We start from the raw sequence: 211,020 nt of genomic DNA, 5'->3' as shown, positions 1-211,020 counted from the left end.
TGAAAGTTAGGAAATTTCAGAAGAAAATAATATCATAATTTGCTTCAAAAAATATATTTAAATATCATAAACACAATCCGATTTGATTTAAAGGACATATTATTCTGGCACTATCTTTCTTATGATTACCAATAGCTGTGCTATAGATGCGTTATGTGATGAATATTAAAAGATTAAGGAGTTCAAACATAATCTAGATACGTAGATATTGCATATTCTACAATTTGAACATGCCTCGTACCTACTCTTGAACATAACGAACACAACGACAACGGTTTTCAAAGACAACGGTACACCGTCAATATTATAAATAAGAAGAGTATGCTTGAAAATTAAAATTTCATGTGTTTAAAAAGCCAATAAGGATAACAATAATATCAAACATTAAGCGAAAATTTTTTATTTAATAAATAATTTAATTCAATCAACATCGTTCGTTTTCATTAATTATTTTTATAAATTTCGTACCATACCTTAATTTTTGTGGATCTTTCTATTCAACCTGTTCGATTTACAATCCAGAGTCTACATTTTATTAATATAGTGTACAGCGTTCCCACTTGGATACAATTGTATCCATTTGGATACATTTTTGCTTTAAAATTTAGCTTGGATACAAAGATACTCAAATCTGCTAAAATGTCGAAATTGGCTACATTTTAAAATTTTGCTGAAATATGGATACATTTCTCTCTCTAACACTAAATAAATGTTAGAAAACTTGTAAAGTGCTGTAACTTTTAAGTGCATTATCTTCCAAAAAATGTTATTTGCTGACTAAATTAAATTTGCCCGTTTTCGTGCTGAATCGTTTTTACCGCATAGTTCAACAGCTACAGAACATATATTTTCTGACCTAAAATTTTAAAATGTAATAGAAATTGCATGTGATTTCTAAAAGAATTTACTTTAAATAACGAAACTCACATTGTTGAATAAAGCAAATTAATATTATTTATGAGTTTATTGGTATAAAATAAGACGATTTAGTATAATAATTCTACTTTAGGAGGCTGGATACATTTTGGATACATTTTTTTCTTGAAATTGGATACATTTTGTTTTTATTGAGTGGGAACACTGATAGTGTAGCAAAGTACATGATTTATCGAAGACACAAACACTTTTTGTTTTTTCCAATTAACTGGTTTACGATTTTATATTTGGGTTTTGCGGCATCTATTGGTTGAAAATTTCAACCACTTATGAAATAATTTAACGAAAATAAAAATAAACTATTCACAATAATTTCTTATTTCTGAGCACGTATTTTACATTTTCAAATTTTTTCGTTTAAAAAAATATTTCTCTTAATAATTTATCAAAAATTCTTACAGAACTCATAAACTGCGAAATTTTATATGATACTAGTAAATTAAAAAAACTAAATTAATAATAATAATTAAATTTTAACAATTTTCACAAAGTAAACAAGAGGAAACTATAATATAGCCAAGGAGATTAGCAAACTCCCATATTTTCGATAAACTTAAAAAAAATGGTATAATAATAAATATGAGCATAAAACTACTACGATTATACTACCGGGCAAAAATTAAGATTAACTTTCTTTTATATAAAAAAGGCTTTTTATAAAAATTTAGAAAAATCGCATTATCATAATTTTACATAGAAGCTAAGGAGCAATTTCTCATAGTTTGTTCACATCGCATATTTAAAATATAAAGAATTTATACAACTATTATCATAAAAGTAGTTTTAATACCAAAGATAGTAAAATAAAGTTTTTATAACCTAGAAATTGGCATCGTTTATTTTTTATTCCGTTTTCTTCCATGGTTTTCATGTTGCTGTACTCCTTTCTTTTGAACTAAATGTCTTTGGTATTTTGTTAAAAATCCTTCTTGTATCTAAATATTTTTTATATTAAATGTATACTGCGTATAATGCAATATGTTTTGATATTAGATATTTCTAAGTTATTGGAAATGGAGAGCAATCACATAACAGTATATAGAGGATCATTGCATGATAATCACAATTAAAAGTTTTCGTTACATAAAAAACTTCTGAAGTAAAATGTAAGGTCATGTGTGTAAATTACTTTACTTAAGCGGCTATTTTGTGGTGATGTCGGTACAGCAGTGGTGTCTGTATAGCAATGAATTTATTACGTGACAATTAACGATAAAACAACAAATTTTGATGATCTATATAAATACTGTACACCTTCGGTTTGAAAATATAAATTTTATTTTTATATGTATACAAAATATTAAAATCTAAATTTCTGAAATATTAAAACTGCTAATATATATTTAAGATACTATTCGTATTTCCAGGCATATAAAAAATAATAAATGCGTTGAAAGTTCTCAAATTTCGAAATTTTAAATTATACAATATTGCATACATTTCGGCGACAATGCAACGAAGCACGAAAATTTTGTAAATACGGAAATTGTATACAGTAATGAACCATTGCTAAATATTTTCAATAACAAAAGAACACATTTTGTGCAATTTGTGGATGTTTGTTGGTTTGTATTTATAGTAAAGGAAAGTTGTCTATACAATTTGTATGTTTCAAATATTATTTTCGAAATTTGCAAGGCTAAAAATTTATTAATTCTACAATATGGTAGCAATACTCAATTTACTCTTTATACGCAACTTAGATATTGAATGCGAAGGTATTTCTTCCAACATGCTCGGAAAAGTTCACCGCAGAGTTGTTGAGGATGGATAGAAACCGGATTCGTGCTATTGCGAATGTCATAACCGGACATAGCCCAGTGAAGTATCACCTGCATAGGTTAGGAATTGGGCTCCTCCCTGTACATATTTTGTGAGGACGGTGACGAAATCGCTGCCCACATCCTTTTGCGACTGCCCGGTACTGACCACATAATTACTTTGGACAGGATCTCCAGCGACGCTCTTCGGGAGCTGCTGCCCAATTCCTTTCGGGATATAATCAATTTGATACTGGGAACAGGAATATCATATAGGTGGGAACACAGGGAGGCTATAATAAGTTGCGAATGGTTGCGGTGGCCCAGGGAGTCCTCCTACAAAACTCGATTCCCTTAAAAATCTACAAATATACAATCTAAGTTAGATATTAATAGGACAGTATTATACGATATACTAATTAAAATCTAATAATATTTTCAATTTTTGTTTTTCAATTTTATTGCTTTAACTTGTATAATAGTAAACTTCACGCTACTGTTATTTACATGGTAGAAAACTCCTTGCTTATAATATTATACAAAATCTGTTTAAAGCAAAAAAAATCATAACGTAAATAAAATAGAATGCAAACATGAAAACCATAACAGCCAATATCACATTTAATACAGTACTACAACACTTTATTATGATGATAGTAACATCATGTCGGTAATATTAATATAGCAGTTATTATAATTATTAAAAAGTTGTATACATTATAAAATGTTTATATGTAAATAAATTTCGTTAAAACCTCATTTCTACTCTATATGGTATGCACATGACATCTTAACATTATTATGTTTATACTCTTGTTAATAATATATTTAACATAAAAAAAAATAACAGAAAAGAAGCGAAAAATATTTTAAGTAAAAATTTTATGTCCTTTTCATGTTTTAATATCATATTCCTCAAAGGATATAACAAAAAATATATTTTTAGGCTGAATTAAGCTTTATAAGGATTTTGTTGTAAAGATTATACCAGTTCAGAGTTTTATGTACTTAGAGCTTTAATGAAAAGAAATTTTTCTTTTCATTATTTTAATAATATAGAATAAAATTTCTTTTATATATTTTTACGGGCATAATGTATACACTTACGGGCATATTTAAAAATATCAAAGTATTGTACTTATAAAAAAACACAGCCGTCACAAAATTTGAAATTGGATACTCGTAACATGAAATGCTTGCTTTCATTACAACTTTTCAAATTAAAAAGTAGTTACTTCACAATGGATAGTGTCTACCAAAATAGAGTTTGAAAGGCAAGGCGATCATAAAAGAATTCACATTTAATATAAATACAAGACAAGTTTCGGAAAAACATTGACCAAATAGTTATTTGAATTTGAGAAAAACTCCACAGGTTTTTTGAAAAAACCTGAAATAATTAGAGCTTTCATACAAAAAAACTTACATGAAATCTCAACGGATGGGATTGGGGACTCTTTTTAAGATGACGTGAATATATACCATATCCTGATTATGTTCTCTCTTCTTGTACTAATGTCTACAGTTTAGGTTAATGTCTGCATAACCTGTATAAATTGTAGCTACCTGTATAATATTCTTAAGTGAATATTCAGCAATAATTAACACGAAAATGTCTATGTTTACATAAATACAAATGTAATAATGTATATTAATCTGAATAACATTTATGTACGCCAACACACACACACATTAAAGTATTAATATAAAATTTAAATAATCTGAAAAATTTAACAATCTACCATTCTACGGATATTTTTATTATTTTTATTAACAGTTCTGTTTTGGTATGTTGAGGCAGAATTATTATTCTAACGAAAAGTTTTAAAACATACAAAAAGAAAAATATACTCGTAATAAAATAAAAATTTTATTTTTTTTTTCTCGAGGACAAGAATACGACAGAATCGACAATTTTCACTTTCGCCTTAATATAAATGACGTGGGAAATTAAAAGATTTTAAATGTCCTTCAGTTTTATTATTATACTTTGAAAATAATTTTTTTACGCCGTATACCTTACCTACCTACCTACCTAATTCCTTACCACTCTTACCAATTTTGTTGTATGAGAATTTAAAAATTGTATGGAAATGGTTTTGTTGTTGTTTTAATTTCGAGTAGAACCGCGTTCTTTTTATATAAATATAATGAAGTGTTATTTTTCTTCTTGTTTTGCTTTTGTTTTTGATTTTTATAAACAAAAATTTTTTTACTTGCGTTCCGGAAATTAATTGAAATATGAAAGATATTAAAATCAATTTGGAAATCTGCGATAATAACGCTTTAAATTTTCTTTAGAAAAACTGAACATTAAAAATAACGCCAAGATTTATTTTCGCTTGCAGATTTTTTTTGTTTTTCTTTTTTTTTTAATTACTTTTCTTAAATAAAATGTTTTTATGTTTTTGGTATCAAAAAAGGAAATTGAAAATTTTAAGCTTCTCGATTTTAGTTTTTTAATAAATTGAAAATTTAATAAATAGCTAGTGCTTTAAAGACTTAAGTACTTTCGAAAAATATGGAATGAGAAATAAACTAAAAGAAATTTAATTTAGTTTATTTTTAAAAAAAAATTTAATCCTTTTGGTATTATAAGGGTTATTGCTCGGAAATTTTTTAAATACTTATTACTATTTTCTATATACGATGAAATTTTATATAAAATTAAATATGAGACCAATGAGACTACAATATTATTTACGAATTTAGGTACACCTACAATATTGTAAAAGAGAAATTTACGAAATTTAAGATTTTTTGAAAATTTTAAAAATTATAAGTAATAGCAAGTATTTTAAATGATTTTTGTGAATATTAATACAAAGAACTTGAATATGCCGTATTCAAGATTTAATTATGAAAAATTTTGAAGGACAAATGTTTTGAAGTCATAGAGTTGATTTGAAAATCGATTTCCAATTTTATAGAATTCGGGTTTTTAACTCGGATTTCACATGCCTACAAATTTTGTACTTCATCATTCCAAATTGCAATGCTAATTATGAACTTAATTATGCATTGTAAATGGTAAGGGAATTTGTTGAAATCCAATAAGATATCATCGATTGAGGTCTGAAATGCACCAAAAGTTCTCAGTTGTCTAAATGGAAGAATTTTACAATAAACTTAAATAGTAAATTCTATAATTCTATGCACTTGTAATAATTCCTTATTTATTAAGCTATAAATTATAAATACTTCCGAAGCAATAAGAAATAAAACTATGGCCAATTTCAGATTTCTGACAACAATGCTGCATTTTATTTTAACTAAGCTTTAGTACTATTAAAAAAACCCTGTCAAGCAGTTACTTCAATATGAATTCTTGTGAATTTGTTGTATTGGGGTGATTTAGCATGATCGCATAATTCAGTGATCAAATCATTCCATTTTTATTTAGATTAAACTTATTAAGTATGTAGTACGAATACAAATAATAATTAATCTTACCATGTCTACTCTTTAATTTTTTTCTTATGAGAAAAAAAATTAATCGCAAATAATTATTTTTTTTTCTTTTTTCTTAAATCTTATAAACATTTATCATTCTAATATTTTTTGAATAATTTCGTTGTTTTTAGAAAAACAATAAAAAATATATTTTTTTCCCATTTGTATTATTCTTGTGTTTTTTACTGCAAATACGAAACTTACTTCAAAACTGGTATTTCTCACTTATGATTTTTTTTTTGTTAAACAACATTATTTGCTTAATTATTAAACAAGTGCATTGCGTAATTTTCCCGATTAGTTAATGATATGACTGTAATTATTGTCACATACATAGGTGCAGGTTAGACCATTTTGCTTTTCAGCCTCATACATAATTTGATAATTAATTATTGAGCTAGAACTCATGCTAGTAAGGGTCGCAGTCAATATCGTTAAAAAACACAGAAAATAAAGAACCCAAAAATTAACATATTTGGTTACATTAAAATATTTGGTTTTTGTAGCGAAAAGATGACTCCAAACATAAGTTTACTTTGTGACTTCATATTTATGTTTGCATTCACTTAAATTTTTTGTCCTTTGCGCAATAAGACAAAGAAAAACAGTGTTTTAAAGGAATAGCCATAAATTTATAAAAAAAAAGGAATTTTATAAAATTTAAATTTCTTTTATAACAAATTCTTAAAAAAATCATTTTTGGTAATTAAAACAATTATGTTGTCCATGCCGTGAGAGATAAGTACACAGCATGTTTTACATGCACAGCATTAATGCTAAGAAAAAAATATTTAATTAATAAATCGATAAATGATACCTTTATTAATATATTAACTTTTCGGAAAAGACCCGTTATTTCACAATAAATATATAAAAAAACTGTTATATCCCTTGAACTACGTTATATGAAAGATAACTAACTTGTCCAATTTTTAATTTAAAATTCAAACGGACTTGATAACTTCAATGGTTTAAGAAATATAAAATTTTAAGAGCCTGATCGTGTATTTCGCTATTTTACTCGCCAATTAAGAAGAATATGAGCAACTATCATAATATATTTGTATAATGTAATTTTCAAAATTTAATTACTTTATTTTAGAATGTGCCGGTTCATCCCATAATTTGAGAAGAAATGTAAAAATCTAGTTAAAAAATTAATAATCTTATTGGAAAATGAAATATCCATTAGAAAAACCGATAATTCTGATTTGAAAGTGAATAAAATGTAAAATAAATAGGCAAGATACATGATTAGGCTGTAAGTATTTTCTAAATTTTGTATTTTTGAAGGTCCTAGTCGTCTTTAAAGGGTATTTTTACCAAAAGTCACAAAATAAAATGAATACTTGTTTCATTATACGCTTTGATGAAACCCTTATAGCGCAAAAGAACTTTATTTACTAAAAAGGATTACTATTGCATAAAAATTCAACAAATTCTCCTCCAAATTCTACAGAAAACCAATGAACTGTCCCTACTTGAATCTTAAATTTTTTAATAGTAAATTATATGGTAAATAATAAATATTGCGCTATAAACAAAATTACACCATTAACAAAAAAAAAAATTATTTATTTTTTTTATTTATTTACAAAACAAAATAAAAAAAAAAGGTATAAAAAATTCAAAGTATGACACAATCAAAAGTATTGTAAAAAATATTCAAGCTCAACTTCTCTTTATTTATTTAAACTTCTTGAAAGTTGTGATCTACCTTCTGGATCATATTTTTTCAATATCTGTTTAAACTCATTTGGTTTTTGTGCTTTTAAATGTGATATGACTTTATCGGAATTGCTACGCTGAGTTTGTGTACATTTTGAACAATCAGTTGCTAAAGCATCTGGTAAAAGTTCTGTAATAATTAAAACAAAATTAAATTAAACCATAAAAATTTTTAACAAAAAAAAAAATTATGTGCAAAATACTTTTCAATTCTCTTCCTTCAGCTGTACATGGACCCTTTTCCAAAATGCATTTGATATAATTATTTAAAATTCTTTGATTACTTAAAATTGCATCAACATCAACTGTATCAAATCGATTTGTGTATGTTTGTGCAGCAATAACTCCGGCAAAACATAAAATGACAGCAATAAACAATGAAAATTTCATTTTGTTTGTGATTTCTGTTTAAAAATAAAAAAATAAAAAATATATTAATTTTTTTTTCCATATTAAACAACAAAGTCAAATAAAATGTTATCAAAAATTAAGTAACATGCATTTTAAAATTCTATCAAAGCTGTCATCCCCCCTAAAATTAGCATTAAGTTGGGTTATAATTGCACATTGTGCCATACTTATTCCAAGTTCTAATTATAGAAAATTTTGCATTACTCTGGGCTGGGAATTGTTTCCCGCTTGTTTTGCATAGGTGTTATACATATATGTGAAAAGAACAATAGTTTGCTCGATTTTTAGATTTAATCATTTTCATCAAATACAAGCTCGGTATAAAATTACAGAAAATGACAATTAATTCTGAAATAACAACTGCACTTGTTATATTTAATAATTTAATTTTTATTTTCACATAGTTTCGATATAGTAGATTCTTGCTGCAATCATTGAAAATTAAGTCATGTCCGTGGCAATTTATAAACTCATGTCACCTTAAATTTATATATTATGTAAGTATACATACATTTTTGTTTCTACCGTAATGCATACTAATTAAAACATTTAATAAGTTCTGATAAGTCATACACATAATATGCATATTCCCCAGTAACAAAAACCATCTCTTCTATATTATAAGCCCAAAAAATATCCGGGTAAAAAAATTAAGTTTTCACTCCAGAAGTTCTTGAAAATTTCAAAATTATTTTGAAAAAACATATGTATACGTCATATATAGAATTATTTGGATCCGCATACTGTTCTATGCATAATAATTATCTTATTGCTATTTGATCTGTATTCTAATAATATGTTTGTCAATATTTGTTTGTCATTTTAATTTCTTAAATTATGAAAGATGTTGACCTTAATATTAAATTTTAATTTTCAAAGTTATACAAAAAATTTAACATAATTTCAATGTAATTCTATAAATATTTAATGACAAAAAACAAATATTTCATTTTTATTCAACAATATAGCAACAGATTAAGCAATATCCATAAATTAACCACATAAATTCAAAAATTATCCACAAATATTCAATAATGACCTATACAGGATATCTGAATTTTAACAGATATAAAATAAAAACTTGTACTTTATAAAAAAAATTTCAATATTATAAAATTTTACTCTATGTATAGTAAACCATTAATTACGTAACATTCTTCAGGTAAGTACCTACAGGTTTTCTTTAATAAATTTTATAAAATTTTATAAAATATAAGAAATCTTTTATACAATGTACAATTAAATTACATTGCATAATTTATAAAATACTTAAGTAAAAATATATATGAGAAATTTCTGGCTAAACAACTGATATTAAAAAAATTACGAAACACGGTGGTTGTACTTCACAATTTTAAGGTTCATAACACTTAAGTAACATAATTTTATGTTAACATTCTGTTATTGTGAAAGAAAAGAACAAAACAAACATCCCAGATTGGGAAGAATAACGACACAACCCAAAAATTTAACTTCGACTTCCGGAATTTGAAGTATTTATAACCGAATGTAAATTACTATCGAAGGTTAAAAATGTTTATATGGAACTATTCTACGAGTATATGAATAAATTGTTATAGAAAAGTTTTACACATTAAAGCATAATAGTAATAAAATCAAGTTTGCGGTTCTGCATTTTGACTTATGTCATTGTTCTCGATAATTAAATTTCTTAATCTATGTATGTTTACATCAATTTAACCTTAGAATTTGTTTAGGTATAACAAACTATATTACTCGTTCGACCTTTCTCAAAAATATGATGCAGAACGGTTAACTTTATATAACAACAACTACATATTACATCATAATATTCTAGCTTTTATACCAAAAAATTCCGAAATAAGAAAATGAAAATTAGCTAACTTAACCAATTTTTTTTTCTGCATAACTGTGTGTACTGGAATATCATGGAAATTGCAGAAACTGCATACATTATACTTCTTAATATGCAGATATTCGAATAAAAGTACCTAGTCAAATGAATTTGCATATCATAAATGGATTAATAAATTTATTATACCCTTCCAAAAATATTCGGACAAGAAGTTAAATATTCCAGAAAACAAAATAAAAAAAAATTATTAGATACTTTTTCTCCTTTTAATTTTGCTTTTTTTTTTTTTTTTTTGAAATCAAGTCACGATGAATTGGCGCAAATTGTAATTTTAGTAACAGTTATTGAATAATAATTATTTTTATACCATAAATAATTTATTTATGTCTGCATGTATGTATGTTTGCATGTATCAAGCAGTAAATATGAATTATTACCAAATAAATATTTTCACATTAACACATACTTTTTTTTTCCGTACTTCTTGGAGATTTTAAAATTAAATTACATCAATGCGTATATGTACGCGTTATAAACATGAAGCCGAATTAAATTGAAAATCGAGTAAAAATTGCTTTATTAAGTAATAAAATTGTAAATATGAAGTAAGCGTTGTGCACGCGGTATGAAATTGAATCTCTTTACATTTTAATATCGTCAGTAATAATTTTTTTTTTTCAAATTTTTTAGTAGATTTTTAAAAAATTCAAACTAGCAAATTTCACTCAATTCTAATTAAATTTAAATTTTGAACTTTTAAAATTTAATACATAATTAAGAAGCCGGTAACTATTTAAACTCATATGTACTTCAATATTTTATAACCGCAAATCTTTAATACTATTGTTAAAAAAATTCCAGTTTTCTGGAAATTCAATACAAAAAATGTAAAATTCCATAAATAATTGCCACATAATTTTGAAATTTCCCTAAATTCTTCGAATTTTAACAACCTATTTTTTAGTTTTAGCTATTATTTTAAATGGACGAGTCTACAGACAGCAAAATATCAAAATGCCAGGTTTTTCTTATAACAATCAAGAACATTCGATCGATTTTATTCTCTTTTACACAGTAAAATCAATTAGCACATTAAAATTTTTTCAAATTAAAATGAGAAAATTTCCCAAATTTTATTATTAAAATATTATTCATTTTATGATAAGCTAAAAATTTTTAATTATTATAGTAAATAAAAGAATTTTTTCACATTTAATTTATTAAATCACTTAATTATTTTTTAATAAAATTATTAACAGCACTATTACGATATACCAATTAGGTGTAGGTAATAATATATCAAAAGAAATCACCTTTTTTTTAACACTCAGTAAATATAAAATTTAAAAATATTTATTTTTTTCCAATTAAAATAAATGTGAACCAAAAACCAACCGAAGACAACTGAAATTGACGATGTTTTTCAATTGAGGTTTACCAATATACTCAGCTGTATTTAAATCACGTAAAAAGTTTTATTTTGTAATATTATGTCTGTTATAATGTTGGTCCTATGCTATAATATGTAAAAAAAAAAAACTGGCAAATTTTTACACCTCTCTCTCTCTGTATACATATATATGAATGTGTATATAACTATTACCATCTATTAATTTGTAATAATGTAGTGTAGCGTAACGAGAAGGAGGCATAGTGTAAATAATGCTAATGAGTATATATATTTGTAAACGTATATAATAACGTATAGTACCTATATATAATGTATCATAAAAGAATGTAAAGTGAAAAAAAATTTCGTTCCACCATCTCATAAGTTAAAAGTTTTTTTTTTTAATTTTAAATATTTTGAGTAAATTTTCAATTTTTAATTTTCAAATTTTAAAATTGTACAATGAATAATTCACGCTCACTTATGTTTTAATTTTTTACATCTATCGGGTACTCCATTTCATTTATAACCTATAAATTGAAATTCTGAAGATTTTAGTGAAAGGACTACTTTCCCGGAACAAAATTTTTACGTATTCTCTTGAAGTCTAGAAAATTTCGTGAAAACATAGTCACATCTGCTTCAACACAGTTATTGTGTTATCGTAAAAAAATATGAGCAACTGATACGTTGTCAAATTGATTATTAAAACTAATTGTTATCTCAAATTGTTTTTTTTTATGTGATCTTTCTTTTACACGGCGAATTGTTTCAGTACCAAGTTTCAACTGTCGCAAAATGCCAGTATTCAGTCCAATATTTTTACAACATTATAGGCTTTATAAAATCTCTGTGAAAACAAGAATGTAACATAATAATAATAGTCAACTAATTTTATATTCATGTATAAGGGACTTCTGAATACTATTATTAACATTGAAATTTCTCCTACAATTATGCAAAATTATTTGCTAATAAGAAGATTATTTCAATAGGATGTTGGTTTGTTTAATTAGACTCAAAGCTGTGTATAAGTATATATATATATGTAGACACCTTGCAAAGTTTATTAAAGTTGTTCCATTCACTAATAAGGTACACTGTTTTCGAATGTAATAATAATTTTGCATAACCCAATGAACGTTAATTAAATTTCATATTACGTACATATATTACATGTTTTTTGCGGAGATTAAGAGCATTTTTGTTTTTCCTGAAAAACTACCTCCCACCAAAATATTTTTTTTATTCACTCATTTTGACATCTTCGTTGTTATCTTATTTTCCTTCTGGGTATAAAAAAAAAAATACAATTTGCAAAAAAGTTGATTTCTATTTTCTCGCTCTAAGTTCTTTTGATTTGATTTCGTCTCTAACAAAATGTTGCATTGCAACACCAAAAATGTACATTAATGAACTTTATATAATATATAAATGAATGACGTATATGTGTGTATATATGACCATTATGTATCTACGTTTCTATGTACTTATTGTGATTTCAGCGGTGATGATAGTTATGACGATTTCACGTTTTTTTTTGTTTCTCTTTGCGGCGACAATATTTATTCAGTGTTCATTGTTGTGTACTTAAGAGTATTAATTGAATTTACCTGTGTAGCTAGAAATCAGGTTTACTTTATAATTGAATATGGTGGAAAAAAAAAGAAAAGCGAAAATTAAAATTTTTATTAGTGAGGGATTTAGTGATTCATTAAAATCGTATTATTGCTCTTCTATATTTTGTTTTTTTCCAATTTAAATTTCAATTCAATAAAGTTTATTTTTAACTATATATGAATCGTACTGGAATTTAAATTTTGTTTTTAATTATCCGAGGGCAATATTATTTTACAAAAATATCACTAATTACTAATTAAAAATAAAAAAAAAAATTTTAATATCCCCATAGGTACATATAAGGTATTAATGTTAATGCACTTAACATTTTAATTATGATTATAAAAAAATATAAAAAAATTGTGAATATTTCTGGTTGCAATTATAAATTTCTGGATTTTGTTTCTTTATCGACACAAAAGACAAAAATTAATAATATTTTTGTTTTGTATTTTAAAATTTCCAATGTATTGAAACATCTAGTCTTATTTACGTAAAGCGGTCAATTCTAGTTTTTATTTTATTTTTCATTAAATAGATGTGGTAATCAATGGTGTTTTTAAAATCGAGTTCAATGGGTAAAAAAGTTGATTTTAAAGAAAAAATTGTTATGCACATAGTATACATATGTATGTATAGATAGTATATAGAAATTTATTAACATTTAATACGTATAGAAAATTGTACAAAATTTTGTGTAATATTGCAAAGCATACCATATACCAATAACATAAAAATCATTTAACTTAAAATGAATTCTTACTTTTAAATAAAAATAAGTTAAATTGATTAGAAAGAATTGTCGAATTGAATAAAATTTTTTAAATTGTGTAATAAGAATTAGCAATTTAAAATATTTAAGCATTTATGGTATGGAAAAATTATTTTAGAAAATTAAAGGTTTTGTAATATTACTTGTAATGAGCTATTGACTTGGATAATCTAATGAAAGTATATAATTATAATGAGTTTAGTATTTTGGCATTATTTGGCCGCGGTATTATTTTTGAACAGAAAAATATGAATATGCATTTTTCGCATATTTTTATATCAAACTATGAAAGATAGAGAAAATCTTATATGAGTTACTTTTAATTTTCATTGCGGCGCATCGAAAAAACACAAAAAAAAAAAAAGAAAAAATAATAACACAAATTTTCGAGAAATTTCGAGTTTTTAAAAAAAAAAAACTTTAAAAAAAAATATTGATAAAGCGATAAGCTCTTATTTATATATGTAGGAAAAATCTGATATCTCTATTTTCCACAGGCTGTAGATCGAAAACAAGTACATCTGCATTCATCCCTTCCCCCGCCGAGGCAACTTTTAGCTGAAAATTTATCAAAGAATCATCCCTGAAATTATTTGCCAGCTTATGCAAAACACTAACAAGCAAAATACCGCTAAACTAATGAGCTCATTCAACTGATTCCAATCAATTAATGCTTTTTTTATAGCACTATAACTTCTGAATGACTATAGCCGTGGTAGTGCCTTATGCTATATGAAGTGAATTTAAAAATAGTAAAACTCTAACAATACCTATACATTATTTTTTAATTTCTAATACATAACTTAAGATTTTTCAATTACTATTATGCTAAAAACGAATAAGTTTCTTATATTATATTGTGTACACTTAACTTACGTTTAATAATAGATTTAAAATTTCATTAAGTTTTCTTGCATCTGCAAAAAATCCTTCTTCATTCATTATTGATGTTCCTGATATGCCAAAGCTTATACTATACTTTATTAATTTTATAAAAGATTATAATTCGAGATGTAAGGGATTTGTAAATGAATTATCACTGTAGAAATTAATTATCAAAAAATAAAACATCTGGTATTAATCGATTGGAAATATTTTTTATAAAGCTCAAGTTAATTCACATTATGTGACACACTTCTCATACCGAGCAATTTCTAAAAAAGTTAAGGCTAATATTAATTATTACATATAACATGCCATAATATGAGTGTATTATTATTTTAACACAAAATTCATAACATGAAGCTACAAAAAATGAATTGTGCTAGACAATTTCAGAATTGAATGTACCAACTTAAATAATTTAACAGTATTGAGTCAATATATTTATATTGATTATTATGGATTAAAAGTCTCTTGAACTTCCTAATCTACCGAGTTAAGCGAAAAATTTTTGGAATAAGTTAAATTCTAAACAAAAATTGCATCACACTTTAATGTTCGTATTTCATGTTAAAGAGAGGAGGAGTTAAAGAGTTAAGTCATTTCATAAGTCCATTTAAACAATAAAATTAACATTTTTATCTTGAATTTCGATTAATAATACGTGAAATAATTCGTGGAAGAAAGTAAAAGTCAATTAGCTTAAAATATTTTTTTTTTCTATTTTATCTTTTTAAGCATAATAAAAACCAAATTATACGCATAAAATCATTAATTTTCTTTTTATTAACATTGTATAGAATTTTTATACCATTAACATCGGAAATTTACTATACTACTATTTGTACAACATTGATACGCACAAACACACATATTGCATAAGAAGCAATTTAAAAACTAAATCAACCGTTCTGTTAAGAAAATTTTTTATGTAACAAAATTAAAATCCCATTAAAGACCCTTATTTGTTTTATTACTTATAAACTGATTTTAATTACGCAAAAAAAAAGAGAAAGAAAAAAAAATCGAAGAAATTCGATCAAGCATGGTAATTAAGGAAATTGAAGTGTGCGCTCCTATATATTAACTTTATTTTGGAATTAAATTGTATAATGTTATTTCCGGTTGAATAGTTAACAATTATTTAATTTCCAGTCCTAAAACATGTATATAAAAATTTCTTGTTAAATGAAAAATTTTGTTATAAGCTTTTTCAGATTGTGTGAGTCTTATTGCACTACTATTCCATTTCTAATATTTTGAGCAAAATAATATTACTCACAATCTCCATTGATCTCTTATTACTCGATTTTATTCGAGGTAATAATAAAAATTACAGTGATTTTTAAATGTGTCGTATTACGTACATATAAAAAAATATTTTTTTGGCTCTCCCATCTCCGCGGAATTAATATGATTACTAAGCTTTGAAGAAAAAATCATTTCCGTGCAACATTATTGCTATCCTATAGTTGGAATCAACAATTTTTTGCTTTTATATTTCATTAAGTCAAATATAACATTTCATATGTAATGGATCACTTTTAAAGAATTTTGGACTTTTATATATAAAAACGTGTTTGAAGGAAGATAGTATTCATTAATTCCTACTCGTAGTAATGTTAGGTGAAAAAAGAGAATTTTTAGAGAACTTTAGGTTAGATATTCAATATTCAAAATACCCTCATCCATCAAAAAGGATGAAAGCATTTAAAATCTTACTTGTGTCCCATTCATTCAATGGTATTCCAAGTTTTTATCATCATTCCTTTATCTTCTTTTTTTATTTTTTTTTGAGATTTCTTCATTTGGTTTTCTTTATTTGAAATTTCCATTAGAATTTTGGATTTGTTTTTTTTTTAAAAAACTTAAACGAAACCTTTTGGTTTTGATTTTTTTGTTTTCGTAAAATTTTTTGAAAAGATGCTTTAGAATTTGATTTAATTTTTAGAAAATTTTTAAGAATTTTGAAAAGCTTGAAGTACTTACTCTCTGAGAAGATAATTTTAAAATTGAGTTGAAAATGAATTGAAAAATAAAGGTATTTTAAAAAATCTGATGTGATCAGCACATAACCGACCGCATTGTGTATTGTCTAGTTAAATAAAAGTGTTACAAAATATTATAAAAATGTCTGTTAAATACTTCTTTCCAATTTTTAGGACATTAGAAAGCTTATAGTTAACATACCTAGAAAAATGTAAATTTGGCTCTTAGTAGAGTTTCACTTTGTGCTACCCGACTAACTAAACAACTAGAATTCAAATACACTAGAACAGAACCGTAACAACTAGAACTGAAATATCAAATTTCAAGAAATTCCATCAATTCGTTCCGTAGATATGGTGAAAAATGTAAAAGCGGCCCCCAGATCAGTTTTCGAGCCCTGATCTTTCCAAAAAATTTACATGCTCATTACTTTAATATGAGGAATTCATATATTAAATTTCAATGAAATCGGTTGATTATTTCTCTTTATATACACAAAAATGTATTTTTGGCCCGTAGTAAACGTCTAGTTGCCGATGCCTGATTTCTTCCAAAACATAGGAATTTTCGCGGACGGTCGAGCTGAGCTTATATATAAAATTTCAAGTAAATCGGTTGAATATGTTCTTCAAAATGTTCAAAAACGTAAAACAGGCCCGCTAAAAAGTGCAGTTCCCGAGGCCTGATATATATCAAAAGTTGATCAATCCGTGCCATGGTGGAAATAAACTTACATATAAAATTTCATCAAAATCGGTTCAGCCGAACTTGAGATACACGCGTGCACACACAGACCGACAGACCGACAAGTTGCTAAAAATAGTTTATTTACACTTCCCTACTATGGAGAAGTACGTTCCCACCGAAAACTCGATATGCAAAATTTGTTGCCATCACATAACCTACCACAATACGGTCGGTAAAAAACAAAACTTTCCAATAAAAAATAAGTGAATGCAATGAGTAATTTGAATAGAAAAAATTGCGAATTTCGTTAAGGAATACTAGTGCAAATTAGTTCCTAATTTATGTTAGATTTTTATAGTACACAAGTCATTCCTTTTCAAACAATTTTTTAATACTGAAAAACTTTGCTTTAACAGTGAAACACCGAATAGAAACTAATATCGTATGTTACAATAAAAATGTTTTTCATAATATTCTCCAAAAATTTGAGAAACATCAAAATATAAAATAAAAGAATAATATTTCCTTGATATACTGTGTCAACATTGAGTGAGTATTTTAAAAATTAATCCACCATAATTCTTAAAGAAATATGTAGACATTGTTAAGAAAGTGGTTTCGGATGAACGAAGCTTTAATTAAAAAATATTATTATTATTTCCATAAATCTTTTTATTCAATTTTTCCAATTAAATTCAATCTTGTTGCTCTGACAAGTCATTTTGAGTTTGCAAATATTTAAAATGCATCCTCTGTTGCAGATTTTATTACTTTCCATAAACAACAAATTTCATTCAAAATGTAACACTCGCTTCTTTCCTCAATTGTTGTAACTTTTGTTTTTACTAATGAATACTCAAAATCATTCCATCAAAAAAACAAATCCTCAAATATTAATGTACAATGTAAAAACAGGGTTTCAAGTATCTAAATGCCCTGCTACATTTAACATTATGTGTAAATTGTATTATTTTGTATAACACTGAATATTGCACCGATCCATTAAATTTTGGAAATATAAGAGAAACTCGGTTAATAATTTTATCATTTTTGTATAATAGAAAAGAGACACGGTAGTTGTACACATTTTTGAATCATTGGAAAAATCATTCATATACAATTTAAAGCTGACCTAACAGGATTACCAATTGTGGTCAAATTAGAGAAAGCTATAAAATTAAAAAATTAACGTTTTTTAAAAATGAAAAATTAAAATTTAAAATTTTTTTTAATTTTACAGTTATGTATGTGCTGTTCAAATCCACATTGCCAAAAGTAAAAAAAACAACAGTTGAGATTGATTTCAAGTCCTGTAATTCCGATTGATTTCGGAAGCGGTTGAGCTGCGAAAATTGTCTCCAAACAAAAGTGTTATCTACACATGAAGTAGCTTTTCTGCTTCATCGTATTCTTCATAAGATATTACTTACACTAATGGTACGTAGCAATGCCTTAGATACGAGGGACCCTGTATTTAGTTTGATCCTTAAATTCTTCGACAAAAATGTTTCATTGGCAAAATTTAAGGAATTCCAATGAATTTTTAAATTAAAAATTTTTTGTTCCTTCTTTTGATATTTCAATTTTTCTCCTAAAAGAAAATAAACAAAATTCAATTTGACTTTTTATTGAATTTTTCTTTTGATTTCTTGACGTCAAATATTTGTCTAAAAATACTGATTTTAATTGATTTTAAAATTTAATACTCTAGAGATTAAAATTCATTTTCATTATATTGTTTCCGTTTCATTAACAGAGCAATTAATTAAACTTCAATATCAAAATTTTGAACAATGTTATAAACATTATAATTTAACGAAATTTCAAAAAAATAAAAGAAATTTCTTAGAAGAGGAAGAAGCAGCGTTTGTTATTTACAAGGACAAAAATTATTAAGGTATTTGTATAAAATTCAAGTATATATATATTTGCTTATTTTCAGTTATTATTTTCTGAATCAAACTTGTAAGCTAATTGGCTTCGAAAATGAGACCGATTATAGTTGTTTTAATTAATAACCATAAAGTAAAATAGCAAATTAAAGTTTCTTTTCCAGTAGCCGTATTTTCACATAAATGTTGAAGTTTGCATTTTGAAAATTGATTCCTCCTTAAAGAGTTCAGCTTGTGTGCTACAGCTTGTATGAATCCAATTTGTTTTTATAAAATTTGTATTAAGAAACTTTTATATTTTCTACAGTTTTCGTTGTAATTTAATAGATTTTTTTGGGTATATGCTTTATCCAAAGTTAATTAAAAACTTGTTCATTTGATCCTTTATTACTTTTATTGCTTTAATCGTAAATGACAAAAAAACAAAATTTTTATATATAACTATTGTTAATCCTTATTACTTACTAAAGAATCTATTTTTGATTCGTTCGATCTTAAATAAAACACATTTTGCTTGGGTATTACAAGAACTTGGCAATTTTTAGTTTAAGTTCGTAATCGTAACGTAATATAAAAAAAATTTATATTATTTCCACCTTGTCGAAATTCAATTTTTAATATTATTATTTACCATTAATCATAACTACTATACTATAATTGCAAAAATTACAACAATATTAACATAAAAATCTATAAGCTCTATAATTGAGTTTCGAAGAAGTTGCAGGTCTTTTCGCTAAAAATTGAACACAATGCTTTCTTATATGAGTACCTCGATCATTTTCTACTTCAAGTGTATAAACTCCAATATCTTGTTCAGTTGGGTGATTAACTACTAAAATATATCTGCCATGAGCCTCTTCAATAAAACTATATTCTGGCATCCAATCATGGATTTGCATATCTTCTTTATACCATGTTATTCTAGGCCTAGGAATTCCTTTCACTTTGCATTCGATCATTAATTTATCATCAATGAAATGGAAGTAATCTAAAAATATGAAAATGTATATTACTTGTACATACAATTATTTTTAAATTTATTTATTCAAGTAAACTTTTACCATTTATCGATTCGATGTAAGCAGGACAAGGTTCATCTTGATAACCACCCATTTCGGCAACATTAACGTATGAAACACATTCAACTGTTTTATATTCATTAAAAATTTTTAATGTATAATCAGCTGTATCTTTCGGTCGCGAATCTAAAATTTCTAAAGTTAATACATTTTCATCTTCAATGAAATGTACACGATCACTAGGACTAATAACAATATCATCTTTTAACCATTTGTATGATAAATTTGGTCCATATGTTACACAAGATATTTGAATTTTATCTGTTTCAGTTACACAAAGATCTTTTAATTTAATTATAAAAGCTGGATGGTGAGGTTTATCTCGCTTTATGGAATTAAAAACACGTATTTGATCTGAAAAAGTTTTACCGTATTTATGAGACATTTTTTCGTAATATGATTCTGATTGTTTCGGAGGAAATGCTGGTGAAGGTGAACGTCTCGGTGGTGTTGGAGTATGTAATTTTTCAAAAGATAACTCTTTATCAGATAAAGAATTTTTTCTAATGTCGTTTACAAGATTCGTTTCATTCTCTTCTATTTCAGCTTTAATGCTTAAGTCTTCTTCAATAACGCTAGATAGATCACTTTTTTCACTTTGTTCTTCTTCTGACCTGTTTAAAATTTCTGTATTTTCAGATAATTTATCAGTTTCTTTTTCATCACTGTCTATACTGGAATCAGTGTTAGATACTATTGAAGCAGTACTTCCTGTACTACTTTTTACCTTTTTACTTCGACTTCTGATAGATCCTGTGTCACTTTCGTTGAGACTAGTTATTGATTTCTTTTTCTTCTTTGTCTTAGACAACGAATCTTTTTCATTTGTTGAATTGATCATATTTTCCACTTTCGGTTTTTCGTTTTCAATCTCTTGCTTTACTTTTTTGATTGGCGGTTTAATTTCCGATTGTGCAGCTTTTTTCTCAAAAATTTTTTTATTAATTTTAGAACCACCGCCCATTTCTAGTTGAAGGGTTAATTTCGGTGGAGTAATTGGTGGCGACGGACTTAGATCGTCATCACTATCGCTTCCAGTTTTCTTTTTCTTTTCAGTTTTTTTCTTCGATTTTGTAGTTTTTGCTTTAGAAGTTCCATCAGAGTCAACTACTTTCTCAACAAATCCTGATTCTTCATCTCCATCTGCAACCTGTGATTTCTTAGAACGTTTCGATTTTTTCTTTTCTTTTGTTTTAGTTTCCTGTTCAACTACAGCTAACTTTTCTGTTTCATCATATTCTTCGATTAAATAAACTACTTCGACATTTGATATATCCATAACAGAAGCCCTATCTATTACTGCTGCATCAGATACCAAATATCTCGTGGGTTCGTAACTTGAATCATCAGTAATATCCATTACAGATGCTCTATCTATAACCATCTTATGAGCGATTAATTGATCTCTTATATCTTTTCCAAGTTCGAACGGAGTTTTTTCTTTATTTTTTCGATCTATAAAGGGCGTTATGCTACGCCATTGTTTTGGATTACTTGGATCACTGCTATGTCTACTTAAATACAAGGAGAAAGGTGTTAAACTTCGTCCACCTCTTGTCGGCGTCATACTTGTTGAATCTCGATTTTTAGTCTTGTGGAGAGGAGTTAAAGATTTTTTAAATTGCTTAACACTTTTCAAAATTTTAACAGTTTCTAGAGATGTTTGCAATAATTTTTCCGTAGTCTTAAGAGAAGAGTTTTCAATATCAGCAGTACCCATTATTTTAAATTATTTTTTTTAAATTTTCGAAAAATGTTTAACTCGTTTCGATTGTTTAATTAATACTAAATATTCTGCTTAAAATATTGAACATTTTGTTAAATAAAATTTATTGTCAATCAATTGGTACAGTCACTATTTCAAAAAAACATATTTTAGTCATTTACTATTTTCGGATTTAAAGAATATTACGTAGCACAGCAAAGATAATTCTTTTTACAGTAGTAAATCCTTTCAATTTGTTTTAGCAGTAGTGCAAGAGAATGGTGCTTTTGTTGGCACTAAATTCGAATTTGATCAATTGCTATCAAATTATCAAAATTTTGTGATATTCTACTGAACAAATACTCATGTGTTTTAGTTTTTAAAAAGAAGTATTGAACTTCCGAAATTCCCATTTAATTGTTAATACTTAAATCAGTGGAATTCTCTTAGCCTACAGTCTTATCGATAATGTAAAAAATCAGAAAAACAAAGTGCATTATTTGCACCACTTTATTCAAATTTTGTTTTTATTTTTTTATTTTCAAGTTCAATAAACAAAATAAAGTCAAATTTCTCTTTTACTTTGAAAAAATAAGAAAAAAATATTTAAAATTAGAAAGTGATTTAAACTAAAGGATGCATCATTTTATTTTAAGATGTACAAAATCATCAATATTAATTCGAAATAGAAATACAAAATTTATTAAAGGTTAGAAAGATCGTACTGAATTGGCAATATTACAATTTAATTTACACCTGAAGCGGTACATTTTCAATGTCAGAATACCAATCGAATGAGTGTCGTCAGTTCCGACATTTTACTGTGAAAACATTATCGTTTGATGTTTTTTTTTTCGTTTGGTTCACAGCCTTTTAGCGTAAACAGTATTCAAATCGTTTTACTTTCATTTTAGTAGTAGTGAGAAATATGAACTTCTTAAATAAAAGAAATTTTGTCCTCACAAGCTTACAAATGCGAAGAGAAGTTAAAAAGAAGAGTAATGAAGAAAATAAGAATTACTTATTTTCAGAAGGAAGGGGCTTTGTCTTTTAAATATTGAGAATAAACGTTTTAAACTGTAAGAAATTTTCGTTTACTAAATTTTAATATCTGCATTTTAAATATTAGTAGGTTACAAGAGTTTATGCTTCTATCAAGTATTAGTTTTTACTTTATAACTGAAAATACCATAACTTTTTGAAAATGCATCGATAGACCTTTAAATTTCCGCAATTTTAAATATTCCTATAAAGGGTGGGGTGTAAGGGTATTTGTAAATGTTAGAGAGTTGTCTTTCTCGCTTTCATTTTTAACAAGAACAATTACATACCTGTAATTTTGGTTGACAAGGATAACTAGAGGCAAAGAGAGCCCCATCATGTATGCTTTTATTTCTATTGTCAGAAAATATTTGTACATTTTCATTTTGCTTCAAATGTTATTTGGAATGTATTAATATAATTTATATTATTAGTACATACTTGTAAATAAAAGTTAACATTGCAACAGATTGAATATGCACTCGGTTGAATTCAAGACCAGCGTTTTATAGTATATTCTACTATGTATATAGTATAGAATAAAAAGTAGCATATTTCAAATTCATTTTCCTAAGGGTTTTTAGAGAATGCAGCCGCATGTTTTTACTTAGCAGCATTATTTACTCAATTCTTTGAAATTGTACAACATGAATTAGTAAGTCAATACTTGTATACCAATTTAATAAAATCATACTTAAGAACATACACAAATAAATTCCGTTCAGAAATTCTTTAATTCCTTAAATTCAATAAATTTTCTAAGTTGGCTTTCTTAAACGTATATATGTATGTATGAAAGATCTGATTGATTAACTTTTAAAATAGACACGTTTACAATTCATTAAACAACAAATTCATTGTATTTTACATTCTTGTATTTTAGCGAATTTTATTTCTGCACTTAAAACAAATTTCCCAAATCTATTTAACAATTTCCAATTTCCGGAAAATGAAAAAAACAATAGATCAAAAATACCTAAGATATACGTAAAAAGAGAAAGAACATTACACCATTGATAAAATTAAAAGTAGTTGGTTTTTTTTACTATTGTGGTTGTAGAATTGCGTTTTCAGTTTTTCAACATTTCAGGGGAAATTTTCTTTTAACAATTGTAGTATTTACACATATTACATATGAGCATATTTAATTAAGAAACAATTTTCTAAAACATTAATCTCACAATGTCGATGTATGCATATTTTATTTACAAGTAAATTGGCTATTGAACATTGATTTATTTAAATTTAACGATGCTAATTATAAAACATTTTATTAAAAATAATACAAATTCATTGTCACACACTCAAGAATTCCGTTGGCAATTTCAAGTGCAATGTAAATGTTATTTTATCAGTTCAGTCTATTGTTGAACGTCTTATCGATAAGACGTTTGAAAATTACGGCTAAAGTTAAAATTTTAAAGAAAATCATAGTTTTTGAATAAATAGATATTTTCAAAATGGCAGTAATTGATACAGAAAATGCAGCAGAAGGTCAAATACCAACTGAAAAAGATGCTTCCAGTGGTAACCTTAAAGTTCCGAAACCCAAAAAGAAAAAGAGCAAATCTCCGGGTAAACAGGAAAGAGGAAGCGAGGAACCTGCTGCTGAAAACAGAGCTGGTAGTATGACTCCGGCACCGAGAAGTAGTCGCAGTAAAACACCGTTATCTAATTATTTCCAAAGACGTAGCGAGGATCCCTCTGCCCCATTCAAAATTCGCAGTATAACACCTTTTATAAATAGACAATCAAAAGAAAAAACTCCTTTTGAACTTGGAAAAGATATTCGGGATCAATTAATTGCTCATAAAATGGTATTTGATAGAGCTTCGTATATGGATATTAGTGATGACGCTAATTACGAACCAGCTCGATATATAACTTCAGATGTCGCGGTAGTAGATCGTGCTTCTGTTATGGATATATCAAACGTTGAAGTTGTATATATGATAGAAGAATATGATGACGTAGATTACGATGCGCAGGCACAAACTGATGGGCTTGATGAAACTAAAAAGAAAAAAGCAAAAAAATCTTCTCGGAAAAGTAAATCTGTTTCGATTGCTCCATCGGAAAAAGAAGGAACAGAAGGAAGTCCAAGTGCGAGTGTCGAAAGAGAATCACCAAAACCGAAAACAAAAACTATTAAAAAAAAGGTTGCCAAAAAAGGAAAGGACGATGATGAAGAAGAAGAAAGATCACCATCACCAGTGCAATTGCCGAAATTAAAATTAGAACTTGGCGGTGGACCAAAAGTGAATAAAAAATTATTTGAACAAAAACCTGCACCACCAACGACTGGACCAGAAGCCAAACCACCACCGAAGAGAGCAAAACCATCGGTAGTTCAAATGGAAGGGCAACAGAAAAAAGGTAAAGAAGAAGCAGAAAAGAAAGACCAGGAATCAGAATCACGCGATGGATCAGAAATAAAATCAGATCGTGAATTGAGCGTAAATCCAGAGGATGAAGATTATCTAGAAGATGAAGAAAAAGAAGCAACACCAGAACCTGAACCAGAACCAACAGAAGAAGAATTAGCAGCAAGAGAAGCTGCCCGTTTGGAAATGGAACGACTGGAGGAAGAAAAGCGAGAATGGGAACGTAAAGAAAGGGCGAGAATAAAAATATTACGTGACCAGATGGCTGAAATTGAAAAATGGAATCGCATTCGCGAGGAAGAAGGTGTTACATTCATGAATCGTATTAAAAGGTTTATTGCACAAAAACGAAATGACCCGACAAATCCATGTTTTGTAAATCACTTACCAAATGCAACTGTTATGGAAGGTAAAAATGTTAGAATTTCATGTTCAGTCAATGGAACTGATTTAGAGATAAAATGGTATAAAAATGGTAGAGAAATTCATCCAGACGACAAATATATAATGTCCGTAAATTTGTACGACATATTATCCCTTGAAATTTTAAATTGTTTAAAGGTCGATTCAGGCGAATATACATGTATGATATTTAACGGAAATAAAAGAGCTTCATCAACCTGTTTTGTAGGGGTATATGATGTTTCAAGTTGGAAGGATGAACCATGTCCACCTAATATTGATGCAGTCGAAGGTAATTATGCATTTTATAATTTCATTAAGGTATAACTTTAGGAAATCAATTACCAATTTGCAGATAGTTATCATTGTGTTAACGATGAACTTACAATTGAATGTCGCGTCCATGGTACTCCGAGACCAGTTGTAACATTTTACAGAGATGATGTTGAGCTTAAAACGAATCAAATTTATACTGTAGCTGAGAAATCCCATGGTGTCCATGCCTTAATGATTAAAAGTCCAACACCACGTGATACTGGTATTTACGTAATCAAAGCTACTAACACAAGAGGAGAACATATACGAAAACATATTGTAGAATTTCTTATTAGTACAGAAAAAGTTGTTTATTAAATAATTCTAATTTCTCTTATTATTGTTGGGAAGTGATAATATTCAAAAATTTGGGAAATAAATATAATGTAAGTTTTATAAAAAACAGAATTTTTTTTTTATTTTTTGTTCTTTTCTTCAATGTTGTAATTAAAGATTGATTGCCAAACATTTTGTTTTTTATGAGCTCAAGAGATTATTTTTTCTTTGCCAATTGTTTTTAGAGTGGTACAAATTTTTTAGGATATTTTTAGATTAATTTTATTCGATAAAATATTGAGAAAAAAATTTGTATGTAGTGGTAGCTATGCAACTGAGATTATTTAATTTTTTTACTTTTTATTAGTTGATTATTAAAATTAACAAATTTCCGAAGCTAGGTACCTATATAAAAAGTTTAAAATGTTAGAAAAATAAAAAAGAATATGAAAATACACATCATAAAAGGCTTGTTAGAAATTCAAAGAACTATAACTTTTATCCTTATCATAGGGATCTAGTGATAATAGTTCTGTGCACTTAATAACTTATGGTAAAAACTAGGCTATTAAGGTGTAAAAGAAATTTATAATATTCTTAAGATGCAGTTATATTATTGGTATATAAGAACTGAAACGATATTTATTGCGATAACGCTTTTAGAATTTTAAATACTCATAAATCATTAAAAAAATGTTCATAGAAATTAATCGATTTGATTATCAAATAGAGAAGAGAAAAATAATTCAAGTCTCGTACAATTAAATTCAAATAAAAAGAATCTCGAAAAGTATCAAAGTCAAGGCGATAAAAATTAATCAATCACAAAAAAAAAACAGGTGGGGAATAAAAATCAATGTGTACAAAGTACATAATTAGCGAAACTAAATTTAAAATTTGGAGTTGATCCAAAAAAAGAATAACAAATTTATTTGAATGGGAATCGGCGCCATACATCAGATGCTAAACTACCGTCGAATAGAACAAAAGCACATTATTAATTGAAATGACTACGCCAGTTGTATCAGATATCGATAGTAACGATCCGTCTGTTGACTTAAAATTGAATGATGACGAGGAAATTATTTTAAATATATTGGACGAGCCACATATTAAAGTAGAAGAAGCCGAAGAAATTCTTGAAAAACATGAAGAACTTGAAGAATATGAAGAAGAAAATATAATATCTAAAGTAGTATCGGAATATACTGAGGAAGAATTAGCTGAAATGGAAGCTGAACGACTTCAAGAGGAAGAGTTTGAACGAGAAAGGCTAGAAGCTGAACAGAAACAAATGGAAATGCTTAATATGTTACGTGAAAAATTAGCTGAACTTGCAAAATGGAATAGAATTCGAGAAGAAGAAGGAAGTACGTTTATGAATCGTATAAAAAGATTTCTTGCTCAAAATCGAGATGATCCATCAAATTTATGTTTTGTTAATCATTTACCAAATACAACTGTTATGGAGGGTAAAAATGTTAGAATCTCATGTTCAGTCAATGGAACTGATCTAGAAGTTAAATGGTTCAAAGATGGAAAAGAAATTCACAGCAACGATAGATATATTATGTCTATAAACTTATACGATATTTTGTCATTAGAAATTATTAATTGCTTTACGGAAGATTCTGGCGAATATACTTGTGTGATTACAAATGGTGAGAAACAAGCTTCTTCTAGTTGTTTTATTAGCGTCTGTGATATGACAAGTTTTAAGGCGGAACCTCGATCTCCCACCATAGAATATATAAAAGGTAAATTAGATTTTTTAAAGAAAAAAATTTTTTTCCTGTTTTTATTCAACACACTCTTTTAAATTGTAGATAGATATCATTGTATGAATGATGAACTAGAAATAGAATGTCGAGTAATTGGAACACCTAGACCAATTGTTACATGGTTTAGAAATAACTATCAATTAAAAACTGATCCATTTTATACTATAACTGAAAAATCTCATGGTATTCACACCTTATTGATAAAAAATCCAATTTGTCGTCCCAAGGGATTTTATACAATAAAAGCTAAAAATTCAATAGGAGAAGATGTACAAAAACATGTAGCAGAATTTTTTGTCGGTGGAAAAAAAGTCGTATTTTAATAGAATTATTATTTAATTGGAATAATTGCAATAAATGTTAAGATTCTAATGTCAGTGGTTTTATTGTTGCAAACAAATAAGGCAATTTCGACTATTATTATTAATTGCCATTTTTTTTTATTATAAACTTAAATGTTAATGTTTCTGAAAAATTTCTATAAAAATTTTAATATAATATCATTTAAATGACATTTTAATATATTTCAAAAAATAATAAAATATTATTAGATTTAGAGGTTAATGTGCACATTAACTATTTTAATTTTCTGAATATTTGATTCAGTTATTCCGATATAAAATCGCAATAGAAAAGAATATATATGTATATTATAAAAAAATCATAAGTTTTGTTAAAATATGCAATTTTTGGGTTTTAGATTTTGCAAATACATTTTTTCAATTACTTTTCGCACAAATTTAACTTACATTTCGTGAAGATAACAATTTTCCTGTAGTTGTTGTTAGTTCCCTATGAGGGATAATTGCTTCTTAAATCTTCCAAAATTTATTTTACGCACATATTTTTATTTATTTTCATATTACATGAAAATGACTGCATTTTTTCACATACTTCCGAATTTCTATTCTTATACATACATATGTACTCGTATATGTTGACCGGAAATATACTTGAAGACATTGTATAATCAAACGCACTATATTACTTTTTTTTTAAGTTTTCAATAGACTGTCTTTAACATTAATGTTGCCAATTATAATTTCCGATAAATGAATTGTTTATTTTTGTTTCCGTATCCTTGAAAGAAAAATGCTTTTCTTGAGAGACACATACTTATATTTGCATTTAGTTTACAATTTACTATTTGGAGTATTTTTAATGCCGCCAATACTTCACACGCGTTTGTATATATAGTTTAATATTTTAACAACTGCAATATACTTATGGTAAGTAAATTAATATAAATTTTTCAATATAAATATTTATAGACATTTAGCTGTTAATAAAGCCATTACAAAAATTTTGGGTATACTACACTTCGGCATTTGATTAAAAATAAATTTTTAGCACAAATTCACCAAACAGAACCAAATGTCACTTATTAATTATTTATTTAATAAAATCACAAAATAATTTAAATAATATTTTAATATAAAAATTTTATTCTGATAAGATTATTGTTGTCACGTTTTTATAAAGTTATTACTTTCATTGCTTACGCTAATTTAATAAATTTCAAAGAAATTTTACTAAAATTTTAAGTACACATAATAAATTTAAAAAAAAAATCCCACTCTACATGTTTTTCTTTTTTCATTTTTTTTCATCACAAAATCTCATTTGATTTTTAAAGTCAATTCAATTACCCATAAAAATTCAATTTACGTATTAAAATAATTGACACCGTGTAAATAATTTTTGGCACTCTTAAACATTTTTCTCCCCTCTATCATTTTCTAAAATGATTGCAATAAGTAAATAAGAAAACGCAAAGAAGCAAAAACCAAAACAAAACAAAAATATGTTAAAAAGAAAAAAAAGAGGAAAATGAGAGATAATAACAAAGTTTACGAGAAAATATAAGGAAAAAGAGAAAAAAGTTTCCCAAAACAACAACAAAAATTCTAAACACCTAATTTTATGAAAATTTCATTGTGCGAAAATTGATTTTTGCCATGAAAGAAAACATTTTATTACTTTTATTACTTAGTTTGTTATACCGTAAGTGGTTTGAAGGTATATTTTAATGTGATTTACGTGTAAAATTTGCATTAATCTTAATACTTTGGTATACAATAAATAAAAAATAATTTTGTTTTTCTAATTTTCCAAGAAAATTTATCCTAGTTTAATAAAATTTTTCTTATATTACTAAATTTAACCATTATAAAGACATTTAATATTTGCGGCGTGTTTTTAAAATTAAAATAAAATCATTTATTTTAGATTAATGTTGAAATTTTTGTAAATTAATAGCTATTTTTATTGAAAAATTATAAAAAATAGTTACAAAAAATTTCATTACTTTGATGCCTACAATAATTGAATTACATAATTTAATTTTAGAATATTTTCATGATCTTATATTTGATTTCAATGTGGGAAAATAGATTTTCAGATATTTTCTAGATATTCAGAAGTAATTTTTTATAATTTCAAATTTTTCGAGCGTAGAAATTAAAAAAGCAAGAGTGGTGGTACAAATACTGCTTCCTTCAAAATTAATTGTCCATTACAATGAAAATTGAAAAATTGAAAATCGATATGGAGTCGATCGATTACAGGCGATTACAACGCTGTTTGTCTTTATTCAACCAGTTTTTGACAAGTCACATCATATTTTTTGAACTTGTGTCATATCCAGCATTTCCATATTGCCCGATCTGTCTGACCTTTCACATTTTTTAAAAGTCTTGTCAGATGATCAGATTTCTTACCCAAATGCCAGATTTTTTAAACTTTACCAGTTTATCAGATTATTCGAAATCAATATGCGAAATTTTTCAGATTTCCTATGAGATCAATATGGTAATGCCGGACATATCATTAATTTATTATAAGGTTGCACTTACTTTTTAATTTTTTTTGTCAATAATTCAAAAGACTTTTCTAAACAATTTTTTAAAATATAATAACACAAAAATAAAAATAAAACTCTTGTGCATATATCAAGAGCATTAAAAAATTCTTCAAAAAGCTGAATGTGGCCCGCAAGATCCAATTTTGTCACTCCCTACAACAAATTATCACAAGAATTATTTAGATTTTAATACAGTCACTATATTTGAATTTTTTTTAATAATTATAATGGCACTACATCAAAACATTAAATTTAATTTTGAAAATAAAAATGTTTAAGAAAAGATTTTATATTATTACCCCATTATAAATAAAATAGATATTTTTTATAAAAATATTTGACATCTAAACTTTAGTTTTTAAAGTTATGCCAAAACAAAACAATTTCGGCATTCTAGATTTTTATTTTTATTTATTTTACGTGTCGATTTAAAAATTTTATCCTAATATATTGAAATATTGGAAGATATTTATGTTATTTTATATATGTAGGTTTAACACCATCTGACGACTTAATACGAAAATTTTGATAGTTGCTTATTATGCCCTATGATATATATATAGATATATATGGCATTAGTTGCTTATTTTCATAGCTTCTCAAATGATTTATTAATAGCTACTTCAAAATTTTTATTGATTTTTCTATATCAACATATCTCTATGTATACATACATATATATTATAAAAACATATTTTAAACAAATAAATTAATATATGATTATAAATTTAAATTTAAGTAATTTCCAATAAAAAAAAAAATGAATTCATTTTATATTGTTATACATTAAAGAAGATATTATCATAACTGAATTTAGTGTGAACACTTAGTGTTTTGAATTACAAGATAAAAAAAAAATTCTCACAAATTACGTAAAGTATTTATTTTTTTTCAAGTTTTAAATTGTGAGCTTTATTTTGCCTTATAAGTGAACATTTTATTTTTTAATGTTTGTACACTTATTACGTTCATATGGCAGAGCTCAATACTGGATTCGATCCAGATGTTCAACTAATTATAGTAAAATAGTATAACCACTATATAGTGCAAAATTATATACACTGGCTATTTCAATTATTGAGAAAGAAAACAATCACTAAATGTTTTTCTAACCTTTAAATTTTCTTACTTTTCTTTAAAGATTTAACAAAAAACCTTAATAAGTCCTTTGTAGGGAACTTTATTTATATGAAACAGAAAAAAAATTAATATTAAATTAAAACCTTATCAACTTTTTTATTTTACAGAAACATTCTCATATTGTATAAATGTTTCCAACTTTTTTTTTTAACCTTATTTTTCAGGGAATTTAGGGAAAACAGAAATTTTTAAATTTGTTTCCGAAAACAATTTACACCAATTTCTTCCGTTGGAAATTTCCTTTTGGGTGTAAACTTTTACTTGTTGGTATTGGTTCTGTAATATTTTGCACTTTGAACTCGCAAAGTAAATAATGAATTTTTTTTCTTAATTTTTCTTATTTTATTTTAATGACACCTATACGTATAGGTAACTTTTTACAATAATATTACTGACATTAATATAGAAAAAACTTTTCAGAATTAAAAACCTCGTCTGCTTGCGTTTATACCGAAATACCGAACATTTTCTTACATAATTCCAAATGGTGTAATTGAAGTAAACGACGAAAACTTTTAATTAAAAAAATGTTAAACTTTCTTTTGCACAATAAACTTTCTCGTTTTCTTCGCCTTTACAAGATTCTTCTAAACATTCTATATGCGTTTGTATTCATTATGCAAGTATTTCACATGTATTAGAAAAATTTTTCTCAAGCTCGCATATTTACATACATAAGATTATTATGTATAAAAGTGTGTATAGAGGTGCATAAAATTATATACGTTTATGTTTCTGACATAAAAATCACATGGTTGTAATCAAAAAAGAAAAGGTTTTGAGTTCTCCATTTAGTTTTATATTTAAAGATGGGAGTTTGGTCAAAGAAAATATTTTTATACAAAACTTACATTTCATATAAGTTTTTATTTTTTTCCTTCTTATTCTTTTGGGGTTTCTACCATAGGAATTCGTAGAGAACTTGCAGAAAATAATTTTATAAATTTTTAAGAGTACACAAAAAATACTTTTTAATAAAAGAATATTGAAAATTTTTAACACCCATTTTTTACTGATTACAGCTGAAGGTAATTTTAAGCTTGTAAATTGTCGGTTCATAATACGTAGCATTTATATGTGAATTTTGATTACAGTTAAAATATAATAAACAATAAATGGGTCCTTTACGTACATCAATTCACAAATTTGAAAGGGAAATTCACTGGAAAGTCTCTTTGTAACACACGAAAGCGCTATGTCTTCCACAAAAAATAAGATGAATGGTGCATAATTGAAACATGAATTACAATATGTGAGCACCTATAAAAGGTTAAACTTAATAATTTTAAATAATTTCTATTGATAATGAGGTTGAAGTTTTCAATTTTTTGCAATTTACCCAATTTTTCAGTTTTGACATGTATGTTTTTCATTTTCAAAAATTCAATCCAACACGTCTTCGAAATTTCGCCAAAAGTGATGAACATTCATTTCTATAACTACAATTTTGAATGCCTTTGCATATATTGATGAGACAAAACTTAGCTTACACATTACCTTTTAAGATTCTCTTAACCGAAACAGATAAGCTGTAATGTTTATTTTCTCGTTCCTTTTGCGATACTCTATGAGCAATGTACAAACACATTCTTCTAAGTAAATAAAATTAAAAGTACACATGTTTTATTTGAAATATGTATATTAATTTGTTTGAAAGTGTGAATAAACAAGTTCAACATGTTTAAACAAAATTAATAAAATTTGAATTTTATTTTATAATCACAAATTTTCTCCGATATTATTTTTCTAAGATCGTAGTCACTCATATAACTACCGACTATCACCAATTTTTTCAAGTGAGTAATTTTTGAGTAGTAAAAATTCAAGCTCATTTTATCCATTCCATGTTATAGTAAAATTAAGTCTTAATCTTAATGTAATCGACAATTATTATTGTTGTTCAACCATCTTTTCGGAAATATCTGTTCAAGTCAATCATCTCAAGAAAAAAAAAGGAAAAGAAAACACAAAATAAATTGAATGAGTTTTCTTTTCGATTGTATTATGAAAATCCGATTATAATAAATTATTCCTTGAAAATAAAAATTTACTCCCAATTTATCCCATAATATTCAATTAATTATGCGTTCTTCCTAAATAATATCCAATTCTATTTTATTTAACTTTATTTTCTTCAAGCTAAATAATATTTTTTTCACTTTATTTTGTGGTTTTCCATAATTTTTATTGATTCTGTTTTGTAAATTAAGAGCATCTTCGGCACAATGCTTTTTTTCATACACATAATACAAGAGACTGTAATACACACACTATATGCTTTTATTTTCATTAGAATTTCTCTTCATTATCTTCCAACTTAAAATAATCAATTACGTATGCCATAATATCTCAATTACTTTAAAGATAAGGTCTTTATTTTTGCAGTTACTCGTAACAGAAGAAATAGAAGAAGTCCGAAACAAAATTATAAAAATTTCCCGATCTTTAGTTATTGAAATATCATGCAATTATAGAAAGGTGTAAGTAATTCGAAGAAAATTGAAAATAAGAAAACTATTTTCGAGCAAGTTATTTCAACGAAATTTATTTACTCATTAATCTACATTATTTGAGTAATGGGAAATTATTTTATTACAAAACCTACATACCCTTTGAGTTTTCATCATATTGAAATTAATATTTTAGGAGTTCCAGATGAGATAAAACAAAATACTAAAATAAGAAAATATAAAGTCTCTGGTTGGTTGTCTTGATACATTGAAATTATAATTACTTTTAGAAACCTTTATTTTGAAATCTAAAAATACTAAAATCAGTTGTATTTTCATACATGTATACTGTCGGGAGAATACTAAACAATATTCCGAGAAATATAATTTTCGAAAAGGATACATGTACTATTAGATAACCAATTCTTTTATCATAAAGGAATAAGTAAAATTTTGTTCATCTCATACCACAATTTTTTAAAAGTTTTATGTAATAATATATTGTTATATATGTATATATATATAATATATATATATATATAAATATACAAAAATATTCTCTTTAATGTGCTACAGATATTTATTTCGGAACCCTTATATAATTCACAGTATCTAAATTGTTTTTTTATTAATACATAATAATTGTATATTTGTTATGATTATATAATATAGACTTGGTTTACGCACATTTAAACACACAAATTTATAGTATGATATTGTATATGTAAGCTTTTATTTAGTAAAACAAGGACTAAAGTTTTAATACAAAAAATTCGAATATAGTATATTAAATGGATATTTTTCGAAATACATATTACATGTGTATATATTGATTTAAGAATACGCTCGTATTTTACAGAGTTTGCCATGATCAGAAGCACCTTTATGAATAACTATTTAGTTCTTTGTTTTGAATTTAAAATTCAAAGGAATGAACGGAGGAAGTGCGCTTACAATACGGTATTGAATTGAGCAGCATTTCACATTGACATCTAAATAAGAAAGTTGGGTCAAACTAATGGTGTGTAATGCAGCACTTTTATCTTCAACAAACAAAAACAATCTATGTACCACATTATTAAAATTATGTAGTTTTATTCACATACGAAATTATTTCAAAGATTGCATACATTTAGGGTGAGACAAAAAAAAAATTGAAAGAGGCGTAAACATAAAGCTCGAATTTAAGATTCAGTTAAAAAAAATAATTGTATTTTTTGATGGCATGGTATTTTCAGTTAGCTTTTCTCATCTATAGAAATTTAGAAGAGCTTGCAGTGCCAAAAATTCAAATTTTGCAAATCTCGAAAGACGATAACTTAAGATAGGGATTGGTAAAACTTTTCTTTTACGGAAATGAGTTTTTAGTAAAGATTTATATACATCTGAAATTTTAGAAATTTTATTCAAGGGTGTAGATTGTAGAAGCCTTGTAAACTTGTACACGGACGGACAGAGTGAAACTGATAAGCTATTCTTTTTTTTTCAAAAAATTTTTGGAAAAGTGCTATAAAAACAGTTGCTCTCTAATACATCAGTTAGTGTGAATTCAAAAAACTATCTTACACAAAATTCTTAACACTTTTGCTTAAACATTTTTTTCCAAAGAACCATAAAATATTGTAAAGTAGTGGGCATAATTACGGAAAACTCTGTAAACAAGTATATATATTTATACTTGTATATAAATGTGTAAATAAATATTGTACAAAATAAGACCCTAATTGTGACCTATCAGTTGTAAAAGGATTTTTCATTATAAACAAAAAAAAATTCTTGTCACAATTATTGGGAAAAACTTTTCAAAGTTTACCTTCCCATTGTGATGTTTTACAATTTTTTTTTTGTCTTGATACAATCGGAAATACAAAAATATTTATTAATTTTATTGTTCCAATATCTTGTTTATTTGTCTGGTCCTTTCTATATTTATTATGTCTTACTAATGTTTATTTAATTCATAAGCTACCAACTAAAATATGAACAGTTTTTTTAAAGCAGTTTGAGGAACTTGTTTCTGAATGAAAAGAAATTTTCATTAATTCATCAATTTTTATTTATTTTTATTTTTCAATAGAATATTTTTCTTTATTTATACTTATCGTGATTTAAATTTAGAACAGTAAAAAAATTTTCTTTTGCAAATATCCAATTTTTGAATGATTTCAACTGAAACTTCTCTCTTTCATATTCTACCCACCTACAATCTTGATTTATTCTAAGAAAAAAATATGCTTCTTTGTAAACCATTGAGTACGTGCGAACTTGATCGATTTTTTTTAGCTCTCAAGGATTTTGCCCTTTTCTTTCTTTTCCAAAGAATAAAAAAATTAAACTTTTTCCACCCAATTTTTTTTTTTTAAAATTTTACATTTATTTATGTACAAATTCCAAATTTATTTGGTCATAAAACAAATATCAGATTCTGACCATTTTTTGTTCTTTATTTCTTGGGTACCATTTTCATATATTTCTTTTTTTTTTTTAAATATTATCCGCTTAACACAATTCACACAGGAATTGAATTCGATATGAAAATTTACGAAAATACAAGCAATTTTTTTTGGAAATATTTTAAATTTAGTTTTACGCTTAACAAATTTGTGCACATAGAAGAATAAGAGTGTAACTTCTGTGTTGCTTTAAAAACGCAGTGTATTTTAATTTCTTTGTATATACATTTTTATGTACTTATAAAACGGAAGAACTCTACACACTAGATTCCTCTTTGCTATTTCAAAACTAATTCTCAAAAGAGTGAAATTAATTCTCAAAAAAGATTCTTTTTTAAATGAATTACTAGGGCACGGTTTGTTTTTACTCAAAAATAAAACTTTTATTAAAATTTATGCTTTCATAGAGAAAGTTTCTATGTATTTTAAATAACGATAACAACGTGCAGTACTAGAAATCTTCTTGTTAAATTTTCCTTTATAAATGCATTCTTTGAAAAATTATTTTTTATACAATTGTATGATGTGCAATTTTTTTTGTGTTATTGTTGGCAATTGAATTCAATTTCTAGTTTTTACAAAGTTTTAGCATAGTATTATTAAATTCTTCCCTGTTCTTCTTTAGGTGTATATATATGAATGATTATTGTATTAAAAAAAACTGTAAAGTACAATGTAACAATCTTTAAATAAATTTTTTACAAATTCAGATTTTAAAATAGCAGCCAAATCAAATTAAATCAAAGAAAAATCAAAATTTAAAATTAAAGTAAGAAGATTTAATATAAAAATTTTTTGATCTTACATTTTCAAATTCAACACTTTAAATTTTTAAGCAATCTTCAAATCGAAACAAATAATATTACAAACATATAAATTCTTTCCTCTATTTTGAAAAACAAATTACTATTTTTTCACATCCTTTCATTTTCCCCAAAATAGAAATTTGAATGCATGCATATTCTTATGTAATACAGTAACCCCTTCTATAACGTAAACTCTTAACACATAATTTCGATATAAATATGTATGTGTATGCATGTTTTACTTCATCCGCTTATTTTTATTTAATGTAATTTTGTAAAACTAAAGCTGTCGTACGCTTAACGTAAAAATTCTAACATAAAGTGAAATTTACTTTTACTATTTTTAAGAAAAGTGATATAAAACTGTATGTAACCGTATATTTCGTTGATCGGCAATAACACTGAATTTTTTTTAACATTTTTTCACGATTTTTTGATTAAATTCAACTTTTTGCAATTTATAAGACTATATAATTTGCAATAAACGGACTACATACTCATTCCGTATTTAAAGTATAAAATGTACAAAATATATTCATAAAATCTTTTAACCCGCTATAATCAATTTGCTTTTACAGCGATATAGATACAAATAGTAAATTATAGTTTAGGGAAACATCAAGCATTATGATTTTTGGAACCTTCTATATAATGTAATTTCACTTAAAGCAAAACCTTTTCAGTCTGTAAAATTACGTTGCAGGAGGGATTGCTGTACTACATTATGTAAGTATTTAAGTATATATTGAATCGAATATATTTTATGTATGATTATCACGGATATAGTAATAATAACTACATAACTACTATCAAGCGAACAAAAGAGCAGAGAAAAAAAAAACAAGAATTGTTTTTCAAATTTGAATATAGAATACATTAGTGAAACAAGGAAAAAAAAAAACAACCAAAACAAAAGGATCAGAAATGATTTTTCAAAATCCTTTTTCTTGTTTTCATTTTCCATCTCTATTCCAGATCCATAATTTTTAATTTAGGCAACATAAAAAACATTGTATATGTAATAAAATATTTTTGAATGAGATTTTTATTTGACTGATATTGGAGCCCATCAGCATTATTGAAATACCTAAAGGCATTATCTTTATTATTATTATTTGAAATTATCATATAATATAGAAATCAATACATACATATATAGGCGTATATAGGTTAAGTATAGAAGAAGAATTTTGTTGTGTTATTTGCAAAGCCTTTTATTACAATTTATACAATTCCCACACTTAAGATATTGCTTTTCATACAATAATAAAATAATACATATAGATGTTAAGATTTGTATTTGTTTTTTTTTTGTGAAACTTCCTATATATATACTTAAATGTATATAGTAATTATTTAAATTGAACTTTTTACCTTATACGCATTTTGCATATACAAATAAATTTTCATACAAAATACTCTTGGAATATTTGAAAAATTTTTGAGTAAAACTATTTTTCACATTAATGAGATTCTTTTTTTTTTATTTTTTGGGTTTATATGTATATTTTGAATGTTTTGCGTATTATGTTGGTATGTATGAGATCTTATTACTTTTAATATTATGATCAATGAAAAAAACCATGCAGAATAAAGCAACAGGAATACAATTACCAAAGAAAAATTGAGTTATCACTGTAAACCAAAGAGTAGTGATAATATTAAATGAAATCGGAGAGTAATTTTAATAAAAAAATTTCATATTTAAAAATAATTCCAGTCATACAATATATTATAAAATCTATCGAATTAACTACTAATATAAAGCTTTATAGTTATTATGCTCGCAACACAATATAATATAAACGCAGTACTCTATTCTGTGTATAATTTGGGATTTCCTATCCACAGAGTAGTTCAAATTTAGCGGATTCACAAAAGGAACTTGTGTAATATATTTGATTGAGGATCTAGCTTCAGCACATTGCTTAGAGAGAATCTTGAAATTTTTAAAAATTTTATACAGTTAACTCTATTTTCTTATCCTTTTAAAGTAAATGAATGTATGAATTGCAATTAAATTACGACATTGAATTCTCTATGCGCCGCATCAAAAAATATCGATCTGTTGTAACAATAAATTAGTTTGTATATTAATAAATGTTACAGTCCCAAAAATACAATTGAATAACCGGCAAGCAACAAAACTAACTATTGAAGAAATCCTTTTTTTAGATATTATAAGAAGATCTTCAAAAAAGCAATACAATTTATAATTTAGGAAAATCATACTGCTAGAATGATTTATGTAAATACTTATTATGTGAACCAATTATGTATTATGTTTTTCGTAATACTAAACGATAATTTCTTTCAGTTTATTTGAACTATATTAACTCTCAAAACATTTGAACTCCAACAAAAGAACAAACCTAAAGTCAATGGCTAACGACTGTATATAATATTTAATAACAATTTTTTTCACGAAAAAGACCTTCAATCTCATTCGTAAAATAAAATTTACTCTGATTAAAATTTATGTTGAACGATATCAATGATACCTTTAAAATTTCCTATACTAAATTAAAAGAATAAAAACGATTATTATTTTTTAAAAGTATACATGTGTGCGGTATCATAACATTAAGATATTGTTTATATTATATGATGAAAGAAAAGTCCTTGAGGTAATAAAAGAATCCATTCAATATTATATAAAAATTTGTTTTTGCAAAAAATGTTTATAGCAAAATAAAATAATGATAGGAAGAACCCAATGGGAAAGAATAAATTTTTATGAATGAATAAGAGAGATTCTTAAAATGTTTGTATATATGAAGAGAATAAAGAGAAAATGAGATGTTGTTCTCAACCAAAACTGTAAGGAATTTTGTTTTTCCTTTATTTAAAATTTTCTTTTATTATTTCGGATAAATTTGTCCCTTTTTTAAAAGGAGAAAGAACTAAAAAAAAAAAAAAAATTTTCAAACATTTTTTGGATTCTTTTCAACAAAATATTTTTTTTCTTGTTTTTGTTGTGAGAGAAAATAAAAAATTTTCCTGGAAAAAAAATTTTTGTTTTTTAAGGTGTCATAACAAACATATGTACGTGTTATGTACAAAAAAATATGTTATTAAATATAATGAAAATTTAAGATTTAAATAATGATATAAGATTTGTGTAGACCGAGAATAATATTAGAAAATATGTAGAAAAAAAACTTGTTTGTAGTCTCAAGTTATTGGATGTGATAAGAAAAGGTAATTGAATAACGTGTTTTATGTAAAACAACAATATTAATCCCAAAGTAAGCAAAATATAAAATAGGAAGGCATGTTATTTTGAAGTATATCCGGGGATTTGATGACTCAACCCAAGACAAAACTATCGGATTGATAAAAATGTTATTCATTCCTATAATATCTCCTTTAAATTTTTAAAGTTTAAAGCATTTCATTGAGTTTAAAAATGAATTTACGAAGTCAATTCCAACTTCGTGTGTTTTACTTCTGAAGTTATAAGCAAAATTTAGTTTAAGACATAATCAGTTTGAAGTCTTATAGAAGAATTACAAAAATAGAAAAACTTCAGCTGTTACTTTTTGTTCTATACTGCATTATAGAATGGATATTCTATAACCTAGCTCTGGGAGTACTATCATATTTTGGACTTTCTATGCATATATACCTCATTCTTACATACACAACATATGTTTTCTATTCTCTACGTATATAAAACACTTATTCACATGTTAAAATACAAATCGATCCAACCTTAATGAAATTTCATGACATATTTCTTATTATGGAAAAATTGACAATTTATTCGAATGATTCAAATATTGTACAGCATTTATAATATTAGGCGTTCGTCTTAAGAAATACTGAGAAGATACTGAAGTAGGCAAAGTCTATCCTAAGAGCAATATTTAGTAAATCATGCTAATATTTGTGCTAATTTTACCATAATGTTATTATAATATGACTGATGTTCCATGTCATTAATTTGCTTAAATTTAAAACAACATGATCAAACATAATTCGATTTTCCAAGTTATGATTGAAAAAGAAAATTCATTATGCCATACAAAATACGCTAAGTCTAGCATTAAAGAATTTTGAGAAATTTTAAAAAAATTTCAAAAGCAATACAACGCATTATGGTTAAATTGAAATTGTGTAGTAATTTTAAGTTTATTGTCCCCAACAGATTTTACCACAATCCACATTTGTTATGAAAATAAATAATAATTTTAAAATAAATTTACACTAAATAGCTATTTCGTTTTTAGCACTTTTCCAAAAAATTTTTTGAAAAAAGTGCTTATTAGTTTCACTCTGTCCGTCCGTCCGTCCGTCCGTCCGTCCGTCTGTCCGTGTGTCTGTTTACAAAACTTCTACATTTTTAAAGATAGAAAGCTGAAATTTAATACGTACATAGATCTTTACTAGAAACTTATTTTCGTAGAACAAAATTTTTACCTATCTCCCCCCCTCTAGAAGTTATACCCCCCCAAAACCCTAAAAATGGCCTTTTTTAAATATTTGTTGCAATGAAACCATAAGCATTTTTGAAATTTTGCAAACGCAGAAAGGCAGTGGCTTGCTTCCCCTTGCGCGGTATACTATAGTTCAACTTAAGAAAAACAAAATGGCCGTTCAAATTTACCGTTATTTAAAGTCCTTTTTTTCCAAATTTTTGATGTCGTTTTTCTTCTAGACCCCAGACTGTAGAAGCTTGAAATTTTAGGAGCTTTTAGATATTAACAAATTGTTCATTTTGTTAGAAGAAAATTTTTTTCCATCTCCACCCCCTCTCAAGTTATCACCTCTTGAAATTCGTAAAATTTGAATTTTTGACACCTTATATTTCCGAAACCGCAAGCTTTTCCAAATTTTTATGAACGCAAAAAGCTAACGGTAAATTCCATGAAATTAAAAAATATAATTATTTTTCTTAACTCACACAATTAACCCTTAAAATCGAGCATTATGTTAACCCCTTTTTATATTAATTTTTGCGTTATTTCAAAGACTGCATATATGCGTCATCCTAAATATATGCAATCCTAGAAATAGTTTTGTATATGAATGAAAATAATTTTAATAGTGTGATAGGTATACATAGACTGTATTTAAAAGCAGAATTTGCACTTGTTGAAGGGAAAAGTGCTACAATACAAACCATTGGTTTGACCCAACTTTATTTTTTACCGTATTGAAAAAATATAAAGAAATTATTTTCATCCCGAAATTTGACGTGCGCTAGCGGTCTCATTTTCATTTTTCATCATATTTGCCACAATAACGAAAAAAAAGATTTGCTTCAAAATTTTTATATCAACTTATTTTGTTTTGTTGAGAACGTACAACTACTTTTGTTTAGGGAATTATGTCCAGGAGGCTGGGTCCTTTTACGAAACGAAATTTTCATTTACGACGCTATCAAAAGTAAGAATTCACAAGTTTTCTTGAATTATTATGAACTAGATTCGTTCTATTACGCACAAATTGCTTCTGTTTATATTACAATGCCTGCATCTCTTTTAAAGTGTTACACAAATTGCGTATTAAAAATATTGTATTTAAAATTAATGCACAAGTAGAACAGAAATATTTATTGAAAAAAACTTCCAAAAATATAGAAAAGAAATGTTTAACAAAATAAATATATGTTTGTATGTATTTGTCATAATATTTATTTATACCTACATTGTGTAGGTTCAAAGTCTATATTTAAATATTATGTACAAACTTCATTTTGCATAATAATTTTTAAATATTTTTTTTTTTTTGCAAATTCAACAATTTTATATTTATTTTGTTCATAATATTTCCAAAAGTTTTCGTATGTTTATCAAAAATTTTGTAAAAGAGAAACAAAAACAAGGAAAACTTTTAGCTTTTGAAATTTTATATATGTATTTAAAATTTCATTTAACATAAAGCATACGATTAGAGTTACCAATACAATAGAATTCACAAAGAGTAGCATTCCGTCCGTTCAACAGTAGTATTACACTTATTTCATATACAAACTTATTTTAGAGCGAGAAAAAGTAATCGAATTCGATTATTACGGAAATTTTTCTTTTAATTTTCCTTCTCATTCTGAGAGTAGACAATTATTGTAACAAATTGTAAGAACATTCTGGCACATCAATGAGAGTCATTTAAATTGAAATTGTTTAGATTGTAAAAATAAATTCTTATGCGTTAATTTAGCTTCTGCATGAAACTTGAATTCCCGTAATTTGGTAAATGGTATCCCAATATTTATCTGTTTCTTCCAAAATATTCTAAAATAAATTTCGAGCTATATGAGTTCATTTAGCAAAAACTGTTCAGGTCTTTGCTAACAACGTCGTTATCAAAAAAAGAGCTAACATGCTCTCTACATCAACGTATTTACCACGACTTAAGAATTTATTAAGTTAATTTTGCATCCTTTTTCAAATCTTTTTGCGAAACGTAGAAGCATGAATAATTTTTTTACCACATCAAAGTATGAGTTTTGCATATTTTTCTTACTTGTTTATTTAAATACAAATATTTTCCATACATAAACATAACATATACTTACTCCTGTTTGTAAATAAATAAAAGTAATTTAAAATGCTTTGTCATATAAAATACTTCCGAAGAACAGAAGCTGAAATTAAGGAGTTTCCAAAGAACAAAGGCTCAACAGAAAATAAACATAAACGTTGTTAATATACATAAACGTATGTGCATAAATCGTAACAGTTTTAATATTATGTTAATATATTATAATGTAAGTGGTAAAAATATAAATCCACACAGTACCAAATATTGGCAGTATAATGTATTTTGAAGAATACAAAAAAAAATACAGGGAACAAGTAAGAATAAAACTAAATGAAAGTAAATCTGTACATGTAAATTACACAAACAAAAGTTTAATAAAACCATCCGAAATTAAATTTAAATTGTGCTACAGCATCAATCCAAAACACATATAGAAAAACCTAAGTATGATTTTGGAAGTCTAGCTTAGATGTAAAGAATATGTCAAGAAAAAAAGAACAGAATTAGAAAACAAATATAGAGAAAAAGTATTTGCTCGCAGTTCTTCATTGGCATCAAAAAGATGTTGGTATACAACCAAATAATAAAATGGAAGTATTGTTTATAACTATGAAATTGTGCCAAGTAAATGACAAAGTCTTTCGGAATATGGTGAATGTAGCCTGATATGTGCGTAATAGAGACATTCATAGCGATTTGGGTGTCACTCAAATAAGTGAAAAGAAGAAACTGTGCCAAATGAAACATAGGGTGCGTTTGGAGTAGCATGAAAATATAGAAATAGGCCTCTTGACTTAACTTGATAGGGGAGTTGGTTAGGACAGATAAACTGAAGTGAACAAAACCTCTCACCTAAAATGCTGAATCCATGTGCGCTTTAATTTTCTTCAAAGTATCCCACTATTGATAGGTTTGAAGACATTTTGGGTCGGATCTTTGTCTTTTAATGATTTTTAACACCCATAACTTCAATCGTTTTCCTCCATAGCGAATTTAGCTTTAATAATCGCGAATGCTACCCATGTTATAGTTAGATATTACAATTTTATAACAACCTAAGGAACTTGGAAATAACTGCCTTGCGACATAAAACTTCTTTATTCTTAAGCACATCAAAACAGCCATTATAATTTAATATGGAAAACTCTGTAACTAATAACGGTTTTAAGTTTATGTTATTTGTTTCATTAACATAAATATCCATATACTTTAGGAATTTTCCTAAACATTCACATACACAATAAATAATATTTCGAAAAATAATAAAATAAAGAAAGGATCTAAAAAACAAATGAAAATAAATAAACAGTTAAATAATAATAGAGTATTGTGCAAATGTCGCGCCTCATAATAAATTATTTCCTATATTATTAGGTTTCATTTTAATGCAAATTTTGATACATTATAATTTTATTGGTATATAAGATAACAAACACTTGTACCAATGTAAATTTACCCAACAAAATAAGGATGAAGGTACGTGTGTATGTATATGATAGCGGTTATTCCTAGAATGTTTTAGTGCGAACACTGTTTTTACCAAAAGTAATTATTGTTCTTTCTAATTCAAAACGTTTTTATTAACGGAAGCTATTGGAATACAATTACACAAGTACTCTTTCCCTTATAAAGCCCTTAATTAAATAATTTTTTTAAAAATAATCAATTTATTTATATTTAAATTTGGAAAACTTATAGTTTCGTACAAAATTTATATCCTTGCTTTGAGCAAATGAAAAAGGAATCAAAAGTTTTATCTTTATAATATTATAATAGAAATTTTTGGGGGTGTTTCTTAGAATTACCCACAATATTTTGTATGTAAACATGTTGTATGTTATTATACTTGTAAGTAATAAAATGAGATTTCTAAAAACCTCATATCCTTAGAGGTTGTTATTGAATTTATTTTTGTTTATATAGCACATACTCGTATGTTATTATTGTATACTAATACTAACATGGGTATTGAAAATTCAGGATGGCAGCTCTCAATAAGAATTTTTTTTCTTATATACTTATGCATAAGAGAAAAAAAATTAAACATATATTTTTTGTTTCATCTCTACATCAAAGAATTGGAAAAACAATAAATTTTTTAATAAATATATAAAAATTGTTTGGAAGGGTATAGTATAGCACAACCTTACTGTTTTATAATACTGAAATATTTTAAAACTTATTTTGAACATAAAATTTATTTATTGTCAGGGCAACAGAATATATGATTATTGGATCTTTATAAACATGATTGATTGGTTAGTCGGTCAATGTGCGTTCAACGGAAGGTCGCCAATCGGTAGCTCTGACTTTTACTGAATATAATATTTTAATAATCATAGAAATACTTTTTGATTATACAAATTTATGATTGTTTGTAATTAAAATCTGTTCTCCGTCTCAGAGAAGATGTAAGTATCTACTTCGAAATAAAAAGTACTATAGTTATATAACATACTTATGTAATTCAAGTGTTATTAAGTCTATTAACACATCCCTTCGTTCAATAAATTTAAAATTTTAAAAATTTAACTGTAATAAATAAATTTCATATACCGAAAAAATTTCTCCTTACTCTTATTTTTAGAAGCAATTATTTGTATAGAATCCGAAATTTCTAGCAAGTTATACACTCTGAATATTTATTCTAATTTCAAAGGTAAAGTTTTAATGAATCATTCTAAAACAAAAGAAATGTCGATGCTAAAACTTCATTATAAAACTCGAAAAATAAAATCAAATAATTAAAATAGAAAAAATAATACCCAGAAAAATTTAAAAACTTTATTCTTTCTAAATTAATTTCTAAAACCTTACAAAAGGTCAATTTAAACCCTCTATACCAAAATGTTGATCTACATGTTATAGTTTATAAGTACATATAGTATTAAAGTACAAATTATGTATGTATGTATGTATTTGTAACTAATGCACTTAAAAATAAAATTAAGTATTCTTAAAAAAATTTCTAACAAATAATGTAAAATTATTTTTTTTAAATTATTTCTAAAACCTACCCTTACTTCAAGAACATAGAAAATAATTTTTCAAGAAAATATTCAAGATTTTCGTATAATAGTTTATTTATCGTTAAAATTTAATTTTTATAAAATGCTCACACTTTAAAAAGCAGATAAAAATTAATAATCATAAATTTAGCAAATTTGTACTGATTTCTATCAAGCATTTGCTCTTGAATTCAACAAAATATGAAGGCTTCATTTATAATGTAATGTTCTGTTAAAAATGGTTTTTATGGGGAAGTAAAGTAATCGAAAAAATTAAGGCTCGTTATTTCTCGATTGAAACATTAAGCTATATTATTTTATTAAATCTTTCACTTAATTTTACAGTTATTTTATATGTATTATTTTATTTGTATGTATTATTTTACAGAATATGTATGACCGTCTCCTCGCCGTCCCGGACGAACCTACACAAAAAGCAGTCTGATTTACCCAGTTTGTGTAGGTAATATTTCACCACACAATGACCAGTGAACGGCCAGTAATTACACGAACCCGATTTCGATCCATCCCAAACAACTCTGAGAGGAACTTCGTTGAGCAAAATGGAAAGGACAGTTTCGCATGATGGAATCCCTCTGTACCTCTACAGTAAAAATTTGATGCCTGCTAAAACAGAGCACCAAGTCTGTCCTTAATTTGACCTATTTACATACACCTATACTAAGTATTTGTTTGCACGTATATCCTTAAGTGTATGTATTTATGTATGTGCCTCCATTTATTGTATTTAATTCTTTTTGCATTAATTTTTGTAAATCAACTTAAATATATAAAACTTTAATATATTCCTTGCTATAAATACGTAATTTTAAAAACGTGTTACTTTAGGGAGTAATTTAAGGTTTACAAAATTAGTCAAATGAACTAGTTGTTTAAGTATAAATAAAGTTTAAAATTATCGTAAATTCTTTATAATTAATTTTAACTACATATAATTTTAATTCAAAGTTAATTTTTTTTATTTGTGTGTGTGTGTATATATGTGTGTGTCTCAGCTAACAACAAGTTCATCAATCATTGAATATTATCTAATATTATTCTTTATTATAGAAAAAATGTTCTACACTACATTATCATCATATTTTTCACATTGTTATACTTACATATAAAGTCTATGAATATAGTAAATGAATACACAAACATATGCACATCTTTATAATATGTATATGTTTATGTAGTATTTCATAAAATTTAGTTAATTTCAGTCAGAGCTCAAATTTTAAATGAGGATAATAAAAAATTGATTAGGGTTGTGTTTGAAAACTTTTTCCTTCTCATTGAACTGTTTTTTCTCTTTAGCATATTTTACAAAAAAAAAAAATTGAAAAATTTTAATATTACTCTCACACTGTCTTTCTGTTCGTCTAATACGTTCACAACAGCAGAGATAGAAAACATGCATTTTGTGTGACATATACTCGTAGATTGCAATTAATTAGGTGCATAAATATAAAAGAAATTTAAATTTAAAATTCCTCAAAGGTGTAGTCATGAGCAGCTTTTGATAATGTTCGGCACATTATTATTTCTTTAATTTTAACGTCGTTGTGGAAAAATATTTTAAATACTTGTGATTTTTATAATGAATGCGTGTTTTTTTTTTGGATGAATATAACACTTTAGACTATCTCATAATGGTTAGAAGCAATTTTAAATGGAACGCATTATAAAACATTATTTGGAATTGCTATTATGTGGAAGTGTAAGCGAACATATAAATTTTAGCATTGCAATTGACATTTTTTTTCTATATAAAAATAGAAAGTCATCTACCAAAATATATGAGTGCGATACTACATATATGTATGTATGCTTTTCTTAGTTAAAACCTGCGGTCTTACAAAAATGCTTCAGCTGGTGTGGTTGAAATTGCTCTACATCTGGAGTGTTATTCGCTAGAATTGTGCATTTTATACCCTAAAATTGAAAGCTATAAGAATAAATATATAAATATTTTATTTTTTTAAGAACACAATTTTTCTTTACATTTTAATCTTCTTGAAAAATCGTCCGTTCGTTCCATCTTTCTAAAAAATGATTAAAATATCAATGTTTTCGTAATTATTAAAAATTTTAAATTTTTTTTTGAAATTCTTTTTATAATGTTCCCTTAATATGGATCTGAAATAATTTCTGATATGAAAATAGTAATTTGTAGAGAATAAGTCCAAATGTTAACTTAAGAATTTTAAAGAGAAATGCGCTTAATTAAAAACCCGTGATTTCATCGACTATAATAATTTTTATAGTTCTTCTTCCTTTTGAATATTTAAATTATTTGGTAGTTCAACATTCTAAAATTTCCTTACTTGTGATAGAAATTGAATAAACACAAGATAATGGAAAATAAAAAATTGAACTATACATACATACTTATATGTATTTACATATTCATATGTATTTTCTTTATATTTATTATCATTTATGGGATCATGTACAAAACATTTTTCATAAAATAATTTATATTCATAACAATAGAGTCTACTCTAGGAAATTTAAAATCTAATAATAATTTTTTTTTAAATATTATATGTAATTGATAGCCTTGCTATAAAATAATTGCTTGAAAATTTGTATGCTTAAGGATATTGTTAGAATACTAAAGTAAATAGAAACAGCGTCCAAAATTTTAATAATAAATTGGTTAACCACATTTTCATTAGAATTTTGAATTTCTTGATATAAAGCATACATGTAATCGTGCTTAACAAGATATTCTACATTTCTTTTATGACTATTTACTTATAAGTTATTAAGTAAAATAACTTATTAAGTAAGATATATTTACTTAATAAGTTATTTTACTTAACGATAACCTAGATATTTTCTATATTTCAAAACAATATTTGGAAAAATTCATCTTAAATGCGAAATGCTCGCATATAGGATCTGTGCATATGATTTATCTTCAGAAATGAAACAAATTACAAAAATTAATCGTTTTTGTTTAATATGTGAAACGCAAGTTAACAGCATATTAACCGTGAAATATTAACACCTTTTAAAGTAATATTTAATAATAAGAGAAATAACACTGCTCAAAAGGCACGTTTTCCATTATCACGTTTCTATAAAAATTTTTATTATATGAGGAAAATTTAAGGAATTTCATATATCTATTCCAAAAATTAACATTATTTTCCAATTATTTTCAAATCAAGTATGAAATGGAGATGTTTTAGTTTTCGCTTTCATGACTGCTGGGAAAATATTTAACACTTAAATAGATCTATATATTTTCAAATCATGTTTAATAATAATTAATATTAATCTTGCTTCTAGAATTTAAAAAAATTTAAACAGGATCAGTCTTATACAAAACGCCGTGAATAAAATGAAACTACACATTTTTATTTCTAATACTTGTGTTTGTTGCAAGTGTCGAAACAAATTTTGTATACCTATTCCTAAATTCCAATCAAAATTCATGTTATTTTCCTATATACGAATGGCATGGTGTGTAGTGACTATGTATTAGGAAATGAACCATTTTTTTTTCGGATTTTTTTTTTTTTATAAAAAAACATTTCAGTACCGATACTGATGATTAAAAGGATGAGAGTTCATTGGGAAAAAAATGTTGTTTTGCATTAATATTTTGTACAAAGCATGCACGTATATAAAGAGTTCATTATGTATATAGAGAAAGTGGAAGTGTTAAAGCTAAAATAATCTATCATCTTGTAATCTAATATTCTCCATGTTTTATGCATCTAACTTAAATTTTAACTAGGTTTTTATAAATATGTATTTAAGAGTGTGTTTGTAATTTATTCCAAAAGTTTTTTTATGTGAAAAACGAATACGTAATATGAAATTTTGTATCTAGAATAGCTTTAAATATTTTTTAAAATTTAAATACGATATAAAGGATAAATTCAAAAAAGAAGGGAAAAAATATGTGTTAAATGAAAATTTTAAAGTTAAAGTTATTCAAAAGTTTTTATATTCGCCTCGGATTTGTCATATAGTTTGTACTTTGATTTTATTAAATACACAGTAAAAATTTAATCAGAAAGTTTTTCAATTGATTTATTTATTAAATGTATTTCATGCAGTAGATACCACAGAGACCCAACTTGAGTGTATTGTCGGACAAACGTTTGCCACGGTTAATGAAATAAAAATTGTCATTAAGTAAGTGCAATATTTTATTATCAATTATTTCAATGTACAGTACGTAAGTAAATGTGTTGCAAATTTTCTCTTTTGAAATTTTCTCAAATCGTTTCTCTTTGGAAAAGGATTAAAAAAAAACGCAATTACAGCCATCTAATGTGAAAGATTCACAATATTCTTTCAACGTTAAAATTTAATTGTTCTTTAATTCTCTTTATTCATAAAGAAAATTAAAAGCCTTTTTACCTTTGAAGAAAATCTAAAAAACCTTTGAATTTGATTTCTCCCTATAAGAGCTTTAATTCCATATTTGTTTGTATAAAGGAATTTTTTTCCCTTTCAAGTGTCTATTTTTTCAAAATTCTTATACATTTATTCCACTATATATACACAAACCCTTAAAAAGAAATCTTAGAATTTCCAAAAACTCTTTGAAAGTGAAATTAAACTGACTTTTTTTACCTGATGTACAGATTGTTCAATATGTAGGCACGTACGAAATATATAATATCGTATACAGAAATAAACTTACGTTATACATAACTTTTTAAGCCATAATAATAATCTAAATCCTACGAAAATAGTTTCATAATGAGATTTAAAAATTAATGCCATGAAAATAATAGACCAACATTTAAAGATGTAAGATTTTTTTTTGTGATCGTATATATATATATATATAGATATATATATATATATATATATATATATATATATATATATATCTATATGTATATGTAATTTAATAAGGTTTATTTTCATGTCAAAGTATACTTTTATACATAATTACGTATGTATACCAAAATTTGTAAACAGTATAAAAACGAAACTTTTAAACGAGCGCCTGTACAATAAGGGAGATGATGCGATGGCATCAAATTTCACATATAGAGCTTTTGGCGGAAATGTATTTCTCTATTCTGGAGAAAGTATAAGTAAACTATTTTTAGAGAGATCTTTGTTGGCCGGTACTATCTGTGTGTCAGTTTATTTGTCTTTCAGTCTATATCTAGACTGCAGATCAGTGTCTCAAGTACGGTTGAAACGATGCGTTATGATAAAATTTTGGAATATGTCAGGCTTCGGAAACTAAGCTTTTTTACCAGTCGATTTTATATTTTTAATTATTTTTAAGAAGATACTCACCCGATTAACTTGAAATTTTATTTCTAAGCTTTGCTTGGCTGTAAAAGAAACCGAATAATTTTTAGAAGAAATCAGGAGTCAGCAACTGGACTTTTACCACAGGGTAAATTTACATTTTTGCTCATATAAGCTTAATTCCTTGAAATTTAATATTTGTATTCAGTATGTTAAAGCAACAAAACATATGCATTTGTTTGAAAGTTTCAGGTCTCAGGAACTGAATTTTCACCGGGGGACCGATTTTACAATTTTTATCATATGCAAGGAAATAATTGACGGAATTTTTTGAAATCTATTATTGGGTTTTGTGTGGTACTAGAGCTAACTGACGAACTTATCAAGGAATTCAGATGACTATATAAACTAAAAGTTTACTAGTGTCATTAAAATTTAGATCATATGAAAATTTTAAAAGATTATGAAAACGCCTTTTTGCTAAACTAGACAATACACCGGTATTGCGATGGGTTATGTGCTGATCATATCAAATTCTTTTTGCATAGCATTAATGAAAATTCGGTTTGCCATATAATTTTTTGTCTTAAAAATTTTATAATATTTATATACATACATATAAACATAATGTCTTTATATATTGTACATCTCAAGGGAATTTGGTAATTAAAGCATAATCCTTTTTAATTTATAGTTAAAACATGACATTGAACTTTAAATTTCGAATTCAAAGTTATTTATATAAATTTTTTTTTTAATAATACATTGTTGTATTAGGTTGGGTATTACATTTGTCACAGGAATAAATTTAAAACAAAAATTTAGATAAAAAAACTTAATTTCTGAGATAATTTGAGGGAAAGGAATGTAAATGACATTCCTTGATTACCTCAACCAACTTTCAAACGATAAAATTTAATTGGAATTCTAACTGCTATATTCTATACCATTCTATACCAAAAAAAGAGAACTAATTTTGGTTTTTTTTATTCCTATTTAAATAAATATTATAATTTTTTAGTATTTAAGTTTTGAAAATGTTCTAACACGAGATGTTTTCTGGTATCAATAATTTAACTTCTACTTTTTGAAAAGGAACTATTTTCGACTAAATACAGCTTAAATTTTAATGTTAAGTAAACCACTTTAAAACGCTGAGCACTTCTAAACAGTTTGCTTAAAATTCGAAAATTGTGCTAATATAAAGACCCTTCATCATCCTACTTAAGTGCATTCTACAATCCAATCATATTGCTTAAAGAAATTTTGAAATTAAATTAGAAAATTCTCTAACTGAAGCATTTAAAAAATGCACTCTAATGTTTGACTAAAATTTTGCATTAAATACAATATATACAGTGCAAACATAGCATCGTCATTATCTTGGAAATAATTTCTATGCGAAACAATTTTGTTATTAACTTATTCACATTGACTTTATTTTTCAAAAAAAATCTCACAAAAAAGATCGTCTAATAGAGTTAGAATAGTTCCAGAACTGAAAAAGAATATTCGAAACCAGATTGCTGCAATCCATGCAATAATGTATGAGGCAGTGCTTTATCCTATGGATTTTCGTACAACAATTTTGTAGACGTGGTCGTGGTCGACATTTAAATGAAATATTTTTAACATATAATTGAAAATATACCATATATTTTTAATAACAATATTGAAAAATTAAAAAATCTAAATTCTTGCTTTTGTAATATAAAGAGCATCTAGATGCGACTTTTCAAAAATGCACACTATATGTGAGACACACTATATTCTTTTTTGCAAAATTATAAATTTATTATCTTTTAAACAACACAATACGAAACTTCGATCTGAACATACTATATATTACTATTATTAAAAATGCACTGTTCTAGCCCAAGTTCAAATTGATTATAGCTCCACACATACTAATACCAAGATTGATTTCATAAAATGAGTGTCTTCAACACCTTGCTCGTTTTGCCCAGATATTTATCAAGATAAAACCTTAAATGTCAAAATTAATTATTTTTTTTAAATAAATATTTACACACAAACATATACAAACGTAATATGTATACCTAAAGTACAGAATTGGTTTTTCTATTTTCAAGAAAAATAAAAACTAAAACAAAAATAAATTTTTTTCGTCCTTGTTTTATGACAATACTATTTTTTTTTTCATATTTTTCTTTCGTACTTTTTAACATCTGCTCCCGTTCTCATTATTATTATTGTTTGTAAATTATTATTATTATTATTCTTAAACGAAAATAACAAAAGAAAAAAGTAAAAAAAAATCACACTCCGAAGTAATTTGAAAGAGAAAATCACAAATAAATTGTGGTCTCGTCCATTCAAGTTTATCATAATAAAAACTGAGGGCTATCCCAAAATAGCAACACATAATACATAACCATTTAAATAGACCTACCTGCATACCATGAATAAAATACAAAATATTTATATTTAGATTCAAAACAAATATTTTGTACGCCATAAGATTTTTGGTAGAACCAAAAAAAAAGAATAATAATAACTCTATTCAATTTTTATTATCAAAATTTACTTTTATGTTTTTCTTTAACCTCAAACATAATTTTTTATTATTTTAGTATGAGAATAAGAATATTAATATTTAAGTTTTTGCACAATAAATAAATAAGTATGTATGTATACATATATGAATATTTTGTTCTACTTATTGATCCATAACATTTTCATTCATCAGTTACGAAGTAAACACAATAAGTTATATTTATTTTTTATTTATTTTACCAGATTAACTAAAGAAAATAAACAATAATTCCTTCATATTCGAAAATATAAGAGATAGTCCAAAACGACAAGTCAATTATATTTTTAATTGCTTGTAGCTGCGACGGCATCTTTATTGTTGTAATACCGCATTTAAACCAAATTCAGCTCAGATATAAATTGCAGAATTCAGCTTAAACAAAGATTTCTAAGCCGTGATACAACAACGTGCGCAGCTCCTTAAATTCGAAAAATTAAATAGGTTTCAAATATAAAATTAAATAACCACTTAAGTAGACCTAGATTGAATATTATAGTAATGAAATATATTAAATTATTAATTTATTGCTAAGTGCGTTAGAAAATGATGCTATGTGCAAAGTAGTACATTTTCGGGAATGAATCGTAAAGAGGAACATTCAGAACGCAACGTAATTGGCTGTATAAATGTTGTCGGCAAAATTTTTTACGAAATAATTAGTGCTCATGTAAGATTTAGGAAGAGTAATAATGCCAAACTTTTACTGATGCAGGTTTTATGTTACATCATTTTTTATTTTTATTATTTTTTAGACTTTATGCTTTATTATTTTTTATGCTTTACACCTTTTAATGCGTACTACTCTAAAGAGAATAATTCATAAAACTGAATTTAATTGAAATGATAATCTTGTTATTTTATTTTTCAAAATAATTTTTAAAGTTGGTCTTTGGTGGGTGTTATTTGATTTTTTAATTAAAATAAATTTTTAAATTAAACAATCTTTCCCTACACAAGAAATTTTTCAAAATGATTTTGGCACTTAAATTTAAACACTTACCAAAAATATTAAATTTATTTTGTTAACCATTTTGTTTATAATTTAAGACTTGCTAGATATTACGTTTTAATATTTTTTCTCATAAAATTTTTAATGTATCTTCATTTCTTTTGATCTTTTTCCTATAAAACTTTTAATTAAATTTTCAAAAAAAAAAAATTGAAATACTTACAAGTAAAGTAAATTTTTTATGAATGTTTTTAATACGTCATGTTCATTGAACAATCTAATTTAAAATTACCCAAAAAACAAACTTCTCTGCATTTTGAAAAATTCTAACAATATTATTCGCTTTTCTTCCTTATTCTCAAAATATTCTATTGTACAGTAAGTATTTTCATAGAAATCAATTAGCCGAAAGTTATGCAAAAAATTAAATATTTCAAATAATGAGGCACAAACAGCTTAATTTCTTAATAACTTTATTAATTTATTATTATTGGTAAAATGTAATAGGATTTGAAATTTATATTAAAAATTATTAAAATTATATTATTGATAATTATTTTTTTATATATTAAGAATAAAATTATAAATTAAGAAACTATAAATAGCTAGGTATAATAAGAAAATACAAAGAAATTTTGTTAAAATTTCTACATTTTACATTTTATTCCAAGAATTATTTAAACATTTATTTTTGTAAATAGATCACAATTTTGAACATTATATACTTAGATTTTGTTTTTGTATTTATTTTAACTTATTTTTTTTGGTTTTGTTGTTGATTATATGCTAATATTTTCTATTCATATAATTATATTAATTTTTTCAACATCGTGTTTAAGAGTACGAGTATGAATTTAAATTAAAATTTTGAAATATTTAAGGGAATGGTATGTAATACATATTGTTTGTGTGATCAACTTAATTTTTGAACCTTTCTAAAATTCGATGGTCAAATTATTATGATATGTACCTATAATTTGAATTTAGAAAAATACTTTAATAAAGTTAAAAATACCAATAATTTTATATTTTGAATATTTAAATTTCAAAACTTCATACAATTATAATAAAAATTCAAATAAAAGTTATAGAGCTTGTTTATACACACAACATTGTTAAATTTGAGTTTTGCTCATTTTGAAATCTTTACTGATTGTTAATTTATTAAAAGAATGTTAACGCATAAGCAATATTTTGACTTCCATAATTGAATTTGATCTCATTAACTTCCAAATTTAAAATTTAATATATTATCGTAAAAGATAAGGATTAATTTAATTCATAATGAATATTATTGAATTGCACTCAATTCTAAATCAATCAATAATAAGTTAGTATCCAAATTAAATAAAATTTTTTTAGATTTTACCTTATCCTTTTAATTAATCAATTTGATTTTTGCTATTTGGGTGAAATTTAAAAAAAAAGTACAATATACAAAATTCAATTCTATATTGAATTCATTTATGCATTGGGATTTTATTAGTAACATTTAATATGTATATAATGTATAGAAATGTATACAATAAGTATATATGTATAAAACATTCATACATTTTATAATAAAATTCAATGAAAGTAAATATTTTATTATTAGATTTACTGAAATTGTGTAAATACTAATATACGATATAGAATATAAGTTTGAATAAATAAATTATGTGAAATATATTGTACAAATTGTATGAGTATGTCTGTAAGTATTTGTAATATAATATGTACAACACTTTGATTTTCTATATTATATACATTATCGTATTATATGAGACCATGTATGACCATTTTATCGATAATAGTTTCTTTACATAAGCATATATTTTTTTTTGATTTTATAAGACCAATCAACCAAAGACCTTTTATTTGTTTATGAAGTTTATTTGGTATTATGTATATACATATGTATATATTTTTTAGAAATATCGAATTATCAATAATAATTATAGGAAAATTCAAAAAAGAAAATCAAAATTTTCATGAATATTTTTTTATTTTTTTTTTTATATTTTTATATTTAGTTTTAAATTTTTGATATTTTTCTTGTAGTTTTAAAAATTATTAGTTTAAATGAACTTTTATATGCTCATATAAATAGAATTAAATTAGTATTTTGTGAATGTGAATTCATATTTAATAATCTCTATGATAAAGACGAGATGAAATACGAGTATCTGATAAGCACGAGAAGAAATACGAGAAACAATGGCTTTAATATTTCCCATAATATCGGGTTTAATTTCAAATGCACATAACTCAATTTGAACGAACATAATAAGAAATATAAAAAATTTTATTTTTTTCTTTTATTCCATTAAAATATAAGACAACGCAGGGATTTCCCATCCATCTCCAATAATAGGTTGTTAAAACTCAATTTGCGATAGCATTTATAGAATTGATTACCTATATAAGAAAATGTTGTGATACTAGAACATGTACGGATAGTATGGTTATTAAGTTTGGTAATCGAATTACGGGAAATAAAGGGCACTTCAGATTACGGTAGGCTCGTCATCTATTTTAGACTCGTCACTTATCTAGTAAACTCAGTGACGTAAGAACATGGTTCATAGTTATCTACAATATCATGCAACAACCCTATGCTTCTACCAAAAGCGAAATAGGATAAAAAAAATTTCAATTCAACTACGAAACATCTTCTAGAAAATGGGTTCAATAATAATGTTCGGTTCAATAAATCTAATTGAACCACATATTTTCCATAAGATCTCGCAAGAAGAAAATGTACTTCGTTTCAAAAAACCTCCCATGAATTCATATTCACTTAACCGATTATTTTTAATATTCTGTTATAAATATTTAAAATAATTAATTTTAAAATTTTATATAAATTATAATTTATAATGAATTTTTGATTTGATATGATTAGTGTTTGTTCTTTTTTTTTTGCATTAATTTTATATTATTGTTTTTCTTTCTTCTTCACTTAAAATCTAAAGTAAAAATATTTTTATTTTAAAATTTTAAAATTTAATTTATATTATTGTTATATATGCATGCATTTTAGTAAATATATATATGTATAATATTATATATGTATTTAAACCATGTTATCATGTTAATTAATAAGTACATGTATACGAGTGTAATTCTTGTTTGATATGATGTTAGAATGACAATTCAATTTGCAAATTTTATCCGATTTTCCCTCTTTATATATATACATACATATTATATAAAATGAAAAGAAACTAATAAATTATTATATTAGTTCTCATTAATATTATACATGTACATTTTTATATATTTATGAGTATATGATTTTTGCATAACATTATTTGGTACTTAAATTAATATTTTATTATTCTTTTCTCTTTTGTATTATTTAGACACCACGATATTTTCGAATTAACATCGCCCATACATCTGGATAACGTGTTTGTAGGAAATTTGTTAATTTTTGCGCATTCTGAGCTTGTTGTGGTGAACAGTTTCGGCAATTACGTAATATTACTTCAGGCAATGCAGCTGCAAAAAAAAAAATTAATTTGTTTTGTTATCGTAAGAATTTTATGCTTTGTATAAATATAATTAAATGTATTAAAATTCAAATTATTCGTATAAATATATAAATATTCGTATAATGAAGTGGTTGAGTTTGATAAGGTATAACAGATACAATCAAAATAGCAAAAAAACACTTGTTCAATAACAATTTTAATTAATTGTAATTAAGATTATTTTAAAAATGCTTTACACTCAGATATTATGGAATAGGAGTGGCCAAGCTCCATAATAATTCGAGCTATTTTCAAAATTTTGAAATCTTCAAGAGCCGCAGCTAAAACTGTATTAGAAAGTTAACTCGTCCAAAATTCCAGATTATAAATTATACCCGTAGCATGAATGATACAAATTGTCTTATTCGAATCTCAATATCAACCTACTGATTGGAATTGAAGTTTATAAATTCAACCGTGGTACCCATACGAGTTAAAGATTTTGAAAGCTTTGTGATACTTCGACGCTACCTCACGAACAGACGAACAGACATCAAAATCAAAAACATGTATACTTACATATCTATTCCTTAAACTTTTATTTCTTATCGTTAGAAACGGTATGGCAATTTCATCTTTTAAAAAATAATTTTTGCAAAGAATTTCCACTAACTAACAGAAAATTTTGAGAATTTAATCTTTATCTAATTACTTTAACATGCAAAGCAGAAGGTGACATAAAAAACTATATAGTATTTACAAGAAGATGTTAAATATCAGTAATACTTAAGATATTCTTATTAAATTGTATCACTTTCCAAGTGTTCTTATCAACTTAAGCATAAGTGCACATAATACGATTTAGTAAAACTATATTTAATAACTCGAATGTTGAAAACAAATTTTGTAGTGCTAAATTAATTTTTATTAAATTTTTTATATCAAAGGCGTTTGTCTTATTCAAGTCTTTTACTCCTAAAATTTTGAACTACAATTTAAGGGAATAGAATTTTTCAGAATTAAAAATGAAATATTAAAAGGAGTGTAGGCTATTAATTAAATGAGAACACTTTCATCCTCATCCAACCAACCATATATTTCTATGACATAATTCTTCAAATATATATAGATACATATATATAGATATAGAATTCTATGGCATATTTTAGTATTGAATTTTTACAAATGAAAATTAATTAAATAAATTCTTGAGAAAAATGTTTAATAATTAATAAACTCTTTGTAGTATGAAAATAAGAAGAGAATTTTCAATTAAATCAACTTTGATATCTGAACAATAAATTTAATATTGTGTATTTGCATCACAATAATTATGTTTTCGCCTCTCTTATATTTTAAATAAAACAATATTTTGTAATTTCAAAAATTAATTGAATTTTGTGAAAAAAATTTATATAAAACTCAATTTTTCATCCTACTACAAAATATAATATTATTCTCATTTCAAAAAATTTTTTCTGTAGGGGCGAAAAAATCATTCAGTCGGGTTTCGAATAAGGTTATTTTAAAGGGCACCATCAATTAAATAAATATTCAGAAACACAATATTTTATTGAAATTCAATAAATTTATGAAATTCTTAGTTCGCTTTTATAGATACCTACAAATGATAAACCTACATGTCCTCAAATATTAACCTTTTAAATCTTTTATTTTAATTAAAAATATTAAAATTTTTTATTTTTTTCTTAAAGACTAAATCATATATATAAAAAAAATATTTGATGTGACCAACACGTAACCGACCGCATTGTTAAAATATTGTATAAGATTATAAAAATTCAAATTCAAAAGGCCCAACTTGAGATACTGATTTGCACAAACTGACACAAACAGACAGAAAGGCAGACAAATAGATAAAAAAACAAACACAGATCTCTTTAAAAAGTTTATCTACGTTTCCCTAGCATAGAAAAACACATTTCCGCTGAAAATTCGACATGTGAAATTTGATGCCATCACACAACGGTTCTTATTGTATGCAATGCCGTCGGTAATACTGATTCTCAGCTTCGGATAAAAGTATTTTGGTATTTTCTGTTTTTAAAACAATGAAATTCTTATTTAAAGATCTAACGCAATAAATAAGAGATTGAATTGACCTTAAAATGTATCACCGATTTTTGATTTTCCAAAATTTCTTATTTTTAATTCGCAATTCCGAACAGAATTTTGGATGCCCGTAAGACCTCATTACGTCTTTGGGAGTTTTCCCAAATATTCGATAATCCGCATGCCCCCCTGTTAATTAACATTTATACCACGCATGCAGTCTCAAAGTTTGTGTAAAATATTATGAATTCAACTTCGGGATGTGCACCATCCAGGAAACATTAGTCAAAAATTCGGGCTCAAATCAAGACTTAAATAAAATGAAATCGCTTTAAATTACTCCACACAAAATTCGTTGATAATTTATATTTACTGGAATTGTTTCCAAAAATTCAAAGTTCCAAATTTTCTTGGACCTGTGTAGACCAGCCCCAGATTTTAAGTCAAGCTAAAATAAAACTTGAATATTTTCTCTTCAATTGTAACACAGATTATACAACGCATTTAACAAAATAATATGAATTTGAATATGAACACAACAGCATCAACGTTAAATAAAAATGAAAACAAAAACCTTCTCGGATTAAATATTCTAAATGGGCATATCTAAATTTGTATTAACCAAAATATTCTTAATAAACAAATTAAAAATTTATTTGGATTCTTAGAAAATTTTAAAATCTAACCACAGTCATTTTCATTGAAATATGCTAAACATTCCATAGAGAGAGTGGGAGAAGGAAAACAGGAAAAGCAAAACAGCAAATTAAAAAATCTTTTAATTTACTCCGAAAATCTATTTTTCATTCATTTCCCTTAGGGTTTTCTAATTAAACAAAAAAAGAAATTTTTCCTTGCGACATATACTAGATTCCCATAACAAACGACCATAATTTCTTTTTTCCTCTTATTGTTTTGTTTAAAGGAAATTTAATCCTCATAATTTTTCAATTTTTCGGGTATTATTATTAATTATTTTTTTTTTTTTGATGATATGCTCCACCAATTATTCTTGGTAACTTTTTGTGGGGAAGAAAACAAAACGAAATAAGAAAAACAAAATGGTTTTGTATTTGTTTTTCTTTGCGCTTTAAATCTTTATTTAAAAATCACTCTAATGAGTCCTTAAAATTAATTAAAAACGATAATCATTTTTGTTTTCTCTTTAAATAAAATAAATATTAAAAATGGTGATTATAATTATTTAAAATGAAGCTTTATGCTTTAAAAATAAGTTGCGATAAAAAAATGAAACGAAAAATAGATTAACAATGCAAGAAGAATAAGAAAAATGAAAATTTTATAAGATTTTATACGCGAAAACAACTTGTGTGTTACTTAAAAAGTAATTAAGGCAAAAATTTTATTTGTTCATAAAGAAATTTTTATATTACTTGAAATATGAAGATGAATTCTCTTAAAAATTCAAGAATTTTGGAAATTTTAACAAAAGAAAATTTTATTTTTGAAATTTTAGACTTTAAACAAAATTTAAACAAAATTAAGAGTTCTGCAAACTTTTTTAATATTAATTTCAAAAACATTTTATTATTAACCTGTAACTTTTGTCCTTCAATTATCATTTTAATCTCAAGTATATTTCTCTTTCCTCCAGCTACTTCACTCTATATTTAAGAACAAACACAGGACCTATAGCATAACTTTAACTATATTTAATAATTACATTTTTTTTAATATAATATAAAAATACTTTAAAGCATTTCAAACAAAAATTTTTTATTTAAACTGAAAAAATAATAATACGAAAATAGAAAATAGATAACAATAATAATAAAAGTCCTTTCAAAAAAAGTTTTCTCTATTTTCAAAAATATCCTTTTATCTCATTTAAAATTTTTGTTAATGAGAATCTTTCAAAAGGTTTTTCAATTACACTTTATTATTAAGATTATATACAAATTTTATATTTTTAATTTTAATATAATTTTCAGATAGAAATCTAAAAATTATCCTATAATATTTTCATGTTAATTTTATTCTAGGAGTTATATAAATGAATTTAATTATGTATGTATTCTGTTACATAAAAAATTAAAATAGAGCAAATTCTCCCGGGTCATTACGAAATGTTATCCAAAGTGGCTAATCTTTAAATTATTTTTGAAGTGAATTCTTATTAAATTTATAATTATTTCTTTACTTGCATAATGATTTACTAATAAATATAATTTGTGTATAGTAGCAATTGATTCTATATTTTTATTTAATGAAACACTATCTTACAAAAACACAGGAGAGACATCTGAAGAATTGAATACGAGTATTCTTGAAAGTAGAAGCCTTTAAACTTAAAAAAATTTAGTGAAAAAAGTATTTTATGAGTATAACTTTTTTTAAATATTTATTATGCGCTTGGAAACTATTTACGAATTTAAACGAAAATTTTGAAACTATTTAAATTCGTGAAAATGCAACTTTTTGACAAGTCAAGAAAAAAATATTTCCAAATATTGTAAACAGAAGAAGATGAAAAATTATTTTTTTCTATAATAAAAAACTATAAGGAAACTATAATAGAACAACAAATTGTTAAAATGAACTCTAAATATTAACTACTGTCCCACATCAATTTTTCATTATAATTATAAATAAACGTACGTGACTCTGTCTTTAATAATAAAAAAAATTCTTGATAACCCAAATGGAAATTAGAAAAAGTTCTTACAATTTGTATAATGGCTATGAGTCAAGCAATTTGTTGCAAACAGCAGCTCCTCTAATTTTAAAATTTGTTTGAAACGCTAAGGTTATAAATAACGTTTCACTCGCACTACTAGCTTATTGTGAGTTAATAAAAAATTCAAAATTTAATAATGTTGCATTTATTTTACATTCCCATATGTGCCGGGAAAATTCTGTTTTCTGAAGTAAAATATAAAACTTTTATATTTACAACAAATACGAATAATATGAACTGTAATCAACGAAATTAATTTAGTTAAAATGAATTTTTGTTCAATATTCCTTGATTAAATTCTTTTTTCTTTGTCTTTTTTTTTTATTAATTAAACTTCATAATGAAGGGACTACCATTACTACTAATAACAGACTGTAAAAGGTCAAAAAAGATAATGAAATTTTAGTTTGATTATTAGTTAGGCACGTATTTATTTTATTTTGTTTTTTATAGTTTTTTGTAGAAGGGTATATACAATTGAGGTAAAATTTTATGAGACAATTTATATTTTTTAATTTTGACATTATATTTGCAGATATTTGAAAATACCAATATTTTTTTACATACAAACAGGCAAGAGTGTATTATGTAATTTTCCTTATTACATTTGATTTCTTATGTTTTTCAAATTAGCAATAATTACTATATTGTGTGAGTAACAGCTAAGGCCTACTAAATTTCTTATTAAAAACAATTTTTCTTTTTAAGTTTTTAAATATCAAACAGTGCACTCATTCATATTTGTGAGCAACAAAAATTGTCTCAAATTATATATACGAAAGAATATGTTCAATTATATTATTGTTCGATTCGATATGGTAATGCTAACCATAAAGATTATTGATATTTAATCCCAAACAATAGAAACAGTCAACCAAATAAGTTTATATAAATAATTACTAAATTATTTACGTGCTCATATATTTACAATATGACCCTAATTATATTTTTCATGATAAGAATTAAAGACCATCAAGCACGAAGACTGGGAAACATCATATCTGTAGATACTAACATATAATTTTTAGTATACTTACATAATTCTTTAACTATATAAATAATTTATTACCATATAGGTAAGATTTCAATATTCTCATCACATGAATGAAAGTTAGAGAAACATATTAAACTTATATTACGTCCTCATTATTTTGCGCTAGGAATGCTATAGTTTTAAATAAATTGTGTTTTATGTATATCTATATGAGGTTTCTTGTCATGTTTTATACGATAAACGAAAATATTTTCTTCCACATTTATATTATTCATAAATTTTAATGGAAAAAGATTGGAAAAAGTACTTATACTTTTTCCAATAAATTTACAAGTTTGGGCCACTGTAAATGGTTTTTGTATCTAAAAGGCTACGTTAATAATTAATAAGTTTCCACCGAAACAAAAATTTTACTGAAAATTTTAAAATTTTAATTTGTTAAAATTTGAAACCCTAAATTTAAAAAATTAGCAAAAATTGGATCTGACCAATGGCACAATGGTTATTTCACGGGTTCTCTAACCGAAGTGACTCAAGTTCAAACCCTGACAAGGTTACTATAACAATTATATGCAATACAATATTATAGAGCTTAATAAACAGTACTATAAAATAAATTGTTAAAATAAAAGCAACTACATATTTATCCATATTATTCGATATTGCATACCAAAAACAATACACAATATTTAATATGAAGAAAAAATTACAGCAGATAGGCAGACAGGAATTGTGGAACTGAAGCTTAGCTCTAAATAATTAAGTTGAAGGTCCTAATCCTCTCTTCTATTGGTACAAAGAACAAAACCAATGGAAGATCTAATAATTTTATATTTTCAAATCTATCAATATACCAGAAATGCCAAAATTCTTAGCATAGATACTCTCAATATTACAATTTTGTTTTAATTTTCAGTCTATAGCTATTCCATATATGCTCGTAAATGCCATATAACATATCAACCTATTTTTATAGGAACACATTTTAAAAACTTTGTTCTCGTACCGTAATGGTAAGAAACACATTGTTCCCAAAAATACCAAAAAAAATGTGTCACTTCACTAAAACTTTTCAACTAAACCTATTCAAGGTATTCAATTTAAGTAAAATTTTACAAAAAAACAAGAAACTTTTACTTGGAAAAGAAAACTAAATTATTTTATTATCTAAAATAAAAAAAATTTTTCTTTAAAAAGTGTAAAAAATAGTCATAATTTTGTTCTGAATAACTTTTCCTAATGGAAATGTTGAAATGCTGTTACAAAAGGATGACGATTGAATTTGGGAGCGAAATCTACTGAATGGAAAAGGAATTCGAAAAGAAAGAAAATTTAAAAAATTTAAATGGAAAAAATGCTCACTGTTCGTATTTTTGTTATATGCACTTATAAAATTTAAAATTCAAAAAAAAAAGAAAAGTAAACAAAAACGCAGTATCCTTTCTGAACAATTTTTATTTATACCGACCGCATTGCATGCAAATAAGGAAGGTTATGTGATGGCACTAAAATTTCGGACGTCGCGTTTTTAGTTTGAACGCACTTCCATAGTTGGGAAAGGTAAATAAATTAGTTTTAGAGAGTTGTCTGACTGCCGGTTTGTTTGTCCGTCTATCGGTCTGTGTATTCATGCATTTATCTCAAGTTCGGCTGAGCCGATTTATATGAAATTTTGTATTTGAGTTTATTTTGGCTATGTTACGGATTGATAAATTTTTTGGATATGTCAAGCCTACGAAACTGGATATTTTTATGAGCCGATTTTACATTTTTCGGCATATAAAAAAAAATAATCCAATTTGGGGTGTTAAAATAGTGAATTTATGAACTTCTTGAAATGTCAGGGTTCAGTACCGAATTAGGGACCAACTTTACATTTTTTTACCATATTTACGGAACTAATTAATGAAATTTCCTGAAATGCAATATTGGAGTTTTAATTGTTACAAAAACTAAACTGGCGAAATTATCAGAAAAAACGGCGCAAACCGAAACATTACTAACAGTACAAAATTTACATTTTTCTAGGAATGCTAACTGAAGCCTTAATAGTATCTTTAAAATTGGAAAGAAGTGTTTAAAATGCATTTTCATAATCTTAGACTACATACATGGCATTCGGTTATGTGCTGACCACATCAGATATTTTTTTTTTTTGTTCATACTTCGAAACTTTTAGATTCAACAGAGATATTATTTCAAAATATAAACAAAATGTATATTAAAACAACTGAAAGAAAGATTTATATCATCACCACCACTTCACAACGCAACCCCTCCACTTCTCTTTTACAATATAAATTATATAAATATTTTGAACTTTTTTTGAATTCAGTGTAGTATAAAAATGTTGAGTTTGAAAAAGAAAAACAGAACTGAAATAAAATTAAATAAAAATTTTAAATGAATTCGACATTAATTTACAGACAACAAATTTTAATCAAAAACAGTTAAAATATGATAAAAATTCAATATAAACTTTATGTACAAAAATATATGAGTTTTAAAATGAATGTGTAATGAATTTATGCAGATATGTATGTACCTTCGTATATATCAAATAGTATAAGTATATACAAAAATATTAAAAACATCTTTTATAAGTAAACTACGAAAAAAGAATAACTGGCAGCTTTTGAAACAGTAAAATTTCCATTTTATATTTAAAAGGATAGATAAATTTAACAATTTTTCAGAATGTCATAAGAACATATAGGATATAAACAATTTCCCTTTTAAATTCAGCTATAATTTTTATATAGACCGTGTGCGTTACATTTTTTACAGCAAAATATCGGTTTATTATAGCGGTTATTTGTTAGCATTGAAGAACTCTTTGAAATATTAAACTAACCTTAAAATTAATTCAAATGCCCTACTTATCAAACAATTAAGTTTTCACACAATTTTAATGAGTGAAATTCACGTATTATCCCATAAAACTGACAGTACAGACTCCATCATTTTTGAAAATTACTAAAAAGGCGCCATTATACTCCCACAACTCCCACAACTCCCACAACTGAAATGAATTTATGTCTTTTAATCAAAAACAAATTATAAATTTTCACTCACTTCAATCAGATCCAGAACTACAAGAGTTGCAGAATTAATCGTTTGAATGACATTCATGCCTCACAAAAATTGCAAAGAATTACCTTCCTTCGGTAACGTAAATTAAATTATGCGGAGTAGAGTAAATAATTCCCAAAATTACCTTACACCAATATAGAGTTAAAAGTTTTTTTTTAATTACTTTTTCATTAATTACACAGAATTTAAAATTGCATATTGTTTAATTTATAGATATCTATCGACAAGAGTCATTTTATATCCTTTATTTTCACAACATGAATATTAAATATGAAAGGAAATCGAAAAGGATAGTCTGCGATTTCCTTGGAAAAAATGAATAATTTCACTTAAGTTTGTGTGAAAATTATTACTTGTGTATTTTAAATGATTATCTTTGTTCTTAATTTAGATATCAAGCTTAAGGCGATTCGACAATTATAATAAATAAAATTTTAAAAATATAGTAGTGCCTGTAGCACTGTCGTGTAAAATATTGTTGTTAAGTATATTTCACATACATGAATTGCAATAACATGAAGAATGTTTAATGTATATTAGAAACAGATCTTGGTTCTACGTTTTAGTTAAGCGTTTTTTAATTAAATTTATGTACTCAATCCATTTCTCATTCTAGTAGTCAATTAAAAGCAATCAAAAACGAAACAGTACAGTTTTGTTTACTCTTGTTATGCAACTCATTCCTCCCTTATAAATTTTCATTTGAATTAAAGAGTTTCTACTCTTTCAAAGATATCTTAAGCATATTATTAAGTTTTAGATATTTGAAGAAAGTTATTCCCTAATTTAAAGGATAAAATCTTGTTAAGTATATAATAATTATGATCATATATACATAGTACATATATACAATTAAGTAAAACAAGTTGCATGTTCACTGAAAATCAACATTAACAGTCATAATACAAAAACAAATTTTCCTGCTATACAATGAAAAATATTCTCGTCATACCATCAGCGAATAAAGTTCTTCTAAAGATTTAAATGCGCTTTTCTTTAAGTAAAATCAAATATTAATATAAAAGAAAAATTCTTGTTAATTTATGAAAGAAACTGTCAATTTGTAAAATTATACTTCCGTAGAGTATTCTGCAAGGATGTCATGTTCAGTTGGAAAAAAAATTTTAATCTTCACATTCATTTTTTATATAAAAAAAAGAAATTATATTTTAATTATGTTCTCTTCATTCTTTTATACAACAAAAGTTTTCTTTTCAGTTTCTTTTATATTTTCATCAATTGTATTTTTTTTTTATGTTTCGAAACATAATTATTACGCAAATGTGTGAAAAGAACATTGAAAATAATTTTTTTTAAATATGATTTCAATTGAATTCGGATGGTTTGTGGGGCAGGCGTATTTCCCTTAAATAAGCGAAAGTACATTTTAAATAAATTAGGGTCAAACCAATGCTTTAAAATGTTTCACTTTCCCTTTCGACAAGTGGAAAACAAATAAATTGATAAACGAATATATTTAAAAAATCGCATACTTTTAGGATAAGCAATGCATTAAGTTTTTAAAATAAATGAAAAAGAGATTGAAGGAGGCGTTAACGTAATGCTCGAATTTAAGGGTTAATAGCGTCAGTTAAGAAAAACAGTTATACATTTTAGTGTCATAATATTTACCGTTAGGTTTCTCTATTTATCGAAATTTGCAAAAGCTTACAGTTTCAGAAATATAAAGTGCCAAAAATTCGAATTTTACAAATTTTCAAAGGTGATAACCTGAGAGGGGGTGGAGGTAAAAAAAAATTTTCTTTTAACGAAGTAAACTGTTAATTAGTGTCTAAAAGCTACTAAAATTTCAGACTCCTACATCAAATTCGAAAAAAAAAACGGATTTTAGATAACTGTAAATTTTAATTGCCATTTTGTGTCCTTAAAGCTCAGGTTTAGTATGCCGCGGTAGAAGAAGCAAGCCACTAATTTTCGGCTTTTGCAAAATTTGAAAAATGCTGATGATTTCACCGCAGTAAATAGTTAAACACTGGCATTTTTAGTTTTCTAGGGATGTATAACTTTTAGACAGGAGGAGATAGCTAAATATTTTCTTCCACAAAAATAAAATTCTAGTAAAGATCTATGTAAGTACGAAATTTCAGCTTTTTATTTTCAAGAATGAAGAAGTTTTTTTAACATGTCCACGGACGGACAGACGGACGAACGTACGAATAGACAAAGTGAAACTTATAAACACTTTTTTTAAAATATTTTTGGAAAAGTGCTTTAAACGACTTTCTGTTAAAATTATTCTCATAGAAATACCAAAATTTTACATTTTCATTGCATACTTCCCGGATGAGGACAAAAATTAAAAAAGTATTAATAAATTCCTAAATAATTATGAAAATTTTGGGAAGATAAATAGTTATGCTTTTAATTCGAAGTTATTTACTCGAAGTATTCTAATTTTAGAGAAATTTCCAACAATTCGCTCTTAATCTGCGATATGAAGTAGACAACTTACTGCCTAGAAGACAAATAATGTTAAAATAAGTTAAGAAATTATTTTCGATTACTTTCGATAACCATTTATGTAAATAAATTCGTCTATACTATACTATACGGAATTGGCATAATACAAGTTGCATATTAGAGCAAGACGACATATAGAACAACGTAAAATAAATTAAATATCGGGGAGGCTGCAAAAAATAAGGAAGGCTTGGGGAGTAAATAGCCTATTCTTAGAAAGTTTCTTATTTGTCTAGTTCCACTGAATCTAGGATTACATTGATTACGTTGGATTGATTAATTTCTGCTCACATCTGGTTATAATTTCTATAAATTAAATTGAAAATATAAAATTAGTAATTAATAATGAACTTAGAGCTACGATGAAATTAGCAATACTTCTTAATATTTCACATAATTTGATAATTCAAATTTTATACAAATATTACTAGACTCTGTTTACTCACCTATAAATGACAAAAATTATTACAACTTAGATCAGCAAAAACAGCTTCCCTACGCTTTCTTAAATTACCCAGAAGATTTTGAAATTAACTATTATTTAAACTGAAACACAATGTAATGTAAAGAAAAACACTGCAAATGACATTAATTTGTTGTAAAGGAGAAATGTAAATTTTGTTTTTAGTTAATAATCAGCTTTTCCAATACGAAAAGCTTATCAATAATACTTAGTACTTATTTATCGTACTTATCACAATTCTTTTTAAAACATTCTTACAATGTTGTATAATTTCTACACTGAGGAAAAATGTTTATTTTTCTTCAGTAAAGAAATTTTATTTAACAGAGTTATGGTAGAGGTTAGCAATCTTTTTTTTCCATTAAATTATAAAAAATTTTACTTGTTCGAATTTTTAAGAAAACTTTAATTATATAAGCTTTAAAATTATTTCAAAAATGGAAGGGAAAGCACTAGAAATTCACTAATTGAAAAAAATAGTAAAAAGATTAATAAATCATTTAGCTGTCTACTTGAATCGCAGAGAATTCAAGCTAATGCGTCAAATGTAATTTTATCAAAAAGCATAACAGACTTAAAAACCTCATATAAGCCAAGAAGTACATTTAAGAAGTTTTTTTTATAGATTAAGGATAAATCTTCAGGGATCAAACCTTCTTTTAGAATTTATAATTTATTGTAAAATCAACATATACGTACATACATATGTTTCGAGTCCAAACACATCCTTATAATATTCTTTTTCAATTTCACACTAGAATTCCTTTCATGCAATATGACAATTGTAAAATTTTGTAAAATTCCTTTGTATTAGAAACCATTTCTTTCTTCTTTCTGTTGCTATTTACTTTTTGTGTTGTGACTGACAATCGTCTGTCCAAAAGAATATCTTATCCTGTCATTTACAATTTACAGATATTATCCATTTATATAATTTTTTCTTTTTATATTCTTTTAATTTGTTTTGGTTTTTTGTTCGATTTTATCATTTGTTTTACTCTCTGATCAGTCATAGTCTGTATAGAAATCTGGGTGTTGTTAAAATTTTCATTGCAAAAGAATTTTTTATTATTTTTTTTTTCTTTAAATTTATTTTTCTCTTTTTCAAATTTTCTTTTCATTTTCAAAAGTTAATTTGAACTTTTTACGCTTCACTTGAATTGAATAAAAATAAACAGCCAACTTGATGTTATTTTTATGTAAAAGCCGAAGTATATAAAAAATATTGAAATTTTTTTTAGTTTTAAAAATTCTATGTATATTAATAGTAAAATTATGCAATGAAGTAGCTTGGAAAAGTATGCATTCTTGATTCCTTAACAATTTGTACTATGAAAAGTTGAATGTTTTAGCATAGCAAATACACAAAATAAAAAACTATAATGCCACAGTATGTTGTAATATTTTTTTTTATTCTCTAATGAATATGACAAATTGATGAAGATAAATTACATAATACTGCAATGAATATTTTTAAAACTATTCAAATCATTGGATTTAAAAAAATTTATTGTCAATTCATTCAATATTTTAATAATAGAGAACGAATTGCAAAAAACAAAATTGAAATGATTTATGTACTCCTTATGAAATCAAAATGGAAAAAAAATTAATGCTCAATAAAGGATCTTTATAAGGGATAATTATGGCAAAAAAACTGAAAAGTGCTTGAAATTTTCAATCTATGCGTTCATCCGTAAGTCTATCTGAAAGTTAAAATTTTTTTAGGCGAATGAATCCAAAATATGCTTTGTATCATCAAACTCTCAAACTGATATTTTCTGAAAGCTTATGTTGTTGCAATCATTTGCTTTTTTTCAATATTCCTTCTAATTTAAAATATTTCCAAGAACCAATACTTCCAGTTAATCATTAAAATAAACCGTTCCCTTGAGCAGATTTTATCTTTAAAATTTTTGCTATAATTTTCTTCTGAGTTGTAAATTGTACAAATTTGAATTTTCAAGAACATTTTATTTAAGTAGAATACGAATTTTTCATACGTTTTCCTCCTTTCAAGCAATAATCTCTAATATTAATGAAATTTCATTATTTCGATGCATTAATATATACATATATGTATTTCTTCAAAGCTATGTCTACATTTACTGAACTGTTATGAAAATAGAAGACAAACTATAATCATCTTCTCAGTTAATAGAAAATATACAATAAAATCTCGAAATGCTAAAATATGGCTATTTTAGCATTTCGAGATTTATTCGAGATTCTAAACAAACAATTATTTTACTAAAATTTTAGAAAAATCGGCATAAAACTTCATCAGTAAGCAGTAGTAAATCATACAGCAGTAAAATATTATACCCTAGAGTTAAATAGAACAACTTACTGCAGCATTAATTTAAAAAAAAATTTAAATCATAATCCCAAAATACTCTAAAATACTTAAAAGTTATTAAGACAATAATCACAGAATGCACGTCATATTAATTGAAAAGCACGAAATGTTCACATAATATCTAAAATTTTCCCTTATGTTATACAATATGAAAAAATTTAAATGAAAAAATTGAAGTGTAAAAAGTATTTTTGACCTAAAAGCTTACTGAGTGTAAATTTATAATGGTAAATACAGAAGGTTAATATAAAAAAAAAAATTCTTAATAAAAAAAACTCATATGGAATGCTTACATTTATGTCACAAAATAATACAAAATAAATTTATTTAACTTAAATTCATATAGGACCCAGAATATTCTTAATGTTACTAAAAATTCAAGTACAATATTAATACAACTACAACAAGATTTTAAAATTTTGATAACGCGCATAATACGAATTTCATTTGACGCAGAACTAGAATTAGAAAATTTTTATTTTCAGTATTGAATATCAACAAGTCACAAGTTCATTTCCGCCTCAGTTTTCATATATGTATGTCAATCGAGAAATATTTTGATCTAGAAATGTTTCAAAAGCAAATTTAATATTTTAATCACAATTATAGAAAATAATTTTCACTATTATAGTTTTTAAATCCCTTTTCATGCTGTTTTCGTTCCATTCTCCCAGTTATTTTATTAAAATTGAGCTTTAATTCTATCGTATTTTTTTGAACTGTAATATTCTTAATTAACTTGAATTCTTCAATATTCATTTTTACAAATGTTACTGTACGACATACATAGATGTTCCTATATATGTACATTTATCCTATAACTTCTTTATAAATTGTTGAAGTATCAACTTATTCTTAATATTATGTAAAAAAAAAAATTCAAAAAGCTAGACATAAAAAGCAAACTACTTGTACGCTTTATTTGAAATTGACTTTTAAAACTTATTGACGAGGATTTTTTTGTTAAATTACTTCATACGTATTTCATAAAATTTTCCTTTCATACATTTTAAATAAAAATTTTTTTTAAAATTTAAGTAGCCTAATAAAATTTATAGACAACATTAAAATAATGTCCGTACTTTCAAATTCTAAAGTATTATAAAAATATTTTTGAAATTTAAATTATGAGGAAGAACAGCAATAAATAGCCAAAATTGTGCATGATTATTTAAGTTTGTTATAACATTCTACGAAGCTCAAAATCTATTAAAAGAAGCTCAAAAAGTAATCTAAAACTTCAACTTACCAAAAAATGTCACATATAAGAAATGAAAGCAAGAAAAATGTAATTTTATTTTTAGATTTACATTAACGAACTGGGAACACAGTTAACACAGCTAAGGAAAACCAGTTAAACTATTAGAATTTATCAGATCAATAAATTTTGAAGAATATCTAAAAAGAAAAAGGCATATCCATATTATATATTTAAGAAAGCCTGGCACACATCTTTATATTTAGACCAATTAATATTAATCGGAAAGTAGAAGACAAATATTTGCAATATCAGAAATGAATGGTTTGTAAAGCAACACATTTTCTCTTAAAAAGTGAAATAGAAAATATCACTTTTTATTCGAACAATTATGCTCTGAATGTTTAATTATATAAAATATTATTTTATTGCATACTTATAGAGGAACAATAGAAATTAATAGATGAAATAATTGGAAAACATAGAAAAATAAGGTCTTTTATCTCTAATATCTACTTAATGCGTATAAAATTCTAAATAAACAGAGAAACGCATGGAAAAATATATGAGCAGGATGAATTTAATTAGAGCATATTTTCCTCAACATTTTTTTTAGAAAATTTAGTATACTACATTTTGCTAAACCATGGTATAACGTTGATGAATTAAGTGAACATTAAATTCTTAAAATAGAAAAATTGTCTTATAGTTGGTACACGTCTTAATAAAATTGCATTTAAACATTCTTACAAGAAAAAATTCAATATGTAAATTAGACAATATAAGGTCTTTACAAGGATTTCTTCACGTTTCGTAGCATATTTACTAAGTGTAATGAAAACGTTTTGAATATTAAATAAGTAAACAAAAATTTTCTTTTTAGTTTGTAATAGACAGTCCTTTGTATAATAATAAAGTAAATATTTGATGGTATAACAGAAATGTATTTGAGAAAAAAAAATCTTCCAAAATTGTTCACTTTAAAAGAAAAACTTAAAAAAATCCTTAAGCATACACCCAGGCACAGTCGTTCCAAAATAATCAAATTCTTTTTTTTTTTTAAATCACATTCATTTATTGGATAGCCAAACATTTTCTTCAGCTGACATAAATACATATTTTTAATATATTTATTTATTTAAGTGAAAAATTGTGAATAAATCTTCCAATGGATTGCATCATCATAAAAATGTATTTGAAAGATTGTTTTACATTCATTGAGCAGTTCAGCAAATTCTGTTTCTATTAAAATTTGTTTATTTATAAATTCCGAATACATTGAGCACTATTTATTATTTATACTGGAAAATAAAGTAACTTACACATTTCTAAAATACTTCAGAATTTGAATTGTATAAAAAGAGTTCAGCATATTCTTATTTTAAGTTCTTTTTTAACCCGTATGCAAAATTATCACTTTCAAATAATTAAATTTTTTGTTAGAACAATTTTCTGATGAAGATTGTGCTTTGAAAAATTAATTTCACCTTTTTAATAATTAACTGAAGAAGTATTTCGTAAATTGAATGAAAATATAAAGTTCACAATAACTAAAATATAGTTTAAATATTTTTACAAATTTGTTATGAAATTTTGGTTGGAATTCAGTAAAATTACCTAAATCCATTCGAATTAACTAACACACCAATTAAATTCAAAAACTTTTATAACTATTTTCACGGTTTTTCCATATTTAATTTATTGGAATTCTCGAACGCTCTTTAATTCAGTGAAATTTCGAAAAATTCAAATGTTGTTTAAAATAAAATTAAACTTTTACGTAAAAGAAACTATGTAATCGCATGTAATCCCATCGATTTTATAATTATTAATTTCTTACATAATTTTAAAACCAAATCACAGAAATCAATAGGAACAATTTACAAAAATTAACATTAATTTTAAATTTAATTTGAACAATATCTATACTAAGCCAATAAACAAACATTATAGCTATAAAAATCAAGAAGAATATCATTATTTTATCGCTAATACTCACTAATTCCAACAATACGTTGAAAGTATTCTCATGGGTATTTCAAGAAGAGAATCTCCATAGCTTATAAAAGTAATTCATTCTAAGTAAAATTTAAAAACCTCTAATTGCATATCATATATTTATTCTAAAAAAAAATACCATAAAATACTCACAAAATTTATAAATTTTAAATATTTTACCCAAAATACAATGTGCGCCCTTAAAACAAAAATTTCTCACAGTAGCAAGAGAAAAACAAAACAAAAAAAAACAAGACTTAAGTAAACCAAAACAGCATACCCAGACAATATTGGTAATTTTTATCCTCTTTCTTTCCTTTACACCAAAGTCGGTTTCATTCTCATAGATTTGTTTTGTGTACTTGATTCATGGTGAGAATTTGTAAATTTTAACATCCTTTTTACAATATCCTTTTAGCAACAAAAAAAAAAATACAAACCGCCGGAAAGTAAAAGTATTTAGTTATACTTTTTAATATTTTTATAGTAACTTTGCGGTTTCTACCACAAAAAAAAAATGTTATATTTTTATAACTTATTGCTTCTGCTTTGAATTCTCACCATCTACATAACAAAATCTATTTTTAATGGAATGTTTTGACTCTCCTCTCCTGCAACTCTCGTGAGAGGGCGAAAAGGACGCATTTTCAGGGAGAGTTTTTGTTTTTTACTTTTATTGAATATTTAAAAAAAAACACCTAAAATGATAACAAAAATTTTTGACGTAATTAATAAGAAAAACAGAAACTAAAAAAAAAAAAATTATGGCGAGAAATGGAAAGAAAAAAAAAAGAGTACCTACATAGGAGTAGGAGTGCTAGGGTGATAAAACCAGAATGTGAAATAAAATTGAAGATAATATCTTTGGGTCATTACACGGGCAATAAAAATTACCACCAGCATAGAGTCTTTTGAAATTTCAAATTTCTTGGTTTTTTTTTTTATCATTTTCGCTTCTGTTCATTTGAAAATTATACAAAAGAAGTTTCTATAACTAAATGATCTTATTTTTTATTAAATGGATTACAACAAGTATAGCGCTGTAAAAACAAAACAGACTATCTTAAAAAATGGATGTTCTGAGATTTTTGAAATGAGAGCATCAATTTTATAAAATGCATTGAGACATTGCAGTTGTATGTAATTGTAACGTATAAGTTTCAACACTTTGAGACTTTTAAATTTCTTGCTTTTACTATTTAAATAAATATGATCTTTGCGTGCATTACGGTTTCGAGATTTACATTCTTAATTAAATTAATATTAAAATTGAATTGGTCCTTAATGAACATAAGATAAAAAACAAAATAGAAGTTGGCCCTAGGACATGAGAAATAAAAAATTGGAATTGAGTACTGTTAGAAAATTTTTGAATGAAACAAGCCCTGTAAAATTTTTGAACGAGACAAACTCCGTGAAAAATTGTTTAAACTCTTAATACCAATTTATACAATTTGAAAACCGTTCTTTTTGTAGATATTCAGTTTCACTTTTCTTGCCACAAAAAACAAGCATAGAAACTGTTATAAAAGTAATAAAAATATTTAAAATTATATTAAAAGAATATTAGATTTTCCCAATTGCTTTTTATATGATAATCAACGATAATTATTACTAAAATTCAATTCAAGTATATTTCGTATCTTTCTTTTTCATGAATTCAACGCGATTAAAGCGGACTGAGTTATTGTTTGTTGCCTAATATTATTCAGAAAGAAAATATAACTGTTCTTTGCAATCTTAATTTCCGACGGTACTATACAAACTTGATACATAATTTTCTAGATATGCTAAATTCCTTGGTTTTTTGTTTAACTTGGGATTAATTGATTTAACAACACAATATATATTTATAAGAATAATTATTACTAAGAATGAAAGAAAGATAAATTTTTTACATAGAATTCGTTTTAATCATCACGGTACTCAAAATTTTCGAGAGTGTAGAAATAAATACTATAAATATGGAAATAGAATTAACGAATGCAGTCAGAAATTCTATCTAAGATACTGGTAAGCAACATTAAAAATCCGTTATACTTGTCTGAGACACTATGGCTATTATTTGACATTCACAATATGCCTTATGTAAGCGCAAAATTCAGATTAACATTGTGGTTAACAATGCGAAGGAATAAATTTATTGATCAGCTCCCGATTTCAACTACTTTTTGGGTAATAAAATATATTCATTTAAGAGTTAGATTTTATTGAAAAGAATTAGTTTAATTAAATTTGAGCAAAACAGTTAAATTATATTTCCAAAATTATCCTTTTCTTCATAGAATTTTATAATCCAAAATCATTATTGTCCTTTTTGCTTAATTTACAGAATAAAAAAATATCTAAATACTTTTTTTCTCCTACATGACAATTTAAAATTATTCATTTTAAAAAAAAAATGGCTAATAGCTTTCAATCTTTCCTAGTTGGGATTATTTTTCTCGTGTTTACATCAAAATTTGAGCTAAAAGAATAATAGTAATTAGGGTATTAGATTTTAAAGCATTCGATATTGTTTTATTGTGAGGGAAAATTTTACTTGTAAATAATGCAATAAATTTTGCGAAAAAAAGCCTATAGATAATATTTAAGCTCCTTGATGAAACTTAAGAATAAATAGTATATCATTAAAACAATTTACATAATATTGCAATCTGCAATAATTAATAATGTAAATTGCACACACTACGGCGGCATTGTTAGTTTCCTAGTTTTTCCAAAGAATTATCCATCCATTTCTTTAATTCAAAAAATTTGTTGTTTTGATTTAGAAATTTTAATTTATAAATAAAATTTATGGTTTTGCTGCTGTATTGAATTGTTAAAATAAGGAAAAAATTTAATTGTTGCATGAATAAATTCTTAGCAGTCCTAAAATAAACGATATTTGCAAAAAAATTTTTTAAAATATTATTAAAGGAGATTACTTTTATCAATAGATGATGATCTTCATGTTTTCTTTGTATAAATTAATTTCTTTCCAAAAAATTTAATTATTTCTCCGTTTAAATGATGAAAAATAGTTCTTCTTCTTAGATTCTTGTAATTTCTTAATTTTTAAATTACATATGTAACGTATGAAGAAATTTTTCAGCCTCTGCATACTGCCACTGCTTATTTTTGTTTGAATATACTTTTCTCTTGGCGTCTTTTATTTTTGCTTAAAAAATTTTCAGTTTCCATTCGTATTATTCTTTAGTAATTTTTAAAATTGGAAGCTTCAATTTTCTGTTGTATTGAAAATTTTTCAATTCTGAATTTTACAAATTTTCTAAACAAAAATGATTTATAATTTTTTTGTTGAACATTAAAAAAAAAATTTCAAAGTCAAAATTTTTTAATCACATAGCATTTTGAAATATTTTTTGGAGCTAAAATTGTATAAATACGAGTTGAAAATTTAATTTTTCTCATTCTGAGGAGGATTATAGAAGGGTAAATGCGCAAAATTTTTTATCGTTTTATTTTTTCAAATAATTTATTAAATTGTTTTAATTTATACATTAAAAATATTTTAAAATGCATGTGTTTAATAATTTTATAAAAAATATTGAATTATTGAATGCATGCATTTGAAAATTGAAATTAAAAAAAAAATAGTTAAATTTGCATTTTGCAAAGTTAACAATTTCTTAAAATTAGAAGTAAGCAATTGTTTTTCTTATAATTTCCAACTAGAATCGTTGCAAATTGTAAGAAAAACAGTTAATTTTCGTGTTATATTGAAATAAATTAAAATTTCAATATAAAATGAAAAAATAGGAAAATAAAAATTATCTATTGAAATTAAAATTTTGTAAAAAATTAAATGACAAAATTTTAATTTTGACTTGAAATTTTTATTTTTTAAAAGCATACTATGTATTCACATACACAATATGTATACATATGTACGTACATATTTAATTATAGAATATGTACATATGTATATATGTGTACAATAAGAAAATTATTTCCCATATTATATTGAGAAAATTCAATAATTTTTTCAATATAATTTGGAATAAAAAGAAAATAAAAAATTTTAAAGTTTAAATCCTTATTTTTTTTTAAATATTGTTACACATAAATTATTTTTTTTTAAAGTTTCAACATGAATCCACATTCTATCATTTCATTTCTATCCCCGTTCGCAATCATTTTATTAACATTTTGCGGTGGGATCTTTCTTTTCAAATGCGTTCACCGATGCTTATCCTTAATAGGAAGAAGGTACAACAGTACTGAACGAAATCGCGAAAGGGAAGAGGGAACTAGAAGATGTTCAAACTTAACTTTTAACACCGAAAAGGTCGCAGACTTTATTATAGATATACCGTCGGATGATGAGGGTAGTGAGGATAGTTCAAACTGTGTAAGGGTGTCGATTATAGAAAGTTATAGCGTCGAGAGCTTAAGAGCAAGTGATACAGCCGAAGAAGAGGGTCGCAAGGAAAATTTCACGAGGGATGTTTTGAGAGCGCTGAACTTACACTCGTCTTCTAATAGCGTCGAGAGCTTAAGAGGGATAGGGACAGCTTCAGTCGAAGACGCTGGTCACATGGAAGTTTTGAAGGCACTAACCTTACCTTCAAGCAGCATCGAGGGTTCAACTGAATGTGAGACAGCCTCGATAGAAGGCGAGGATCACATGGGAAATTTCACGAGGGATGTTTTAAAGGCACTGAACTTACAGTTGCTTTCAAGTAGTGTCAAGAGCTTAAAAGTGGATGAAACTGTTTTGGTCAAAGTGGAGGATCACGTTCGGGTTGCTGATAGTAAAACGGAATCAGTTAGCGTGGATATAAGCAGCTTTTCTGAACAACTTGAAAGTTGTCTCTTTAAACAGATCCGTTCTGTTAGCCATTGCAGTTTCTTTTCCGAAAAGAAACGATGTTGGAGCTTCAACAGCTTACCGGATCTCTCGTCAATGGCAAACAATTCAGATGTGACGGAAAGCTGTTCTTCAGTAAGTGAAGATAGCGCAATAACTTCTGACCAAGTAACTTACGTGGACGTTTACAACGCGCTCATCACTTTGGACGACCTAAAGCCGAAACGACTATCCTTTGCCATACCACCATTCGAAATGACGATTTAATAAGCTTCCTTTTTTAATATTGCTTAGTTTTGTTTTTGCTTTTTTTAATAAAAAAAAAAAGATAAAAAAAAAATTATTTGATTGCTTTTTTTGTGTGCTTATTTTATCTTTTTGCCAGAAAAAAGTGGTAATAATAATAATAATAAATTGTTAATTATAAACAAACCACACGATCAGGTTGGGAGGGGTGGTAGGCCGGTACTTATAATTATTACTATTATTATTACTCTTAAAAAAACTTAAAAAAAATATTTGCTAGCTTTTTTTGCTAAAACAAAAAATTGTTGTAATAATAATAGTAATAAATTGTAAATTATAGACTCCCCACGTGCGGGTTAGGAGGGGTGGTAGGCCGGGACTTATTATTATTACTATTATTATTACTTTAAAAAAAATTAAAAAAAAAATATTTGCTTGCTTTTTTTGCTAAAACAAAAACTAATTGTAATAATAATAGTAATAAATTGTAAATTATAGACTCCCCACGTGCGGGTTGGGAGGGGTGGTAGGCCGGGACTTATTATTATTACTATTATTATTAGTTTAAAAAAAATGAAAAAAAAAAATATTTGCTTGCTTTTTTTGCTAAAACAAAAACTAATTGTAATAATAATAGTAATAAATTGTAAACTATAGACTCCCCACGTGCGGGTTGGGAGGGGTGGTAGGCCGGGACTTATTATTATTACTATTATTATTACTTTAAAAAAAATTAAAAAAAAAATATTTGCTTGCTTTTTTTGCTAAAACAAAAAATAGTTGTAATAATAATAGTAATAAATTGTAAATTATAGACTCCCCACGTGCGGGTTGGGAGGGGTGGTAGGCCGGGACTTATTATTATTACTATTATTATTACTTTAAAAAAAATTAAAAAAAAATATTTGCTTGCTTTTTTTGCTAAAACAAAAACTAATTGTAATAATAATAGTAATAAATTGTAAATTATAGACTCCCCACGTGCGGGTTGGGAGGGGTGGTAGGCCGGGACTTATTATTATTACTATTATTATTACTTTAAAAAAAATTAAAAAAAAAATATTTGCTTGCTTTTTTTGCTAAAACAAAAAATAGTTGTAATAATAATAGTAATAAATTGTAAATTATAGACTCCCCAAGTGCGGGTTGGGAGGGGTGGTAGGCCGGGATTTATTATTATTACTATTATTATTACTTTAAAAAAAATTAAAAAAAAAATATTTGCTTGCTTTTTTTGCCAAAACAAAAAATAGTTGTAATAATAATAGTAATAAATTGTAAATTATAGACTCCCCACGTGCGGGTTGGGAGGGGTGGTAGGCCGGGACTTATTATTATTACTATTATTATTACTTTAAAAAAAATTAAAAAAAAAATATTTGCTTGCTTTTTTTGCTAAAACAAAAAATAGTTATAATAATAATAGTAATAAATTGTAAATTATAGACTCCCCACGTGCGGGTTGGGAGGGGTGGTAGGCCGGGACTTATTATTATTACTATTATTATTACTTTAAAAAAAATTAAAAAAAAAATATTTGCTTGCTTTTTTTGCTAAAACAAAAACTAATTGTAATAATAATAGTAATAAATTGTAAATTATAGACTCCCCACGTGCGGGTTGGGAGGGGTGGTAGGCCGGGACTTATTATTATTACTATTATTATTACTTTAAAAAAAATTAAAAAAAAAATATTTGCTTGCTTTTTTTGCTAAAACAAAAAATAGTTGTAATAATAATAGTAATAAATTGTAAATTATAGACTCCCCACGTGCGGGTTGGGAGGGGTGGTAGGCCGGGACTTATTATTATTACTATTATTATTACTTTAAAAAAAATTAAAAAAAAAATATTTGCTTGCTTTTTTTGCCAAAACAAAAAATAGTTGTAATAATAATAGTAATAAATTGTAAATTATAGACTCCCCACGTGCGGGTTGGGAGGGGTGGTAGGCCGGGACTTATTATTATTACTATTATTATTACTTTAAAAAAAATTAAAAAAAAAAATATTTGCTTGCTTTTTTTGCTAAAACAAAAACTAATTGTAATAATAATAGTAATAAATTGTAAATTATAGACTCCCCACGTGCGGGTTGGGAGGGGTAGTAGGCCGGGACTTATTATTATTACTATTATTATTACTTTAAAAAAAATTAAAAAAAAAATATTTGCTTGCTTTTTTTGCTAAAACAAAAAGTAGTTGTAATAATAATAGTAATAAATTGTAAATTATAGACTCCCCACGTGCGGGTTGGGAGGGGTGGTAGGCCGGGACTTATTATTATTACTATTATTATTACTTTAAAAAAAATTAAAAAAAAAATATTTGCTTGCTTTTTTTGCCAAAACAAAAAATAGTTGTAATAATAATAGTAATAAATTGTAAATTATAGACTCCCCACGTGCGGGTTGGGAGGGGTGGTAGGCCGGGACTTATTATTATTACTATTATTATTAGTTTAAAAAAAATTAAAAAAAAAATATTTGCTTGCTTTTTTTGCTAAAACAAAAACTAATTGTAATAATAATAGTAATAAATTGTAAATTGTAGACTGTATACTTTTATTTTGAATAAAGGGGAACAGAAAAAAACGTTTGAAACCCAAAAAGAAGTTTAAATTTTACGAAGAAAAAATAAGAGCAGGCATAGTTTCCAAGTAATTTCTTAATATTGAAAAGCGTATCATTGTACTTGAATATTGCAAAACGAAATTCTTCAATATTTAGTAAGAATTAACATTTATTTAAGAATTACAATAGTTCGCCTTATAAATTGTATGCTTGTAAATTTTTAAAATGAAATCACTTCAATTCATGAACTTCGGTTTTGGAATTTAGAAAGTAGAATATGATAAAAAAATCGATTTTGACTTAATTTTTAACTCTTCCTCAGTTCCTTTAACTTAAACCGAATTTTCACAAAACTCATAGCTTTTCTTTGTCTTTGAACAGTTCTTTGTTCGAAAACCAGTTTGGTAGATTTGATTATAAACAAATGTTATTGATCTTTATGGTTGTCATATTACATTTTTTTGATACACTTTATCTCTTTCTGCTTCCATTTACCTTAAATATTTGAACTTTTATTAGTTAATAAAACATTAATTTACTTAATTAATTTTTAGATATTCCTACATTAAAGTGAATTTTATATTTCTTTGTGTTGATATTATATCTACAGCATACACTACCAGTTTTCCTAACGAACTTCTTAATTTCTACATATAGTACGATGTTTTCCTAACGAAAACATCGACTCGAAGTTAACCGTAGGTTCTTTATAATTTTAAAATAGAATTATTTCAGAATTTAGAATTTTTTTTATTTTACTATTTTACTTTGGGGATAAACAAAGGTCTTGACCTTAGAGATTTCTTCTCTATTTTTTTTTACTATATCGCATTGGGTACAGTATTAAATCCCATCTGTTCAACTTATTTTTTAAATTGTTTTTTAGTTACAAATTTTCAAAAAGTTTTTGTTGTCTTGTTTTCGTTTACCCGTAGTACTGAACTGAAATGAATACAATTTCCAAGTATTTTCTTATAATGTACTATTCTTGGGTCAAAACCACAAATTTCAAAGAAAACTTAAAAAAATTCCTACATGTTTATAAAAATATTTTTAAATACTTCTATACTTTAATTCTTATTAAAGAAATTCTTATATACTTAGGCGTACATCCATATATACACACAAATACACGATACGATAATATTTAAATGTTTGTACGATATTGTATACATATCGCAAACTAAGGAAGTACACATATGTATCCATAAATATAGCCAAATTTTTAACACAGAAATATTAAAAAAATTGTAGTTAGAAAAAAATTGAGAAGTAATCTTTTGGGATATAGTCTTTGAAAGCAAGCAGTCGTAAGCAAATCCAAAGTTTAATATTTTTAGTTTAAGAAATTTTGTTTTTAAATTTAAAACTTTGAACTTAAATAAAATATACAAATGTATGTATATATACTCGTATATGTTAGAATTGGCTGTATGGAAATTTAAAACATTATCAAAATGATATTTAATTTTAATTTCAGTCGCAATTATGATTTGGTCTATCTGAAAAAAAGTAATTCCACAAAACACATTAATTCAAAAAACCATTATCAGCTATGATATTACGCCACTTCCAGTTTTCAAATTGCCGATGCATTGAAAAGAATCCCTAAGTCAACACTTTTTATTGGAAGTACCACAGAGATTATACTTCAATAATTTGATAAACCATTGATTATTAATAACTATAGCAATTTGCAAGATTTTAAAATCCTTGAAATTAACGCAAGTGCTTTTGTATTTCATTACATAATCATGCTTAATCAACGAACATTAAAAAACATCCTGTTGAAGAGTATTATTCAAGCATCAATAGACCAGCATCATTAGACAAAAATATAAACTTTGACGCCTAAATAATATTATTTTTACATCGTTATTTTGCCATTATCAGTACTACAATAATTTTTATGTAATTAGAAATCGATAATTTTTTTGATGAATTTTTATTATTAATATTAATTCCTTTGAATATTTTATTATCCTTTTACATCTCGTTGCCAGATTAAAATTGAAAAGAAAAATTTTTGAAAAAAAACAAAATCAAATAATTTTTATTTATAATCTTTATATCTTAAATTTTCAACGCTTTATCTATATTGTATTATTTACAATTACAATATTCTTTACAATTGAAAGTTTTAATAGACCACCACCATCAACTTTCGATAAACGTTAACAATATAAATTTTGTAAAATTTTATAAATGTCATCCTCCAATTACGGGAAAATCATTAAGTCACTGATAAATTTATTATCCTTTAAGCAATAATTTTTCCTAAACTCATCAATCAATGTAATTGAAAGACAGAAAAATAAAAGAAATAAAAACAAAAATTTATAGTTAAACATGTCAATCGTAAGTTATCGCTACAAAAATATCGTATCTATTTCATTAAAAAATAAGTGAAAATTTAGTATTAAATAATGAGAACATTAATTATGTTTTATTCTAAAGAAATTTTGACGTATGAAATAATAATAATTAAGTTGGATCAAATCAGTGGTTTGTAAACTAACACTTTTCTCTTGCACAAGCGAAAATACTGTTTAAAAACAATCTACATTCATATCTACTGCTATTAAACTGTTTCCATTAAAATGTCAAAAAATTGCATACATTTAGGACACGCAAAAAAAATTTAAAAAAATGTTAACGTTATATCCGAATTTAACTTATTGTTATAACCGTTAGCTCATTGCTTTTATAGAAAATTTTAAAAGCTTGCAATTTATGAATTTTCAGTGATGATGTCTGAGAACAGGGTAGTGTGGTGGAAAAAAATTGTCTTCTAGAGAAATAAAGAATTTATAAGTACATAAAAATCTACTAAGATTTCACACTTCTACAACTTACTGTCTGGAAGAAGAACCACATCTTATGCACAAAATAAACATTTAAAACGGGCTTGAATAATAATTGTTATAGTTTCAACGGTCTTTTTGTGATTGTAATGTTTGACTTTTACTGTGTAATGTTAAAAGAAGCCACATAGTAGTAACTTTTACGTTTTTACAGAACTAAAAAAACTTTGGGGTTGCGATACCATAGATAGACAAAATATGGCAATCGGCGAATTTACAGAGTAGAACCAATAAACTCCTTTTTCGATTTCGTTTTTTGGAAAATTATTCATAATCACGTGATAATAAAGAGGGTTGTCTTATCAGAACATTAAATTTACTGTTACTGAAAAATTCATACATTAAAATGGAAAAACAATATAAGAAGATAATGACAAAAAGTATTTCAAAAAAAATATAAAAAAAAACATGAAAGAAGATTTCCAAAGAATAAAAAATTAAAAGCGGATTGGTTGATAAAGAACAGAAAAATCAATAAAGAAATTTACAAAAAAAAAATTCTGAAGAATGGGAAATGATTTCCCATTTTTTTTATCTTTTTGTTCTGTTTTGTTTTTTTTTTTTTTGCTCTGTAATATTGTAAGGCGCTTAGCATGAATAAAGTAGCAAATAATATTTTATTAAATCAATAAAACCGACTATTCTAATAATAATTATGAATAGATTAAATTTTAATGACATTTACAAAGAAAAAATAATAAAATTTATTTCGGGTCTATTTTAAAATTAATAGGGTAGTAACAGCAGTTGAAGCACAAACTATTCTATAAATAATTTATTCTATATTGATTTCAAATATATAAGAAAATTGAAAAAAAAAATTTGAAAGAAGCAAGTTTCCTTAAAATTATGTAAGTAATTTTGTAGTATTTTAAAATTTCAACAAGCAAATTAAAGAATTCCCGGTTAATTGAATAAATTTTATTTAATTGTGATTGTGTATTACTACTTATTTTGATGGAAAAATATATTATGCCTTCAGATTTTTTGAATGAGTATAGCCTTATACATTCAGTATTGCTCATTAGGTTATTGTATGGTTATACAGAAGAGTTGAATTGCCGATTACTCAATAAAAACCTCAAATCAATTTGAAAACTAAACATTTTACCCCCTTAAATATTATATTCCTTATATTTTGGCATTGTTACCTTACTCTCATGTAAAAATAATCTGCACAGAAAATAATTCGGATTAATTGAATTTTATAATAGTTTTTCATGAAAAAATACAGCTTTTCTTTTGAATGAAAATTAAATTAAGTTACTAACTTACTGAAATTTTAATATGTTAGTAAACGAAAATCGGTACAAAGAAAATAAAAAATTTACAATATACTTAAACTTTACAGAGAAAAAAATAATAATTGGAAAAAAGTTTTCTTTTTTATATAAACGTACAGTAGTACCTGTGTACCAAGAATTTAACAGTGCTAGAAAATTCATTTTTGTGAAAAAGAATTATAAAACTTTTCCACTTTATACCATAGAATAGTTGAAAATAGGATTAAAGTCTTAAACGAAAAGGAGCACCTGAAATTTTTTCTCTTTACATTTTTAATTTATTTTTATAAAAGAAAAACACCTTCTTCCTTCTTTACAATATCTTAAAAAAAAAAAAAACAAAAAAAATTCCCTTGAAAATATGCACCTTTTCCAATTCATAAAATTTTAATCCTTTTTAAGATAAAAGACATGATTTTCGAAAACGAACAACATTTTAAAACTTTTATACCAAAAAGTGAAAACCTATTTTGTATAACAGATATTACAAGACACTTGAAGAAATACAAAAATGAAAAGAATAAGAGGTTGCCAGAACATGCGTCACTTGCAGGTTTTCAAATAAATTTCATCATGTCTACCTAATAAATGTACTTGCGTCAACTTTAACTAAGATATAAAAGTATTTACAAAGATAAATATAAGACATATTTTGGTATATGCAAGTATACTTATAACCTAAATATTTACAAACTTTTAAAATATTAAATTGAAATTCCTTTCTAAATCTAACCATTTAACAAATACATACGTTCATAAATTTTTCATAGTACAAACATACTTACATATTAAATTTGTCTGGGTCAAAGTTCAATGAATATTAAATGTTGCATAGCATCTTTAAAGAGTATTTGTTAATTTTAATCACCTTAATTAAGAACGTCTATGTTATAGGTATATTTTACTAGATATGTTTTATAAACTAAACTTTAAAAGTTGAGAAATTTATCACAACCGAGTAAATCAATCACAATAAATGGGAAATCATAATATAAATCATGATAAAATAAAAAAGGCTTGGAAAATTAATGAAAATGTTCTCCATTTATAGAAAATCATTGTTATGTCCAGTGTATTATGTTTAAGGAATCATTCATTATTTGTTATTCATTAAGTACGGTCGTGATTTATGATTTACGGTAAAAGTTAAGAAAGTGATATTATTTTTTGCAATTATAAAACATTGCAAAATACAAAAATTAAAAAATTTTTTTTTTTTTTTTTTTTTTTGTTCTTTTCACCATTACATGAACATTAAAATCAAATCTCAATTAAAATAAGAAAACAAAAAATAAATTTATTAACATTTCTTTACAACTAAAAGGCTATGGCTGAGTGCCATAAGTGTCGTATAAAAATAAGAGGTGAAACGGGCATAAGATGCTCAGGTGTGTGCGGTAAAATTTACCACTGTGTTCCTAAATGTTCGGGTCTTGATCAGACAGCGAGTAACATATTAGACACAAACAAAAACATTAAATTTTTATGTGATGAGTGTATTCTTTACATTCAAAATGTGGATATGGTTATTCAAAATATTGATTACTCGGTGAAAAAAAATAATGACTATTTAATGGAATATAAAAATGAATTTGAAAACGCGTTGAAAAAAAATGAATTAGAAATTAAAGACCTTTTACAGGCAATTGAAAATAGATATTATGAAAGGTTAGAAAGCATTAAATATGCTCAGCAAATAGAGTTTGAGAAGGTAACGAAAATAACAGAATTGTTAAAAACCGACAGTGAAAAATTAAATACTGTTATGAATAAAACTTTAGTTAAAAGTGATGAGCTGTGCAAAAAAATTCAGACCTTCAATGAAAGTGAAAATAAAAAAAATATAGGTCATTCATTTTCTGATATTGTGAAACAAACTGCAAGCGTTTGCAAAAACATACCAGAAATGAATAAAAAAATACCGCTGGTCATTAAACCTGTTGCTAAACAAAATTGTAACAGTACGCGTGTCGATTTGAATAAAAAAGTTGATGCAAAAAATTTTAAAATTAGCAATATTGAAAATAGAAAAAACGGAGTAATTGTAATTGAAACCGAAAATAGTGAAGAAAGAAACAAAATTAAAAGTGCTATTGAAAAGAATTTGGAAAAGAAATATGAAGTGAAAATTCCTAGTGAACTTAAACCCAGAATCGAGGTTGTCCATATAAGCTCAAGTTATACGGAAACAGAATTGCTTAACAAACTGAAGGGACAAAATCAACACCTAGAATCAAGCGAAATGAAAGTGATTAAAATATATAAGGTAAATAATCATAAGGAGGAAAAATATAATGCGGTAATTGAAATTGACAAGGACGCATTTCCAAAAGTTATAGCTCGTGAAAAAGTTTCAATTGGCTGGGAACGTTGCAAGGTATTCGATGCGGTAAGGGTGCTTAGATGCTTTAAATGCAAAGGTTTCAACCATAAGTCGAGCGAGTGTAAAAACGAAGAAAAGTGCGCTAATTGTCTCCAAAAACACAAAACCAGCGAGTGTAATAAAAAAGATAAAATAACGAAATGTATAAATTGCGTCATTGCTAATGAAAAATTATCACTTAATCTTGATGAATGCCATGACACGTTTAGTAAACAATGTCCAGTTTATATAAACAAATTAAATTCTATGAAGAAACGAATTGGTTACTAGCAATTACAGCTTAGCGATAGTGACTCAAACTCTAACGATGTGCCTAAAAAACAAACAGTTACTACTAATAACGAATCTTTATTCAATATTCAAGGTCAATCTGATGTTGTAGAAATGCCAACAATAAATATTTCTTGTAACGCACCAACTACAAAGGAACAAAAAACCAATGGGATTACAGTACAATTAAAGAACAGTAATAAACTAGAAACACCTGATTCTAAAATCAAAAAAGCTCTAACTAAACTCAATGATAAAAGCTTCAACAAATATTTTTCTAAATTATTCAAAACATCAAAATCGTCAATTTCAGAAAATATCGTTACCAATTGCGTTGAAACGAGGCCAAATGGCAATAATAGTAATAGTATAGAAGATAATAAAGATAATAGTAATGTTATTGTTAATATTAAGTCTAATAGTAATAAAAACAGCAATAGTAAAAATAATAATAACAATAAGAACATTAAATCCAATAATAATATAAGCAATAATAGCAACAAAAACGTTTGCACTTACTCAAATTGGGTTAAAGGTGAAACATTAAACCCACAATTACTGAAAGTCGAAATAAATAAGGTAAATCCAGATGGTAACAGTAACAAAGCAGCTAATTCCTTCATTGATCCAATGTCTCCGCCAATTGTAAAACTTACAAAGAAAGCAATCGAAAGTGAGGACAGTGTATATGTTCTATCTCGATTTAGGGACCACAGAATATACAGCAATGTAAGAATTTTCCTTGCATACTTTTATGATCAAGATGATGTCTGCTATGAGGGGATGACGCAAACTAGTATGAAGGTACTTATTGATCAGGAAGGTTTACCCACCGATCATCAAGAGTTGCGCAAAATATACTTCAAATACCATGAAAATATTGGTGTCTCCCACGATAAAGTTGAAAAAGACTTAAAAATTTATAGACGTCAAATTGACAACAAATACAGGGAGTACCTCCAAAAAATGAGAGTGAATTGGCAAAATTATATGTTAAGTATACCTTAATGATGGTAAGAAACAACATTATAATGAATATAGGTAACGTAGATTTTGACATTAATATTGATCCTATTTTTAAAAATTGCGATATTTTTTTTGAATTTGCTTGTACTAATAACTCATTATTTTTAGTTCATCAAAATATAAGAAGTCTAAGGAAGAACTTTGATTCGTTTGTGGTACATTTGGAAGCTTTTAAAAATTTTCCAGATTTTATTTTTGTTTCAGAAATTTGGATTTTCAATAATGAAATAAATAGTTACAATATTCCCAACTATAAATTTTATGCTAACACTAATGAATCTTATTCTGCTGGCGGTGTTGGAGTATTTGTAAAGAACAATTATGCTTGTAATGTATCTCATTGTAATTTAACTTCTGCTGATGTAATCAAAATTAGTTGTTCTATTAATGGTGAGTCTTTCTCTTTTGTCTGTATATACAGACTACATAATTTTTCTGTAAGTTTGTTTATAAATGAAATTTCTAATTTTCTGAGTAGTATTAGTACAAAAAATTTAATTGTTTTAGGTGACATAAATTTAGACATTTTGTATGATAGTGAGGTTATTGATTCTTACCTTTCAGTAATAGCTGCAAATGGTTTGGTTTCTATTATTAATGAACCAACTAGACCGATTTCAGAGACTTGTTTAGATCATATTTTTGTTCGCTTGAACAAGACTGCTATTGAAAATTGTGAAAAGGGTGTTTTTGATTTTGACATCACAGACCATTGCATGACTGGTTTGCTTATCAAAAACTCTAAGGAAGTAATAGATAGTTCCAAAGATGAAGCTCTATTTACAAACGTTATAGATTACAGTAGTCTTAATAATTTACTAAGGTTCGAGTTTTGGGATGATGTGTATAATGTTGAAAATATTTCAGATGCGTATGATAACTTTATTTCAAAATTGAAAAGTTATATTGAGTTGTTTACTTCTACAATTAGAGTTAGGAAAAATAAAAAATTAAAACCTTGGATGAATGAAGGCCTTTTACGTAAAATTAGATTGAAAAATAAATTAAGGATGAAATTATACAGACATAGGAATAATACTCGTTTGAAAATTCGATATAATAAGTTATCAAAATCAGTGAAGCATGAAACTGATAGATGCCGTAATAGTTTTTATCATTCTGAATTTGTTAAATGTAAAGGTGACTTAAGGGAAGAATGGCGTTTAGTTAATGATCTGGTGAATGGAACACGAGGTAAGAGTGCGACCATACATTTGAAGCAAAATGGCCAAATTATCTCAGATGAAACCACAGTTGCTTGTGAATTTAACAATCACTTCTCATCTATTGCGGCCGATTTGGCTTCTGGTCTTGGTAATAGTAATGTCAGCTGTGTTGATGAAATTAATATAAGGAATAGTTTCTTTTTTGATAGCATCACTGTGAATGAAGTTTTTGATATTATCAAATCACTGGATAACTCATACTCTGCTGGTATTGATGGTATTTCTAATAAAATATTCAAGCACATTGCTTTAAATGTTGTTGATGTTTTAACTTATATTTTTAACACTAGTGTTTTGTCAGGTGTTTTCCCTTGTCAGTTAAAGTGTGCAGTTATAGTACCGCTTTTTAAAAAGGGTGATCATACTGATACTAACAATTATAGGCCGATTTCATTGCTGTCCACCATTTCAAAAATTTTTGAAAAGGCTATTAAGCGAAGGGTCTTAAATTATTTGAACAAGTTAAATATTTTTAGTGATAAACAATTCGGCTTCAGAAATGGTATCTCAACCGAAGATGCACTTCTACAATTTTGCTCGAACATTAACAAAGGTTTAGATAATAAAAAAACATTGTGCCGGTAACTTCGTTGATGTTACTAAAGCTTTTGATATGGTTGATCATTCTATTCTTTTACAAAAAATGTTTGCCTTGGGTTTTCGTGGTTTCATCTTTGATTGGTTCACATCATATTTAAGTGACAGAACACAATGCGTTAGAATTGAAAATTGCTACAGTGACTATAAAAATATTAGTTTGGGTGTACCTCAAGGTTCAGTTCTGGGCCCGGTCCTGTTCTTAATTTATATAAATTCACTTTTCAAACAGGAATTTCGAGGTAATTTAACAGCCTTTGCTGATGACGTTGCTGTGTCTTATTGCTGTGATAGTCCTCTCAACTTAGCTGGTGATATTAATAATGATTTACACGTTTTTCGTAACTGGTTTACTAAGCATAAATTAATCGTAAGTGATAAGACTAAACTAATGTTTTTTAACCTCACTCAGCAGGACAATCCTGATGTAGATTTTGTTTTTCATGATTCTAATTGTAAGCGTTTTGTTGGGAATAGGGAGCTTAATATGAATTCAGGTGATATTTTCTTTTGCAGTCCTGGGTGTTTTTTTATTGAAAAAGTTGAAAATTTCAGGTATCTTGGTGTTATTATCGATAGAAAGTTTAATTGGTCGCAACATACTTCTAAGCTGAAATCATACTTCCGCTGTACATCAAGACATTTCTATCAACTGAAAAAGTTATGTTCAGTAGACGTGCTTAAAATGTTTTATTACGGTGTTTTTCATTCTAAGTTGCAGTACGGCATGAGTTGCTGGGGGGGCGCCTATAAAAATAAAATTAACCCTCTTTTAATATTGCAAAAATCTGTCATCAGAAATATATGCGGCATGAATAGATATTCTCATAGCATCGAACTGTTTAGATCTTTAAAAATTCTTCCGGTTAGACAGCTATATTATTACAAAGTATTGAAGATTTTTTTTACGAGAGGTGGCTATCTTAATAGTAGGATTTCTAATGCCTATGACTTGCGTTCTAATCAAAGGTTCTTTGCAATTACTCCAGCATTTCGAACTACAAACTATCGGAATTTTTATGATATTGTGTCTTCTCGTTTATTCAATATGTTACCTGAATCAATACGTTTGCTTAGGCGTAAGGAAATTTTCCTAGCTAAAGTAAAATATTGGCTTCTAAACTTTGACCACAGCGAAATTGAGAGTTTGTTATTAACTTTAGCATAATCATATATTATTCATATATTATACTTTTGTTCAGTTTCCATTATTTCTTGGTTTTTTTTTAAACATATATGGCATTAAACACTGGTTCCATGAACTATTTAATGCTTTTTCTTATTCTTCTAGTTAGTATGTATATTTTTACAATTAAATCAAAAATTGCTTTTTTTTTCATATATAAGATTTTGTAAGAATTTGAATTTAAAAATTTGTATGTATATTATTAATCAAAATTTATATGCTTGTAATTTAGTTTTGTATTTAGTTTTAAGATGATAATTTGTATTACTATTGTAACTAGAATGAATAAAGTTTATTTACTTACTTACTTACTTACTTAAAGTTATATAACCCCCAGCGTTAACAAATTTTTTAGAGCTCAACTTTTAAAATAAAGCTTTATATACGTTGGAACAAAATTTTCGAAGTTAGAACAATGGAGATATTAAAAATTTTACACGAATAATGTGTTCATTAGTTTTAAATTGCACATTTATCTCGAACATTTGTTTATTAAACCCCTTAAGAATATATAGAAAACTGATATTTTATACATAAAATGCTGACAAATCAATTTCTTTAGAAGAAAATCTCTTCGTATCTTTCTAAAAGCATTTGTTCCTAAAAGTCGTAAAAGCGTCATGACTTTAATTTACTTTTGCAATTACAGTACAATTTAGTGCATAGAACTCTCAAACAAACTATGTAAACGTAGTCAAAAATAGCGACCATAATTTCTTCTTAAGTAAAATAACATAAGCAAATATTACAATTGCAAAATGATCGTCGAAATTAATTATTGTTATTAATTGTTATATATAATTAATTTTGTTAGATGAGAAATTTCATTTACTTCGCCATACTCACCACTTTTTTATCATCTCTGAAAATTAACAAAGTTTCAATTTTTGGGATCTCATTCCTTATTTCAATTTTTAAATTTATTCAAAACTATAATGTTTAACCACACTATTTAGTCAATTTGTTACGCTTCATCTTCCATTTCCACCCGAAAAGTATGCAATTATTAAAAGACATATTAATAAGAACAATCTACGTATACATAATGTGTTTTCGGTTGAAAGTGTGCTAGTTTACAAACCATTGGCTCGATCTAAATTCATTAATTATTTCTTTATTTAATTTTATACATCAAAAAATTTCTATCTGAATTCTCCTAAAAATTTTTCTTCCCTACTTTCAGAAAATATAAATATGTGCATATGGTGGAAATTAAAGTTATTTTATAAGTTGTAACCTACTACTATTTTAAGGTGGCAAAATGGAAAAATTTAATTAACACAATTAATTTATTTTGATATTAGGATGAAGAAAAATATCTTACCAAAGTTATTTTATTACTTATCTATTAATTTATAACTGTTTATAGAGTTATAATTCTCAAAAGTGTTCCAAAATTTTCCAAATAGTCCCAAATGTATATATTTATAATGTTAAAGTGGCATAAAAAAGAACTAAAAATTTCTTAAAAATTTATTTTCCCAACTTCTAATAAAAATTAAAAAATAAAAATCTATTTTCAGAAAAATCATATTTTTAAATAGCACTTTCCAAAAAAATTTTGAAAAGTGCTTATTAATTTCAGTCTATCTGTCTGTCCGTCTGGCTGTTTACAAAACATGTGTCTGTTTACAAAACTTCTACACCCTTGAAGATAGAGAGCTGAAATATGTACATAGATGTTTACATGGAACTTATTTCCGTAGATCATTTTTATCTATCTAGCCCCCTCTAAAAGTTATAACCCCTCAAAGTTCTAAAAATTACATTTTTTCACTATTTATTGAAGTGAAACCACAAAAATTTTCTCAATTTCACAATTCTGCAAACGCAAAAAAGTGGTGATAAGCTTTCTCTAATTTTTACTATCTGTAAAAATTTTCCAAATTTTTGATACGCCTTTTCTTCTAAACGATTTGCTGTAGGAGTCTGAAATTTTAACAACCTTTACATACTTTTAGTCCATTTTGTTGCAAAAAAATTTTTCTCTACCATGCTCCCCTCTCAAATTATCGCCTCACGAAATTTGTAAAATTTGAATTTTCGGAAACTTATATTTCGGAAACCACAAGCTTTTGCAAATTTTTATAAATGCAGAAAGTTAACAGTAAATACCATATTATTAAAAAAAGTAATTATTTCTCATAACTAACGCAATTAACTATTGAATTCGATCATTATGTTAATGCTTCTTTCAATTTTTATTTTTTTTTTTGCTTATCCTGAATGTAGGCAATATTTTTGTACGTGGTAAGGTTGTACATAGTATCATTGAAACTAATTTAACAACACCGTAGTTGTCATATTTAAAATTGAGCAAGACTGCTTTTAGAAGCTGTATTTTAACTTGTTGAAGAGAAAAGCTGTTTAACTTGTTGAAGGGAGAAGTGATTCTTTGCAATCCATTGGTTTGAAATAACTTTGTTTTATAAATATGTTTAAATTCGCAATATTAGAAATCATAAAACTAAATTAAATCCTTGGAAAATTTTTATACAACCAACTATAAAAAATCAATAAATTTTAATTAAATTAAAAACAATTTTCAAATTGAATTTCGTTTAAGTTTATTTTTAGCGAAAAAGGAACATAACGAAAATTTTAAATTGTTTTTTTTTTTCATATCCGTACGAACAAATATTCAAGGAGTATTATAAATTAACTGCCCCATTTGTAACGCTAAGAAATAGACGTCGGAGATATAGTTACAAGCATAATTAGATTTTGGGGTCGAACTATGAGGCTATTTAATCATACGTCCCAAAGTAAATCAAATCAGTGACTCAAGTAGCTGCCAAAGTTATGAACATTGTGTCATTCAAGTATGATAGATCATATTTCGAGAAATTTAAAGTTAACATTATTAAAAATTTGCATAAATAAAGGGTTGTGGTTATATAAATTCTTTAAATAGGTGCTAAATATAATTTATTCATACCTCAAAAATCATAAAGCGTGCAATATTTCAAAATTGCAAAAACGATTCCTGTAATAGGGCTACTATATACTAAATAACTTTGATTATAGTTGAAAATTATTTTTTATTGACCTAACAAAATTAAAATGTGTACGTAAATCAATAGAATCTTTTTTTGTCATCAGCTGTTATTTTATTTTTAAAAAACATTCGTATGGATATCACAAAGCTGACATGGTCAACTTTATTTTTTTCTTTTTTTTTATTATTTTTTTATATTGAAAAATGTAAAAACACGCAATAATTGGGTGCTAAATTTTTATTTTATAATAATACATAGGTTGGTCTTTATATACAGGGTGATTCGGAAATGTATACAACAACATATACCATTAGTTAGAGGATCGAAAATGGGTAAAATTTTGTTTTGCAGACTATGTGAGTTCCAGGAATTTTAACGAATTTTCACGAAACTTTTACTTGTCCAAGTTTTTTGAACTATAACTTCTGTTGTGGAAAAGATGGGAATTTTAAACAAACAATTTCTGAAAGGCATGATAAAGGGCTTAAAATAAATATGCTGATTGATTCTGTATTTTATTTGCTTTCGGAATACCAAGCATTCGAACTTTAGGGAAAATTAAATTTTTTAATTGTTGTATTTTTTCAGTTTTTCCTAACCAGATAATTCGTAAGAAATTTTTTGAAACCTTGATTTTGTTTTTTAGTATTTTTCCCTATTTTTCAGTATTTTTGATTTTTATTAATTTCAAGCGCTGTAATTATCAACTATCATTAATTTTTGATGACAACAGTTACTCGAAAAAATAGTTGACATTTTGAAGAGCCGTTATTTTGATAAAAAATCAGAATTTTAATGTTTTTATTGAAATGAAACAAGTGATAATAAAATTGAAACGAAATTTTACACAAACTTTTAATTTGAAAAACAAAAATTGAAATTAAAAAATTTTAAATTTTTGAAAATAATTTTTGTATTACGAAAAACAAAAAAAATCTAGTAATCAAAAAATTTTTTTGAAACTTTTCTTGGTAAAGAAAATTGATAGGTTTTTAATTTTTGCCAATTTTTATAAGAAATGGTACCTATATGGTTTAAAATTTTTAAATGCATTTTTCTCACACTGGGTGCAATTTAAAAATTTGAAAAAATAATTTTCGAAATCTGGAGACCATTTGGCATCTGAATTTATTAAAATTAACCAGTTGAAGGCAATTTTTAAAGTAATGCCATATAAATTTTGACATTTATTCTAATAGAAAAAAATTCTTTTTCAATAAAAAATTTAATTTTTTTGCACAAAATGGAGTTTGTAAATGATATGGTATTAAAATTATGAAATTAATAAATAAAAAATAAATAATTTAATGGAATTAATAAATTTTAAACATATTTCTAGAAAAATAAAAATTGGTGCACGGTTGATGACTTACAAAGCTGTATCAATGAGAGTCCCCTTATGCTACTGTCCAGGCTATTAATTTTTGCAATTGTAAGAGAAACTCGGTTGTTAAGTTTAACATTTGCATAACAGAACAGAGATACCATTTTGAACGGTTGTTGTACATTTTTCTAACTAATTGAAGAAAAAATGTTGGTATGAAATGAGATTTTCAGTACCATCTTTTTCTCAACAACTTCTAAACCAGAACAGGTAGCGTGATAACTCATACACCAAATTGAAGCTCAGTTATCAATTATTGGAGAAAATTTCAATGTTATGTCACCTAGAAAAAATTAACGTTTTAAATTAAAAGAAAAGTTAAAATATCAAATTTTCTCAACTTTAAAGTCATGTGATTCCGAAATTTGAAAAGATTATAACTAATGTAGATATTCATAAGAAAGCCCTTACTTGGAGGTAAGATATCCAAATCATATTTCTTAATGTGTCTATCATCCACAGTCGTGGAGTTATACTTAAAATTTCAAAAAATAAAAAAATTAGTCAAAATTGACTTTAAGCCCCTGTAAATACGAAATTATGTGCCGCTATAACTTCGACCTATACAGTGACATATAGCAGTGGCCTTTGTTACGAGACATCCTGTATAATAATATAGTTTTGTATTTTTAGAAAAATCAATTTATTTAAAAAATTATGGTAAAATCATAATGCAAATTATTATTGATATTATTTTATAAAATTTTTAAATATTGTTATTATTAAATTTTCAAATATTAATTATTGCCAAATAAAATAATTTTATATATAAGATATAATATGTATTTATGAAAACGTAAGAGCTTATGTTATTCTAGTGGAATTAAAATAATATATGAATAATTTCTTAAACATATTTGAAATTTACGATTAAGTCACTTAAAATTTTAGGAAGAGCCATGTTCTCGTTCATTTTATATTTCCTCACTATATTGTGGACCATTAAATTTATTCTTTTCTTTTAATATTCTCATATGTCTGTTAAATCTTAAATACTTGTTGCTAAATAAATTTAATTCATCAATATTAAAATTTCCAATAAATTAAATATTTTCATAATTAATAATATTAAATGATGCTTTTTCATACCGAATTTTAATAAGATAATATTTAGAGAATATTTTTGATTTAATTATTTACTTAAATTATATTGAATTTTACATTTTAATAAAATCTTCAAAAAAAACTTTTCATTTGGAAAAATTCTATATGAAAAAATCCTCTTAAAAGAAAAATATTATCTTAAGAAGAACATCGTACTTAATTCAATATGGAAATAAATCTTTATTATAATAAAGTAGAAGGAATAAATCTTCTTACTTTGAATAAGAGTTTTTATATATACATATATACTTATAATATTGAAGAACAGAAAAAAAGTTAAAAGAGTGCTTTAAGAATCAAAGTAAATAATTTTTATATGTACATACAAATACAGATACATATACATATATTGTATACGTCCATATCTTGAAATCTAATATAAATATAATACAAACACATACAAACATGTAATTGTATATAAAATACTAATGCAGTATATTCGTTTGTATATATATACATTTTTTTATTATTTTTAATTTAATTTTAAACTGAAATTGTAAAAGAATATTTTTTTTAATGAATAATGTAAATGATTCATAAAACAACGAACAAATTTAATTTAAGTAGTTAATATTTAGATTAGAAAGACTGCACTGTACCGACCCGAAAATATGAATAACGTTTTGTACATTCACCATGCAAAAAAGTCAAACCAAGTTTTGCGCTAATTTAGTAAAAATACAAAAAAAAATCAAAGCCGATTTGTTCTATGCTTTTATTACATTATATAACACTGTTATATTATAATTTAATAAAATACGTGCATGCATTGTATTAAGAAAAGCTGCGTTTCGCATAATTTGTAACTCTTGAACATATCTTGTACATCTTGAACAGTCTGAAGAGAATACATTCATCTATAAAACATTCAACAATAAATTCATTATCCAACATTAGTCGAATATATATTAAGTATCCAATTTCAAATGCATATGCATGCATACGAGTCTCTAATACAAAACACATATTATCGGTATGTTAAAGTAACACAAATGCAATATTTCGAAAATATTATAATTTTCTCGTATATTTTAATTCGAATAAGTTATATTTAAATTAAATTAAACAACGCAATATTTAATATAATATTATAATTAAGTTTAGTATTCCTTAATATTATGTTAAACGAAAATAAATCCCTTTATTAATATCGCGAAAACATTGATCTACCATGTGGGTCATACATGCTCTTAAGTATTTCATAATCATTTCGTCTATGTTGTGATATATATGTTAAACATCTATCTATCAAAATTTTTTGCATTTCTGTACATTCTTGACAGTTTGTTTCCACTACCTTTGGTATCATTCCTATAAAAAATAATACTAATATTAAAATTTCTATACTCTTAACTATAATGAAGACGTTACTAGAAATTCTTTTCACAAAAAACTAATTTGTGTATTAGACTCGACAAATATTAAAAAATATACATACGCTTTATATGATTTGCAATAATTGTACATTTAGAAGGATCCCTTTCACAAAGACAATCCATCCAATCATCTAAAAGTCTATCATTCGATAATATTCTGTTAACCAATGAATCATATTGTCCTTCAAATCGATCTTGAGATTTCGTTATTGCACAAAATATACACAATATTAATAGGCTTAGAGTAATTATTTTTGTAATATTATTGTTCAGCATCATTTTATTTGTTTTTAATTATTAAAATTAAATTGAATATTTTTTTGTAGAGCAATCAGTAACAATATTATTCTAAATCAAACTAAATTAATAAATAATTCACATGCCTTTAAATAGCATTCTAAATCTTAAGCGTTTTTTCGTATGCCGTGATAATTTTATTATTATTTATTTATTTTTATTTAATTTCAAAAAAACCTTGACATAGAATTTAAAAAATAATAAAAATAAAATTCAAATAAAATTTAGTTGTTCCACATAATTGTACGATTTAAAACAATCGAGTGGAACAAAATTTATCTCACACAATTAAGATAATTTCATTTTTCGATAATGAAATAGCTTCCATATTTTTGTAGCAAAAATTTTTAGAATTTTTACTTGAACTTTTTACTTGAATTTTCATTTCAACTTTTATACAATACAACTTTTTATGAAAATCAGAAATTTTACTATGAGCTAGAAATATTATGAATTTTCAAGATCTTTTTCGACTCTTTTAGTAGACGAAAGAGTAGGTTTTCTATTAAAATTTGTAAAAATCATTCAGAAAATACTTAATATGTACTCCGAACAATTTTTTTTGTAATAATTAAAACTTATATAGCGGTCTTATTTTGGTAATTTATGTTTAAAGTATGAATATAAAAACGATAATCGCATGCTACTCATATATTGCGGTTGCCACTTTGTTAAATTTGATCTTATTCACTTCCATACTAAGTAATTTTTATTAACTTGCTTTACTTATACTGTATTTTCCACATTATGTATATATGCATACCATTTGTATAATATTTAAAATTTTAAATATTACAAATGAAAAAACAAAGTCAGGCCACCAGTGTTTCAATTGCCTGTCTTATAAAAATAACAAAATTTTTATATGAAAAAATTTTGCAAATTCAGCACATATTGTTTTTTATATAAAGCATACTGCATACTACACGCGTTTTATGTTTCTCTAACATTAGCTGATTACGTGTTATTTGGCGAATATTTCCTAAAAAACATTTAATATCAAATAATAAGTTAATAAGTGATAGAATGATAAGTTAAACGCGGAAATTATCTACTTTGCGGCATATCGCAAATTAGAACTATAAATGATAATAAAAAAATTTGTTGCTTCTATAAAAACGTATTTCAAAAAATACTGAATAAATTTTTTTTGAGAACACGTGTAATTTAATTTTAGACCTCACAATTTATTCTATTTTTAATTTAATGTTCTTTCAATTAATATTAAAAAAATCAACCGATTGTTTACACTGAAATATTATTCAGATTGTACCAATATTTTAATTTGTCAATAAGAGACTAATATCAACATTTAGACTACAACTAATGCGGGCTACATTGTCTAAATGAGTACTATAGAACCAACATCTCATAACATTTGCATGAGTTTTATTTCTTTAAAAAAATATTTAAACATTTATTTTGATTTTCTTTAATTGCCAAGCTTTATTATACTATTCTAACAATGCACATAATATAACATTTAATGTCAAGTAATTTATATATACATTTCTTATAAATACAATTTGAGATAACACAAAATTTTGTTCTGAATTTCATTATAATTGATTTTAAATTTCAATTAAATTGCAATTGCTTTCAACACAAAATATATAATTTAAACTATATTCAACAAAAAATACCATAGAACTTATTAACGATCCGACAAATATCACATAAAATGCTATTGATAAATGTGATATTGAAAGTGGTATTTCATCATAACTAATATCATTTCGAACAAATTTTATAATTCCAGTTTTAATAGCATCTAACAAACATTCTTCTTCCCATCGATTTATTATATCGCCCTCGTATGAGTACATTAAATGTAAATTTAATTTTTCTAAATATGGACTATGAAATGCTACTGGAAATGCATTTAAAAACGTAACAACAGGAATTTTTGATCTTCTCAATTTAGGTTTTTGAAAAAAATGTTGTTGATACAATATGAAATCTGCCTCATCTTCACTCATTAAATATGCATATGATGTATTCAAATTATATCTATGCTTATTTAAATTTACTAATGACGTATATAAAATTATTTTCTCATATTTATCATCAATTTTTTCATATCGAACAACTTTACCCCCTATAGATACATTCCAAGCCATTAAACGTAGACCACTTTTCTTTAATTCTTCTATTGTATCAATATCATTTTCATACAAAATTCCATGACGAAATACATTGGTTAAAGATGTCCAATAATCAATTGTTAAAAGAAATCCAAAAATAATTATACCAATATTTATGAAACTATTACGAAAACCATAATGTGGTAATTTCCAAAATGTTATATATAAAAATCCACATACAGTCCTTAAAAATCCTCGTCCAAAATCTTTTATTCCTGTTCGAATATATGACTCAATTGTAATTATAAAAGATATATAAATAAATCCAAAAAAAAGAAATATCCACATTTGGTATGAAAATGGTTTAAAGAAATACAAATATGGTTCAATTATTTTACCAACTGGTACAACAATAACTTGATCCACATAATTATATGGATACACATAATCACATTTGGGAAATAATTTTACAGGTACTTCTACTATAATGAAATCAATATTATTTTTAATTAAATCACTATATGTTTTCTGAGGATTCGGTACATAATAATTATTAGTAGTGACAATTAAAGATCCATTAATAACTTTTGCGAAAGAACTGAAAAATTTATAACCCATACCACTTATTTTATTTCCATCATATATGAATTGCCATGGTGGATGATGATTTAATACTGTTTTCAATGGAAAACCATATAAATTATGTAATTTATCGATGAATAACTTTTCCAAATCTTTCATGCTATCGTAAATATGATGATCAAAATTAATAATTTTTAAATTTGGATATGGATTGTATGTACTTAAATTGAAAATATTTTCATTTTCTTTATTATAATAAATTAGAATACAATCTATGAAATAATTATTCCAACATTTTTTAAAAGTCCAATATTGAATTTCATCAAAATTAATAGTCTTATTTTGGTAGTCATTTGAATTTTCAATTAAAATCAAAAATTTTATATTGTGAGTTCTTGAAAAATGTTCATTTATTAAATTAAATAAATTTCCGATGCTGATATTATTGAATTTCTCTTGCATTATATTTGCAATTATTAATGAATCTTTATTTAATTTCGAAAATAATTCATTTTGGTATTCAAATAATTTAATATTTTCTTCAATTTTATTAAAATAAATAATAGGTATTTTTATTAATAATTCTTGATTAATAAATATTTCCGAATTGTGTAAATTATATAAAAATATTGTTTCAATCTTGTATTTTTCTATAATAAATTCAATAATATTTGTTAATTGAGTTTTATTAACACCATCATACGTTTGAATTTCAGTAAAATTAATACTTAAAAATAATACCGACATTAAAAATACAAAATACATCTTTTCATTCTCGATACCGAAATTTTATTAATTGTAGTTTTGAAACAAAAAAACTGACTTAGTGATATTAAAACATTGGAATAAATATATAAAATATAGAATAGCGTGCCAATAATTCAATATTTTAATCTACACAAAAAAATATTAAAAATTAATTAATTTCAGAGGAATAGCAATTATAAACATTTAAATAAATTATACATAACATATTTTGTGTTTTTGCTATGTATTAATCGTACATACTTCTATGTAAATTAAATGCAATTAAAAAAAGGCCAGAAAGCTCCAGAGTTTAAAAATTAAGTATTAATAAAGTTGAGTAAACTCAATGGTTTGTAAAGGAGCACTTTTCTCTTGAACTAGTTTCTTTCTTTTCTCTCTAATACCACTTTAGAAATTTACTACACTATTTAAATTAGCTTTATTTATATACCAAATTATTTATAAAAAAATTGCATACATTTAGGATGAACACAAAATAAGATTGAAAAAAGTACAAACATAATGGTTGAATTGGAAGTTCAAGCAAGTGATTTAAGGAAAATAATTAAATATTTTGGTGGCCTCCAGAATTTACAGAAAATTGAAAAAGCTTGTAATTTCGGAAATAAACAGTACCGAAAATTTAAATCTTATAAATTTCAAAAGGTGATAACTTGAGGGCGGTAGAAAAAGACTTTTTCTAGCAAAATAAACTATTTATTAGTATCTAAAACCAGTTAGAATTTCAAACTCCAACAGCTTATCGTTATAGAAGAAAAGCAGTATCAAAAATTGAGAAACAGAACAGATTTTGGATAACGGTTAGTTTTAATGGTCATTGTGTTTTTTAAAGCTCAACTAAGGTATGACGCAATCGGAAAAGCTCACCACTATTTTTCCAGCGATCGTAGAATTTAAAATATCTTTGTGGTTTCGTTACAACAAATAGTCACAAAATGGCGTTTTTAGAATTTTGACGGACTAAAACTTTTAAAGTGGGAGAGAGGTAAAAATTTTCTTCAACGGAAATTAGTTTCTAATAAAAAACAATTTATATTTAAAATTTCAGCTTTCTACCTTAAAATGTGTAAAAGTTTTGTAAGAAGACACACGGATAGATAGACGAATGGACAGAGTGAAACTAATAAACGCTTCTTATCAAATTTTTTTTGGAAAAATGGTATAAATGGAGTGTGAATGTATGAATTAAGGATGTCGATTTTAATAACACAAATTTTCCAAAAGATCATTTGACCCGCAAAGAGTCAGTGAAGAATTTAATAAATATATTGCAAAGTTGAGATCGGAAATCTGGAAAATCGAACTGTTCCGCAGTTAAGGCTTAAATTTACCCCATATAAATTTAGTTTCTAGTATCATATGTGAAAATTATTAAGGGAAGAAAAAAATAAATACACAGACAGACAGAAACCAACCAAAAATTTAATATCTTATTGGTTTGGAAAATTTTATAAAACTACAAATGCAATTGGAAAAATTGAATTTTTAATAAATATTTTTAAAAAATTTAAAAATGAAATCGAAATTTGTAATCGATTTTATTGCAATTATATGGTACCCACATGTGTACAATATTCACTAAGGAATTATTTAATACAATTTATTTAATTAATAAATTAATTTCGGAAAATAAAATTTTATATTTTTCTATTTCAAGTATGACGAAAACTTAATTCAAACTTTTAATTATAAAATTTATTTTGGTTTTAATGATTCTTATCTTAAATGTTTCGATTAAATTCAATAAAATGTCTACAATACCGTCATATTGTTATTTTCATAAAATTTAACACACGGACCCTTATATTGGTTTAAAATATACTATCAAATTTTTTAAATTTCATACAAAATAAAGTTTGGCTTAGGGTAACACAGAGTTTTCCAAATTGGACATCTGAGTTGATACTCGTATACCAATACCAATTGAATAATACGAGTATTCCACAAATTCGTAAAATCGCTGCAAGGATTATATTTTTAATTAGTTAAATATACAGTTATTACTAATGCAAATATATTTTGACAAATTGTCGTAATTAAAAAAATTTCCAATAAACACAGTAAAAAACCATCATACCAATGCGTAATAATGTTCTAGTTTAAGTTACAAGCAAATCGTATAAAAAATGCTATCAAAATCAAGATAAAAAAATACAAGTTTAATATTAGTAATTTAATAGTTTAAATAATTTCATTTTATTTTTTTTTACATTAACAACATTTCAGAATGCAATTTGTAATTCTCCTTTGCATGCTCAAAACATTTTGTGCCTAAAATTAGAAAATCATTTTTAAATTATGCATAAATTTTTTTTTAATTCACATGCGAGTTCATTAATGTTTATGAATTTATATAGGATAGCACTTGACTTAAAAGCTTTTCATGTTTGCAATTCTTTTCTTTGGGGATGTAGTATAACGCTGTCCTTGTACTATTAACATATTTATTTAAAAAAAACATGTTCTTTCACCAGTACATTTTTTTACAGTAAAGGCATAATATTATGTAGGTACTTGCGTAAACTTAGATTAATATAAAATATTTACAGTCCCCGTTCAAATAATTCGGGTATCTCAATGAAATTCATACATTCTTCTTTATAGCAATTCTTTCTCGGCATATAATTAATAATATTTACATACAAGTTGACGGAGTATTAATTACAATATTATATTCCATAACTTAGAGATCTAAAATAGAGTAAAACTCGTCGGTTTTCAAGATACAGGAATTTTAAAAATATTTGATCACATTTTTACTTGGTTAAAGGTTTTTGCTTAAAACTTCAGTTTTAAGGCGGGTAGAGGTTCAAACAAAAATTTCTTGAAAAGACGAACAACATTATGTTGCTCGTATTTACTTTCAGAATACCAAGCTTTCTTATTTTCAAGACACTAAAATTTTTCTTATAGAATTTCTTCCCATTTTTTAAACTATTATTGAAGCCAACAAGCGTTCAAATATTTTTTATGATTGCAGAGATATAGCAAAAAAAAACCATTTAAATTTTAAAGTCTAGAATAAAAAGTAGATAAATTTAAACAATTATCGATATTTTTTAGTTTTATTAATATTCATTACTGTAATTCTCAATTTTAATAAATTTTTGATCAAAATAACTTAACAAAAGTTTACTATTGGTTTTCTGTTGGTTTAATTTTTTTTTTATAATTTTTTGCTGCAAATAAAGCTATTTAGCTGTTCAGCAAGCACACCGACGCTCGTTGGATTACTCCACTATATCAAACCGCTGTGATCTTGCTGTTGAGAGCACTGTCTCTTGGTCCGTAAAATCTGTACTTTTCATGTTGTTCAGCTTATTATACCCGTACGAACGTATGTTCGAAGGGGTAACTAATTGAGCTAAGTTTAGCAAATTTTCACAAATGATTATTATTGTAAATGCCAGAGCCCTATTTAAATTGCATATGATAGAGGTACTGGTTCAAGTAGCTGTCATTCAACTTCAAAATCTACTTGACTATGTTTCAAAAATTATAGAAACAATAGTATTGAAATCCGCCCAAGCAAATATATTATTAGGGCCATTATGTTTGATAAAAGTCATTAACATTGTTTGACTCCTTCTGCTAGTTGCCATACAACTTGAAAATTTATTTGGCTGTATCTTAAAAACTGTTCAACCTACAGGACTAAAATTTTGCGATAAAATTTTGAGATCTCATGAACGCTTGTGATAGTTGCCATACAACTCCCAAACTTATTTGGCGTTATCTCAGAAGTTATTGGAGCTATAATATAGAAATTTCGTGAAAACAAGAGCATTATTAGGGTTGTCATATATTAGAATATATTGAAATCACAAATACTAAAATTTTGCATAAATTAATATGGTAATACGGCAAATTAATGTCATAGTCTGTCTTTAATTAATTAATTAAATTATTATTTTATTAAAATATTTAATAATATTTAATTAAATTATTATATTAATTTATTATATTAATAAATTCTATAAAACAAATTTCGGTCTGTTTTTTTTTTTAATTTTTAGGGAGCTTGTTTTTACTTTTGTTAATTTAATGTAAGTAAATTTTCTAAGACTAGAGCTCTCACTCTGCATACTTAAGCAACTAATTCAACTAATTTTCTTCATAATTTTGAAAATTTTTTCTTTAATTTAGCAAGTATTTTGAATTTCAATTAAAGAAGAAAAATGCAAAAAATATCCATTATAATAGTCTGAAATATGCTTTAATTAAATCAAAATTCTATAACAGTTAAAAAAAAATACTATGTAAACTTTATGAATGAGTTTTTAAATATCGTAAATAACAAGCTGAAATCCCATCTAAAAAATATTTCATCTATACGAATAATATTCAAGATACATAAATTTTCCAAAAATGTGAAAAAAAACCAAGCACTTCAATTTATGCTTATAAAACTCTTATACGCGTATAAACTGTAATAGTTTACAGTTGCCGTTTTCAATTAAAATAATTTTATCCTAAGTATCATAGAGAAAGTCGCGTTTTTTTAAGATAATTAAAAAATATGTTGAGAAATAATGAAAAAAAATTTGTAGATTTTTCTTTCTAATTAAAAAAAAAACTTTTAAAAAATAGCAAACTTTATACATTTAATAATTCGCAATATGCGCACAGACCATTAAAAAAAACTTTATAATTCTTCCCAATTAAATTAATAATTAAAACCATAAATTTGTCTCATAACTTTAAGAGCATTTTAAAAGCCATAAAAAAAAATTAATTATAAGAAATATTTAAAAAAAATTTAAGCCTTTGAAACTTTATTACTTTATTTTAATTTAAAAATTGAAAATAGAAGAACTGAAATGAGTAGCTCCCAGGTTTCTGCACAGTTTTTCCATTTAATTATGAAATAATAATTTTTTTTTTGCATCTACTCGTAAATATGTACGTAAAAAAGCAAAACTGTAAATAAAACAAAAACAACACTACACAATTGCTGTATTGTTCACTTGAATTAACTTCAATTGTAAAACAAAATATGAACTCTTCCATATTGTTACGATATTTTTGTGTAAAATTCTCATTACAATCGAACACTTTTTTTAAAAAGGAATAAAATGCAATTACAAGAATAATAATATTTTAAGAATGATTTTCATTATGCATAGTTTGTAATTCTTTTTTAATAAAACAAAAACAAAAATTATTTCTCAAAGGATTTTTAATTTGAATTTCCATTTTAAGGATTTTTTTTTTAAAATATAGCAAAGAGCAAGTTGAAATTTTTCAGAGAAAAGCAAAACGAGAAACTTTGAAGAGAGTACCAACTTTAAAAATGGCGATTGAATTACTTAAATAAGGTAAATTATGGTAAAAATAATTTAAATAAAAATTAATATTATTTACATTGGTTCAAATTTTCATTCCAATATTTTTAAAAATATTTAATTTTGCGAGTGTTATGATAACAATAACTACAGCAATTATGAAATAGATAATTCAAAGTAGTCATTAATTTTCCAAAAAATTTACAAAATAATTTATAACTTTTGCCAGATTATTATATTCTAATATTTGCTTTTCTCACTTTTTTAACACACTTTTTAACGCCACTCTGTTTATTCTTTTTTTAAACTTAACATTCGTCAAAATGTGAATTAAATTACCAAATTGCTCACAATATCAAAATATTTATAATTGAATCACTGCTTCAAAATTCTAATCGTTTCATATCGTAAATTAAATATCGTAAATCACAATTTACGATATTTGAAAACGGTTTACGTCATTTCGCTGAAAAAGTCTATAACATATTGATTAAATAAATTTAAAGAGTAAATTAAATATAGGTCCCTTAATTTATAATTATTTAAAGTAATTTAAAGAGAAAATTTTTTTTCACAATAAAAATATTTTACAGCCAAAAACAATTTGTATTCCGTACTCAAATAACATATTACACAATTAAGGGCAAAATAAAGACAGACATAAATTTGTTTGTTTTAATTACAAAAAATAAATTGAGTAAATTGTTCGATTCAGATTAAATTTCCAAATATTTCAGGCCTTAAAAAAGTAAAATTACAATTGTTTTATCGATATTATTTACAATAAATTTATTTCAGAATTAGTGTGTAGGCAATATGTGATTAAAATATCATTTATATCCAACAATGATTATAGATATTGGTATAAGTTTAAGATACTTAAATGATCGCCTAACGGCATAAAAAAATAATTAGAATAAAATTTTTTATTAAAAAAAACTATCAACAATATTTTGGAATTAAATTATAATAAAGCATAAGGCTCATAAAAAAAGTCCTAATTTTTTATATTTCTTTGATATTGTTTGAAAAAAATTGATATAGAAATAAAATAGATTAATTTTTGTTAATGGTAATAAAGGTTTGTAATAAAAACTTGTCAAAGTTTGAAAAATATTTGTGATTAGAAAGTCTTAAAATTTAAAACTAAAAACATTTTTTGAAATGAAAGAAACTGTCTATGATCCATTAATTTTTCACTCTACGCAGTAATCAGTGAGTTCGCCTAAGAGTTGATGTAAACATACCTAATCAATCAACATTGAAAGCAATTAAACAATTTTCTAATTAATGCAAATCGCAAAACTAATTAATTTTCATATTTAAAATAATCTAACATTAAACTAAAATAATTTTATTCCACTTCTTATTCCACTTTAAATACTTTCACAGAATTTTATAGCGTTACAGTATCCAAACAAAATTTAAATTCGAAAAAATTCTTTTAACAAAATTAAAAACTACAAAAAATTTTATCAAAGAGAACAAGTGAAAATCATGAATTTTTCAGAGCTTTAATGTACATAGATTTAAATTAAAAAAAATTAAAAAGAACTAGTCGACCTCACGAGTAAATGTTTTCGTTTCGAAAACTTCAGCATAACAATCAAGGACACATTTCCTTATTAATGTAAATCTGGCGACAAAATGTGTTAAAGAACTGTGATTTGAAAATTTAATAAATTATTATAAATGATAGAAAAACTCTTACATATTCAAAATAAAGTCAAGATGAACTCAGATATCAAATTCAATCGAAAAAGAGCACGAAATAAGTAGACAATGTGCTTAACACGTCGCTGTTAATCGAAAGATTATATTTTTTGAGAAATGTTTAGAAATGTTTTATAAATCACAGAACGTTGATTTCAATTTGAAATTCTAAGGCAGACGGTGGTTCTTTAAAAAATTATGAAGTAAAAGTTTTTAAACTACTCGTAACTACATATTTTAAAAATAAATGAAACATAAATAATTAAAAAAATATTTTGCGTATATTCATAAGGCAGTAACATGATTATTAATGAATACAGAAATTTCCATGGGATACACTATATATGTATACTCCAGCTCAATAAATATTTCGGAAACTCCAAAAGAAATTTTAATGATAAGAAAAGGCGTTTTAATAAATTGTTGAACCTTACTTATATATTCTAAAATCTGAAAGCGGGTTTTGCAGACCATTCAATTGAGCACAGATTCATTTTAATATTCAAAACTATAAGTGCAGTTTATTTTTATTTTTAATTCACATATAATTTGACTTACAAAACCAATTCAATAGCTTCATATTAGAATCTCAATATTTTATATAGTATTTCATTTTATGAACCAAAACTGTGTGAATTAAAAGACTCGAAATGAAAAATTTTCAGATATTTCACAAGTTAACACTTTTTAAATGTGTTTACCAGTGATCTACATATAGCAAAACTGGAATTTAATTGAGTAATAATCATATGTGAACATATGCAATTTGAGAAGAAGCTACTATTATGGCTTCAAATAAAAATTTTCGAAAATGGACAATTTCATTGATTGTAGTTTACTTGGAATATTGAGATAATCTAAAAATAAAAACATATCTAGTATAATATCAACGAGTAGAAATAAAACAAATATTTTTCTTATTTTCTTTTTGCAATTCTATGCAAAAATTGCAATTTGCAATCAAGTTAAAGAGAAATAAAATTAAATTTTGATAAAAGGATAAAGGATAAAAAATAATGCAGACAAACTTTTGTTCTTTTTACGGTGCAATAAAAAAAAATGTCATTCTATTATTATACCCTGCACTTCGTGAAGGGTATATTAACTTTGGTATGGAGTTTGTAACTACTTGAAGGAGTCATCTGCGGTATGGACATATATATATATTCTTGCTCAGCGTAAAATTCTGCGTTGATTTAGACATGTCCGTCCGATCGCACGATAACTCAAAAACGAATAATGCAATCGACACCAAACTTTCACAAGTTTCTTCTTTTGTGCCAAGTACGAACATTATTGTTACTGGACCAATTCGGACAACGGGTTCGGGTAGCTGCCATACAACTCAAAGAGTTTATTTTAATTATTTCAAAAACTAATAAAGGTACAAATATAAAATTTTGTATACATGTGTCCAATTATATTCTATATATGCTCTAAAAATTTTAATGAGATAGCTGCACCGGTTTGGATGGCTGCCACGCAACTCCAAAAGTAAATTTTTTATATTCGGCAAAATAATAAAGTCAGATTCATGAAACTTGGCAGTCGTGTGTCCAATTATAGGTCAAAGATATTTCTGAAGTTTTGGTGGAATTGCTTGACAGGTTCGAGTAGCTCCCATACAAGTCCAAAAGCTTACTTTAAATAATTGAAAAAATAAACAAGTTAGATTCATGAAACTTGGCAGTTGTGTGTCCAATTATAGATCAGATATACCTGCGAAGTTTTAGTGGAATTGCTTGACAGGTTCGGGTACCTGCCATACAACTCCAAAAGATAATTTTAAATATTTGGAAAAATAATAAAGTCAAATTCATGAAACTTGGCAGTTGAGTGTCCAATTATAGATCAGATATATTTGCAAAGTTTTAGTGGAATTGCTTGGCAGGTTCGGGTACCTGCCATACAACTCCAAAAGCTAATTTTAAATATTTGGAAAAATAATAAAGACAGATTCATGAAACTTGGCAGTTGTGTGTCCAATTATAGGTCAAAGATATTTCTGAAGTTTTTCTGGAATTGCTTGACAGGTTCGAGTGGCTCCCATACAAGTCCAAAAGCTTATTTTAAATATTTGGAAAAGTAATAAAGTCAGATTCATGAAACTTGGTAGTTGTGTGTTCAGTTATAGGTCAGACATATCCGTGAAGTTTCTATAGAATGGTTTCACAGGTTTGAGTAATTGCTATACAACAATGAAAGGTGCAGGGTATAATTCAATCGGTTCATACCGACTGAAACGTTTTTACTTGTTTTTTTTTTCGAAAAAGGAAATGTTTTTATTGCATTCTTAACACAAAACAAATAAAACAGAAAAAAAAACAATTCGGTGTGTCGATTTCGAGCAAACTAAAATCATGTGCTACGTTGTCTTTTTGGGAATTGAGTTTGGAAATAGTTAAACAACAAGACAAACTTATATTGTAAATTTCAAATATAAAAAAGATAATGTATAAATTGATATTAAACTGTTCTGTTAAAAACAAATTTTAAAAATGTTTTAAATCACACACACTACACATACGTATATCTAAATTTTATTTTTACTATCAATTTAAACTTTAATAAATTTAGCAGCACTTTAATAAAAATTAAACTGTTCAATTAAATTAAAATGAATTGCTAAATTAAACGTGTAGGAATGGTCGTTCTACAAATAAAAATCGAGTCAGAACTTATTTAAAATTGAACAGAAATAATGTTTTAATAAATAAAATATAAACGTCTAGTGAATTGAATCAAAAATTAAATGAGCATGAGGGAAAAACTATTTGTTTATGTGATCAAACATATCAAAAGTTTCGAGCAAACTTTAGTCCTATTTTTGACTGTCATTTGGAAATTTACAGCAATATTTTTGTAAAGTGCCAGAAATCACGGCATCCATAATGTAGAATAGCTTTTTTAATGAAATATTCAAAAAAAAAATAACAAATTACGAAGTTGAGTTCCAAGAAACTAATGAATTAATAATTGATTAGAACTTTTTATTTTTTAAAACTAATTTTTAAACTATTCTTTCACAATTTTTCAATATTTCTATTACATGCATTTCGTCTTTACCTCCTTAAAGTTGGGTAACTTAAAAATCTCAATTTTTGTGACTCAAAACGATTTTATCTTCTACTGAGATATTTTTTACATCATCTAAATCTTTCTATCCTCTTCATCGTAACCAATGAGAAAGAGGAAAATAAACATAATACGAATTTCACTATCTTACCTCCTATTCAGTATGGTAAGCCAACCATAAGTTTGCGCATATACAAATACATCCACTATAGGTACTTTCGTATAAAATATTTGAAAAATATTATAAGTATTTTGCATGTCATTCCACTATTAAAATTTGTCACTGTTGTAGAAAAGAATTTAAAATGTCTTATTCTATAGTTACTGAACAAATATAGCAAAAAATGGATGACGGTGCAATTAAATTTTAATGTAAATTTTATTATAAGCGTTAAACCATATCATGCAACACATATCATATACATACATACATAAGATTTATATATAGGTATAGGAAAGGAAGAATGTATAGTATATGAACATTGAAAATATTCATATACTATCCCCATTCGCTAAAGATTATTTTCGTCCTTAATAACAAAAACAGAAAGCACCAAAATTATGGTATACAAAATATTTGGTTTATTTTTGTAAAGAAATTTCTTCTTTTTCGAATTAATGCAAAAATTATTTAAAAACATAAAATATATTAATGATGAAAAATTTTCGAACGAAATTAAATTCCAAAAATTTTATCATTTAGAAAAATGCTAGTAATTATGGTAATTTGAACCATTTGGGTATTAATTAAAAAGAATTTAATAAATTACTCACTTCAAACAGCAAATTATTATTTTTACTCAAAATTATAAATAAAACTTTTTTATAGTGAATATAATTCCTAAACCTATTCCTAGCAAAATATTTTCAATAACGTGGTTAAATTTTATTTTCAATTAACTTAAAATTTTAATTTTGATTATGGTGTACTACTCGTACAACACCACGCTTCATGTTTATTTATAAATCTTTTTTGAATACAAAATTTATGGGTTTAATTTATTTACAATCCTTAAAATTTTGTTTTTTTTTTTTTTTTGCAAAATATTCAAAATCCTTTTTTCAAAATCTCTGCAAAATATTTTCATTTATTAATTATTATTTATTTTACAAAATCTTTGAATAATTAATTTTATCTTTTGTTATTACCCTCTTTCTATTCCAAATTCTACATATAAAATAGAAGTATTTTATAGAATTTTATTTTTCTATTATTTAAAATTCCATTGAAAATGAGATCGAGATCATTCTTCGGTGTTATTCTATTCATATTTTTTTTTCAATCCTTTACAATTTAATTTTATTATACAACAATTAACACCATTTTCAAAAAGATAAACACTTTTTGTGTTTTAAGCAAATTTTATTTTAAAAAATAATTTTATTTATTAGATTATGTCAATTTGTTTGTTTTTATGTATTAAAAATTTTATAAATACATATAGATCCATATTTTGTATGCAGAATGCCTGGAATTCTGCGGGGCTCTGTCCTCCTAAAGCTGAATAGTATAGAATGCACTTTCCCGAACAAAAAAATTTTTAGGGAACATCTGGATTTTGTCACCTTCCTTCTCAATTTATTATTCTTGAACTTTTCCCCATTATTACCAAAAACCTTTGGCAATTTGCTCGTTTAAAGTGATAAATCAATATTAAAGACTTAACAACACAAAATATTCACAAAAACTAACAAGCGAAATCACAAAATATTCGTAAAAAATCACGATTTTCATATCTGAAGAAGAACCAACATTATGAAATACAAGAATTTATTGATTTATTAGATCTCAAGCGAGCGCTTTAGACTTATTAAATAATTAGAGATAATAAAAGATCATATTTTTAGGATGCTAACCTTGATTTCCCTATCAGCGTCGAAGTTTACCATCTATACAGCATTCAAAATAATTTAATTGTCTATCGTAATTGAAGTAACCAGAACTCTTCAACGATTAATTCAAATTTATCGTGACAAAAGCTGGTTAATTAAGAGAATTTCAACTTGTTCATTCTTATGTATGTAAATGATTAAGTACGACTACTTCAAAATTTATTCCTGTTTTTTACAAGTATATACTTTTGCCATTAAGAATTGAACGTAGACTTCTACTCTTAGTCTAATGGAAAACTTTAATGCATGTAATCAATATAATTTTTTTTTATTTTTCATTTAAACGCACAAATTTCTTTTTATCTATAGTATTTAATATTGAACTACAAAAAAATTATCCTTCAAGAAATATTATGAAAATTTTGTTTTCATTTTTTATCCTTCAAAATATTGATTTCTTCCTTATTTACACACTTTAATCTACATATTATACAAATATACATATACACTTGTACATATATATTTTTATATTATACAATATGAAGGGATGTATATATACATATATATATATATATATGTATGCGCTTGTGTATATAAATTACATTAAGAATATTATTAACAAAGATAAAAATAGATAATACGGGAGTAAAAAATGAGTAAAATAAAATTAACCTTGAGTGTTAAATAAAATTTATCAACTTCAAGGTTAAAGTCTATATATTCGCTTTTCAGTCATCAAACAATTTTTAATTTTGACACATAAATTATACGATAAGAGAAAAACGAGGTTGTGGTAAATCATTTTACAAAATATAATATTCATGAATAACACACATATAGTGGTGTCTACGAATTTATTGATGTGGGCTTGTAAAATGACTTTGATTTTTGATGAATATTAAGACAGTAAACAAAAAAACATCAGATTTATATTTTCCAAGTTATGTTGTTTTTCAATACAAATGTCTGAATTTCTTATTAAAATTAAACGTAAAACGAATTGAGGAAAAAGAAAAATTTTGATTTAAATTTAAAATAGGTCCAGTATATAATTTTGAATAACTGCACAAAAAAATTATGTAATAACATTAAATTACAACTTCTTATTGTATAAATGTGAGATTAATTTCGCACGGTAATTAATCCACCACATTTTTCACCCAATAAAATGAATTCATTGACCGACTACATGATATACCAGTCCCAGTTTGTTTAAAAACGAATTCTATCTCGTCATTCAGCTTTTACCACAAAAAATATATTGGCCACCGGTGGCACTAACGGTCTCTTCTCCCTCACTTCAAAAAAACAAGAACGAATTATGCTGCCGTTCCGCAAGTTATAATTAATAATAACTCAATGAAATTCGTTTATTTTACCTTAAAATATCAAAATGCTTTATAATTTACGATACACGAATAATTAATTTCATAAAATGTTGTTAAAGCTTAATTTTATTAAATCGATTTAGCTGAATTTCAGATACATATTTAGAGAATTGTAAAGAGATAGGCCCAAACCAAATACATCTCGTCAAAAATAGTTTATAAGGTAAAAAATAAACATTTTTGACATTTTGACGTAATTACAACACCTTATTGTATTTTGGTAAAATTAATTTATTGTAATTTTTTGAAAAATTAAGCTTTTTTTTTTAATATGTAGTATAAGCAGTGTTTTGCTAACTCTTATACGAGTAGTAAATCATTTTTAAAGCAGCAATAATTTTCGGGAAAAATTGAAATATTTAAAAACTTAAAGGCGGAAATGTATAAGAAGAAGATTCGGTTGAAATTATTTAGATAATTAAGTAATATCTTTTACATTACCTAATCATTTAATCGTTTATTAAGCAGAAATTTGTAGTTTAAAATAGAGCATCTTCTGGATTATTACTATAAAAAATACATTCTTATATATCCAAACATAAAAAACATATTTTTCGATATTTTGAATACTATACGAGAATTCAGAAAATTAAATAAATGGAAAATATTTTCAAACAATATTTTAAAGATTTTTAATAAATTTTTAGAAATTTTAAAATTGCTCTTTATAAAAATAATATGTAGGATAGCTAATGAACCCAAACACTTGGTATTTATTTCTATTCTTTCTATTTCTATCGATTAAAAATCAACTCAACCTCAAATCACTCAACAACCTTTCAAAGACTACATAGCCTACCAAATACGCATATTTTGCATTTTTTTAAATTATGCAAGTGAGTAGTTTAAAACATGAGCATCTTTTGGAATATATTAAAGCTCAAAGGACATAAAATGTAAAACTATAATCAGAGAAGAACACACTCGTGCCTTAAATTCTAAGAAAAATGTTAGAAAATAAAGCTTATGTTCGAATTAAATCTTTTTCTAATTTGTTGATTGGTATACTCGTATTGAAGATTTGCAAGATGTGGAAAACAAGAAAAAATTACAGATTTTTTGTAGACAATTTGCTTGTTTTTTTTTTTTTTTGAATAAATTTCAACATTCTTAAGTTTTGTTACTTATTTCATTTTCTATATAGCAAGGATTATCTGACTTTCTTTTCAATTTTCTTATTTTAAGAGACCAAATGATTTGCTAATATAGTAGCTGATTTATACACGCGTCTGAAATTTACGAACAGTCTTAAATTTATTTGGATGTTGCAACAATTTATTGCATAAATTTTAAGTTTTAAACAAAATTTTCACTTGTTTTTTCAATTTACAAATTTTTAAAACACATACATATGTATATATGTATGGCCGTTATATCAAATAATAAAATTCGATTTATTAAATAGCACATTTCCAAGGGAAAATGCATTTTTAGACAAAAAAATCAAAATTGTTCTTTTAGTGCCTTGTTAATGTAATTTTAAAATTATTGCATAACATTAGGATTGCACTTACTTTTAACTCAACTTATTAAAATATAAAAAGCTTGTATGAAATGAGCCGCCCCAATTAAATGAATGACTCGTTGGAGGTGAGAAAAAATTTCTTTTAACGAAATAAATAATTTATTAACAGCTTTAATACTGTGGTGTAGGCAACGAAATTTTAGACGTAAAGTAAAGAAAGAGATTTTATTTATTGATTCGAATTCTTAATTTCATTTTGAGAAACTATTTCACATACTATATATGTTGTAGGTAGTTTCAAAGGATACATTTTGTTTTCTACAACTAAAACTTGAATTCGAACTATATTAACATAACTGTGTCAATAAGAAATTTGATATAAATGCGACACAGAAGCCATATAAAATTTTGATTAATATAATCACAATTCATTTATACAATATTATACAGTAGAATACAATGATGAAAGTAGTAAGAATGTCAAGCTTATACGTTTGTATTCATTTTATCAAAAAACTAAAGACTAAATTTAAAAAATAAGTTAGTAATTTATTGTTCTCCTCAACAGTATCGCAATAATCGAAATAATAATTTTCTCTACATTTCATATCTGCTAGTTACTCAAAGGCTATAAAAAAATAACAATCTGTGAAATCTATAAGATTAAGTAAATATAAAAATATACAACCATTATTTTAATAAAACTTTTGTGTTTTGTTCAGAGGAACGCCTAAAGTCCCAATTTTTATGACTTTTTTTATATTTTCTTAAATTTATGAAAAAATAAATGTTCAAGTATATTTTACTGAACTATAATCGTTCAACAATTCAAATATAATTATAGTGGATTTTTCAATTTCAGAAGTAAATTCAAATCCTGAGTTTTAGTAAAAATATGAACCAGCTCTTTCAATTTCACTCGTTTTGAGTTTTATATTTTTATAATAACCTAATAAAAAGCAAATTGTTTAATTACCTACTGAATTAATTATAAAGCATGTAGCTTTATTACCGACATCAAAACATATAATTGTATTTTACTTATGTGTTGTTACATTTATGGTTACGAGCTATGCTATACGCAAGACCACATCTATAATATGTAAATTTTTTTATGTCTGCTTAATGAAACTCGTTGTAATTTGTTTAAGCCAAATTCACTTTTTTTTTTCTTCTTATTTTTGTATAAAATAACCTTTAAGAAGTGCCTTTCTTTTTAGCTATTTAGTACTTATGTATTATATGTACTTACAAATCCTGTGAGATTATTACATATTTAATTCACATCTTCTCTTACAAAATATATGAACATATTTCTCTATATAAATCTTATCACTTATAGAGATTAAAATTTTGCAAAGCAAAAAAAGTCAAACTCAATTGAATCTCTATATACATATATATTTTTTTTCTTATTTTGTTTTGTTTTACACATATTGTAACGTTTGAAAGGATAATCCAAGTACCGTATACTTAAAAAAAATTTTTTTATATTACTTAAACAGTGAAACCTTTTTATATGGTTAATCTTGAAGTAACAAAAAAGTTGGTACCATATTTTCGATTAAATTTCTTAATGGCACCTTCAGAAATGATTTCATTGCTAAAATATTTGTAAAACCAAATTAGAATTATAAGAACGTTTTCATTTGTTAGATTACACCACCTTTTTATTTATCATCCTCTTTTATTCCTGTAAAAATTCTCATCTCAATTTCATTATGAGATTTTAGTAAAAATACAAACATTAAGCAAAGTCATATTAAGAATTATTATAGAATTTAAATTACACGCTGATACGCGAAATATTTACGACAATCTATAGAGTTGAGAACATAAACTAATTAAGCATATAACAGTCACATTACACGGAATAAATATGTAAGCGAATTAAAAATTCTAATCAAATACCGTAAATAATTGCCTTTTGTTCGAAATGAATTGAACACTTCCATCTATTTATAGCAGCTCTCTCCATTCTCAAAAAATATTCAGCGTAAACACAATAAGAAATTTTTCATTTTGAATTGAAAGTAGCATTTCAATTTGATCGAAGTATTGCTGTATCTGAAGGTCTAAATATGGTTTTTTAGAAATAAAAGAATGAGGGAAACAAAATATTTTACAGCCCTCTTCGTGGTTAGAATTCTGAAACAACATTAAAAAATAAAAAAAAACGTAACAATTTTCGTTCCCTCATTTTTTATTTTTTCTTTTTAAATTAAAGGACCACAATAAAAGCAACCTATAAAAAAAATATTTAAAAAAAAATACAATATGTTAAAAATAAGAGGAAAAAATAAAAAGAAATTTACAACAGAATATATAGAATTTCGGGATAAAACCAAAAAAGAAAAACCTTTACAATAATTCAATAGAAATTTCAATGTGACTCTGGTTCAAAAGAAAAGAAAAGTTAAAATTGATTTAGAGTCAAATTTAATTTTCCGTATTAAATTTCCTGAAATTCAAATATTTTACGATTCCTTGAATTTTCCCATTATAAATGTGCACATATGGGATATTTTTATATTTTACTTACAGAATTAAAAATTTGTTACATAAATTAATAATGTATTTTGATATTTTGTATAATAATTTGTGGTTAAATCGAATTACAAAAATTTAAAATTTCATGAACCTTATGCATTGCCTAGAAAGCGAAACGTGACAAATTTTATTTTTTATGACTATGAAGTGAAAATTTAATTTGAATTTTAAGCATTATACAAATTTATTTTCATTTAAAAGGTTTGCTAAGTTGATTTTGGTTAGTCGGGTCATAATAATAAAAATAACTAGACCATAAATTTAACAAAATCATTTGTCTCTTTTACACAATTTTTAACCGCCTCTCTTACACAATTTTTATTTAACCACCATTTGTTGATTGGGGTCAGTTTTTTTAGAAATTTTATTCTAGCTTTATAAAATATTAGAATGATTTCTTTAATTGGTAAAACTATAGGATATTTAGTCCAAATATCCATATAGGTAATGAAGTTTAATTGCTTAATTTCCAAGGATATTTTGTGTTTTTGAAGAGTATATGGGGAAAACCATTAGCTATCAACGCTTGCCAAAATTACTTAGTGAATTTTTTATTATAGATAAATATATGAGTTTTATTTATGTTAAAAATACCATAAATCAATACAATAATTATTACATAATTTTAACAAATACAATTCTATTGAATTTTTATAAAAGAAACTCAATGTAAAATTTATATTATTAAAACGTCCAGCAAAAATGCTGACCAATTCGTAATATAATCTCTAATTATGACATGATCATATAAATAATTTACGCATACACATACACATAAATTGCAAATTTGAATTTAAGAAAATAATATACAGACATATCCTTATTATAATGTAAGTATTCTGGTATTAATAAATTGTATAAATAATATTCTGAGAAAAAAATTTCACTTAGAATATTAAATTAACATTAAGGAAATGTCAACAAAACAACCATGTCATCATCATTTCATTTTCCAAAAAAAAAAAAATCCAAAAAACAAAAAAATAACCATAAAATGATTTATTACATGTTTTGAAAAACATAATTTTGTTTTGTTTAATTTGACAACTTTTTAGTCGACAAGTGTATTTTATTTAAAAGCACTTTTATGTATACAACAACCACAATTTTTCCTTCCTACTCCCTCATCCTCCCTCCCTTACACTCTCTTTTTGTGGTATGTTATTTTGTGGTTTTCACATTTTGTGACTTTTATCCAATTTTAAAATCAATATTTTCATTAATCATAAAAATTATTACAAAAAAAAATACAAAATGGAAAATTATTTTAAAACAAGGACATAAGAGAAATCCCTTGTATATAATTCTTCTCCTGCTACCGAAAATTAATCTTCCTTTATTTGATTCCGAGACATTGGATTGTTTTAGAAAAAACTAGAATATTATTGTTCCAAGAATCAAATTTTACGACTAGATTTTAAATGAAAAATTGAGCAAGTTCAATAAAACATGTTTTAAATTACATATTTATAGACTTATTCCATATACAGGATGATTCAGAAATGGAAATTTCTAGGGTAAAATTATATACCACTACCAAACTTTTTTCAAATCCCTGTATTTTGAAAACTGTTGAGCTTTAATACCAATTACTTCTGAACAAAAGTTTTACTTATTTTTAAATTTTTAAATGATGCTATATAATATTCTGCTCATTACTGAATCAAGCTGTATATGAAATTGCAACCGAAGACTAAATTTTATAAAATACGGTATAGAATGTTTAATAAAAGCTGGAACAATGGTGTCCTTCGGGAAAAGTAATACATGTCAAAAAAAAATTTAAGTAAAGATTTTAAGTAAACTTTTACCATTCAAATACATGAGATTGCTTGCAAAATGACAGTTTATATTGCTATAACTGCCGCTTCAAAAAACTCGAACACGAACGCTCATCGAATGTCCAATAATTTAGAATACGAATACAAATTAATTGAAATTAATTCAGATATCTGTAATTCTATAGGGCAGCAATATAACCACATTCATGGGAAACAAAGCCTATAAACCAAATGTACACACATATGGAGTTGTTTTAAAACGTGCCACTGCTATTTTATTAATATTTCAAAAGACAAAATTTCAACAAAATTTTTTCAAAGAATTTCAACAAAATAGACAATATCTATAATAAAGCTTAGTAAATTCAAATAGTTTCTTGTTGCGATGTCACACTTTTCAGTTTACGAAATAGAAAAATTAATCATTTGTTTATTACATTTTTGTACCTGTTCTGTGCCAGAAAAGGATTTACCTTCATTGTACATAAAATATAATGAAAACAAGAACACTAAAAAAGAATGTGCACGAGACGGGAAGGTAAAATAATTCACCTTTTTATGAGTTTCATTTTTTTTAAGTACTCGTTTTGAATATAAAATGAAAAGTATTTTGTTTTTCTTTTGTTACCCTCTTGAAGTTTCTTTTCTTTCTCATTTTATTTTATTTTTTTATAAATTTATCCATATTATATTACATTATTATTTTACAGCAGGATAATTTCCATCAATCATATTTGATTTTTGTTAAAAAAAAAAACTTTAAGTAAGAACAGAATCACGATAAGTGGCTGCGGCAGCTTATATTTGGTTTACAACACTGTAGTACTCATAAAATGAAAATTTTTAACTGCCTTCATTTAAACAATTTTGGTTGAGTTTTTTGTTTATCATTATAAAAATCATTTAAACCAACTATAGAACATTTTAAAATTTTAAAGTTGATTCTATGGTCGGCCTTTTTTTTAACCTTCTTAAATTCAAAACTCATTTATTGACTTTATTTATAAGAAATTCACAATTAGGCTTTCATGATCACAATTTGGCCAAATTTTGTTTCAATTTAAGAAGGACAAGGATGACAAAATTCTATGAGATTATAATACATCGTTTTCGAATATCATAAAGTTAAAAAGCTATATAAGAATAAGCCATAAAAACGAACACATTATTTAATTCCCATACTGCATGAGATAGATCAAATGCCCTGTTATACACAATGATGATGTAAACCTACATATTACAGCAATATACAAGAAGCTTTCTATATAATAGAAAATTTTAGTTAATATAATAATTTCGTTTTACATTAGTAAATTATAGAATATGGTCTTGTATTCGGGTACTTTATTGAATTTAAAAAACCATTTTTTTTTCTAAACTTTAAGTTCGATATTACATTTTATTTTCCAACAATATTTATTGTTGAAAAAACAGCAAATAATATTAGAACTTTTACAGAAACATTAAATTATTGGGAAAAATTCAATAAAAAATTTACCGAAAATTATATTTTTCCATTCCATATTTACAAATAAAAAATATACAAGTATATACTTTGTGTATACATTAAAAAGGGACGTCCAAATTTAAAATTTTAAAAGAAACAAATATTGTATATTATGTAAGTATATATACATATATGTACTTATAAGTAAACATGTGTTAATTCCTTGTTATCCTTGAGTACACAATATTTGTTCTCAAATTTCATATTAGATCCACAAAATATATAAAAAGTTTATTTTCCATTTTCATCTTTTATATACTGGACTGCGATCATCAAAATCATCACATCAATGTATATATATAAAATTAAATCAAAAAAAAAAACTTCACAATATTATAACATAAATCTCTTCCAAAGTCATAAATAATTCAACAACCGGAAAAAAAGATTTACTTGCTTCTTCCGATTTCATTGTCTGAATTACAATAGCAAATACAAATAAGTATTTTGTACGAAATACTCATATATAATATACTATATCTACATTGTAAATATAAACGCTATACATGGTATGTATACATAGTATTAAATCGCAATAAAAATATGTATATATATATACATACGAGTACATATGTATATGTACGAGGTACACATTTTATTTGTATTATTTTATTTATTATTTGTTTGTAGATAAACGAAATTTAGAATTTGACGACTAAAGATTTTTTAGGATTTGTGGGCAATATTCATCTAATTTCTTTGATTTGATTTTATTTTTTCTTAACGTTTTTTCTTAATAGAAATCTATTAATCTAAGACTTCTTTCGAATTTACTTAACTTAATAAAAAAAAAATGGAATAAAATAAAATTGAATTGAATTTTGAAAAAAAAAACACAATCATATTAAATTTAATACAAATAAAATTAAAAAATGAAATATAGTTAAAAAAAATATATCAAATTTTCTCCTTATTCTCTACGAACCATGAAGGTTGCCATCAATAATTTAGAAAAATATACCAGGTTTTACCCATATTATAACGAAATAAAGTAAATTAATAATTTCTCTATGATTACGTATCTGACCATTGGTGCAATGGTAATGGCACCGGCCCTTTAAACGAAGGGTCTCGGGTTCAAACCCCGGTCAGGTCACTATAAAAATTATATTCAATATTATATAACTTAATATGCAATACTAATAAATATTATACAAGTAATTTTCAAATACACATAAAATTCGATACTAAAAGACTAAAAAAATAAACAGTAAATATTAATAAACTGAAATATTTATTATAAATAAAAACTACGGTAGGCTAGTCACCTACCTAGCTAACTCTCTATGACTACAGAAACTAGGGCATGATAGATATCATGCACTAGCCCAATCCTCCTCCTTGGAGTGAAGAAGGAAAAAAAAAAAAAGAAAATGATTACGTATAAAATAAGGAGTAACCCTGGTCCCTATTTTACCTGACGCAACATACATTTGTATGAGCACCTATAGAAAATATGGCACTCTCTGCCAAAAATTCTGATTCTCTTATTTATTATTAAACCTTCAAATAACACTTAAAGCTGAAATTTCATATGTACATAGATCTTTACTAGAATTTTATTTGTCTGCAGGAAAATTTTTACCTATAAAATTACCACTAACATTTGGTAAGCACCTCAAAGTCTACAAATGACACTTTTTGACTATTTATTGTATGAAAATCCAACGCAAAAATTTAGCTCCTGGCCGTAAAAGCGCGTAATGTAGCTCCTGTAAAAGCGAGAAGCTATAATATAATTATTTATCTTAAATCTACAGTTAAGTAACTATCAAATTCGGCCATTATGTTAACGCTTCTTTCAATTTATTTCGTTTGCCCATCCTAAATATATGCAATCATTATATTGCGGAACAAAAGTAATTTTAATAATGTTTGTTAAAAGAGTTTGTCACTTGTTCAAGGGTTAAGTGCTACTGTACAAACTGTTGGTTTGATTCTATTTTATTAGGATTTTCTCAACAATTTTAAATACAATTTTAGAAAATAATAGTTATAATAATTTTGAAAATTAACGTTGATTGTAGAATATAACAAAATTGACTGGAGTTTTATTCTTTATCAAATATAAACACAAAAAAATTATAAACTCTCTTAATTTATTCACTTTAATCGTTGCTTATTAACTTCAGTAATTACGTTTAGTAGTCATATCTTATTTAAATAATAAAAACAAAATCAGAAATGTTCATCGAAGTCTGAAAAGAACTACAATATTTCTCTTATAACAGAAGTACTATTGTGCTGTATGAATCCCATAATGACTATCACATACCATTCCACATAAATGGTTTCAAAGTTTTAGTTATTTTGAATTTGCCTTTTACACGAATCATTAAAGTATAGTAGAGAAAAAATATTAAAAAACAATTAAATTCTGTTAAATAAAATAACACAATTAAAAAATTTAAATTATTTTATGATAATTACATAACTATTCAATTTTGCCTATATAAAATCAACGTTCATTCATCTCTGCTTAATTTAATTAAAGTTATTTAATGCACTTAAAGGCAGCAATAAAATTTATATTTTACACAATACTATATATTCCTCAAATACATATACATATAGTTATGCAAATAATCATACTATAATAATATGTATGTATATTCAAATGCGTAAGATTCTTTCTTATATTATTATACAAACTGCAGAAGTTACATGAAATTTATGCTTGTTGATCAACTTGTAGAACTTATTTATGGATAATACAACAAAAGCATTAGAAACCACATATCTAAATCGAATACCTACCACAAAACATTTCACAAAGACGATTATTTAATTTAATTAAATGCAAATGGCATCGAAAAACAATATAATTAAAATATTAGAACGAAAACAATAGGACCACATTGCATACAATAAGTGGGATATTGTGATGGCACCAAATTATGTGTCGGATTTTCAAAGACAGTGCTTTAGTTCTCGACAGACAAATCAAAACTTTAAAATTCACAAATTCATATCTGAATTTATTTTTGTAATGTGATACAACAATTACATATTTTCTTCTCGTACATACGTATGTAGTTAAACTGTTTCGCTTGACTATTATAAAAACACATTTATTCGAATTTGCATTGTTCAAAAAATGCTCAATGCAGCCAATTATATGCTGATCACAGGAAATTTTTTCTTATTATCAACACTGTCTTATTTTTCCATATGAATATGTACATAAAATTTGCATACATTATTTCTGATATTATCTGCAGTTTCTTTGAAATTAATTTAAAATTCAATGATATGTAAAAACAAAATCATATTTTCAAAATTTTAATCTTCTAACTAAGTAATAACATAGATTATATACATATATAAATAGTATAGAATTTTATATAAAAGCTACTCGTTTCTGTTTATGTACAATATATTAAAATGTATACTAACATGTTACGTATTTCTACAATGCAGATTCAAGGATTTTGATACCTTATTTAAGAAAATATTATGTGCACATCTAAATATACATATATATATATATTATAAATAAGTGCATAACTTAATCTATAGAGACTATTTAAGTAAGAATAAAATATACGTATATACGGGTATGCACAGCACATACACGTACATGATATTCTGTTATGAGACTATCAGAGAACACATAAATCTTAATTATGTTAATTATAATTTTAAATTGTCAAAAATATGTGCTTTAAAAATAAGAAATATCTCTTTATAGAATGAAACTTTAATTACAGTTATTTTTCCCAAAACGAATATTAAAAAATAATAATGAAATCATAAGTTAGCAGCTATGCACATAACAGTAAAAATATTAAAGGAAAAACGCGAAAAAATTAAAATTTACAATTTATCAAAAATATTTTTTTGGTAAATAGAATAAAACAACATTTTTGAAAATAAATTTTTATAAAATGAATTCGAGCAATTTATTTTACATTCATAACATAACACCAAAAAAAAAGTCCGTAAACAATTATTTTTCAAATATACTATTAAAAAAATAAAATTTAAATAGTGTCTGAGTTTACTAAAATTTAATTTAAATTTTGAGCCATTTATTAAAAAAACAGGAAGACGACTACTTAATTTTTCCAACCTAAACTTCAAATTTTTCTACTGAAATTATTCTCTCGTCTATGTTTTCTTAGTTTTCGTCACATGTTCCAAAATTAATTTTTTATTAACAGAGAAGCGTAGAATTGGGCCGTTAATTATCATTCTCATTAATTTATTAACTCAATCAAAATAAAGATTGGAGCCACTTTACCATTTTGGTTGAAAATTCAATGAATTTTATGCATTTCAAAGGCAATAATGTTAATCAAAATTGCAAAAATTTCAAAACGACTTACAACTCAAAAAAGTATTTTTATATAAAATTTAAGTTTTCTACCAAGCAGTTGGAATTTTGTAAGCTGATCCGCAGATATTTCGATTCACATTTTTTTTCAAATTTTCTTATAAATTTACAATTACAAAAAAACACAAAAAATACGACATCTAGAATTTTAAAATATTAAAAACTAATTCCTTAAAAATTCATAAAAATTTGTTTAATAAAGCTTATACCAAATTTCACAATAGGTAACAGGTTGTTTCTGCAGTTTAATGCACGTGCAAATTTTACAAAAAAAAGGTAACTAGAAAAACTTCATGCATCATTTAGAGCTTCCAAAATAAAGACACAATCCATAGGGTATACAGTTTTGGAAAAACATGTGATCCAAAAAACAGGAACAAATAATATAAATCTTACTCAAGCATAATGAAATCACAAGAACTTATTTCGAAAACCCTAAAACCTAGACACTTGTGTATACGATTATTATAATTCCCCTACAACAATAAGATATTAAAATGCACAAACTTTTATTTTTATTCATTTTAATATAACAAAAAATTTACACCCTTGAAAATAAAATCCTCACACAAGCATCTAAAAAAAAAATTTTTTTATTCATAGTGTCTTTTTTTTTTTTGTTTCCTTTCTTCACAAATTTTTTTATTTTATATACCCTTCAGACTGTTAAGAGTTTTTTAAGAATATAATATTGTAGAATCGCGAAATAAATATATACTAAAGTACACTCTCTTGACAAGTTGGAAAAAGGAAAAACCAAAGCAGAACAATATTAAAAAAACTCAAATTCACGTCGTCAAAAAAAAAAAAAATATGAAATATAATAAAAGAACTCGTGTATATTAAATTATAAATTATGCGTCACGTGTTTCCTCAAAATTAAGTCCCTTTCTTTTCAAGTCTACTTTATTAAATATTGTCAGTCACCGCATAATTTTCATGAGTATGAAGTACCTATATATATATGTGTACATATATATATTTATCACTATATTAAATTTTTTTTTATTCATCTAAATGTTTATTATATATGCAGTCATGTACATCTAGATATTTGTACACTGTGTATGCAAAATTTTGACGCTTATGAGGTTTTTCCAAGTTTTCTTCGAATTTTCATTATTTCTTTTTCCTTTCATATTATATATGTATGTTTGTATGTATATTTTAAAAATGTATTAAACTTATAAAATTTTATAACATAATTTTTTCAATAAAAAGTTTCAATTTTTTTAATTAAAGTTGAAAAAAATTCTTATTTTAACTCGTATTTAGAGAATTGGATGCAATAAAGAACACACAGCAATAAATATTATGAAAGAGAAATAAAATCCAATAAAAACTTGTTTGTTTAATTTTTGTTTTAAACTTTAAGGGAGTTGAATGGTTTCTGCAATCAAAAAGAAGAGAGTATGTGTATTGTCGGGTTGAATTAAATATTGCTCCATTTTCGGTTTGATTTGGAATTAGTACTAGTGTTGATTAAAATTTTAAATATTTATATGTTAAATTTGATTTGTATGTGGAAGAGAAAATATTCGAGAAATTGAACAATAATTATAAAATATGAAATCATTTTATAAACTCTTTAAAATTGTCATAAATTTGTACATTAAAATTAATTTTAATTTAACACAAATAAATATTTGGATTAGAAATCAAAGGTATGCGATTTATAAACAGGAACAAAGAATTTAATTGCCCCCCTTTAGAAATTTTACACTTATTATCCCTTCCTCTATAAATTAGAGTTCATTTAATTATGTCAATGGAGCTATTTTGAACAGCTTTCAAGTTTTTACTTTACAATTTTGTCATATACAAACCCAATTAGCAATGAAATGCGATAGAATTTTATTTACTCTTACTTTTCCAATTTGTCAATACAAAAATTATAATAATATCAGGTCCTCTCATCCGTCTGTCTGTTTATAAAACTTTTACTCCGTTTAAGATTAAACACCACTTATATTCACAAATGCGTGTTTTTTTTGTAAGAAATTTCATGTTTAATCTTATCAAAATGTTTATGGTGGTGGGTCTTCACTTTTAAATTTTAGATTTTAAGACTTTGTAAAGTTTTAGGTCTTTAAAGTACTATAAATTCGCAATACTCAAAAAATAGACCATTTCTCCTTATAGTGGAGCTAGTCACACTGAATTCAATATCATAAGATAATTTGTATTAGAACATTCTGCCAAAAAATTTTATTAGAACCGACATAAGTTTTGTAATATAAGTTTTATAAGAAAAATAATAAATACATATATGCAACTCAATCCATAAAGAAGGTTTTTTTTTCTTTTAATTTACAACTACATAAAAGGTGGTAATTAGGAGTAGCCATATAAATACTAATTGATAAGGAATTACGAACAAATTTAAATTCCGCAAATGAAAAAAACAAGAGTGCAATTTATCTCTGTTATACTGTCAAATAGCGTATGGGTGAATATTATTTTTAAGAAATTTACCTTTAATATAACCATAATTTTGAATAATTTTGTTTAATACCATAATTTAAATTTAGAAAATCGGGTAACACAACACAATATAAATGTTTGTGCATATGGTCACCTTAAATTAACTCTTGGAAATTTGTTCAAAATTTTTAAAAATAGAATGCCAAATAAAACAAAAAATAATTGAAAATCATCACTTTAAGAAATATCAAGAATGAAAATAAATCAAGAACATGACGTGACTATTATTGTTTTATTATGAAGTAAATAAATATCCTATTTAAGAATTAAATTCTATAAGTGGTAAATAAATAAATATATAAAATATCAATAAAATTTTTATTAATTTTACCTTTCAATTGTCTTCCTAGTTGATCACAAGGGCTCTTCTCTAGAACACACATGATTTGTTTGCTAACAAGTACTTGATTGTTTAGTAATCTAGTAAGATTTTTTTCATCACCTCTTGTTGCACTTGCTAACGGTAATGGCTGTTGTACCAATAACATTATGGTAAATGTTAGTATCGATAAATAACAAAATCCAGTGAATGAAAATATTTTATTTGATAATTGTGATGACATTTTATTTAAATTATTAAAAATTGCTGCAAGCTATATAATTTTTGACTGAACAATCAATTAATTAATTTTTAATTAACCTTTAAATTAGGTAATTATTATTTTTATATAATTATATAATTCTTATATATATAGTATCTAATATTGTTTTTCAATGTAATTAAAATTTTACACTTTTAATGAATTTAATTAAAAAAAACAAATTGTTTTACAATAATTTTTAATGTTTGAATAAATGATTATCCTTTAAATTAAATTACGTCTTAAAGTATACCACAATTAAAGTGTTGGAAAAAACAAAGTACACAATTATTATTAAAATTTATTTTTAAATATGAAATTATGGAAATGTTAATTTTTAATAAGATTATTAAATGATTCGAAAATATTGAATTTTTTTATTGAAATTATAATATGAAATCCTACTTGTTTTTACATAAGTATTCGAGTGTATTTTACACGTGAAATTTTAAAGAGAAAATATTAAGCCTGATATTTTCTCTTTAAAAAACACATGAATTTTGTAAGTGTAGTAAATTTCTCTATTTGTCCTAAATTGTACCAACAAATTTGTTTATGACAAAAATTTATGCGGCGAAATTAAACAACAATTATTTTTAATGTTTTGTTAAGACGAAACCAACATTAAAACCTTGGCATAATTAAAGTTTAAACTAGAATAAATATGTTAAGCGAAATTTGATTATAAAATTCAAATTAAATTCAGATGAATAGTATTTTGAATTTTCCGAAATTCAAAGCTCCAGTAATAATATTAACTTAAAAATATTAATAAATACTCACTTAAGAATTTAGAGAAAAACTCAATTTATTGCTGAACATTGTCTAGATTTAATATCAAATTATTTGCAAAAAAATTAGAATTTTAGAAAAGAACTATATGAAGTGAAATGCTCCAATAAATTCTACATATTGTTATTAAGTATAGAATGTAAACGATCGAACTTATCGTATATGCATCATCATAATAAAATAAAAATTATAATATCGTAACCTATAAAATAAATTAATTTAAATCCAAATATAGTTATTTTAAGATGCAATAAAGTTTGATTTATTTCAACTTCAAAGTTCTCAATTTTAAAAGCCATTTTTCCCATATACTCATCAATAAGAGAATTACAATAAAATATATATATATATATATATAGTCCTTATGAAAGAATAAAATATGCATATTTATGTCTACACTTGATATTTCATAAAAATTAATTTAAAAAATTTATGAATACTTTTCGCTATATTGAAAAATACAAAATTAATGTAAACCATTTTAATATTATAAGGATATTCAAATTTATTCTTATATTATTTTTGTACGTTCAAAATGAATTTTTGATTTATTTCTATATGAATTTAAGTACCTTCTTCTTGCTCAATTACCATTAATCATAATTTTGAATATAAAAGAAAATTTTTTAGTATGATAATCTAAAATTTTATTATAAGGAAAATTAAATGTGTGTCTTATAAATGAAGATAAATTTCAATATCTTTTAAATAACGATTTGAATTTTAATTTTGATAAATTTTACATTATTTTTTCACTTTCATGAGTAATAGAAGCACGTTCTAAATTGACTAACAAAGTTTTACAGCTGGTTTTATTGAAATTTTTGATACTATAAAGGTTTTTTTTTTATTATAGCAATTTTTCCCAAAATTTAGTTATTAAATTAAATTATGATATTGCCGAAAGAGAAATTTTTCGTTATATTATAATTTAAAAAAGAAAATTAAAAAATTTTTAAATACGTGGCTGAACTAATGAATAGTCAAATTGTTGGTATAAAAAAATTTAATTTCGTTCAAACTCAGGAATCAACACGAGTGCATTCACAACAAGAATTTAATTATGTGTATGTATGTACTGAAAGTGTTTAAAATTCCGTTTTTTCGTCATATAAAAGGACAACTGCAGACCAAGAGATTAAAAATAATTATAGTTCCTGCTGCCTATAAAATTAACATTAACATTCACTTTTTCAATTAACTTTATCGAAATATACTGGCCAAATTGGAATTTAGCGAGAACAATCAAAATTTTTTAAAAAATTTGAAAAAGAAAATTGTGTCTAGCACACGATTTAACTCAATTTTATAAGAACAGAATCATTAACTGAAAAGAATATAAGTGCATAATATATTTTACACAATTAGACTTGCGTTTTGATAACTGTCTTCACATTTAAAAACTGCTACATTTATAGACCATTGTAATGAAAATTATTTCTGGTTTTGACACACATATAGAACAATTACAATATACCAAAAAATCTTTTAATTTAAATGAAATTATTTAGAATAATAAAATGTGTTTATTTATTCAAATACATACGATTTTCATATACGTTTGATCCCATCCTACAAACAACTCATCCAATTTATCTAATTATGATAAAAATTTGATAAATTGGATGAGCCAAAATTATTATTTTTTACATAACATTTTATCATTTTTAGAAACAAAATTTAATTAATAACTACTATTGCATAAAATTAAGAAAATTATTTTTTGTTCAATGAAGAGTATAAAAATTTTCTTTCGAACACGTTAGTCAACATTTACAAATCAAACATTGTTTACGGATTTTATTTAATGAGAATTGAATGCCGTTCTATTTTCTGGATCAAACAAGTTTCATAGACATTTACGACACAAAACCTATATATCAAATTTATTATTGTGCGACCAAAAAATGTGCAAATTAAAATTTTAGTTCTTTTTCTGATTGTATTCTAAAAGGTCTAGATAAAAACCGATAAAAGTTAGAATAATGTAAATTCGAAAGCATCGAACAAATAGAACGTACAATATCAATGTTTCCCCGAAAAAATGTTTAAAGAATTGGGTTGGAATTTGTTAAAAAGAAACTTGTTGCTTTTACTTGACTCTTATTAGCTAAATATTTTTCTAATTTATAATAGTAGCATGCCGAAAATCACATAACTTCATATGTATATTACTTAAATATATTTTTTGTTGAATTTAAGACAATCGTTATGATTTTTCACGAGATAACAAAAACAAACTAATATAAAAATTGACATGAATTACATACATATACATATACACACATATACAAATTTATTTTTGTTTAAGAGGATAAAAATGTGAATTCCTTAACATTTATAATAATAACAATAATACCAATGTCATCAAAATATATTTAGGAAAATTATTGAAAACGACAACAAAAATATTTTTTTTTTTGCAAATTCTTTAGGAATTTTATGCTCTCTATTCTACTCTTCTCTTTATATATATAGCTCTTTAGAGTTCTACATATACTTAAATTATTCAAAAGAAAAAAATTGTAAAAATTTTATTTCGAATTTGAAGATTGCCTAGTATACCATATTCACACATATTCACATAATAAAAGATAAAATAATGTTAAAAATGTCAAAATTAATTTTCTAAACTTTCATTTTTGTTTCGTTTTTACTTTTATTGTCAGACAATTTTTGGTTTAGGTACTGCTGTTAACCCTTGTCTATAACAAGTTTATTTTGATATTGTCAAACTTTTTTAACAAAAAACTAAATTTATCTTTTCTCTTGAAAATTAATAAATCATTATCATATACATATATAATAGACCATATTTTGAAAAATAACAAAAAACTTGAAAAATTGAAGACCACTGGTGTACGGCACAAAAATTTTTAAAAACTTTTAGACAACTTTTCACTTAGAAGTTTTTCTTTTTTTGAAATTATTAAATTTTTCTTTAATATAATTTACGAAACAAAAACTCCTACAAGCTCTCACGCCTCTCTCACGCATTTTATTATTTTTTTTTCTGTTATAATATTCGAACAAATTTAAAATTAAGAAGACTTGCTTAAAACTAACGAAACAAGAAACTAAATATGAAAACAAGAGAAAAACTTTTTACAAGGTAGTCTCTTGTTTTTTTTGATAAAAAATTTGTTAGTAATATATTTTGGCGTTATATTTGATATTAAATTTATTAAAATAAATTTAAATAAAAAATTTGAAATTTGAAGAAAAATTTGAATTAAATCAACCTTTCATCTTATAAAATAACTTTCATTTGTAAACTCTTTAATTTTTTCAAGGCAAAAAAAAACAATTTAAAACATTTTTTATAACTTTAAGGTAAATCTTCATTATATTAAAAGCCAATGCTGGTATTAGCAAATATCTGTATAATCGACCTCATAATCAACTACATAACCGACTACATAGGTGAATATTGTCTAGTGAAGCGAAAATGTCACACAAGATTATGAAAATCTTCTTTAAGAAATTTTAACCAAAATCGGTTCAACTTAAGTAGGGATACTGACGTACGGACATAGACTGACAGACCGTAATTTCACTAAAAATGGTTTATTTATTCTTCCTTACTTTCTTTTTATTCGAAAGGTAAAATATATATATTGAAAATTTTGAATATCATTATAAATTGAGTCATGATTATACGCGTCTAAATATTTAATTTTCAAATATAGTCTTCAAATGCAATATAAATATAATTGTTAAGAAAAGAAACTACTTTAAACTAGAATTTTAATAACACCTTGTCTTGTCTTGATGTTATTACCAACTTCATACAATCATAATTTTAATATTTTAATTTTCGGAAATTTTAAATTCTTTAAAACTCACTAAAGCTGCATCCTTATATTAAATGATTTTAAATCAAACGCTAATACACACTGGCAATTAAAATTCTTTTAAGGTTACTTAGTTTATTTATGATCCTCATTGTTTATTAATAACGTCCTATAGAAATTTTTTAGACAATTTATATACATTTTCAAATATTTAAATGTTTAATGTTAAAGTTTCCTAAATTTTCATAACAAATTCCATATTATACGTTACGCAGTAATTATACTTGTCTGGCATAGAATTTTTGTTTGAGAATAATATTTCGTAGGAAAATCAAAGTTTATAAAACACAAAATTTTTTTATTTTATATTTGAAAATTCATATAATACACCTAAACTGATATACCTTTAGTAAACCTTAAAAATATTAAAAAGAAAGAAGGAACTCATGTTTAAAAAAAAAATTGTAATTTTATTAAAGTGCTTTGACTGTTCATACAAGAAAATTTAAAATTCAAAACTTTATATGTAGTCCGCCTCATAATTAAAATTTTAATTTTAACAATTGGTACATTAATTAATCTATATATATACGTACTTTCTTTTGAACACAATATTCAAAAGTAACTTAAAAACTTTAATAATTAAAACCTTTTAATTTCCCAAATTTCAATTTTCAAATTTAAACTCATTAAATTTTTTAATCAAAATTTTAATTTTAAGCAATAAATTTCCCGCATGATGCTTACAGAACAAGTAGGATTTCATCTTCTTATAACTTTAAAAACAAAAAAAAAAATTTAATCATAAAACAAAAACTGCTTAAACTCCCAACAACTGCTAACATTAAGAATTCAAAAAATAAAAATTATTAAAATTCAACAATCAATCATATTAAAAAATTTTTATTTTTTGTTTTCCTTATTTTTTAAATAAATGTTTTCGCTGATGTTGAATTTCGAATAAATTAAAATAAAAAAGATTTCTTATCAAAATATCAATCAAAATTTTTTCTTATAAATTCTCCGAAATTAAAATATTTAATAAATTGATAACAATTTTTTTTTTATCAAAACGTTTCTATTATTATTTTCGTTCTTTTGTTTCATTTACTACTTCTTACATATATACGTACTTATATGCGAAAATATATTTATTTTTATTTATGATAAAATAAAAAAATTTCACACAATTCAAATCGAAAAGGAAATATTTTCACTTCCAAATACGCGAAATATTTTATCACGAAATAATGAAATTTTTACTAATAGCGGCTTTTCTATATCTTTGAAATTTTTTTTTTCTCCAAAGAATTTATTTCTTTTTCCCGATTACCGGATTAGATATGAAAAAACTATTCAATTCAAAGGATATAAAACAACTGAATAGTTAACAGAAATTTTTGTAAGTAATTTTTTTTAAGGATATTTTCAAAAAAAAACAAAAAAAAAAGAAAATTTCAATTCTATTTATCAAATGCGAAGCAACAATCATTTTTAGTTTCACTTGGACAATAAGCTGTTTTCGAATATTTTTGTAAGAAATTTTGTGAAACTTTTATGTTTGTTATAAAATTTAATTTGCTAATTTTAAAATAGTCATTTTTATAGATTTAAGAATTGGAAGATAAAGTTTTTTTTAATATTTGCTCATTTTAAAAATTGCCAAACATCTTTATTTGTCACTATCAAATTAGAATTCTCATTTTTGATTAGAATTTTTCTAATTTTTACATTTTTTCAATTAGATTTTTAGCTTTTTCTCAGTAGCTCATTTAAAAATGTCGTACAAAATATCAAACCATTATAATTCAATCTTCTATTTTAGCAAACGGTACGTTGGTAATATCAAATATTTCTTTAAGCATACATAGGATATTTAATATTTTATTTAATATTTTTATTAACATCTACAAAATATTTCACTAAGAAAGTAAAAATTTTATTTCACGTAGGTTCGCGTTATTAAATTTTCTATTGTTACCTTAAAAGTTACCAATTCCATACCCATTTGGCTTTTGATTTTCGTTCAATTAAATTATTGAAAATAACTGTCCCCCGTTGCGACGTTTATGGTTAAATACGAGCTAAAAAATACACTTAAAAATATTTTAATTTATTTTTTTTTTTTAAATATTTTACCTTATGCTAAATAAATGACTACATTCTTTTAACACATGAAACTGTCTAAGTACTACCGTAATATAACAGTTTTTCTTTTTTCATATTTTCTCTCCTTTACAATTTTTCATTCATCTCATCTGTTTTTTTGTTAAAACGGTATACAAACACCGTCATATAACAAGAATTTCACTTCGTTAAATTTCGTTTATATTACACATTGAATTTTAAACTGTTATATTGATAAAATTATTGTATAATCGCAAAGTAAGTTTTCCCCTATATTTATACTATAAGTATGGTAAGCAAATATTAATATTAAAGATAAGAGTAAAGAACACTAAAAATCATGTGTTCATAGCAGTTACGATTTGACTCTCTAGGACAAAGGTTATTTATGTTATATAATTTATTTTATTTTATTTTTGATTAATTTTCTCAAAATACGTACTAAAATTTATTTAAATAGGGAGGGTATTCAAAATATATTTAAAATTATTTTATTAAATACTTTTAGAATAAAGGTAAAACAGAAAATTTTATATACGCAAGGCATATGTATATGGAAGCACCTATATATATACATACACCGATAATAGAGTAACAGTTTTAAAAAAACAACTTCATATAGCGGCAAAAAAATGAAGAGACTATAATGATTTTCATGATAATGATAATAATTATTATCATTCTTATTATATAGGTACTATAAATGGAACAAGGACATTGCCAAAAGGATAAACATTGATTAAACAAAATATAAAAGAAAGGAAAAAAGAAAATCGCCGTTTCTTATTTAGCCCTTAGTATTAGGTTTTGTTTTTTATTTTTTCCTTTTTTTTTGCGAATTCTATTTTACATTATTTTTCGTTAGTTCAACAATGTTGTCATTTCAATTTTTCTTAGAATAATGAACTTTATAGAAATAAGTTACCCTTGAAATAAGAACTATTATGGCATATTTATGTAAATAATTTTTAAATTATAAACTATAAGGATTATTAGTCTTAAGTTATAAGTAAGGAATTAAATGATAATGATAAAGAATAGAGAAGATATACATTATTTTATAAACCGAACATTTTTACTTCTAGCTAAAATTTCAATTCCTTTAAATAAATTATAATAATGTACCCATAGCTATTATCATAGAATAAGGAACTTGAATTTTCATTACAGTTGCTTCTCCATTTATGTTTAACTGTTGCAAAATATCTTAAACAAATCAAGACGGATAAGTTTATACATGTTAATTAAAATGTTAAACAGATTTAGTGACAAAGATTCGTTGCGATTGCAATCAAAAAATAAATGCGAGAGTGTTTAAATAGCAAATATGCCATAATAAAAATACGAAGTTGAATCGTGTGTATCAACCACTATGTATTGATTAACAACTTTTAAAAATGAAAACTTAAAGTGAAAAAAAATCAAAGCTTTCTATATTTCAAATTGATTGGTAAATTACTGAAGACTAAAATATTTTTATTTATTTTGTAAGTACCTACACTGTTTTTTCCTGATTTCTAACTGATATTCACTGTATATAAGATTTTGGTGAAAATGATATTGATCAGCTTGTTGAATTTGTTGCTCATATAAACCAAAAAACTTTTCACTGCAAAGTAAAATATTTTTTTAGGAAGAAAGTCTGAAATGAAAATTTTTAACCAATTAAAAAATTCAAAAGAATGCTATAAAAAATATTTATGTAATTTTAAAATTTTTAAAAATTATATTGTTTTCTAGTTGAACACTTTTCACTTAATACTCGTACAATACATCTATTATGCATTTCCTTACTATGGAATCTTTTATTAAAGGCCCTCATGCAAGGTATTAATTTTTTTACCATATCATATGTAGATGTAGGTATTACCACAAAACTTTCTAAATTGCATGGTTTCATAGAAATGCTTACAACATGAAGACAATAATGTTAAAATAATGGAAAAGTTTTCATAAAACATGTACGGATGATTAAAAATCACTTTTAGAATATTACATACACAGGAATCAGGCACCTGATTAATTTTTATTTCGCCTTTAAATAGAAATGTAAAATGTAATTTATGAAATTGTAATATAATAAATGTATATGCATATAAGTTTTATATTCTGCATAATATAAAACTAGCAAAAATGACTATGTTGGTCGAAATTTGAAAATTAAATTGAAAATGCTTAAAGTAAAAGTACCTGTTTTTCAAAATCATTTTATAATATTATTTTTTTTATTTTCAGCTTGTATAATAAAATTTATAATCCCAATCTTTCTTATAATTTATTTTTAATCAAACTTATAAGTTTAAATTTGGTTTAAATAAATTTAAAATCGGCTTAAAAACATATTTTGTTAACACTTTTAAGTGTCAATATTTCTAGAATTTGAAAACCCTTAAAAAATTTTCCAAATTTTCAATAAAAATGCATATTTATTGGCGTTAAACCTTTAAGAGCTTCAGGAACAAAATGAAAAATTCTCTTGTGAATTTTCGTTTGTCTTATCATATAATCTAACACTGTCTTGTTCTTATAAATTAGCTTAGACTTTATTTTATAAATACTTTCAAACCCACATATGCATACACACATACTTACATAATTAAAAACTAGGAAGGATGTTAGTTAGAATTTTTCACATAACTAATTTTGTATTTTCCATATGATTTACATAATGTAATATATCTAGTTGTACAAGTCATTAGTCGATCATACACAGTAAACGAGATGTTGTTTGGAGATTTGTTTTTTATCTACAAACTTACGAGTATGCATATTTAGTGCCTCATGGCAAAAAAAATATAATTCACATTATTCAATAAAAATTAAGTTATTCTTTTTGTAAGATTTTTGCACAAAAAACTTTTAATAATTTTTTTCAAAATAAGAGTTTTGAAAATTAAAATTTTTCTATTAGCTCTACTATCTATAAACAGCAATGTATCTAGAATCTAGGATAAAGTAACAAGTTCCACTACAATGAATGCTTTACAACTACATATATATTTCTATAATCTAGTGAAGCAAAAGTAAATCACGATACGTATAGTTTTATAATTGAAAGACTGTGCTTTGAAATTCATTAATTTTCAAATTCGAAGTAGAATTACAGAAAATAAATTCTAATTCAAAGATATTGAACAGAAGACAACTGATTTTTATTATTATTTAGAAATGTCGGAAAAGTTTAATGCAAAAGGAAGCGTAAAGTTAGTTTTGTTGAGTATATTTTTTCAAAAAAAAATTTTGTTTTTTAATTTGTTGTAAGAGCATGTAAGAGCGAAATAAAGCTTTGTATATATGAGCTGATGATCTAGATTTCTTTGTGTTGTAAGAGGACTTCTTTAAAAAAAAAAACAATAAAAAAATATGAATATTTTTTTTATTTCAATATTTATTCTTGTAATGTATTTCAAATATTTCAATATATTTCAATTAATATCCAGATTCAATTTCAAATCTTCGAACGTTTAATTTTGGCATTGCAATTATTTTATAGAATAAATGCAACAAAGTTACGGTAATAGAAATAGTAACATTACGAGCAATGATCACATGAACCAACCAGATGTGAACTCTTAGATAAAAAATATAAAAAATTGAAATAACGCGTTTATGTTCTAGTCAGTGCTCGAAGTGAGGCGGGATGGAGTGGGATGCCATCCCAGTACTTTTAAATAATTGGAAATCCATCCCACTACTTAATAGGAGAGAAATGCGTTCCGGAACATGTTTTTTAATATTTAAGAAAATTTTCTAATGAATCTTAGAAATTTTTTTAACAAAAAATTAAATATATGTAATTTTAAATGAGACCAATTTCAAATAGTAGCGTATAATTTTTTTCTATTAATGAAATTTTCGTTACTACATAGTATAGTCTATGCATTTCTTTGGTAACAATTTGCACAGTTTTTGATTCAATTTTTAGTTGATTTAAATTTGAATATATGTTAATATTCTCGTTAGTTTACTTCCAAATTTTGGTAAATTTTGTTTAGTTATTTTTTTAAAAAATAACTAAAATAATACTTTTTTTTTTTTGTTTAATTTTTTTTTTACCATCCCACCACTTTGAGTATCCCACTTCGACCACTGGTTCTAGTCTAAAAACAAATTATTTTAATAAAATCAAAAATTAAAAATAATTTTATTTTTTGACACTTCCTAAAAATTATTACATGACATATTTCACTCTAAGAACGGTAGAACATAAAAGGATTAGAAGTTTAAATTAATCGATTTATAAGATTTGATTTTAAACATTATTTCAATATCGAAGGCTTACAGGAAATACTCACATTCCCACATTTCAAAAAATTTTGAAATATATAATTTGGAAAAAATTTAGAAATACTATCACTTACAAGTATGTAGATTATAAAATAAATAAAAAATTAATAGTAATTTAAATTTGGTAGGTTTCTGCTATTAATTGCAATAAAAATTTTTGAATTTTTCTCTAATGTTCTTTACTCTAGTCTTCCTCATAAGGAAGTGGAGTAAAAAACAAGCTTTATTATAAAACTCAAAATATAAAGTCTACGAAAGCTTGAAATAAAAATGAATGCAAAAAACATGTTCTTTGTAAACTAAAAAATAGAAATACATTATTTTATGTTCCTTTTTTTATTTCTATTTCTTTTGCTTTTATAATATGTACAAAATATTTACCATTAACATAGGATCTCAACATAATATCATTAAAATGAAATATGTTTAATGTAATGTATTTTGTCAGGTGTTCATTTTCAAAACTGCTCCTCTATAATTTTTAGAAATTCTTTTCATTTTTCATTGTCTGACATTTTATAATATCATAAAAAATCAAATTTATATTATCATGAAAAAAATGAGCCATTTTCCCGACAAAAAAAAAATAGATATTAGGGTTTTTTCATATGAAATTTTTCTATATACCATTTTGAAAATTCTATTTATACAGAATCCTTTTACAGGCACTACACAAATTTAAGACAAATACCCAGTCTTAAAAAAAAATAAAACCTTATATAATAAATATCAATCAAAATTTTATATGCACATTCATACATAAGTACATATATACATACATACGTTAAAAATATAGAACCATTTTTTTCCATTTTTTTTAAATTCTTAAATCTTGTTATTAATATAATTTTCGATTTGTCTGATGCATTACATTTCAATTTTTAAGTAAAAAATATTCCTAAAATTAATAAATAATTTAGTTTAATTTTTTACAAGCTTAGAAACAATTAAGTTTTAGTATTTTACTCATATTTGATGTGAAAAGGAAGTTTTTCAATTGCTAATTCAATTAAAAGCACAGATGTAATAATTAGCCTCATACTTATTAAAATGGGTGTCACCTCCTGGATTTCAGATCTGAATACACATTACTTTTACAAATGTAACTAAACAAACACACACACGTGCATACATTCAAAATATAAACTACACTTATATTTTGTACTCATCAACATACATACTCGTATTTTATTTTACACTTTGTAAGTGCCTAAATTGTATAACGACAAAAATAACCATCTAACTGCGATCAACCAGATCCGGTAGTATAAAACCAATATCGCCCAAGACTTAAGATTCGTGTTAGTAGTGTTGGAAGCACTCCTCTTGCTGCAATTACATTTCTTAGAAAATGAACTGTTAATTTATTCCCTAAAAGTAAAAATATGATATTATTTTCCTATATGTACGCTTACATGTTTTATTTTTTCATACCTGAGATACATCTTTCATCTTTACATTTTCGCGGCATTTTTCTTAATATTTAAAATTTTTTGTGTAGTCTGGTGTAGGACAAATAAAGCAATGTTCTTTAACTTTTCACCAACGTTTCGATTTAATTTTAAATCTTCAGCATGGATTAAGTTATTGAACAAATTTCAATTTGATTCTAACATAATTTAGTAACTCAATAGCTCAAAAAAATGAATTTAATAAAATTTTTAAAATCGTCAGTTATTCTTTTTTAATAAATAACATATAAATAAATAAATAAATAAAATAAATTAACACAAATTGTAAATGGGACAAAACTAGACTCTTACAAAACTTAAACTATATTGTAAGAATATGTAACATTTTATGTGTGTAACTGATTCGAAATTTCTAAACAAACTAGTCTCTAAAGCACGATTATATCACACAGGTTACACGCAAAAATTTAAATAATGTGAAACTGTTTATGTTGGCCCTCTTGTGTTTGATTTAACTTTGAACAAATTAAATTACTAAACATTGGTTTCGGGAAGCCCAGCCAAGTCTTTTTGATTCACAGTGTTCAAAACATTTAAAATGTTACATGTTAAACGTAACACATATTATATTAAAATCACAAATTTAAATAAAGCAAAATATTCTTACATACATATACACATGTATAAACATAAGTTTGTACGTGCAAATTTTAAATTCGTGTTTTAAAAAAAAATTTTCAAATTGTTAAGGGTTTTAATAACAATTTTTAAGGTATAATTGTTTCAATTGTGTCAGAGTAAACTTAAGAATATCCTTATCAATATAAGTAAGTGCTTATTCGGTCTATCGGAATTAGATTTCATACTTTTTTATGTCCTAATCATTTAATGTAAGGAAGTGTATTACAAATGTCATGGTCATGCGCAAATTTTTGCAAATTTTGAGAAGATATAATAATATTAATTAATAAGACAAATTTTGACTGAAAAATAATTGCATAAATTTAAAATAACTCAATTTTCAGACAGAAATATAAATTAAGTTACATTATAAAACCGATTTTCTCTTTGTAAAAAAGTTTTGGAAAATTAGCTTTGGAAAATTTTAAAGTTTTTGAAGCCATTCCAAGATATGTACACATTATGTACATGTACTGTAATCTAAAATTCTCTTTGCCTGTATTTGATATTCCTTCCTTTTAATAAATTTTGAATCCAGGCTCATTTATCTTCAATAATCGATTTTTATATCGATTTATATTTAATCAACCCTTCCATTTACATATACATATGTATAACATATTGGTCATTTGGTCTAACTTTCTACTTGAGCAAACTACATTTCGTATACATACATACATACACATATTTATATGCAAATGTACATATTATCAATAAATACATATATTTATAAGTTTATGCTATTTTCTTATATTAATTAAATATAAATAATTTTAGTAATCTTTCATTTAAATTTAAAATAATCTTAGTTTTACTACGAAATCTTACTTACGTTACTTTACTTACTTCTATCAAATGTTTTCTACTGTATAATTATGAATTTGTTGGATTTCTTTCTAGGTTTATGTATCCAATGCCTACAAATTAAATTTAAATATTTAAAGTAAGATTACATTTGAGCTATTAAAATTATTTTATGTAATACATAATTTACAAAATGGAAGTAGCGCCAATTATTCTAAACAATGCTCATTTTTATTTTAAAATTAATAAATCTGAATATTGCAATAATTATGTAAAAATATAAAATGAACACAGAATAATTCTGCATATTTGTAAATTAGTTTAAATTTTTAACACCTCAAATGAATTTCAAATAATTATTCAAATGAAACTTCAATCTATTCAAAAATTTATTGTAGAATCTCGAAAGCCAAATAAACATGTGAAATTTTTGTGGTAATTTATTCCTACAGAACAATTTTTTATAATTTTTAATTTTAAACATTATTGTTCCTTCTTTAAACAAGCCAAGTTTAAAAATGATGTAAAATAATATAATTTAGTTTAAAATAGCTTCAGTCTTAAATAAAATATTTGAGCTTTAAGCTAACTTTTTCTATTAAAGATAAAAAAACGAAGCTACCAATATGCAAATAAAATAAATTTATGGAAATGTATCAAGATTTTAAAATTTTAGAATTTCATATGTATTTAATTTGCTTACACATATCTTTTTATAATTTATCGGCATATTGTGAGCAACATTTGAAAGTTAAAAAAATTAAAATTTTTCGTGAAATTCAAGCATTTATAAAACAATAATGAATGAAAATTTTTATTTCTTTAAAACGTGTGTGAAATCAACTAGTTCTTTTACCTAATTACGTTAAACGATAAACTTTATTGTTTTTACTTGGCTTTATTTTATATTAATTTTTCTTATGGTTCAGAATGTCAATTTGGGACACAATTCTTAATATTTTATTAATGATTATTAATCAATATAAAATTAATATTTAAAAAAAGTAATATAATTAAGTTTTTCTTTCATTTTTAATAAGGTTTTGAACGGAAATTTCCAAAACCTTTCTGTTTATCTGGGCCATAATTTCTCCCTTTATTAAAGCTGCCGCTATTTTTGCTGTAGTTACTTCCGCCTCCTCTTCCACCTCCACCGCCGCCACCACCTCCACCACCTCCTCCACTTCCTCCACTATTGCCACCACCTCCACCGCTACCACCATTACCACGGAAGTTATTTGAGTAATTTGATGATTGATCATTTGAGCTATTGTGAGCCCCTTCTGGTTTTGGATTTTTGCATCTATTACATTCATTTCTCCAAGCAAAATTTGTATTTTTACAATCGTTACACTTCCAATCCCCTTCTCTTTGTGGTAATGAGCTTTTACCGCTTTGATTTCCTTGGTTAGCGTCTTTATAAGGTGGTCGTTCATCTCTATAAGAATCTTCATGACCGCGATCATATGACCGATAATCATTGTTTCTCGGTGGATAATCATCGCCCCCACCACCCATACCAGCGCCACCACCACCCATACTACCACCAAGACCACCACCACCTCCACTGCCCATACTGCCCATTCCACCCATTCCTCCAACACCACCACCGCCACCTCCACCACTACTATTTCCTCGATTACCAAAATTGCCTCCTCCTTTACGACTATTTCCGCCGCCACGATTCCATTTATTTTGACGTTGTGCCAGTGATACATTTATGGTTGAACCCCTAAAATTCTTACCGTCAAACCACTGAATAGCAGATTGCGCAGCATTTACATCATCGTATGTAACGGTCGCTTCACCTTTAGAAACACCGGTTTCTTTATCCTTATACAACCAAATCTTCGGTTTTAGTGTTTTCTTGTCTTTTTTTATGATGCCAATCGATCCAAAATGGTTATGTATATCAGATTCTGTTATCGCCGAATCCATTCCAGAAACAAAAATTGTATCATCTTGAATTATCATATCATTACCACCACCGCCACCGCCGCCTCCACCACCACCTCCATGTCCTCCACCACCACCTCTTCCACCTTTATTATAAAAGTTCCCTTTTTGTCCACCAGAATTACCATAGCCACCTGAACCAAAACCTTTGTTAAAGTTTCTTGAATCACCAGGATTTTGTCCATCATAACTTTGATTAGGTCCCTTACGAAAACCAGAATTGTTTCCGTAGTTTGCCTGCATATCATTACCACTCCTATAATCTCCTCGACCAAATTTTTGCCCTGAACTCATTTTGAGTTTTCTTTAAGAAACAAGTCGGCGGTCGTAAAATTATTTTTTTCAAAACACTATTAATTCGATTCTTTCAACAATTTTTCTATCCAGTATTTAAAAATACTGAAAATGTTCTTAATATTCTATTTCAAAATGTAACCCGGGAATATACTTTGCTTTGTTTGCATGCTTTACAAAATTTTTTTATTAATCTATATACTTGACATTTGTCATAGCATATTTCAATGGCGGCACGAACCGATTACTATCAGAAATGATTACTTATGTGTAACAGTAGCAACTAATAAAAATTAATAATATCATTAAAAATCGGTGCCACACACAATATTTCGGATTGCATAATATTTCGGATCGGAAGAGAATGATTGCTGTTCTGGGTAGAGTGTGGTTCCAAATTAAAAAAAAATACGACAAATATGTAAACTTGTGTGTTATCTTAACCAATTACAAATTAAAATTTTTATGAAAATCCATTTCGCAAAAGGCTTAAGATTTTTTCTAGCGTGAATGGCAAAATCGTCAAAAGTTTAAACGAGACATTCAAAGATTTTATTTTGAACTGTACAATACTCTAATTCTAGGAAATTTATGCATACTATTATTATATTACCATTCATCTCCATTAGCATAATAAAAGTGACGCAAGACTTCCTTTTTTTCGAACATTGTTAGTGTTTTAAAAATAAAAAAGATCTTTTGCATTCATTAAATACTTTACCAATCTTACGCCAATCTTATTTTATATAACAGCAATTTTTACTATAAAGATAGATTTTTACTCAGTGACACCCGAAATAAATTTCAACTAAAAATTTCAATTTCACTAAAGTACTTTTTTATATACGACAAAAAAGTTTCAGCCCAATCTTGATTTTCATTCACTTTCAAATCAGAACTCTCCGTTTTTGTAACGAATATTTCATTTTTCCAATAAAATTACTCATTTTTTCAATTAAATTTTTGCATTTTTTGTCAAATTACCGACTATACAATTCACTTCTAAAAACAAGGCGAATAAATTTACAAAAACATCTACTTCTGTTACGAGATACGCAATACAAAATAATTCTTCTCACTCGAAAATTACATTTTTCAAATATATTATAGCTACTCACTTTCTTTTCACATCGCGAGTAAAATATCGAGGTACACGATCAGGCTCTTAAAGTTATTTTGTTCCCTGTCGGATTTACTGACAGATTTTTTAAATGCAAAGCCGAAAATTAATTTTTTGTGAGAACTCCTGATAGCAATAAGCTAATTTTTTTCGGCTATACACAATTTTCGTAATAAGATTATGAAATTTTGACGTAAAGTCAGAGCTCTGTCAGATAATTAAAGGAAGTTTGTGTAATTGGTTCATTCTTTTCAACATTTTTTTTTAAATAAATTACATAGTCAGTTCTTCGGAATTAGTGAAAAGGAAATTGATACGACTTATTTTTCGCGACAGCCAATTGTGTAAAAATTCGAACGAACGAACGATTGTACTAACCTCATTAACTAGCTAAGAAAGTGCTCACTTTTATCATAAAAATACATAAGATATGAAAATAGAAAATTAGTCCAAAATAAAAGTTCTTTTTTGTTATTGTAATTTGACAGATTTGTTATAACCGACTGCTCGAAAGGGCATTTATTCTCTAATCATAGGTCATAGTTGAGTTGCAATTTTGACTGCGAAATCCATCAAGTGCGAAACAACTTTGCCTCAACTGTGGGTTAACAAACCCAACTATTAAACAAATAAATTAGCAACTTAACAAATAAATATATAAAGATTCAAATTTTAATGAAAATTATTATTGGTTCTTTTCTTACTGTTTTCAATTTCAAATTTAATCTCTTTTCAAACCTCTGCTGAACATTTTTTATACGTGGCAAATTACATCGTTAAACATTACTCTTTATTTATTACTCACATAAGATTCTGTAAAGTAATCAAAAAATGACATTTATTGTGGGTATAGCTATCCCCGATTTTGACATTTTAAATGTCAATGAAATTTTGTGCAACTTTTTTTTTTCACATTTCTGTTTACTGTTTAAAATTAGAATTTTGATTTGGTTTAAATTATTTTCTAAATGTAAATGTAAATAAAGTGAAAATTATTCTTTCAGTCATATATTTAAAATCGGCAGGTGTTTTCTATTCGGTTAATAATAACGTATTTTTTGCGGAATAAAATATAATATTATTGGAATATACTTATTTTGAGCAGAATTTAACCAAAAATTTTATATCTCAATTATTGTCGTACAAAAATTTTAACGAAAGTTATAAAAAATGAAATCAGTAATTATACTTAAGTCTGAATCTGAATCAACTGAAGAATATGTTGAACAATTAAAAAAGCATAAATTAAATCCAGTTTTCGTGCCTACATTGGGATTTGCATTTCGGCAATTAGATGTACTTAAAGAAAGATTAAATGATTCCGAAAAATATTCAGGATTAATTTTAACATCACCTCGCTCTGTGGATGCAATTCGAGAAGCTTTAGGAAACGCTCCTATCCCAGAAGGTTGGAAAAAATTACATAATTATTCGGTTGGCGAAGCCACACATCATTTAGCAATGATGAATTTAAATCAATTGTACACAAAGGGAAAAGAAACTGGTACCAGTGGTACTTTAGCAGATTATATATTAGAAAATTTTGAGGGTGATAAAAAGAAACCTTTTCTATATCCTTGTGGAAATATGAGGACGGATACACTGTTGGCTAAATTACTTGCTGTAGGATTTACTTTTGAACCATTAACAGTGTATGAAACAGTGTGTCATCCTGATTTAGATGAAAACTTAAAAAATGCTATGAATACCGAAAATGTGGAATATCTTGCATTTTTCAGTCCTTCAGGTGTCGATTGTACTTACGAATGGTTTACAAAAAATAATTTAAGCATGGAAAAGAAAAAATTAGTTGCAATCGGGCCTAGCACAAGACGGGCAATTCAAAATAAAGGTTTAGATGTATATAAAGTAGCTGAAAAACCAACTGTTGAATGTTTAATAAAAGTTTTAATTGATCCTAATGCTTGTAGACCAAAATATGAGCCTAAAGATGAAGAATAACTTGAAATTTAAAATATATATATTTATAGGTAAGTTTCTTGACTTTAATTTTGCCTATGTTTTCTTAATGTTTAATTAAACATTTTTTCAATTTCTTAGTAATTAGTTTTAATATTAATTTAAGTAGGACACTTTTTACAAAAATACAAAGCTATTTCACTTACGTACTAGTATCTATCTAATTTGTTTTATGTAAATTCTAAAAATAAAATATATCGAATGCTAAAAACCAAATAAAAATTCAATTCATTAAAAAAATTTTATTTAAGTTTTAAAATTTTCTAAAGGAGATTAAAATGAAATTTTATTTGCAGAGATACTTTTCTTTTAACATTATATCCAAAAATAATTATGCTGTCGTAGGTGTTCACGTACGTTTAATAATTCATAATAAATGGATGATTACTTATTTTTATACAGAATTAGTAATACATTTCTTAAAAACGAAAAGTTTAAAAAAGCTTGTTATAAGTTAAAAACAAAATTTAAACTTTGAAACGTATGGCAAACTGCTATTAGACTTTAGCTTTTGATATTAAATAAATGCTAAAAAAATTATTTTCTTTACGAAATTTTATTTTTAGACTTTGGAAATTTTTAATTTTATACGGATTTTTTGCTAATATCTTGAAAAACCTTTGAAATTTTTGAAATTTATGTAAATGATATTATGTAGGTACCAGCATATTTAATTTAAAATATCGTTATCGACATATTCGGCATTAGTTAAATAATTGTGAGTCCATTTTCTTATATATTTTATATTTGCCTAAAATCAAAAAAGTAACAAATATAAAAAAATATTGTTTGAATGTTAAAACTCAAATTTTTAATGATGGTGCTTTTTATGGAAAAATCGCAACTATTAAAAATTTATTCTTATTTGATAAAAAATAACACACTTTAAATTTGTATGCATTTCGCTATACAAAGTAAAGATCTATAAAGTATTTACCTTTTGAAAACTATTATTTTGTCCGGCATCCTTCCGAAAATTTCTAATCTTTAAAGTAAATAAGTATTTGTAAACGTATTAAGAATTAATTAAAAAGATATTGCAGATTTATAAAAATCTACCTACATATTTTTAACTTTCTCGAATTTACTGTTCAATTTTAAAATTAACTAGCAAATGACTTGATACTACTAATTACTTATATTATTTAATATTTAAGTATGTACTATTACAATTTATTATTGAAGTTCATATTTAAAATTTTGTGTTTAAGTTTTATTATTATACAATTAAGTTCAATTGAATAAAAGTATTGTATATACTTTTATAGGTTACAATAAGTACTTATATGTTATAATTATATAGGTTTTATGTGTTTGAATTAAAAAAACAACAACAGTTTACCAAATGAGTACAGTGTTTATACTTGATGTTTTGAAATGTTGTTTTCAAAATTTTTCAAATCTCTATGATAGTTTTTAATTAAACAATATTAGAAGATGGCAATATTTCTGAAATCGTTTAGAATTGGTATCAATTTTTGATGCAATTGAACAGATGCTTACAAGTTATAATGCACTATTCAAGTTCCTGTTCAAATTAAAGAAAATTCACTCAAATTTTCAGAAAATGTTACGATAATTTTAATAATTATGTTTTTTATAAGACAATTTGAAAATGTTTTGAAAATTTTTATTTAAAATAAAAATATCCTTCAGGCTAAAGAAGAAAAATTTTGCAATTTAATTCAATCAGTATTTAATTATGCTTTATTGGGGTGATAGTTTAAGGAAAACGCCGTACTTATTAAATCATAAGATAAAAAATTGATTTTATTATTTTATTGTAAATAGGTTAAACAAATAAATATTAAATAATAGCTTTTAAATTTTTTTTCACTTTTCAGGTGTTAGCTTCATCTCTACTTACTCCATTTATTCTCATTCGAAATACTGAACTAAAAAAAAGAAAAGCAATAAAATTAAAATTAATATTGAATTTAATGTCAATACAAAGCTCTTTAATAGAAAAAATTTCTTTGCGATTAAGTTTTGTTATAAATCAGTAATTATGGTTACGAATATTGTTAATAAATGTGTAATTTTTTTTGCCAACTCTAATTGATAAATCAAATTAAAATATTTTAAATTAGATTAATAGATCATTTTGTTTAAAATTAAGATGGTCCTTTAATAAGCGTACTTTAATTATGAAATAATTTTAATTACAATTCAGTAAAAGATTGGCATTAACATTTTTATTAAACTTAAAATGATGTTATATTGCAATATATTGTAATAATGTATATTATGTATATTAAAATTCGAGAGGTTGCGATGTAATCGAACAATTAAAGCTATATAATTAGTAATTTAAGTTTTTTTTAAATAAATATTAACAGAGAACGAAAGTAAAAGAAAAATTTGTTTTATTTTCTTTAACTTACCCTACTCTTTCTTCTTCATCTTCAATGAATGATGGATTAATTCCTAAAAATAAAAGTGAATGCAATTTTATAATTGAAAAATTTTTTATTCAATTTTATTTTTATATTTATAATTTTAATGTAATTATTTACAAAACTTTTCTACGTAATATTCTATTTTTAAAATATCTCATTCTTTCAATTTATTAAAATTGTATATATTTTATTCAAATTAGAAGAAGTTTGTAAAAATAATATAGTGTTCTCAATATACTAGTAATAATTAATTATAATATTGTGTAAAAAGTAAGTTTTAGAAGCACTTAAAATAAAAACTTTCATTGAAGGCTCAATAGCATATATTTTATTTAAATTAACATCGAAATTACAGTAACTTTTTCAAACAACTCAATACATTTTATGAACTGTTATTACTGAATTATGTTATATGTGCAAATACTGTCCCGCTTCAGAAAATTCTTACTTTAGTCCTATTTTTCTTCAAAAACTACGCGGCCGGTGAATACCACAAAAACATGAATTTTTATTACGGACTTAATATTCATATACCGCGTACATACGTATATAGTTTTGTATATATGATATTTATGCAAACTTTTGTTTCTATGTGCAGATGGTATATATTTTACATACAGAATAAAAATAACATAAAATATAAATTACGAAAAAAATATAAATTTTATTTATTTATATTTTTTTTATTTGTCGTAAAAAGATTAAATTAATGATATAAAATTAAAAAAAAAGCTGTATGATCTACAAAATTTATGTTGTGACACCTAGCTCAACGCATCTCTAATTTTTATTTCAAATCAATATTAGGTGCAAAGTAAAGAAATGTGAATCGAAACGTAGTGTTTATGATAAAAGTGCATAAAGACAGATCCTTTTTAAAAGCAAAGATAATTAAATTAAAAAATTAAAAATTAGATTCAATTGAACTGTTAGTGTAAAGATGTTGGTGTCAAATCATAAATAATAGTTTGAAGTCACGAAATAATTTAGCCAATTTCATAGGAAATAAGATTTATAGGACTAAACTGTCAGGAAAATTGAACATCCTCCTTTAAGACTGAATTCTATAAATATTTACCAACTAAACTTTAAATTCTATATGACTTTTTTGTGTCATTTTACCTTACAACGATAAAATTCTAATCCGCCGTCAATACCCTTTATGGCATTGAGCTTTATTAGGACAAAAGACTCATGGTTTATTAAATCAGAATATAGAAATTAGTTTGAAGAGTTTATGTTTTAATACTAAAACTTCTTTTATTTTGGTCTAAATGTTTTATGTAGAAAACGATTGCAAAACGAATATTTAATTTTTGATACCTTTTAATTTAGCTCAAATTTATATATAGAAAAAAGATATAAATAGGCTATTTGGCAACAAATTTAACGTAATTATTTAAATATTCTGTTGAGGTTGGTTCAGGTTTTTAATGTATTTTCTTTTTGTATATGCTGTTTCATATACAAATACATGACGATAATTATATATGTATATATATATAAGTGTTTGGCAAGATAAGTATTAAAATATTTAGGTTCCTTAACATAAATTTTGTTTAAACTATAGTACTTGCGACAATAGAATAGTTTAAACAAAATTCAGTTTCATAAAATCCCATTGTTTTTTATAAAAAAATTTTCTAAAATATTGGATTGCACGCAAATTATAACTTTGGTAGTCACGAAAAGTTAAAATGATAAACAATTTCTTTCTCTAAATAGTTGTAAGTATTTCCAGTTATAGATAGATCAATTTCTAGTTTAATAGCTATAATTCTGTTAGCTATTCTGTTATAAGAATGTAAGTTAATTTAATTTTCAGGCTAATTTTATGAGAATACCCTTATTATCACAGAATGCCTAAAGGTGTTTATTAGATCTAATTTTATTTTTTAAATTAAAATTATACTTTTACTCTAGTGGAATTATGGAGACTGCACTTAATTTTTCTATTTCAATTCTAAGAGTAAGTATAAATATAAATTTAATATAAATGCGAGTAAAATCAACAGTATTATTTCTGTAATTATAAATTTTTCCATTAATTTTTGCTTTGTTATAGGAACTATAATGTTCTAATATAATATTGTGTATTCGATGCCTCAAAAATGGCTGGTACTTTGTGCAAACTACAACAAGATGAAAGTGATGGCAACTAGAATATGTTGACTTCAATTTTTTTAATATAAATCATCAAAAGTAAAAAAATTCACCACAATTTTCCTTAGGTTTGGTATAGCTATATGTTTTACTTTCACTATCTTAAAATTATTTTTGAAAATAATGGTATACAAGTAAGATAAAAGTAAGTAAATAATATAACAGAAAAATACAATAATATAAGAATGTTATGGGTCAAAGAGAATTGTTAGAATATTAATTAGTTTTTTAATTTTACATGTGTGTTTTAATTTATTATCATACAAAATTGAAAATTTTCTCTTCAAACCGCCCACTATTATAAATACATACTATACTGTATCCGCAATAGAATATAACAACCTGTTTAACGTATAATTCTAAAAAGAATACATTCATGTTATTCAAATAGAAAAAAAAGAAAACAAATAAATTTAAAAATTTTTGAATTCAAATGAAAAAGAAAAATAGCCTGGCACATTAAAATGCTTTTCTTTGTGCTTTCTGAAAAAGTTTGATATATTTAAGCAATAGAACTTTCTATTTACATAAATAAGTAGATAAAATTGTGTTCATTTCTATTCAAAAATTTTTAATTTTATTTCATTTTTTTTTTCTTTGGAAATTTTTAAATGTGGCCAAGGTTATTAATTCATTAAAAAATTAAAATATATAAGGCACTACTTGCTATTATGAATATAGAAATTTTTAATTTAATAATTTTAGATTTAAATGAGTGATTTAGATGAGTGAAAATATCTAGTAGCATCACAGTGGAGAATAAAATAAAAAATAATCAAAATCTTAAAAAAAAATATTATTTCATAAAAAAGAAGATAGAAAATTCGATAGATAATTAAAGTAATTTAATTAAAATTTTTTTAGAATGGATACGATGACCTTAAATTATTAGAATATACTAGTATTTAGTTTAATTTATAATATATATTTTTTTTCTTTTTGTATTTCATGCAGAAAAATTTCTTGGTCTATATTAATTATATTTTTTCAATAATAAAAAGAATATAAAATTGTCTACAAGATTTTAGTTATAGCTTTAAGGTTTTATCAATATACTTAATGAAGTTTTCGATAATGAAGATTTAGTATGCTATCACTATTTTTCAAGTGAAATTGAAAACTTTATTAAAGTAAAAAAATTTTAGGTAAAGTAAGGATTAAGTAATTAATTATGATTTCGATGGTCAAATAATTATTAATTCTGATTCTAAAATATTTTGATTATCACAAACATTTCAGTTACTTGTATTAATTTTTTTCCAGGGAAAGGAATTTCTTTGCTGCAATGTTTCAATATTTTTATTGCTTGCCGCATACTTTCAATATTTGTAAAACAAAATTTCCTTTAATTAATTTCGAAATTTCAACCTAGAAGTTGCCTCAAAAAATTACTAGCCGTTATATTTAATTGGTAATTGTGATATTGAATTAGTTGGGTATAATACAACATAATACATATATTATAATAGTTAATGAAGTCTGGCTGCAATCTTTCTTTTCAAAAATAAAATGAACATTTTTCTTTATGTTTATAAAATACTGGAACTAATTTTTTCTTGTCAATTTTAGCTCTTTAAGTATCTAATAAATTAAAAGTAAATTTATTTTAAAATTTATATAAAATGTAAAGTATTAAGTTAACAAATTAGTTTATTTTTACATTGCAAAAAAAAAAAATAACCTTGAAATAAATATTTTGAAAAATCATTTTTCGGAAAAAGGAAATTATGGTTTTTGAAATTTATTTCCATATTAATTTAGAAAAGAACAAAATTTTTGTGCTTTTATTAAAAAAAAAAAAATAATAATAAAAAAAAAAAACAAAATTTCTCTAGCTACAAGTAAATTAAAAAAATTTGTTGGACAATGGCCAAGTAACGCCATAAATTTTCGATGGCATATAAAAAAAGTGAATATATTCATAGATGGACTCATATTTATAAATAGGTAGGTAAATACAGAAACTATATATACGTATATGTATGTATATTTATTATGATAATTAAGTAATTCTTATATTATTATTAATGTAGTACATTTTAATATTAATGTGTTTTTTCACCGAGCTTTTTTTAAAACAAAAATATATATTATTATTTAGATAAGAAACCTATGTAGTATTGTGTACTTTCTTAATTAATCCCTTTATTAGATCTTGTATAATGAATAGTATTCAATCAAATAGCAGGCAATTAAAATTAAAAACAACGAAATAGTTCAAATTATATATAAGATATTACCTTTCAAAGCACAAAGTAGTCTCTAATTTACAAATGAAATTGTAGGATTTGACTATTGTTAAATGTACTGACTTTATCATTAAGATAATTTAAAAAAATTCAATATATGAGTATCGTTAAATTTTGAAACGGAGTAACGTAACAGATTACAGAAATCAGTCGCAACTTTCGACAGCAACCTAATGTAATATAGACACCATCAAACGAAAATAGCTACTGTACGAAGAGTAATTATGTTGTACGATAAAAAACACGGCAATTGGAAAGATGAATTGTATTTTCAATGTATATTAATGGACGAGATAGTATAGGTCGTCTAGTTTACGAGATAGTGATAGCTTAATTAATTAAAAATAAAAAAAAGATCATTGTAAGCCTACAATTTTTTAACATTGTTTTTACAAAAATACTTGCGATTGTGAGCAAAAGTTTTTAACGAAGTTTTGTGTAGTAAAATTATTTTTATTTGAAACATCATGCCAAATATTTGACTCGCAACTTTGCAAATAACGATCAGTATACTTACTGCAAATACTTATAGCTTACTACAAAATTGTAAAGTAATACCGTTTTGGTTATTTGTGCGCAATTTATTACTCGAAAATTTTATATTATATAAGATCATAAAGGAAATTAGAAATCGCATATGTTTCCAAAAAGGAAATTTTGGAAAAACGTAAGTGAAAGTAGTTACAAGTTAATTATTAAAAAGTAACTACGAATTACAGAGAATTTATGTATTGGAACTTTCAATTCTCATCTTACCTTCTTCAATCATTTGAGTACTTTCAATATCTCTTGATATTCTAGTTTCAGAAATAGATGGTATTCGACCATTATCAATATTGTATCCAATTTCATTTCCATATACATTTGGGTGGCCAGGAAACAATTCAGGAACTACTTGATCTGGTGAAGGATACATCGTTATGTCAATATCATTTTGATTTTTATATTCTTTTTTTTCCTCTTCCTCTAAAGCAACCCATTTATTTTTAATTATATCAGATTTAAGGAGAGCTATAGCAACAATAAAAACTATTAACATAATTCCAACACCAATACTTAACCACATCATTAACTGTTCATTTGGACTAGCTTTATCATATTCTGGATAACCGGCTTGTTTAAATATCATTCGACCAGTTTTATCCCACATTTCAGATAATAAAGTTTTATTTAAACCACCTGGTTCTCTTACAAATAAAACTGATTTAAATGGATCTATTGTTGTAATAGAATTAAAATCTGGATATAATTGTACAGCAAAATATAATTCAATACAATCGGATGATTTTGGCCAATTCTGTGGACAATGAACAACTGTTGTAAATGTTACATTATGTGGATAACATGGTTCCAAATAATTATTTGATGATATTTGTAAATATTGATTGGTTGCATTACAAAGTAATTCTTTCATTTTAATCCAAGTTTCATTATATTGTTCTGATCTTTTTACAACTAATAATGTACTTAGAGTTTCTAATTCATCAAATGGTACTGTCACATCAGGTGGTGATGTAGCTGGTAATAATTTTTCACCAGATGGTCTATATGATATAAAAAAACCTTCATAATTCTTTTTTGTATCATCAGTATCACGTTCGAGAGCTGTAAATTCTATTTGTACATTTGTGCATTCGATAGCTTTTAATTTTAATTGCTCCTTTAATGATCCTGTTAAAATAAGGGGTTGAACTGATATTATTGCTACATTATTCCCATTACTAATGTCATTTTGTTCTGGTTTAAGTGTTAATTTAAGAAAATCTTTTGTTGGATGAATATCAAGTTTTCTGATATATATTTCTATATCACTTCCAGAATCAATGGAAATACTGAAAAAATAAAACGAACAATTAGTTTAGAAATAACTTCACTAAGAATTTGACTATCTTAGGGTATTTGTTCAAAACAAAGTTAATATAAAATATAATCTGAGTTTCAGTCAGCTACATAATTTGTGAGTCTGCATTTAACAGTTTTTTCTGTACGTTAAATTCCTAGCACTCTATGCTCTATAGCATTAAATTTATTAACGTGTGCCTTAGAGTTTAAAATTCGAGTTTAAAATATGTAGCTACATTTTAACTTGCCTTTAATTTCAGGTTGGTCTTTAAACAATTTAATGTGATAAGCAATTTTTATGAAAATAGTAAAAAACAAATAAGTTTGTATACATGTACTCGTACATTACTATCATTAAAGTTGTTAATTACGTATTTCCATTACCTGTTAAAGTTTCGATATCATAAATTTTATCATTGTGATTTTATTTTTTTTTTATATAAATAGATAAATTTTAAATTGTAAGTAGATACACCAATTTCTTTAAATTTTAAATTTAAAGTTAATATGGAAATTTTAATAAAAATTCAACTTACTTGTAAATTTTCTTTGTTGGAACAGGATATGGTCCGGCTAAAGTGATATTTATCCAGTTTTCTTCTGGTTCAGAAGAATTAGTTTCATGATGATTTTGATCGTTTATTTCTTCTTGTTCCCAATGACTAGATTTAGACGATATTATATTTGGAACTATTGAATTTCGACCTAAAAGTTGTAATTTTTGCAAAGTACTTGATTGTGTAACGCGAATTGTAGATTCATTAATCTTATCTAAATTTAATTCACTTTCATTATTATTATTATAATTTTTATTTACACTATTTGTCGAAGTTTCAATTGCTTCTGTTGTTGTTTCATTATAATTAATTTGTGTGGACAAAATGGAACCCGTTTGTGCATTTATAGTAACAAATACTAAAAAGAATATCAGGAAGAAAAAAAATCAAAAAATTACAATTCAATTAATTTTAAAAATTTAATTATTTAATTTTTTTTTGCAGAATAAAATAACCATTACAAATTGAATTGAGAATAATTAATAAAATTTGAAATTTATTCATTTTATAACATCTTATTTTCCGCTATTTCATTTAATTTACTTCTATTTTAAATATTTAATCATAACGTTTAAAAGAATCAGCAATACTGAATATTAAGAATAAAGATAAATAAAGGCTGAGTATCTATTTGCTATCATAATTGAATGTGCGATAAAATCGTACTATCTTTATTTTGATAAGGATTATCAAAAAATTGTGAATACAATAGCAGGCAAAACACTGTGGAAGTTGCAAGTGAATGAATGTGTGTTTATTACATAGAAAATAATTATGTATGTATTGTGAATGTGTACAGTGGCGATTGACTTTACTTGACTTCATGAAAACGGTAGAGGATGTTTTAATTTAATCTTATTTTACATTCAAAATTCTTCTCAATCTTCGCAAAATTTTAACAACTCCTTCTGGATTATTGACCTGCAAAAAGTTTGAATTAATTTTTGAAAATTTATAAAAAAAGAAAACAGAATATTATTAATATTGGAGTTGATCGAAATCATAAACTAATTCCAAACAAATAATTCAAATGAGTTCTCTTAAGGCTCTTATCATAAATGATAATAATTTCACGTTCTGTGTAGCATTCGTAAATGATAATAATTTCACGTTCTGTGTAGCATTCCTTTACAAATTACAAATTTATTTTTAACTATTTTTAATTTTAAATCGGTGTTTCTCCCTTTAATTCCAAAGGCTAAATTATACGTTATATACATAATGTATAAATATATTTCTCTTCAAAGCTTTTGCTTGTTAATAAAATTTGGAATTTTCAAAGCAAAGATATTATGATTAACTTTAATATAGCTAATGTGTCAAAAATCACACAAGAAGAAACATATCCAGCCCATTTAGAAAAGAATGTCGCAAAACAGAAGAAAAAAAAGAATGAAAATCTTGCATAAATTTAGGCAAAGATTAAATTAGAAAAACAAAAATTGTAAAAGAAATCATAAATTGTATAAGTTTAGGAGATGAAGAAAATATTTATTGAATGAATGTTGTCATAGATTGATTCCTGTCTGTAAGAAAAGTAAGAAAAGAAGTTTTTATGAAAAAAGCATCAAACCAAATCTGCTTCACGTGAAAAACAAAATTTTCAGCATTGAAAGTTTGGCTGCAACAGAAATACAATATAAAAATAATTGTTTGGTAGAATTAATATTTAGAACAATAATTCACATATGCATGAAATGTGCGTACTGTACATACAAATTATTACGGATGCAAAATAAATGAGCTTCCGATTTAATTCAACCTCTTGAAAAAAGTAAATCGCTGATGTATAAAAGAATTGCAACTCAAAAATCTTGTTTCATCGAAAAAACCTTTAAAACATTTAATTCCTCAAAATTAATTCCGTGTATGCAGACCACCGAACGAGTTGTAACGTATTTGTTTTGCATCCGTTTTAAAAAATCATCACATATTTTCGGAAATAAGTTAAGTTTTGTTGAACGAGAAAATTAAAAAATTTAAACAATTTTATTTCGTTACAAATAGTTGAACTAGTTTTTTAGTTCAAGTTTTTGAGTTCTTTTTATGTTTTTGTATACATATAACAACAGTGTTACCCACAGTTCTCGTTATTTTCCTTAGCACGTAGTTTTGGTATATTTTTAAAGATTATTATAAATAATATTGAACACTTGAATCTGAAAATAATAAAAAGTTAGAATAGTAACGTTTATTGTCATTTTTAGTAACGTATCAGAAATAATATTGAATTTTAAATTTAGATTTGTGAGATGATTATACCCGTACGAACGTATGTTCGATAAGAAATGGTTCAACATAGTAAATGCTAGAATCCTATTTAAATTGGATATGATCGGGGTACTGGTTCGGGTAGCTGCCATACAACTTCAAAAGTTATTTGGCTATATCTGAGAAACTATAAAAGCTACGGTATTGAAATTTCACACAAAGGAATAAATTAGTAGGACCAATGTGTTTGATAAAATTCGTTGAAATTGCTTGGCTCTTTCTGGTAGCTGCCATACAACTTCAATAGTAGTTTGGCCATCTTAAAAAATATTGACACAGTACTGAAATTTTACATAAATTAATATGATAACTTAAAGTTATAGTCAGTCCCATAGTCAGCTATGGCATATTTATTCACACATACGATAATAGATTCGTACGGGTCACACGGTCAACTCTATTTTTTCTCGTTTTTATTTTAATCTCCTTTTGGCAGATTTGCATAAACAGGACCAATTTATTAATTCTAACTTAAATGAAATTTATTATCAAAAAAGGAACTTACATTTTTGGTAAAAAAAAAATATGTTTTGTCAAATTTTTACAAGATGAACTTGAAAGAAAGTAAGCAAATAACGACTGGGAACATTACGCAATGTAGTTTTTCTATGCCTTTTTTAGTTATTTTTTTTGCTACAGATATTAAAGTTCTTACATCTAGTATGACAGACAAATGCAATTCGAAATTCAATTAGATGACAATATTAATTATTATTTTTTTGTAATTTTCACTTTCAATAAAGACAAAACGTGAATCAAGACACTTAGAAATGTGGCGGAAATTATTAATTTTACTTTGAAATTTTTACCGGTAAGAATTTTGCACGCATAGTATTAATTTCAAAATCAAGTATTCTATTATATAATAAAAAAACGTTAATGCATTTGAAGAAAATAAATACGTAATACGTGATCGTCATATTAAATAATTAGTGTGGATTCTAAAAAATTTTTTTATTCTCATGAGTTCTCTATATAAATAATAATGCAGACTGTATAAAGTAAAGTCCCTTTAGTATTTAATACACAAACGTGTAATGGAAAGGCCTAATGCTTAAAAGATTTTGCAAGCTGCATTTTAATTTCAACAGTGTTTTATTTCTTATATTAAATAATTTACAGGTTTTTCTCTTTCCTTTTTATGACAAAGTAACGTATATTTATTTCGATTAGAAGTTGATTAAACGCTATTAATTAAAAGAAAAAGAAAAAGAAAAGATGAAAATAAAAATAGAAATTATTTTTTTTTATTTTATAAATTGTTACACCCTACCTTAAGGGTTTGTTGAAATATTATAGAATTTTGAGATCTATACGAATAAAATGTGAGAATTCCATTTAGAATTATTAAATTTTAATAGTCCGAATAAGACAATATTTGGCTTAAATTCAAAATAATCTTTAGTTAATAGTATATTTAACATGCAAGGTAATCTTTTAGTATAATGGTTTCCTTTATTATATTCATGTTTAATGATAATGCCTTAATTATAATTTATTAAATTCTAAAATAAAATTCTGTTTAGTTCATCAATGCAGTATCATGTAATGTCCATAAATCGTATCGGTACTGAAGATTATGTTGCCATTAATTAAAATTCAATTAGAATTCATATTAATAATTTTCAACAAAAATCATAATTTTCAGTATATTAGGTAACTGATCTATAAAATAATTACAAGAAATTTTTATTTAAAACTTTTATTCGATACTAATAGGTGTAGGGTATACAAAAGTCGATAATAAACAACCAATACGTGTATTTATTTATTTTTTTCTTTGTATTTATGTGTAATCTTACAAACGTATTGCTGCTAATTACTTTTGAATAAGAAAAAAATAAAATTATATGAACGCATGAAAAATATACAAAGAATTCCACTTGTATAAAATAGAAGAAAATTTAAACTAACAAATCAATAACTATACTTGATTAGGATTAAAAATTCATTAGAGCATAAATTTTAAATATTAGTAAAAATATATTCTCAAGGAAAGAACCATCAAAAGATATTTTAATTTATGATTAAATGTAAAATTACTTGACTGTTTATATCAATGTAATTAAAAAAGTCGACATGCGAACTGATTACTGGAGAAACAAAATATTTGTATTCAATTTTGAATAAAAATCTATATAAAAGTATAAATAAATACGTAAGTATGCCTTATTATATATTGGTGAGTAAAAAATTTTCGAAAATAATTTTAGTGTTTTATTAAGACTAACAAAAAAAGAAGAAGAAGCTACAGAATGTAAAATTTATTTCCATTCGGGATATTGCCGCTACGAGAAAATAAAATTGTTAAAATTGCATTATAAAACAAATTTTATAAGTTATTTATATTTGAAGCTTCATTCATTTGAAAAAAATGTAGCTCATAGTTTTCCATCTTTCCTAGTTAGAATTATTTTGCTCTTAATGTTCTTATAGATTTGTGAAATTGTGGTATTACATCAACATTTAAACTGGAACAACAATTTCAATTACACTAGATTTTAAAGCATTAAATATAGTAGGAAGCTATATTGTAAGCAAAAATTTTACTTATAATATAAATATATTTGTAAATTTAAATATAGAACATTGCTAACATAAATACGGTATTATTCAAGAAATTTTGCTAAACAAAACTCTATGGATGACGTTTAAGCTCTTTGATGAAACTAAAAAATAAATAGTATATTATTAAAACCATCTACATTATGAATCTACAATAATAAATAATGTACATTGCATACATTACGGCGGTATTATTAATTTCCTAATATTATTTAAAGAATAATCCGTCCATTTCTCTAATATTTGTCCACATTTTTACACAATTGAGGACTTTTGTTATTTAGATTTGGAAAATTTTATTTAAAAATAGCAGAACAAAATTTTTAATTTTACTGCTTAATTATAATAGTTAAAATTTTGGGAAAAAATTAAAACAATAAAATTGTTTCATGAATAACTAAGTTTAAAGCAGTCCTGAAATAAACTATATTTGCAAAGAAATTATTATTAAAGGAGATCACTTTTGTCAATATCGGGTTTAAAGGGGTGGCAGGGCAAGACTTATTATCATTACTATTATTATTACTTTTACATAACTTCACGCAATAAATAATTAATAAACACGTTAAAAAAAATGTTAAATGAAAAGTTTATAATGTCGAGCAGATTGTTGAAGGAATTAAGATCGAGTTAAGGAGCTCTAAAATTGAAGCAAACTTAAAGGGGATTTTTAAAGAAGCACTTTTCCCTTAATGAAGAATTTAAGAGGAGTGAACTTTTAAGATTAATGCACTACATTACTTAAAATACATAGTTTTATTCATATACAAAAATATATCAATTCATTGCATACATTTAGGATTAGCAAAACCAATAATATGAAAGGACGGTTAAGTTAGTGAGTTACAACAAATAAAAAAGTTGGAGGTGGAAAAAATTTTTGCAAAATAAATTATTTATTAGAGATATAATTGTTATAACATAACAATTATAGTCTTGCCACATCTTGTTAAATATCTGTTATTTTATAATTTTATAATAAGTGTTTATTCAGTGATCCTAAATAAATAAATTTTTCAGTAAATTTAAATAATGAAATGAATTCATCAAAATTTATTAGTTACACATATGTAAAGGATTTCCGAAAATTCAATTCTAACAAACATTCTAACTGCTAAGTCTTCAAGTATAGTATGTTCGATAAATCTTTATTACAAAAGAAGCACATTCTAAAATTGCAAAATAAACTCCCAATATTGTTGATTCGCTTTAATGGAACCAAAAATTTAGAATTTTAAAAATTTCTAGTGTGATTAAAAGTCGAGTTACGTCATCAAGTGAAAGATCTCATCATGAGATGCATCTGGTTGTGGTATTCAAGATCAGTTGGGCTGACTATCCTTTTCAACAATGACAGCTGAAGTGAACATATTTTTTGTGGTTGCTATCATGCGGTCCAGACCTTTGGAATTCATGAGGGCTGAAAATGCTGAAATTAAAAAAGAAAAAACGTATCTGCCAAAGTATTGGAGGAAATAGAGGCCGCAGCTAAGATTCCACTCACGATATCTGATGCAGTTCGTGGTGGTTATACAATTACTGCAATTGTTTTTTTAATAACTGAACCAATAACTTGTTTTTGTACTTAAATTTACTTGAATTTCTTTTAGAATTATTATCTGAATTTTTATTGTAGAACGAAGACTATATGCTATGTAATTTTATAATTCTTATTATGTACCATTATTATGTACAATGTGATAATATGTAATCCAATATTATTATGTAATGCACATAATTGATTATTTCTCATTATTTTTTTTTATTTTTGTTTCTTTGAATCTTTAGAGTTTAAATCAATTTGTTGACATCAATTAACTTCTTTTCATTTATGTTTATCGTATATTGCAATCACTGAAATCACATATATTGCCGTGCCGTATTTGCCACTATAAAAAGAACTTTTCGCTAATTGGACACTAATAATACTATACCTAATGAATAAATATATATAATTTAGTATATAGAATATTTTATTTGTAATCTTCTGCCACCATACTAAATAAAACACCTACCACTTTTTATATTCAATACAAGATTAATAATAATGCAGCTGGTTATACAGATTCTCCATCATTAATGTGAACAAATCATTTGGACATTAACAATTCCTATTAGTATGGCTATAAAAAGAAAAAGTAAGGTTATATTGCATCGGAAAAAAAATTGCTGCTTTCAGTCTTATTAAAAATATAAAAATAGTTTTAGACAAAAAAAAAAATTTAAAGTCATCGAACTTATACTGTTGTTTTTATATACTTAAATTAATCCTTCTTTTGATCAACATTATAGGCATAACGTATTTGTACGTGTATAAAATAAAGTTAACATTATTATGGAATATTTATACAAATAGGGCTAATGGGTATCGCAAAGCACAACTTGTTAGATGAAAAATGTAAATTTTTCCTATATTTTTTAATGCTATTTTGCAATTTTATTTATTTTTTTTTTTTTGGTTTATAAAACCACCATATATGCAGAAACATCTTTAAATCTACCAGCGTACAATACATTAATCACACTCAATGGAACCAAGATACATAATATTTATTATAATGTAGGTATAAGTCTGATCAATTAAGTCGCATGCGTTTTCGGGATTTATTAAAGGAAAAACTTTATACTTGTATAAAGCGTAAAAAAATCAAAGTATAAGTATTGGAAACAAGTATAAAAGCAAAAAATTTGAAACTCATTTTTTATGCACAAAAGAAGGTCTATAATTCGACTCCAGAACAAAATACATTCGGATCAAGGAAATGGTTTGTAAAGTAGCATTTTTCCTTTGAACCAGTGAAAATATTTTTTTTTTTAAATAATCTACTACACTATAAAATGTTAATAAAATATGTAATTCTTAAATATAATTCCTAAAGGTTATAAGAGTTTTATGAATTATAATAATCTAAGCAACAAAATATGTTTAATAATTTAGAAAATTAAAGAAAACTATAATTAATTAAATTTAGGTCTAAAAAAGTGCTCAGTTTCACTTGCTCTAACTTAATGAATTTACTTCAGCAATAACTCAATTAATTAAAAAATCACAACATTGCTGCAGCAGTATAATACTACTGATAACGATGCGTGCCATACTTCAGCAGAGGTCCTGCTAATTTCTGTATCTCTCTCTTCTCCATCCTAATATATATGCTAGTCACAGTCTTTTATATCTTTCCAATTTTATTGTCCAATTATTGCATACATTTAGGACGAAAAAAATTAAAGAAGCACTGAACTTTAAAATATTGCTAATCTCGAAAGGCGATAACTTGGAATCGGAGAGAATTGTAATAAAATTTTCTTCTAACGAAAGAAATTATTTATTAGTGCCTAAAAATTCGATTCTTTTTCTTAGAGGAAAAGTGTTTTAGATAATGATTAAGACAATAATCATTTGCTTTATCGTAGAAGAAACCAGTCATTACTTTTATGTGTTTGCAGAATTCAAAAAATATTTGTAGTTTAATTTTGTGATATAATTGGAAATGGCCTATAATTTTTAGAGATGGGTGATAGGTAATAATGTATTTTGTACAACTTCAGCTTCCTATCTTCAATAATCTAGAGATTTTATAAATAGAAAAGGATGGCCAGACAGATTGAAATTAATAAGCACCATTTTTCCAATTTTGTTTGAAAAATTACTTAAATCAGAAATATAACTATTCATGATAAATTAATATTAAGCTCTTGGTAAATAAATAGGAAATGACAAAGATTTATTGTATTAGAGATTTGTTCTGATTTAGTACACAAGAAAATTGTTTAGGACTAATAGCTTTCCCAAATGTTATTTATTATTTTTTTGTAAAAATTAAAAAAACAAAGAAAAATCAGGAAATTTCAATTTAATTATACAAAAATATGTGCAAATGATAAAACATTCTTTTATAAGACGTGTGTATATGTAAATAAATCTGTAAATTAATTTTACTTGTAAATATATTTTGGTCCAATTTATAAGCTACTCAATTCATTTTTTCGAATTTTTCAAAGAAATTATCATTGAATTAATTAAAATGCAGTGTTTTCTATTTTCCTTTTTAATAGTATAAAATTTTAAATGCTCTTTAACTTACATAACAACGTCTTTAAGTTTATAAACACAAATTTTAAATGAAAAAATAATATAAAAGAAACAAATTCGATGCATGTAGAGGACATTAAAATTAATAGCCATAGCGTGACAATAATTTAGAGGGAAAAAAAAATTTTTAAGTGATCAGCACATAGCCGACCGAAAATGATTTTTAAGTTTAACGAAAGTGTTGCATAAAATTCTATGGAAACTAGTAACGCCTTAGTTCATAAACTCTACATTCAAGAACTTGGAGAGTTGAAATTTATGAATTTAGAAGCTCGGTTCTACATGAAATCAAATAATATTCTTACAGTGCAGATCGTATAGGTGTAGGCTTGATAACATTTGATATGAAAAGTTTTTGGCGGGGTTCGACGAAATTTGTTAATTTTTTTTTCTATGTACATATATATATATATTCAGTTCTTGACAGTTGATATTCTCAATATGCTAGGTTGCTTGTGACATTTTTTAACGCAACTCATATAAAATAAAATTTCAAGAGGAAGTTGTTCGATATTTTCTAAAAATGATCAAAATTATTTTACATATGAGCCCCGTAGAAAAGTCTTCAGCTCCTATGACATCTGGTATACCCCAAAAGTTGAGCAATCCGTGACATGGCTAAAGTAAATTCAGGTATAAATTTTCCTCAAAATCGGTTTCGCCGAAATTCAAATGCATGAATTCACAGATAGAATCATCAGTTTGTTTACGATCATGGAAAAATACACTTCTTCTTACATCCTAGTTAAAAAAGTCGCTCAGAACAATTACCATACCATTTAGAGAATCGATTTATTTTATAATATGCTTCAAAAATCTAGAAATTAAAGAACCTATTTTGTTGTTAACAGTACATATGTACTGTTTATTTTCTAAACGATTCTTTCCCCAATACCTTGAATCTGAAATTAAAATTATGCCACCGAATTTAGTTAATTAATTACGAGTTAATTAAATTTAATTTCTTCAATATTAGCAGTATAAAAATTGACTTTATAATTTTTATCTGTTATACCCATTAAATATATTTGGTATATATCACCTTCCTTGCTCTTTTCAGGTAAAATTTTTAAGCCCGATCTTATATATTTCATCCCATGATTTGATTTTCAGGATAGGAGAGTGAATTTCTTTTACAACACCCACACGACGACGCATAATATAAAACTAATGACACACAATACAATAATAATACTAATATTTTGATCTAGAATGTGTTAAAATTTCCCGGGCTGTCCTACTTAGAAATTTATTTCAATATTATGTTTAAAGGTTTATTCTTAGTCCACTTCTAATCACTTGAGAATATTTTCATTTTCCATGTCATAAACGTTTTTATTTTAACTCTTATATTTTTCTTATTGTTGTCAAATAACAAATTTTTGTTATGATATGCTGCAGATTACACGCGGATTATGTGATTTTCGAAAATTAAATATTAACACAATTTTTTGATAACTAAATTTATAAAGGTGTTGTTAATCTGACTTTTTAATTTATATATTTTGCCACATAGTTGAGACATTCATATAAATTTATAAACGTACATTACACATATATACATACTTTCTTTTTGAATTTTATCATCTCAATTTTGACCTTCTTAAACGCATACATTGTATAAGTACGTTTTTCTTTACTTGCTTTCCTTAATCTCATGTAACCAGAAAATTATTTTGAAAAATTTATTTTATCAATGGAAGAATCTTATATAACATGAATTCGTTTCCTCTTTAACCTTCTTGTTTTGTTCTGATTTCTTTCTTATTATTTTTCTTGTTACATTGAAGTCCGTCTAATATAAAAAAAAAACAAAAAACCATTATGATTTTGCAATCTTTCAGCGATGAAATTTTTTTTTACTACTCAAACATATACGTACTAGTAAAATACATACATTGGAAGTATGTACGTTGCAGCCGCCTTGTGGTTATAGGCGTTATTGGATTATCTTCAGACCAAATAAATTATAAACTTTTTCTTTCATTAATGAATGTACCCAACAAGCGCCAATATGAAATAAAATAAGAACACATTAATAAGTTTATTTTGTATACCTATTGAAAAATCTTAAAATATTTTAAGAGGAAAAAATTTAAAAACGTAAACCTTAAATACATACTTGCAGCTGACTTTGTTTGCTTGTAAATGCAAAATTTCGTTGAATTTTTGTGCAATAAAAAAAGAAATGAATTGCAATTTCCTTGAATAAATTTGTTAATTTATTTAATGAAGAAAAATATATGAAAGTCAACACATTTGAATGTCGATTTTATTTATAGTTCGAATAATATTAATATTAAAATATTGTCAAAGGTTTTGAAAGTTCAATTACAATTCAATTATTAAAAATTTCAATTGGGCTTTCACATTAAAATTATGAAGTAAAAAATTTTAACATGAAAATTTTCTCATATGAATTATTCTGAATTTATGAATGAAAAAATTATTAACACTTTAAGATTTTTAGTTTATTTCATGAATTTACAAAATGTGCAGCTCTTTTTTTTCGAAAATCTTTGATTTAAATTTTTATAGCTGTCACAAAGTCTTGGCAAGATCCTTTACAATATCACAAATGTATTCAAAAAATATTATTGATAGCTGATTTGAGAAACTCTCAAGGATCTCATTCGCTTAAAATCACATTCGATAATAAATATTTATTAGAATTTTTTCTAAAACATGCCGTAGAATGACAGAATTTATTTGAATAAAAGAACATACAGTGCGTGCATACATGAAAATATGAAATTTATTTTATTTAAAGTCAAAATTTACATTTGTCATAAAATTGTACATAATATGACATTGATTTCCTTTGTATATTATACCTTATTCACACTGCAACGAATAATTTATTATTTATTTAATTATTTGTTTCTATGCTCATACATGTGTAGAAATAAAATCAGCAGATAGCCATTTAATTCAATTTTTTGTTTTAAATAAAAGTTTGTATTTCGAATATTTTTGCATATTTTCATTTCATTGAAATTTTATTGTATATTAATTGTAAAATAAGCAAGATTATCAAAAGTAATGAATGGTATGTTTTGAATGAATGGAAATAAATTTATGATTTTTGAAGAAAAAATGCAAAATCGCAGGAATCACTTCAGTTGAATTCATGAGCAGATTTGTTAATTTATGTAATTATACGAGGGTCACTATTTATATTTCGGGTCCTGGCAATACTAGTCCTGGCAATACCGGCATGTGACATACTGTGAGATTGAGGCATCCTTGGGCATTAGTTCCACCAGCGTACATAAGATATTGCATGAGCATCTTGCCGTGAAAAAGGTGTGTTGTCGATGGATCCCAAAAAATTTGACTATTGCACAAAATAAGGCTCGTGTCGATTGGTGCAAAGAAATGTTGAAAAAATTCAATCGCGGTGCGTCAAAAGACGTTTATAAGATAGTCACAGGTGATGAATCATGGATCTATGCATATGAGCCCGAAACGAAACAGCAATCGACCGTATGGGTGTTCCAAGACGAGCCAAATCCAACAAAAGTTGTTCGTGGAAGAAGCACATCGAAGCAAATGATCGCGTTTTTTTTTGGTATAACCGGTCATGTGGCCACAGTACCTTTAGTGGAACGTAGGACGGTCAATTCTGAATGGTACACCACCATCTGTTTGCCGAAAGTTTTCGAAGAAATAAGAAAAACAAACAAGCGCCGGCGAATCATTCTTCATCATGACAATGCAAGCTCTCACAAATCAGCTGAAACAATGGACTATTTGAGCACTCAAAATGTCGAATTGATGGGTCATCCGCCGTACAGTCCTGATTTAGCACCCAATGATTTCTTCTTATTCCCTCACATCAAAAAAAAAATGCGTGGACAACGATTTTCAACACCTGAAGAAGCAGTCGATGCGTTCAAAAACCATGTTTTGGAGGTGTCTCAATCGGAGTGGAAAAAGTGCTACGAAAATTGGTTTCAGCGCATGCAAAAGTGTATTGATCTTCATGGGGAATATTTTGAAAAACAATAAAACCATTTCCAATGATAAATGTTTGTTTTTTATTGCTAGACCCGAAATATAAATAGTGACCCTCGTATAAAAAATATGATAAAAATTATATAAAAAATTTCACTTTTTAAAAGCAGGAGGCCCTCTTTGGATAATTTTAATATATTATATATATTATATATGTATATTCAAATTGAATATTTAAGATATACCATTCCCATTTATGTATTTTTTATTTAATATACATTTTTTATCTTGAGAAGTAAGAGATTCTAAATTCGAATTCTCGTTCCGATTAAATTAAACCTGGTTTTAATTTATTATGTCTATTTTTTAATTCCATAGTAATAATACTTTTGCATACTTTTAGGATAATTGATAAGAACTAGAATAACAGAAGAATTCAAATAAGATATGTATTTGAAATTTTTATTTTTAGCGAATTATTTTTACGAAATTTTGAAATATTTTTCTTATCAAGAACTTTGGGGAGAATTTAATATGTAATAGAAATTATTAATAATTTAATACGAAATAGAAATTAGTAATATGTATGCATTTTTTATTTTATCAAATGACGTAAAGGTCTTTGCCTAAATAGACGTAGAGAAAGAAAGTTGTCATTCGTCACTTCGTCGATCAAATTAACAGAAAGATTCGTTAAATTATTTTTTAAAAAAAATTTTTAATGCTTGCAACATTACACTCTCAATACTGTTATAAAATTTCCTATTGGCGACTTCAATAAACATACAATTTTTAATAATAATAACACATAGGATGCATAAATGTGTAATTTAATAAATATTTATGTATGCTATGGCTCCTTCGCTCTCTTGGTTCTATAGAATAACATAAACATAAGTGTTTTATATGAAATTTAAAATCGGTAAACATTTTTTGATGTTCTTTATTTTCGAGTTTTTAGTTAAGTATTTTCTCTGTATAGCAAGTATTGAATAGAAGTATTTATTCTATATAGCGCAATTTTATATATAGCTACAATCATTTCTATGTACACAGTATTATTTATTAAATTCTCTCTAATTTCATTATTTTTATGTCATATTTTTTTAACTCAATTATAAAGGATACTGAACCGATCTAAAAAACCAGTTAAAATTTTCTTTTTATTTATTTATACAATTGTAATTTTTATTTTTTGTAAACTAATAGATTTTATCATTTAAGTTAGACATAGAAACTAAATTTTAACAAAATAGTCTACGCCAAAATGGCGTTATTATGAAAAGAATTCTTAATATACATATGAAACTTTTTATATATACATACATACATACATGTAGTTATATTAAAAAAAGAAAATTAATAGTTTTGTAGCTACCGTGCACTTTATTACTTATTAAAAGAACAAAAATGTTTTTTAATCAGAAAATTTGATTTTGCTAAATTTTTTTTTTTTGTTTATATTGAATAGCTTAATTCAATTTTTTACAGAATTTTTACTATTCGGATTGGATTTAAGAAAAATAATTGTATTTTATATCTGCTATAATTTCTCGAGCTTTTGAAAATTTGTAGGTTGTGGCATGATGCTCGTATAAAAATTAATTACTCTTTCAAGTAAAAAAACTACCAAATTATTTAGTGAGTTCTGATCTAAAATTATGTAAATTCTACTGTATTCAGGTATGCCATGTACCCATAAACTGTATATCAGGAATTATGGGGTCAACCCTGTATTCCACATTTAAAGTTTTTAATATTAATTGGAGAAACCGCTGATCTTTACAAATAATTTACAAATTAGAAGAAAAATACTTACTCCATTTTGCAAAATGTTAATGTATTACGAAATTAAAGAATTCATTTCAACTCCGATATATTAAAATAAACAACGCTTTATTTAATTTTTATGAATAATTTGAAAAGACAAGCGATTTTATTAATTTCTTCAATTCAAAAAAAATTGACAAATTATAAAATATTTAAATTTTTAGAAGAAATTGCTTGATCTAAGTAACTAGGTAACTTTAATTCAAATATTTTCATTTTCAAAAATAATAAATTTGAAAATAATTAAAAAAATTGCAGAAATTCAATTTAAGATCTGGAAGTATGCAATTTCCTACCAAATTTTAAAATCTGTTTCGGCAAAGTTGGAAAACAGCTATATCTCTTTAAAAATTTATTATTTTCTGATCGGGAATTTAAATAAAAAGATGAAAATACGAATGAAATGAAAAATTCATTTAAAATTATTTTAATGGAAATATAAAATGAAATTTTTTAAAATACATACATAAAGAAAAAAGAAAAACGCACAGCGATAATCCAAAAAAATAAAAAATAAAATGCTTTAACAGGTTTATTTCCTGCAACCTGCTATAGATAAATTTCAAGTCCATCGGAATAAATCATCTTCAACAAAAAGAGGAACAAAAATATTATATGAAGTGAATACTAGCCGTAGATGACAGATTTCATAATAATAAAATATGAAATGTTGAAAATTTACTGCAATATTCTGGCATTTAGAGAAGGGAAAGAGAGAGAAAGGGAGAGAGGAGGAGAAAAAAAAAGCAATCATCAGTTTCAGTTACCAATTTTTGTAATTATTTCTTCTCTTTTTTTATTATTTTTGTTTTTCTTTTTTGAAAAAATAAAATTTGCTGAATTGACCATTGCCGTGCTGATTTCAACTGCTAAGTTGACTGTTAAGATTTGATAAAGTTGCAAAAATTTGACATTTAAGACAAGCACGTTCTTCGATTTAATATTGAAAAAGAAAAAGAAAAAAAAAAATTTAATATTTTTAAATTTTTTTTTTCTTTTCATAGTCGCGCACTTCATGTGGAGAAGTCAGAAATGAAAAAATGATTTATGATGTTTTGTTAGTGAAGAATAATTACTGAATAAAAAATAGATTTGAGAATCAGAAAAAATTTATTTTTAAAAGCAAATTTCTTAAAAAAAGTTTTCATTTTGTCTGTGCTTCTGAATCAAGACATCTGTCCTTCTGAGTTATATTACAAATTTCGGGCACAAGAGTTTCTTAATTAAGCAACTTTGAGCTAGCATATTTTTAAATGTATATTGAAATACCAATACCTTGTATGGTATATTGCATAAATACCGATGTTTTATGGGAAAATTTTGTAAAAATGCCAAAAGTATTACAAGAAACCGTATACAATGTGTAGTTAAATAAACCGTATATAGGTACTCGAAAAAATCTCGAACAAATATTTTCAGTAAAAATTCATAGATACAATTGACAAAATAAAATTACACATATAATAGGTCTAACAGATAAAAAATATAGATTTCGAAAACAAAATGCCGCAAATGAATTTCACATGTTCATGACGTCTTTGAGGAGGAAAACAAAAGTTTTTGTGCTTAATTATTTACTGGAAAGTATTTTTCGTTTACAGTGAGTAGTGGATTGAGTTATTTAAAAATTTTAGAACAAAATTTTGCTCTTTCCATACAAAAACCACCCAACTTGTATTTACCAATTTAGAGCAAATTTATTTAAATTTACATTATATTTAATTTTATGTGTAACCTGCTAATATGTTGAGTGTACTGAAGTCAGTTACAGAGCTGTGAATTGAAAAAGTGTTATATTATCTTTTTATAATTATTCTTGAATTAGTCAAATAAACTCATATATACTTCCTAATTTTTTAACTTTTATTTTAAGTGACCAAAAAACACAATTTACATATTCAGTAGGAAATATGCTGTTTACAAACTTGTAATTTTTTCTCTCTTTCATTAAATATTTTTTTCAAATTTTTTTTTTCAAGAATAAATTCTCATTGAAAATGTTATAATTTGCTTTTACTTTAATCATGTTAAGCTGATTGCATCCGCATGACATGTATAGCATCACAAAAAAAAAAAAAAATCGACTCTACATGAATCCTAACTTACTGCTTTTAGATTGCTTTTATATAAATTTTATCAAATGATATTAATGTTATTTTGCTTCATTTATTTCCCAACTCTTTCATTTTTTATTAAATTCAAAAAAAAAAAAATAGCGGGGTCGCATATCACAATCAAATATTCTGAAATGTCTTTAAAAATTCGGAAGTATTTGTTGATTTACCAAAGAATAATTCTTTTAAAATTATTTATAGTTTCATTTTTGTATAGAACGTATAGAAATATCAAATCCATAAATTATAGATTCTCTGTTGGAGTGGTCTAATTTAGAGCTGCTGCTATTTTTATTAAAAATTTAAGATTAATTAATGTTACTTTATTATACTTATTTTATATTACAGACTTTTTTATATTATTAATTTAAAGAAATGGAAATATTTTTTTTAAAGCGGTTCCATATATTCTTTGACATGTTATTCTATATTTAAAATTGGAATGTAGGGCTTGTATCCTGGTAAATTATTAATTTATTCTTTATGATTGTTGTCCAAAAATAATTTAATTAAAAACTCTCGCTTTTATATATTTCGGCTTTCATTGTACTCAATACCACACGAGTTTAAAGCGCGTACAAGTATGAGATATTTTAAAATAGAGACGGGTCATGTGCGCTTAAGGCAAAAAATAATTTAACACAGATATTTTTCATTAGTAAAAACAATTTTAATTAATATGAAAGGTTTTTTTATTTTCATCTACATTTTCGGTTTAAAACTTTTAAACAGGAAACGACAAAAAGATAAAGTACCTGTAATGGTAATTATTAAGAACATTTCGTGTTTTCTTTTTTTTTATCACGAACTTGAAATACATAATTTAAAAAAAATTAAATTGTCGTTTATTATGGGATGTCACCAATTTGTATTTAATTTTTTTGAATTTCTTTTAAGTAGTTCGCGCATCATATGGCGATGATAAAATAAATGCATGACTGAATGAAAGCCTTTGGAACAGTTTATTCCTGTTTTAATTAGGAAGTGTAGAGCTCGGTATGTTTTTGGTTTCTAGTGCTTGATAATATTTTTAAAAATCGTATATACATAAAGAAATTGAAGCACCATTTTAAAATACATTTGCATTGACAAATTTTTCATTTCATTCAAATATGATCTATAATAACTTAGAAAATCTATTGGATTATTGATGAACCCTGCTATTTTATAATGAAACTGACTCCATTGACGTAGTGATAGGAACGAGTTCTTTTCATCAGCCTTATTCTACTAGACGAGTCACAATTACGACTCTCAGATTTTTTTTGCACGTCGCACTTTTTTTTGCTACTCTACTAGATCCGAAATGTGGTACGACAGAAGACGTGAGACTCGATTTTATGATGAACGCTTTTAGTGACAAATAATGATACACGCTTCCGGTAAAATTGCAGATTTGTCAGCTCACATAATTTTATGTGCGACGCGATAAGTAGAATAAGGCTGGTCAATACTATCCGATAATTATTTTATTATTTTATTTTGATATTTATTTATTTGTTTTATGATGAGCATAGTGCAGGTGGTGACGCAACTCTAAAATTCAATTATTCACTAAACTGTCCATATTTTATTTGATTTCGTACAGCCAGTATTAGTTGCAATCAAGTTTTATTAGTTAAATTAAGAGACAGTAGTTTACTTACAAATGGAACAACAATTGAAATTTTAATGTAGATGTAAAATATATTTTGCCCAACCTTTATAACATGTGTCCCTCTAATAAAATGGAATGTCTTACAGGTGGCCCTTCATTAATATTTATATTTCAAAATTAATAAACTTTATAATTGAAGTGTACAAAAACTTCCGTTAACATTGATCTTTTCTCTTGCTATATAAAAATCGACAATAAACATAATTAAATCGTATCTATTATATTAGTACCCTTATATACGAATTGAGAACAACATATAGCAGACGAATTCCATAACGAAACATGAATGTGCTTATAGGTGAAGTTTAATTTTTTTTCTTTTATTCATTTACAATATAAAAATTAAATTAAATTCAAATAAATTCCATTAAAGTGAAAAGTACACCGCCCTGCCTGGATTAAGGAAAAGAGAAAAAAAATAAAGTTGGGTCAAACCAATGGTTTGTATTGTAGCACTTTTCCCTTCAACAAGTGAAAATTCTGCTTTTAAATACAGTCTATGTATACCTATCACACATTCTAAAAATTATTTTCATTCATACGAGTATACAAAACCCTTTCTAGGATTGCATATATTTAGGATCAACGATTTATGCAGTCTTTGAAATAAAGCAAAAATTAATATAAAGTGGGGTTAACATAATGCTCGATTTTAAGGGTTAATTGTGTGAGTTAAGAAAAATAATTATATTTTTTAATTTCATGGAATTTACCGTTAGCTTTTTGCGTTTATAAAAATTTGGAAAAGCTTGCGGTTTCGGAAATATAAGGTGTCAAAAATTCAAATTTTACGAATTTCAAGAGGTGATAACTTGAGAGGGGGTGGAGATGAAAAAAAAATTTCTTCTAACAAAATGAACTATTTGTTAATGTCTAAAAGCTCCTAAAATTTCAAGCTTCTACAGTCTGGGGTCTAAAAGAAAAACGACATCAAAAATTTGGAAAAAAAGGACTTTAGATAACGGTAAATTTGAACGGCCATTTTGTTTTTCTAAATTTTAACTATAGTATACCGCGCAAGTGGAAGCAAGCCGCTGCCTTTCTGCGTTTGCAAAATTTCAAAAATGCTTATGGTTTCATTGCAACAAATATTTAAAAAAGGCCATTTTTAGGGTTTTGGGGGGGTATAACTTCTAGAGGGGGGGAGATAGGTAAAAATTTTGTTCTACGGAAATAAGTTTCTAGTGAAGATCTATGTACGTATTAAATTTCAGCTTTCTATCTTCAAAAGTGTAGAAGTTTTGTAAACAGACACACGGACAGACGGACGGACGGACGGACGGACAGAGTGAAACTAATAAGCACTTTTTTCAAAAAATTTTTTGGAAAAGTGCTAAAAACACCTCTTGTATTAAAGGATCGAAAGTATATAAATTTATATACACATATACAAATATACTCATCAATTCCTATTAAGTAATATAAATTGAATTAATTATTAAATGAAAATGTACAGAAAAAAAAAGTAATGGAGTTTCTCTTTTGATAAAATAAAGCCGATAAAGTAAATGTTTGCTATCCTTTTATAGTAAATTAGTTTTTATCAAGTCTTTAAAGCTGGTAATTAGTATTAATCCGATTATCCAATTTTTTGTTCCATTGAACATATCAAATAAATTCACTTGCGTGGAAAAAAAAGTTTATGCTTGTAAACTGTACCTTGGTCAAGAATTTTAAAAAAAATGTCACGAATGTAGAAATTTTCTACGACTTTTCATATACCGCGTTAATTTTTTATAATATAAAAGTTTTATACAAACTAATTAGTACATTCCAGCACTTCCACTTAGGTGTATATAATATTTTTTTTATTTGTATGTATTTAATTAATATTCTTTGAGAAATTAACCCTTATAATTCTGTTGTTCTTCTTCTCTTTCGAAATGAAAATAATTTAAAAAAATTTTATGGTTATAACAAGAAAACAACAGTAGAGTACTGGGAATTTGAAGAGCTCTGTTAAATCAAATGTTAAGTGAATATATTTCTAGTAGAATAGACAATAATTGCAATAAGTTTATTACACGATTCTAAAAATTAATATAAAATATTTGAATATTGGAGAACTGGAGGCTAGTGATGTGCAATCCGGTTATTTGGTAGTTTTCATTTATACTCGTTACTTGTCTGATCAATACCCGTTAATGAGTACTACTGAAATTTTCTTATATTCCTACTGAATTAATAAACAGAATGTAAATACCTACAATTTTTTCATAACAAATTAATTTATCAAGTTTTTTGTTTCTGGAAATAAATTATAATGAAATGATGGTGAGTAGTGGAGTAACGAGTAATTAATTTCCGCACATTACAATACAAAAAACGTAATCTAGGCAATAAACTGACACCTAACAGGTATGTGTATCAAATATTTTCCAATTCCTAATGTTCGGTCGTGCAGAACTCATTTCGGTTTTTCCATGTTGATATTCCTGAACCATATAATATTGATTTAATGTCAAAAATAAATACGAATGAATTATAATAATGAATAAATACGCCATAACTGCAGGCGATGAACCTGAAATACATAGCTAATAAAGCTACCGCACTTATCACTTTAGTCTTTTTAAATTTAGGTGTTAGCTTTGATACATGACATTATTACACCAATAATAAATTGTTCATTACAAATTTCTTCCTGTATTGATTATTGTTGTTCTATGTTTTCCTATTAACATTTTGCAAAAATTAATTATTTTTTCTATTGATCTAAAATATATCTGTTACCTTAAATAAACTAAATATTTTTTCTCATTTAGCAGCTACTAATGCTTATTTCCTGACCCTTTTTCCACCATTATTCTGCAAATATTTTACCACGTTAAATCACGTAAATAGCACAATCAGAAATTTTATAAATAATTAATTATATTTTTATAAAGAGCAACCATAGCTATATGAAGAGTTTTTTCCTTAAATTTAACTGTTTGACATTTTTGATTTATAAATATTGTAATAAAAAAAATTATTATTAAATTTATAGAAAAAATTTTTAAAACATCAATTATAAAATTCTTTCAAAAACACTTTTAATATAAAATCTACAATGAACATGACATTTAACATGATCGAATGTCTCATTCTCTTCGGCAGCTTCACACTGTTCCATACTTCATATTTAAAAGAAAAAAATGCATGCATTTAAGATAAAGTTAAAATTACTTTAATGAAATTTGATACTAACAATAATTTTTATAATTTATTGCAGATACACTCATGTATCTGTTATACACTGTTCATATTCAGTTGATTTCTTATTGTCGAATTAATTCTCTACCATATAAAAAATATAAAATAACATAAAATTGACCCTATAAAGTAAAAAATCAATAAGATAAACAACATTTTATTACCCACTTTAATGTTAATCAACCCACGTTAAATTCGAAACGTTCATTCATCACTATTCCATAAAATTTCACTACAGATTAATTTTTAACATATTTTCAAATTAAAAAATTATAAAATGAAAATAAGATTGCAAAATATTACAACATTTTCATCTTATAATAGCCTGGCTTTTGATAGTTTATCAAGTTTTTGTTCTTATAATTGTAAATTTTGTCATAATGCCATCAACCAGTTTTCTTTTAGATCGTTAAAAATTATACATAGTTGCAATAGACTTGCAATTTAAATCCGTCATAAGAACACTTTTGAATATCACGTTTCTTAAACAGCTCTTTCTGGAAAGAGATTATTTTCTATTTATTTTGCTTATTAATTTATTTTATTTGGTATATATGAAGAATATAATTTAATATAGAAAAATAGATCAAGAAACTTTGATATAGGAAAACAAATTTATATTTTTAATAAAATTTGCATGGTAAGAAATTATTAATATTAAATTTATGGGAAAAAATTTAACTATTAGACAATGGCTTAAAGACAAAACTTTTAGCTTTAGAATTTTAATTTTATATGAAAATCATCTGAAAACTAAAAACTAAAACTAAAATTTGGGAAAACTAAAATTAAATCCAGAATTACTACGAGTACAACTATTTTTTAGATATTCGCTTCCATACACAACTATAAATTCTCTTTATTCATGAATTTTCTTTAAATCAAAATTTTTTTTAGTGACTTGCGCCTGATAACAAATCTCGCCTTTTCAGTCCCTTCATCCTTTTTTATTCACTTTCAAATCGGAATTCTAGTTTTTTAATTCCATATGTAATTTTTCCAATAAGATTTAAATAGAATGTTCTAATTTTTCCTCAAAATATTCACCAAAATTAGTAACAAATTGAACGAATAGTGACATAATTTTATGCAAATTCTGGAAAATGTGAGAAATATGAGATGCGAAATTATTCTATTCACTTGAAAATAATATTATATCTACATGAACATATGATACTCACTCACTTTCTTAAACATTGTTCTTAAATACTTGATTGCTTCTTTATATACCTTTCGAAATTTTTTTATGTCGAACTAGAATGTACCGTCCATTTCCGAATTATGAAAATTTCACTGACTCTATACTGTATGAACATCATTATGTGTGTGTATTCATTTCAGTTTTATTACTCATCATTATATTGATTTGTAAAGGAAAATGGGTGATTTTGTATCTTCAATTTTATTGTTTTCCTATAATATTTTTTGTTATCTGCTTCAATTCAAATTGAACTTATTAATGTCATTTCCGGAAAGAGTTTACAAAATAAAAGAGTTTTTCTTATGAGTACGTTTCCCCTTTACATACCTATATGTATGTATATACAATTTATTTACGTATATACCTAAACATACCAAAATCATAATTTTATCTCGAATAAATTGAACTATAACAATTAATACAATATTCTATATAATTTAATTGCAATGCAAATATGAAGTTTCCTTTAGAAATGACATTCGTTTTAAATAAATTAACAGACAGCTTTAATTTAATCAAACTTAATACTATTTAAAAGTTGTCACACTGCCAGTAAGTCAAACATTAATTAGCGCACAAAAACATTACAATTATTGTTTCGATGTACAAAATGCATCAATTAAAGAAAGAGAAAGGAACAATGACGATTTGGTAGAGATCTGAGTATATTCTAATACGAGATATGTCGAGCCATTTTTTGGTTATTATTATTTTAGAAAATACAACCAATTTTTAAACTTTTTACATACATAAGGTTTAAAATTAGCTTGGATTAAGCAATGTGCTTCTGAATAAAATCATATTGTAAATAAAATGAAGTCCAAACAACAAAACGAAAAATGAGAATAAATTTCGAAATGGAATAGGTAGTCAAAGCATTAAAGAACAAATATGTATGAAGTTCCATATAGCTTTAATATCATTGATATATATTTAGTCTATTACTTTAAATTGACCCAGTTTCGTTTGCCATTTTACCATATGAATAGTTTGACACCCGAAAAAACACTAACATGAAAGTTATTGCATATTTTATCAAAATTACCAATTTGTAAAAGCATGAATAATTTGACTCCTGTGGATTTTTTTATTTAGTTGTACCTGAAATCTTTTACGAATGATTTGGGAAAATAAACGGATTTATCAACACTTTTTTGTTTGAAATTACAAATTGAATAATAAGATTGAACCACCATAGGCAAAACAATCACTACTGTTCATCGCTATTACTATGACTATATGAACGGAAACGATTAAAACAAAGATCAAATTTTGCATTGCAATTTTTCTGTATTTTTCTTAGTAAAACCACGCAACGCAATATTTGTTTCTCTGTCATAACTGTTATTTTTTGTTTTTTTTTAACTTTCGAAAATTGTACTTTTTTTTAAAGTCCATTTATTAAACCATATATTATGTAGGTACTTAATTTTATTATAATATTCAAGCATATATCCACTATAAAGGTCTCGAATCGAGACACTGTTTTTAATGTTATTAATTACAGTTGATATTTTCCGGATATAACAATTTATTTTTACAGTACTTGATTAAAAATACTTTTTAATAAATGGAAATTCAACAGTAAATTTCATCAATTTTAAGCATTGATTCAACTGCACTTAAGAACTTCTTGAATTGTGAATTTTCTATTGAAATACAAACCATCTTTTCTTCAAATACAAAAAAAAAATTCAAATTTATGCAAATTAATCGTGAAAACTTTTTCAAAATCAATCTTAAAAACAATCAATGAAAATTTATATTTTTCTCAAAACTTCAAAATTCACTTTTAAAACTTTTCTTTTTCCCCCAAGTATAAATATTTTCCTATAATTTTTCAATCTAAATTTTCCGGAAAATAATGAACCTTTTTTTTTTGTTTTGTTTGTTAAGGATCCTTCTATAAAATGAATAAGTGAGTCAACAAAAGCAGAAAAAATAGGAAAACTTATTTGTATAATAAATTTCATTTGTTTCCAATGTATAGAAAAAAAGAAAATCTTTTCAACTTGTTTTCACTTTCTATTCAATGATTTTTCAACAACATTGAAAAACTTATTAAAAAAAAATGTGTAGACCGCCATCAAAAGCAAATAACAAGACCGCAAAAACAAAAAAGAATGTGAAAAACGAAAATAGGAGAAAATGGAACATTTACCTTCGTCAATATCCTTTTGTTCTCTTATTATTTATACCCTTTTTAAAAATCTTTAAATTTCAAAGACCCTATTAGAAAGCAAGTTGTAATTTCTTTTTTATTGAATTCTGGCTATGTTGCTGCTATATATATATGTACATCGTTCAATACATATGTATGTATATAATATACATACTTTTAATGGTTGGTTTTTAAGCATCCTCGTGTTGCATTTCCCATGTTAAACCCTATATATATAGAAAAATATGAAAGTGTCCGAACCATGTATGAATAAAATTAAGAATCGATAAAAATCTTTTGTTTTTTTCAACTACACTTGCATTTACCATTGATTTGCATTAAAAAATAAAATTTCATGTATGAATAAATTATATAGGTATATGTATGTGAGGTATATATATATACATAAATTAAATCCGATATGCATTATTTTGTTTTTAATAATTTAAAACACATCAATGTAAAGCAATCTTTAAAAATTTTTTTAGTTTAAGACAACAGAAACAGGAAAAAAACTATTAAGAGTGTCGAGAAATAAAAAATTTAAATTTATTTGATAAAAAAATTTTTAAAAATTTGTTAAAATAATTTTTTTAATATTTGTTTGAGTCATGCATAATACCGTAATTTTTTGCATACAATTACATTTTAAACGTATATAGTTAATCTAGATGACAATTCTAAAAAATTTTATTCGGTCTTGTATTTTATTTGATATTCGACAAATTATGGCAAAGGCTTGTAATAATAACTCGAGTGAGTAAAAAATATTATTAATCATATTTACTGTATGCCCTATGTCGAACATCAAATACGCCGGATCAATAAATTACCTATATAACCGGCGAGGTGGTAGTAAATTTTACACCTTCCGATTTTTCTTTTGTAATTACTTTCTTATTTCTCTCTCGCACTTTCACATTCTTTCTACTTTCACACTGTTTTTTGCTCACTTACTCATGGTGAATTTTGTTATAACGCATACTTACTGAAAAGTTAATGAGGGAGAGAGGTGTAATAATTAATAACAACACGAAGAATTTGTTAAAAAACTTTACCTCGTACTTTAAAAGTTAAAAATATTGTAGTTCATTAAATTATTCGGCAAATCGTATCTACAATCAGTTTTCAAATTGTACGAGTATTTCATGAATTTATTTATAATACGAATTTATTATAACTTCCTTTTATTTTTCTACTCGAAGTTGACTTGTCTTGCCAGACACAACTTCGAGTAGAAAAATTTTTCTACTTCCTTACCCTTTGAATACCTAAACGCATTATAAGAATTAAGTATACTTATTAAAATTTTATGTAAGATATATGGAAGACCGAGTTTATGAAATTTGAATTTGTCTTTTAGGTAGCAGTGATTTTGCAGGCCGAATTGTTTTTCATAATTCTAACAAATAAAAATTATTCATTTGTGATGTTCAACTATTTTCAACAGGTGGCATTCGGGCACTAATTTACTAAAAATATTCATTATTGTTTTTTCGATTGTCGCATACAAAAATCTATATAGGGACTCTGAGTGTCTATGTATTCTTGCATATAGACGTATGTACATTAAATTTTATTGCGTGTATAAAATGTTATAAAATTTTTTTTTTTTGTATTTAAAAGAATTTCAAAAGTTTTTAATTTTGACCTATTCAATAAGATTTCGCGTAAAACAAACATCGTCGGTGTATCAAATAAAAAAACTTCAAACCACTCATATGATAAAGCCATTTTTTTCTCCAGCCTTCTCATATAATACAAACATATAATATTGCACTTTTTATTCAAGATATTGAAAACGAAAACAAAACGATAAAAAAACAAGATCTTAAATAAAATTTAATTGGCTAAATTCAATGTTTATACTCGTATAGATTCAAATACTTTTCATTAATAGAAAAAACAAAAAAAAAAATACAAAAAGTTCCTAAACATGAATGCTGTTAAAAGTATGCACGTGCCATAATATAAAATTTTCCATCGTTTGTGTGGTTTGAAAATAATGTGATGCAAACATTGTTCGATCGGAATTAAAATATTTTTTTCGTATCCAAACACATGCCTATGTATACATATGTAATACTATTTAAAACTAAAGAATAGAGAAAGAGTGTTAAAAACTTAAAACTTTAAAATACTTGAGTTACTTTTGGAATCTTACAAAAAAGAAAAATTTCGAACATTAAAAACAGTTGTAAATTTTATTTAGATTTCTTACTTGTATATTCTTGTGACCCAAAATAGATCAATGTAACTAGATTTTGAATTAGTGGTGTAAAGGGTGCTTTTTTTTAAATTTTGATTTATGGCTGAGATCAAAGTGTGTTGTCCACTGGTTATTTGATAAATTTATGTTGTTTTTATTGAAATTGTTTCGTCATTCCAAAACTAGAATGCAAAATTTCAAAATTTTATATTGAACAACTGCAACCATGTTAAAAGTTCACAATTTTCCGTGCTTAATGCACGTATTTTAACAAGACTAGTACAGTTGCTTTTATGGAGACCGGTATTCAGTCATGATGTGGGTGATGTGCAATTTTAACAAGATGGTGCCGTACTTCGAACACACTTCGATTTTTTTTGTTTTAAGAAATAAATTATTTACAAATTGATCACATAATTAAAGCGAAAATTGAAGGAAAACCAACCTTTTATAGAACTTCAAATATTTACTGAATAAAGCGAATAAACCGATTGTTATTGGATTTTCGGGGAACAATGTCAGGCAAACTTTTAACGAATTGTTAGCTATATGAGACGCCATATTCATCGGCTGAAAAACGGTCGGATTTTTTTTTTATATTTCAGCGTCTCTTAACAGGAGTTCTCCCGGCTTTACTTTTGAAAATTGAATTGAAAACTGCCTAAAGTTACTTATATCAAATAAAATCAATATTTTGTTGCTTTTAAGCTCATAATCAAGAAAGTGTGATGGCTATTTAAAAAAACAGCACCCAGTACGTATATTTGAATGTTACTAACGTATAAACTAAAATATTTAATTGGAATTAAAAAAAAATACAAAAATTTATTCGTGTTAATTGCATAAAACCTACGCTCATAAACGTGTAAATTTTTATGTAAATTATATGTATTTGTGCTACTGAACATGGAATGCACTCACTTACATATAAAACAAATTTAAAGTATGTATGCGTATGAAATCCAACTGCAAAATGTGTACATTATTTATAATGTATATAGTTGCCAGGAGTGAAAACAATTTATTTATTGGTAAATTGATATTTAATTGAAGGGTTTTACGTTTTATTTACATTTACATACGCACACATATGAAAATATTGATTTTATTTTTGATGCTTAAGGCAAAGGTCACCAATATACTATTTTATATCGTAGGTATACTCGTGCTAGACAAATGTATGTAATACTGTTGTTTTGTTTAACATTGTTTTGCATTATTCTTGTGCTTCCTACAACTTTAAAGCTGAAGTAGTACCGTGTTAATGCACATTTCAAGTTGTATATAGGGCATTAATAATTTATTACTGCAATTTGTTATTTAAAAACAATTCAATTTAATATGAAATTTTGAATATTTTATGCATTTAATTTATTCCAAATATTTAGTAGGTCTCCTAAAGAGACTTGGAATACAATAATTTTATATGCAATTGTAATTCAACAATTCATTAATTTTTAAATCGAAAGAAAGAAAAAGTGAGTACGAGTATACACTTTTAGACTGCAAGTCTATTCTTTTCAAATAAAATTTTAACACAAAAACTCTTCAAGTTTTTTTTTAAGTCAAGGTATTTGTTATGGTCAAGGTATTACATAAATTACTTATGGTACACAAGTAATTTAAATGATGAAAATTAAAATTGCAATTTGTGATATTTTTTTTCAAAATTTTATTTTAAATTTGGAAAACAACTGAAGGCATTTGAAAATCACTAATTCTACATTGAATTTGGTGTTATTTTTCAAAAGATTGCAAATGATTTAAACACTTTGAATACCAAGATCGTAAAACCCGATACGTAATACACGAAGCTTGGTAGGTATTAATTTCGCAATAACTACGGAAATGCATTCTTTATTTTTGAAGGAAACTAAATTTGTTCCATTATTTTTGAAGGAAACCAAGGGTAGTTGATTACATATAAAAAACCATATCTGCTTCAGAATCATATTGAGATTTTGAGGCTGTTTGTTGATTCATCTAGAATGTTAAATTGCCACTGTTGAAAAACCGACATTAAATCCGAAATTATTGTTGCCGAAAAAGAAAACGTGTAAAATAATATACAATGTCTTTAAATTATTCCACTTTTATTTTCAATAAATTCAATTTTTAATTTAAAAATTTTCATCCGAATTATGAGAAAACTTAAAAATTCATAATGAATTTTTTTTAATGAAAAATTTTATCGATAAACTTAACAACGTAATGTAATTGTTACAATATTAACTGGACTCACGGGAAAAATTACCTAAAAGGAATAAAACAGAATACCAAATATGGTTAACAAAAACCTGACAAAACATCAATCATTCCTATATACAAAAGTAAATGCAATATTGAGTTCAAATAATGTCAAATTCTTAGAATTGCAATCCGCGTATTATTTCAAATATAATGTTTTAATATTAATGATCTCTTCATTTTTTTCAAATTTAAAGTAACAGAAATAAAAGTAGAAAACGCCAATGTTTAACATTCTTTTATTAAGTTCAATGGAGAGTTATAGTGAAGCACATAGAAACCTTATGGTGCAAGTTATTTATTGTAAATGTGTAATTAATAACCACCTTAGATGATGATGTAAGTATAAGAATCAGAAAACAGATTAATCAAAAGTTTTTTCTTAATGAATGGTTAGACAGATTTGTTTTGTATATTGTGTATTATGTTAATAATATAGATTTGTATATTTACAACTACATTTTGAAGGTGAAACTTTTGTTTCATTTCACAAAAAACATTTAGAATTTTAGCAAAATGGCATAGAAATTGGTGCATTCCGTTTGCAGGAATGTAATATACTCCATAACTAGTTTGGTGTAGTTGGGAGCATTTCGTAAACTGAACGTCTTTTACAAATCAATTTATGTAGGAGTAAAGGCAAACTAGAATATTGCAATTTTTACATTTATTTTCTCTTTTACTCCTTGGGTTGCGTGGATTAGACCTCAAGATTAATGAATATTTAAAAAAAATTTTCGTGAGGCTCATGAAATTCGAAAATATTGTCGAAAACTCAGTTTCTAAGCAAAGAACATATCACATTGATGCAACTTTGATTGAATAACCTTAAATTTAGTTTTGTTTTTCCAAATCTTCTTCAGACAAGAGATAGCTTTTCGGTAGACAAATTCGGTTTACATAATATTATATTCTTATTCTTAATTATTGTCTAACGACAGACTATCCGAGCTTATTGAGCTATATGGCCTTACTAAGGTAGATATCTTAAATATTCCGAAATTCTCTATAATATAATACGAGTATTAATATGTAGTTCCAGATTTTGGGAGAACCAAAAGAAAACGAACAACTTGACGCCATAGTTTTATTTATTTTGAATAAGTTATATTTGTGTAACACCAATAAATCTTTTAAGAACCCAGAAACTGCTTATAAAATTTCATTTATCCTTCATTGAAAAATATAGGGTATATTTTTGGTCTGGTATCATGTGGTGCGTTTGTGCGTAAAACAAGGAATTAAAGTCAACATTTCTATTTTTCAAAAGTTTTTCAAAAATAAGAGTTATAAAAAAAAAGGAAAAATCCGAGTAAATTGTAAAACAACAAACTAAAAAAAAATAAGAAAAAAAAAGTAAAAAAAAAATGCCTTTAAATATTTTGCAATGTGTACAACAACGTTCATTTAAAAAATAAAAGCACTAAGGCGGCAAGATAAATAGCGAATTGATTCAAATCGAAATAATAAATCTCAAAGGATTTATAAATCGAAAAAGAAATATTGTATAAAAATTTATTATCACATTCGTTTTAAATTTTTATAAAAATTATTTTTATATCGCATAGTATGTATTTGATTTATGCTGGACAACAACATATTATTCCATATCATAAATAATATCAAAATGCATACATTATTCACCATTGGTTCAATCTAGAACAGAATAAATTTTCAAAAGATAACAAATATATTTTATGTACCTATATAAGCCTTTGAATCATTACAGCATTTAGAAATTCTTCAACAATGTGTACGTGTACATTGTACATAATATTATGCATTTCAAAAGATTTCTTTTCAGATAAAACACGAAACTAAAATGTAAGAAAAATAAATTTTAATGTTATCCGAAAACTTAGTAAAAATACTTTTATCGCTCTATATATTATATACCCTACATTCAATTTGGAAACGTGGTACTAGCATAGCATAGTTATTATTACACACATAGTTAAAAAATTCAAGTAATATGCATTTGAACGGTTCAATAAATTAACTTGTGTTGGTCCGATTTATTAAAATTTCTTTAGACTCATTCATATTAAATACGCGGCGGCGATCCCTATAATTTAAGGTGTCCACTGAATAAGATTAGAAAAGTTACGATTTCTGTAGAATTAAATTCAAAATTGCTTTTAGAAAGTAATTTCCAAAAATTTTGTAGTTTAATTTGGTGCCATTGTCATTGTTTTTTAGTTCTTTTATAACAAAATATTGAAGGATTTGTGAGTGAAGTTGCTAATGAACTAGCCTAGTATATGTGACATAATTGATTTTTATACGTAGCTATTTCTTGTAAATGCTTGTATAGAAAAATGTGATCATTATTTCGGAAGACTTCTTACAATTTAAATGCAAGCGAGCTTCACTAGAAAGGGCCGTATTACAAATGATGGCATCTAAAAGGATAAATATTTTTAACTATACTTAAGAAACTATATTTAATTTTTATTAGTTTTTATCAATCATTTGCATATTTTATTATTCAAATTGATAAGAAAAATGCGCTAATAGCGGTGAAAATTAAAGAATACTCGTATCTATAAAAATTGCAAAAATCTTTTAATATTTGCTTTTATTTTTTTCCCTTTAGAAGCACAAATTTTTTTAATCATACATTTTTTGAATGCATATATTAAACAGGGCCCTATTGCATCAACTATCCTTTTGAATTTTTTTTTAAATTATTTAATCAAAAAATGTGCAAAACTTCTGTTGCACCAAGGGTCAAAACACTAATGAACTATACAAATAGCAAAAGTACTTTTGTAAATAGAAAAAGCAAAATTAAAAGTTGTTGGTGCAATAGGGCACAGGTGGAACGGAAAAACTAAAACAAAACAGAAATTTAAAAACTAATTCGTTTTTAATTTGATTGCATTAATCTTTAGAATTAGATTTACATTTTAGTTTTTAATTTCTTTTATACATAAAGGTACTTAATGCATTGTAGTTGTTATCAATGATCAATGGTTTATTATAGGTAATTGAGAATTTAAATGGTCTGCTATTGGAATATGGGAACAATTTTGAATTACAATTTAAGAAAAAATGGTTTATATAGTTTTGCTTTTAACACTTGGTGTCCTTATGTCGGCCGGATGCTTTAATTTAATAGAATTAAAGGCATAGTAATAGAAGATACAAGTAAATTTGTCGCTCTATATATAAACCAAAACAAGTCGGAATAAGTGCATTGCGATTCTCAAAAAATTGGAGATTTAATTTTTCTACGATTTTATGTTACATCAAACAAAGCAATACTCACAACATAATGGATTTTAAATTTTCACTATTCTTTTAATTTCTAATAGATTTTAAGCGCAGAAACCTTGAATTTTTTTTTATAATAAATATGAAATTTAATAATTTTCCACTTCTTTTCAATTGTAAACGTTTTAATAACATAATCGTTTACTTGAATATTATTGCGTGCACATATAATGTACTAAAATTTTTTGAAAATATTATGCTTTAAGGCGGATTCGAATTAATATCAAATTTTTAATTAAATTTTTCTGCAAAGACGTGTTTTAAATTTTTTAATTACAGGTTTTATATACAAAAATTTAAAATCAAAATAAACGAAAAAAAAATATTAAAAAGCACGGGTTTATTTTATGAATACATTAATTAAATTTAATTATATGGTTTTGAAAACATTCTAAATTTCAAGATTTACCTTAAAGTATAATAGTTCAATTTACTACAATTTTGTTATTTTAGAGCAATATTTTATTTGAAAATTTAAAATTGTTTAAAGTTTATGACCTTATGTTTAACACACTGATCAAAGTCCATACGCATAATATGTAATGTATTATGTGCTACGCATTCTATAATAGTTGCACTTTTATTTAAACTAAATTTTAAATTCATTTAATTTAAAATCTCATGTAAAATAAACATTTAATAAATTTTAATAATTAAACCTGACACATGATGATTATAAAACCTTTAATCTATAAATAGTTCTTGAGTTCAATTAATCTTAGAATTTTATTTTACAATCTGAATTTAAGTGACTACAGCCTCTCTAATTCTTTTTTTCGCGTGTCATATTGTTACATTTCTTGTATAACATTTTTCTTGAATAAACATTCAAAAAAATATCATGTAGGTGGTGCTTTTAACCCCGATTAAATTACAAATTCAATTATAAAAAAATACCAAAAATGATTTTTTTTCTCATAACAATCACGGATATTTTTGGCGAGAAACATTTTCGACAACTTGAGTCACTCTTCCGAAAATGGTCTGCCGTATAAATAACACACAGATTTTTGACCTCCTAAGCTGCGAGTGTTCATAGTTCATCAGTATAGAAATCAGCAACTTCAAGTAGAATTATTGAAGATAATTGGAAGATGTTATTGTAAATGACGTATTTTATCATCAAATTTTATTTCAAATATAGGACGGATGGAGATATTTTTCCGCCCAAACAAAAAATCAAAAAAGAAAATCTGGGTTATGGTTGAATCATTTTTAGAAGAAATTCTAGAATACAAAAAAAAAATCTGGTCATTAATAAATTTTTTAAAGAAAAATGAGCCTAAGCGGTAGGACTAGAATTATGTAATAAAATACTTGCCACATAAGCTGTGAATTGAAGATTTCAGGGCAAATTTAGAAAATTTGGTAACATAATTGTATACTGAACTATTCAAATCTTCCAATGTCATAGAAAGAATAAGGTTCATGTCTACAATAAATAGTAAGCAAAAATTATAAAACAAATATGCCCCGCTAATATCGTTCTCCAACAAATATATTGAGTTTTTAAAATATTGAATTTTTAAAGAAATAAATAAAATTTAACAACAATCGATTTGTTCTCAAAATTCTATGGAAATATAATCTCTTCTCTTTTCAATTACCATTAAATATATGACACAGTTGCCATCCATTTTTAAATGAAAGTAAAATTTATTTTAAATTCACCAAATTTGTTGAAACAACCGATTATTTAATTCAGCTTTATAAGAATCTTCTCTCTGATATACACTATAATAATGTGCTGTAATATAGTCTTACACATTTATCCACAAGTTTGAATCAAATTACCATTTATTAGCAAATGTAATGTAAACAATTATATGTCAACTCCCACACAAAATTATATTAATAAGATCTCGCGAAGCAGAGTCCAACGTGATTTTACTGAATTCCTTTATATAAACTCTTTTTTTTTTTTTTGAAAAATGTTTAGCTCCCCCACAACAGCTTTTACATTAGAGCATTATCAAATTCATACTATAAACTTTTTCTTAAAATTTCTGGAAAGACCAATTTGTATACGAGTTTACATCTCCTAGTTTACATTATCTTTGATTATAGATGTAAAGAAACCAATTTTCACTTATTGTTTTTGATTTCGATCAGATATTCTCATATTATTGGTATTATAAAGAACATCACTTGTATAGAACAGAATGGAATCCTTTTTTTTTTCTATTTAAACCCAAGAACATTCTCAATAAATGAGAATTTTATTTACTTTTTGCTTATTATATACGGTTATATTGCAAATTTATTTTTGTTTTTTGTTCTATATTGGCAACCATATCAATGAACGTAGTGAAAAATAAAAGGGATACCAATCAATTCTATTATGTCTTTAAGATACAATCTCATGTACCTACATATGCAAAAATCTTTCATTCCCCTTTTGAAATTGAAATACCTAGCTATACATATATATGTTTTTTAATATAATTCAATGCACCATATGTAATGTGGTTTATTGAAATTAAACGACCATGAATATAACAGTTTAGAAGTATATAAAAAACAAAATTACACAATAGAATTTGATATTTTCTTTTCATTTTCTTTTTATCTTGCATTATTGTTCTTTTTCATTGTATAAATAAAGCACAATATCTTTTGTCTGGCTGGCATTCAAAATTGTAATATGTATGTATGTATAACAAAAGAAAAATAGCATTCAATAATAAATTTATATTATCACATGTACAGCATATAATAATGAAATTCATTGTACCCACAAATATATATGCATGTATGTACGAATGACAAAAAAAAACGACAAGTACTTATATAAACGTACACTGATATTACACTCATAAAATGTGTAATATTATTAAATTATGAGACAAAATTGATCCTTTTATAGGGTATCCTTGAAAATTTGATAAATTTTTATGTACATACATTATTATACTTTATAGAATTCATCTGAAATATTAAAGAATTGCTATGGATAACGCAATAAAAATAAAAATTATTTGATTCATTCAAAATTTATTGCTTAAAAATGAATTTGATTTAAAGTCTCACATATTTAGGTAGCTATGTACATATGTATTATAAAAAAAATTTTGGAAAATTATTAAAAATTATTAAAAAATTCCAATAGAAATTTTCATCTACAGTTAGTAAACAATGAAAGAAACCAAATGAATAATAAAATGAAAGTATAATCGACATTTTATTATTAAATTCCATCAATTAGTATAACAACAAATTTAATATTCGATTTCGCTCTACAAATGACAATATAAAAGTTTAAAATATCATGCGAGAATAAGCATTGATGGGAGTGGTTATGAAAGTATGAGTACGTCTAGTATTAAAAAATATTTGTTTTCGTTTGGGTACGTGAACCTTTGTATTTTCGCCTAATGTTGTTGATTTTGTTATGATTTCATATAAGACAATTCGCTTAGCCTTGAATTAAATTAGTTTATTGTGGATACAAAAAATTTGGACCTTTATTTTAAAGCAATGCTAATAATTTTCGATATAAAATTTAATTTTATAAAATTTATAATTCGAAAAATTCCTTAGTATTCAATTATTTGAAGAAAAATAATTTTGCATATTTTTAGGAATTATAAGAGTTCAAATTGAATTTAAGGACTTTATTTTTAATGGTTGAAGTTAATAACGAAGTTTCGCTCTAATTTAAATATAATTATAAGGTAATTGCAGAAAGAGAGTGTTTTTACAAAGAGAGTGCTCTCTTATCCGAATTTGTTATACAATTTTAGCTAATTATACGAAAATAGGCAACGAATTCAAAATATAATTAGGCAAGGAAAAGGAAATAATATGAATTTCAACAATTAATATTATTTTATTTTAGTTAAAATTTTGAAAATTATTCGAATATGTACATGGTTATTTGTAATCTAATTGATTTCAATGAAAGGGCTAAGATTTTGGTATATATTTGTAAATTAGTTCATTTTAAATTCAGTTAAAAACTGGTAATTTTAGACACCAAAATACAAGAAATTTTTTAAAAAATTGTTTTCCTTTGCAGCCATATTTTGCATGCAACCTTAAATTTCCAAAATAAAATGATTTCATTTACATTCTCTGTAACCTCAAAAGTAACCTCAAAAGCTACTAAGCTACTAAAGAAATAGGTGGCCGAAAATTTATGAACCTGTAATTAAAAAAAAGTTAATAAAAATTCTAAATTAATTCAATTGAAAAAGTAATCAAATAAAAATCAAGATAATTCAAATGACCCCGGTGGGTTGGGGAGTAGAAATAACCACAACATGCGTCCTTGTGCTAAAAGTCCATTAAATTTTTATACACAAAAGTTTGAATGCTCATAAAAACTCCAAAAGTGTCTAAATAATTTTGCTAAATACAATTAATTCATACCAATAATAATTAAAATTTTAAGATTCCCAAATCATTTCTGATTTTTCATCTTTCAACTTTTCCTTTTGAATGGAAAATCGTTATCTATGAATAATATTTGAAAAGAAATAAATTTCGCGGCTTCTTAATTAAATTTTTGTGTTTTTACTTTTCCCTTTTTGCTTTTTTTAATATATTTTTTTTTAAAAATTCCTCAATTTCTTATCTTTATAATCAATCGTAAAATAAGAAACAAAAAAAACAGTGGCGTGTTAAATAGCTTTGGGTAATGTCAACCTATGTAGGATAATGTTATGTAGACATTTAATTACAGTAGCGACAACTAAACGTAAGAAGATAAAAGTTTAAAAAGATTAAAAAAATAAGAAATAAAATTTTACTATTAATACGTTTTTAAGATAAATTAACTACTTAGTTAATTTATTTTAATGACAAAGTTTGTATGCAGTCGCGGTAAAGAACTCATCCTTTAATATCTTAAAGAGAACGCAAGATAAATTGAAATTTTTTCTTAAATGAAAAATTTCTCCTTTTTGTTTTTGACATTTAAATGCTATTACCATGTTTGCTCATAAAAAATAATTCCATGAATGTACAAATGTAAATGTAAGGTGGACCGTTCATTCGTTTTGATTTTTTAATTGCAGTATAATTAATGTGTATCTTTTGGGATAAGCCTTGATAGTTACAGATATCTGACTCGATGATCAGATCTCTACATCTAATAGAATTTTAAAGGAAATTTTTATTTTTCGTAAGCAAGCATCCAAAATAATTCCAACTCATCCATCTATACCTTTAAGCTTCCGAAAGTGAATTGCGAAAACGAAGTTGAAAATTATTTTTCTTGCTGAAAATATAAGCATTTAACAAAAAGCACATAAGCACTGTTATATTAAAAAATAAATTGAGGGGATCAGATGCAAAAAATGAGGGGATCAGATGATTTGGCCTAAACCCAAAATTTAATTTTTTCAGTATAAAAGTGGCCTAACTCACATATTGTTGCAAAAATTTTGGGAGACAGGGTTATTGCACTTTCCTTTTAAGCCCCCCAATTGTAAATGGCCCACTCAAATCCTACATATAACAATTAACAAATTCAGTTCTCTCGTGAATTTTGAAAAATCTATTTTTTACATGACAAAACATTTCGTTTTCTTATTTAAAATAAAATTAATGTTAATTTAAATCAATTTTAAAGCATTTAATATGTAAATTTTTTAAAAAATTAATTTGAAAATTGCATAAATATTGCATGTCTTTATTTAAACTATAAAAAAAAAAGAATTAAAAAATACCATCAACGTTCATCTTGAAATTTCTAATTTTTTTCTTCAAATATCGACAATTTTTTTTTAGAAGATACAAAGTTGTAGATAATGGCAGGATTTGCATCTTGTTTTTTTTTTAAAAACCGGCAAATACAAAAAAAAAAATTACGATCAAAAGATCTCTATTAACCATTTATCATGTTATCATTCAAGTAAATTTTGAAGGAATTTTTTTTTTTTTTAATTTCTGCTTGCGTGACAATTTATTAAACTTTAAAATTATTTGTTGGCAATTCTTTTTTGATTTCGGCGGCTTTCATTGGAAAATTTTCAACATTTTTTAACATTGACGTTCGAATCCATTAAAAGGATTGCATTAAAATTACATAACATGAAATTATTGACATGAGAATTTTTTTTCCCTTTTAAATTACTATATGAAAAATTGTGAGACTCTGAAAACAATTTTTACATTTATTTTTTTATTGAAAACAGCAGATGAAAAAGTTAGTGCTTGCAATTTTACTAGTGATTCACAATTTTGATTTCGTGATGAAATGGTAAATTTCTTGAGGGAAAGTTCAAAGTTAATTTAAAATTTTAAATACATTTTAAATAAATTTTGTGCACTTAGATAGTAGATGGCAAAGTAGGGGTAAAGATTGTAGCCTGGCACTGTAACCAGCTTAAAAATATTTATTGTACTCTCCAACTAGGTGCACCCCCCGAGATCCACCAGCCTGAACTCCCTGGCATTCTGCTTTAGCTTAATATCAAGCTTTTTCTACGAATAAATTTATGAGGTCATCCTCAAATAAAATTTAGATATAAATATTTTCTCCGAGTATGGGTCTAATTAAAACTGAGTTAGAATTATAAATTACGAAATATGTAAAATTAAGACTCTCAAAAAACAATTATTTTTACTTCCATTGCTTTCACATTAATAAAATGTTTTTCTATTCGTTAAGAATCCCCTTGTACCAAGGTAGCCCCTTATGGTATGCAATGCGGCTGTTAAAAGAAATTTATCAAAAATAATTTTAAATAGTTAATGAAAACTCTTATAAAAAATTAATCCTCTTTGTAAAACTAAATTACAAAAAATTACGATTTTTTGGTCTGCAATTTATCTTGCAGTTCCTGCTTCGGTATTTGAAACTTCTGATTTAAATATTTCCATACCTTTCATTATAGCTGAATAATTGGTTCCCCAAAACAAACTTTTCATGTACAAAAAAAGTAATACAAGTAAAGAATTTTTGAAAAATAAATTTCATTTAAAGTACAAAACTTTATTTATTTATTTGTTAAATCAACAACAATATTGCTGTTAAATTGAAATACAAATATATTTGAATTTCTAGTACATGCATAAACAAAAGTACAAGAGTATTTTGTAATCAGAAACATTTTTCCGATTTTAAATGAAATTTAAAACTTTTCCATTTTTATTTCAAAGACAATCAATGAAATAAAAATAATTTGGTTTTCCGCTTCTCTTGTATTAAAATTAATAAAGTTTTATACTGTAACGTTGAAGAATTTCATAAAATATTTGACAAATTTTATTTAATATTTAAGAGTCAACACTTAGCATTGGGATGCCACATTGCTTTCAATATGTAAAGCAAGAAAATTCCAATTGTGTACCATTGAAAAAATTCCTTGATCGTAAATAATCTCAAATTTGTGAATTATTCGTTTAATATAACATTTGTTTGGAGACAACGGAACATTTAACTGACAAAAACTTATAAAAAAACCAGAAAAACTTGGTAGAAATTTTGTCACTAAATGAGAGCACAAAGAATATTGAGAACTTTCTAAGGCCGAATTTCATAAGTCTTCCTAAGAACAAATGTAAGGACAATATAATTAATTCCTTATAGTTGGTCCTAATTATTTAACAAATTTGAAGTATAGCAGTTGTTCTTCAATTTATTGGGCTCTTAAGTGGGTTTTATATAGAACAGTTATATAATGTTTAACGATACGAGAAATACTAGTATATTTTCTACTTTAAATCAATAAAAATTGGAAAAAATTTGGACTATATCTATACATAAGAAGCATAAACACAGTTTTTGTTCCTTTTTTCAATTCAATGTTAATTTTTAAACAACAACAAAAAAATCTTCTCCTTTTCCCTTTCTGATTGACAACATTTCTCTCATAATATTTCTGTTTTGCAACAATAATAGAAAGTTGTCATAAAAAATGAAATTGAGTCCTTTTTTTTGTCTTATTTTCTTATTGCAAAATATAAAATTTTTATAATAAAAACAAATCCCTAAAATTACATGACGAATGTCTATTCCAATTTTTTTTTGTTTGGTCTTATTTTTTCTGCTGTTAAACAATTTTTAGTACACTTAAGGGACAAATTACGGGTATATTACAAGGTTTATGTTTTTTTAAATTTGACCTAAACATGGAAAATGCTGAAAATTGAAAATTTAATTCTATTGAATTCTCCTTCTTCTCACTTTGTTTTTTTTTGTAAAATTATCGATAGAAAAAGTTTAAAACAACAACTTACTCATTCAATTTAGTTTAAAATATTTTCAGGGATAACAGATGGTTGTTATTGATCGAGTTGGTATGAAGAAATTTTTAAAATTGTGCAGGTTTGAAAATGGAAATTTGGTATTTCTTCGTGAGAGCAATTGTATTTTTATTAATTATTATTATTAAAATTTATAAAAACAAGTCTTAAGCGAGGTTGTCCCGAAATCGTCAAGAGATCACTTTTCTTTTGCCACAATTAAGGCTTTTCATTTCACAATATGCTTTAATATGAAGTTTTTAAATAGTATCCTACAATTGCATACTACGTGTATACACGTTAAGAGTGAAAAACTTCATTTCACACCGAAGTCAGTTAATGCGGAGACTGAAGTGTACAACAATGTAATTTGGTAATATTAGATTTTTATTAAATTTAAAAAAATAAGTGCAGGGTTGCTTACTAAACTTGAAGATCTAAAATTAAATTGTCAGATTTTGTATTAAAATTTTAGTTGCTTTATATTTAGGTGGGCAAATTCAATAACATTTTATTAAAAGTGAAATAAGATTGAGATTACCTTAACCTGCCTTAGTTAAGATAATGGTAGGTACTGATAAATTTATTAAATAGAAATTGAAATCCACTTAACGCTATCATGCCGCTCAGTTTCCTTATTTAAACGTATGTAATTTGTACATTAATATACAATATTTATTAGTTATAATCAAAACTTTAGTTTCACGCTACTGACATGATTTTGAACAGATTTTCTTCCAATTTACAACTAAAATTGATGTTTAATATAAATTAAAATATCTCATACATTATTTTTCCAGAATATTATTAACAAAATCTCACCATTTTATTTTCACATTATTCATAACTCTTATACTTGAATACTATCCGAATCCAACAAGTAATCACAATTTTAAAAGTAATGAGTACAACATAAGCAAATGTTTTTATTGATTTCAAAAAAAAAATTAAAAAAAGTAATTGGATAACCTCCACTAAACATTCAAAATTCAAACATATTATGTACATCTGCTCCATGAATTCAAAATTCAGATGTATTAAGTGCAAGAAAACCTGTCAAAAAGAAAATAATAATATTATTTATAATGTACAGAAGCGTTAAATATTTATGAAAAAAAAAATCCTTAAATATATTTGAAAATTTTAAAAGACTCTATAGAATTTAAAATGCAATTAAAACCACAATATTTCATTTAAATCACAAAATATTTTCTTTTTTTTAATTTTTGTTTTTTACAAAATTCTATCTGTAATGTACAAAAAGTTTCATTTTTAAATCTAGCTATAACTTAATACTTTCCTATTCAGTTAGAGTCAAATTAATGTATAATTTTACTAAAAAATAAATTTTTTTTTCTTCAATAACTCGAAATTTTTTTAATATTGCATGTGATATTCAATACAAAATGAAATTAAGAACATTAAAATTATTTACAAGTGCACTTAGTCCTCAAACACACACCATTAATAAAATATGAACAGTTTTAAAGCAAGTCACCTTTTAAGTATACCAGTATAGATTTACAAACTAATTTTAATTAAACTGATTGGTGTGTGAAGTATAGCACGTTTCCTTTGAACAAGTAAAAATAATTTTTATATTTGAGAAGCAATTTTCTACCCTAAATTCTAATAAAATGTGCAGTTTTTTAATTAAAATGTAATGTGCCTATTACACTAATAAAATTAACTTAATGAAAATTTCTTAATACAACTGCAGAACAGATGGATGACGTAATCAAAGGAACGAGTTAAAAGCAGAAAAATTTTTCTCTTCAAAGTGGACCGCTTTCTAGGCGGACGCTCCACCTACTGAGCTACAGAGGTATGAAGAAATTGCCGACGGTCACTGGTTCGAGTTCAGTCCGAGGAGAAAATTTTTTTTAAATTTCTATAGCTTTTACTCGTTTCTTTGATTACTTCATCCATCTCTTCTGCAGTTGTATGAAGAAATTTCCATTAAAGCAAATTTCCACTTAACTTATTATCATTCACATTGTTGTACCCCCAAAAATTAATTTATACAATAATTATAAAAAATTGCATACTTTCTGGCAGAAAAAAACAAATATTACCAGAACCGTTAATGTAATGATCGAATTTGTTAGGATTAAAGAAATTAACATAATTAATTATATTTTTTGATGGTAAGAAATATAGCGACAGCTTTTGCTTTTATAGAAATTTTGGAAAAGCTTTCGTTTTCAGAAATTTAAGGTATACTGGAAAGCAAAGTTTTGTTAATTCGAGAATAGATAACATGAAAGGTAGATGGGAACACAAATTTCTTCTTCAATTTAAAATTTTCGCAACTAAGAGAAAAACAATATCAAAAATATTTTGAAAAGAAATGGATTTAAGGTAATGCCTAAGTTCATCCGCTATTGCAGTCATTGTAATATTTAAGAGTGCTGTTCCATTCTAAAAGCAAGTCTCTTCTATTCTGCATTTAGAGAATTTAAAACCTGTTAATGCCTTTGCATACAATAAATTTACAAAAAACTCATTTTTAAGGATTTTGAGGTTTTACAATTTTTAGAAGTTGGTAAAAATTTTCTTCTAGTGAATTTTAGAAAACGTCGATTTATTTGTAAAATTTCAGCTTTCTATTTTAAAGAATTTTGTTAACCGAAGCATCGACAGACGGACAGAGTGAAATCCATAACAACAATTTTTTCAAAATTTTGTTTTTCAAAATCCTAGAAATGAAAAGTCAACTCTTGATTGTAATTTATTATTAGTGTAATAAACATATTTTATATTTTAAATATAAAGAGTGTGATAAAAAAAATGTTTTTTTAATAGATGAACACTTTTCAAAATTTTTACATTTTTCTTCTTTTTCTTATTTAATTCAATCATATTATAGAATATCAACTTTGTATGATGGCATTTTAGAAATTCGATATTTAATCTAAATTTTATCATATTTTTAAATCAATTTTTCTGCCTATATTACAAAATTTTAATTGAATTTTTCTGCATGTGTGGTCTTCATATTTTCTTTTGGCATATTGTAAATGGCATTATATTATATTTTCCTCTGTTATAATATATATGTATATAAGAATATTGAAACATACAAAAGAATATTGGTTTCTTTTTTTTTTTAAATTATGCACATCGCGCACTTAATGCATGTGAGGCTTATAGATAAATACAATATTCAATTTCAAAGATTTCTCTAAGGCTATATAACATTTTGCATATGATTATTAATGTGAATACAATATTCAAATATTTAAATGATTTGTAATAATGGTGGTATTCAATTTTATTCATGTTGTATAACTAAATCAAACTGAAAACAAAAACAAAACTGCAACTATTAGTTTGATTACTGTATATACACTGTTGTGGAATTTATTAAAATATATTGATCTCATTTTAGTGATTGAATAAATTGGAAAATATTTTTAGATTTTAATATAAAATAGATTGGTATATATGCTTTGGTTTCCGAACCATTTGCTAAAAATTTTTTAATTATTTTTAAAAAATTAATAATTACGACGAGTTATGCTCCCACTGCTTCTATTCCACTGCTATACCAGATTTATGATATATTCTCCTACTCCTACCTAGAAGTTTAAAAAATAATATTTAATGTTGTTAAATTTCTACTATACTTATGTGGTATAAGCTTTCTAATTCTAGACAGCCTTCAATTATCAAGCTATAGCTTTAAATTCATTAATTTTAAAATCTTTAGTATAGATTTCAATTCATCCCAATGATTTTGTTTCATTAGAAAACAATAAATTCTAGTACATACAGTAAAAATAAAAAATGTATTCTTGGACACAGTGTTACGCACAGTAAGTTTTAAAACTTCTTCAAAAATTTTAAAATATAGAAGCTAATGTTGATTTAAAGCTAAAAACTACTCAGTGACTTAAATTAATAAAATGCAAATATTTTTAAAATTAGTTATGTATTAAGCAAACCCAGAGTGACACTGTAGGAATAAAAAAATATACTCAATAAAAAGCAGTATTGTTCAGGATAAGAACAGGATTATAACGTTACTGGATTATAAAATTCCTAACCTACTCTATTGAATTTAGTTGGAATTAATTTTATGTGGTGAAAACTACTTTTAATTGAAAACCTGTTAAATATGGGAATAAAAACTAAACTACAAATTTAAATCTTAATAAATTTTAGTAAATTTAATTTTATTTTTCATTTAAAAACTTGAAGCCATCTAATGGAATGTACAAAACTACTAATGGAAAAAAATGTACGAAACTACTTTTATCAATTTGTCTCTTATTATAGGCTTGCATAGTCTTATACGTTTCTTAAATCGAACGCTATAACTGTAATTGATTATTTTTATGTAAAATATATTATAAAAACATTTGATAATATTAATAGATTGTAAACTTATATATGAATATTGCATACTTTTAGGAAAATATTTTTATAATGCAAGGCATCTTCACAAATGCAGTATATCGCGATATATAGTCAAAACTAAGCCATATAGATGTTCATAAGTAAATATTGTTAATCTAACTTGTTCATTAACATTACTAAATTTTTGCTATATAGTGGAATTATTACGAGTAGCGCAACTAATAAAAAAATATGAACTATTATAATTTTATGTAATTGCTAAAAATATATTCCATATTCACCAAGTTATGTTTTGACAGTATTGCGTTTTGCAGTATTGCTTTAATGAAATTATTGCCTTTAGTATTTCAAATTGATATCAATTTCTAATAAGGCTAAAGCAAGAATTTCCTCTGCCGAAAAAAAAAACATTAATTCTACTATCTTTTTTGCTTTTAATCCTTTATAACTTAAATTAAAAGGTTTGATTGCTCTGCGCTTATGAAACATGCAACAAATTTTACATTGCATCAAATAGATTTAAGATTTTCGAATATTTTTTTATTTTTCAATTCTTTCACTTTTTACTGTAGCTTTTCTATATTTAAAAAAAAGTAGCAATATTTTCCATTAAAATATTATATGCTAATGTGAATAAAAGCTGTTAGTTTCAACAACGACGATCATCTTTGCAACAACAGACTGCTTAATTCTTATTTTTTGTTCCTAAATACATATACGATTCTATGTCTATATTTCTACTAGAAAAATAAAATGTAATGAACAAGACTATAAACTTACAAAAATACTAACAACTCTACGATCATATACAATCGCTTTTCTGAAAAAAAAGAATAAAGAAACAAAAAAGAAATCATTTTTATCCACAGGTTTAAATTTAAGATATCCTCAAAGGTAATACAAAAATTAGATGATGGCGAGTGAGATCTAAGCAAGTAGATGTTAAAGTGTTAGCTAAGTAATTTCTTCTATATATATAGATCACAAAGCACAAAAAAATAATAATCGATGATTTAGGATTTCTGGAATTTTTTATATAAATATACGATCCCAGTACCTGTGCTATTATAAAGCATCTTGTTATAAGAAAAGCGAAATTAATATTAAACGGAATTGGTATAGGTACATTATATGCGATATAATATACTTAAGGTATAAGTAAATTTGAGAATATTGGAATTTTTCTACACGAATCTACATAATATATACATATATATAAAACCGTGTTGATACTATTAACGTTATAAATATTTAAGGTCGCGAAATTGGATAAAAATTTTTTAGTATTACGTGTAATATGATAACCATGGGATATTTTTATGGTTAATTAAGTTAAAAATTGATAGAATTTGTATTATGCAGTGAAAAATATAGAAGAATATTAGGTAGTTGTTGGTTGGTTGTGCAAAAGAAAGAGTACATATATTTTGTAATTTTTTTTTTATTTATTGAAACATTTTTATTTTAAATACAGGTTCTTTATTTTTGAATTACAACGAGTCGATGTCATAAGTTTGAAAATTTTTTTCCAATTTTTTTTTTTTTGTGGTTAAGAAAAAAAAATTTCATATTTTTTAAATTTTAATTTATGCGCTTATCCAGTTCGTTTTTGAGAGCTTTTAAATATTGCGTCAATGAAACGTACATACATAGTTCATTACAAATAATAGGAGAAAATATAAAGAAAAAGTGTAAGGTTGCTATTATTTAAAAAATGAAATCATAATGTCATAATGGTTATTTTTTATGATCTAGTAGGATCGCAACCATAACATTAATAACTATTTTTCCAATACAAGAAAATATAATTTCTTCGTAAAATTAAAAATATACTTACATACATTAGTGTTCAAAAAAGAAACTTATTTGTCGCATATATTCAGGTTTTGTATTGGAAATTCAAGTACAATTCAAGGAAGAGTACAATTGATAATAGTCAAGCAATTAAATAATGTTCAACAATTGATAATAGTCAGCTGTTCAGCTTGTTTTTAATGAAATAAAGCCAGTGTATCTTTTCAAAATTAGTTATACAACTGGATCTTATATTGAATTTTCTCAATCAGTTCATTTTATCGTATAAATACAAATTTATAATTCAAGGACATTCCATTAATATTATATTTGCGCCATATTTATAGCGAAAGGACATTATTTGTCACTTGAACTAATTTAAAAAACGCACATTTTTTGTGATAATAGAAACTTAATAAGTTTTATAGCCAAAATTTCTTAAATTTAAATCAAAATTTTTGCAATTTCCAGTTATTACTGAAGAATTAATAATTCATTGCAATTATGGAAGATTAATTATAAAAATTGAATTAAGAATTGATTACATGTAAATTTTCCGAGAATTAGAAAAATAAAATTAAACCAAAAATGAAAATTCGGAACCCGATTCAGGATCAAGTTAAACATATAAATCGATTTATTCCGTAATGGCTTTTGGGGTTACCTATTGCACTGACACTAGTTATCTATCTATTGTTGACTTGTCGCTTACATTAGTAGTAATACATTTTTGCAATTAGGTGGAATCGTCTTACATAATATCATGACCTTGTTAATTGACTTATTTACTAATAATGCACGCTAAGATTCTAAACGGTTTTGTATTTTCTAGAATGCAATTCAGCGCTTTTATACGGTTCTCTTTTAGGAAACTTTGGGGGTATCCCGTTTATATCGATCACGCGACTTTGATTGCTGCTTTGAAAATATTTAACAAAAAATTGGTCATGTATATGGCCAATATTTTCAATTTCTTGGTTAACATTTAAATCCTGGAATTTATTTACCATTTAAATGAAATTATATTTGCAATGCAAACAACTGATTAAAATAAAAATTGCATTCAAATTCGCAATTTTTTATTTTTTTCTTCAAATTTAAAAACCAAACGATTATCCCTCTAAAATATCATATTCATCTTATAAAATCAGATCAGATTTAAATTTTTTATTTAATATTACGAGTAATAATTCTTTGAAAATATTTAATTAAAATTTTATTTAATGGTTATGTTCCTAAATTTATGCAACATATATTACAGT

General features: G+C 25.2%; 8 protein-coding genes across 9 annotated transcripts; 3 read left to right on the top strand and 5 right to left on the bottom strand.

The window, feature by feature from the left end:
* Positions 1-7,703: 7,703 nt before the first annotated feature.
* LOC129611080 (ejaculatory bulb-specific protein 3-like) lies at positions 7,704-29,588 on the bottom strand. 2 transcript variants are annotated; one of them, XM_055524011.1, is made up of 3 exons: positions 29,093-29,588; positions 8,081-8,281; positions 7,704-8,007 (listed from the first exon to the last, which is right to left on the bottom strand). In XM_055524011.1, the coding sequence occupies exons 2-3, from the start codon at positions 8,265-8,267 to the stop codon at positions 7,832-7,834; spliced, it is 363 nt and encodes a 120-aa protein (XP_055379986.1). In that variant the 5' UTR covers positions 8,268-8,281; positions 29,093-29,588; the 3' UTR covers positions 7,704-7,831. The 2 variants fall into 2 exon arrangements, with proteins under 2 accessions (XP_055379986.1, XP_055379987.1); XM_055524012.1 differs by lacking the exon at positions 29,093-29,588 and adding an exon at positions 11,439-11,578.
* Positions 19,779-22,182, bottom strand: LOC129611077 (muscle M-line assembly protein unc-89-like). Its single transcript, XM_055524007.1, has 2 exons — positions 20,422-22,182; positions 19,779-20,348 (listed from the first exon to the last, which is right to left on the bottom strand). The coding sequence occupies exons 1-2, from the start codon at positions 22,157-22,159 to the stop codon at positions 20,035-20,037; spliced, it is 2,052 nt and encodes a 683-aa protein (XP_055379982.1). The 5' UTR covers positions 22,160-22,182; the 3' UTR covers positions 19,779-20,034.
* On the top strand, positions 24,542-26,694 carry LOC129611078 (muscle M-line assembly protein unc-89-like). The gene is made up of 2 exons (XM_055524008.1): positions 24,542-26,263; positions 26,327-26,694. Exons 1-2 carry the CDS (start codon positions 24,646-24,648, stop codon positions 26,602-26,604), a joined length of 1,896 nt encoding a protein of 631 aa, XP_055379983.1. The 5' UTR covers positions 24,542-24,645; the 3' UTR covers positions 26,605-26,694.
* On the top strand, positions 27,520-28,737 carry LOC129611079 (palladin-like). Its single transcript, XM_055524009.1, has 2 exons — positions 27,520-28,319; positions 28,389-28,737. Exons 1-2 carry the CDS (start codon positions 27,569-27,571, stop codon positions 28,664-28,666), a joined length of 1,029 nt encoding a protein of 342 aa, XP_055379984.1. The 5' UTR covers positions 27,520-27,568; the 3' UTR covers positions 28,667-28,737.
* Positions 29,589-59,385: 29,797 nt separating the features above from the next.
* LOC129610981 (uncharacterized) lies at positions 59,386-140,122 on the bottom strand. The gene is made up of 3 exons (XM_055523847.1): positions 139,896-140,122; positions 133,927-134,417; positions 59,386-59,785 (listed from the first exon to the last, which is right to left on the bottom strand). The coding sequence occupies exons 2-3, from the start codon at positions 134,156-134,158 to the stop codon at positions 59,643-59,645; spliced, it is 375 nt and encodes a 124-aa protein (XP_055379822.1). The 5' UTR covers positions 134,159-134,417; positions 139,896-140,122; the 3' UTR covers positions 59,386-59,642.
* Positions 140,123-148,444: 8,322 nt separating this feature from the next.
* LOC129611023 (RNA-binding protein cabeza-like) lies at positions 148,445-150,551 on the bottom strand. The gene has a single exon (XM_055523929.1). It carries the CDS (start codon positions 150,321-150,323, stop codon positions 149,106-149,108), a length of 1,218 nt encoding a protein of 405 aa, XP_055379904.1. The 5' UTR covers positions 150,324-150,551; the 3' UTR covers positions 148,445-149,105.
* A 1,876-nt stretch (positions 150,552-152,427) lies between these two features.
* On the top strand, positions 152,428-155,761 carry LOC129610958 (uroporphyrinogen-III synthase-like). Its single transcript, XM_055523811.1, has 2 exons — positions 152,428-153,434; positions 155,268-155,761. The coding sequence occupies exon 1, from the start codon at positions 152,614-152,616 to the stop codon at positions 153,403-153,405; it is 792 nt and encodes a 263-aa protein (XP_055379786.1). The 5' UTR covers positions 152,428-152,613; the 3' UTR covers positions 153,406-153,434; positions 155,268-155,761.
* LOC129610862 (uncharacterized) lies at positions 155,171-190,447 on the bottom strand. The gene is made up of 5 exons (XM_055523629.1): positions 190,357-190,447; positions 162,613-162,991; positions 160,991-162,066; positions 155,808-155,850; positions 155,171-155,318 (listed from the first exon to the last, which is right to left on the bottom strand). Exons 1-5 carry the CDS (start codon positions 190,445-190,447, stop codon positions 155,264-155,266), a joined length of 1,644 nt encoding a protein of 547 aa, XP_055379604.1. The 3' UTR covers positions 155,171-155,263.
* Between the last annotated feature and the right edge of the window lie 20,573 nt (positions 190,448-211,020).

The sequence above is a fragment of the Condylostylus longicornis genome, unplaced genomic scaffold (genome assembly GCF_029603195.1).
Source record: "Condylostylus longicornis isolate FDR11 unplaced genomic scaffold, ASM2960319v2 ptg000048l, whole genome shotgun sequence".
Classification (NCBI taxonomy): Eukaryota; Metazoa; Arthropoda; class Insecta; order Diptera; family Dolichopodidae; genus Condylostylus; species Condylostylus longicornis.
The sequence above is the reverse complement of the archived record's forward strand: the minus strand, read 5'-3'. Positions and strand labels throughout refer to the sequence as shown.

Bases quoted from the DNA above. Each gene is read 5' to 3' on its own strand.
- LOC129611080 (XM_055524011.1), bottom strand. From the start codon at position 8,267: ATGAAATTTTCATTGTTTATTGCTGTCATTTTATGTTTTGCCGGAGTT. The intron at 8,008-8,080 runs GTATTTTGCACA...TAATTATTACAG, and splicing joins TGAAGGAAGAGAATTGAAAA to AACTTTTACCAGATGCTTTA.
- LOC129611077 (XM_055524007.1), bottom strand. From the start codon at position 22,159: ATGGGTACTGCTGATATTGAAAACTCTTCTCTTAAGACTACGGAAAAA. The intron at 20,349-20,421 runs GTAAAAGTTTAC...TCATATTTTTAG, and splicing joins TTACATCGAATCGATAAATG to ATTACTTCCATTTCATTGAT.
- LOC129611078 (XM_055524008.1), top strand. From the start codon at position 24,646: ATGGCAGTAATTGATACAGAAAATGCAGCAGAAGGTCAAATACCAACT. The intron at 26,264-26,326 runs GTAATTATGCAT...ACCAATTTGCAG, and splicing joins TAATATTGATGCAGTCGAAG to ATAGTTATCATTGTGTTAAC.
- LOC129611079 (XM_055524009.1), top strand. From the start codon at position 27,569: ATGACTACGCCAGTTGTATCAGATATCGATAGTAACGATCCGTCTGTT. The intron at 28,320-28,388 runs GTAAATTAGATT...TTTAAATTGTAG, and splicing joins CACCATAGAATATATAAAAG to ATAGATATCATTGTATGAAT.
- LOC129610981 (XM_055523847.1), bottom strand. From the start codon at position 134,158: ATGTCATCACAATTATCAAATAAAATATTTTCATTCACTGGATTTTGT. The intron at 59,786-133,926 runs GTAAAATTAATA...TTTTTTTTGCAG, and splicing joins ACTAGGAAGACAATTGAAAG to CTGCATTGCCTGAAGTAATA.
- LOC129611023 (XM_055523929.1), bottom strand. From the start codon at position 150,323: ATGAGTTCAGGGCAAAAATTTGGTCGAGGAGATTATAGGAGTGGTAAT.
- LOC129610958 (XM_055523811.1), top strand. From the start codon at position 152,614: ATGAAATCAGTAATTATACTTAAGTCTGAATCTGAATCAACTGAAGAA.
- LOC129610862 (XM_055523629.1), bottom strand. From the start codon at position 190,447: ATGGCGTCTCATATAGCTAACAATTCGTTAAAAGTTTGCCTGACATTG. The intron at 162,992-190,356 runs GTAAATATTTGA...TATTCTTTTTAG, and splicing joins CGGTTTATTCGCTTTATTCA to TATTTGTTACTATAAATGCA. The intron at 155,319-155,807 runs GTAAGTTAAAGA...TCTTTTTTTTAG, and splicing joins GATGAAGAAGAAAGAGTAGG to TTCAGTATTTCGAATGAGAA.